Genomic DNA, 202025 nt, shown 5'->3' with positions numbered 1-202025 from the left:
GCAGACGCAGACTGTCTTCCTTTTTACACTCTGCCAACATTTCCAGCATTCTGAGGAGCTTCACCTGTCTCTTGACCGCTCTTTGTGTGCATCTGTGTTTGAGAGTGTGTGTGAAAGACTTATTTAAATAATAGGAAAAACCTCACAAACTCGCCATCTCCTGCACCCAGTCACACACACGTACACAGAGGAAGGCAAAAATGAATATCCCAAAAATCTGTGAGAAACAGTAATATACAGAAAATACAGTGTCACAAATGGTGTGCATATTGCACTGTGCTATGTCTAAGCGACCTTGTGAAGCGTAACTGAGAGTATGCTGCATGTGCTACAAACAACAGAGAAAAAAAATACTCCAAGCAGGTGTTCCTTATATTTTATTCTATACCGTTTTATTTCATCCAGTATGTGTGCTTATCGACAATGCAGTTTTTGCCTCACTCCTTTTACCGCCACACAAACTACTGTGTGTGGTTGTTGTGTGGGTCAGCGCAATGTCCCGTAGGTACACATCCAGTCACACCATACCTGTACAGTTCCCTTATTGCTTTTTCCCATAGTTCCCGTGTTAAATGCAGAAAAAATAGACTGATATCCATTGATGATTAGCAAAGCGGTCAAAATACTGTCCTCCCCAAAAGGTTGTGTGTCCTTGTAAGAAGTGCTGAACCAGTCTCTGCCTTTGTGAAACAAAAAGGTTGAGCCTTCGAGTAGAAAGTCTTGGTCTGTAGCATCATGTGAAGAAAATGTCCCACTCCTGCGCTTCATTAAAAATCATGGACATGTTATGAACTGTACATACACAGTTTGGTGAACATTGCTTATCATTATCTGTTATGGTGATGACATCACTTATTAAGAGAGTCTAAAATGAATATAGAAATATAAATAGGTCCTATGGAAATATATAAATCTTTATAAGTACCTTGTTGAAATTATTTTCCCAAACATCAGATTAAGTGGAATTATAGTACATACTTCAGCAAACGAAAGACGGCTATGAGAAGCACAATGTTTTATGTAAACCCTCATCTCTCTCTCTCTCTGTTTCCCCCCCAACTCTAATCCAGTGAAGAGCAGCCTCACCTTTGGCTGCAACACAGGATTTTCTGATCAGCTGCCCCCAGCAGAGAAACATACAGACAACATATTTTCAGAACCAAATCATAGCTTCTAATTGGTTAATTTTTGAATTTACCAACCCAAGTCAAATTTCATATATTTAGCTGTCTCTACTATGAACAAACAGTGTCATTATGCTAAAGGATCTCAAGGTCATACAGTCTTGGAATGAACTTACAGGCACCCTACTGGTGCACAGTATCTCTAAACTGGGTCATATCTAGGTTACACTGCCCAACAGCCAACTTTGTGGTCAGAACAACATTACTGTTGTGTTATTCCATCTCATTGGAGCAGCAGCAAAAGAGGTCAGTTGTATTAGACGCTACGATAAACAGAACCTTCTACCACATATAGCAATCTTCATATCATATCCAATCACTCTGAGGTACATTGTCATACGAACACCTGATTCTGCTGCTTGCGTATGATAAATAAATTGAGTGTTTGTGGAAGGGTTGGGGGAATTTGCAGTTATGAATGAATAACAAGGGCCTCGGAAAAAAAACACGTGCCGTCTCTCCCCGGAGAAATTGCAGGTTCGATTCCGCTGCTGCTACATCTAATCCTCAATCACAGCAAATGATTTCATTAGTGTGCATCGCTGATTCACCAACCCATATTCATGGGCGAGCAGGGCAGCACAAAGGGAGAGGCAGGCTAAGATTAGGCAGCGAAATTGGAAGTGCACCAAACAGATTGTGGGAATGCTGCGTTACAGAAACAACCATGAATTGGAAATGGTACAGAGGTGCCAGTCTGCGTAGCTAGCCATGGCTAACAGCAAGGCCAGAGCAAAGTATGGCCTAAAACAGAGGAAAATATGAACTACTTCTGTCAGACCTAGATTAGATTTAGTTACATTCAGATAAAATAGGGCAACCAACTCAAGCAGGGCATTAAAATTAAACAGTGGTACCTTACAGGATCAAAACACAGACATGTCAGGTGCTTTTCCACTGTCGTCCTCTGAACTGATTTCAGAACAGCCTAGCTCGGGGCGTTTGGACAGAACGCTGGCAGCTGTTGGGATCCTTCAACTGCCCTTGGTTGCTATTTTCTCTGTTGCAGTGGTCTTACCATGTTTAGATGGGTGACATAGGGAAACATAATGAAAATAGTTTGCTGCATGAGCGAGTGAGTCACCCTTGTTTTTCTTTCGCTTTTTCTCAAAAGACACAAAGTTTCAAAGCCTCCTTATCTAATTCCCTGCTGATTCCTCTAAAAAACACTGTCTCCATACTACATTACGCTACAGATGCGGCTGCAGCAAATAGTCTGGGTGGATGGAAATAGCAAATCCCCTTGAAGAATAAACATTGCTGTCAGGTGAAAATCTTGTTACTCCAATTTTGGTTATTTTCATGTCTTTACACGGAATGAAGGATTACATGGTCTTCTGTGAGTTAAGAAAATTTCATGACCCAAAGGATTATGAAACCCCTTTTCATTTCCATTACATAATTTCAACACTATGTGGTCATCAATCAAAAACTTCTCTTCTAATTTCATAAAAATTGGCACTTTTCTTACATAAAAAGTCCAAGACAGGAGATTTTGCAAATATGTTGGTCTAGCTGAAACCGACAGGACATCATGCAGATTGTGGCAGCTCTCTAACTGACAGTGACAGATTCAACTGATACACTGTGTGCCCACCCACCCCTCGCCTAAACCACTTATCTGTGATAATAGACCATACTAAGTTCAGGCCAACTAATCAATCCCTGTCCAATGTCTATCTCTCTGTAAGCTCTGACCTGTGCCTCCCTGTCCCACCCTCCTCAGACAGCGCCCAGCCCCAGCCATCGACCCTGCCAGGCAGAGCGGGATACACAGTCACACACACACACACACACTAGCTGCTAGCTACATAGCAACACTCAAAGCTTTCCCTCATATCCTTCCAATCAATACAATACTGACAAACATCCACTAGCACTCAGGAACAATCATAAGGAAGGGGTGACATGCTACAAATCCCCAAGAAACAACTACCCCGTCAACATGAGTACCTAATGGGGTGCCTGTCTACTTGTCTTCCCTGTGGCTGAGTGTCAGACTACATCATTCCCTCATTGCATCAACACCTCTTCACATACACACCTTTGTCTCAGACCAGCTTCAAATTGTTTTCCAACTATACACCTTAATAAGGTCACATTGTGAGGAAAAAGGGGACTTTTTCCTGATGTGGGGGGCACAGCAGTCTGCTTTTGTGCAGTGCAAGACTAGCAGGTACAGGAAGACCAAGGTTTAAACACCTACACTGTGTGCAGACAATCAGTATTCCAGAGGTGAAACCATTCTTGGTGTTTACTTTCTGTCATTCTGTCTCAGTGCTCTGTCCCTTTCACCCTTTGCCCCACTGGACGGTGGTCTAAAGAGACCCAGGCTTCCTACAAGCAAGGCTTCACGTGTCACATAAACACATAGCCCGTGTAAATGTTTCAGAGCCTTTAAATAGCTGAACTGTAGATGAGGACAAAGTGTTAAACAACAGCCAGTGTGTGAAAGCTTAAAAAAAAAAAAAGCTGTTCTAGCCATTAGAAGCACCTACTCAGTCCGTGAAGAAGACCAGGAAAAGGCCATGTGAATCATTGATTTCAACTATTTAATCTAATTCTGAAATGATATGCCAAATAATCATAGAGTTTTTGCTGTTTTCATTTCCCCTCAATCTGCCTCGTTTAATTGAATGTCAGTAGTTGAATTTCTACATTTCACATGATGGGTGACAGGTGGATTATAAGAGATTGTTTTTATTTTATGTTGCCCCAATATCTTATGAAGCTTAATTCTTACAGAGGACTACATGCTTACTTAACAGATGAAAATTTCTGTCTAGGGTTACAGTGTGTGTATCCATGTCATCAACAACATTATACATGAAATTCCTAATCATAAAAGTGGTGAGGGCTAATGGCCTGGCTGATCTGAATAAGATGAGAAAGTGAGACTCATATATTTGCTAACGGCAAATTCAGTTGAGGATATTTTTAACAACATAAAGTGTCGTGGAGAAAAAAAGGATTGTCAATTTTTTTTGTTTGTTTTTCAAAGAGCATTCAAAGAGTGTTCTTGAGGTTGTAGGCATGTCTGTAAATGTGCATTTGTGCAGCTGTGTGTCATGCCATGTGTATTGCTATACCTTATTATAGGGACTTCTGGGAACTGTAATGAGGGGAGAACATGGTCACTGTGCACCTCTGTGTGTGAGTGCATGATAGCCTGTGAGGGTCAAGGGATTACAGACATGTCTTGTTAAATTAGGCTGCTGTGGCTGAGTGCTGTGACTGAGTTAGGGACTCAGCTGTCTGAGTGGAACCTGGGTCTGTCTTGATGATGAGCTACAGACAAACATGTAGAAGCATAACACAGCTTTTCTCCTTTGGGAGTTTAGTGATACCTTGCTGTACTGTGTATTCTGTTTTCTGGCAACTGTAAGGCTCTCTGACAGTGTCACCGGATTTTGAATGAATACACAAATATAAAGGGCCTTTTCTCATCTTTGATTTTTGATGGCAAACAGCTAAATGCCACCTACATAGAGGTGCTCCAGGTATATGTACGTACTTATATATATATTTTTATATATATATATTTTATGAATTCAAAAATACCTGCAGAAATGCAATCAAAACTGAATAGTGTGGGGTACATTTTAAAATGTCCATTCTGACACAATATTTGTCAGTGATTGCTTCCCTGCACCTTCATGGGCTCAATAATAACATTTGAAGTTCCCAAGCAATTTCTCTCGAGATACAGCAGCAGCACAGCTGTATGGCAATACGTAATGGAGCATATGCAGTAAAGAGTGCACATTTGTACGCAACTTACTGAGTCATATATCCAGATTGCCTTACAACAAATGAGTGGGTAGTGGTTCTGTGTCTTGCTAAAGGACACTTTGGCAGGAGATATATCTGCTGATGAAAACATCAGTCAAAGATATTGAACCAATGACCTGTTATGGAACAGTCTCTTAACTCCCCTTCAGTGCATCTACCATAGCTACAGTACTTACTTTTAGCAACAAAAAATGTACATACATTCAACATCTCAAACTCAGCACTGGCCATCAATGAGGAGACATGCCTATGTTGACCATATAGCAGCTACAGTAGAAGAAGTAATGCACAAATTAAATATCAAGTGGCATATTTCCATTTCCAGCACTTTTTGGATCTTTCAGCTTGTGTATTGTATATACTGTATTTGCTAAATGATTGAAAGTCTGGTTTTGGGGCAACTATATATTTGATTATTTTTGATTTTGAATGGTCCAAGTGCTACACAATGCAACACACAAGCTGTGGTTAATGGAAGTCCTAGTTTTTGTGTGAAAAAAGGCAAACTTCCTTTTGATCAGTCCAGGGAAAAGTCTTGCCTTGCATCTGACTGTCCCACTGATTCACACACTTACTCTCACTAACACTCACACATTAACAGTTGCACGCAGTCAGGAAGAAAAACAACACATGCTTTCTACACACATTAGCGGCATGAGCTTGGAAGACAAAGTGAGCTTGTTAGGACATGGTTGAGGACTCTGCAGAAAGCCAGTCGCTCACATACTGTTATGTCTCAATATTGAGATGGAGGGTAGCTCGCTGAACCCCTCTCCCCCTGCTTCAAAAACAGTATTGGTATGATAAAGTGGTACAAAATAAGGATAGAAGGGCCAAGAGGAGGTGAATTATTACCCCACAGGAAAAGTCTTTTTGGTTTCCTAAAGTCTCTTCTCCATCTCTCATCAGGTTTTGAAGAGTTTACACAGAGGATAAATAAGTACAATCTAATAGATACATTTAAGGATCAACAATATGTGATCCTGTATGAGATGGTACAAGAGTCAGCCTGTCGAAGCATTTTGTTTTAGCTAAAAATTTAGATAACTTTTTTTGAAACACACAAAAAGCCTTTATACATGCAGGTATTAGTGCATAGGTTCCTGCAGAAAAAGAGTATTATTGTGTAGTCCATTGAATTGTCTTCCCAAAAATCACCAGATGAATTTGGCATAGTTATAGAAATAAAGAAAATGACTGTCCTTTAAATGGAGATCATTTTTCACACCCTCCTAGTCCCTTGATTAACTTATCATTTAAATATATCTCTATCTATATACAGTATGTATGAATAAAAAAGAGGACAAAGCATAAAACAAATATAGAGTATTCTCTATGCTCAGAGTTACCTGGTAAAGTGTCTTTTAAATCACAGTAAATTTAAGATCTTGGTAAAATGAGAGGCGGAACACAGTGAAGTCTGATCACAGAAAGAAAATAATGCCACACATGGATATAGTTTGTGTGTGTTTCAGTTCGGAGGAGCACAGGAGGGTGTGATCAATCCTCACAAATTGGAAGGGAGTTTAGAGCGGACAGTTTGAGGTTCTAGATCTGATGAGTAGGCAGCAGAGCCCCTCCGTAGAGGCGAGGCCGGGGAGGCCCCTGGGGATTGAGTCTGGTGAGGGTGCCCCGGAGACATCTGGATTGGAGGAGTCATGCGCCCCGGCACTGAGCTACAGGGTTTGGGCACGAGAGCGGGTGATGAGAAGGGTGAGGGGTAGTATCCAGTTTCCACAGAGGAGCGAGGTGTTTGGTGGCCTAACGCCTGGGCCACTTCCTGGGGCAGAGATGGGTGTGAGCTGGATAACAGCTTTAGGTCCTCTGAAAAGCGGCCCAGTGGAGAATCTCTCCCTGTTGTGTGTGGCTGGCTGGGAAGCTGTGGAGGGAGAGAAGACTGAGGCATGAGCAGAGAACTGTGGGATCCTGTGGCACTGGAAGGGTCATTGTAATGGAAAGTCCTGCCTGCCACTGGGCTTTGAATAGTAGGGCTGGGTGCCACTGGGGTAAGGCAGGGAGAGGCGTTTGCTGAGCCATACTGGGCCAGGGAGGCCAGGGCAGACCTCTCCAGGGACATCTGGTGAGGCAGGAAGCCAGACTGGAGGCCTGCCAGGCTAAAATGGCTGAGGGATGACGGGGAGTCCTCAGCAGGCTGTTGGCTATGATGTCCTCTACTAGAGGATGGGGAGCCTTGTGGAGGGGAGTGGAAGAGGTTTAAGCCACTGCTAGTCCTGCCTCCTCCAGCAAACTGCTGCAAAGGAGCCAAGTGAGGAGGCTTTGAGGGTGGCTGGAGAATTTGACCAGGCAAAGGGCTGGACGAGCCGGTAGAAATGGGACTCTGACAACGGGAGGAACCAATAAGTCCAGCTGTAATTCCACCAGAAGCCCCTCCTACAGGACAAGCTGTAGACCCCCCTAAATGACTCCCTACCGCACCCCCTGCTGCTCTGCTACTATGGCCTCCAATCATCCCTCCCCCTGGCCCACTCAAACTTCCTCCTATATGGCTACATATTGATCCTTCAGAAGCCCTTCCCAACGATCCTCCAGGATTTCCTACCATATAATCACCAGAAACCCCTCCAAGGGGTCCCCCAGAGGCCCCTCCCACTGATCCCCCAGAAGATCTCAGTAACTCTCCAGAAGTCCCTCCTACTGATTCATCAGAAGCCCTCCCCAATGATCCTCCAGTGGTCGTCGCTATCAGTAATTCTCCAGAAGTCCCTCCTACTGATACGCCAGAAGCCCTCCTCAATGATCCTCCAGTGGTTGTCGCGATCAGTAATTCTCCAGAAGTCCCTCCTACTGATTCGCCAGAAGCCCTCCCCAATGATCCTCCAGTGGTTGTCGCTATCAGTAATTCTCCAGAAGTCCCTCCTACTGATGTGCCAGAAGCCCTCCCCAATGATCCTCCAGTGGTTGTTGCGATCAGTAATTCTCCAGCAGTCCCTCCCACTGGTCCACCAGAAGCCCTGTGCAATGATCCTCCAGTGGTCGTCACTACCAACAATTCTCCAGAAGTCCCTCCCACTGATCCCCCAGAAGCCCTCCCCAATGATCCTCCAGTGGTCGTTGCAACCAGTAACTCTCCAGAGGCCCCTCCCACTGATCCCCTGGAGGCTCTTCCGATTGATCCTCTTGAAACCCCTCCCATTGATCTCCTGGCTGAATCTCTCACTGACCCACAGGTAATGCCCCCCACTGATCCACCTGAGGCCCCACCCGCTGACCTGCCACAAGCACCACCCACTGATCCTTCAGATATCCCTCCCATTGATTCCCCTGAGATCCCTCTTACTAATCCACTAATAGCTCCTCCCAACCCAAAGTGCCCCTCAGGAGTTGCTTCTGTCACTGCAGTTGTAAAGTCCTCTCTAGCCCAGGTAGTCTCTCCTCCACTGGCCCCTTCCACAGAACCTCCAACTGCTCCACTTGAAGACCAACCTGTTGCACCACCACAGGCTCCAACTGCACCTCCACTTATTCCTGACCCTGTGCTTCCACCTGCAGATCCTTGGTGGAAGAGGTTTGACAGTGGTGGGGTGCTGGAGCGAAAGGGCTGTTGCTGCTGTGGTTGTGGGTGTAGCTGGGCCATACTAGATGAGGGTGAACCAGAGGATGAGTATGGTCCGAAGGGGAAGGCAGAGGCCCCGCTTCCACCTCCACTGAACCCAGACCCTGTCCCACAAGGCCCACGTTGGCCTCCGCTACCTGAGGCCTGCTGGCTAGAACCAGTTGCCCCTGAACCTGACGTCATGTGCTGGGCCCGAAAAGAGGCCAGCAATGGCATGTCCACCCCAGTGCGCAGTTTAGAGGGTGTGCTAGAGGGAGAGTCCCCAGCAGATCCAGGAGTTGTGGATGGAGGGACAAACGTGTGAAACTTCTTAAGCCGGCTAGGAGGGTCCTTTAGGGACCCCAGAACAGAAAGTGGAGGCCTGAAGAGCGTTGGTGGGAGGTGGGGATGGTGTGTCAGGGCAATGGCTACTGAGGTGGTGGCAGCTGCTGCCTGGAGAGGTGCCTGGATGAGTGGGGCCCAGATGACAGGGGTAGGTGAGGGAGGTGTCTGGGGTGGGGCGTTCTGCATGAGGTGGGCGCAGTGGGCCATGTCCCTGTCATGCTGTACAATCTGCTGGATGATCTCATTCTCCTGGTAGTTGAGTACACCAGAGCTGAGGTCGTGCTGTACCTTGTGCTGCAGGATGGAGTTTTTCTTGCCTGTAAAAACACATGCACACATGAAAACAGACACACAGAAAAACAGACACACACGCAGAGAGTTACAGGTAAGAAAGAAAAGGAAAAAAGGAGTATGAGCATAAATCTTGTAAGCAGATAGAGCCCAGTTGACATTGTGGATGAACTCTAGTAACAACCTTATTTTCCAACAACGCTCTCTAACAGAAGCTAGCACACAAACAGTTAAAAAGAGGGGAAAAAGAAAAAAGGTGCAACTGAAAATCACAGGGAAAAGGGAGGAAAAGAGATTCAAGAAAGAGATGTAGCAGAAGATGACAATGTATGAAAGAGTACAGAATAAGAGAAACAACAAAAGATAGGTGGGAGATAACTACCCAGAGACAGAAGCTCAGAAAACATGACAGCCTAAGGTGTAGGCAGTGTATGTTTGTCTAGCTCTTACTGTGATTCCCTAGGTAACAGGGACAAAACATAAAGCAAACATTGTACCAGAAGGTGTAGATTGAGCCTCTGATAGAGTGTGAGCTATGCTGAGGTATGGGTCAAGTCTACAATGATCTTTTTGGTATTTATTCATATTTTCTCTCCTATTATTGTCTGTTAATATCAAAAGGAAAGCATCTTAAAAATCAGGGATCAACCTGAAACCTTTATTGTTCTAAACTGCTACAATTTCTGCGGAGTAAGCAATCTCATGACACAGAAAAAAATGAAAAACAAAATTTGAGATTCAATAAAAGTATGGACTTTTTCCACAATTTAATTTTTTCCACAAATCTTGCTCCAGATCATTTCTACTCTTTCATTTTCCAGTCTCGGAATATGTGCTCTGAAAATAAAGTAACTGTGAGCTGTGCACAAGGTCAAAGAGACAAGTTGGAGTTGCGTCACTGTGACAGGCATACTATCTGCTGACCCTACCAACTAGAGAAAAGTGTGAAACTCTGACCTCAAAGTCCATTAGTCATTGTTGAATGGTCGCATTAGCAGTGACAGGGTTAATTCACATGACTGCCATTTTCAATTTGATGCTAACAAAAGGCTGTGAAATCCAGAAATATTGTAAATGCAATTAGGCCCAGATCAATCTCTCCATTTTCTGTTATGACTGGTAGCAGATTAGTAGAGGTGTTGCTGTGAGGTATCCGGCTTGACCCTGGCACCACCTGACCCTTTATCACTTGCACACCACCAATCAGATTGTGCAAAGTCCATCAAGACAGTAATTAATTTGTGGATCAGTGCCGTGTGAGTGACTTTATTAGGGAAGAAGGGTGTACATGAGCATCAAGCCCGGGAGAAAGGACATACGCAAGAGACCATCTCACAGAAACATCACTATCAGCCCACCACATCTTTTCAAAGCAGCCATTTTCTACAAAGAGACCCCCTGAAGCAATTTCTCTATCTTCCATTCTAAACATAGCAGAGGATAAAACAGAGCATGCAGCGATGGCTGAGTGATGATACAGGCGTGCCTTTCATTGTGAATTTTTCATCTGCCCAGGCTGAGCCTGGGAAGAGTGATGGATATGGAGAGAATATCAATTGTATGCATAAGAGAAGTCACGCAGGGATTTCAAAACCAGAGCTCCATCTGCATGTTTATATGCAGATGACTTTGAAAGTAATTTAAGTCATTGAGTATCAATGTGAAGATTGTTACAATCCTAAAGTTTTGTCTGTGAGCTCTGGCTTGAAAGACTTTGGTTTTCTTCATTGTCAGTGTGTCTTGCTGAACACACATACTCATGAGTAGCATAAAGTGAAATATATCTAGGAGAGTGATCCTTTCATAGCACAGGGGTGAAATCTACTCAATGATGTGCTGACTGGGTTAGATACAATTAATCGAAGCTTTATTTTCAAATATTACAAATGTACATTGAGGAGTTGTCAAGTTGATGTTGAACAAAAAAAGTACACAAATCTTATGTTTTCCATTATAACAATTTCAGACTCTATACATGACCGTCAAGCAGCATAAATGTCACTGAATTGATGTTTCATGTCATGTACTATTTGAGAATTTTGTGTTGGTTTGCAGAAATAATTTGAAAGTTATAGTTTGAAGAGAGAACACACAGAAGCAGCATTTTTACAAACTGAATAATGAGTACTGTATGCCTTAACTGTCCCCACTAGTTCTCAATGACTTTCAGTGAAAAAAGTTGCAAAATGCAGTTGGTGGCATATTATTTACAGTACTAAAAAATATTCAAGATTTCAATCTGAAATGATCATTTTAAAGATTATTTTCTTACCAATACGGTCCAGTCTGTCCAGAGCAACAGTCTCAAAGGCTCTTCTCATCATAGGATACTCCTCCAGCACCTCATTGAAGTTGTCCACAGACAATGAGTATAGACGACAGTACGTGTCTGCCCGGACACTGGCTGTCCTTCTGCCTCGTGTCAGCAAACAAATCTCTGCAACAAAACACAGCAGAAAAGAGAAAGTACAATAAGAAAAGAGAAAGTACAATAACATGATTGAGTTAAACTCAGACATCTATTTGTTTTATTTGAGTAAATGAAATCCTATACCAGTGTTACTGTCATTCCTGATCTATCATAAACAGTCACGTCATTCATAGTCACAAAAATGCAAACAGGTAACATTTTCTGCTAAAGGCTTCCCCAGTTTAGCTGGAAGAGACCCAGATTTGAGTGGATCATCCATAATCACTACAAACCTCTAAAAGGTATAAATGTATCCTGGTTTAAACTGCCCCTGCACATAAAACACTTTCAACAGCATTGACTTTTATCATTTTTCAAACACAACCCATCCTACATATCAAAAACAAACTACCAAAAAAAACAACAACATAAAAAAACCAAAAACAAAACTAACCGGATTTCCACAATGGCCACACTTTTTTATATACAGAATACACTTCACTGAGGACAAATTCGTTTTTGCATGTCATGCTAGGAAAAGTACCCCCAGTTCTCCCACCAATGAATATGGAGTCAAAGGCACTGCTACTGGGAATCTACCCCGGGTCTTTGTGGTGGTAGACAAGAATTTTACTTGTGGTGCATTCAACTAACACAGAGAGTGAAACATATTAAGACCTACCATTTCTCCACAGACTATAAGACCCTGTAATTTACCTTCACCTCTTTCAACATGACCTAAAGCTTAGAATTATAGCTTTTTTTCTCTGTAGATAAAGTATGCTAAGTGAACACAATAAAAACTAAGCAAAATGTGAACTCCAGTGTTATTTTGTTTTATTTTTTTAGCATTAAAATCTACAAGTTTTCTATAATCCATCGGTGTAGCACTTAATGCCATTTTCAGAGCTTAGAGGTCTGCCAGCCCTCATCTGCCATGCCCGCTCAGGAAAATAATGCTCCATTTAACAAGCTGCACTGCTGTAGAGCTCTGGCACAGAGGCTGTGTGTGTGGGTGCAAATGTGTCTGTACTGTATGCAGATGTCGCATGTGGATGCATGCACTATCCAATTGCAATGTGTCTGTGTGAGAGCCTGCACAGAATGTGTGTGCGTGCATGCATGTGTGCATAAACAAACATATGTGAATGTAGTATATGTGTGTGTATGTGCATGCAAGTGTTTTATTCATGAAAGCAAGGCAGTATAAGAGAGTAAGGTATGCTGAAACTATAGGCTTCTGTATACTTCATCTATATATGGATATGGATAAACATATATGAGGATAACATATACATGCAGTAAATACTATACATTGAATGTATATGAGTATTTATATGGACAGGGTTATATTGTTTTGGTGTACGTGTTATTTGCCAGTGCGCCATGTGTTTGAACACATCATCTAATGTCTTTTCTCTTTAGCTTTCATCTCATCTTCCGCCCGCCCTTCCTGTGTTTCCTATCATACTCTCTCTTTCTCAAAAACCCATTTCCAGCTCATCCACACAGACACATGCTCTCAATTCTCCCATGGCATGCACTTTCCTACTTTTCCCCCCTTAGCCTACATCAAATCAAATTTTTAAAGAATCCTTCATCCAACTTATTGCTGTGTATCTTACATGTAGTTTCACTCTCCACCCTAACTGTCCTTCTCTCCATCATTCTTTGCTTCAAATTTACCCTCCGATATTGCATATCTCTAAAATGATGGTGTTTGTGCAAACCTGCAGCCACACACACACCAAGAGCCTCCTTGTACTGTATGAGGCAATGTCCACTTAAATCAACAACATGTGTAGCATTGGCTTTTGTGGATGTTTTTGTATGTAGGTATGATGACAGTGAGCTGTGTGTGGGTGTGTGATAAAAATGTGGTCAATGAGTCTGGGTGTGTTAGGGGCTGTTAACGATCACGGCCAATCACAACTGCTCTTCTCATCCCCTCTAAAAGAAGTTCTGTCCTCACCGTGATGTGCATTTGGCAGGAAGGTCTGGAAGAGCTTCTCTTCAGACTAAGCAAATTTTCTCATCTGCAAATGACCATGATTCCCATGATACCTGTTTCTCCTAAGAATTATGTTCATAGCTAAACACATTTTAGAGAAATGCTGCCGAGATTAAATTCTTTTATCAGCCTATAAACAAAATATGCATATTAAACATATCTGCACAATGTTCTCTGCCAAAGCCTTTTGAAGATACATTATTGGTTAAAAACTCAACCCTAACTTGAGCAAATCATAGTCTTGTTGATTTTCACAGCTTCACTAGCAAACTGTGTGGAACACCATTGTATGATCGTTTGATACCCAAAAGAGTGTAGAAGTTTATGTGGTTAATTTGTAACAGCCTGGTGCTATTTGGGCAAGATTCAAAGTAGCCACAGTGGATCTGATGTGCCTAATTGTAATTTGACAATGGATGCCACTCACATTAGGCACTGCAGATGAAAAAAACCCTCAGAAAAGGAAAGCTGTAACAGACAGCTGCATGGGGAGTTAATCAACTGAAAGGGAAAGCCTTCTTACAGCATGCTTTTCTTTATGTGTATAGGTTGAAAAATGTATGATGAATGAATGAAAAAGATGAAAAAGGTAATCTTGGAGAGGTCTTTCAGGGTGCGCCATGTGTAGTGCATAGCTCACCTACTCTGAGCAGGCGGACGGCAAAAAATGCTGTCAATGTTGACTCCATAATTGCAGGGTGCTGCTCGATTACCAGTGACACTTCCCAACTGTACTTCTCCTCCCACTGGCAAGGTACCAAAATGTGCTCAGTGGCAAGGAAAAAAACCCACCGTACCATGGAAATACAGCCTCAACACTCACACATAGACCATAACTGCCAGTATGGGTTTGAGTTAAACTGGAGCTGATTATGAGTATGTAAATGCTACTTTTATTTTTTTGTTGTGACTCATCTGGCAACAAGCATACGTTACAGCATCTGTGCATCTGGATGAGTGAAATCTTATAATATATCCTCTGTAGACAGAAAACACCTGTACTGTGTAATAAAACAACAACCCTGCAGTAAATATTCCCTTTGTGACAATTGTACTGTTTAATTTTTGAGAGGGTCAAGAAGGGTTAGGGTAATTTCTGAGAAGTGTTTTCACTGTCTACCCTATTTACACATATGTTGGGACAGTAGAAACACCTCTCAATATAATAAAACCCATTAAAAACATCACTAAATATGGCTTCAGAAACTGACGAGCTGAGTGAACAGCAAAATGTCAACATTATAAGTACATCACATTCACTACAGGGTGACTGGATTGCATTAGACTGTAGAAAGACTTAATATTTTTTCTGGTCACTGAGTGTAAAGTAGTTATGATTGTGTGTGATGGTTTGAAAAATGAGATGGGGGAACAGTTAAAGGGAGAGTGCATGATTTGACATGACAGTGAGCGAGGAATATGTGTTGTAAATGAAGCATATGAACAATCTCATGTTGTGTGTTGCTCTTACTGTTGTGTTGTGTGTACTGGTGGGTGCTTGTGTGTGAGAGAGAGCATGGATGAATAGACGATGGCCAAGTTAGCAGGAGAGCTGTGAATGTGAAAGATAGAGTAAAAATACCACGCTTGTACCATATATGTGTGTACATGTGTGTGTTTGCACGTGTTTGTGTGCGTGTACTGTAAGTGTGTGCTAGCGGGCCAGCCCTGGCTGTAGCTGTGCTGGGGGGTCCATTTCCCGCAGCAATGCTCCAGTAATCCCCTCTGGAGAGGAGCATCGCAGCTCTTTATTAAATCCTCTTGTCCTGTGGCTTTCTGGATGAAGCCAACACTGCCAAGATGAGGCGGTGAGCTGCAGTGAGCCCTGTGGCCCCATCTAACTGTCTTTGCAGAAAGCAAGTGAAGCCCAGACACTTAGTGGTGCCATCTGAACTACAAGTGTGGGGAAAAAAATCCATGGCAGGGTTTGGGTCTGGTGCAACCCGCTCCGAGCTAAACAATAAGAGATTAGCGGACAGTGCTGAGGGGCTAAATGCAGATGGCTGCCCTGAAGCTCAACACTGTCCTGAATATCAAGAACTGTAAAACAGGAGCAAAGTTAGATGTGCAATATGATGTGTTTCATTAAAAAAAAGATAAATATATTTTTAAAAACTCAATATAAAATGTAATATAAAACAACAAATCTTTAAAGGGGATGTATCATGCACTTTTCCAGGTCTATGTTTTTAATCTGGGGCTCTGCTGGAATATCTTTGCATGATTTACAGTTTAAAAAACTCCTTATTTATACTTGTCCTTTATGCAGCCCCTTAGTTCAGCCACTGTCTGAAACAGGCCGTTTCAGCTCCTGTCTCTTTAAGGCCCCCAATGAGCCCGCTCCATTCTGATTGGCCAGCCTCCGGAAGCTACGTCTCCGCCAGCTTCCCGGGAAGCTCAGGAGGCTACTACAAACCATGACACAATCAGTAGTAGTAGGATTTCACTTGTTTTTTACTTGAAATGGAAACTTGAAACTTCTGATCTGAAATATGTGAGTGGACAACACGAACAACCCATGGAACAACTTAAGCAACAAAGACTATGGAACAGACAGCCATTTGTGGGCATGTGTGAACAATCTGATGTCATCACAAGGAGGAAGTAGAGGTAACATTGGAAAAGAAGCATTCAGAGCAGGTTGAAGCCTGGGCTTTTGACTTGCCGGGAGAATTTTTACAAACGTTCACCTAAAGTTTTGGACCTTTGACTATGTTGAACATAGACATCCAACATCTTAACAGTATAAAAATAACAGAAAATCACAAAAAGCATGCTATGTTTGTATGTAAACGATAGAAATAATACTAGATTAAGATTATTAGATTTACTGCTCCTAAAAAGATTTATAGTAATACCTGGTAAAACAAATGACTTCCCATCAGCCTCAGCTGTACTTTGTGTTTAGTGCTAATTAGCAAGTGTTAGCATGCTATCTTTCTAAACTAGGATGGTGAACATAGCAAACATCATACCAGGTCTGCCAAGTCTCACACATTGACCGTGAGACTCACACAATTGACACTTTTCACATGCTCTCATACCACATATCTATTTTCTTACGCAGTGAAAAACAAATTCATAACTGATAACGTCACAGCGCGTAAAGAGGACACTGACAGCGCTTGGACAGACAAGACAGAGCAGCACAGCGCAACAGCAGCACCGTGCAGCAGCGAGTTATTCAGACCATCAGGAGGAAAGCCAGAAATATACACAAATCTATGTTATTGTAATTTATTCCCATGCATGCTGCTCAGAGTAATCTCAGTCAGCGGCTCTTCTGGCAACAGCACAGCGTTTCTCCCTCTCCTCTCGCGCTGTGTGCACGCAGGCAGGAGTTAGAATGAGTTACTATAGTTACAGGACACTCTGTGTCTCTGTCTCTGGTTATTTCATTCATCCAAATTGTTTGTACTTTGTTGCAATTGTTGACCTTGAAGATGGCCTTGTGAGTACTGAGAATAGCAACCCTCAGGTTTAACAATGTTTAACCAGGTTTACATTTCTGTTAAACAATGTCAATATTTCATTTATATAAACAGTTTTTCCTTGTTTGACCTTGAAGAAGGCCTAGTAGCCTGAAACCTACAACCATTTTAGGCTACATAATGTTTTTTATAAATAAAATTTCAAATATGAAATAGCCATTCTTTCAATAATCATTTCCTGTCCTGATTCACCCAATTATATACCGTTCTTGATGCATTCTTGGTTTTCATATCACCATCAATCTAACTAATCTAGACTAGTGCAGGTGGCTGTTTCTTGACTTAATCCAAGAGGTTAGGTGGTGTAGAAATGCAGGAAAATTGTTTAAAATTGCAATTTTTTTTTCTGAGGGAGGACACCCAGCCCCCCCTCCACCACTTATACATCTTTCCAAGTTTGCGCCCCCATTTTTAAAACATAACCAGATGCACATGGTTAAGAGCAGATCTTTCTATCCTATGTTTTGCAGAAAAATATGTGTAATCAAAAATGCCAGCCAATAAACATGTACTGGCAAAAAGAAAAAGACTTATGAAAAGGTGTTGGTTCATAAGGCCAGAGAGAGGTTGAGTGACCACGAATAATACTCATTTTATTATGAACAAAAAATAAGTACTAAAATAAGTAAGACAGTAGCCCCTCCCCCCCATCACAGAGTCACTACTCTTTGTTGCTTTTATGTTAGCAACAATTTGGTGAGTAGATAGTATAGTAACAGTGAAAATCGTAACACACTGCTGGATGACAAGTTAACTTGTGCAATGCACTGTTCAACTCTAGATGGCTTTTGTTGATGGATTGTGAGTTACATTTATTTTATTTATGAATGCTCTACTCTCACTGCTTACTCACATCTGCTGTGAGTCATCGCAACGCTCCCCAAATCCTGCATGAAATCATAGAACGCTCTGCCTCTGTATTCTGTAAGGGGCGTGTTTTTTCTTCTCAAACTGACTGCTGCCTCAACAATTACCCTTTTTGTGTGGTCCTTACGAGCAATGAGATGATTCATAATCAGCTCAAAATTGTGGGCTTTGTTAGCTCAAATTAACAAAGCTATAATATCTGTCATGATACAAGATAAGTGATTGGCTGTGAATTAAATATCTCATTATACTCAAAATATTTGATTCTAAAAACAAAAAAAGTGAAAACAACAAAATAGCTCTAAAGATGAAACTCTGAGAATAACTCTACTACTTGATAAATCTCCCTATCCCGTCCCCTTGCTGTCCTGCTCTCCTTTGAGTTTATCTGGCCCAGCAGTGATATTTGTTCCCAAAACTATTTGTCAGGATGCCATTGTTTCCTAAAGGAAAACTGCTTCTGTGCACTAGAAGATGTTACTTTTCTGTTGCCATTATGTGTTTCTTTTTCAGGAGGACTAAGATGTCATGTTCTGTGACCTTGGTAAGAAAACACTGGTCTTTCTGTTGGATGATGCAGCACACGTGTCTTGGGCTCTTATGGGGAAAATGCTTCCCTTGTGTCCCTGCACCAGCTCTCAAAGTGGAGAGCAGACTGCATGCCATGCAAGATGTCAGTGTGTGTGTATGTGTGGGGAGAAAGCAGTGCAATAGATAAGGAATTGAAAATAGAATTAAAGGACTGAATAATCACAATCAATTTTTGAACTCAGATTCAACTAACATAATGTTTCTCACCATTTATAGAAGTGCAAAACAAAAAGCAAAAGCTCAATATTTAATATCCACTCTCCTTCACCTTCTCGTTGGGTTCATTCCAATGGGCAAACTGAATCTCATGAGACTTCCTGATTAAATAAAGGTTAAATAAAATAAAATTAATACAATTGTTTAGGTCTTTAAAAGGCATGATATATCTCCATTTTCCTATACATGATGCTCACAGTATAATGTCCACATGTCCTACATAGAAAGAGAGGGTCACTAACTATGCTCTCTGTAAGGTTTTACTGACTTTCTCTTGGCTACATCCACACTGGGAACAGGTAGCTGTGCAAAATACAGTTAACAAAACCTGCAGTCTACGCAAGCTGAATGTTTTGTTGTACATACAAAAATACTGCAGTATGGAGATATACAGTACAAATCTATAAAATTTAAATTTTTAAAATTAAATATCCCAAGTGATCCCAAGTCATTCTGTAAAAAATATAAATAAAAAATTCCTTTTATGATATAATTTTAAGGTAAAGTAAGTAGAAACCAGAACAAATGCATGATAACATGCAAATATGTTTTCAGCGATTAAATGGCAAAATACAATTTAGAGATGAACAAAACATTACGCTGCTCATAACTTGGCTTAACAACCACAGCTTGTTGCATTAAACTCTTTTCTCTTTACTGAGCTTCTTGACAAGGCTACATTAATTAAAGAATTTGAATTACTTTAAGGTAATTAATGTAGTGAGACTAGATTACAACCCCCATAAACTCTATGACATCATACTGTGTGATAAAAATCACAGACACAAACCACACTTACAGAGATCTACTGCACAGGTGCAACTGTTTTTGTAAATGAAACAGATTTCTGCAGTGAATATTCTTCTTAAGTCTGTGTTTCAAGATTATAATATATGTATGTGTGTGTGTGTGTATGTGTGTGTGTGTGTGTGTGTGTGCCTGCAAACCACTATGCATGATTCTGAGTGAATGCAAATACTGGCCTTTGAATGTGCTTTTACATAAGTCTGTGTGTCCATGTATCTGCATGTGATTGTATGTGTGTACCTGCCTTCTTCTTCTGCTCACAAGTGTGCATGGATGTGAATTAATGAGTATGAGCAGGGCTGCTTGGTCTGTGATGAAGTATCTGTGTCCTGCAGCCTGGTCTGGCAAAGCTCACCTGGACTCTGAGTCCTGCTGTCAGCTCCCATCTCCCTCCCCGACAATGCCCCCAGCCCATGCAGCGGACACTCTCTAACCTTTGAAACATCCGCAGTGGGCTGCCTGATTCCCCGTGACATGCCATGCTCACTCCCTCACTGCATTAGCATAGCTGCGCAAACACCTTCCGTTTGGCTAGCATGCACAGACTGGTAGGGGATATCTGGTGTTTTTTCAGCTGATGCTGGTGTCCCGTCACATCCCATTGTCTCCTTTTCACCCCTGAACAGAAGCTGGATGATGTTTATGTTGGTGAGTGACAAAGGACAAAATAAAACAACATTCAAAGACCAGAAGATGTTTGTGTGAAGGAGAGTATAATATTTCATCCATGACTCAATGACAATGGCTCTCTGTGAAACTAGAATTATGTGAGCAATGTCTTGATTTGTATTTTTTTAAAACAGATTCACAATGTCTGTTGCAAGGACAGACATTGTGAATCTGCACTGGAGGTTTGGCAACAAAAATATATCTTATATCATCTATATTTGTCATCATATCCCCCGTTCTGTCAACTGCTGCGTTCCTCAATCTTTAGGTGATGCTGCTGCAGAACGAGAGGTGCAGGGATGTTAACTGGGTTAAGGACCGGGAGGATTACCTGGATCTTTGCTGTTGCCAGCCCCTCTCACTGACTCACTCAGTCAAGATGGCCATTTGGCAGCTCTATAGCACAGCCAGTCTAAGCTCAGAGAAAGAAAAAAATAAAGGCCAAATAAGTAAAGATAGAGAGAACGGAGATAGGAGGAGTATTAGTTCCCTTACCCAGAACTTCAAGAGACTACGGATTAAAAGAGCACCATTCACAGAGAACCAGTCAGACTGAGTAAAGCCAAAAAGATGACACATGAGATTGCAAACTGTGCAGTCAACTTACTCCCCACCTCAACCCCCCTCCTTCCCTCTGACTCTGTCTCACTTTCTTTTTTTCCCCCTACTCACAGAGCTGCTGCAAGCCACTCACTCAGAGGCAAAGTGAGCCATCTTAGAGGTGCAATCAAAGGCAACTTTTGATAAGCACCTCTGACTGGCATTCAGGGCCACCACAAGGTCATGGAGCTCTCCTCCTAACAAGAGAGAGACGCAGTCTGCACTGGCAACACATCAATTACTGCAGGCAACAAAGGATGAACTATAACAACACAATAACCTGCTCAGTCTGGGCACTGAGAGGGCAGCGGAGATGCTGTTCGGATAAGTGTTTCAATACTGAACTATAAGGAGAGAAAGAGGGAAGTGGAGTGGGGGTGGGAGGGTGTGCATGTTTTCTTTCTGAGCCCAGAGCTGCGTCCAGAGAGCAGGCTTGGCAGCAATCCATGTGTCCCTTGGCGTTAGTACTGCAGTCACATTACATTTCCCCTCTCCAGTGGATCGCTGTGTGCCCAGCCGACGCTCCTATCCAGGACATGTCGTGTCCACTTTAGACTTTAGGCTCTCTGACTCGAGCTAATCCAACAGCTAACAAACTGGAGCAGACTGCTGAGTATATAATTGTGTAAATAATTCAGGTTGTCTATGAATGAATGAATTATAGTACATGAGTTTGCTGAGATGCTGATGAGCATATACGCCTGCCATTTGCTGTACTGTAAACTGCAGCCTGCTGACACGGAGCCTGTTTGACAAAAAACAAAGCTGTTCAACAACTGGACAGCTTCTGCTCCTCCTTCACATGCTCACACATTCACACTGTGCACGATACACAGACAAAACATTGCAATCCGTGTCGAGCAGGTCTCCGTGTCCCTGCACATAACATAAAAAAAAACAACAACGACAACAACTGCTCATTGCTTTAGACTTCCTTCTTGCTGATACTGACAGCCACACTGAGATCCACATGTGCCACATACTCCCTGTGCTGATCCTGCACCAATTAATTTCATGAATGACTAACTCGTGTTTGGTAACAAACTCCCAGTGGCTCTAGGCTTACCTCACTAGCCCCAACCCTTACACCCCCAGAGAAATGGCACTTCCAGGAATAGTCACAAGATAATGGAGTCAAAAGCCTTGTCCCTATAATGCGCAAGAGGGGAAAATAATTACAGATCCAAGGCTTAAGATTACAGCAAGCAAGCTAGTTTCTTTTCCAAAACCAGTGCATTTGCACTTTTGTGGGTTTCACTACTCACATTTAAGTTCACTCAAGGAAAAAAAAAAAGTCAAATGTCTTTAGAAGATAGTGATCTTTGAATGACAGAATGTCCAAGCTGTCGCACAAACCGTGACATTACCAGGACGTGTGTGCTGGAAACAAGCTTATAAGCACACTAAACCTCTCCCTGAATCTGAATTACGCCTTGCTGAGGAGGGACTGAAGGAGGGAACATTTTGGACAACATTTGAGACAACATGGCTCTAGAGAGAGCCAGGGCCATGTTGTCTAAAATGTTGATTAGTTTTGGCATATGTAGAGATAGATTGCCTGCCATCTTTTCATTATTTCTCTGGAACCCCCGGAGAGAGGGCATGGAGATGGACTTGAGCAGGCAAAGCGTAATTAAACTTCCACAGGCAGGTCATGTGCTGTTAAACGCTTTGCCACCATTTCTCATTACTTAACAGTGTAGTCTAAATGATACGCTGTCACTGGGCAAATTAATTGGTATTTGGTGAGGGCAGTATGGCAGCATTGTCTCCTACATGTGTCATAGGCTCTCTGGGACCATGAGAGAGCTACGCATTATCTGACCCTGATTAAGAACATAACACGAGTTAAGTACATAACAACTCTGGGTTATCGCTTAAGTCTCAAGCATTCATATAATATGTAATTTCACAGCTTTCTGACCTCTGTGACCTTCAAATGCATATTTCTTAATATTCACCACAGTGAGTACTGTTTTCCTTAATTTGCCCTACATTTAAGAGACAGCTCGTGATGTGAATTAAGGGAAAAATCCTGCATAAACCATGAAGCAGAATTTTAGGTGAGGTGACAAGCAATGCACAATATATTACTGAAAGCTCACAAGGAGCTAATATCTGAGCCTGAATAGCATTATCCAAATGCTGTTGCCTCACAAATCAAAATTCAAGCCTAGGCCTATGTCTTAAAGGACACCATTATTAATATTAAAAGAGGACAGATTTAGGTTCCACATAAAGATGTGCGTGAGTGCATGTGACCTTTGAGTTTGTGTTTCTGGTGCAGCACCAACTCGTCTTACCCCCGAAGTAGGAGCCGTCTGAAAGCTTGGTCTCTTTATTGCCTTTGGTCAGTACACTGACAACCCCATGTTGTATGAAGTACATTTTCTTGCCAATGGTGCCCTCCCTGATGATGTAATCCCCAGGCTGGAACACCTCGAACTTCAGCTTGGTGAGCATGGAAGTGACAAAGTTGGGGTCGGCGTTGGCAAACAGAGGCATTGAGGCCACCAGTTTTCGACAGTTAAAGTTGATGATTTCCTGTGTGAGCACACAGAATAAAAATTGAAAGCAGCAGTTAGTAAGGACAGCAGAAAAGAGCTAGAACTGGTGTTTTACAAAATGCATTGACCTGTCACAGTTTCAGACAAGAGTAACAATGGGAAAAATGTCAGCTGTGCAGACATTTGTTTTTCTTTTGTGAGATCCTCTCAGTTTTACTCATTTGGATTTGGCCTCAGGAGAAAAAAACCTTTTTCCCACTGTGCACTTGTGTAAGGGTAAAATGTCAGTGAATGTGAACTGAACTGAGGGGAATGTCAAGCAGAACACAGGCGTTTGAATGTATCACTGCCACATTTGCTGCAGATTTAAACCCCAGACAGAAACACTCATCCCACCTCTCGGAGCGGCTCGTTCAGCTCTCCCAGGATGCTTTCCTCGTCAAACATCTTGCCCTGGTAACGGTGCTCATAGTAGTCATGGATTCTCTGCCTCATATCTGCTGGCAGCTTGTGGAACGACATGTACTGCTCCACCTGTTTGTACTGCAGGGACACAGAGACACACAACAATCAGGTTACTCAAAGGCCATAGTGCTGCATCACAGATACACAGCCACAGGGAACAGCTGGCACTGAGGTCAGACACACAAGGAAATGGAGACGGATACATACAGGGCATATGGGCGCTTGCAGGTAATGCCCAACAAGATAGCATTTTCCTAGTCTGTGATCATACAGTCTCTCTGACTCCCTCAAAAGATGGAAGGCAGTCTGACATAATGTACTAACTCCATATCTGTTTTAAATATTTTTAAAAGTATAGTATCAGCTCTCTAGATATCGAGAAGTGTGTGATCATTGTCAAGAAGTGTCTAGTCATGCTGGCAATTCACTGTGAGCTTGTAAAAGATTGCACCATTGTGGCTAACCTGGATAGCCACTCATAGTAAAGTAAATGTATAACTCCAATATCCAGTTGGAGTTGTCATTTTCAACTAACTTCTTTGGTCATTCTACAGTTATCATTCAATTTCAAAGCTCAAGCCAGAGTTACATCTCATACATTTCAAGTATTTAACAGTGAAACAATGTATTTTTGCATTTGCTGTTCCAACCTAAAGTATGGACATAGTGGGGACAGAAATGTCATTGTCAAGTCAGTCAGGACACTGAAAAAAATGTGGTTAATTGTCATATTAACTTGAGACATATACTGTATATGTGTGTGTGTTTCTTTGTTACATTTGGAGGATATGGTACAATCAAGAATGTGTGAGAGTGTTCTTAGAAAGATGTGATGTGATTACTAATTCAAATCATGCCTTTAAATCAGTGGCAGGAGAAAAAAGAACAGTAGGAAAAAAAGCAAGGCAACCACAGATAAAAGAAAAAAAAAAGTTAGTCCAAGATACTAGAGACACTAATGGTTTGTGTGCCCATTTATGCTTGTGTTTTCCTATGTGCGTGTCTATGTGTGAGTGCATGTACTTATGTAGGCTGGTGTAAGTACATGTTTCTGTGTGTATTTAAGGGGTGTGTGTATGTGTAATATACTATAATATCATAAATTATAACTAAATAATACTTTAACTAAAATACAATCTAAAAGATGTTTTCAATTTTTGTTTCACTTTTGTTTTTGCCTAAATAATACAAATTCATTTCCAGTAGGTACTTACTACCTACCTACTACTGATAACGCCTTATGTATTTATGTATGTGAGTGCAAGGTTGTAATTAGTACAGGGCCTTGTGGCTCCTCAATCACCATGCACACCAAAACACTTATCAGTGTTTCTGTTATACACTGAAAAGGTGTGTGTGTGTGTGTGTGCGTGTGTGTGTGTGTTTGAATCCTCTCGTCTTTATGTAAATAAATGTATTAAAATGTGTGTGAAATGGCCTTGCATTGATTCTACAGTGCAGGAAGCAAAGATGCAGATCAAAGCCCACCAAGAGCACCTCGGGAATAAGAACAGGTAGAATCCTTGACCCTCAGTGAAAGAAAAAAGAAGAAATTAACCATTCATAGGGCGACGCTGGAAGTACTCTTTGATCACCATTTCTACACTGCCAACACTCTTACCACTCAATGACATGGCCGACCTCAGTTGTCTCCCTCTTTGTTATCTGGCTCTACTCCCCTAGTCACCACTAATCTTAGAGGGGATCATCAAAAGGACAATCTTGTGGAAATATAGCACAGTAAATAAGGACAGCTGTCTCATGCAAGTCAGATTGTTTCTGTGAGAGCAGGAAAGCTGTCAGGGTTCCTGAAAATCAAGAGATGCAAGGGGAGTTTGAGAGAAACACATACTAGGATTAAAAACCTGTTCTATAAAACATGCAGGCAGACTAAACTAAAACCATCCTAGAATGAGTTTGATCAGGGGGCAACAAGGTTTCCAGGTAACAAACACCCTGCTGTATTTGTAATCCTCCTTTAAGCAGCCCTATTTTCCCCTTCTACAATGTTCAGTTCTACAATGCTCTCTTTTTTTGTCCTGCACCCGTCTTTGCCAAATTTAGATGGGTTTTAGTTCATCTGTTTGACCAGAGCCTGTTGAGTCCCTCACAGATGAAGAAGAAAAACAAATGTGACTGCTAAGCTATACAAACAGTTGCATGTCCCTGCTTGTAATAATGACTTTCTACTGTGTTGTCTTTACATTGTTAGTTGCACAAAGACAATCATAAACACTGCAATTTATACATATATTTGCCAGTGCAAGGATACATGTACGCATACAAAAACACATGTGCAGACAGACATATCAGCTAAAATATAATATTCTATGTCCAACCTAGCAAAATTGCTCATATGATGCCTGGTAAAAATCCCATCACCTCTTAGAATTGTACATTTGTCAATGCTATGTAAGTGACCTGGAAAATTAAATACTTGCACAAGGAAAAATAAGAAGGGGGAAAGAAGCTTTTAGATATCCAGTTTCTGTGCATGTGGGGAGATGAATGAGTTCTGTCATGGGGTAAGGGTTTGAGTCTTTATCCCTGCAATCCCTTTGGCATAAAATTGAGCATTTACTGATCTGATGATGAAACAGAATCCTTCCACAGAGAGAAACTTCTGTTCCTATCCTCCAAGAGACGGAAAGCTCTAGAAAACAATCACAGACATCTAGCTGCAGTCCCATTGGTTGCTGAGTATTGCAGAGAAGATGGCTTGTCTGCGTGTGATTCAAGGGTGAAGATGACAGGTTTAACCCATGTTCTGCATCTAATGTCTTTATGTCTCCTGCATTAGACTTGCCACAGCACGGCACTCTGTTTCACAGGCATGGATTATCATCTTCTTCAGTATGTCTCTCAACCTTTTTTTTTTTTTTTAAACTTTCATAGAAAAAGAAAAGAAAATACTGTCAACGTTTAATACATCCATTTATCCTCAGCTTTGCATGTAACAATTTGATTCTCCCGACATGAAAGAACATGAGTCAAGTGAACAAACGCAAGATAATGGTAAATGGACTGTACTTGTATAGCGCCTTTCTAGTCTTCCGACCACTCAAAGCGCTTTTACACTACAAATCACATTCACCCATATTCATATGCTGAATGGGTACAGGGGCTACAATACAAGGTCCCAACCTGCCCATCAGAGGAAACTAACCATTCACACACTGATGGCACAGCTATCAGGAGCAATTTGGGGTTAAGTATCTTGCCCAAGGACACATCGGCACTGGAGGAGCCGGGAATCGGACCGCCGATCTTCCGATTAGTGGATGACCCGTTCTACCTCCTGAGCCACAGCCGCCCCTATTGCGTTTATATTGTTATGAGTACTGCTGTACATACAGTTGCTTGGTGTCTCACTCAAAGGCATTTCATATTTATTAATCACTGCTGAGTCTCCCAAGAGTAGCCGATAGGGTTTTAAAGACACTAACCATAAGGGGACGGCGGTCTCCTGATGCTATGATGGGCTGATAATACCCCCTGTGACAGGAAATTATCTTATTGCTGCACAACCACCATCACACTGCCACCAGGAAGATCCCTGCTCTCCTGCTCTTCTTGGCTAAATCCAATCATAGTCAGCATTAAGGAGTTAATCATTCCATCATCAGCTGTCCTCACTGCTCTCTGAAAACCAGGGGGTTCAGGCTGCAGGGGGCTGTTCCCAATTTAAAAGTAGCCGATAAGAACAATTGGATTCCCCCCCTTTCTTTCTCTCTAAAATGTTAAAAATGGCCTCAAAACAAGTTGCTAAAACAACACACTGACAAAGTTAAAGGAATAGTTTGACATTTTGGTATGCTAATTTGCTTTCTTGTCAAGATATGAGAAGATTGATACCACACTGAAGCTATAGCCAGCAGCTGGTTAGCTTAGCTTAGGACAAAAACTGAAAACAGGGGAAAGTTACTGCGCCCAGCCAAAAAAACAGTCCAGATCATAACCCCTTGTAAAACCACGAGTTGCTTTGGTGTGGATTAAACAAAGAAGATAAAACATGTTAATAAGTGAGCTTTAGAGGTGCCGGTTGGTGGACTTTCTTAGCTTTAGAAAGAGTCAGGCTAGCTGTTCCCTCTGTTTACAGTCTTTGTGCTAAGCTAAGCTAAATAGCTAGTGGTGGCAGCTTCATATTGCAACATTTGGCTGTGACCATCTGAAGATGTTGAATTCTTATGCTATTTAAATTTACACAAAGTGCTAGCCTTGCATGTACTAACTGGTACTAAGATTCTTTACTGTAAGAATCTTACTGTACCTTGAAGTATGTTACAGTAGAGAGGACCTTTTTTGTCTATTTGGGTGAGCCTATTACCCTTCAGTCGGCATTACTGGTAGCATACTCTGCCCTCTGAACTACAGAGAACTGCATTCTCATGCTATTTCATTTCACAAATCCTTTCCCTCACTTCTCAGTTTTGATCTTTCTCCATACCGCCATTCTTTGGTCTGTTTCCCATTTGTATTTTTTCTTTTTGTCCCTCTTCTCTTTTATCATGCTTTTCTTTTTTCCCCAATTCCCTTCTCTCTCATGCAGCTCTCCAAGCAGATGCATATTTTTACCAAATAAAATATGAATAATTCATTTCCCAAAAGACATGTCAGCCACTTAATTACACTTTCTAAACATTTATTTTTCTCCACTTTTCTCTGTCTCCTTCTCTCTAACCTTGCTTTGCATGGTCAAAAGGTATAGGTCATGTAACAAGGATTACTTATGTCTTAAATACAGTATTTGAATCCACTAACGTCAAGTTGCAAAAATGGGCAACAAAGAATTTACCAAACCACATTATTAGAGAATACTCCATCCTCTTTGATTTTGATTTCTGTATGTGTTAGAGGACAGCTCAGTGCCAAATGGTTGTAACAGCATTGATTTAGGGACTGGCAGTAGCTATCATTGGTAGCAGTCTGTATACTATAGTGAGAATTATGCCACAGAGAGACAGGTGGTCCCATAAAATGACTGCTACATATCTTATATCCAATTATTCCACCAGTTTAATGGAAAATTACGGTTTATTTGAACCTGATGTATTTCCCATAAATGTGGCAGTTGTGACTCTATATGTCCTGCAAACTTTGATCTCTGCAGGTCTTTTATTGAGATTCCGGAGATTCAGACTGAGATTCGGGTGAACAAGGCCTTGCAAGGCCCTCTGTCAGCCTCCTACTACTTCTGAAATAAACATGATTTTTACATGATTTTTAAATGATTTTTACATGATTTTTACATGAATCACTTCAACTTTTTTTTTCTGTCTGTCACATGAGTCTGAAGGAAAGTAAACACAGGAACTAGCCACTCGTAGCAGCATTATGGTTAAATGCATAGAGAACTACATGTTGCTACTGAATATCTATCTGTCATTACTGGAATGACAATCTCAGTATGAAGACTGAAAATGTGTCAGGGGGTTTACATTTGCCATGACCTATTAAAGGGTTTTTTTGGGGAGTTTTTCCCTATCCGAATCGCAGGTCTAAAGATAGAGGATATTGTATTGCTGTAAAGATTGTAAAGCCCCCTGAGGCAAATTTGTGATCTGTGATATTACGCTATACAAATAAAATTGACTTGAGTGAAATATACAGTATATTGACATTGGTTGCTGTTTTCACTTGCTTTTCGTTGTGCATTTAATAATCTGGGATTTAATGTAGTACCTCTGGGGCATGTCATCAGGCCTGACTCAGCAGTAAAAGTTATGTGGCAGACAGAGAGGAAAAGGGAATCTAACAGGGTTTAGATTAATGCCAACAGTCAGGTCCCGACTAATGAGAACAGCTTTTACTGTAAGGCAGAATCAGCCTTAAGCTCCTCAACTTGTTGACAGCTGTGTCCTTGGGTTGATTGTGGTATTGGTATTTGGGTATTGAGTATGGTATTGGTATATTGGTACAGCATTTATATTTTCTCCATTCCTTGGAAAGAATGGGTGATCTCTATCAAGTGCAAACATAGTCTCCCTCTGATGACTATTTACTGCATTTCCAAAGGGATTGAAGTGGGGGAACAAAAGATCTCTAGAGCCTCTTCACCCACAAATAACCAGCTTTGGGCCTCTTATTAAGTATTCCCCAAAGAGCCATGTTTAATTGCCAAGTGTTAATTAGAGATTTAAAGGGGAGGGGTGCAGCATCCCATTGCTATTTCCTTCTAAAGCCATTTGGGACTGGCATGCCACGACATGCTATTCATATACAAGTCGATTTCATCACCGATTACCAACAACAAACAGAACAACTCACTTATCCTGCACTGAATAATATGAATAAAATACTGTTAAAAACCTGAGAGGAGAAATGCTGTGGATCACAGAGCTTCCATATGCTGGTAAGTAAGACAACATGGATCACAAGTCACCCACAAATGAGTGAGATTATCTTTTTTGTTTTGTGTCCCCATTCCCATCTCTGTGTGCTGTGTACATTTGCACTGTAGAGGGCCATAGTTAAAGATAAGCAGCGGCTTACTGAGAGCTGGAGTGGCAGGCATACCCTGTATGCACAGTCACATGTGCAGCCATCTTGTGCCCCCAATCTGGAGAGATGTAATTCTCTTTGTGTGATAATGGTTCTCTACATGCCTGAGACAAGAGGGAGCAATCCTCAGGGGAATTTGGCAGATGCTTAACCTGTTCCAGCTCACAATGTTTTATACTGTGGTGTAGCAGAGCTGCTTGCTGGGTAATACAAGGGTTCAGTGTGGAGATGAGAGACCCCAGCAGATTAGTGTATAATACTACTAATGGGGTATTACAATATTACAGTACTGTAGTATTCTACACTACAGTGTAATTCTACAGGGTAGAGCTGAGATAACTAGTCGATTAATCAACCGACAGAATATTAATCAGCAACTATTTTGACCATTGCTTAATTTTTTAAGTCATTAATCTCACAAAAATGCCAAAATCCTTTCTTTCCAGCTTCTTAATTGTAAATACTTGCTGCTTTTCTTTCTCATATATAGAAGTAAAATGAATATCTTTGGGTTTTAGACTGCTTGTCAGACAAAACAAGTAATTTGAAGACATCACCTTGGGCTTACGGAAATTGCGATGGACATTTCATCTCTATTCTCTGACATTTCATGGACCAAATTATTATTTGAGAAAATAATTGGATTTATCAGATCAAACAGACTTATTAATAATGAATTGTTAGTTGCAAGGTCTGTGTATCCTCCATCTAAAGCTGTGTTCAACTTGTTTGATAACACGATAAACAAATATACAATGCATTGTTTTGTTTTTCTGTTTTTCGTGTAAATTAAAAAAAAAAACGGAAATCCATGTGCATTTCCCGTTTTTGTCTTCAAATTGGCAATTGGAATAGAAATTCAGCCAAAACCAGAAAACAACTTCTTTTTTATTGTTATATTAACTGCCCCTACTGCATCTCTACAAAAACATTATCATTGGTTATGCTTGCTACAGCATAGATAGATAGATAGATAGATAGATAGATAGATAGATAGATAGATAGATAGATAGACGTGACCATGACTATTGTCTGAAAAACGTTATTTCAGAAGCTAAAAGTTTAATTCTGTGTCCCTTGGAGAGTTTCTTCTGTCCTTTCAAGTTTATAACTACAGTTTTAAGATTTGCTGCTTGAGGTTTTTATTCGTGCTGCAGCACCTTCACTCCAAGGTGCAGCATCCCCACCTCCAGGTGGCTGGCAACCCATAGGCCCATTTGTGGTATTGCAATAATTTATTTTTTTTGTGTGTATGTTGTGTGTGAGCTGGTCTAGCAAAAATAGAACCTGCATATAAAGATAGGGGAGTGGGGACAAGAACCAGGCATGCCCGACCGAGCCACTTACAGTGGATACTTCACTCCACCTCTACTGGTCCCTGTAGGCGATATTGCTTTTTAAATTATGTCGAGCAGCGCCAGCTTTCCAGATGATTTCTTTATTGTGTTGTATTGATGTATGAGTGTTTTCTTTAACGATTTACTTTAAAGATTAGAGAGGCTGCTTTCAGTAATTGTAAATGTTTCAATGCGCACAGTAATGTCACTGAAGCAAATATCGTGGGACACTTAAGCAGCATAACTAAAAACTGTAGTTATAAACTTGACAGGACAGAGGAAAACTCTCCAGGGGAAACAGAATTAAACTTTTAGCTTCTGAAATAAATTTTTTAGACAGCTTTGATGGAGCTCAGGATTTATCAGGAAGACAGCTGCTTTACTCCAAACAATTTCACTGTATGAACCTGGACTGTGTTTGTGACTTTTTGGATGTATAGAAGAACATAGAACATTAATTAGATCCTGACCGATCCTGTCAGCGTGTCAGGAGATTTAAATAATCAATGAAGTTATGCTGCTGTGCCTCGTGTTTAAATGTGTAGAACGTGTCTCTGTGTGGGCGATCGCTGCAGGAATTTAATAAAGTCAGAAACTCTTTTGGGGGCAAGGGGGGGTTTAATAGTCAGCACCCCCCTGCCCTCAACTGAAATCATGTTCCCGCAGCTATGCTATCCATCCATAACATAGATTTTTTTTTTTTAATTCACATGAAAAACGTGTGAATTATCAAACAAGTTGAACACAGCTTTGGACGGAGGGTACACGGACCAGTGCAGTCCTGCTACAGGGTTAACAATGTACTCCTGTAGGGACATTTACAGTACCCCAAATTAAGGTTGGTACAAAAAATTACTGAAAAAAAAAGAAAAAAGTACATTTTTCTAACACTTTACAAATTATTTATCAAGCAACAAATTCCATTTCCCCAGATGGATTCTGAATTTTTAATGAGTATTTGCCGCTAAAAAATAAAAATGATCCATGTCAGAGCACCACTTGGTTAAATTAAACTCATCTTATCTAGAAGGGAGTACTGAGTTCAAATGAAGCCACCACAGAATGTATCACTACTTGACAATTTAACTAAAATCCCATGACTAGAGCACTCAGTAACTAGCACTCTGCACCTCTAGCAGATGGGAGTCACTGAAAAGGTGTCACTAAGAAAAAGCTTACAACATGTGCAGCTCCAGTCGGTCTCTATTCCATTAAGATGTGATAGAAACCCAACCTAATCCATGCAGCAAACTGAGTTAAAAACAGGTAGAAAATTCTCGCTCCTTTAGTATTCTGTTTCCTCGGGCTCTGTTGACACACATCAAAAGAATGGCAACAGGCATATATTTTTTAGCAGCGTGAAAATGAATCTAATAAAGCTGTTTTTCATCTCAGCGGGGGCAACACTTCAACCCTTAGTATCTAGTGTGATTGCTGGGCTCTCCACTTTGTATAACAGTTAACAGCCTGCCTGATTCCTATTTAAGAGCTCATTTAAGTCTGCTTGCTAGCTTCTGACAGCCCAGGCATTTATCACATGGTGCCACATTGTAATAGAATTCTATTCAGGAAAGATTATACCCCAGCTTTCTGATGATAATTTTCACCATCTTTGAGAGCAGAGATTTTTTTTCACATGCTTTTGCTCTTTCTCGTCTGTACACTTCTGAGATTCCTTCATAGACTGATTCTCTTCATCATCATCCCCCAGAGGGATTTCACTGATTTGTTTCCCGTCTAAATTTAACTGTTACCTGGACATCACCTCTGCATGCCAACTGAACAGATGGCCCCTCATCATGGCCATACAGCCGTGTGTATGAGGGCTCCATGCTCTACTTTTTACAGCTCATTTACAGTGGATGAATGTAGAGCCTGCGTCACTTGAAAAGCAGAATGAGTTAGTTAAATGTGACATTGTTGGTGCTTGGCTCAGCATTGATCAGCATTTTGCATTAACTTTGCACTTCCTTCACTGACTAAACAGAGACCTGAGGTCAGTATCTAGCCTCCGTCCCTCTGCGACAGTTCTGTGAGTAAGTTTGTGTCATCAGGCATCAGGTGCTTACCAACTGGCAGGCTCAGGTCAAACATGAAACACAACTCAACCACACACAGACAGCACAATGCATTAGCTTACTCTAGCCTGCATCCAGCTCCACGGATTACAAATATTAATTTCCATATTACTATATGTATCTAATATACACAGTATTTGTGAATATTGTGTAATAAGCATGATTGTTAAAAAAAGATGTCAGTGATTTATAGGGCTGCAGAGAGTCTACACTCACAATTCCTGCTACTTCACAGACTGGTGGTGTATGCAAATGATGCAGTTTTGTAGTCTTGCTGACAGCATCTTTGGAATATCAACATGAACATTTTTGGCTTCTGAACACAAAAACTCCAAACTGCAAACTGCAGAGAATCATTACAGTCTGCCAACATCCAACAGAGAAAAATACTGGTGGCATTTCCGGCATTTACTAATGAGGCTAAATGTCTAGTTCTTCATATTTCACGATCTGTAATCTGCAACATCAGCTATGCATGTGTTGAGTCAGCATGCTAAATTAAGTATTAGAAGAGTGTCTAAACAACTGTGATGTTGTTTAGAAACCAACAACAAGAGTTGCAACCAAGATGAAGAGCTACATCTTGTGTCAGAGCTGTGGGTAAACATATTCATGAGAGTTGAAAGACAAACAGATTTTTCCAGTAAGACCCACCGTCAAACATACTGAAATATTTGATGAATCAATAAACACTTTGTGAATCAAAAACAGCAGTCTGTGATCCAAATGTAGAAGAAAAATCAAGACACAAGATCACAAAATGCTTTTCCTTTGAAACTGATCAAAAGATCTTTAAATAGAAGGATTAACATAAGAAAAACACTTGAACAACTTAATGAATGAATGAATAACTGAACTACAATAAAAATAAGTTTAGTTATTATGACTTATTCATATTAATATTAATAATAATTATTATAACTTATTCATGTTGTTTGATACTGTAAGATGTTTGTTATGTACATAGATCACATTTTTTTCAATTTTCCATCCAATATACAAACTCTTCAAATATATACAGTAATAGACTTCATATTTAGGTAGCCACAATTTTGAACCTTTAATATGGGTAGTACTGTAAGTCTACAACAGTGAATAGTCAAATCAAATATCAAATTTGGAAATATTTCATTTTTTCATTACAGTACATACAAACGTACTATATCTATGTATTACATACTCATTTATTTTAACATCTGCACATTTTATGGCATCTATAAATATCAGATACGTCACAATCTCACATGATACTAAGTATATGGTTTTGCTTGTTTAGGCCACTTAAATTACGCACTCATACCCATGTGAGAAAAAATCTATTGCAGTCTTTCTTATGGATTTTGTTGCATATTTACCTCTGAATTTCCTCTTAAATTTCACTACACACTAAATACACAGACAACCACTCTCTGTAATCCTATAATAATCATATAATGTGTTACAAATGCACTTTACTTTTGATGAGTACTGTTGTCAAGAATTAAAGCTCCTCAGTGTCCTTGTACTTTGCGTAAGTACCCACCCTGAGAGTGAGTTTGTGAGTTCATTAACACTCATGAAAGTGCTCTGACGGGACAGATTAATACAAGTACATATACTATTATTTAAAGTATCCTCCACATAATATGCAAATATCCAAAGAGTGAAAGCATATATGATTAAAAATGTTTTTTTTCGTTGAACACTATTTCTATTTGATATTTCAAAGTGCTGGGATGTTGGTGTGCTTAATGTTTTTATGCAGAATTCCTTGCACAAACCACACTCACTAGTGGGTGATACAAAGGTGTGAATGATGAGTTAACACCTGTTATTTAATGATGCCTTCCTTTATTGCCACATTCGTCACTGGATTAGAGAACAAATATTTGTATAAATGTTGGTAATCATCAAAGAAAATCTTAGGATCATAATATGAAAGATATAAATATCTTTCATATTATGATCCTAAGATTTTTTTTTTTCAGAAAAAAGAAAAAGAACCACCACAGCATGTTTTAACTAATGACTGCCACTAACTAGAATCTTCTCACACAGTTGTGTATAATAACTTTGTGTATGAAGGCAGGTTGGCCATTGCTTGCCGTGTTGGTGGTGGTTCACTGAGCAGATTTCTCTCTAGGCTGGGTCCCTGCTGACAAGAACAGCTGGCTCCGTCATGGTGGCCCAATGGCCATCTGAAAACAGCCACCTGTCTTCTTCAAAACTCTAGGGATTGACCAGCGGATTGTCCACTTCTTGTGTGTGTGGATTAAGGCATTAGTCAAACATGGAAAAGCAGAGTGAAATCTCCTGGAGGCAGATCCCGTTGTCACACAATGGAGGCAAGGGCCAATGACAAAAAGGGTTTATGTCTTTGAAGGAACTAGCCCTGATAAGCAGGGAGGAGTGGGTATAGTACAGTGTAGTAGAAATGACTACTGTCTGGCTCCCACAGCCAGATGAGCACGCAGTGACAGTGCACCCAGAGAGTGCCTTATCACTGAGGCATGTGGGAAGATAAATGAGAGAATTCACACTCTTAAAAATTAATTGCAGTCTCCAGTAATAACCTCTCTGTAGGCAGGCACCGTGGGAAGCTTTGGGGAGCACAGGGGAGCTTTTTTAACTAGCTGGGGGATTCTTAAGGCGCCTTAGGGTGTGATCCCACAAACGGCAGCAAATAGCTTTGGTAGCACATGCTGACGGGTGCTGAGACAGGCCAGCTGTTCAGTCTACTTGGCAACGATGCATCTCTAAAGCAGAGCAGCAGATGAGTGGAGAGTGCTGTGCCGGGAGTCAGTTTGCTCCCCTCTCATTAAACAGCTACTGAGATCAGCAGCATTAGTGATGTACCAAGTTGCATGTTACTTTTTGGATTTTTCTTCTTTCTTTTGGGAACCTGGTGAACAACTAGTCTCTTTGTTACTCACCCCCAGAGGTCTGTGAGGTGTTTCATTTATCCGTTGCTCTTTTTGAAGTCGAAGCACCTCAGAGTCACACATACACCCATTACGTCATCTAATGTGTACCTCTGCCTGTCTGCCTAGTTCTTTTTCTCTATGCCCTCTTTCACTCCCACTCTTCCCTCTTTCATACGGATGCGGTCTCTCGAGCCTCTTCCTCCATTCCCTGGAGGTCATTCTCTCCAGTCTCCTCTTCGTTACAGACGGTGAGCAATGTGGCAGCCTAGCAGCCCAGCTCATTATCGCCCACGCTGGGCCCACAGAGGGCATGGCACTGTGGAGCACAACTCTGCCTTCATGGCCAGCTGTCAGGGCTTTCCTTTCCCTGAACTGGGAAGGCTGGGATTCCTGCCTCTTTACATATGGTTCCAAAGCATGACTAAAGACAGAAATTCTGTTCGGAGGAGCTGAGAAGACATTGACACCTATCACAACATGCCCTAATTTTTAGTAACACAAGACAGCCACACATCATCTTGACTCACCTTCTCCTGGTACTGCCGTCGAGACGAGTCTAGGGATTGGATTAGCGCGGTGGCATGGCCCACAAACATGGCGTAGCAGGTAGCGCCCACAATCATGCTGAGGATGGTCAGCCACACGTCTGTCATGCCCACCGGGGGGTACATGCCATACCCAATACACAGCATGTGGCTCATAGCTTTGAAAAGTGCGTAGGAGTACTGCTGTCCCCATGTGTCATTCTGGATGAAACAGAAGAGATGGGGTGAGTTAGGGTGAGTACATCAGGACTCTTTCGCTCTCTCTCAAAGGTCAACAAGCACCCTTGCAGCTCACACACATACACGCTCACATCCAATTACTTAAGACAAAACTAATGGCATCTGTCCACTTCAAACTGTCTTGGTTCAACACGGAGCAGCTGGCAGGGTAAAATGTACTTTTCAATATGCAAACATTTGGAGCAAGCAGACATTTGGGCAGGAGCCCAAAACACAGCCCTGAGAATAGGCGGATGGAGTGTGAGACACTAGAGGCTTGCATGACAGAAAGTAGGTCAGCTATTTAGAAAAATGTGATTTTTCTGTGAGTTTTCTCATTTGTAGATAAATTGCCCTTTTTCCTTTAGATCCTGGTGGTAGTTCATGGCAAATCAATATCAACTCTCTCCTGGGGGTGACATGTCCAAATTGCTTTCAAACTCATTTCCACAGCGGAAAAGCCTGAGAGATAGCAATTTTATTAGTGCCCTCCTGAAAAGGTAAGGAGCGATGACCCAGCAAGATAATGGGACAGCTACTGTAAAAGAAGACAAAAAATGTCTTCTAATGATTCTAATCAGGACCAAACCAACCGTGAATGAGCCTATCAATACTAACAACCTCTTTGTCTACCAGGTAATGTGGGCAAAACATGAGGAGCTTTCCATCAGAGTGGTGCCTGCCCCCGAGGCTTGAATTAATTCAGAAAGATATATTTGTTATTCTGTCACATTGAGAATCATTCTTCTACGTAATGCAATTAATTAGACAGTGTCTACTGTGTGAAACAAAACAAACTCCATTTGGATGTTAATGAGAGGCTACATCCTCTCACATGGGATTTTAAACTAAGTACATTATGTGAGTTCTTCCTCACATCTCAGGGCCTCTGCACCCTTGGATGCAAGGGGCTGTTTTTGGGTGCAGCAGTTTGAGAAAGCAGCCGGCGCAGCCTCTGTGGAAGTTATGGAAAGACGACTCTGAGCTGTAACAATATGAGAAGTAGAAATACCTAAGTATAATCTAGTCAGAACTGCATGAAATCATTTTATGACAAGGAATTTGGTGTGTGAGCCCATATTCCACAGTCGCTGAGGTTGCGGTATTAAAATGTTATAGAAATGGAAGACTGGATTTTTAGGTTTTAAGGGTAGAAGTGAAGGTAAAAGTTGGCAATACGAACAGAGACAATTTATCTCCAAAAATGTAAACATATAACAGAAAAGAGTGATTTAAATATATTTTTGTTTACAAATATACAGTATGGTAAATGTCACATTATGCTCTGCAGAGGTACAGGAGTATTTAAATCTGCCTTTCTATGATTGTTTCTGCATCTGCATCTACACAATGTTCAAATATGTTTTTCAGAATAAAACAAAGAGATTAGGAGAGCAATCATATACATGTTTTCACCGCTGCAGAATAAGACAGAAGAAATCCGATCTTAATCTGTTCATTCTGTACTGTACTTTACTGATGAGCCACAGTTTACATTATGCTGCTTGACAACTCAGCCTTATGTAATTTAAGATAATCCCCTTGCAACTTGACTCCATGCATATTGAGCTGGTGGTAGAATGCATCTTTCATGATGGCAAGGGGAACAGAAATAGAAAAGTGGAACATAGAAGATTGTTCTATTTTATCTTTATCTTTTGTTTTAATCCAAATTAATGTAGATATATAACATACATAGCTTGGTAAAATTGGGAGGTTGTATAAGGAGGCTATCTAGTTGAAAGGTTGCTCATCTGATTCCCATTACTGACTCTGCTCTCGCCAGCTGAGTCCCAGAGCAGGACCACCTCACCTGAGTCTGCATCTCTGCACAGACAGGTATAGAAAGCTTAAATGAGCTAAACTGTGAAACATCTCAAGGGACAGCAGTTTGCAACATCTGTCGCTTCATATGATTAAACAGAGGAGAGGCATATTCTGTGAAACAACTGAGAGCTGAGCATGTCAGAGAGGCAGTGAGGCATGAAGAACCAAATACATCATACCTTCAGCAATGTAACTACTCATGTGACATCTGTTCTGGCATGGAGAGCTGAACATACACCTGACTTGAAGATGGTTTATGTATAACGTAAAATTGGCTTCCTTGAATGTGTTGTTTTGCTGTCACAGTTTAAAAATATGTCTATTTGTGGCTTCTAATCAGTCATCTTTCTGTTAATAACAGCAGAATTCGCTCAGTGAAGTGAATCGTTAAATGACTTCAAAATAGCAATTTTAGTCTGTATTGTTCGTATTAAATTCGAATGAAAACAACATTGTGTATTTTTCTACAAAGAGAATCGTGACACAGTGGCTGTCAACATTATTTGTATACCAGAAAGCTGAATGCAATTAGTTGAGGAAAACCTGGACATCGCCAATAAACCTATTCAATCCAGGAAGCTTTTATTCTACCACATGGACATCTTTCAATTTTTCACCGTGATGACTTACCCACCACACAAACACCCAGGCATTGCCCTATTGACACTAACTTCGACATGTATATTGATGAGCCATGAGTTAGGGAGCAACTCTCTTTAACTGCATTCTTTAAAGGTTATATATATATGTTGATTTATTGGTATGTTACACTGAGGAGAGGAGCATTCACTGATGTCAGATCAATCCCTATTGAGGGCAGCAAGCTTTGAAAGCCCCAACATGAAACCTGACAATAAATTAGATTCCTCTGGAGCCGTGCTCTTTTGTAACATGCTAAGTTAACATGAGGCCATCAGCTGCGGGTGATTCAGAGTCGCACATCAGGTGTGACACAGTCCGCTTCCATAAGCAAATGAAAGAGAAGTCAGAGAGTCAGGCTTTAACAGAGACTCTACTCCAGCAGCTGTTTGAACAATACAGCAAAATTAAAGCACAGCACGAGTGCTCACTGGAAACTGTATCCAACCAATATTGGACAAGGGCCATCTGTCCTCCTCCAAAAAAATCAATGGTTCATGCACAGCCTCAGTGTCTCTCTCATTTCATAATATGGACAGAGGTAGAACGCTCAAAATAAATAAAAATAATCAGCAAATTAAATAAATGTGGGTAAATATATTTGATTTAAGGCCTAAAATGACAGATATGCTGGGCAATCTTCCCCAGGATACTAAAGGGTTTTAGTACAGTAATTACTGAAACTGATGGATGAGATAAGACAGGACATAATCTGATTCCAACAGGCAGGAGGACTCAGTGCAGGAGAAGCACTTACCACCATCTTATTTTTGGACACCCAGCAATCGGCGGGGAAGTCCTGCAGCATGGGAACCAGGAACTGCAGGCAGCCGTCCCAGTGACACAGGAGCAGCATCATGCCAATCAGGTTGACTATCCTCACCATGGCGCTGGCTAGGTCATAGGTCATGTGAAAGATCTGAGGAGATGGGAGAGGAAGGAAGCAGGAAAAAAGGTTAGGGTTGGATGACTCAATACACTGATGGTCAAATCCCTGAAATCTCTCTAGATTGCAAAGCACACACACACACATCCTCAAGGGAGATTTCCCTCTTCTACATCCAGTTCAATAACTTCTGGGTCTATCCTTTGATCACGTCATGCAGAGGCTTCTTGGTATAGGAATTAGACGGCAATGTGCTTAAACTCCTTTAGGAGCCTTGCCTGTAGAAACCATAGCTTTTTACATTGCACATAGATGAGCTGGTGGATGCAGATGTTGCTGCTCTGAGAACAGTCCACCGGGGATGGTTAGCAGACTGGGACCAGAGCTTTGCCTCCCCTGCTGCTGAATCGCTCTTATCATCAGCCACTCAGCCAAATACAATAATGGTACAAGGGTAGAGGTGGCTGCGCTCCTGGGGTGAGAGCGTTCACAGGCTGGGTTTGTTAATCCTAATGATAAATATACTCATAAGGCGCTCCAGGACTTCTGGGCTGGTGTAGATTTTAATGGCCTCAACCATTCAAAGCCTCTTAATCCCATTGAAGACCACGGTGTGCACTGCTAACCGCTCCACTCCTTATTAAAATCCACTCAGTGCCTTTTAAGAGCTTGTGACTGAGAGGGGATATTCCATCTTCACTTTGTTGTTCTGCAGTAGGTGATGATGAGGAGGAAGATGAAGAGGGATCCAAAGACATCAACATCTTTGTCACCCAGAGTTTAATTTTTAGTCTCCATTCCTAAAGCACTGGGCTTGTTTATTTCTCTACTTGCTGTTTTCATCTGACTGCATACACACGTGAGTGTGTATCTGTGTGCGTGTTAAGAATGAGGCTGGCAGGGATCAGTGTCGTGTTTGTCTGGGACTGTGTGGGTGCTGCTGCACCATCAAATCACATCAATTTAGCTCCGTCAACGGGCTAGCATGAAGCCTGAGGTATGGCCAGGAAAATGTGCCCGGCTGAGGAGTGGAGCCAGGCTCTCTCTCCTACGCCAGATCTCTGTCTGTCCACGCAAACATACAAACACTGAAACTCAACGTGTCGCCCTCCCACTCTGTCCCTTTCCTTCTTTCTTTGGGCTTTTGTTAAAAATGTTTAGCTTTCGGCACTTTTACATCCCCTAAGTAGAATCATTCGCCCAGCTGCACCTTTCCTGCTCATTTTCAACACTTCTGTTCACAGCTGCACGCCAAATGTGAACTTATTGTTTTTTTTAGGAGCCTGCCTTTCTTTAAACACAGCAATACATGTTGTGTTATCTAATGCAATATCGTGTGATGTTAAATTTCCTGCTGGAGCCATAATGGTATTTCATAACATTTAAGTGTTAAATTCACTCTATGGCGAATGAATAAATCATGAGGTGCCCCTTTCCATCTCCCATATTGAGCCTGATATATTTTTCATTTGTGAAACTGTATTTCCAGACAGGGAAAGGGAAGCTTTATAAAATGGGGACTGCTTTTAAATCTGTAAAAAAACTTGCTAAGTAATATGCAAATTCAAATACAGCAATTCCTAGGACATTAAGAACTGACAAAGATAGTGCATACAAGCACACAATGTGTTGTTTACATTGTGAATTATCATTTTTAAATGAGCTATTTGAAATTCTGACATAATTTCCATTCCAATAGTACATTTATCCCCAGGCTATCTGCAGGAAGAAGCTGCATATGCTGTCAAAGTAAAACAATAAAACAGTGTAGCTTTACTATTTCTACATAATTCTACAGGAGAGAAAAGCATTTCATTGTAAGGTCTGGTAGATATGAGATGTTGAATGTATTAATAATTTATTTTTCAAATAGTTTTATGTGTTTATTCTGATAAAGGACCAAAAATGACCAACTATATGTAAAAGTATAGTTATTACATTTTGCACTGGCTCATTTTGGGAGTTAACTCTTATGGAATATGAAATGGTCTACTGTCTTTAGTCAATCATATACTGTCCCATTTCATTGTGTTGGTTGTCCTTGAATGTGTCACTGTGCTGAATAATACTGAACTCTCTGCAGTGTCAGTGTATTTCTGTAGCAGGATAAATTCCTTTCAATATCTTGAGGCACAGCCTGAATGACTCATTACTATTCAACAATAACTCCTGCTACATTCCTACTGTAGATGTGCCCTCAGAAGACCTCTGGCACTTAACCACTGTGTGGAGGATAAAGCCAATGAGAACTGTCACGGGTAATGCCATGCAAATCTCCAGTTTGTAACCCAAACTGTAGTTTCACCTGAGGAAGGTGATTCCCCTATCTCCCTTCACAGCTGTAATCAATTCAAATATACCCGTGCCAAGCAGGAACAGACTTTGCAGTTAGGAAAAATTGTTCCCAAGATTGGTTCTGTTAGAGGGTTGTTAAAGGATCATTATTCTGACGCAAAGGCGCGAGGTTTCCGTATCTCTTATCCCTCTCTTTTCATTCCTGTTGCCTCTATGTAAATTTGAAAATTGCCAAATACAGCGGGACGTCTACGCTGTGTGTAATTTAACAAAGAAACATGTACTGTAAACATGCACACACATTGCATTTGACATAAACACACAAAAACAGTGTGTGTATGCACATACTTACATGCTGCTTGCACACACAGCATTCCACAATGTTGTGTATTACATGGAGGATGATGGATTGCTGACCACTTTCTTTTAATTGATAGGGACACAGAGTGAACCTGGCTGTATTAGCATCAGCATAAACAAGAGAGCTTTGATTGATGAGGGCACAGGGACACAACACAACAGTTTCTTATGGGGGGCTTGTTGTTACTCACACTACCCTCATTAGGGCTCTCCATATGATAGGCCATGTTAATGTACATTTGCCTTTTTCTAATCAAAAACATGGGTCAGATCACGCAAACCTATAGTCAGTCAAAGTCAGTGCAGTGGTTTTGTAACCAGTGTTGGGCAGACGCATTAGACACAGCGTAATATTATTACTTTCCCCAGTATTATCCCCAGTAGTGTAAGAGAAAACAAAACAGTAATTATATTACAGTTACTAATCCAAGTAATGCTGCATTACTGCGTTGCCAGAAAACGATACGTTTTTTGTCCTAGGTAGGCTATTTTATGACGATGTGTACACGTGGCAGGTCAGGGCAGGTCATGTTGGCTACTGGCCAAAAAGCTAAATGAAGGATGGAGGATGAGGGAGAGGGAGAGAGGCATACTTTCAACAGCTGGAAATATTGTCATTATTTTGAGTTTGTCTCAGTCAAAGATGTTAAGAACGTTGTCATCCATTGCGAACTTTGTGCAAGCAGTAAAATGCTTTCAACCATGAAAAATACAAAATCTAATTTATTGAAGTATCTGATACGTCAGCACAGCAATGTGAAACTTGTCGAACAAAACAGTGGCGCTGACAGGGAGGCATCTACTGCCAGTGATGCATGCACTCTGGCTAAACAACAAAAACTGGATTTCAGAGCAGGACACAGTGGTGGAGAGATGTTAAGTGGACAAGATCTGGAGAAGCTCATCACTGGGTATATCATAGACGAGATGTTATCTATTTCCACAGTTGACTCACCCTCATTTCGACGCATTATAGAGAAAATACCCACGAACAGCAATGTCAAGCTGCCGCAGAGAGAGAATATGCGGTGATGGAATCTAATTTTAAGGCCACACTCAGAGAAGTAGACTTTGTTTCCACCATAGCTGACATCTGGACAGCTAACAACAAAAGCTTTCTGGGTGTAACAGTTCACTGGATCAACGCAACAAGGTCGCCATAGCATGTAAAAGAATCGTACGCAGGTACACATTTGATGTTATTGGCACAGAGATAGAACATATTCACTCACCATATGGACTGCTTGGCAAAGTTGTAGCCACTGTGACAGACAATGCATCAAATTTTGCCAAGGTGTTTAAAATATATCGGCCTGTCGATTCGGAGTCTGATTCTGATTACATACAATTAACCCAGTTTCCAACAGTGATTGTTGAGAAATACTCAACTTCCAGTGCAGACACCAAGGCGGTGTCCAGGAGTAATATTGTGAAAATGCACAGCTCTTTAGACCAAGGCAAGCCGATCTACAGTTGCATCAGAACATCTGGAGGGAGTCAGCTGTAGCAAGCTACTGGTGCCATCATCAACAAGGTGGAATTCCTTCTATGAGTCTGTTTCCAGAATCACTGAAATTCCCATGAATGAGCTGAATAGCTCCCAAACTGGGAATTAAGTGCATCAACAACAAGGAGTACCAATTCCTGCGCTGTCATGAAGCCACTTACAGCAGCATTGGACATCTTACAAGGGGATAACTGTTGTTATGGAACTTTATTACCAACTCTTGAAATCCTGATGTCAAGGACACTTGCCTTGAAAGACACCCTCTCAAAGATGACAGCTGGCCTTCCAGATGTTAATGTTGTTGCATTCCACCATTCATGAACGGAGGGAACAGATCTTACTGCAATATTTGTTTTTAAAGCAGTCTGTTTTTAAATCTATGATATTGATCCCACATGGGAGGAAGGATGGTTTAGGTCTTACAATGAATAACCAGTATAAAAAATGATTCAAATGACAAATTAAAAAATAATTATACAACTATAATAAATAGATCAAATTGTATTATTCAGGCCATCCAGACTCGTTTTGCTGGTGTACTGGATGGCAAAGATGCACTTCTTGCAGTTGCCAGTTGTCTGAAGTTCAAACTGTGATGACTGAGAGATGAGGGTAGGAGAGAGCTTGTGAGGGAGCTTTTGACAGCAGAGTGTCGCACAACTGCTCCTGCAGAGGACCCTGCCTCTGTGTCCACAACGTCAGCTAGCCATGATGAAATGGACTTTTTTTGCATTTGAGACAGAGCCCGAGGACAGCTACTCAGCAGAAAAAGAAGTAATGGACTATTTGAAGGTCAGGGGGGTATGAGGTTGAGACTCTGAACCAGTTCTCAAACGTCAAAAACATTTACATGAAGTAGAGCACTCTGACCCCATCTAGCACACCTGTTGAGCGGCTTTTTAGTTTAGGAGGTTTGGTGCTCACCCCTAGAAGGAACTGACTGTCTGATAAGAGGTTTGAGAAACTTCTGCTAAAGAGATACAATCATTGTTTCATTTCTGAATATTAGGACCTTGCCTAACATGTCAGGACAGAGATAACAAAACAAGAAGCAGGACACGATATCAGCCTAAATGTGGTGTTATGCAACATTTTATGTTTCGTAAAACCATTAAATACTCCTTGTTACTCTTATGACTGAATATGCAGAAAAACATTAGTTAAAGAGTTAAATTTTTTTTTGATATATGTATAAATATATACATTTACTATATCCTGGGAGGGTACTAATATAGTACAACGGGTAACGTGACTGATTACTTTTGATACCAAGTGATAAGTAAAGTAACATTATTACTTTTTAAAGGAGTAATAAGTAAAAAAATAACTTATTACACTTCCTGAGGAACTTGCCCAACCCTGTTCATAACTGCAAATAATGAAATGGTAATTGCAACATGGTTGTAAGAACTTTGAGATGGAGGCTGTATTCTATAAACAGTTATCATGTGGGAAAAGCCACTTTAACAACATTTAATCTTGCATGGCAAAAGATGGAAGAAAAAATGAAACACTGACAATAAAACTCCTGCTATTACTAAATTATTACTAGAAATACTATTACTACTATTTATAATCCTGCTGACTACCACTAAACTATACTGTTACTACACTACTGCTATTATTATTTCTATACTACTCCAACCAACAGCAGACATAGACCAAAGAAAGAAAGACACACACACACACACAGACACCAGCACTATTGCACTATAGCACTAGCACACTACATGCATTTGAATTTGTATGTAAGTTAGGTATGTATTTTATGTATCATGGCTGCACACAATGATTAACTAATCATGGCCATGACTGTTCTGTTTGTCTGTGATTGTTGTATTTGTCTTATTTATTTGTCCACTGCACAAATGAAGTTCCTCACAGAAAATAAAGTAATTTGAATTGAACTGAATTGAATTCTAGACACAAATAAAACTAGTAACAAGTAAAAACCAATAAATAAGACAGGGGTCAAAAACAAGGTTACGTGCTAAAGTCATAAACTAATCTGTATCCTTGTGAGGCAACAATCAGGTCCAGACAGGCAGAGAGCTGATGTAGGCAGCTGCCGAGTCATCTCAAACAGATGAAGTGAGTAGAGTGAGATCCAGGTGAGACGATAGATGCATATGTCCCATGATGCTGATGGTAGATGCCCAGACACAGCTGATGTAGCACTATACTGAGGCATCTGGTGTTTGCTGCTCACGCCACTAATGATGATGAATGTTTGGCGTGATGGCGTCGTGCCACATAAGAGAAAACTAAATTCTTCAATTATTGTCTTCCTGATGCCATTTTGATGACTTAACCTCGACACGCATCCTGTACTTTGACTGACTTTAATGGGTTTTTCATAATTTATGTGATGATAAAGTTTAATTGTACAGTAAATACAGCTAAATTTCTATTCTAGTTACTTAATAATTAGCCACACCGTAGACATTTCATTTTATCATAATGTTATAGTGCAGTGCAAAAATCATTAAAAAGACAGACTCCAATTAAATAATTTAATGTATAAATAAAGCGTTTGAATTTAGTGATTCTTGGTTTTGATTTTTGCAACAATACATAGTTGAGTTGAGCATGTTGATTCACCATCATTTTTTCATACTGCAATAACATGCTATTAAATAAATTTAAAAGCATGAACTGAATCTTACTGATCAGTTAAAAACACATGCAACATAAAATGACATATTGCTGCAGAATTTTAGCTGCATATTTACAAATGCAGTCAACTTATCATTTTATAAATGCACAAAGAAGAAAAGATTTTTGAGAGATGTATTGGATATTTTAATGTAACTTTTCTCTGGAAATGATGCAAATTTGGAGATAACTATATGTATTATATTCGGTACATTAACTGTGTCAATTACCACATGCTGCATCTTTCCCTGTGATGACTAATGAAGTTTATCAACCAAATCAATCCATGCATGCCTCAGTGTTATTTTTAATCATCCCACTTGATGGCAGATTCTGGGAGCAGGCTGTGGGCAGGGGTTAGATTTTTCTCTATAAATGCCTCCACCAAAATGTCATGCTCATGCATGCTGTCATGGTGGATGAAGCACATGTGGAGAATGAGAAGTAGGCCTGGGAGTGGACCACAGGGAACACCCTTCCATCATCTGTCTAAACAGGCCTGCAGGGCTCGGATCACAAAAACCACTCACACTCTGCTTCCTACCAAGATGCGCCATTGGGTTTGTGCCAGATTACACATTTTTGTGTAATAGTTTTTTAAGCAAATCCACTGTGGGTATTCCTATCACACAAAGCTCATTCAGAATGTTGAGGACCTGTCACTGTTGCTGGCAAGCCTCATTGTGCACTCAATAATAGCCCATTTAATCTATTCTTCTGGCTTTTCTTATCTCTGAAAGACCAGTCCTTGGCCAAGGTAATGGGTCAGTGAGTGGTGGGCTGATTAGTTGATTTACCTTATTTAAATATTTTTGTATAGATTTACTGGGTGGAAATGAAAGGCCCCTCACTCATTCTCTGGGCCCACGGGGTAGCCACATGGTTGACTTCTATCAAAGCAACTGAGCGTTTTACTGACATATCATTTTATTTCTCTGTAACTGCAGCACACAGTCACTTGGGCGGGCAGAGCCATAAATCTTAACAAGCTTAGATGCCAATATTAATAGAGAAAGACGTTCTGCCATCTTGTAATAAATAAACACAGGTGGTGTGGCATGGCTCCTTAAAACCTTAAGTCATTTGACTGCACAACATACTGTAAATGATCCTTTTTACTCCCTGCCCCCCTCAGTAAAGACCTCCACTCTTGTCTCAAAAACACATCTCCATCTGCGCTTAAAGCAACGTTTACTGGGTCGGCCAGTCGAGACGGTTATGTTGAAGGCATCAGGCATGATGAGAGGAAGCCCTCAGAGCTTAGTCATTAGTGCACTGCCTTGAATCTGATTTAACAGGATGACTAATCTCATCCAAGTCACTGGTTCGTCAACAAGAGACAACTCCAATGAGGAGAATATACGGTCACAGTCTTATTTTTATCCCGATGAAAAGTGACAAGAGGAAGCTGACAAGAGGGAGACAGGGGAGACGCCATGTCGTGCCATGTCAGACGCTCTGTGTCTCTGTGTGTATGTGTGTGTGTGCATGTGTACGTGTGTGTGTGATGGATATCTGCACACCATGTTGAACGTCATTATGCATGACAGTGTTATCACTGGCATATAGTCACATCCGCCAAAAAGCTCCTTGTTTGTAAACAACATTCTGTCAACATGGCGATGGTAGAAACACCCTTAAATCTGGAGTGTTTTGGGAGGAAATGGAAGCAATCAGAGCTAATTTATGACAGCTGTGATAAAAAAAGGACATGCAAAAAGGAGATTTAAGAGCTGGTGGGGGATCAGGGCATTGCTTTAGTTATGCAAAGGGAGGCTGATGGTCTTAGTGGTGTTAGGATTAGAGTCTTTGAGGAGGTGAAGATGATATTGCAGTTACAGACGTCACTTTCCTTGCTGAGACGCTCTGGGAGCATTACATGCTTTGTACTTTTTTAATTTTTATTTTTTCCCTCCACAGTTGTGAGCATGCTTAACAGATGTCGATGTCTTGAACAACACATACAACAGATTTGACATCATTTCTTGAACAAGGCTCATGCTTGTTAAAACAATGTAAAAGCTACACCACAGACTTCAGAGTGAGTCAGGAAGAGTTTTTTTGAAATACATCTTTTACTGTCTGAATTTATTGTTAATTGCACATCTATTTATTTCTGTTATCAGTATACAAAAGAGGTCAGTGGCAAATCATTTTGCCACCAGATATGGTGGTGAGGATATTAATCTTATTCTAATACACCTAAATAAATTTCATTAGGTTCCAATCATTTTAATTTTTTCAGTGCTGCTTCAGTTTTTTTCACCCTGGAAAAGAGGGTTAAAACTGACTGTTCATTTAATGCATTATTTATCACTTTAACGGTCTGATTAAAATTATTCATCTCTATTAATAATGATCTCATCAAAATACTACTGAGCTGTAGAATGCGTGATGACAACTCATGAATCGGCTTTGACCCACAGTCCCCTCTGTTGTCTTCTGGGCAGCCTGACTGGAGCAGTTTGGGGGTCAAGCATCATGCACAAGGACACTTCAACAGTTATGTGGTTATGTGCCAACATGTGTGAGCTTCAGGCTACGAGCACAGTATGCTCTGCTAAGGACATGCAATTATAACCCATGTAAACAGAGCCAACCAAAGCGTGCCTGCACTCACATGCAGGAAAACGTACCGTAACTTACACGCAATGCATCAATAGACATGTACAGTATATTGACTGCAGTTTATGAGACGATTATGTATTTGCCAATGCATGCACGTGTGTGCATGTCAGATTATGATCTACTTTCTTTACCTAAGCTGGACTTTCATAAAAGCGAAGCTAAGGGAACTCAGCCACGTGGGTGGGCTGCACCGTTAATCTTAACAATCCAAGATGCCAATATTAATGAGAACGACGTTCTGCCTTCTTGTAATGAATAAACACAGGTAGTGTGGCATGGCTCCTCACACCTCTTGGCAAAGGCTTCAGCTCTTGGATTCATCTCAATCTCAATCCACGCTAAAAGCAACATTTACTGGCTCGCTAAGGACAACATTCCTTTTTAGCCTCTGAGGAGGCATCAGTAGATTCACCACCTTTATGTGTCTCAGAAATGTTGTTATTTCACTTGTAAAAAACTGATGAAATGACCAAAGACCATACTACATGAGGGAGTTAGCTGACTGTCCCCAAAGGAATGTGAAACAGATTTATTGCATGTTGGATGGGCCTGTTGCTGTGAGAGTACGTGTCGCACTGGTGTCATTTTTTTAAGTGAGGATGTGAAGCAGGAAATAATTAGCTTAATCACCTTTTGACAAAAGACGTTCAGAATTAAGCCAGAAATGATCTGTAAAGTATGTTATTGTTTTTTTTTCTTTTGGACAAACTGTAATTTTTAATGCCTCCAGGCTTTGGTGGGGCCCAAAACCCACTTTGGGAACCACTAACGAAAAATCAGGGGATTCTCTGGTTTGCTGACAATGTCTTCAATGGTCACAGAGATAAAGATCTAGTTTCTACTCAAGAAGATGGCAGGTCATATAATTTTTGCTTTAGGAGGCACTTCACCTATATTAGCTCGATTTTCTCCCTGGTTTTAGTATGAAGTGCACCTCTTGTTGGCACATTAGATACAGTACTGTATATATTCCTTTTTCTTGTCTAGAATTCCTAAAAAGCTTGTGCTGCAGTGAGTACAAGAAAACAGATTTTGATTTTAAAATTTATCACCAACAGTGTCACTCCACAAGGCATTAAACCATGCTGCACAGTTCACTGAGCTGTAGTCAACACTTGGCGGAAGAAGTGTCCTCTGCATGACTCCTTACTGAGGAGAAAATGAAACTCAGACAATAACAAACCAAATGAATGTGTGCTGGATTATTTATAGATTGCAGATACTTGTGAAATATGAGTAAAATAAATCCGCTTTGCCTTTTGGAGGACATTTGGACATCACGGGTCTAAAGCTTCTGCCATGTCGGAGAAGTGCACCTCACTGCGGTGCCATATTTAGAGTGGCAAACAATGCAACAACATGTTGGGTATAAGAGAAAGACTTTCAAATGGTGTGACCGCAGAATTACCATATAGCTTCACACGAAAAGCTCGCTATAAAGCAGCACACTGGAGTATAAGAGCAGTGTGAGGTGTTACCAAAATATTCAAATGGCGATGAGATACATACGTGTAGTCTGAAGTGTAGCTGTCAATAGGAAAAGTCAAAGAGTCAGTCAGGTGGTAAGATCTAGGCGACAAGTTATTCCGCAGTGACAGATGACATTTCTGTGAGGTTGCATCTGGAGTACTCTGGCACTGAGGCAAAGCTGGCCTTTCACACACCTCAAACACACACACACACACACACACACACACACATACACACACACACAAAACATGTAAATGGCAGCTGGCTCCATGAATGTAATGTCCCTTCTCTTCGTGGTATTGTTTCGCTGGTTTTTAGATGCTGTAGTCATCACGGTCTCACAATGTCCGTGCAAATTTTTTAAGGACATGAATATGAATTATTGCTCTTTGTTTCCTTCTCATCCTACTGTCTTCCTTTTCTTCTAAACATAGTACCAGTCTGGTGGTGGTGATGGTGGATTACACCAAAACAGCCCGTGGCTATAAGCAAGTTAAGCATACTGCTCTTTCTTTCTTTCTCTTGTTTCCTTCTTTTTCTCTCCTTCCTTTGTTGCCTTACTGCACAGGCTGAACATGTGACAGATTACTGTCAGTGTGTCCACCATATTCAAATGAAGGTTGGCCTGAACTGCATGTATCTTTGCCTTGATTTTGCGCTCAGGGATTCTCCCCAAGTGGTTCATTTGAACTTTTCCTCTCTTTGAAATGGCATCACAGAGGCCCTGCATGATTAATGTCACCACACTTATATACACTGTTCTACCCAGAGTGCCAGCTGAATCTTTGAAAACCAAGAACTTTTCAGAATGCCCTGTGGGCAGGTCTGGGGTAACTGCATTTGGTTGGCAATCAGCGAGCTATTCAACCTTTCCGATTGTCCATGTAATGTCAAGCACTCAGGTGAACACACCCACCACCTGACTGAGTGCGTCGGCATTTTGACAACATTGTGGAAACAAGCAAATTGATGGACAACAATACTGTGTCGTTAGTGTATATTCTCATGCCTTTGATGTCAATCTGATGTCAGATTAGTGGAAAATTACCGTCTTCTGTTCTTGTGACCTTGAGCAATACACCAAGCATTTTCTTAAATAGTCTCATTTAAAGCGCAACATAGCTGGACCAAAGACCTAATTTCTGAAAATGTGTTTGATTTTTTTTTTAAATTTCATCACATGATTATTTAAACGTTTGCTTGCATTTGTTCAAAATAACCAAAATAATGTGTTGTTGTGTGTGTTTTATAAATACTAGCACAGGAATCAGTGATCAAGAGAGACATACAACCAATCCTCACACTGATATTCTTGTTCTGTTGGCTGTGGTTGTTTTGTTGAAGATAAATATTACTTTGCTTCAGTAATATCAAAGCAAAATGGAGCTCTTAATTGATTAATGAATTAATACATTTTCCTATTTGTTGTCCTAGAGAAGGTCTACTCTAATTTACTTCAGTAGTTTGGGGAATTACATTTTTATGTAAATTAAAACAAAATTTTGGAAAATCTTGAATCTGTACTTTCTCATTGACTGCAAAAATGATGCAAAACTAAGATTAAGGTTGAAAAAACAAGTCAATTGATCATTAGAAATGTAACCTGAAAAAAAAAATCTATAATAAGCAGGATGTCATGCAACTATCAAGCATCTGGACTTAAATCACTTCTATAGACTTAAAAAATAAATCCAGACATACAAGTCATGAGTCTGGAGACACACAAGGTGGTTAATAACTGAAACTGTTGTTTGATCCCTGACATCAACAACAGTGTGTACTGCAGTGATGCAGGGCTGCTGCTATAACATTTATATTAAGACCATGTGCACAGATACTGTCAAAGTACTCTTCATTGAGACACTAAACCCTGAACTAAAGCCTCAACCCTGAACTGATATTGCCGCAAAGAAATACAAGCATGTGGGGGGGCTTTGGTTATCTTTAGGGAGAATACAGTATGTGGAATGACAAACAGCACTTTACTATGTAGAGCTGTGTCTTGAAGGCACTCTCCCTCTCGTGAACTGCATGAAAATACTCTGATTAGTAATTGAATACAATTATCCAGTGATTTGTCTTATTTTGTGACTGGCCAACAAACATGATTTTGCTTTTATTTGACCAAATCACACATTTGTCCATACTGAGCCCAAATAAATTACCTTGCATAACCTCACAACCAAACCAGTGAAGACCTCACTGTCCCATATCATCCTCCAAAGGAGTGTCTTCTTGTTGACTCCAAACGGAGACTCTGATGCTTCACTTGGCACCTTTTACCTCTGAGACTAAACAACAAGACCCATCCAGTGAGGGAGCAGTGGGAAATTTTTCCAATTAATGCCGCAATTATAATCATGCTTGTATTGCAGAAATGGGCTCTGTGGTCCCACTGCTAACTGGATGGGCACACAGAGAGAAATGCTAATCAACATCCCGGCTTCATCAATTTATTGGTGACTGGGGTACGACAAAAGAGCCTCTTCACTCCTTCAAGGGTGGATGTAATCAGAAGCAGCATCTATCCATATTTCCTTCCCAGGGTAAAGGGGAAGGTACAGAGCTCTGCAAACATACTCGCAGTAGCTCCCTAGGATGGGAATACCATTTGGATTATAATTGGATTGAGGAAGTGAAGTCCTGTTTGTTTGACTAGCTTCATCAAATAGTATGCTTGTATGATTGTCAATCTATTTTTTTCTCTCCATGTGAATCCACTTGTTAAAATCAAGGGGAATCCGGGTTTCCTCATAATAGCACTCGCCATACACATCATATGGGTAACATTTAGAGCAACTGTAAGTTATCAGCTTTAACACATTACTGTATTCCCTCTCTTATGTGCACACAACTATGCTGAGGTGCACTTTCCTACCTCTTCCCATTGGTGAATGTAGCGAATGAGTCTTGAGAGGCGCAGCAGTCGTAGCAAGCTGAGGATCTTGGTGAAACGGACAATCCGCAAAGCGCGCGCCGTCTTATAGAAATCTGAGTCAATGCGCGTCTCCACGATGAGGAAGATGTAGTCCACTGGGATGGAGGAGATGAAGTCCACCACAAACCAGCTCCGTAAATACTTTATCTTGATCTGTTGTGGGTCCAGGATGATCTCTGTGTTGTCCTCCTTCACGATACCCGTCCTGAAGTTGAGAACCAGGTCCATGAGGAAGAAGGTGTCGGAGACCACGTTGAACACGATCCAGGGCGGCGTGTGCTCGTCCTTGAAGAATGTGATGCCCACGGGGATGATGATGAGGTTGCCCACCATCAGCAGCAACATGGTCAAGTCCCAGTAAAATCTTGGAGAGAGAAATGGAGAAATACAGAAATGGGATGGTGAAAGAGTGAATGCTAAAGTCACAACATAGTCAGTTTTTCTAGATTTCTAACTATTAGTAACATTCTGCAGATTTTGTTCGATGCAGTTAAAAAACTCATTCCAGATGTACTGCATGATGGATGATGTACACACTGTATGTACATCTCTTCTCACATATAGTATACACTGTATAACAAACACATGCCCAAACAATTAGGCTTTACAAATAAGGTGGGCCAAACAAATGTGCAATTTACTGTGTCTAAAGCATCTTCATAGATAGAAAAGTTATCCAAAAATGTAACTTTATAGAAATAGAATCTATTCTATTAGAATTCATCATAAAAATACAGAAAAATAAAGTTAAAATGGAGGCAGAATTCCTGTGTGGACATCAACAAAGTAATGTCTTATTATTCTAATGTTCTAATGTATACGAATTTGTGTGTAGTTTTAGATATGATGAAGTTGCTCATATGTTCATTTATCACGTTTTTCTGTCATTGTTCTAAAATTCTAAAATTACTTTTCATGCAGCTGGTTGTGTTATACTCAGACACCATTAATTCATACAGTATATGGTATACACGGTACTGATTGATTATTGTTAACTATACTTTATATCATGTTTTGCATATATTGTAATGGAGAGCATACTTGAGACCAGCATGGATTAAATTAACTCAAATTACCCAGATTTATATTCAACTTGCTGCTTTATTGTTATATTAGTCTTTATGTGACTTAACATTAAAATTTCCCTCATGAGGAACAGAGAGGATTAATCCTATCTCATCTTTTGCAAGTGACTTCTTTGAAAAACACACCCACTCAATCACTTACTCACACACACTCAGACACACAAAGTGCAACTGCTTAGCAAACATTGGAAAAGTATGGACATTGATTATCCATCTAACCACAGACTCATGGACTGGTATGCTGTTTTTCCTTGTGAACAACCAGTATTGGAACCCACTTGTGTCTCATCACTAGCCTATTTTAACCTTAGGTACATTTGGGTCTTGTGCATGTGTGCAGGAAGCAAGCTTATACACACACAGTGTAATGATGGCGTAATAACCTATACATATCTAACTTCCTCACAAGCTATTTGTGTTTGGACAGTAAATCACAACTCAAAGGTCAATGAGGGTTAACCGTTAATTACAAATTGTACTGTGACCTCGTCCATCTTCCAAGTCAGAGAGTTTGGATATAAATTGCGCTCTCTGCTGGCTTGGTAATTGAATCCAGATTGGCTCTTTTGTTTTAAGGGTGATATATCCTGGATAATTCATAGATTGCACCATGAGAGGATTCTGTATTGTGCACTGGGCCAGTGAGCTTGAATGATTTACCAACCCACCTTTAACTGGGCCATAAAGATCTGTCTCTGTGCAAAAGCAATTTCAAGAACAGGAGCATACGAAATAAGAAAAAAAAGGATACTACATACATAACCAGGGCAGGGGATGCATTTCTACTGCAAGCTAGCTAGACTACAGCAAGTAATTACTGCTCTTTCACTTCCTTGTTGCAGCTGATGTGTATTGATTTCATGGTTGATTCACGGTGTGTTAAACTAAATAACTCATGGGTTTACAATGAACTGCTGCTCTAACGGGACCAGTACACACACCTGATCCAAAAAGACCTCTGATCTATGCCAAGACAAGTTGAGTAAATTTTGGTTATGAAATTACTTTTTACAAACACATTGGGACATATTTGAGGCCTCGCAGAACATAAACACAAAGATAAAAATAACTTTTCACTTCCAGGGTGTCTTCTAGTTTTGTCCTCATGAGATTTTCTGTGTCTTGTGTTTTTTCTTTGTTGGATGATGTAAAGTTTATTCTTTCATTGATAATTAGGCAGATCTAAAAGGAACTCTTCAAAGTCCTTTGAGACATGCTTGTGATGAAGCACTACATAAATGAATAAGCTTAACCTTGTAAAGTATGATAATCCCATTGACGCTACCACATCATTTAAATGGTTTAGACTTGGTCACAGCTAATAATTTGAGATTTTATTTTAGCTAGCGATGTTCCATTTTCTTTAGCTGTGAGAGGCATGAGAGGAAAAACAAGGGCCATCAATGATGGCTAGCATTGTATTTTCCATGTCACAATTTGTCATGGTTTCCTCTGGAGACGAGAGGTCTCACTGCCTCTAACATATTAATCTATGGACACATTTTACATCACTTTGAATAAAAAATGTTATTGCAAAACCACACAAGCTGCTATCCAGCAGATATTTGAGTTGTAATGTGCAAGAGCATCTCACACTTAAACATGCAAACATAAATATACAGTATACATGGACACACATCTCAGTTTCATGTCTATCGCACACACAGACACACATACACACACACACACACACAAACACACTGAGGAAACAGTGACAGTAATTGGAATTCTTCAAAGTAAAAGGGTATCTACAGTTCCAGCTTGTTGTCAAGTGGAGTTATATTTAGACAGACCTTGCCACCACTGTGTTTGCTCATGTTAAGACTGAAAGCTCCAGAGAACAAAAAAAACTTCAAAGGAAGAAATGCAAACATAGGTAATAACATATGTTCTTCATATTTCCATGTTCCTTAATATTACGAATGCTAGATAGACTGTGCATATATATAAGCTGCACAGCTTACTAATAGGATGTAAGTGTGCTCCCTGCACTTGACAGGGTCTACCAGCAACAAACTACAATGATCAGTTTATTTCAGTGTCTGTAAGAGCTGCAAATCATGTCCTTTGTTATGCTATTTGTATCAACTGCGATGACTCAACCACATATAATACTTATTTTCCGTGTTATTGTTTTTGCATCTCTGCAGCTTTTTTACTACAAACCAGAAAATACAATCAAAAGTGACGGTGCTTTTTCAAAGCATACCATCATGTTTAAATAGTTTATGTGTTTTTCCAGGCAGCCATTGGTTTTCATTTGTTTCACTATGATCAAGGTAACCCATGTCAGTGAACATCAACTCTGCTTTTACTGTTGTTAAGGTCACATTATCATTGTGTGGCAATACAGTTGTAAGTGAAGACTGATTTAAAATGTCTGCACTTTATAACCACATAATAATAATGCGAGTTTGATGAATAAAAGCAGATGTTACTTTTTATTTGCTTACTTTTTTTATCTTAATTTTAAGCTCAAGTTTTAAGTCTCTACAAGTATAGTACATTTTTATACAGCACAGAAATGAATGGCTACCAAGATGGCAGGAAATTGCATAAAAATTAAAAGTGTTATGGAATACCTTGAGAATATGGATGACCCTTAGTAAATGGACTAAATCATTAAGAGAACACTGGAATGGTCCTTTAAGATAACTCTATTAAGCACCAACAAACAACTAAGAAAATGTTGTGGCACTTGAACTTTATGGGAAAAAATGTTACAGTGACATGAACATACATGTACTCAAATAGAGTAGGTCAGTGTCCCTAATCTAATCCTAACCCTACCTAGCAAAGGTAGTTCAGCACCAGAAAAAAACAAGACAAGCCAGAGAGGTGGAGGCCTGACAAAGATGTCTGGCTTTGAAAAAAAAAAATCCAACCTTACAGAAAAAGCCCCACCAGCAGTTTGAACAACAGAGTGAGGAAACAAACTGAAAGAAATGAAAATAAAATAGTGCCAGAGGAGAGCGCCTCATCATCTTTTAAGAAAGAATAACAAGACAGTATGCTGTGTAAGACCTCTGGACGTCTCTCTGGAAGAATACAGCTACTGATGCCACCTGTTTGAGCAAGCCTCATTTGTTATAGGAGTGTGGGGGATTGGTAAGATCAACAGTGGCTGCTGTATGCTCATTGTGCAAATGCATCTTTTCAAATATAAGAAAACACAGGGCACATGTTCCAACACAGAAAAAATAAAGAATAATAATCTTATCACACTGTCAAGATAAAATTAAGCCTGGATGTTGACACTATTGTAATCTTAATTAGCTGACTTGTCATTTTTATGGTGCTTTTGAAAATTTAACATTATTTTGATTAACACTACAATATGTTGGGACCACTGACTGTATACAAATATGGACATCATGACAGCTCCCCAAAATTGAAGCCAAAACATCTCAAATGCCCCCTGGTGGCTTGCTGCAGTATAGGTCATAAGTCCTGCCCCCTCCATGTTAGCGGATAGGACATGAGCCAAACTAAAAAAATCGAAGTACACGTCAAATAAATTTTTCCCAAAGATGGTTTCTGTTATTTTAGGCAGGTGGTCACATTGATGTTTGTCCAAGTGCTCATTTTTCTGATAAGTTTGTTTTTAATTAGTTATTTGACGATATAAAAAGGGGGTGTAACGTCATGATTGACAGCTGTAACAGCTGCTCTCAAACCTCTGTCAGGTGGCGGGATGGCTGAGGGGGTGAGTCCCACGGGCTGTCATCTTACCGCCCAACTCTACTGAGCAAACTCTGGCTCCAAACGACATCACACAAGCAAGATGGCAGACTCCTCGAAAGGAGATATTTTGGCTTCGTTTTTGCATAGTGGTAGGAAGTGGAGATGAGTCGTCCATATTCATATACAGTCAGTGGTTGGGACAAGAAAAGAATTATGAACATTTATGTGCATTTTTAGTCTGTTTCATATGTATGTGTCAACTGTGGTTTTGCATGCACTTGTTCATGTGTGTCTGTGTGTGTGCATGCGTGCATGCATGTGTAGGGTAAATGCTCATGATTTCTCCTTTTCACTCTTGCAGTTGCCTCCTAATGGAGGTCAGGCCACCTAAACATAGCAGGGATCCATTTACTGTGTTTTATTATGCACTGGGACCCTGACATAGAAGAACATTGTTCTATAAATACAGTTGGGCAAAGTGCGGGATGTGAGGCAGACATTTCAAAAGCATTAAACAGTCCCATATCTCTGTGTGCATCCCAAATCACAGACTCATGCTGTGTAGTGGTATACCACCTGTTTTGAAATAAAATGAACGGGGAATGCAGTGACCTAGCAATGGTGATATAAAAGTGGTGTTCCTCAATGTAGCAGCAAGAGAGGAAAAATAAGGTTTTATCCTTTTTATGATTCTAGTTTTAGTTTTACTGTGTTTTATCTTACTGCATAATAGTCAGACATCCCTAGTGATACTCGGGCTATTCTGGCCACAACTCAAGTACATAAAAAATGTTTAACTGGCAACATCTTTAAACTCTGTGTAAATGATGCGTAGTGAAAAAGATATTTTATGTTTGCCAAACAATTTGAAAAAATATGGAAACTGCAGATGCCATGACTTTTTGACACTTTTTTCTACATGAATCAAGCTTTTGGCTTGGTAGTTTGGTTGTAAACAGGAAGCATAAAATAAAAATGTCCCAAAGAGCTTCACAGGAAACAAAAGATACCAGGCAGATAAAAATAGTGATAGCAAAAAATACATCAAAAAACATGGCCAGAGCTTCTGTGTGAGTTTGTGAAATTACAGCATGTGATCACTGGGGAACATCAAATATCAAATTGAGCTTATGAACAGAAAGGAAAGGATGACAGAGCGGTTGAATAACGGCATGTGTGTGGCAGAAACTTTTAAAAATGAGGAGTGGAGAAACAGTGAACTACTGGAAACACTGAAAGCGAAGTAGCAGAATAGCTCACACCTAACTTGTTATGGTACTGAGAGTTCACTGTACTGATGAAGGGAGCCCTGACATTTTGCTGTCTGGAGGGACAGAGCGACAGCCTACTCTGCTCTCCAGCGGGGTGACCAGGGACAGCAGGAACATGTTGTCACCCTTAGAGTGCATCTGACTACACGATAAGCCTCTCTCATTCTCCTCACCCTGCCAGCCAAGCTACCTGAAAGGGACTGTGAGAGCCACCACAAACAGCCCGAGATGGACACACACTTACCATTCAGGGTAGCCTATATTTAAATTGAGGAGGCTTTGGGGTATATATAGTCCTGCATATACAGGGAATATATATGTTTGTTTTTGTGCATGCCTGTGTACACTTGTTTACACTTCTCAAGTAGAGATGTCTATCTGTTGGCTAACATGCTGGGAGAGTGATGGCATAGCAATGCAAGCAGATCATCTGTCATGTCAGGTACAAGTGGCAGACAGCATTTAACAGTGTCTCCCTTTATTCTGCACCACACTGACTGAATGGGAACAGCAAAAGAACAGTCAGTGCCACACTTCCATGAGGGCACCAGCCAACATCATGTGCACTGTAAATGAGATAGAAAGTTATCTGTTTTTGCATAAAAAAGCAGTTTACTTTTTGAATAATTCATTTGCTTGTTGTATGTGTGTGTGTGTGTGTGTTTGCTCCCATTTTCTCTCTAAAGATTTGTTTGTCTTCAGAAGTACTAATTCAATATATCCCTGAGAATTCTGGCTCATGTTATGTTAAATATCAACAGCACAAATCCCCCAATTCATTTGGTTGTGACCACCACATGCCTATACACACTTTACAGTTGTTCTCCCCCAAAGCCGATTCTGATACTCTGATTCTTGAGGTTTTGCCGAAAACCGATGTGACAATCAAATACTGGTGCACTTTTTTCTTTTTCAGTTTGAAGTTTGTATACAGTAGCTTACTGAGTGGTAACATGAGTGTGTAACACACATCACCTGTTCAGTATATGTAGGCATTTTAATTTTAGGCTTGTGCAAATTTTATTACTTAATTTTTATACTGTTATATTTTAATACTGTTAGAGAATGTTAAAAGTGTACTGTTGCAAGTAAATAAACAGTGTTCAACACCCTAGAAATCTTGTTTTCCCTGACCTCCAGTGGTTTAACTTCTCATCTTGCTGCACTTATGTACAGGTGTACTCCAGGATGCCATGACATTACTCCTGTCAGTTGGGTGTGGTCAGAGGTGAAAACGGCAGTGAAACACTGCCTTTCAGCCTGATGTTAAGTTACTCTTTCAAAAACAGTATTTAAGGTCAATCACGTGGCTTGCTCACATTTAATACTCAATCTGTTTAGTCCTGCGTGTCAGATTGGTGCATTGAGGCTTTTTCTACTACTAGACAGTGATTTTTTTGCATAACTGAATGAGGCCCTTTGCAGGAAAATGTATACACTGATCCACAGAAGTTAGCACAACTGCTTTTTGACCTATTTCATAGAAACTGCTTCACTGCCATGAGATGTTTCTGTATCTGATGCTTAAGTTAAGACTAAGGAACACAGTATTTAACTGAAATTTAAGGGTACACGCTACATCTCTGTTTAAGAAGCGTCTGTTTATGTACTTTTAATATAATAAAGCATTAATATATTTTGCCATGCATCATGTTTAATAGGCTACTCTAAGTAGGCTAAATGTAAACATAATGCAATATTCTGTGATTTCATTTAAAATTAATTCATTTAAAATAACATCTGCCTTATTACTTTTTTACTTTTAAAGCCAGAGTAAGAGTAACTGACTACTTTTTTTTTACTTAACTGCTCATGCTATTAAAGAATATTTTTCAAAGGAGCAAAACAATACATTTTCAAAATAATAGGCTACATTTTCAGATTTTATATTTTGCTGGGAGAAATGACAGCACAGCTTATTATTAGAGGATGTTTGTTGTTCCTTTGACACTCCTGCATTGATCTAACTTCCTCTGTAGCTGCATTTTAGCTGTAAATAGCTGTTATAATAGTTTAATTGTACCAGTTAAAGGTTATATAATAACAGAGAGCAACAGCTCAATTAAGACCGTTTCTTTTTTTGAAAGAATGAATTACGGGAATTAATGAAAATTAAGCAGGGAAGGTACATTTTACGCAAACTACACTTATAGGCACGTGGGGAGGAAATCTGTGATAAAGCCTGTCACACTCAATGCCAGGATCTGACTACAAGATATATTTGCCTGGACCGCAACAGCAGGGCCAGCCCTACACATGTGGTTGTCCATGAGTGAGTGACTGACTAAGTGAATGAGTGAGTGATGAAGTGACAGCATTGGTCAGCAGGCCATGTGTTGGAGTTTCCCCATTGGCCATTGCTCTTTCAAAATGAATCAGCGCAAACAGTTTTGTACTTCCAATTTTGTCCTTCCAATTTTACTTAAATTCACTGACATTATGCAAACTTTTGCTAGTCAAACTCTTGTCTCTAAATTACCTAAATACATAACTGATGAAAACAGAGGCCAATGCAATGCAGAGCAACTGTGTTTCCTTTTCCAAGCTTTCAGCTGCGGTGTTAAATGCAGAGAGGTTGGCTAAACTCCTGTTTAAACAGACGTACCTACCGTCTACCGTCTCCTCCTCTACAGTCCAGTGTGATCGACTCTCCGTCAGTGCTAGCAGCAGCCGGCAGTAGAGATCCATGGTGAACTAAATACCAGGATGCAAAGTTTTGATTTCTTTTGATGTTTTCACATCACAAACGATGAACAACAGCATTAAATTACGAGTCTTGCAAGTAAAACATGGGACTCATGTTGCTATTATATCAGTTTAGTGTAGGTGCGCTTGGTTGGTTGGTAATTTCCACCGCAGCCTCCAGATGACTATACAATATCCAGGAATTCACATTATAGATACTACCACTGACTATCCCTGTAACAAATTGGCCACAATTTTGGACACTCATACACGGTCCAGCCATATACTAGGTTTTGAGACTGGCAACAAGTATGACCCCTACCAATCATCGTTCAGGACCTTGCATGAGTTCATAGGTCATTGGGGAGGAGGGTCAAGAAATTCTCAAGCATGGTTACAGAAGCGCTACTGTATGAGTGATGCTGGTGGTCTTGTGTTCAAAAAAGAAGAAGAATAAAACGATTGTGGACCCATTCCTGAGTGTCATAAAGAGGACAGTACAGTATGGGCTGTCTATCCTTCAAAGAGAACTTGAGGTAACGAATGTGTTAACTTGTCAAGAACACATCGTTGTTCTTTGTTTATGTCACACTACAAGGCCCATTCGTCATTCCTGGCATTCATAATCAGGCCCAACGCTGGACAAAATTGTGTCAAAATCGGGCTGAATTTGTGTAGTCTGATCCCGGGATAACAGGAGAAAAACATCTGTGGCATCAAAAAAATGACTGTGTATTTCCCATAAAAGAGCATCACATTGGTTTTAAACAAGCCAGTTGGTAAACACAGCAAGATTTAAGTGTCTGGGAGAAAATAAAAAACAGGTTAAAAGGGTTAATCCTATTTTTGTTGTCACCCGCTCCAATGAACTGTCATAATGGCGCTGTCTTTGCTAAGCACAGCCAGCAGGTACACTGCAAGCACATCACTGACACTGGGGCTGTGCAGTCGCAGGCGGTTATATTTAGGTGAGGCACGCTGTTTTATCAAACCTAGGCTAAGAAGATTTCATCAGAGGTAGAGGCAAATCTCCCCAACCTTAGGCTAAGAGAAAACAGAGGGATTTACTAAATACCTACGGAGGGAGAGGAGAAGCAAAATCAACTTAAACGAGTCAACCTTACCTAACACTGCTAAAAGAACTCATAAATAAGATTACAAGTAGTTCTGTGGTAAGGCATCAAGGTAAGGGTGCAGGGTATGATTTTTTATTCACCTCTAAAGCTCTGTCTAGGACTGTTATTCAACACAGCCGAGAGAAACACAACGCTAAAGACAATGTCACATCCACTGCAGTAGAAAACAGACTCTAACAGATAGAACCCCTTATAGGTAAGCACTGACAAATGTAAACACAGGAATATACAGCCATGTTACTGTTACAGGTGCTCTCAGCTGATCAGAAGGAGCATTTACAAAAACAAAGCATATTCCTTTAATCGTGATTCTCTATTAACGGTTTAAAGGGAGTTTAAACTATTCAGTAGTGTGTTAATCAGATGGAATTTCTATTTTCTTTCCACTTCATCTTCATTCAAAATCTGAGGGAAAATCTCTTCATGCTGTAGTGTGTCATTCAAAAATATGCCCCAGATCCAGTTATTGAAATAAGTCCAGCCTAAACTTGCTCTGATGTTTGAATAGCTCAGAAGTGTGCACTCAAGAGCTCTGACTAAATAATGAAATCACCAAAGCTACTTTGCAAACTGACCAGATGTAATCGGGAGCCCACTGAGAAGAATTCTCTGAAGTAGCCAAGCCAAGTTCCCTTTTCGTACTATTGGATTTTTTTTTTTGGCTGTTTCTGGAGAGGCTCTGCCTGGTGCCAGTAGTGGCTACACAGTGTCCCTGTCCTTGTCTGTTAGGCCCTGCAAAGTCCTTCACAGCTTCCCAGAGCACAACCTGCTACTTATCTGCTCATAGGAACAAAAACTGTACAAGGGTAGTCTGCAGTCAGCATATAAATCTGCCCTCTGTGGGGAAAAAATAGACAGACAGTGAGTGGCAGGGCTGCAGAAGACATGGGGAGGACAGAAAGCTCTCCAGCCGGTGCCATCAGCATGCACTTATCCCACTAGCATGTGCCAGTATCTGCACTCTGGCTTTGTGTGGACTTCCATCCTGCCACTAATTGCATCTGTGTTTTATCGTGATGCCTTGTTATCTCCCGCAAGGTCTTAAGGGTCATGTCAAGGGGTCCCCTGTCAGCCAGCCACAGAGTGTGGCAGGGAAAACACTGGCCAGCGCCTCCCAACTGAGCACCAATCCCCTCCCCCAACCATCCCGCTGCAATGTTGGACAGGAGAGAGTTAGAGAGAGAGAGCGAGATGGAGCAAGGGGGCTTTCTCTTAACATAGATGAAGTGCTAAGATAATGTATTGTCTATAATACCAGGAGCTGGTCACACTGTACACCATCACCTCATGCCCTTGCTCTGGGCTGCACCAGTACTGGGCCATTATCTTCACCACTTCAGGTGCTGCAATCAGCAAATGGAGCAGCCACAATGACAGCCTTTTCTATCCATCTCCAAAACAGTGATCTGAGGTCAAAGGGCGAGAGGAAGAGTAGGGGAACAAAAAGAAAAAAAATATGGGGAGAGAAAATATGAAAACAGTGAGAGAAAATGAAACATATTAAGTCTAAAAGGGAGGGTGAGAATGAGGAGAAAACCATGTCAGTTTAGTCTTTTGGACATAGAGGTTTTCTTTCCATATGGAACAGCATTACTATTTTTTTCTGGATTTACCATCTCTTGAAAAAAATAAATTACAGGGAAAAAAAAAAGTAGAGGTAAATAAAACCAAAATTAATACAGCTTAAAAGCTGATGGAAAACCCTCACTAAGAAGACACTCTGAGCATGAAATCAAATCAAATCGGTGAGGAGATGCAGTTTATCTGATTTTTACTGGTCTGCGTGAGTAAGCAAAAGCGGAGGCTTATCTGACTGTTAAACCAAACAGAGCAGGATTTATCATGTTTATTTGTTAGCTCTCTAATTTCTCAATTGTACATGCTAAACAGGGTCAGGAGTTGGATTTATACACACACACACTTTTCTGACGCCTCCCTATTCAATCAAACACTGGGTAACATTTACTAGTATCATGACCAAAACCAGAGTGTGGGAAAAAAAAGAGGACATGCGAGCAACTATGGAGATGGTGAAGATAAATCGGGAGTCATCCCCCATAGCAGAGGAGACAAACAATCTGTCTCCCACCAGTGCATGTCTCATAATCCAGCCATTTGTCTGAGTCTTCTAGACACCCAGCGTGTGGCAGGGCCAGGCCAAACACATTGATCCAGGGAAGTATTTCCTGTGAATCACGCAAGCCACACACAGAGTTCTTTATTCAGTGCACTGGACTTTGGCCCTCTGTCTGAGTGGAAACCCTACTGTTTCCAAAGGGCTTTAGCCTTCTATTCAATCTTACATAGTGAACAGTGGAGAAGTGTTGATGCCATCCTCCTGCCATGTCTGTCCTGCACAGAAGGCTGCTGAGAATGATTTTAACAACAGAATAATCACAGGTGAACTGCCAGCAGCTTGTGTGAAGGATCATTATGTGAACTGGCATAAAGTGAACTGGCATAAAATGTAGAACTCTACTTTATATACAAGATTATTTCCTTGGCTCCATTGCAAATTGATATTTTTGCGTAATTATATTTTTGCCCTTTTCCACCACCTGTTATACTTTACAAATTAAATAGTTTTGAGCAAATAAAGTCTGATAACTAATCAGATATGGAAGTCATGCACAGTCAAATCAATATCACAATTTTCATGCAGTATTTTTCCATTATCAATATATGATGCAATATGGCCAGTGTTTGAAAAATAGTATATAGAAGAGTTATAATGATTTTAGCATAAACATTCATTCTTGACCTCAGCAACAGTAGTTTGACAAAAAAATCTTATCTTAAGGTCCACTTACAAGCTTTTTTCTGCTTTCAACAGTATGTCATGGTCTTCATCAGCGTTTGCTCAGTTGTCATGGTTAACTGTACTACTAGTGACTCAAACTAATGTTCACCAAATGATTAAGAGACAACTGAACCAACTCCACGACAGTTGAGCAAACTCCACTTGATGATGAAGACTGTGAAGGGAGTTGAAAGCTTAGAAAAAGCTGGCGAGCGGACCTTGAGTTATTTGTCAAACCAAAATGATGTCCAACGCGATTAACTTTTTTTTTTTTAAACTACAACACAATATGATTGTCAGTTCCACTGAAAGTTGATAAATGTTAGTATGGATTTATTTCCCATGTAGCCATGCAAGAAAGATGAAAGATAATGGAGATGTAGAGGGATCAAATGCAACAACAGTCTTGGCACAATGAAACTGTTACATGACCAATGGCTGCCCACCTGAGTGACCTACAGGTGGAGCTGATTAGCATTACTAGCACATACCACTAATTGGCTCTGAACTCAATAGAACTTGCCTGTGAAGCTGACTTTGTAACGGTGAGTGTATTACATTAAATTTAAAGTGCTTTTTAATACGGTGTTTCTCATGTGTCCACCCCCTGAAGCAACATATCAGTGCCAGTTTCACATCTTGGCCATTTCCTATCTAGGCTGATAGGAAAAAAGCAATCAAATTTCAGAGAGACAAGGGGTGTGAGAATCCACCTGGGACACAGGCAGGTCTGAAAAGGTCATCCTGTATGTACTAGAATCTATGTGAGGAGGAATGAGCAGGCTGGGGCTGCAGCGTGCACGCAGAGGTCAACGCAAGGGAAGATGTGATTCGGTTACTGTACTATACAATACAAACTATGCATTAAAACATCTAGGTTTGTATTATGGAGAATTGCACGCTACACTAAGCAGTCTCTTGGTTATGCATTGCATACTTATCACCAACTGAAGGACAAATCTAGGTCAAAATATAGTTTGCAATTAATATTACATGATTATTTTAACCTGCATGGGGTGTAAAAAGGTATCAAATATCAGACCAATTTGTGTCTTAGGTGAAAAACAGTACTGAGCTGCCTTATAATGTGATTGTTTGTGTTTTGGACCTTCATTGCTTTGTTAAAATGAGCAAATCTCAGCCATCTGGCTCCTATCAGGCAATAACAAACCAAGAAAAGTAGTTGCGAACAGTATTTCACCCGTTTGTGTGAATACTAAGCCTGATGGAAGACATCAGAGAGAAGTGATAGCATGCAGGAGGTATTTTAACCCAACCAATCTTAATTATTCATTCCAACCATGCTGACAATTCCCATAAAAAACAGTATGCTGTGCTTTCTTGATTGCTGGCAACCAGGTCAGTTCTTTCAGAAGTTTTACTTTTTTATGTGCAATAAATTAAAGAAACTTCTTCAGTCATTACACGTGGCTTAGTAAAAGCAATAATATCAGAGAGAATATATTTTTTACTGTGTTTGTCAATTAGGTGATGTTGCACAAGGCTGAATCACTGTAATACGCCTAAGCATAGTAAATAATGCCCTCTTGGGTACCATTGGAAGATTACACCTATATAGAATCTGTGTTGATGTTGATTGCTTTTCAACCGGCACTGATTACATGTCAGACGTCAGACTAAAATTAAAACTAAATGTTTAAAATTAGATTTATAACCAGAGCCACTGTTTGGATGGAAAAAAAATCTCACTGTGCCACAGGGCAGCGTACAGCATGCAGTAAGCCATCACTGTCAAATTCAGTGTTTATCTCCACAGAGTTACAATCACTTCCCTAACAGTGAGTTGCAAGCCCCTTTTGCACAATTCATATGTTAAGTGTCACAAGGCTCACAAATCCTGCTGTAACCTGTTTTTTCTCCTTTTCAACTGCTCTCTTGCATGAGCAGAGTGGACAGGTGAAGTCAACAAGGGATCAGTGTCTGTCCACCGTATGGAATACAGTAGAGCGAGCATTCTTTTTTTTTTTTTTTTGCACTCCTCTCTTTTCTAAAAATGATATTCTAGCATAGCCACAAGCAGGATGTGTCAACAGGAATACAGAAAGGTCCATGGAGGTCTTGGTCACTCTAATGCCACATACAAGACACCTCACACATAACTTGACTATGGCGTGATAAATTGTTAAATAAAGAAATAAATACGTTTTCTCCATCAACCCCCCTAAATGTTGAGATAAGTGAAACTGACATATTTACCTCTGGTCAGTGGGACAATAATCACATCTGTCTAGTGGCAAGGAAAATAAATGTGACACTGAAATGTGTTAAAAGACGGAAAAAAAAAACTTGAGAATAGGTTTTAGGTGACTAGTGTTGTGTATCCACCTGGAGAGATTATAAATTGATGTTGCAGTGCAGAGGATGGTGTAGCAGGAAGGACACACAACATTACATTTGTCAGGTGACCAAAATACATCAAGCATGACATGTGGCACTTAACAGAAAATGCTTCCAGCAGGCTTTCCCATTTTCAAAATGTATATGATGTCCAATCAATCAATATAATCTCACCTCCAGATTACCATCACTTTGCCAAGGTTAAACTCAGCTCTCTGCCTAATACATAAAGCTGAATTAAATGACATATCAGGAGAGGAGAAAAAAAATCCCTGACATGCAAAAAAAACAAAAACAAAAGGCCATTCTTGTACAGCTGTGATCACGTCTCCTGATTTCACACTCCCACACAAGTGTGCCTGGTGAGGTCACGCGGTACCGTTCAATCATTCTGCCACTATGACAGGCAACCTTCTACCCACCAGCTACACACATCCTCCCTGGGCTCCCTCCATTAAATAAATTGTGCTGTAATAATCTCTTGGCTCCTAATATTCGTGGATGAGCACAGCAGCCTATTTTGATTACCCCACTTTCAGGCCCAGCCAGAACCATCTGTAATCCCCATGTTTTACCCTCACTAAATTAAAGGAGGAATTATTTAATGGGGACCGAAAGGAATAGTGTCATTCATCCCATGTACTGTAGTGTCAAATCTCCTTTTCTTCCACCTTCCCATGCAGAGTAGCACTATAAGACAAAAGGGCATGGTCCATTAGGGCACAAGCTAACACTTGTCTGGACTCCATTCATGCATCTTTTATTTGATCTTGCACAGATCTTGCAATGATCATCATTAAGATGTGCCGCACAAAAAACAAAGTAAATGGTGCTCAAATATCTAGGCTTTACATTCATCTCCTGCAGCTTGCCAGCACCTCACCTTTACCTTTGTGTAACTCTCACCCAGACTATGACTCCTGCCACCGCCACAAGAAGGGGAATCACCATTGCTGCACTCGTGTATGTGCCTCCATCTCATTTTTCAATAAATCCACCGATGGCAAGCCAGAGGCCCCACGAGACCCAAACAAATCAATAGCAAAACATACTCTCAAATCAACAGTAATCAACCTGACTGAAATAGAGAATGCTGTTATTTAATCTGATCCCATACGCTTACAAACATAATACACAGAGATACACATGTGCATACTCTGGTGCAACAACTGTAACTGTTCTCCTCAACAAAAAGCATGTAACTGTTAGTACAGAAGGTGCTAATGCTTGATAAGGACTGTAAATCTAAACCTACAATATTTAAAATACCTTAAAATAATCAAGTCAGTTTTATTTATATAGCGCCAAATCACAACAGAAGTTATCTCAGGGCACAGGTCTAGACCATACTCTTTAATTTACAGAGACCCAACATTCCCCCATTCCCCTCCTGAGCAAGCACTTGGCGACAGCTGCAAAGAAAAACTACCCTTTAACTGAAAGAAACCTCAAGCAGAACCGGGCTCTGGATGGGTGGCCATCTGCCTTGACCGGTTGATAATGGCCATGGGAATTATTTCCCCCACGTTTCCTACTAAATAAAAGTACAGTCTATGTATATGTAGCACAGCTATCATTTTATTTTTATACTAATTACAGTACACTTAGCTTTCCTATGCCATGTGTGTCTTCTGATGATGGATCTATCTGAGTCAACATAGCTATGCTAATATTGTGAGAAGCTCTACTTTTTTTTTTTATTTAGGCTAATGAAGGAAATTTAAAATATTATGACACATTTTAGCAAGAGAATACAAACATCAAATCAGAAACTGGTTATATTAATAGGTATGTTACCTATTAATTATTAATATAATGTCATATTAATGTATTCATGAGCATAGTGCACATTTTCATTTAGTCTACATTTTGTTACTTCTCTTAAACTATATCAAAGCCTCAAAGTGCACGTCAGTGACTAGATCTGCTCTACTTTTCTTTAATGTATTCTCTGCAAAAAAAAATAACAGAAACAAAATTGTAAGATGTCTTTTCACAGGATTTATTTTTGCCACTGTCTAGGTAAGTGTCTTCTGGGAAACAGCGCTGGATGTGCAGGAGGAATAAAAGGCTGTTGAAAAAGTGGACTTTGCAGAAGGATTCGCCTGACTGTTGCAAAGGGATTTAACTGATTGACAGAAACTGCAGGACAGCTGACCCCCCCTCTCTGATAGTGTTGGCAACATGGCACTAAAGAAAAAAAAAGGAGGGGAGGGGGCGCTTAATAGAGCCTTCAGTGCAAAAAAGTTCTAATGTGAGACATCTTCTTTTCTATCTCTCCAGGGAAATGTGGAAGACTTCCCAACAGATGTGTCCTCTGGGCTCTGAATCACAAGATAATTAAAAGGCACTTGACGATCAGAGGGCTGCATTCTAATATTGCGCTGCATCAATTGTCTAGAATTCCGCACAATACCGTTGCACTGATAGAATCCACTCAAAAGCCTCTATGCAAAGAGCTAAGCAAAATAAATAAATAAATAAAAATAAATATATATATATATATCATCTGGTTTTTATCATGAAAAGATAGGGGATCCGTTCAGTGAAAGGGGTAACATTTTGTCAATCAAGCACTGAAATATTCTATATATCTTTAAAGGAGTAATAAGCATTTTGTGACTTATCAATCTCAGCACAGTTTATGGTACAGCGGTCACATTTTCTTTACAGAGGCATGTAAGCTAACAGAGCAGAGCAGATATCCAACAGAAGCATCCAGTGAGAGCAGGGCAGAGGGGACAGTAATCTCTGCCCCCATCATGTGTATTGTTCAACAATCCTATCAAACCCCCACAGATATTTTATGGTCCTCGTGTGCTTAAGGACAGTAAAAAATCTTCATTTAAAAGACTCCATACAACTCAGTCATTTTGTAGCAACGCTTGTCTCCTGTTTTTTTTGATTTGTTTTATTTTGTTTGAGTGCTGGATGTCACCATGCAGCTAGCTCACTGGCCACATCTCCTGACTGGAAAATGCTCGTTCAGAATCGAAGGAGGCTGTTCAGCTTTGGATCTGGAAATGAGGCTGTAGATTGGATTATGATGCCATTTTTAATCCGTCTTTTTCCCTTGCAAGATATTGCTCCTCCCCTGCTTCTTAGCGTTATACAATACTTGACAAGAGAAGATTTTGCTGAATTCTGGCGCAGTGATGACTCTGTGATTCCTTGTGACACTCTAATTTGAGCTTATAGTGCCAAAGCTTTGATGCAGACATGGGAATAAAACTTTTAGTCACAGCGACCCCTCTTCTTCTCCAGGCCCATTAAAAGATCCCTCTCATACTCCTTGTGTACTTTAATTACAGTCATCTTGTCCTGTCTCTGATCCTGATTTTGGAGGAAGTGGGCGTCCAAGTATCATGTTTCTCCTTCAGCTCATTAAAAATAAAATATGAGCTGTAACTCGTCTCAACATGCTGACATGACGTGCTATTTCTCTCCATCTAACATTAATAAGTGTGTTTCAAAAAAAAAAAAATGCTTGAAACATTTTAATACTGATTAGGTGTTATACTTGTTGGCTTCCTGAGAGAAGTGGTTCAATAATGGGTCATCATATTTAAATTTACTTGTCAATTGCTGCATTTATGTTTGCTTTTCTTTTCCTTGTCAGTCACGGAGAAACATAAATTAATCTTTTCATACAGTGATAGCCAAGACTACATTTTTTACTCTCCTGACTGAGTACCACGTCTGTGGTTTTAATTGTAGAGTTGAGTGATTACGTAATCATAGTATTGAGTGCTTGAACCACAAGCAAACCACTCTCAGACTGCCAAAATGGTTTAATTATGGTAATATACAGTATCCTCCCTCAGACCCCGAACAAGTGGGTGGCTAACCTCATTTTTTAGAGCACTTCTCTCTCAGTGCAATTTAATCTATCTATTTATTTATTATTTCCACCTCACTGAGAGAGTCACACGTGCGTCTCCTTGTAGCGAGCGCAGTGTGGAACAGAGCCCCGATTTCTTGCTCAAAGACACTTCAAAAAAATCTCTGCCCTTTCAGTATGAGAACAGTCTCCCCAAGCCCCAAATCACCCTCTCTCATGACATTTAACACAGTGAGTAAGAGAGCAGAGGGGGTCAGAGGAAACACAACCAGCTGGGAGGAGCATAACAAAAATGGCAATCTGTCTAAAACTTTGTCTCACCTCCTCATGATGACCTGTACGACCTGTGTGTGGATTTGGAGATAGTATGAGTGAATAGTTCTGTAACAGCAGTAAGTCTCATATCCACCTGCATAAGACTGTCTGACATGTGGTGTTACAAGAAAGCATTTTTCTTTTGTCTGCAAAAAACTCCTATTTGTGTTGCACAGATATTCCTCTTCTCTCTTGCTATCTGTCTACAAACAAATAGTACAATTAACAAGTTGCTTTTCATTCATGACAGCTTAAGTCAACTAACAGACATGAGAGTCAATCTTAAATATAAATTCAACAGAAAACATCCAGTGTTGCCAGCAGTCACAGTACATTTCTCCCACTGGATAAACAGTCAGATAAATTGGTCTGCTCTCTATTCTAGAAAGTCATATTTAGTCTTTTTCACTGACACCCCGGGCCTGCGAGTAACTTGCACTACAACTCACATGTCTCTCAAAGTCAGACATCTTGTTCTTGGGGTAGAAATGACACACTTTTGTGGTAGGTGATAGTTTCTGTATCGTATGTCATTAGACAATCAAACACTAGGCAGGCTAGACAGGATTCAATGTCACAGACAAGGAGAAAATGTTACAGTATGTGTAACAATGACAATCCTGCTCTGTATCCTGTTACAGCAACACGGATGTCTCCATGTGACTTAAATGATAAGATGCATTGGTGAACTAAATGCCAAGGCTGACACAGCCTGTAATTAAATAGTTTTGACTGAATTATTGAACTACATGAAAACGTGGTAATTTAAAGAAAAAAGACAAGGCTCATTACCTACCACAATAAACAGCCATGATATACAATTACTAAAATTTTGAGAGAATTAGAAGCTACATATGGAGCAGTCAATATAGATTTTTTTTTTCCAAATTTGATTTCACAGGATATATTTTATGTTGTTCAAGCCACAGCAGTACTGTTTTAAATAAACAGCTCAGTGACACCTCCTATGAAGTGGTCGTCTGAGATGCAAGTAAAGATGCATACATGCATTTAAGTTCATTAAGTCCAAAATCATAAAAGCAAGAATGAAGGACTTTAACTCCAATCTCTCTTAGCCGTTAAGAGCCTACATGCGGCCATGAATCAGATGCATATGGCCAATAACAAACTCAAGGGCACTAATGGAGAGAAGTGTGCAGGACAAGAAAGAAGAGCGATCATAGACTCTATGAGTCAGTTTTGCTGCTGTAGTTTGCCACAATGTTAAATGCAGATGTAAAATGTGTTGATCATTTCAAAATGGCTTTACAACTTTAACGACTAATCAAATTAAATTCCAATTAAAATGACTTATCCCTGTTCATTTTCAAAATACTATGTACAAAAGAAGAGAAGAAAGAAAGAAACTCAATGATGTGATGTGAAGGCCTCATCACTAACCCTAATCAATGGATAAATCATGTCCCCTAGCTGAGCATGTTTTCTCAAATAAAGGAGCAGAAACCCCTGAGGGGCTTCAATTTTGTATTCATTTGAATAGCATCTGCACAAGATAGGTAAATTGGCCTTATTAGTAAAGGATGTGTTATCTGTGGGTTGTTCCATAACACAACAGTGTGTCTACAGGCCTCTTGTGTATCCTGAAACTAGTGAATCTTATTCTTCTGCTGCACCAAGAACTCCCTTATTAATCTATCAAAATTGGTACATTTTGATGATTTTTCATAAAGCAGTAAAGTCAATTTATTACAATCATGGCCTTGGTAAAATGTGGCCTAATATTTCAACGTGTAGGAGTAGGATGTGTAGGATAAGTGATGAGGGTGCTATAAAGCTGAATAAAACGATGAATGGGCTGCACCAGAGATGATGAATGTACTGGTAAATGATAAACACACAGAGAAAAACATCTGAGCCTGTGCCAAGGCATTGATAGTAACGTGACGCTTTATTCTAAGCCTTTTGTTGTTCATGTGTAAGGTGTCTACATTTAGCCTACCTGAAATCACTGTAGGGGTGAATAATCCAAAATCCGGCGGATTTAACCCGCTCTTGTTCCCGTTCAACCGCTTTCTCACTTCCAAACATCCTCAGGGAGAACTTGTTGACCCCTGGCTGAAGCATTGCCCCAAACTGTCTGTGCATGAACCCAGCTTGATATAATCTCTCGTCGTCCGGCAGAATTTGATCGATGCCATCCAACTTTATAAACCCTGACTGCTGGTCTTGGGAATCATTTTGGGTACCTCCGCCACCGGTGGCCCCTTGCGCGCCTTGATCCGGCGGCCCATCACCGATGGCTCCGGGGGGGCTCTCCTCGCTCGGGGTGACATCCCCCTCGGTGATGAGGCGTCTCTCCTCCGCCGAGTCCGAGTCGTGCACATGCCGACTTGTGATGGACGAGAGGCTGCCTCGAAATCTCCGGCAATCTCCATTTGAGCTGGTCTTCATCGGTCTCCCTATGTCCGTCTCCATGATCACAGACTCCCCACTTTTGGTCTCCCCGATGCCTTTGCAGCTTCCCCCAGAGGTCGGCGACGGCAGAGGCTTCATCCTGATACTCTTCCTCCGGGTGTCCTTGTCTGCGTCTTCTCCTTCACCCATTATAGATGCTTTCTGTCCAATGTGTTGTGGCAAACTGTAGAGCCTTTTACGCATGGAGGAGTGCAACCTGTCCATTATGACATTGAGACACAGTGGAGAAAATTAAATAAATCCAAATTGTTAGGCTGTACTGTAACGATTATTGCCACCAGCCCAGCGCTCCCTATCTGTTTGTGAGAGCGATCAGTCTGGAGCTAATCTGAATCCCTGAAAGCCTGCTACACATGACATGGACCGCCGTGGCTCTGCTGAAACAGATGAGAGACACTCTTTTTCATAATTAGACTACCTGACAGTTTGCATATGTCCTCACGCACAGCCTGGGCGGTCCGCTTGGCCACTGCGTCCCCGATGTACATCTTTGTGTCGTTCCGACATTGTGCGCAAAAGTGGAAAAAACTGCTTGAAAGTCACCTTAGCTTGACATGTGAGGGACGTGCCGACGGACGGTGATATGGAGACGAGGGAAAGGTCATGCACAACGAAGGATGCTCTTCTCACCAGATATTTTGCCAGCTGCCATCAAACAACGCGACACAATCGTGCAAAAATACAGTAGAGCATTCCAGGGACCGCTGACATCACTGATCCATAGTCAGGGTGCGTTTTGGTGAATTGTGAATATTCATGATGCTGATCTATTGGGTTGCCATAGGAGCGAGAACTGCAAATAAGCTCAGCCCACCTTGTTTAAAGGGGAATGCTCTTCCCATTCTTAAAACGCTCTCCTGTTCTCTTAAGTTAAGGCTACAGGTAGGCAATGCAAGCTCATTGTTCAACAATACATGACTGTTGGCTCCACGTAGCCTGTTTGCCATCCCCACGATCAGACTGATCCACTGCGTAATTTGCGCACATTAAATGGTTCAAACTAGAATAGGATGGTCAATTTGACAAAGAGTGTTTTATCAAACAGGCTTTCATTAGTTGGTTGAATTGCAGCTACAACACAGACCTGTAATGCTTGAAAAATATTAATATTTTTGAAATCTAAAATATGATTTTCTTCCCGTTTAGGGGAATACAATTTAGGCCACTTCAACGATTAGAAGATAATGCAATTGAGACTTACAGACTTATGTTTCGTTTTCCCCATCCAAATCTGTTGTTTGGCATGTTTCCTTTTCATTTCTGTCTATCTAATGTGGTTCAAATATAGACACACGATTCTGTAAAATTATGTGTAATAGCAGGGTCATTAATTTCCTCATCATTTCCACAAAAACAATCAGACATTTAAGTGAAAAAGGAAGGTCCTGAGTTAGGGGGCATGACAGTTTCAGTATTTGCAGATTTTGTTTTTCTGTAATAAATTTCAATAAGGTTGTGACAAAAACATCCCCACTTCCCAAGGAGGTCCACATGATGAGTTTACATGACAATTAGTCAAAGCTCACTTTATCAATGATTTTCATAGCAAAATGCTTGGCAAGGAAACATGGGAATAAGTGCAAACAATACAGGATTTGTTTAGTGTAAAATCAACCAAAATTCAATTCAATTCAATTTTCACTATTAATTTACTGTACTGTATCTTTGTCTTTAACTTATTAAAGTGATGAGAAAAAAATACTCACAAGCACACAGTAATTGACATATATACTAGAATGTTAACAAATAAAATTAGTTCAATAGATGAAATATTCTCACCGACAGATCCTCACAGGTCAGAATTTTAAATGAGTATTTATCATTGTTGAGCAGACAGACTTTGATTCTTCTACAGTGGACAATGTTGCAAGTAAGTAACATAATTCTCTGTCTAATGTGCTGATGTCAAATATAATCCAGAAAGCATTTCACTAATGAAAATAGTTGGAAATAAATCTAATTTAAGAGTTATTGTTTACTGTGCTAATTTTGCAAAATGTCACAAGATTTGATTCCCCATTTTGTAAGATGCCCCTTTCCAAAGTTTAATTAATGAACCCACTTATTGGCTAGATACAATGTCAGTATGGCATTGGAGGGCAAAGGGAGAGGTAAATAAAAAGTACATCTTGTGGCCCTCATCTTAAAGAGGGGCTCTGTCTCAAAATCTACTTGTAAGACTTTAATTATATTGTACTCACTTGTTGTAACATGCACACAGAAAACCTAGGGCAAGGTAGTACTATTCCATCATAGGAGTGCTATAAGGCTGCATCCAACAATTACTTTCATTATCAACAGGTCTAACAATTATTTTCTTTATTGATTGATTGTTCAGTGTATAAAATGTCCGAAAATTGTGAAAAATGCTTATCATTATTTCTTGAAGCCCAAGTTAACATGTTAACATATAACACATTACTTGTTTTGTCTGAATAAAAATCAAAAAATGTTGAGTTTCCCATACTGGAAAACTGGAAAAGGGATTTCACTTCCCATTTTAGAAGCTGATACCAGTGAATTTTTGGTATTTTTGCTTTAAAAAATGACCCAAACAATTTGTCACTTATCACAATTGTTGCCAGTTAATTTTATATCAATCAACTCATTATTTAATCAACAAATCATTTCAGCTCTAGTGTACCATTTATAGGGGGGATCAATCGGGGCCCAACAACAAACTTCTGCCCTGGGGCCCCCTAGGAGCTAAATCCGGCCATGTGTTTGAAGTAATTTAAAAACAGTGAAGCCATTAAATAGTTTGTCCACCAGAGAGCCCTGAAGAGCAGGTTTATTTTTCAGCTGTTAAAGGACCAGTGTGTAGGATTTAGTGGCATCTAGCGGTGAGGTTGCAGATTGCCACCAACTGAATACACCTCCCCTCACCCTCCCCTTCCAAGCGTGTAGGAGAACCTACAATGGCCGCGAAACTCACAAAAAATGTGACAGGCCCTCTCTAGAGCCAGCTTGGTTTGTCCATTTTAGGCTACTGTAGAAAACATGGCAGTGCAACATGGCGGCCTCTGTGGAAGAGGACCCGCTCCCTATGTCGATATAAAAGGCTCATTCTAAGGTAACGAAAACACAACGATTCTCATTTTCAGGTGATTATGCACTAATGAAAACATACTTATGAATATTATATTCCATTTCTGCCAAGTCCGTTCCGCTAGATGTACATTCTTCACACTGCACCTTTAAATGTCCCTCTTCTCCTGCCTTGGTCACAGTTATAAAGAAAAGAATTAAAGAGATCATTTAAAAAACTGTTTATATCATTCCTTTGTGTAAAAAATGTATGGCAGCCTATATATTATTATTGGATTTTATAAACCCTCTGATATTAGTGTTGGCCTCACAATTCCAGTATCAGTACAGTTATACAATCAAGTGTCAAAGTGCTGAAGTCCTGAATGGTTACAGATATGGCTTTTGATTGACACTTATTCAAGACAAGAGTGCTTAATCAAATCAGTCATTCTGATTTGGATGTAAGGTAAAATTTTGAGTGATTTCAGTTCAGTTCTGTAGGCCTTCATTTTAATTAAAGACAAACCTTTGTGACTATATGAAACACACGTCATAGAAATACACACTCAATATGTAAAGTTAGTATTATCCCATACTGCACATGACTCTGGTCACAGTGCTAAATCGCCCCATATTTAAGAAATGTCCTCACTGCATACTCCAAATAGAGCAAACATTAAAACTTGGAGAATATATGTGGCCACACACTTTAGCACATTTATTTATTGTGTGATATGTTTTAGCCATGCTGACACTGTGCACTGAGCGTTTTTTCCTGTACTGACAACAAGTGATCATAAATTCAATTTATCCTGTTTGGTGTGAAAGTCTTACTGAGCCATCAACATTTTCTTTCTCCCTTCCTTCTCATGTCCTACCTGTTCTGTGCTGTGCCTGTGACTAATATTGTTCCTCTCTTGTTAGTCAAGTTGGCTCCTGGCTGGATCTGAGAAGCAAAATAAAACATTAGGGAAATCATCAGACAGGATGTTGGATGCTGTGAGCCAAACATGGTACTATCTAGTCAGTCCAAGTTTGTGCTTCTCATAGTATCATAATTTTTGCATTTGAGACTTTTAATTGATGACTACATCTGAGCCTCTAAGATGATATAAACCCTTTAAAAACATGTTATTTGACAACACTAAACCACTGTTTGGAGACATTTCCTGATTTCTCAGTCTTCTATCTGTTTGGAAAGATAATATTCCATCTGCTGCTGCTGTGGCAAAAAAATGAGTTGAAATTTGGGAAACAGGAAAATCTCCTTTCCTGATTCTTTGAGAGAAAGCAATCCGAAGGCTCTGAAGTAGAAAGGCCATGGGATATTCCATGCAAAAAGTACAGATCTGTGAAGGACTTTCGGTTAAAAAATAAATCACTTGCAGAAAGAGGAAAGGGAGAAGAAGGAACTATTATTACTACTATTGGCTGTTGAAACCTTCAGGTTTCTGGGATTTACAACCTTCCAGGACCTGGTGTGTAGACATCAACATAGACTCCAACATAAAGATGACCCAGCGGGATGTATTTCCTCTTTCTGCACTGGCAAAGGAAGTACACCCTTCCACAGGAGCTGCAGATCTAGTCCCACACAGCAATTATTAAAATCATTAGTGCAAACCTGCCCACCTTCCGGGACTCCTCCTGAGTCAGAATTCTTCAGTTTTATTACAGTAAAAAAACTTCACCTGTAACTCTAACCTCCTCTTACAATATGAAAGATCAAGGACCCTCATACAAAGAGCAGACCACAAACAGAGAGCTCTGGCAAAAAAGTGCACACTCTGGGTGGATTACTTTGTAACGTGAACAGAGTAATTCTACCGTTTACAATAGTTTATAAAATAGCTGCCACTGTGACAACTTTACCAAAGTTGTAAAATCCTGTCTCAGCTGTAGTGACCATTGCATTGGTAAAAGTGAATGGACCCTGGACTAGTGACTGAATAAACACCGGAAACAGACATTAATTGTCTGTGAACATTAGAACAAAACCGGTGACTGTGGAAAAGGGTCAAACCAGGAGTTAGGCATCCACATCAATGTCAATGACCATCAACAGATACAGTGGTTACAATCTGCCCCCCCCCCCCCCCCCCCCCCCCATTTATATCCACCTGTTATCATTTGACTGAGGTTCCACTATGAGGTCACATGAGCCAGCTCCATTTGCTGAAGAATGCGAGAGATGTGGCTAAAAGCCCCCAAATGCTAGTAAATGGTAAGCGGAGCTTTGATTTGGTTACACAGTTTTGTGCCAAAACAATATCACATTTTCGTACAGAGTATATACATTATAATGCAATATAACCATGGTGTAATATGTACAAAATATTCTGTTGCTGTCAATTAAACAGGCTGTATCTACTGTACGCATCTATAACACATAAAACTACTAAACTACTTCTGTAAATAAAGTTATTAGGCTACTTTATTAATTTATCCATACAATATGCATTCCAGCATCCCTTGCACTGCCATGCAAACTTACACAATATATATATAGCCTAATAATAATAATATCAGAGCTGCAACTAACGATTATTTTCATTATCGATTAATTTGTCAATTAGTTTCTCGATAACTCGATTTGGTCCAGAAAAAAATGTCAGAAAATGGTTGAAAATGATGATCACTGTTTCCAAATATATTCAGTTTACTGTCATAGAGGAATAGAGAAACCGGGAAATATTCACATTCAAGGAGCTGGAATAAAAATTTGGACATTTTTTTCTTAAAAAATGACTCAAAACGATCAATTGATTTTCAAAACAGTTGGCGATAAATTTAATAGCTGACAACTAATCGACTAATCGTTGCAGCTCTGAATACTATTATCTATCTATCCGTCTAAGGCTGGCTAAAGCATATTTTGTTATGTGTCTGAGTAAAACAGGAACGTGCTGATTCCGCGCGCCAGTAGCACACAGGCTCGGCTAACAGTTACACACTCGGTGGTTAAATTAGCAGATTAGTTTACCAGAAAAAATATCGATACATAATTGGAAATGGCCAGCAGTCTTACATGGAGGTTAAAGCGCTATGGGCGTTTCATTCCAGGCTCTACAAAGACAGCAGGCAGACCTTGGAAGGTAACTCACGTTCACTTTACAGTTGTTGAGCAGCATAATGCTAACTGGCTAAAATTAGTTTTCTCTGTTTAGCTAGCATAGCGTTAGCATATGACATTATAGGTACTCTTACATTCCAATGAGCCATAATTTGACAGCTAAAAGCTGCCATCATTGCAGGTGTATTGATTATACTATTACTGTGTGCACACATGAAATAAAGCTGTCTTCAGAAGTTCTTAAAACACTTTCACTTTGGACCCAACTAACCGCTGGCTGGTAACTTAGATGTGCCTCTAATGAAATGATTGTAGTTGAATGTTTCACTCCAGTCACAGAGCTAAGCACAAGTTATAGGTTTGTTTGTTTTTTCATAAAAAATAACTTCCTGATGATATCTCTAGAAGTATCAGTACAGTAGAAGCAAAAAGGCCAATATTAGGTACAATTGAGCCTGTAAGAAAAGTAGGCTAAATGTGGTCTCTCTGCATGGAAGTGAGGGGATTCATTCATATTAGAAGCTAAATGGAATTTAGTCCTTGTTAATTTAATTATTTAATTTAATTTGATTTATTTAATTGTTATTTATATGTAGGCTTTTCCTGCTGTGACATGTTAAAATGTTTATGATGAAAAGTGCTTATTCTAAATGACATACTTATAATAAATAGATAATTTGATCATTTTTTGGTAATAGGTAAGTGCAATAGGTAAGTTGCATGTTTCAAATATGTTTTACATGAACACAAATAAAAATGAATACATTATAAATCTATGATCATAATCCCAAGTGGCAAGTAAACTTTGTTTCAACAGTTTAAGTACTACTATGTGGAAGACTCCTGTAAAATGCCCACAAATGTCACACATTATCAGGTGTTGTGCATTTCATAGTCACCAAATGTTTTTCCTCACCCTGTCATTCAGCTCCAACTTGCTATCCATCTGTGTTGAGGGTCAAAATAATTTGGGGATTTAGTGATATGTAACAAAATCAGGCAGTGTAGCTGCAAGGATTGTAACTTTGTCCTCCATTAAATGCATCAGACTCTAGATGGCAAGCTAGAGCTGCATGTTCACAGAGAAGACTGTGATGAAAGGATGTAAAACATATATTTCAAACTGTTCATTTAAACCTAGTTTAGGGCCTTTTACGCTTCACCCGTAGGACTCCACCACATTGCAATATACAGTCCTAGGGCATTTGTTGACATGGAATTGCATGGTTTTAATTAAAGAAGATTATTCCAAACACACATGATCTACATCCAAAAGTGCAACTTTAACCAACTAAAAAATGTTAAATATACTGTGCTTAATTAGATGGGCTGTTAAACCATGTGCTCAAAATGACATAGAACATATAGAAATGTCTAATTCAGTACTCTTGAACTGCTCATTTACACACATCAGTTTTAACCAAACACCCTTTAAAATGTATACAAAGATCCATCATGAGTTGATCAGGAAAACTCATTATAACTTTGCACTGACTCATTTTCTCTTTTCTTCATCAGGTATTTGAGGCAAATGGCAATGAACCCGAAATTGTCATCACAATTGTGGAATATGGATACTTGTTGGTATTGCAGGGACAGGAAAGCTTGGTAAGAAGACTGTGTAGCAAGATTGATCGTCTTAGTGTTATGCTGTCTAATTTCCATGTATAGTCCTTTACAATGAGCATGCAGCACCTTAAAGCCCCCCTCCACTCAAAAATGTGTTTTTCTCTTGTTCCTTGATGAATCTTCGAGCTTCACTGTGCGGAATGATGTGTGTGCAGAGTTTGACACTAGAACGTTGTTTTCACATTCATCTGTGCTCACCTTGAATCTGAGTTTAATGCGTGTACCTATGAGCATGTGTGATGTGGAAGCTTGAAGTCTCCAGTGTACATACACTGACAGTGGACTTTACCATGAAGACGGGATTATCTTATAGCCAACAGTTAAACGTTTGAAATGAAAAATATTTGCAATGTGGTAACTGTACTTTTTTTTGAGGAAAAATATCAGACACACATTATTATTCTAAGCAGAGTATTTTGATATTTGTTAAAACATATCTGGAGGGGATCTTTAAGACTTAGCCTTACTTTCCAGACGATGGTACACTGTTTGTGTTGATTATGGTGTATTGGGATGTATGTAAGTGGTGGGAAGGCCTAGTTTATTAACTAACTTCTTTCTTTCCAAAGAAGGCATGCAGCAAGAACCTATTTTGAGAAAGGGTACCCCATGAAGGGTTTGTTTGTTTGGTTTGTTTAATTTTTTTGAGAATGGTGCAGAGTAACAATTACTGTCCCATCAACACAGTGACTAGGGATGCAGCTTCAACAAAGATACATGTTAAATCCCTGTGTGAAACACATGAGTGTGATCCTCCCAAAGCCAATAGTGGGAGTTAGCAGTGACAAGGACTGTACTTTTCATTTTGGTTGGAAAGGGGGGGGGGGGGGGGTAAAAAGACTCTATTATAGATTAACATATGACATGTTTTATTTAAGATTAGTATTATAGATTAAAATAGGGTTGTCATCAAATGTGGGTCTGTCTTCAGTCACATGAATATATAGAAATCATCAGTTTATAATTGGTTTAGTGGTTCTGCAGAGTATCGTATTGTGTTTATTTATTGGGACAGTGTACAGTTTTTAACATAAATGATGCACTGCACCAGAGTTAGCTCAAAGCTAACATCTGTAGTCCCCCACAATCAAAACATACAACAGCACAGCAACAAACAATACAAAGCAAAAAACACACGGAACACATTATACAAGATACAAAATTCAAAGCTATACACAATAACACATCACATACACTCACAGTCTCAACCAGAAGTCAACAATACAAGCATGTCAAACCAAAAGCAAGATTATTTGAGAAGACCATGAGATCAAATCCAGACTCCATGGTCACAGAGCTGAGCAGCCTTCAGCAGATTCTTCAGCCTGGTTCTGAATGCACTGATTGAACTGCAGGTACATCTGCAGGGTACATCAATTCATGTTGATATTCACATGCACACTTCCAGCTCATAAGACCTCATCATTTTGACACTAGACTGTAGTAGATGTTAGTCCATGAAACACTGTGTTGCATAGGTATTGCATTGCACCTTAACTTGAAGTTCCGTAATTTGAAAAATAAATTGTGGCTATAGGGGAATTGCTTGAAATCATTTAAGGCTGCAGCTGCAAATGTCATGCTTTGGCACTGGCAATTTATAGAACATCACAGTTGTTATAATTGGTTGTCCTCCCCCTTATGGAAGAGACACTGAATATTATGAATCATATTAATTATTACATTAGTAATGCTGGTTTCAAAACGACATTCCCAGGTGGGACATCTATGATCTGCCACTCTCTTTGAAGTTTGTACCTGAACAATAATCTATATGTTAATTGGAATATAATGTGTTTACACAGTATGTAGTGGCCTTTTTTTCACCATTCACATGATGGCTAAAGAAAAAATGCACCTTTCTATCTGTAGGATGTAAAACAGTAACAAAATCTGCTTTCTAGATAAAAGGCTTCTATGAAGGCCATATGAAATATTCTGCTGAAGAGCTTGACATTTCTACTCAAATCTGATGGGACTTGACTGGATTGTTTTGGTTAGGTCAAGCCAAATGCCCCTCAGAACGTTTAGGGTACAGGTTTAAAATCATTTCATTTTTAAAAATGTGAAAAGCCAAGTACAGGCTCAGAAAATCTAAAACCAACTTCAGGCTTGGTTCAGATTTTGATAGAAACATTAAGGTGGAGTCAGGTTGAGCATGAATTTACAAGCCTTGGTTCAATTCATATTTTATATGCCTCATGGAGTTGACAGTAGTTTCCTATTCCTGTATTGGTTTGTTGCCAAGATTGGCACAGTAGACATGTACATCTCAACTCCACAAATAGGCCAAGACCAGTTGCAGACATCAGACATCAGGAAATCACTAAAGTCACCACCACAAATAATAGTAATTTAGGAGGTAACCGTTATGTATAGGTTTGTTTAACTGTAGAAGTCTGGTTAAGCAGGTAAAATAGTAAAGGTAAAGTTATTGTGGTCTTTGGACATAAAAAGTTAGCTTGCTGCCCTGCAGACAACAGAAATTTGAGGGACTACTCAATGTCTCGTTAATGGAGTTCTGGCAGGAGACACTGCTATCTTGCTGTGCCAGGGTGCCGAGCCAGACAGATATTCAGGTCAGACTGCAGAGAGCTTTCACCAAGGATGATAGACTGGTCTATTATAGATTGGTGCAGTGAATGCTCAGGAACTTTCAATACAAAGAGCTTAGGCCTATAGGCTACATGATAAGGTCTGGAGGAAAAACATTTGAAACAAATTGTCTTTGAACACAAGTGAAATCTGCTGTATTAAAGAGAATCAAGGGTTTACTGAGGATCTCCAGTGCTCTCCTCAAAATACCTCAAAAACAATCCTGACTTCATCATCAAATCAGTCATCTTTAAATGCATATACTGTATATCTTGCATGCAACAGATGGGTGGAAAAAAAAAAACTATATAAAGTGTCTTAGTAAAGTGTTGGCTCACACTAGCTGCCAGAGCAGCCTCAATGCTTCTTGGCTCGGGAGCTCTTCCAAAAGATACTCTGTCATTCAGTGTTTTGATGATGTTGGTGGGGACCACTGTCACACACGTTGATCCAAAATCTCCCATGTGTCTAAGTGCTGGTAACTGTGAGACCACAGCATGTGATTCACATCATTTTTATACTTTAACAAACAGAGCCATTCAGACTGTTTAGTGACCTCTAGTGCCCTGTATGGAAACATGTACATTTGTTAGGCCTCTCCACACATTTATTCAGGTTTTTTCTTTAATTTGTCATCTAGCTATATATTTTGTGTTATAATAAACAGTACAGTTAAGTTTGCATTTTAATAAAATAAATTCATACCCAAGACTGTGTTTCCCTAATTGGTAATAAACCATTTGATTGTCCCACAGAAAGTAAGGCTTATCCATAAAAGTTAGGAAACCTAATATATTTACTTTTATGTTTATTTCCACCATTATGGTAACTTGCTCTCCAGCAATATATTTTTTTGTACTGCAATCAGGGACAGCTGAGATGATTCTCCCAAAAATTCCTAAGTATGATGCTGCTATGAATACAAAAGTGTGTTTTGTTAACATTTTTAAACATTTATCTTTTGGAACAGTGCTGTTTTTTCCAATGAAAATCCTGTTTATATATCTACATTGAAAGTGTCAAAACAGTCAAAACAAATGTACTTATTAAGCACATTTAACAAAATAGGCTGATCACAATATTAGGCTATTGTTTGAAGCCTTTTTACATCTACTGGTTAGTTGCATGTGTGGAAATGCTTATAATCCTCAAAGCTGAGACTCTAAGGTTACTGAGTAAATAGAGACCCCTGCAGACAGTTTTAGGTAACTATTTTTGTCCAATCAGCTTGGTAAAAGTAAAGCACTCTCTTCTGTCTAGACATGTCATGAGTGGAAATAAAGGTTATATTTGGCTCAGCAGGATGGAGGATGACTTTATATTTTTTAAAAATACCTGAAATGTTTTTTTTATTTGTTATCCATCAGTTAATCTTGCCTATGGGTAAAACAGATTCCTTTTGTGCCTGCTAAAAGATTTATTATCTTTGTCTTTTTCAGGATACAATTCCTCTGCTCCATGGCTCGGATTTTATCAAAGTACACCAAAAGACTGATAACCTGATGTTTCGATTTACTGTGAGGGTGAGTTGTGAGATGTATTGCAATCCCAACACGGTAATATTTTCTCAAGCTTCTGTCTTAATTCAAGGTTAAAACTAGAACTTATTTAAAATGAAAACCAATAAAACTAATAATACTGTAGGTTGGATTATTAGGTTTTTTATAGTTTATTCTGTGATGAACAGCCTTCTCATACTGAAATTATCACCCTGATAATTTGCTGTTAAGTTTAATGCTCAGGCTTGAGTTGCCTGATTAGTCTCCTTGTATATCAAACCCTTGGTTTAAATCTAAATGAGATGCTGATTTCACAAAAGCAACATACAAATCATAGAGTGTGTTTTTAATTGGGACAGTTGGGATTGACAGACACAGATTGAATGTATTTGTGGATTTCTGCAGGGAGAGAGCCGTATGATAAGGATGCAGTTTGATGGAAGTAGCAGGGCAGAGGCCATAAAGGAGTGTTCAAGTGCTGTGGAAAAACTGATGGAGTACCTGCCTGTCACCACTCAGGATGATGCCCCACCGCCCCTTAATCAGCCCCTCACTGAGGTCTCTGCACCGTTGATACAGGTTGCCCATTTTACAATTCAGTAAATACAATTTCTATATTTGTAATCAGCACCAACATACAGATCAGATGCTTGTACTTTTAAAATGTGTTGCCCATAGAAATCCCCAAAATAGGCCTATGACATAGGTGGTAACTTGAGAGCCTAGTTTGTGGATGTATCAAAGACCTACTGCATTTTTCTTCCAGAGACACTGATCATACAATGTAATTATTAATTTGAATGTATTTTGTAAATTGTACATTTAAAAATGTAATTATGACAGACTGTAAAATTACATATTTAACACTATTAGTCATTGTTCATTGCTTAATTAACAGTATTGTCACAATATTGTGGTCAGCTTCATCAACATTCCCCTCACTAGATGGTGCTATTTACAATACTGTCATATTCTTAGAGGTGACATTACAGCTACAGTAGGTGGAGTGAGATAGACTATGTACTGTACATGAATCATTAGCCAATCACAATAAAATATATGGTGTAGTACAGTAAGCCCCACCCCAAACACACACACACACACAGACAGGAATGTAGAACAATAAAAATGAATTTATAAATACAACCATCAGAATGGCATGTCCCTTAAGCCACTGAAGAAATTAGTTTGTCATATTGCCTTGAACAGTCAAATTGTTGATTATGAACACAAACATTTTTGTCCTAAAGCTAAAAACCAACAGCAATTATGCAATCAAAGCATTTAACCAGCTGAAATTTTTACTCTACAAATGACACAAGGATGCTCGACGCTGGTTTGGACATTATTATTCAATTCTGCTTTAAGTCAGTAGGTCTCTTTTTTTTAACTTTGGAACTTCAAAACACTCAAGCTTAATGGTTGATTAGAAATTGGATTCTGATCTTCGATCACGCTCTTCTGGGCTTCACAACATCTAACATGAAGGGTTGAGAAAGAAATGGACTCTGCCATGGGGTTGAATGTGACCTTTAGTGTACAGACACACTGAAGGAGTTCACAGTGAAGATGAAAGGGCTTTGAGGGGTGGATATCTTTCAATTAGTAATGAAGCCATTGATTGGCCTCTTAACCCTGTGGTGTCATGTCGTGTTTGTCAAATCTTTTTTCTCCTTTTGTGTGTAACCCTGTGTCATCAGGGAAAGGCTGTGGGAGTTGAGCCTGAGGTTGTCCAAGGATCATTGTCAATCAAGCGTCTTACCCAGGTATTGATTGTTAAGTGAACGTCAGTAAACAGTGGGTCATCTTGAGCTAAAACTAACAAAATTAAACATCTAATCTACAACATTAATTGTAATTTTGTTTTAAGTTTAACCAAAAAGCATAATGTTTTTATTGATTCTTATTGAGGCATAGGTACTTTTCTTAAATGATGAATACTAGCATAAGACTACTCAATTAACAGTTTTTTCTTTTAAATGTCAATGAAGTATTTTTTTGTTCTTCCACAGCACTTCTTGGGAGAGAATGCTGTGACTTTGCCTAAAGTATACCAACATGGTTCTTTGGCACAAGGTGATTTGGAGCCCATCCTGCGTGTTTGTCTGCTGGATCCCAGCTTTCATGCATTTGTGGAGAAGGTGGAGGGGGAGCTGAGGAAATTGCTTCAAGAGTGAAGAATTGGAACAACAGCTGAAGGCAGAGAGGTCAAGTGAAATGTTTTTTTTATATATATATTTATATATATATACAGTATGTGTAGGAAGTGCCTGGTGGTGGTGGAGGTTTTGCTTGCTGTATTGCCGATGTTGTTTGAAATGTTCTTTCACACTAGTAGTCATGATATATTGCCTGAAGAGGATGCATCCAATGGTACTGAATATACCAAAAAAAAAAAAAAATCTGGGTTCATTTTTAAACCTTTTATTCAGAAAAAAATATTGGTCTCACTATGTTTGATCGTGGCTATATACTCTGGTCCCTCTGTTCCCACCTTAATGCAGGTCCATTTCCACCGCAACACACACTGATACATTGTATTGAAAGAGGAGTCATGCAGCTACAGCAGTGAATTTTGCTATGCCAGCTTCCAAGTGATCCCACAATATTAAAGCTTCACTGAGTAAAACAAACTGCCCTCCATATATCTATTTAAGAATACATATTGCATAGGATTATAGCCATGCTATACAGTTAAAGAGAAAAAATAGAAAATAAAAATCAATTAATGAAATTGGGAAATATAAAAAAAATAGTTCTTTCACAGATTTCCTATCATTTGAACACTCATACTGCAACATATACGAGACACCTAAGTTACTCTCAAAAGAAAATAAAAATAATACACATATTTTTGTTTTGATAGTTAAACACACAGTAGTCATTTTCTGTAATCACTCTCAATTAAATGTAAATACTGCCAGTCATTGAAGCCCTTGCTTCACAATAAAAGTTCTGTTAAAAGTGGACTTCTTGTCACAAAATCAAACATAGTTAAATTACAATGATATGCTGTACAAATTTTCAAGAAGAAAACTATATATACGTATATATATATAATATATAACCAGTCAAAAGTTTGGACACACTTTCCCATTCACTTGAATGAGAAAGTGTGTCCAAACCTTTGACTGGTGCTGTATATATATATATATATATGATAAGGATGACTCCATAAAAAAGGTAATTTTGGATGCAAAAAAAGCCACACGAGGGATAACAACAGAAGATGTCTATTCTGAGTATCCTATTGCGTAATTATCTTGCATGCATTGTACATGATATGTAATACAAAAGGGATCACCTCATCTGAGGACCATGATAAAATGAATAAAGGAGACATCAACAGCACATTAAAAATGTGTACACCTTTGTGGTGGTTTTTCGTCATTATTCGTCATCCCGAAATCTCCATGTAAGACTGAATAAGGCATGCTTAAGACAGCCATTATGTTCTTTTTGTTGCCAGTGTTATGCTGATATTGTTTCTCATAAAATGAGACAAGATATGCTTTTTTCAAAACTGCCTGGAGCTCTATCCACCTCTGATGCCTTCATGTAGCCAAAAATGCAGTTTAGCCATCTCATCTGTGAAGGAAAAATCAAGAGAAGGCGTGACTATGGATAATCCTTGCAGTGAGTTCTATATTTAGCCCCCATCCCTTACAACAGACTCTTACTTGAGTAAATTGCTTATTTTGTATTCCTCTGGCGAATGTTTTTGTCCTTGTGGTTGTTTGTAGAATTTGTTTTCCTAGGAAAGAAGCAGTTATGGTTTAGTGACCTAAAGGTAATAGTAATTCAAATCACAGTACAGAGTATTTCACTATGAATTATACAGTATGTGTAGCTGTAAGAATATTTATTTACTTACATTGGTCCAACTGGTTCATCATCTTTGACGCGAGGAAAGAACAGAGGGAAAAAAAGCAGAAAACAGAAGTCAAATATGAGATAAAGGTAAAAGGAAAATACCTGTGCTGCATGTTTCAGCACATTTACTGCAATAGGTATGTACTTTGCTTTGCTGACTATTTTCACACTTTTCCAGAAACAAGAAATTTGCTAGAAATGGGTTACCATATCCTTCAAACGTTAATGTTCCATGTTAATGCAGCTGAGAGAACAGATTGCTCTGAATAGTGGTGTGGCACAGTCGTGTGCACTGGTGGGAAGCTCTGACATCATGTGAGTCAGCTGCTGAACAGCATTTTATGCACAAGCTCTGCGTCTAATAAACAGACTTAGAAGGAAAACATTAAGCAAACACAGGAGGGGAAAGGGTACTGTGAGTTTTGTAGCTTATTGCATTAAAAAATGTTTTTGGGTACTAAAGGCTGCTTGGGAGGTGGTAAAAATCCATTCAGAAAAATATCATCAACTGCAAGAATGAGAAAATGGTCAGCAGTGACATATTTGTAGTAGAAGGACTGAAAAACTGGTATGGTCCTTTAAACAACCACAGCTTTTTTGCCAAGCATTCTAAACTTAACCTCACATGCCATCTGAATCTCATGAGGTTTGTGTTCATTTCAGGCTGAGCATATGTGTAGGAGGGTTACAGATGGCTCACTTTAAACCATCTCTTAATTACACTCAGCAATTTCATAGTGAATTTGAAAGGGCCTAGCACATGGGTGTGATATTGTGACTGGTTTGGCATAAAAACATGGATCTTTCTCTCAGCATCTAGTGGTTTTATCAATTCCCTGCAACAACTTTCAACACTAATTTCAATTAAGATTAGCAACATGAAGTTAATGAAAACACACATTTTTGAATAATAATTTCCTCACATAAATTGTCATAATTTTTCACAAGACAGCAGTGCAGTAAACAACGTACATTATCTAACATAACGAAACACTGCAGGAAGAGGAACTGGTGAATAATAGTGAATATTGTTGCACTGAGTGACAAGTTAGTTTGAAAACCCCGCAGCCTTGGGGTTGACAAGGTGGTTGGTGTTTGGCATACAGATGAAAATGTGTCAACAGGTAAGTAACCAGACACAGTGAGATATTTTTCATGCAGTTACATGTCTGAGATAAGCAGCATTAGCAGCATTCCATGGCATTAATATGGAGCAAATCATGGCAGTTATAATGTTAAGACAAAAAAACATGGTTCTGTGATCACTTGGAGGAGGAACATCTGTCGGCATGTCCCACTGTTTTCACACATCCTATGTATACAACACAAAAGCTATGTTTATCATAATGGCTTTGCAAGCATATAACAAATAACAGATTTTTACTGTGTGAAACTAGTACTTGAACATTGATAATCTAATTAGTAATTAAATTCAACTGCATTGGTTGTAGTCGTACGTAACATCAAACTGTAAGTGGGTACAAAATTCCCAGCTTAAATTTTCTGTGGTATTTTGCAAATTATCACACAGCAAAATCTGGAATTTTAGCAACTGGTTTTGAAACAGCATAGAAATGTCAGCCTCTGCCTCAGAGCTCTTGGTTGTGGAGTATAAAAGTGTTCAAACACAGCTAAGCCATCAAGAGAACAGAATTCATAATGCGCGCAGACAGGGGCCAAAACCTCCGGGAATACGGGATGCTAAAAGGAGATTTAGAGAGACTGTGCATCGTGAGCTGGGAGTCCTCATTGCTGATTTGAATGGCATAAACATGGCAAAAATAATCCACCTTAATCGCTTCATTTTTCCGGTAGATGAAACCAAACTAGAGGCCATGCACAGAGCTTACTTGAGCTGTGTGTGTGTATGTATTTTAAACAAGTATTGTAGGAAAGCATTTTTTTCTCTGTATGTTTGTTTTTTGTATTGATTATCGATTAATTAACAATTTTAACAAACCAATAATGTGATATGATTAACTAATGTAACTTGAATAAAATACATACAATTTATATATTCAATTATGGATATTAACAGATCATAATAGATGTGGTTAACCACCATAGTGTCTTATTATATTTAGTAAAGAAATACATTTGAACTTAAATAATGGTTAGAAATTAATGACTTTTTTAAAATTTAAAAAATGGGTTCTGGTAGCTATCATAAACCGATATCTACAGTACTTAATACTTAATAATTTGAAACATCTGTTAATTTTGGAGCCCATTAAATTATGAATACATTTAAGTCTGTCAGCTTAAACCTTCCTGTGTGATTGTCTGGAGCACAGGCAGTGTGTGTATCGGGTGTGAAGAAGAAGGAGTGATGGGGAGAAACAGCATGTGACCAGTTTAAGACATTGAAGTCTAAAACAAGTTTATCTACTTAATATTCTTTACACATTTTACTACGTAAATAATATTTGTTTAGACTAAGTGAATGAAAAGCAGGATGTACCCTGAAGCTTTCTTTGGTCTGTATTAGAGTGTACTGTAGCGTACAACTGTTTCCCAGCTGAAGTGATTCACATTAGCGGGAAGACTATTGTGGTTTTATATAATAGTATAGTGTGTTAATGTTTGATTCCAAAATAAAAAGAAGACAAAGCCACATGAGTAAAGGTCAGACAGAACCTTTGGTGACTGGAGATGCCTTTGGGCTTTCTAGACATTTTCATCTTGTCACATTGTTATCACGTGATTTTGTCTGCCTCCTGAAGCATGGGCCATTTCTTTTGTTAAGCGGAAAGGCTGATCTCACATATGGGCTACTATATTTGACAATCTCAGAACAAAAAAGAAATGCATGAACTGATAAAAGTATGACAGAATGAACAAAGGAATTGGACATTCTGCAGAAATTATGTATTTAATTATCTGTCCCATATTAATTAATGGGTATTTTTTCTTTTATTTATTTTTGTGAGCCTTTTAGTATAAGAGAGTGAATTATGGGCTGTTTACAACCTTGATGTTGTCGGGCAAACTAGTGTCTACCTGCTTGTCTACAGTGCGTCTCTCAGACCAAAGCCCAGTGTGTATAAAGTAGGAATGCTTGAAAATTATTTTGCTACTTGCATATGCCAAGAGAGTCATAAAAATGAATAATTCTAAGCACCGCTTTATCTTTTTTGTTCAAAAGAGTCTCCTGGCTCTGCAAGCAGCACAATAAACTATTTGCACTGTGCAGTGGCATGTTGAAGCTACACACACGAGTGATCATAGTGAGAACATTCTTGTTCATAATCACATACTGTATAGTACCATTATAGTTTAGGTAAAAAAGCAGTTCCAATGAATGCATCTAGCAGCAAACAGAGGTTACACCTGTAGTCTGGTGTTGACAACTATGCATAAATATCAGACTCACCCCTCCTCAGTAGAAAAAGAAATACATTAAAAGGTAAACATACTAAGAGGAAGAATACATTTAGAAATAACTTGTATTACATCTGCAAAGAAAGATGTTGTTTCTTCATTATTTCTTCATGTTTATCCATAGACATGTATTTATTTTTATATGTTATTTTAACATTTCAATTTAATTCTAAACATATAATTTGAGGCTGTTGAAGATGTACTGTATGTCAGTGTACATAAAAGAAATAGAACTGGGTGTTCTCAGTTATCCAAATAATTGTACAATACAGTAACTAAATCAATGTATTTTGGGGGTTTGGATTTGAATATGTTAAAGTACGATTGAATATTGGTGAATGTCCATCACTTGTCTACATTTGCTTACTTTTTTTGCTAAAACTTTTTTCACTCTAGTGATTAGTTTGAGCTGTGGCATTAGGACTGCTAACATACTGACACAGGCCTGCATTTTCAATGACGGTCAGTTGAGAAATACACAACATGTTTATTTTATATATAATTCAAACTTCACTTATTTATGTAGATATAGCTTTTAATATGGTTTAAGATTCTGGCTCTTCAGAAATCAACAAAATTGAATCCATGTCTGAAGCTATCAAGTGAAAAGAAGTCACCTGAACCTGATGGAAGTGAAAATGGATGGAGATAAGTTTTCATTTCACCATAATTGGTATAAAAGTTAACTTAATTCACAATGTTAATATCTCATAAGACAATGCAAAGTGTTTGGATGGACTGTAGGCTCGTAAAAACATAGAAATTGACAGAAAAAAAAATCTCTGGAACCATGCAGAATCTCTCACTTACCACCCATTTAGATTATGTTGCCATTTGGAAAGAAGGGGGGAAAAGAATAGTAACCAATTAAGTTATAGATTGGGACTAATATGCGAGTTTACCAGCAAGTAGCTCTACATGCTGGTAAACCCGCATGTTTATGAGCACTCTTATTCTTCTATCAGTATGGAAACAAATGTGCTGTTGCTATTGCAATTAGTACACAACACTAAAATAGCCAACTCTTGGAAAGGTTGGCTGCGGTTAGGTTGTTTACCTAATCTGATGTGTAAAGGTCATTGCATGCATCTAATATGTGCAATATGTGGCTTATATGTGACAATGTCCTTCCTTTCTCCTTTCGCCACACCAGTCAAGATGCAAGGAGGCAAGTCCTTTGATAGTCAGTTGGCCACTACAGATCTGGCAAGCTCCTCTCATGATGACATTTGACCTTACTTTAGATCTAAAGTCCTTTTGGAAAAGGGAGTTACTGGACACACTTTGTAGTAACAGAAGTTTCTGATCTGACACTAGCAAACCTACCATAATTATTATTTAACTTTACTTCTTAGTATCAGACCAAGTGTCAGTGCAGTTTGTATACTACATGTATTTTAAAAATAGTGCAATACTTTTATAGCAAATATCAGACTCCAGACAAAGAACACTGAATATCTTCATACTTTGGAATTGCTGTGCTGTAATTTTAACATAATGACTTTTATAGTTTATTAGTGCCTACTGCTAATAACAGAGTGAAAGTTTTCTTACCATCGATAATGTCATCTGGCCTCTTGCGTTTCTCGTACACAACGATGATGACTACAAGGATTATAATTTCTGCTAGCACACCCAGGAATGGCCAAAGCGGTGCAAGATGACTTCGCACCCGTAGGATAGTGATCTCAGCAGTGTTCCCAATCACGTTGGTGGCATTGCATTCGTATTTTCCAGGATCTGTGTTTATATCCAGGTTGATTATGTTGAGCTCTGTGTAGTTGTCTCTATTAGTGATGAAGAAGCGTCCAGTGGAGTTGTCAATGTCCTGGAACACAATGGTCATTTTTAAACGTTAATTACATTGAAAAAAATGCTTAAAAATGCTTAATTTGGAATAAACACAGTACATATGCCATCTGTCTTGTCAATCTATTTAACATCTATATCTGTCTGTCTGCTTCTCTCTCTGTCTCTCAATTTTATACTTATATATACAGTATGTACATTTACCGTGTAGGATGTTCCATCCATTTTACGCCATGTCCAGGTGGGATGTGGGTAACCGACAGACTTGCAGTAAAGCATTGCATTTTCCCCCTCGTTTTTATTTTCACTTCGCTTGTGGCCAGTGATGTCAGGTTTTGCTGGAAAGGTAAAATAAATAAATAAAATTGATCATTAGCTAAGTTGGCAGAAGTGAGACATTCAAAGGAACGTTTTAACTCCTACCAGATGGCATGAGTAAGGAAAGCATGATTAGCTGTTCTGGGTAAGGTAATAATTTGTATTATTCAGCTGTCTGTGTAAGAGAAAGGAGTGCAATTACGATTCTCTATAGCTGGGCTGATTCACTGAAGCAGCTTTGTTTCTTTTGAAATGTGTATAGTTATTGCAGCTGAGAAGAAGCATGGTTAGTGAATTAATTTAAGATATTTTCAAAAATCATACAGTATCATTTAGTTTGTGAAGTCATGTCATTATGTCATTCAGTATCTCACACAGAGGTTACTGAATTTGTGTTGTATCATGTTTCTGGACTATTTTCTTTTCTACTTATAAGATTTTTTGAAATCATTCTTTCTAAAATAGCTAAAATATGATATGTGTGCGATTCATCTTGTATTCTAGGTCAAATTGGCATATATTAGTGTAATTGGTAATACAGTTTTAACAACCAATCATTTTAACACATAGCACTAATTATGTTAGCTTTCAACAACTACAGCTCCCATCAGTCTATGACATACACATGCTGTCAAAAGCTCATGGGGGCTGTAGTTGTTGAATGCTAACAAAATAATTTTACCAAAATAAACTGGTATTCTGTTTGTATTTTGTTTTGTAGTAGTAGTAGTAGTAGTAGTAGATATTACTATTTTTAAGTAGTAGATATAAGTTTAGCTTAAAATATAGACATAATCACCCATGATGACTTCTCATTTTATGAAAAAGATGGATTTAATAAATACTTGCAAAATTGAATTGTGTAACAGAGTCCAATAGAACAGAGATTTGCACAGAAGTAGGGATGGTCAAAGGCTCTTGATAAAAAGTGCAGTTTTGGATGTGTAGTCATTTTGTGAGCACAGATACCCCCTCCACCCAACCCCCGCAATGGGGAATATCACTCTGGAAGACAAAAAAGCATTTCAACAAAATTCATAATGAGGTCATGGAAGAGGGGGATCAGTATGATATGAGAGCCTCCAGATGTTCTCATTCATAATAATTCCAAAGTGAATTCCATAAAAGAGACATTGAGCCAGAGGAAAACTGTGTAAATTGGCTCTGATTAATGAATGAACTGATGACGAAAATGCAGCACAAAGGTTATGAATTTAATAAATTTAGGCATATGGGATAAAGCACTGCAACAGATGCCAAGTCAAACTGATCCATCAATAAAACAGAGGTGAGACACAGACTCTCAATTTAACTCTGTACAGCATCAGGAAGATCACTGTTCCTGCTTTTCCTCTAATCCTCAAAATTACAATAATTCCTTCCATGCAATTAAGCGGGATAAGGGAGAGGCCTGGAGTGAGCATTTTTCAGCTGCGCATGGATAACGGAGCAGGAGAGGTCTGAGCTCTTTGGTGACATCACTCCACTCTAATTATGGCTCACACGTGCTCCCTGAGCAGGGGAGTGGCCAAGCTCATTTGTGCCTTATCCTGACTGTATTATGTCAGTGACTGACAGCGCAGAGACAACCCTCAGAGTGGCGCTAAAACAGGCAGAAACCTCCATTTCACACTCCTGCGATTATTAATCTGTTTGTGCTAGACAGAGGTATCGTGACGTTGTATGAATGTGAGCAGTGTGTGAGGAGGATCAAGGTCAAAGCTGTCAGAAAGAATAGAAAAAAGCTGATTAAGGTGACATCAGATGGTAAAGAGCTGCTAAATCAAATCCTTTATTAGTCGCCTTCCACATTTTATCTAGGTGTTGAGGTGGCTTCATTTTGTAATTGTGAGGATTATTTTTAAACAGACTTATTATTTATACAGACTTGGACAGTCAGATTTTTTCTTAAGGATAATGTTATATTATCAATATGCAAGCTGAAACATTTCATAGCTTAATCTCAAGCTTCATCTGCTTAACATTTACTGCAATTTGAGAAATATAAGGTACCAAATATGTATCTGTGGTAAGCTTAGTATCACAGACAATAAACTCCCCTCCTGCCACAGAGATGGCTGGGACCGGATTCAGAGCCTTAATCCTACAACATCACAGAACCCTCCATCTGTTGCCTCTGAGCTGAGTCCTGCAAGAATGAGTGTGCCAAGGACACTGTAGGCGAGGGATCTCAGTGAACTGCTGCCAGAAGCGCAGTGCAAAGCTGGCTAGCATAACAGTGGGCTTGCTACCTGGGTCATAAAAGATCTCAAACATCTCTAGAATATCACAAGAGCATTTAAGAACCGAAAAAAAAGAAGCTTTGTTTAGATCCTGCAATGGTACCTACTCTCAAAGTCAAAACATCCTGTTATTTTAATATATCTTTTTTGAATGTCGTCCAATTTAAAGGGCAAAATCATGCATCATCAGTTTAGTTAAAAGACTAACTTTTTCTCCAGAGGACAGATAGCAAGCCTCAGCAGTCACAGGCCTGCAGTCTGGTGATGGCTAGGACACTTCAGTTTGAATGGCGATGACTCCCGTCATCTCACAATCCAGTGAAAGCAGAACACACACGGTCATCACCCATGTTACGCAATCAGGCAGCGCTTTAAGACAGCCGCGGAATAGGAGGCACGGCATGCTCAGTATGCACCATAGCCATGCCACAGCAAATTGGCTTATGCACTACACACAGGCAAGCTTCTCTTGAACAGGGTTTCACTTGCCCTTTGTCAGGGAAGATTCCTTATTCAAGTTGATGGCTTCGCTGTCAGCTTGCATAAAACCAACACAGTAGGTCTTTGGTTAGCTTTATATCCATTACAGAGACTGTTCTAGTTCACTTTCACTACATAAATTATTAATTACAGTCTGAGTTCTACACTATGGAATCATTAAGTAATCTACAAACACGAAACCATAAGTTGAACTCAATTTTTAAAAGTGTATGTGCTCTTAAGGATGCCTCATAGGAGACCTTGTGTTTGCATGTTTTGTGAACATGTACAACGCCCGTCCATTTTTGCTAGACTGTCGTCTCAGTGAAAGAGTGACAACAGCCTCAGGAATGCTCTTTGTCATCACCACTGCACTGGATGAATTCAAACAACTTTGTCAACAAGGACTTTCTGCACACAGCTTTAGGTGATTAACTTTTCTAGGACACCTTTAGCTCTCCATCTCTCAGCAGAAAACTACAGATTACATGGTAAACACTAAAATTAAAGCCAGGGCTTTTTCAGAATCTAATGGGTTCAGTTGTTGGACATTGACATTTTTTGATAAAAAGACATTTGTGTTATTAATGTTACAAAAGTTCAGTTGTTATTATATCACAGAGGAATCTTACCTTTTACTTCAATTGTAGCATTTGCATTTGGTGCCATTTGAAATGTGTAAACACACATGTATTCCCCAGAATCATCCGCCCGTGGTTTAATGATTCTGCAACAAAATACAAAACACCAACTTATTCCATAACTTTAACTTACTAGTCACTTACATTATAAGTAGTTAAGTAAATTAAGTCCACTAATATCAGCTGAACTCTAATAATTAGTTGGGACTATGGCAGTGAGGGCCTAGAGGACCTCTGAGCCCATGGGAGACAAAATGTTGGCATTATGCTGTTATATTACAGAACAGCAGTTCTGCATTCTGCAGGGAAGGGCACCACAGGCATTTTAGCTGTAATCTTCAGCGTATCGCTGATGTAATGTGACAAGGAAGTGACCAATTGGTCTTATCTTGTGGCTAGGGATAGTCTGTGGTATGTCTACAGGGGCGACAGTAGCTTTGTGCTCCAATGGTTATAGTGTGTGACAGCAGGAACTAACAACTAGTTGGTACTTTAGGCTATCATTTAGTTTTTCATTTCTTATTAGATGCATAGGTATTGGTTTAAGGCATATTATGATATGCTGCATAAGTTTTTGAAAAATGGACGAGAATGTCAGAAGTTACCTCAGCATTGATCTCATTCTGTGGCGGTCTTGAGCTATTTAAAATGAATAGGGTACCAAATTCAGCAGTGCTCCTAATAAGCTCTGAATCACATGTGCTTGTTCCAGTGTATCACACATGACTTAAAGCAAAAAAACAACATATGAACCATGCATTTGTACTTATGAGATACAGTGCACTGATATTTGTAGTAGCTTGCTAGTAAATCTAGCAGCATAATGTAACAAGATGTGTTATATACATAAAGTTGTACCATGAAATACATAGAGCCATAGATAGCACTTTGTCAGCTACAAGAACAAAATTTTATAGGTTTGGTATGCTACTTGAAATAAAGAGATGTGTTTTCATGATAAAGAAAATAACCTTCCATCAAAATTTAGAAAAATGTATGTTCAATAATTACAATCTTACTTTGTTGACTTATGGAAAATAACTTAAGTCATCTCTGAAGCATGCACTGATGATGCACATTGACCACTGAAAATGTTTGCAACACTGTGGTCTATGGTCTGACCCACTTTCAGTATCTATAGTTAGTTAGCCAAGCAGAGAAACAAACCTGAGTTACCATTTCTGGAAATGTGAACAAGACTCTCATTTCAAAGTGATAGCCAATCAGTATACTGCCTTTGTCCTGACAATGTCCCCTTCACCATTATTTTCTGACAAGAATTATGCTAGACGCCCACTGTTGAGTCAGATATGTGACTATGCAAGATTGCCTCAGCTGTGTTTTTTGCTTGCGTAGCCACTTCTGTTTTACATGAAGCATTGAGATAAATTGTAGACCCATATTTCACTTTCCATCGCTGGGAGCACTTATTGTCTGCATTATCCTCTCTCTTAAGCTGTTTGTCACCTGTATACTGTGTTCCTCTGCTCTGTCCGTGTATTGGGGATCTCCTGTCCATTCTTCATCCAGAAGCTTTCCTCGTGGGGAGTGTGAGCAGTGGTGAGGTTACACTGCAGGGTAATGGGTATGCCAGAGCTGTCCGCTGGCAGGACGGTCTGATCAGAGGCACTGATCTTTGGTTCTGGAAGACAGAGACAGTCAAACCTTATCACAGAAGTGGGGCTCAATGCTGTTTTAAAGCTTCTTCCCATGCTGTAGTAGCTGTAGGCTGTATGCTGTTTTTATATGATCTATGTAGGCGGGTGTCTATGAAGTGAAGACAAAAGTGCACACAACAAACAAACAAAAGACATAAGTACATCAAACAGCTGGAATACCTTGTGTCAACTGATTGTCTTTTGTCTAGTGTAATAACAGAATAATAACCTCTGACAGAGTAAAATCTTTGGACAAAGCTGAGAATGGAAATGCTTAAAGTGACTGATTAATTAAAACATATTAATGCGTCATCAATATTAAGAGTATAAGAGCAACCACTACCAAAATCTCTCTATTTTAGACAAACATAGACAATTAATCAAAAATAATCAAATGTTGATGTGATATTATTATATTCCTTGGTTATAGCACTGCATTTATAAAAAAAATCTGAAAACTCTTGATGTGCTGTCACACAGTCTGCAGAAGAACATTTGTCAGATAGAAAATGATATAGCTGATAACTAAAGTAATTTAAATGTCTCATTGTAACAGAGGCCTGTATGTAAATGTCATCAGAATATTGAGGTAAGATGAGCCATATACTTGGGAGATCTGGGCCTTTGACATTTTACATTACTGCTGTATGATTACCTAAATTGCTTCACCCTCTAAATCACTACGCAATACCAGTGCTCATTTCTCAAGGACGTTCAGGGAAGCAGTGTCATCTGAGGGCGAGCTTTGCTCTGCCTTGAGTAGTAGTAAGCAGGAAGCCTCTTCTGCCCTGCCCCTCCTCCTCCTTCTCCTCCTCCTCCAGGGCGGGCCAACCATGGCAACGATGGAGCCCCCGAGGGGAGGAGCAGAGAGGAGAAGCATCATAATCCTACTACTGGCTGCTGCTGCAAGGCCACTAGCAAGGTAAAAGGGAGGAGAGGGGAAGAAGGGTCACTTAGACTACTAGCGAGTGACTTCTATTAGCAGTCATGGCACCTTCTTCCTGCAGTTCTGTATACTTACTTGCTAAGGGGATATCTCTCCCCTCCCCCCGTACATCTCTCTCTCCCCCACCAAGCAGAAGCACATGTACTATTAATAGTATCTTCGAGACATGCGTACACACACAACATGAGGTACATAAATTAACATTTAGCAAACACGGCACAGTGGTCCACAGGCAATTTAACCAGAAGGTTGTTTGTAGGACACCTTGTCACAACTTAAAATGTGGTGACTGCTGGATAATGTATCTCCATATCAGAATGTGACTAAATATAAAATGTTGCTCTTAAAGATGTAGGGAAACCGGATTTCCCCCTTTCCTCTTGCTGATACTCTGATACAGGGCTGCATTTAGATCGACATTGTATCCCAATGACTGATACATTACATAATGAGGGATGTTACTTTTTAAATTATTTCCTCATCAATACAAATATTTTGTTTTGCTTTACATTGGCTTGTAGTTTATGACATTACTAGTTTTGTTTTAATGTCAAGTAGAGCTGCTTTTTGTTACATGTTGCCATGTGGTATGAAATCAATTAAACTAAATAGCTTAGATTTAGTAGCCAACTTGGCGAGGCCTACAGCATTATTGTGAAAGGCAAGTCAGGCCTCAAATCATGACATTGTTTCACATTACAATACAATAAGAAAATGGTGCCACAGAGAGAATAGTGGGCCTCCTGAGCACGTGGTTGAGCTAAATGGTTTGAACCACTTATACTTTATAAGGATATGCAATTTTGTACATTCTTATGTCTAATTTAGGATAACACATATATTTGTATTACTTTGCAATGCAAAAAGTAGAGGGTCGCATACTAGTAACACTGTATTAAAAAGCAAAGTCACACAAACATGCGCTTATCTCTTTACTCTTAAAATCCACAGAGATCACTTATCAGTTAAAGTGACACTCCACACAAAATGTGTGTATGCATTTTAGTATGAAATACTCACCTCTTGTAGGTTTGAAAAGTGGCTGAAAATTATATGTGGTTTACTATTTTACAGAGAAGGCTGTCATGGTCATCTTAAAGTTGCGTGGGTCACAATGGATTCCATAGGTGGCAAGTTTTCATAGTGAAAAAAATATCACATTTCACCAAAACTTCTCAATCCACTCCTGCATCATAATCCACTTTGCATCATTTGTATGCTCAGTTACATTCCAAACAGCCATCTCACCAAAATACAGCTAAATAGACTACATCCATGGGAACTTCAGAGTTTACACAAGTATTGTATTTAGCCATATTTTGGTGTAACAATGACAACAATGACAGTTTGTTCTATACTGACTGTACAGATGGACAGTGGAAAAGTGGATTATGTTGCAGGAGTGGTTTGGTAAATTTTAATGGACATTTTGACATTTTTGACTTTTTTCTGACGCTAGTCACTATTGGAATCAGTTGTATCTGACATGAATTGAAGCTGACCACAGCACCCACCCTTTATTTAAGGAATAGTTTATACATATATATATATATATGTGTGTGTGTGTGTGTGTGTGTGTGTGTGTGTGTGTGTGTGTGTGTGTGTGTGTATGTATGTATGTATGTATGTATGTATACACACACATATATACATATATATACATATATATATACATATATATATATATATATATATATATATATATATATATATATATATATATATATATATATATATATATATATGTATTTATGCTAAGCTAACTCCTTCATACTTGCTTCATATATATATATGCACTCTCATTTATGTACATCACTGTAAATATGAAGTTAGCATGAAGACTGAAAATATGAGAAAACAGCTAGCCTGGCTTTGGGAAATCACAGCTCTTGGCCAAGAAATAGTCAGAAATACCCCCGTAAAAATCATAATGTTGCATTTGTTTTTGTGCAAATCAAACAAACAAGATATACTGTGGTAATTAGGGAGCTTTAGGTGCTGGTTGGCATTTTTTTAACCTTTGAACAGAGCCATGCTAGCTGTTCCCCCATGTTTCCAGTCTTTATGCTAAGCTAACTCCTTCATACTTGCTTCATATTTACTGTACAAACATGAGAGTGGTATTGATCTTCTCATCTAACTCTTTGAAAGAAAGCAAATAAGCCTATTTTCCAAAATATAGAACTATTAATTTATTAAGAAAACTGTAAACATTTTGATGGTTTCATACTCAGTGGAAAGATTTTGGTTAGAGTATCACTTTAAGCACATGTAGGAAGCACATGTTAAAAAGATGCATCTCCAGTAGATTTTATCCATGCATGCATGTTTTTGGAGAATTCAACATTAAAACTGCAATTACTTGAAAATACAAATGCCAAAAAGAGTAATAATTAAACCTTTATAATGGAAATGAATTACTACATAAATATACTGATTTAGGGTATATTGATTTGGAGTGATTCACAATCTAAATTAAGCAAAACTACAAGGCCAACAAGACATTCAGACTTCAGCATGTTCCCGCAGCTACAAACTATACATTCACATAAATGGGCTATTATGTATAGCCTGTTATATACATGTAATAACTTGGATATTACATGTATATGCAAAGAACATTTACTGCTCAGTAATGACAGAATATATTGAGTAAGGATTTGAATTGCATGTTTATAAAAAGTAGGAAGGTAGTAAACAAGTAAATGAGACAAGTGAAAAGCTGCTGTCCATTGCACTTTTTATAAGTTTAAATTGCATCAGCCCTACACCTATTCAAATTGTGTTCACACAGAAATCAAAATTTGTCAGTCCAATCAGAAGAGCCAGCAAGGATCAGACTCCTCTAAGCTTCTCAGAGAGCTTCACTATGACTAACAACATTCCACATCTCCCTGTGCTCCAGTGGGCAGAGCACTGAAGCATGCACAGATTAGAAGGGTCCAGTTAAAATTCAGTTTGTTTGAATGTTTGAGTGCACAGAGCAAAGGGTTAAAGGATATAATGTCATTACTGATTCACAGTCACACGCTTAGTGGCTGAGAAGGCACAAGGTTACACAATGCACAGGAGAGTCCAGAGAGACTATTTTGTAGAAGAGAAATGTCTGTCTCATCTGAAAGAGAAATGAGACACTCAAGGCCCTCACGTGGTCTTATCCTTTATTGGATTACCACACACAAATTTGAAAGTAGAAAATGATTGCTTTTATCACGAAAGAGTTGACAGCAGGAATCACTCTTTTACACCTTATCGGATCCCTCCTTGTGTCTTCTTACAGTCCCATTTACACTTTGCCCAGAGTGAGAAAGCCAAATCAAAAGCACCATTACTTCAAAGCACCACTAGGTTTCTGCTGCATTTAGCAGGCAGGGCTTTGAAGTAAATAAAACAATCCACGCAACGCAAGAGACACAACATAATATTAAGGGAATAACTATCACAAATAAATCCAGGAATAGGGAATGGGTGAAACTAGGATACAGAGAAAAAGATAATGATCAGAATATTGTAAAAGGACACAAGAGACAGTACGAACAAAGGTTTGGTGTGGGAGGAAAGAGGGAAACGTAGATAGACACTAGATAGACGCAACACTGGCATAAGGGATTTAGACAGAATATTTTCATATAAAACAACTTTTTAAAAAATTAAAATGAATAACGTGGTTGGCGTTTGTTTTATTTTTGTCTGGCCAGTGACCGCTGTGGTGAGGGTGGGCTCTTGAGAGTTTTTACGGGTTGGAGTGGTTGGGACAGGGGATTGTTAGTTCGTTCACGATCTAGGTACTACAGGACATAGACCACTCACTCTGTAGCACCAAAATGGTGGCCTGAGCGCGGATCCAGGTGATGGCAGGGTTTTGTCGGAGGTCATTGCGCTTGGGGTCGTTGCTGGCCCGGCACTCATAGGTCCCAGAGTCCTCCAGTGTGAGGCGAGTGATGCCAAGCACACTAACCCCATTGGCACCGTAGGCCGTGTTGATAGATACCCGACGCTTGCGGGCTCCATCCCACAGCTGCTTGAAGGAGTCGGCCCGGTTGATCTCGGCATACCACCACTGGATCTCTGGAGTGGGGTTACCAACCACGTCGCAGTACAGCTCAAAGGTGTCCCCCGTAAGCTTAGTCTCAGACATTGGCGACTTCACAAACCCAGCTGGAGAGGAAAAGTGTATCGGGATGGCAGGGAAAGAAACGGCAGAAGAGGGATGGAGAAGCAAATTAAGTGGGATCAGAGTACATACAAACAAAAGAGAGGATGATTTAAGGGAAATGAAAAAGAAGCAAGCCTCAAATCAGTGATAGGTGGAAAAAGAAAAGGTCAATGATTGTCTAAATCCAGTCCGTTCAACGTCAAGGTTCCCTGGCCCACTAAGGCCATTGACCTGTCAGACAAAGTCATAGTCAACCAGTCCCATGTTCATGCCAGCAAATAGGGTTAGTATCTTGTGTATTTTCTGTCTTTTTCTCTCTCATATTTAACCTTTCATGTGCCTATGCTTGAAACAAACAGTGTAAACATTTGTTACAATACACTGAACGTAGTACATGTAATTTCACAAAATATTCAGTAAATATGTGATGAAGGGGAGAACGATTAAGCATTCTACCTGAGTTTAATCAGCCTCTGGCGGTTTCTTATAGGTTTGTTTATCAGAACCTTGTCAAGTAGGTGAACAATCACCCAACCCTTTTCTAAATGTACTCTGTTGCAACAGTCAGTGGCACCACTCCTACTTGAGCTCATTGAAATGAAAATTTCTCACAAGTGTGCCTTGTATTTGTCAGTGCTGAATAAGAACCGGCTTGGGAATTTATTTGTTTCATCTAAATCAGTGGCTAAGAAATGTTCTCCATGAGCCTAAGTCTCACAGACACCTCTGTCAGAGGAATAAATGTCAAATTAAAAAGGTACAATGATGTGCGTTCTTAAGCTGAAATTATACCTTAGCGTCTGCGACTATGTGAGGGTCCACTAGGGTCCCCGTGATGTAAATTTCGTCATCAGAGGGTGTATGCGTGGGCTCTGTGCAGAAATCCGCATAACTGCAATTTGTTGTGACCATGTGGACTTGTCCGCGCCAGTCCGCGCGGTCACAAGGCTGTCTTCCTGTAGACACCAATCTACTGCGCATGTGGTGTCCGCAGCTGTCTGTGTACGCGTCTGCTTGGGACTATATCTGTGGCTTTCAGTCTAGTGAGCATCTTACAACTATAAGGTTATTCCCTCAACCACGGATGTTAGTAAGTTAGTTTGTTAGTTAGAAGGATGGCTCAGAATATTCTTAGGATTAGTAATGAAATTTTGAAAGTTGCACCATGGGCGAATGAAAAAGCAATTCATTTTTGGTTTGCCGTGCCTTTATACGTCCAGTTATAAAGCAATTTAGCTCTTAACCCCCTTTTTATTTGATCTATTTTTATTTTATTTATTGCGTTTTTGACTCAATCGTCATCACAGTTGCTTAATAATATTATACAAGATTGTATATGTATGAGTTTTTCATACATTTTTTGATATGGTACACCAGTCTCCTGTTTCCATCAGTAGTGCAGGGTGCTGGATTACCATCACACGCTGGGTGAGAGGCAGGGTCCACCCTGGACACAATGCCAGTCTGTCACAGGGCTAACATACAAATTCACACTTACATTCACACCTACAGGCAATTTAGAGTCACCTGTTGGCCTAACACAGATTCGAACCCAGGGTCTTCTTGTGCCACTGTTTTCTCATAATTGGTTGTCAAATTCTTGTTGATGATATTGTAGCATGTTAAATAATCCTGATTATTAAAAGATTCTGAATTATTTTTCACATATGACTTTTAAAAGTCTGAGTTCTAAATTGCCATTATACAAATGCATTTATTTTACTTCAACAATAATCAGCACATTTAAATACAGATGCCACTTCTCATAGTTTTTTTACCTAAAATTTTCAGGGAAATTGTCACAAATAGATGTAAGTGTATGTATGTCTGTATAAACCTAATCTATCTTAATCCATATCAGCTCTCAGCTCCAAAAATTAGGTCAACCAGCTTTCATTTTGGATAAGCAGGACTTTAAGAGCAGTTTCTCAAAATTCATTTATGGTTACAGTAGAAAAGGATCGTTCAACCAGCTTCTCCTTTCACTAAAGGACTGAGATGACATTTTGAAATCACAAACAGTTGAATTGTCTTTTTAAAACATGTAAACCTGAATATGCACATAATGTGAATCCCCAATACATGCCACTGGCTTTTAGACCACTGTTTCTCAGACAAACAACCCTGATTTTCATCAGTGGACTACCTTACTGCAGTGTGGAATAGGAAACACATTTCATTTCTGAAATGCAGTGGAATTCATAATAAAATGGGATCCATATGCATTATTACCACAACTCTAAATGTACCACTCTCTGTTTGTGCCTGATTCATGCTCCTGTTCCACATCAGTAGTTAGCCCAACAATACACTGCCAGCCCTAATGAACCTCATCTAATGACAAATCACCTGGACCACAGACACTGTTCTCTGCTTCCCCTGCAGCCTGTCAGCTGTAAACCACATGTGCTTAAATAAATCAGAAAAAAACACTGCTTCAACTCTGGCCTGAATTTTTGTACAGGAAATGGGAACAGAGAGCCTATGGTCTCTTGTGTCTAAATACAACAGCTTACAGGCCCTCCCAGATCTGTCTGCCCAGCTCAAAGTAATGTATCATAAGTACATGAACAGATAAGAATGTAGAAGCCAGTGGAAGAAGTGTAAAAAACTGCGGTATTCATCTCACCCCCACAATGAAGGCAATTACATTTAAATAATTTTATTGGAAGTTTAAGTTTTAGCTTTCCATGGTTTATATAGTCCTTTTCCATAATTCTATAATGCAGTGTTTGCAAAGCTTGAGGCCAGTGTGATCTATACAATGGACTCTAACAGGCCACCAAAGTACAGCCAAAATATTTCACACACTTGACAATACATGGATTTTAGTTGGCACCATGGTAACAAGTCTGTTGCCCAACACCAGTTCCCGACTCACAGCCACGTGGAAATAAATTGGATGATAGGAAGAATAGTGAAGAGATTTTAGCAAAAAGAAAAAAAATTGCAGTCTTCCTGCTAGAAGATGAGTCTGAGGATATTAGGTGCTTACGACTTGCGTTTCTATGCACGATGCCTAGAGATATGCAGAGTAATTAGCATTTGTTTCTTTTCTCTGGAAACATCTGGGCCCATCAAGCTCACCACATAATCCCAGAGGGTGAATCCAAGCCTATCCGCCTACACTGTTAAAGCAATATTTCAATTTGACAGAACATTTACTATGGCATCCTTTACTATGACTATGGGTATGGCAGTAAACTGGCTTGGCACATGGCACAGATAGCTATTGCCAGCCATGCGTAAGTGCTCATAATCACAGTGAAGTATCTGCTTAAAAAAAAGTAAAGAATGTCCTCCAAGGTGATGGCAAATTAAATCAGAAAAAGGAAGAGCCTGATTTAAATTCAGGCTCCGAGAGGCTCTGTGGAGGAATATGCACAGAACTAGAGACAACACTCAACCAATGAGCAGACCAATTTGTGTGTTGTTTAAACAAGGTTCTTACACTGCCAGTGAAAACAAAATACAAAGCAGCCGGTACTCATTCATTTCAAAGCTGTGCTGGGAAATAAGTGACTAAGAATGGAGCCATGGATGGTGGACAGATCTCAGCAACTTTGAGACAGAAGAAAGATGAACAGCGTTCAGAACTCTGTCTGCAAATGAGCAGGACTGCTGTCAGCATATCTACCAACTGAAGGGCAGATGTGTTGACTTCAGTTCCAATCAGTGTGTTCTTCACAAATGCAAAACAAGAAAAAAAAGATGATGGTAACATCTTTACTTAGTTATCTTTAGTAGGCACATCTGGCTGCCTTTTTATTTTATGTGGACATCAGTAAAAAGAAAAAGGAAAGGAAAATTATGTAGGCTTTTAGGGCTGCAACAAACATGAATAATTGAATTACTTATTTATTGTTGATCTATTTTTCAATTAATTGTGTATTGTCTGGTCTAAAATCAGTAAAATGTAAAAAAAACAACAAAAAACAAAAACTCCAGAATGACACATGGGAGCTTTTTCTAATCTGGCGCAGTACTTGGCAGGACATCATTTGTCTGTGCTTTCCAAAACTGTAACAAATCACTGTTAAATAATGTTTTATGACATGATGACACTATGAAATGAACAGTGGTTTCCTGTGGCAAAGACCACTGTTGTGTTATACCGTCCCACCTGACCCACCACATCCAAAATGAAGAAATTTGTCAACTTGTATAGACGACATCTCAACTGCGCCACTGCTCCGGTTCATAATAACTATGACCACTAGATGGCATCTGTCACTCAAACATAATTATATGTCGTTTTTGCGCGACTGACCTATTGTGTTATTTTTCTTAGGAGAGTCTCCAATTTCACAGCACCTAAGATGATGTCTTCAAATTGATTGTTTTGTCAGAAAGTCCAAATGCAAAAATAGTCAATTTATAACGATATAAAAGCAGCAATCTCTCACCTTTTTGCTTGGTATATAACTTTAACTATAAATCTATGATTAAAATTGTTAATGTTTACGTAAATTTTATGTTTCTAAAACTAAACTTGATTCAACTAATCGATGAATTGACTAATCACATGGTAAAAACCTATATATAAAATTAACATAATCTAAATTAGTGTTTCTATGCATTTTACTACAATTTAACATTTCTACCATGTTACTACTACTGTGGTTTGTATAATGCCTTAAAATTCACATAATGGACAGCAGTGCCTACAAGCTATAGTTTGCAATTGCAAGCTATTGGCTGCAAGAGACTTGGTGACTTGGCCACACGTGAAGTCACTGGCAGTGTTAGCACACAGTTACACATTAAAACAAGATCTAACAAGCCATAAGTTGACATAGGAAATAATAAAACATAAAACAGTCCACCACAAAGTGGATCTTTGCAATATTTACAGCTGGGATAAATCCTGAATGCTGGTGGTGACCATGTTCTAAACTACCTGACCTACTAAAGACACGTAGACTGGAAGGTTTGCTTTGAATTATAGTAAATGAAAATATCACTTTAAATAATGAATACAAACTATAATATTAACCACATGGACAGTGATTTGGTGGTGGGTTGTCAGCTGATCACATAGTAAGTGAGGGGTGTTGCATCTCAAAATGCAGGATTTGCAAAAGAAGATTATAAGAGCTACAATTTAATGCGTGCAGAGGTGTAGTTGCTGTGGTGGTTTGTATGGAATCTAACCAAGGAGGGCAAACATTTATGAGTAGATGTTTTAACAGAAATGATTCAACACAAAATAATGAAGTCCTTCACGGTCCAATATCTGACTAACACGCTTCAGCTCATTTTACTCCCATCTGACATGTACACAACAGCATTGCAAAATAACCTGTGGTTTTCTGTGACAAGCTCTGTCTGAGGCTGTATGGAAGTCATAGTCATTACAACCTACATACTCGGCTGATGTAGGTAGAGAAGAGAGAGCTCCCCCGAGGACTGACGGCAAACCACACACAACCACCATGCATCCTGAGAGTGAGTCAGCAGCCTGCCTACAACCTGGATCCCCGTCCACAGTCCCACAACACAGACAGAGAAAGCAGCGAGTAGGAAACCCCCTAGGGCCACTGAACTGGTTATGTGCTAGGCAGTGTGTGTATATTTGAGTTAGTGGGTGTGGGTGCATCTGTGTTGTACCTGTATGGTACAATGGTAGTTATTTGCAGGTCATTTGTATGACATAATAGTTTATAGTTGTGACCATTGTTTAGATATATATATATATATATATATATATTTTTTTTTTTTTTAGATGAGGAAATTGGTTGTTTTTCTTCGTCACTTGCAGGTAGAGGCCAACCGTAGCCAAACAGGTGTTTTCGGGTTTTCTGGTTGATTTAGAGTTCATTTTGGGTGAAAGTTTGGCAGAGCTACCCTGGGAGTGAGTCATGGTCACCAATCTCTAATGACTCCAAATCATAAAGGTGTAACTTGTCCTGCCCTAACAGGAACCACAAAACAAATAGGGTGAGTCAGGGAGTGTCAGTCATCCACAGTCTGCAGGCATCTACGCAGTCCTGAGAGAAGGTCGAAATAGGCACAACTGAGAACACCTGTGTGAGAGATCAATATTCTGATAATTTGTCACAATATGGGGACCTCTTTATGGACATGTTTTGTTTGTTTTCTTTTTTCTTCACCCTCTCTCTACTTTTTTTTTTTTTATCTATATGAGGGTAGTAACTTTTTCACACTGCCTAAAGTTAAATACACACCTTGATACCCTCCCTGCTCTGTCAAAAAGTTAAACAACTCTAAAGGGCCATATTTGTGGTTTTCATGTAATAGCACATTAACTACAAATCACATGTGCTTTAAATTACTGCCAACCATTTCTTTAGATTCCGTTCCGTTTTTTTTAAAAATTAGTTTTTTAAAAATTAGTTTTAAGATGAGTTTCCTACCTTCCAAACATCCAGTGCCTTCTATTATTTTTCAGTAAAGTTTAAAAATCATCCTTTGGACACTAGTAACGTGTTTGATATAGGACACAATCAAAACTGTACTGTCTAATCCATGTGGGAAGAGACTGGTTTTACAGTTTTTCTTGTTCTTGTGCACACACAAAACAGGTTTAAGGGTTAGCTGTTGAAAAAAACATGGCATTCACAAGCTTTGTTGTTGAAAAATCTAACCAAGAAGTAATTTGCAACAGAAATACCAATACCCCTTTCCAAAGTAATTAATAAATGAATAAATTGGCCTAAATGTTTGCTATAATGGATTACATGTATCAACCAAGATGCAAGTTGATATTCAGCCATGCTAAAATGAGCATAACATCATAGATACATGGAAGGTATAGATAAATGGTATGTAGTAAGTAACGTCAGCAGTAAAAAGAAGTGGATGTGAGCAAAACAAACAGTTTTCTATCCCTACAGGCAAGTAGTTATATCAGTGTTGAAATATTATACAAGGAGAATGCTATTCAATGTGTAGAGGCCATGTGATATTACTCAATTTGGTTTAGTACCAAATTGCTCTGATAATACTACTTTACTAAATACTGCTAAAACAGCTCACGTGGTAGGAAATTACTGTCTTTAAGTCACAATCATCAAGTATTTGAATTCATATAAGAATTTGCACACTTGGAATACACTTTGTAGGTGGGATACAGTATGTAGTGAGCAGCTGACAGTTTGACCTGTCAAAGAGGCTGCAATTGTGTACACAAGGCCCTGACAGAGTGGTTGTAGTTTTCCTCACTCACAGTATCACATCACTGATAAACCTAATTTAATGTCACTGTGATAAAATATTGCTGTTATTTGTAAGGCTGAATTTCCAGAAAAGCAGGCATTGGGGGCGACCATTTCCATTTCAGTGATAATACTTGAGTCTGTCATTCAGATCACAGAAGAGAGGCAACAGTTTAATGAGATTTAAATCCCAATAACCCCTGTGCTGGGTAGAAATGCTCTAATCCCATCCTCTAATCACAACCAGCGAACACTTCCTACTTCCCTTTCAGAGGTCAAAACAAGGGAATTCAAATGATTTGATGTAAAAACCGAAGCAGCACTTAGGTAGATATGTCACGGGACACTGATTCCCATCATCGTAATAACACAATAATTCTTAAATTGTGTCTGCAATGTCACTAGTTAAAATTCCCAGGCTGATGGGAGAAATGTGGCCAGGTATACATGAAAATAACATCTTTGAGTATTCTGTCTCTGAGCTGCCCTTGTGTACCATGCTTAACCTGAGTTGTTCCTGCAGAAGAGCCAGTAGTACAGGGTTATGGCTAAATTGGGGAGCTTCCAGCTGTGAATATGTGTAAATGTATGAATGTGAAGCAGGGTGGTGCTGAAAAAACAGCATGCATGCTGAACAAAAGCCTTTCTTGAGCATATCACTATTAAAAAAAAAAAAACATTCCTCCCCTTACAGTTGTGTATGAGTATATGACTGCAGTGTGCTTTATACTGTGTGATGCCGCTCCTAATCAGTGCAGTCCATATCAGATTTCACAGTAGGCAAGCATGACTCACTGTAAGAGCTGGCTTGAGTCCGACAGCATATTTTCCAGACTCACAAATGTACCTTTGTCCAGAGCATGGACAGAAACATGATAATGGACAAGTTGCCGCATCATAAACAGTGCGTCTATTGATTGAGTGGTATGCTTATCTCAAAATGGGGAGTTGGCCTCTGTTGATAACATTTCTTGGCACAAGTGGCATACAGAAGAACTAGAGGGCCAAGTATTGACAAAAAACTGTATATTGTAATTTCCATACACATTGCAGTGCATGTGGGCATAGCCCCCTCTACATGATGTCTTTGTACTTTAATGTACTGTGAACCTATGTGCTCTAATCAGTTACATCAATATGAACAAATATAAATAGTTAATTTTTAACATGCAAGTAATTGTATCAGGTCATTACACTACAGCAGATTCTCAACAAGTCATCCAAAATCATAGGCAACCCACTTCCCTCATTTGAATCTCTACATAGTCACCGAACTGTGTGAGCAAAGAAGATCATCTCTGACCCCTCACATCCTGCTCATAACCTCTTCCAGTCCTTCCCTCAGGGAGGCGCTACAGGTCACTGCCCACTAAGACTAAACGCTTCACAAACAGCTTTTTCCCCTTAGCCATTAGGACTCTGAACTCCTCCATCGAACCTCCTCCTCCCATACTACTGACATGCATTACCATGCACCAACTGTATATTCTTGTGTGTACTATGTTTCTGTGATGATATGTTGACTGCATGCCTGTATTGTGTCATGATAATATTAATTGTTAGCTGTTGTCCATTTATGTATTTGTGCTGCAGAGTTTAATATACTGTACTGAAAAAAAAAATTCCACCAGCCTCGGTCGTGTGGCTAATAAACTATCTATCTATCTGTCTATTATTCACACAGGCAGTGATAATATAACGACAGTGTCGGCAGTCAGAGTGGGCTACATGGTTCGTGGGGGGAAATTATGTAAGACAGAAAAGCACTTCCTTCAGGTCAGCCCCAGCCACCTTCTCAACAGTCTTTATTTTCTTTGCATAAAGATCACATCATCTCACATCAGCTTAAATAGTTCGCAACCACCTAGCAAGTCTTTAGGAGGTTGTGCAGCTGTGCACAAGGAGGCCGTCCATTAAGAGTTAATGGATTCACTTTCACAAAAGGACCTTAAAGCCACAGTTCTCAGTGCTGTGTCTCAGTGATAAAAATAGAAACAAGGCAGAATGGACGGATGCTATTTACAGTCCTCCAAATATCTGTCGCAGAAGCCGACCACCTATAGTAGGCCTACTTTTCCCTGAACATGAGAGAATAATGGCGTGAATTCCCTCTGCTTCCCAGATGCAGTGATTACATCTCATGCACTTATAATTATTATTCTCCCCACGTCACTGCCTGAACTCTGTACTATCACAGGAAAATCTAGCATTGCGTAAGAAGCCATGCACTGATTACCCTTAATCTGAACTGTGAGAGAGAAATGAAATGGCTTTTGGATGCATGCAATGTGACCAAATATAAAAACAGCACTAACTGTAGCCTATTATGATCATACCTGTAATTAATGTAGGGTCTGTTTGCTGAGCATGAGATATGTCTGGAGATTAGAATTTAGGATCTCTACATAAAACAGATGAAGCACAAACACATGTAGTGACTAGGGGGCAGCAGTCTGTCTCCAACTGACCCCTGGTTGTATGTGTGTGTGTGTGTGTGTGTGTGTGTGTGTTTCTGTGGTATGAACTGGGCCCCAGTGAGTGGGCACTAACACTGGACAAAGACCACAGGAAGTGTTTGGAATGCCTTTGCTTGAGCTTTATCAAACAATAGTGGGATTATTGGGTATTTGATTTTCCAGATAGCAAGATCAGAGAAGGCCTCGCCGTGCACTCACACACACTTCAAGCACCTCCAAGAAATTAACAAAGAAAAAAGAAAGGAATTCAAGGGATAATATTTTGTTATGTAACTGCTGTGGTAGTTTAGTGTTTTTGTCTCCTCACAAGATGAAGATGTAGCTTATCTGATCGTGTAAAATTAGCTTGTTGTTCAGACATAAGTAATTTTGAACATTTTCCATTTCAGATATTTGCAAAAATAAATCCCTCAAAGGTAGGACAGTGCTGGATTGAGTTTTTTCACAACCTTCTCATCCTATCATCAGAATACACGTCTCATTAAGTCTTGCATGGTGGGTGTCCGATTATCCCACTGGAAAGACGAGGCGGACATTAAGTATTAAAATTATAAGTATGCAAAGTAATTCTCTCCCTTATTTTTCTCTAAAGGGGGATTAGATCATGTCAGTGACATTGATTTTTCAACACAGGGGCCTTGACCTTTGGGTAGAACATGCTCTTCTAAATGATATGAGTATACGCGATGATTATATTATTAACAAAAATTGAAATATATTGATTCCAGTTGCATATTAAAGTGCCAACTTCTTTATAATCATGTCAGGGTTGCTAAGGGAACCTATTGATGTTCTTTTGCAATTTAAAAAAAATACAGATTCAAAAGATTCCACTTTCATTTCATGAGTGGCGGCTGATTTGTGTGCGCCTCTGGGTGATGTGATTCAACAGAATTTGAATTTGGGACATGCTGTATCAGAGGAGGACAGCCTGGAACACCCAATAACATGTTACCAACATTTACTTAAACCAAATCCTGTCAGTTTTATTATGATTAAAAGCGAACTTTTGAATTGTGTTATTCACAAATAAATATCATTTGTAGCTCTTAATCTTTATAAATCACATCTCTCGTTCCCTTTCATTTTTGAATACTTGGATAAAGGAAACATCTGGTGCTCCAACATGCCAAATAATCAGGTAAGGAAATAAGGGTGTTACTTGTGCATGTATTACGTTTTGAAATAGCTGAAGACTGAGCCAACTGGGCAAGAAAGAAAGGTCCCCTTAAGCCTGCATCACAGGAAATGTGGTAGGCAACAATAGTGAACTAGTTTTGTCAGTCGAAAAGATACACATGCACAGCAACTGTGATACAGGAGGGCCTGGTATTTACAGTACAACTCACCGGGCGAGTCTTTAGCCTGTATTTGGTGTTGATAATAGGTTACTTGCTCAACGTCCAAAGCAGGTTAGTCTTGCTTGACACACACTGTCACCTAACCCCCTTTTGACTAAACAAACTGTACACTGGCAGCCATAGACTACCATACTGTATGTAGATATTCACAACTTATTACATGAAGGTACAAAGCTCAGTTTTGTTCACAGCAACAGCATTCATTGTGTAATTTAAAGGAAATGGAAAAGGAAACATATCCGACTTGTCCTCTTACACACTCACAATACTCAGTTGAAAATTAGTCACCTTGCAAAAAAAAAAAAATGTCACAATAACATCGTGAGTTGTCATGCTGTTTTCTTAGTTTAGAGTTGGTTACATTGAAGACAGATTGTATAGTCAGTGATGGAATCAGATATGTTGGTTGTCTAACTCTGGCCTTGATGTCGAGATGCGTAAAACGATAGTAGAGCTTTTAACGGAGTCATTCGCAAAATCCTCTTTAGAAACATTTCGCGTCCCCACACAAGTCAAGTCACTTTCCCTCAATGCGCTGTGTACAATAATGCCATGGACACATCTGGCATCTTACCGTTTTGAGCCACAATGAAAGGCAGCATCAAGTTCCCCAGAAGGACCACCGCCAGCATTACTGCGTTAGGATGCATCGTCGGGGCTCGATGAGAGTACCAGGGTCTCGGTCGGACGAATGTGGGAGGAGAGATCGTGTATTGATCACAAGCTCTAGAGAGATGGGCCCTGCATAGCACCTGGTTCTTTAAAAAAATTGTCAGCCGAGGTTGATTTCAAAAAATGTCTGTAGAAAAGTCGCCCGGATTCAAAGACCTTTGGACGACTGCGATGAGCGAAAGGTCCGGGACGAGGCCAGCGGCTCAGGGATGCCGATGTGTGGCCATAGGCGGTGAAGAAGCCTCGTCGGATTGCGGAGGAGGGGTCTTGGGATGTCAGGGAGATTGTCCACAGTGTAGTTCTGAAGATTCAAAGATGCGCAGAGCGATGCGCATTTGCGCACGCACGGTCACGGTTCGGTGATTAAAATGAAAGTAACGCACAAATTATTCCCGGCGGGAAGTGATGTAGCCGAAACATCAGTCTGTTATCAGCAGCGGTCTATTTTTAATACTAAAAAGAGGAACAGATGCTGGTAGGACACCGACGGCAGCAACGACAAGCTGCGCGTACCCTATGCGCTCATGACCGCGGCACAGACTCACAGAGGCTGCACATAGTACAGTGTACTGTATAACACGTATGTAATTAAATGCTGTTTGGGAACTCAGGCAGTTATTCTGTGGCTACACATGCTCCATTTCCTTGTCAGTGGATAGGCTTTCATTTTTATTAGATGACACATTATCTGGCATTTGGAGGATTTTGTTCGTGCTCATATAGTATTTAATGGAACAGTCGGCGACCACAGTAATAGCAATATGATTTCCTATACTGGCCACTCTTTTCAAGATCTCTTGCAATATTAATGTAACCATTTTCAACTATCACCAGTGGTCAAGACAGATGTGTCACCAACTACGCAGAGCAAACGACAAATAATCTTATACGCACGATTTTACATTTGAAAAATTTGATGAAATGAAAACAACCCAGCCGCTGTTTTCACCAGTCACATCTTTCCAAGCCTATTTCACAGCGCCTAAATACTTTCCCTTGTCAGGTTTTAATGTGAGGAGATTATGGTGATGCTTTTGAACTCGCTGAGGTCATTTATAAATTATGTCATCACATCAGTGGCATGGGTGTCCTCAAGCTGTATGTACCACATCCCCTTGAAAGTTTAACATGGCCTCCTGTAATCCTCTCAATCCCTAATCTGTGCTGTCGCATGGGCGACCTCATGTGGTCAGTTAATGTAAACTGAGAAAGAGCCAGCATGCATCTAATTTTTGAATTGCAGATAATTGAGACAAATTAACTCAAAACATCCAAGCATTTAATAACTAGGCCTGCAGTTTTCTGAGGTAAATTAAGCGGTCTCTCTTTAGTTGAATATGTTTGTAATTGTAACATTTCATTCTTTTATTTAGTTTTAGTGTAAAATTGGGCCTATAACTTGATTTTTAAAAACAAAGGCTTGCTCTTTGACAGATGCCTACAGCTCCATGCATTTTTTTGCTTGAATATTGTAAATGGTCCTTCTGTGCTCAACTGCAGAACAAACTTCCCTCCACTTTACAGCCCTCCCTCCAGTTTGTCCATGGGAGACCACATTTAAAATGTAACCCCACCTGAAACCTTGCACAGACCAATCAGCCAGAGAAATGTCAGAGCAGACGGCACACCCTCCTTTGTTCAAAACCAATCAGAGTGGAAGTGTGGCATTTTGCCCGAGGGGAAAACTTACCCCTGGATGCGTTAATTACGCATCACTTAGCTGTGTCCAATGTGTTCACAACGGTGGACCCTCATTTGGGTTTTTTACAACGACTGTCTTCATTTTTCGGTCAATCTAGTATGGAAAGTAGACAACAATGGCTTACCAGACTGAAAAATGAACTTAGCAACAGTCCTCTGGTATCAAATGTGGCTTTTGGCTTTATCCTCATGGGACTAGAGAAGCTGGTGGAGCTGGAGTTTGAGTGTCCTTGCAACCCTACATGGAACGGAGTGTTTTCATCAGCATTCTTCACCATTCCTGCCATCATGGCCTTCACCTTGATGCTGATCATTCAAGGATGTAGATGTGATACGTGGTGCAGGAAAACTGTTTCCCTCTCCAGTTTCGTTCCTGCTATCGTGTGGCTGATTTTGTTGTTCCTCGATGGCCAATACTTTGCTTGTGCTATGACAGACTGGGAGGGTAGATTTGTACTAGTTGACAAGGCAGCTCCGCTGAAGTGGTGTGAGCCAATTAGTGAGGGAGATGTCAGCCCACAAGAACTAATGCTCCGCTCACAGCAGCTGTTTGTTTTTTCTCAGGTGAGTAGAATCATTTCTAGTTTACAGAAGATTATGTAGGATGAGTGGAGTGCTAACACCAGAGTGTGCACTGTAAAGAATCTATCCATAAATATATATAAATATAGCTTTGTTAATAGACTTTGTTAATGAAAAGTACAGTTCACATCTTTTCTGTTAATATTTACTAAAAAAGCATTGCTCTACACCTTTGCACCCCAGGTTATAGGCATAGTCCTCCTCATTTTCATCTGTGCGGGTCTCGTAGTGTATGTAATCAGAGAAAGCTGCCAACAAGAGGCGGAGATGCAGGATGCAGATGTAGCCCAGCTCACTGTGCTCAGGATGAGGTCTCTACAGTCCAGGACATCATGAGAGGATTACACCGCCCACCACACCTGCCCTGCTGGCATGGACACTTTGTAAATACCCTGAACAGACTTTACTAAGAGTATTTGTAACTATTGTCAATAAGTGCCATTTGAAAGTATTTTCCCTTCTAAAAATTGGACGTGTCTTGAATGATGCTGCCATAAATATGAATATAACTGAAAATATTGTACCTGTTTTGTTGTATTATCAGTGAATACGTACACAGTGTTGTGCCTGTATTCATCTGATATTTCAGTGCAGTGACAAATTATTTCATACCTGTCTTTAAATTGATATTTCACTTTGTCTCATTTGGTCAGTTTTTTAGAGTCATAAATTTTCAGCCAGCACCTCTGAGACACTTACTTTCAACTTTTTATACCATGCAAATATTGTTTCATTTTCCACCTGGACATTTTTTGTGCCTTTTGTATAAGCTACATTCAGACATATGGAAATACTACTGGTGATGGGATCCACCAGGCAGCTAATATTGACCTGACTAATATTAGATTACTCTTACTATCATTTGAGTTGCGCATGCCAATAATGAAAATGTTTTATCAAAGTGAAATTTCACTTTAAATACTTTCCCCCCTCCTGGGTAGCAAATATCTCCAGATTTTTGTATGGTTGGACATACATCACGTGTAAGTCTACCTAACAATGATGATCAGACTGAACTGAACCTTATGATTTATCTGTTTGACAGCTAGAGATGTAAAACCATGTACATTATGATTTGTATTATGGCTGCAACCAGCCAAAAGTAGTATATAGACACAAATTCTATAACAGTATTTGCAGTATGTTTTTTTATTGTTTTGTAATAAAATAATTTATTTATTTAAGTAAAAACCCTCAGGGATTTTGTACGGTCATGTCATACTAGCCAGTAAGATACCACAATCCTCACATTTGTGGATTTAAGTTTGTCTCAGTGTGATCAACTCACTTGTGAAACTAAGTTTTGTGACATCGTTCTACCAAGTAAATTTTACAGATACCTTTACTATACTGTTGCACAAAATATAATCATTTAAATGACAAATAATGCTGCTTTGACATTAACAACAGTGTATGGTAACATTTTGAATATCCTTTCTTCTTTTAGTGGAATTATATTAAAAACCAAAATACCTTAACTCAGCTGAAACACGGGTCCTTGGCTAAAAAGGTGAGCAGGAAATCAGTGTAACCCAGGCTATAAACAGCATGATATCTACAGAGGAATATAAAGGCGTCTGTGGGTTCTCAGGTGAGCAGCACCTATGTTGGATTATTGTCCAGTGGCTCTGCAGCCCACAGAGTCTGTGCAGGTCTGTCAAAACCAATGCTTACAGTTTAGTTTCGACCTGTATTTGTGGATATCTACAACATTGGCCAGATGCCAGCTAAGCCCATTAAGTGCAGAAATTGTGGCAGACCCTGCATATTCCTCCTTTGGGGGGCTTAGGTAGGACTTTCTGTGTGGCCTTGAGGAAGTTGTTTCCTTTATCTGCTCTGCTCCCCTCACTTTTCGACACATCAGAATGTCATGTTCATCAACAGGCAAATGTAGACCTGCAACTGGGACTCAACTGAATTTTGAACTACTTTATTTCCTTTTCAAACTGTTCTTGACCAGAGTAGTTGATCTCTCACCCTAATGACTTAAAGGTAATATGACAAATGCTGCCAAATTTATCCAACTTTTTTGTACAGGCCTTTGCTAAAGTATTGATAAACGACCTTAGGGACCAAAGGAAAAGGGAACTCAAACACAAATGCAACTCTCTTAAGCCACAGATACTGTATTACAGGAAATCTGTCATTTTTAAAGACTTCAGTGCAAGAATTGCTTCGTCTGACAGTCCTGAGCCACTTCCTCTTTCTTTCATACTTAAAAGGGAAACGTGGTTCATACATAATACACTAAAGGTAACTTTGGTATGAGTTATAGTATGAGCCAATAACATACCTGCATCCCATATTGGTAGATAAGCATGCTTCATCACTGTGTTCTCTCCCTTCTTTGTATAAAGTATTTTTAATCAACAAAGTCAACCCCTCAGTGATAGCAATGATTATAATATAATAGAGAACATGCACCAGCTTCTGTTGGTCTGTCTTACTGTACACAAGACTTCATTGATTAGGACATTCATGTTCACCCAGTGGCTTCCCTCCATAGGAACAACTACAGCTCTCCCATCATGAGAGGACAATTGGAGACGTATAAGAAACATCAAAACATTTCTCAGTGTGCATACCATTGCTGAACATAGAAATTAGAGATACTGTATCAGTGAAAAGTATTCAAAATCACCTGAATATCTTTATTTTCAAAATGCTTATGTACATGTGGTAGAGGTCATTCTTAGAATGTCTCAACACATTGTTTAAGGCAGTAAATATGTATGTTGATCAAATGATTTAAATTAGTTTTACATCTAGAATGAACAATCAAAGTCAGACTATCAGACTCAAATGAGAGAGGCTTCTCCTTAACACTGAGATTAATGTAATTGTATGTGTTGTATAACAAGGAAAGACTGAGTCAATAAAATCCCACAGGTATAAAAGCTTATACAATAAAGCAAGGATTTACACATATAAGGGCCTAGTTTAGTCTTGTTACTTGTTACTCTAATCTATGTGTGTGAAATGTTTAAATCCATGCAAGCCTACACTTGTCTATGATGAGATAGGAACATATATATATATACACACACACACACACACACACATACACACACACACACACACACACATATATATATATATATATATGTATATATTTATATTGTGTTACAGTATAAAAGTGAATTTGGAAAATTTGAAAATCTGTTTTGCTAAGAGAGAAAAGATGCGCTGATTAAAATGTTTTTATTTTGTTCTTCCTAGAGCAGCAGTAATACTGTACTTTTTATTAAGTGTTTCACCTAATGTTATGTCTGTGTTGTCTCTGATCACAGTCTACAGATATCAGGGGGTCAACATGTTTTAATGTGTGATGTGACCATTAAATATATACATACATACATACATACATACATACATACATACATACATACATATGTATATATATGTGTGTGTGTGTGTGTGTGTGTGTACGACTTGACTGTGACTTTATTAGGAGCAAACAACAGGTTTTGCCTGTAGTACTCACAGGTGTGATAAATACATCTGAGTCACATGACTAATTATCACAGTCTACATTTTTTCAAAGTGAGCATTTTAAAAAAGGGCATGACAATAAAAAAACGTATTTCAAAAAACATGACATGATTAATATTACACAGAGTTACAAGAATTACACCATTTTACATAATTTAAACTTCATTAGAAAGACTATCACCCGTCAACAACTGACTGAATAGGATGAGCTAAATTTCCTTAGCAGAATAGACTATCAATCCTACAGCTGTCCCTCTAAACCACTAAATGGGAAGGGTGAGTACCAGGGGAACTAGTGGTTCATCTTTCCCTAAGAGTCCAAATAGCCTGTGGAGAGAGATACAAGTTAATATTTACATATCACAGATAAAAACTCAAATCCTGTGTTTCATTAAGTCCATAAGGTTCAATAGTATTCAGTTCATAAATCCAAAATGCCTCCCTTCTTAAGAGCTTGTTAATCAAATTACCACCTCTTGGACTAAGTTTGAAGGAAGTAGCCGACTGATGGTTTTTCTCCTTGTAGTGTCTCGCAATGGCATAATCCATATTTCCATTTCTAATTGCAACCTTATGCTCAGCAACTCTCAGTTTGAGATGGCACTTTGTTTGGCCTTCGTACATTAAGCCACATGGGCATTTCAAGATGTAAATGACATGTGTAGAGAGACAGTTAATGATTTCTTTTATATCATATTTCTTTCCAAAATGAGGGTGATTAAATGTCTTGGTATCAAATGTGTTTGAACAGTGTGCACATTTTCCACATTATTTTTCCACAATTAGTTTGTGCAGGTTCCTTTTACAAAGAACTGACAACAGTATCTCTGACATTTTTGACTCTTTTGAAGCAAAAACGAGGTCCAGAGGATGACAAATGATTCAAACTTGGGTCACATTCTAGGATGTCTAGGATGGATCTTGCTGTTAAGACTATTACAGTTTGTTTATCCAGAGCACTGGTTCTGTGAAATGACAATAGTGTAAGGATATAGCGAGTCAAATATAATCAGTTTTAAACATATTTGTTGTTCACTGTCAATAAAACAAGAATTATAAAGCACTCAATGAGCACTTTCTTTTTTTAGGAGAATCAAACTATGTTTTTGCAGCTCACTGGAGGTGTATTTCTGTTATCCCTATAATCACAGTTCAAATAACTATCATATGGTCGCGAATTTGTAGTTTAGATTATCTACAGTTTAACACTACTTAGATTTTTTTTGTTAATCACATTTACTTTTTGTTCTCAGACACAGCTTGGAACATAAACACTTTATAAAAGCAGCAAAAGTACCAAGAATAATCAGCACAACTCCAACTAAGAAGAGCATCACATCTACAGAGTGGTAGGAATACCAGGGCAGTTTGTAGGACTCTGTTCTCAGGTGAGCTGCTCCTTTATGTCTCATGACAAACTCTATCCAGAAGAGGGCTCTATCCAGCGGCTTCATTGGCTGATCTCTGTGCAGCCTGGAGAGTCTCTGCATGTTCATCCTGTAGGAGGGCTCATTCAGGACTTCCTGAATACCCTGGAGAAAGATGTCGTGATTCATAGTAAAAATATCAATTATCTTTCCTGCTCCTCTTATTTCAATTCTTAATAGATTATCACGTTGATCAAAAATCAATGGAAGCCCTAGTATAGGAACTCCATGGTAGATTGCTTCTTGAACACTGTTTGTTCCTCCATGACTTACAAATAGTTTCATCTTAGGATGTCCTAAAAGGTCACTCTGTGGCATCCAGTCAACTAGTCGAGTGTTGTTGCCCAGAGTGGCTGGTCTGTCACCTTTATACCTCCAGATGACTTTCTGGGGTAACTTGGCAAAAGCTGCAGCTATCTCATCAGCTAAGTCATGGGGAAGCTCTGCAATTAAAGTCCCCAGAGACATAATGATGACTCCATGTTCCCCTGAACTCTGGACAAACTCCTCCAAGTGTTGAGGCAGAGGTTTTGCAGGTTTACACTGGAACCCTCCCATATAGATAACATTAGGCATGGTGGGACGAGGAAACTCAAACACAAAGTCCACTCTCATGAGCCACAGGTCTGCTGCCTGGAACAGGGAGATGTAGTCTACATCTGGACCTAAATATTTTTTAACAAAGCCAACATAATGTGGCGTGATATAATGTGCAATTTGATATTTTGTGAAGCCAAATACGATCATGTTAGTAAGTCTCTCAAGAAAAGTCATTTTATCTGAAAGTTCAGTCCCTGTCAGTGGAACATAAGAGAGAGGAGAGGGCGCAATTGAAAAATGGCCTTCACCATGACTAGTCCATCTGACATTGAAAACAAGTGGTAACCTTAAGTAGTGGGCAAGTATAACACCCCCTGGTGTAATGGGGTCCGTCAGGAAAAGGTCATATTTTGCATCCTGTAGAGACCGTATCAGATCTTTGTCTTCAAAAAGCAGCTCAAGCATTTTGCATGTTTTCTCATGAATCTCAGAGGCCGCTTGTCCTGATTCCATTTCCAATTTAAAACGTGTCCAGGCAGACTTTCCCTCCCTCTGAATTTTAAACAACTGGGTCATAAATGTAATTATAAAGTCTTCATCAAATCCAGACTCAATATCAATTGTAATTGAAGTATAGAATGGGGAGGTTTCCTTGATGTACCAGCTGTCTGACGTTCGCACAACAGAGACCTCGTGGCCCCTTGAATGTAGTTCCTCAATAATGACCTTCATGTTCACCCAGTGGCTCCCGTCCACTGGATAAACAAGCACTTTCCCACCATAAACTACACTTGTGCAGAGCAGGTAGAGCGTGATCCAGACCCAGGGCTGATGCATTTTTGTTCTAAAGTTGGGAAGAAAGCATATTATATCTCATCAAAAACCCAAATGTCAATACAAGTAGCTTTTTTATAAAATAAAAAAAAATATATACTTAAATATATAGGATTATGTTTATGTCAGTGGTTTGTGTACATTTTAAGCTTTTATTAATTTTGCAGTAGTATGTGAAGCCTGCTGTAGTAGTTTGCCAATGTATTTGTTTTTCAATATTTCTCCTTTGCCAGAGAGCAAAACACGTGTTAGTCCTTCCAGGTTCCAATTTGAGTAGGACTTTGGTACAACAATGTCATGTTCTTTAACGCTCAGGTGATAAGAAAGTACAAGGAAGAGATAATATAGTCCACAGTGTTTAACTCTAAGCAAACATTGGTAACCAAACTAAAAGGCTGGGAGACAAAATAACTTAGAAACTGCAGGGTTATTTTCCCGTGTTACAAGTATTTAGTTACATAAAAGCTTCAGATTGGGATAAAGTTTCAGTTTGAATTGTAAATTTTATTGCAAGTCCATTATTCTGTCTCCCAATAAAAAGCAACAACTACATGCCTTAATGGTGTAACCAACTAGGAGTTTTCTGATATGGCCTATAATGCTCAGGTGTAACTTGGCCGCTATGTTGTGTTGTCTTCGGGAAAGTGTGATTTTTTAGGTAGCTGGTATTCCTCTTTAACAGCCTAAGAAAATACTGTAAATGACCAAACAACATCACCTTCTGACTGATAAAAGTGTCAACAAACTCTCATTTAGGTCAATTTCTAAAATATGTCTATTGCAAGAAACCTGAAAGTAATGAAAGTGCATTATTTTTCTCGTCTTACACTCCACATGGTTTTAATATTTTATTGTCAGTCCTTTAAATATTTCAGGATCTTTCCTTTAACAGTTTGCTTTCAGCATAATGCAGTCTACAGTAAAACACAATACAGCAGAGTTGAAATTTCTATCTTAGCTCATTTCATTGTCATTCATCAAGTTATTCTAGTAGTCTTCTGGTAGTTTGCATTAGCTGAGATAATTCTAACTTTCATTTGGTTACATCCAAAAGCAAATGTTGACAAGTGACAAAGTAATCAAACACACTTCACTCTTTCAAGTTAACAGTTAAAACTGACAGTTATATTTCATTTTTTTTACAGCAGGGGCGGTGTTTCAGCAAAAGCCAAGGTATGGCAATGTGACATGACGTCACAGAAATACTCAGTGATAATGGGATTTGAAAAATATTGATTAACCTAAAACTGTATTTAAAAGCCGAGTCAGTGTCACTGGCCCGGTATATCTAGACGTTTTGATTAATAAAGGTCAGTCTCAATTAGATGCCGAGTTTAAATGAATAGTTTTTGCGGTTACCACGGATATAGTTTCGTTTTTCTTTTACCATCATTTGCAATCATAAGCCAGTGATGGGTCAAATCACTGGCTTATGATATATTGTGATTTATTGGCATTTAAGTTTCAAGAACAATATTGCCAAAGCATCATTATATGTAATATCTGACAGTGCACAATAACAGTAATATGAACACACACTCTCTCCCCCAGCTGATTTAGCTTGATGCACAATTTTGTGGCTCAACTTCCGTATCTCTGTCGGATTTACTCACCGTTAGTAGCGACACTTGTAAAACTGAGTGAAATTTTTAATCATAACTCCATTCCTCCCAACTGCTCTCTCTCTCTCTCTCTATCTCTATCTCTCTCTCTCTCTCTCTCTCAGTATTGAGGTTGGTTAGTCAGTCTTCATCCTTCATGTGTCACCGACTCAGACTGCTGTAGCTGTTCGGCTAGCAGTATCTGCAGCTGTAGGCTCGGTTATGGTTGTAGTGTTAGCCGCCTGGCTGAGCAGCTGCTCAGGAACAACAGCTGGCAACGCTGCCTCACTTCACTGCATTCCAGATGTTGTAGATACATGTTTACGTTTTGTTGAGCATAAATGATCAATTTTAAGGTAATACAAGGGATATTAGTTCTCATTTTTATTTTTTAAACTGATTCCAAGCTATGGCAACTGCCATACTTGTCATACCCCAATTATGTTTTACAGTAGATATTTTTCTCAATAGGAAACTTGCAGCTGACACAAAACACAGTCAACAAAGGTGATATCTTTAAAACATCTACTCCTTTCAATTTTTCTTTTTTTTTACTGATCACAGCCAAATTGACTGTAATATAACAACATATTAACCAATATGAAAATTAACCATGAAGCATCTCTCCTGGTTAGTCAGATTTCACCTTTCTTTTCAAACACAGTCTGAAGCATGAGCACACTAACCCAGCAAAAATGAACAAAATAAGAAGAGCAACTGTTACTAAAAATAATATGACATCTACAGAGTGGTAGGAATACCAGGGCAGTTTGTAGGACTCTGTTCTCAGGTGAGCTGCTCCTTTATGTCTCATGACAAACTCTATCCAGAAGAGGGCTCTATCTAGTGGCCTCATGGGCTGATCTCTGTGCAGCCTGGAGAGTCTCTGCATGTTCTTCCTGTAGGAGGGGTCATTCAGGACTTCCTGAATACCCTGGAGAAAGATGTCGTGATTCATAGTAAAAATATCAATTATCTTTCCTGCTCCTCTTATTTCAATTCTTAATAGATTATCACGTTGATCAAAAATCAATGGAAGCCCTAGTATAGGAACTCCATGGTAGATCGCTTCTTGAACACCATTTGTTCCTCCATGAGCCACAAATAGCTTAGTTTTGGGATGTCCTAAAAGGTCACTCTGTGGCATCCAGTCAACTAGTCGAGTGTTGTTGCCCAGAGTGGCTGGTCTGTCACCTTTATACCTCCAGATGACTTTCTGGGGTAACTTGGCAAAAGCTGCAGCTATCTCATCAGCTAAGTCATGGGGAAGCTCTGCAATTAAAGTCCCCAGAGACATAATGATGACTCCATGTTCCCCTGAACTCTGGACAAACTCCTCCAAGTGTTGAGGCAGAGGTTTTGCAGGTTTACACTGGAACCCTCCCATATAGATGACATTAGGCATGGTGGGACGAGGAAACTCAAACACAAAGTCCACTCTCATGAGCCACAGGTCTGCTGCCTGGAACAGGGAGATGTAGTCTACATCTGGACCTAAATATTTTTCAATTAAGCCAACATAATGTGGTTTGATATAATGTGCAGTTTGATATTTTGTGAAGCCAAATACGATCATGTTAGTAAGTCTCTCAAGAAAGGTCATTTTTTCTGAAAGTTCAGTCCCTGTCAGTGGAACATAAGAGAGAGGAGAGGGCGCAATTGAAAAATGGCCTTCACCATGACTAGTCCATCTGACATTGAAAACAAATGGTAACTTAAAGTACTGGGCAAGTATAATACCCCCTGGTGTAACAGGGTCCGTCAGGACAAGGTCATATTTTGCATCCTGTAGAGACTGTATCAGATCTTCGTCTTCAAAAAGCAGCTCAAGCATTTTGCATGTTTTCTCATGTATCTCAGAGGCCGCTTGTCCTGATTCCATTTCCAGTTTAAAACGTGTCCAGGCAGACTTTCCCTCCCTCTGGATTTTAAGCAACTGGGTCACAAATGTAGTTACAAAGTCTTCATTAAATCCAGACTCAATATTGAGTGTAATTGAAGTATAGAATGGGGAGGTTTCCTTGATGTACCAGCTATCTGACGTTCGCACAACAGAGACCTCGTGGCCCCTTGAATGTAGTTCCTCAATAATGACCTTCATGTTCACCCAGTGGCTCCCGTCCACTGGATAAACAAGCACTTTCCCACCATAAACTACACTTGTGCAGAGCAGGTAGAGCGTGATCCAGACCCAGGGCTGATGCATTTTTGTTCTAAAGTTGGGGAGAAAGCATATTATATCTCATCAAAAACCCAAATGTCAATACAAGTAGCCTTTTCTATAAATCAAAATAAATCACTTAAATTTAAAGGATTGTTTGATCAGTGGTTTGTGAAAAAAAAGTTTCATAATTGTGTACATTTTAAGCTTTTAATAATTTTGCAGTAGTATGTGAAGCCTGCTATACTTGTTTAACATTTACAGTATTTACTAACTAGCATGCAACCTTTACACCTGAGATTATCTAAACCACTGGAGCAACAAGAAAATGTGTAACAGTATTGTATGTCAGTTAAATATTAGAAATATGCACAATTTCTAATTCCAAAATAGCGGTATCATTTCTATTGGTGAAAGATTTTTAAAAAATGCCAATATTACCTTCTTTGCCAATGTATTTGTTTTTCAATATTTCTCCTTTGCCAGAGAGCAAAACACGTGTTAGTCCTTCCAGGTTCCAATTTGAGTAGGACTTTGGTACAACAATGTCATGTTCTTTAACGCTCAGGTGATAAGAAAGTACAAGGAAGAGATAATATAGTCCACAGTGTTTAACTCTAAGCAAACATTGGTAACCAAACTAAAAGGCTGGGAGACAAAATAACTTAGAAACTGCAGGGTTATTTTCCCGTGTTACAAGTATTTAGTTACATAAAAGCTTCAGATTGGGATAAAGTTTCAGTTTGAATTGTAAATTTTATTGCAAGTCCATTATTCTGTCTCCCAATAAAAAGCAACAACTACATGCCTTAATGGTGTAACCAACTAGGAGTTTTCTGATATGGCCTATAATGCTCAGGTGTAACTTGGCCGCTATGTTGTGTTGTCTTCGGGAAAGTGTGATTTTTTAGGTAGCTGGTATTCCTCTTTAACAGCCTAAGAAAATACTGTAAATGACCAAACAACATCACCTTCTGACTGATAAAAGTGTCAACAAACTCTCATTTAGGTCAATTTCTAAAATGTCTATTGCAAGAAACCTGAAAGTAATGAAAGTGCATTATTTTTCTCGTCTTACACTCCACATGGTTTTAATATTTTATTGTCAGTCCTTTAAATATTTCAGGATCTTTCCTTCAACAGTTTGCTTTCAGCATAATGCAGTCTACAGTAAAACACAATACAGCAGAGTTGAAATTTCTATCTTAGCTCATTTCATTGTCATTCATCAAGTTATTCTAGTAGTCTTCTGGTAGTTTGCATTAGCTGAGATAATTCTAACTTTCATTTGGTTACATCCAAAAGCAAATGTTGACAAGTGACAAAGTAATCAAACACACTTCACTCTTACAAGTTAACAGTTAAAACTGGCAGTTATATTTATTTATTTACAGTTGATATTTTTCTTGATAGGGAACTTGCAGCTGACACAAAACACAGTCAAAAAAATGTATATCTACTCATTTCTTTCAATTTTTTTTTACTGATCACAGCCACATTGACTGTAATATAGCAACATATTCACCAATATGAAAATTAACCATGAAGCATCTCTACTGGTTAGTCAGATTTCACTTTTCTTTTCAAACACAGTCTGAAGCACGAGCACACTAACCCAGCAAAAATGAACAAAACAAGAAGAGCAATTGTTACTAAAAATAATATGACATCTACAGAGTGGTAGGAATACCAGGGCAGTTTGTAGGACTCTGTTCTCAGGTGAGCTGCTCCTTTATGTCTCATGACAAACTCTATCCAGAAGAGGGCTCTATCCAGTGGCTTCATTGGCTGATCTCTGTGCAGCCTGGAGAATCTCTGCATGTTCATCCTGTAGGAGGGCTCATTCAGGACTTCCTGAATGGTATTCTGAAATGTTTTTCTATCCAATTCAGAAACATCCAAAACCTTTGCCACACCCTTTGCTTTCAGTCTAGAGAGGTTGTCAGCTTGATCGAACACAAAGGGAATGCCTACAATCGGAATACCGTGATATATAGCCTCATAGATTCCGTTTGTTCCTCCATGACTCACCAACAGTTTCATCTTGGGATGTCCTAACAGGTCATTCTGTGGCATCCAGTCAGCTAGTAAAGTGTTGTTGCCCAGAGTGGCTGGTCTGTCACCTTTATACCTCCAGATGACTTTCTGAGGTAATGTGGCAAAAGCTGCAGCTATCTCATCAGCTAAGTCATGGGGAAGCTCTGCAATTAAAGTCCCCAGAGACATAATGATGACTCCATGTTCCCCTGAACTCTGGACAAACTCCTCCAAGTGTTGAGGCAGAGGTTTTGCAGGTTTACACTGGAACCCTCCCATATAGATGACATTAGGCATGGTGGGACGAGGAAACTCAAACACAAAGTCCACTCTCATGAGCCACAGGTCTGCTGCCTGGAACAGGGAGAAGTAGTCTACATCTGGACCAAAGTAACGAGTGGACAATGCAGAATAATGCGGTCCAACAGTCTGTTTATACAGACGCATCCTCATGGTATAAAAAACCATGTTTTTGACCCTCTCAAGGAACGTCATTTGATCTGTTAATTCTGAAGGTGGAAGTGGGACATAAGAGAGCGGAGAAGGTGCAATTGCAAAATGTGCTTCACCATGAACAGTCCATCGAGCATTGAATACTAATGGCAATCCAAGATAGTGAGCCAGCATTACTCCTCCTCCATTAGCAGGATCTGTCAAAACCGCATCATACTTGGCGTCTTGAAAGGACTTCATTAACTCTTTATTTTCAAACATGTACATGACCACTTCAGAGACTTTCCTGTGTAATTCAAAGAACTTGTCTTTTAACTCCATATCTAAAGCAAAATGGGCCCACGCAGACCCCTTGCTTCTTTTAATTTTAATAACTTCAGAGACAAAGAGACGAAAAAAATCCTCATTTCCACCACCAGAAATATCCAGTGTGACAGTACGGTAGAATGGAGAGGTTTCACTGATGTACCAGCTGTCTGCAGCGCGAATTACTGTCACACTGTGCCCTCTTGAATGCAGCTCCTCAACAAGTACTCTCATGTTCACCCAGTGGCTGCCATCATGCGGAAATACCAGAACTTTCCCACTGTGTGCAGCTGGAATAATGACAGCCAAAAGAGAGATGATAGAGGCCAATGAAAAAAACATCTTCAAATCTTCTGAAACGGAGTTGTCTGAAATAGAAAAGAAAAAGAACAAAAGTCAGATAGCTGTCACTAATAGATTCAAGAAAACATGTGCACATAATGATGGATAGTGTTCCTGGTGGAGGCTGTCCAAAACAGAGTGCTTCAACAATGTTCTTTTTAATTGTCTCTTTATTCATGCATAAAAAAAATCCCTCTGACCACTCTCACGTGGATAAAGCACATGGGGCCTCTCTCAGGAAATTAGAGTTCTGTTCAGTGCCAAGAGCTCTGTTTGCAATCTCCCTGAGCAATGGTGTTTTTATAACCATAACTGTGCATAACTGCATACAAGAAATATTATATATTAGAGCTTCCCTCTAAGAAAACACGTAATCCCTGTAAAACAAATCCCATGTACCGATTTTCATGTTGATTTGATGTCTAATCCTTTGACAATAGATTTGATTCAATAAAATCTCCAGGCTAATTAGTAACATTAGCTGACAAAAGCTAGAAACAAATGTTTCTCCTTCAGTACTGAACAGCCGTTTACAACTTGCACGACAGACATTACTCACTGTTTTCTCGTGGTAAAAACAAGATCTGTAAAGGTCAAGCTTACAGTGAAAACTTTCCTGGCATTAATGTCAACAAACCCTCTCCGCAGATTAAGTTAAGAACCAAACAAAGCAGGCCATAAAGAACCGAAGTCAAACTGTCAGGACTGTAAAACATTTCCTGGTTTCTTTTGTCCCACCCTCAGCAGAGTTGTTACATGAGCTTCTCGACGCTTATAGGGGAAGCTTGGTCATCGTTGTGCGTTAAGCCAGGGAAGCAATGTCAAAAGCAAATATTTACTTTGTAAAGTGGTGTGCTGCATACGTTTTACCTTTTACACAGGCAGAAAATTCTGTCATTATTTATTTAAGATGCAAGATTTGGCCAGTGAAAAACATTAGATTTTAAATTTGCACACAAACAGTATACTTTGGATGGTGCACTAACTGATTAAGCAGTCAAAAGAAGAATAACTTTTTAACATCATTTGTAAACTGTGGAATATAAAGTGTGCCTTTTGTGTGAAAGTATACTTACAGATACCTCAATAAACCACTCAGGAGAGCAGTGAGTGTTGTATGTTCAATGTACAATGAGGACTCTACATCACATAAATATACTGCATGCATTATATATCAAACTCCAAACTCACTCAGCAGTAATACAGCGAAAAGAACAAATTTCATAATTCTACAATTTTGAATTATGAGCTTTAGTTGTTGATTTGGTAAAATGACCATTTCAACTGTAAAGTTTATGTTCCAAAAGCTATTAGACAGGCTTAAGATATTTACTTTTCAATTTTTCAATATGGTGTCTTTGCACTCCATATATTAAGACTTTTACAACTGTCATTCGAAGATCACTGTCTTGTGACAGACTATTCTCAATAGCAATCTTAAAGTAAAATCTTCTGGGTGCTGCTGTCAGAACTGTGCAGAGTTTAGTGGAACTGAAAAACCACTTCCTGATTTTTTAAAACATTTTGTTGCAACATTTGCCTCACCACTGACATCACTTCTGCTAATCTTACCACCTTAAATTCTTGCCTCTTTAAGGCAGTGGTTCTCAAAGTGGGGTCCAGGGACCCCCAGGGGTCATTGAGGGTGTTCCAGGTGGTCCCCAGAAAAAATAGGAATAATTTATTTTCACTATAATTCCATCCATAAGTAGCAAAATGACAGAATTTATGACTATTTTGGTCATGGGTTTCATACACTTTTTGTAATAAAACATCTAAAAGCAAAAATCTTATCAGATGGGGTCCTTTGTTTAATTTGTGTCAGTTTAGGGGTCCTTGATATGAAAAAGTTTGAGAACCACTGCTTTAAGGGAAGTTCACTCTTTACAGTGTAATGAGGCGGAACTCCAAAGTAATCTGCAGGAAAGTTTATTTACTGTGATTATACTTATGTATGAGATTTATTATGCATTTAGGATTTAATGTAACAACAGACACACTGTATTCTTTGTAAAGCAGTAGAATTTGGACAAATAGTTTTGAAAAAAATCTCAAACTACAAGACAATATTATCAAGCTGTAAAACTATAAAGAATAAAACTCACTCAGCTGAGTCTTTGGTCAGGTGCTAGATGAAAGAGCCAACAGTCAAAACGTTTAGACGACGTTATCTGAAGCTTGGGATATGTAATAAAAGGCAGGCACAGATCAAGGCTATAGAATCATAGTATCTGCAAAGAAGACAACACCCTTGAGATAGAAACTCCGCCTCTTGGGCAAAAATGTTGGCATACTTAAGTGAGTCATTTTAAGGAAGTCAAACATGCTACTAAAAATACAAGTATAACACAATGTAGTACCTGTTTGCTCAGTATGTAGACAAACAAACAGTTCAGATTTATTGTACAGTTCTTTACAGCTCACCATTTGTTGTTCCAGTATTGTCAAGTGTCACCTTTTCACTTAACATAAACCAAAATGTGCTGCAAAAAGTACAAACCAGATAATTGGGCATAGGCAAAGGCTGTGACACAAAGCAGCAACACCTGAAGCTGATTGTGTTAACCACCTTAAATACATCTATATCAGTTATCCAGCTAGTGTCCTGAGGAATATATATAGTAATGAAAAAGTTTTAGGCACTAAAAATAAAGTGAGGATGTCACTTCATGCAAACAATACTATGAATAGTTTTTATTTATCAATTAACTCCATACAAAGTTCAGTAAACACAAGAAACCTAGATGAAATCAATACTTTGTGTGACCACACTCCTCGGTACACCTGCACACAGTTTTTTAAGGTACTTGGCAGGTTGGTTGTTCCTGCATCTTGGAGAATTTGCCACAGTTCTTCTGTGGATTTAGGCATCTCAGTTGCTTCTGTCTCTTCATGTAATCCCAGACTGACTCGATGATGTTGAGATCAGGGCTCTGTGCAGGTCATACCATCTCTTGTAGGACTCCTTCTATTTGTCATTGAAAATATTTTTTTTATGAACAAGTGTCAAATAGATGACTGGTTGTATGTTTGGGGTCATTGCCATGATCCAGAATAAATTTGGGACCAATCAGACACATTTCTGATGGTATTGTGTGATGGATAAGAATCTAAACATCTAAAGTACCTAAAACTTTTGCACACCGTACATATAACTGAAATGTCTCCTACACACAGAATAAAAATGAACTAACATATTTAGTTTCACCGGGATGAATTGCAACTAAACCATCAAGGTGTATCAAATTTCTTTCATTTACTTTTCATAGAGGCACAGTCAAAGGTATATTTAAATACAGTTTGCTGCTGTAAGTAAGGAGAACTTAAAGATGGTGGGCCTATTTGGGCCAACTGGGGCCTTTCTGTGTTGCCATAACCTCATCCAGTCTTAAAGACAATGGGTATTAGGAGACTCTTGCCATTTCCCTTGAACAGGGGTCAAATAGAGAGCATCAATTTCCCTGCCGGAACTAATAAAATATCACTCAATTTAGATACATTTCTTGTGTTTTGTTTGTACAGTGTCCTACCTGAAACAGATTGAGACAGGTCACAACATCCATTTAGTTCATCCACATATTTTACAGAAACATGAATATCAAACAAATTAAAAGAATACACTGGAAAATATTGCCTCTACAAAAATAATTACTTACTAGTTATCTAATATTACTATAAATGGACAGCCGAACAAATATTCTTTTAATCTCAAAATTAGCAAAACGCAACCTGATATTGAACAAAATATATATTCCTTGAATGATTATTCACGTTTCACTTTACGTTACATTTACAGTCAAAAAAATGTATATCTTTAAAACATCTACTCATTTCTTTCAATTTTTTTACTGATCACAGCCACATTGACTGTAATATAGCAACATATTCACCAATATGAAAATTAACCATGAAGCATCTCTACTGGTTAGTCAGATTTCACTTTTCTTTTCAAACACAGTCTGAAGCATGAGCACACTAACCCAGCAAAAATTAACAAAACAAGAAGAGCAATTGTTACTAGAAATAATATGACATCTACAGAGTGGTAGGAATACCAGGGCAGTTTGTAGGACTCTGTTCTCAGGTGAGCTGCTCCTTTATGTCTCATGACAAACTCTATCCAGAAGAGGGCTCTATCCAGCGGCTTCATTGGCTGATCTCTGTGCAGCCTGGAGAGTCTCTGCATGTTCATCCTGTAAGAGGGGTCATTCAAGACTTCTTGTATGGCCTTCAGGAAGTTGTTGTCTTTGTCCACTGTATTAACGGTTAAAATCTTAGCTGCTCCTCTCTCTTTCAGACGGAGCAGATTGTCATATTGGTCAAAAAACAGTGGTAAACCCACAACTGGCACTCCATGATAAATAGCTTCTTGGACTCCATTTGTTCCTCCATGAGCCACAAATAGTTTCATCTTTGGATGTCCTAACAGGTCATTCTGTGGCATCCAGTCAACTAGTAGAGTATTGTTGCCCAGAGTGGCTGGTCTGTCACCTTTATGCCTCCAGATGACTTTCTGTGGTAATGTGGCAAAAGTTGCAGCTATCTCATTTGTTATATCCGCAGGAAGATCAGTCACAAAAGTCCCCAGAGACATAATGATGACTCCATGTTCCCCTGAACTCTGGACAAACTCCTCCAAGTGTTGAGGCAGAGGTTTTGCAGGTTTACACTGGAACCCCCCTATATAGATAACATTAGGCATGGTGGGACGAGGAAACTCAAACACAAAGTCCACTCTCATGAGCCACAGATCTGCCTCAACATTTAACTGATGATAGTCATTATCTGGCCCAAGATATTTGTCACAAATTTTCTGGTATATCTGCTTAACCACCATAGTATGTTGCGTATGGGTTATTAGATACAAAACCATGTTTTTAACTCTCTGAAAAAATGTCATCTTATCAGTGTAACCAGATCCTGTTATAGGAATATATGATATAGGTGAAGGAGCAATAGCAAGATGACCTTCTCCAGCTATTAGCCAGCGAACATTATAAATTAAAGGCAGGTTCAAATATTTGGCCAAAATGACTCCACCACCCCAGCAGGGGTCAGTGATTACAAGATCGAACTTGCTGTCTTTCATGTTTCTCATCAACCCTTGATCACCTAACATTGTTGATACAAATTCACCCACGGCTGCATGAGCGTCAACAAATGTGCTAAACATTCCTACAGTCATGTGGAGAAAACTTGTCAAAGGAAGTGCCCCCCTCTCAAATAGAATGACTTCAGATACAATTTTTGTAATTAACTTTTGATCTAAGCTTCTTTCCACTTGAACTGTTAAGGTATTGTAATAAGAGGAGTTGTCCTTTATGTACCAGCTTTTGCTGGAACGCACAATAGTTATATTGTGCCCTCTTGAGTGCAAAGCTTGGATTAGAATATCCATGTTTATCCAGTGGCTGCCCTCAATAGGAAAAACCAAGATGTTGCCTCCTTGACATGCTCTGGGTATGAAGATGAGCAGCAGCAAAGCACTGCACCAACAGATCATCTGAAATGAATATGATGGAAAATCAATTAACTACTGTGAAAAATATAATTACAGAAGAAATGTATTGTGACTTCTCACTTATTTTTTTTCAACTTTGTCAACACAACATGATTGTAAAAGTTAGGATGCAGCTGAAAATTGTCTATGGTGCACACTCTTAAGAATAAGTCTCTTAATAGGATCATAGCTGAAATGCTTAGGTTCATTTTTTTTTAATATAGCCCTATAGTTTGCATCAAACTGTTAAATTTAAAGAAAAACAGCCTGAGATAACAACAAGATAACAAGAGGTGTTTGAAATATTAGACTGAGACTGCATCTCATGAAAACAGCAGTGTTGCTGTTGAGTTTAAAGTCTTACTTTCTTTTAAGGCAAACACATAATAATAATAATATATATTATTAATATAATCATCACTCTACATCCTCCATACGCTACATCTCACATTGGCGAAAGAAGCAACAGAAATAACATGGGTTTCTGAAAGCCCATGGGATGTGTTTGTCAAAATAAAAGCACCTACTATTATGAGAAAACTTTAAACAAGAAAGGTATGTCATAACAATGAAATGCATTTTCTCGTTAAATATCGAGATACTTTTTTCGAGAAAGTTTTCTAATAAGAAAATATTCAAAAGTATGGCATATATGGAACGCTGATTGCACCAAAATGTCTAGTTTGGCGTTCGCATTAATACGTCAAATTTATACGTCTTAAGATGACAGAAAATACCCTGTTAAAGCGTTCATTTTGAACATCTCAATGCGTTTAAAATTGGGTGCTACCACTTCATCACTTTCTGAGGGGAAACTCTTCATATAATCATTGCAAGAGAGAAAACGATTCCCCCACTCAACCTACCTTGTATGAACTGAGGTTAAGAAACAATATTGATTGAATTGGGCCTAAGAAATGATATGAATTTACAGTGACATTATTAACCTCTGCATTTTTTGTAGGTTACTGGTTAATTATTGAGAAAAAATGTAGCTTGCATACAATATCATACTTGACATTCACTTAATGTATTGTGTTCGCCTAAGTGCCCACTAGATGGCAGTATTAGAGCATAAATGGCAACCTGTTGAATTTTGAGTAGAAAGTGGTGTTCTGCAAGCCATTGACTTCAATGTTAACCGGTTAAGATCCTTTCTGATTAATGGCGACATTTTCAGTGCAGTGTCTTAAGATGTACAAATTCGACAAATTACATAATGTGGAGGCCGAACTAGACATTTTGGCCCAATCCGCCTTCCATGTATAGGGTTCACAAAGGCGCATAACGTGCCAAAGTACAAAAGCGTGCGTGATTTGAGTACCAATCTCCACTTTTCCACTGACTGAGCTACAAAGTTAGTATCTAGATTTTATTAACATATACCATATCTATGGTGAAACATTGTTTACACATAATGTTTCTACTTACTGTGTTTGTCCACACGAGAAAATCAAGTTACGGGGTTTATCACCTGTTTCGTGCAGCATCCGTATTACCGACGAGTCCACACAACACAAGATAGGGTACATCTGTCCCTCTTCTCATTTCTCAGTTGGTACATCCTCGATTCCTTTCCTCGGGTACGTCTCAAATCTCTTATTTTATGGCTCCTCGCTCGATGCGCCATTTTGACGGGCGTCCCAAATCTCTTATTTTGCTCGGAGGAGCGAGGAGGGATCTCTGAGGAGCGAGGAGCGAGGAAACATGAGAGCCTTCACGGAAGTCTTTTACCAGCCGACGAACCCCCTTATTGGATATCAGTTATTGATTGGACGCTGCACCTAATCTGACTGATCTGATACATCACTGCAGTACCGAAGTGGAGACAGATTATAGATTCAATTTAAATGTATCACTCCCAAGTTTTATGCTTTACTTGTTTTCTGATTCATCATATAGTTAAAATCTATTAATTGTCGACCTGATCAATAAAAGAACCATTAACAACTTTCTTCATATATTAGAAATATTTTTCTTTTCATGATCTATTATTTTCTCCATTAAACTGTTTCTTGCTGACAGACAGACTCTTCCTGACTTTAATTTTATCCATAATAACACATTTATAGTTTACATCATTTATCGTCATTTCCATTCAGTCACATGTGAGGCTGAAAATTCCTGAGCGTCGGGTTTGATATGAGTTATATCATTTCCATTTTCCCTGAAACATTTATCCAAATACATATTTTCCAGTGTTCAGAAGAAATAATCACATTCTGGGCAATTGAATAATGAATTCACTATCAGGATTATCAAAAAATACAGATACAAATAATCAATAAATAGTATAAACACATTCCGCGAGTAGAAATAGTTCATGTGCCTCTGAGCAGGACAAAGTATAAATGCAGAATGCAGGTTTTTATTTAGGTGTTTGTTAAACAGGTAACAGGCTGCAGAGTGGTGATAACTGTGCACCTTTATTAGTATTAGCACAGTGCACATGTGTGCAGACACAAACTCCATCAGAAGTTTCTACAGCTGTTAAAGCCGACTGACAGCTGATCGTCTCATGTCTCTTAAAACAAATTTACTCGTTTCCTCTCTCCTCGCTTGGTTTCCTTGCGTCTCTCCTTGCATCCACGGTGGGAGGGACTAAGACGCAAGGAAAAGACGCAAGTGAGGGAAACGTGGATGCAATTTAAGAGACTTGGGATGCACCCATTAATTAAGAGACTTAAGGGGCTCTTCTCATTTCTCTAATTCGTGCCTCCTCGTCTCCTCTCTTCTACGTCCTCCTGCCCGTGACCCGGAAATCGCTCTCAGCGCGCCATGTTTGAGGATGTCTCAATTCCTAAAAAACATCTCGAGAAGAGAGGAGCGAGGAGAGAGGAGGCTTGCCGGAGGAGCTATAAGCGAGGATACACAGGTATATCCTTTGCGGAAGTTTTACGACATCCGTGACGTATAGAAGAGGCGAGACACACAGTTGGAATATACAAACCATTTGTAGTGCTTCACACAATAAAATATATAAAGGATATATGTGTGTGTGTGTGTGTGTGTGTGTGTGTGTGTGTGTGTGTGTGTGCGCGCGTTCAATAAAATATAACAATGTCTGACATCCGTACACACTTGTCATATTATGCCATGTTGTAATTTGAATTAAAAGTAAATATATAAGTTGTCATGAACACTGTTCTGCTCATCTGTTAGAGATCATAAAATACAGCAGCAGGCTGTAACAAAACAATGGACAGATGATGCAGCTCTGCAGCACGTTATATTTAATTGACATGACGGCTCTGAAGCGAGGATGTCTCATTTTGTTAAGTGTCTTTTTCCTCGACTCCTCACTCCTCGTGTCTCCTACTCGTCTCCTCCGTTCGCATCTCAGGTGGGAGGGACTAAAACGCGAGGAGAGGAGGCGAGGAAAGGAATCGAGGATGTACAAACTGAGAAATGAGAAGAGCCCAAGGTTGTCCTGCAGCTGCAGGGTCTGTGTACCCTTCGGCCAAAGCCGTGTTCAACTTGTTTGATAACAGGTCAAACAAATATACAATGCATTGTTTTGTTTTTCTGTTTTTCGTGTGAATTAAAAAAAAACAAAAAACGGAAATCCACGTGCTTTTCCGTTTTTGTCCTCAAATTGGCCAATGGAATAGAAATTAAACCAAAACCTTGTTTTTCGCATATTACGCTATTTCTTGCAGCTTTTACAGTAACATTTATAAAATAATTATGAACTTTCACAAAACAATTACGAAATTTGAACTTGAATTGCAGGAATATCTTAATCCTTTTTGTAAAATTGAATTCGTCAAGTAGCGTGATATTTTCACTCTCAGTGCTGTGATGTGAAGTCCATGCCTTTCCTACATAGGAGATGTGATCATACACAACAAAACAAAAGTTAAAAAATATTAATTTCACATGCCAGAATTAAATCCCCCAACACTCCTTTCAGTACTGTGGATAGCGCCACTCGGCCAGAGGTGCCAATATACTTAGGGCCCTAATTCAACCGCACAAGTGCAATGACAAGCACAGTGTAGTAGGTCTTGGGCTCTAGGACTGTATGGACATCTCCATGCAATCTGCTATTTTGGTTCATGTATGTGCAGCAGCGCAACATACAAATGGGATGGGTGAAGGTGAATATAGATCAGTGGGTGTGGTGATAAATAAATACTCTCTCAGTCAGTCACATAGCTGTGAAACAGTTGTGCCAATCACAGTTAAACGTGATGAGGACAGCTCAACAAACTGAAAGCTTTTCTTCTTCTTTTTCTTCTTCAGTCTGATGTGTGTAGAGGTGTGTGTGCTGAGGCAGCGTGGTGTTGTTTTCAGGTGATTTAATGACGGTAAACACAGTGAACGGTGGTGCATAATGGCACTGTGCTCTGGTGCAGAATTTCTCTAATCAGAGGCTGCAGATTTATCAGAGTATCAGTCCTGTTGCCCTCAGATGCTGCAGGGATTTGATGAATGAAAGGAGAAGCTTTTCATACAGTATAAAGCAGCTGTGGACAGCAAGTACTGTGAGAATCACTTACATTCATTTATAGATCAATGTAGATTGATTTACTGTACTGACTTTCCTTCTTTAACCCCATTAAACATTATTTTCTGTGCCGGTTGTGTTTGGTGAGTGTTTAATTGAAATACGTTATTTATATTTCAAGCATCAATCTGTTATTGCAGCATGTTTGCAGCAAGTATTGTTAATAATATCACCAAAGCCACACTGATTGACGTTGCCATATACAGATGTGGTTCTGAGACGTCTATTTTCAGTGCAACATCTATAATTCAACAAAAATACAACAACTGTGTTTGCGCTGCTTCATTTGAATGAACATCCCACCTGTCTGTGCCTCTCCTGCCACCTGTGCACCCTGCACTCTGCTGGTCACCAAAATACCACACAGACGAGCAAAGCGAGTTTCAAGGTCAGGAAAATACCAAATTGTCAGAGTGCTGCTCGTTGCAACCTATATAGAGGGTACACAGACCCTGCAGACTGGAGTCCTGGGTTGGGTTAAGAAGGGCTATAACTGGATGTATTTGTGTGCAGCGATAAGGAGGTTACTGATTGATAGGACCAGAACAGACATGTAGAAACTTGGAGTCGCAGTTAATCATTCATATTAGCTTAGGTTTAATGACCTCAAAGTGTATGCTGTTAATAAGTGCCCATGTAGTTTTGGTCAGACTGCTGCATTCTTGAATTCATTCATTCTCACTGAGGCTATTTGTCTGTTATCTAACCAAAATCATAACTTCATTATGTCAGCCAAACACAAGGTGACAAGAGGACGATTGTGTCTGCTTATTATCATTTTGTTGCTTGGCAATGAATTACACAACAGGCAACAGAACATGAAATGTAATTTAAATTGCTAATATCTGCTCTGGCTTAGTCCCAGTGTAGTCTTTGTACTGACTGACTGCTTTAGAGCACAACCTAAATTGTCAGTGACTCTGAGCTGGAAGTATTACAGTATGTTGATCCTTCTTCTCTCAGTCTGTTTTTTTTTTTAGCTTTTGTTTAGTAGCAACTACAACATGTCATCACCATTATTGACAAACAAATTAGTTATCAGAATTCCTTGTGTGGGCCAAATACTGTGTGTTAGATCATTCTCAAGGAAAAGGTACATTTATACTATATAATACATATTATTACATAATCTATATGATATTTATTTAAATAAATAGTATATAATTAATACATAGAGTAGTTACCTAATCAAAATAATCCAAACAACCTTTCTAAGTAGTGTATGGGATTGATGGTTTGGCGGTGTAAAGTGTGGTTTAGCTTTATTGAAAATACACAAATAAGCTTACTCTGAAGTTGCACCCATTGTAAGATAATAGATAATAGCATCAAGTGATATATAAACCTAGATCTAAGTGTATTCACCCATATCCATTTTCGATAACATACAGTAGGTAAAATTGCACATTGTTTCATCCATAAAGTAATCAAAGGGGAGATTTTCATATTGAAGCAATAAGAATGTTTTTTTTCCCACAGCCTCTTAAGCATGTTTACCCAGCGGACAGAAAGGTTATTTCAGGAAGAAATTGTCAGGGAACAATCTTTCATTTCTTAATAGCAGCTTTCAGATTAAGAGATCTTTCAACACTTTTCATTATTATGATTATTATTAATTATACTGCATAGAAAATTACATTATAGTATGTCTGCATTGCATACATTGCTCTCTTACATCATAAGATAATATACCTTTTTTCTGCAGACTGAAAAGTTATTTTGCAGAGCATGACTCAGTGTGTGTCAGTCTGTGTGTGTTTGACTAGTATCCACATTTGAGGTAAAACAAACAAAATTAAAAATAAATAATAAATAAATAAATTAACTACATGTGAAGGTCAGCTTTGCAGTTTTCACAGTGTTTTACAAACAACAAATAAAGCCAAAACATGAGATGATAATCTAAGGATAATGATGATAATCTAAGATAAATATTCAGAAATCTGACTGAACAGCAGGCTTTGAAATTTTGCAAATTGATTTTTCAACACAAGCCGGGTATTGATTTTCTCTTCACCCCATACCCTACTGCATCTCTGGTTCCCACAATATGCTGTCGCCATAAGAGCACACACATGCACACATATAGAGAGAGTGAGAGAAATAAGAGGTACAAAACATCATATGTGGCTGTGGACACCAGACACTGTAACAACCTGAAAACTTGAGGAAGTACAAAGCAGATTATCAGTTGCAGAGCTGGCCCCCCGTCATTTTGTGTGCTGTTGAGAGGGAGTGATGTGGCTGCACAGAGGGTCTGACTATTCCGTTCTATGATTAGTGACCACAAGAATGCTAGGAGATGGGATATGGGGGATGGGGGAAAACAGGGCGGGCTTTCTGAAGGAAGAGGGGGTGGAGGAGGAGGAGGAGGAGGAGGAAGAGATGAGCCTGTGCACAATTGGATGCAGCAGAGAGTGAAGCAGCATCTGTACGAGGCAAGAGAAAGAACCTGCATGGAATGGAGGAGCACTAGAGCAGCACTGTCGCTGTCGTCAAGACTCCCACCACCTCCACCACCACTGCTTCTCTGGATTGTGTGGTAATGGCAGAGACTCTGAGCAGGTATGTGCAGCATTTGCATCCAGGTTAGTAAGGTGAGAGAAGAGTGCATTCTTGGCTTGTGCAGGATGTTGCTCTCTATATTAAAGGTGTGTGAGCCATTTAAATGCAGTTTGTTATTTAGCATGGATGACACAAGGATGATTTTTTTTATCTGTCTTATTCACTGAAATACGTGACTGGGATTGCACACAGCAAAGGGGAGTAAGCAGGGGTGTAGTAACCTAAGGCATGTTTAATGTCACACTCTTACTGCACCAATATTTGCCCAATGTAAACAGAAGCATAACCACAGTTTTTAACATTTATTTTCCAGCTCTGTGATGCCTGAGGGACCAGCTGTGTTGATGCGGTGCCACCTCTGATATGATGCTGAGAGCAGGAGGGGCAGCCACCTCTCTCGCACTGCTGCTGTTGCTGCCATTGCTGTGCTGTTGCCACCTGTGCCACTCACTGCGTAAGTTGGGAATGCCTCATCAAATTACCGTGGCAGAATGTAATACGCTCAGTATGACAGATGGCATAGTCAAAGATGAACTGCAGAGACAGGGAGAGAAGAAGTAGAAATTGGCAAATGGTCGTAAAGTGAAGAGTGAGGAGAGCTTGCCAATTAAGGTCAGTTGTGCAAACAAAAAGTTTTGGTGTCAGTGTGGACACTTACCCTCTTATATCAGATTTTTTAATGATTTTAGCTGCATGAAAGTCGTAATAATTGAGCTGAAAATATTGCAGAAACAGTTAGTGGACTGTTCAGCTATTGAACAACTGCACATGTCTAATAGCAGTAAAAGACCACCTAAAATTGAAATAAACATTTATATTTTCTCCTAAAACCCAGAATTCTAATAATAATAACAACAACAACAACAACAACAACAATAATAATAATAATAATAATAATAATAATAATAATAATAATACTGAAATTCTCCTGCTACTGTACATGACAGAGAATCACAACACAATCAGTAACGCAACATCTGGAAAACCAGAAAAGCATATTCAGATGACTCAGGAAAGCAAGTAGTCATCAATTCAAAATGTGATCGATATTTTTCAGTCTGTAGTGGAGTTCTGCTTCAGCAAAACAATGCAGCAGTTTGACTGTGATTCTGGCAGTAGCACTGTTATATTGAATGACACTGTTTTCTTATCGCTACACTGAGTAATATTTCTTGCTACTGTACATGATGGAGAGACACAACACAATCACTGACACAAAATCTGGAAAACCAGAAAGAATATTCAGATGGCTCAGGAAAAAAGTAGTCGTCAAAAGGTACAGGTAGGACCAACCAAGAATAAAAGTTGGACTGCCTGAGAAACAAATCAACTGTTAGCTGGCAGCTGGGTGGACTGATGACTGGGTGAGGCGATGAGCTGAGGTGGGATGCTCAGCAGTGACAGCTGCTGGGCAGGTGAAGAGTAATAGGAAAGGTTAGTACATTATGTATAACACAGAGATTAATGGTATGAACTTAAAGGAGAGGAGGGAAGAGATGAACTGCTGTTGCCATGACAGTGTATCTACTGTACTGTACTTGTATGCATGTATACAGTATCTGCAGTGTATATATGCAGTATATTTATGCATGTTTGTGTGTGTATGAGTCTTATATTCTGTTATTATCTGCTATAGATTTTATAGATTTCTCTTATTATATTGTTAATGTTTTGCATATTTCGCTGGTAGTAGCAATGTCTCAATGTAATCATCATCATCTTTATGGTAGCAGGTATATTATCCATGTTTACTTTATTTACAGCACAGATTTGATTTTTGTCATGCTGCCCACTGCAATTGGCAGACTGCAGGCAAGCCTTGACTTGATTCTCCTTGAAAATGCAGGAATGTAACTATTAATTTTACTCAACGTTAGGTGTAAACATCATTTCATTACATCATCATTTCTTTAGCTTATAGTACTATATCTTTTTTATGAGTACATTTATGGCTTTATATGGCATGATTCTATAGCATACTTTTCAGCCAAGCAGGATGCTGGTGATATTGGGGGGAGAGACTGAAAAGAAGATGAATTAGCCAATAACACAGTCATTGATTGAGGGTGTTGCAGCCTTGTCTTTATTGATTAATACACTGAGAAAGTAACACCATGCGTTTGTGGTCATTCTCGTTGTAGATTTCTGACCACATTCTCCATCCATAAATTGAGTTTATAACCATGCTGGTGGGTGATTTAAAGAACAGGAGGAAAGAAATTGTGTGTAATTCAAAGTGTGATTGATATTTTTCTGCTGTTTTTCTGCAGTCTGCAGTAGAGCTCTGCTTCAGAAAATGCAGCAGTTCGACTGTGGCACTGTTGTATGAAGAGATCCGTCAGTTACAGTTATCATGTACCTACATGTAATGCCATGACTGCATTCTCTGTCCCCTAGTCAATGCATGTTTTTGATTAATGTAAGCTGACCAGATAGATATTATATGACACTGCTTTTACTTGGGATCTCTAGAGTTCTGTCCTGTGATGAATGCTATTGTCAAACTTTAAATGTTTAATTGTTGTTGATACTGTGTCAGACAGAAATTGGCTCAACTCAACAGTTTTTTTTTATATTTACCCTTGCATATAACAAATAATAGACAAAAATCCAGTTCAATATTTTTGTGTTGGCCAAGTAGTACCAATTAGATTTGAACTGGCAATGTCAGTCCAACAAATGTATGTACACATTTTGAGATCAGTTACAATAATCCCTCTATTGCCACCATAATTCCATGGTTCAGAAAATATTTTGACTTGTTGCTGTTGACAGGATCAAAGCCACTGGTAAGCAGCAAATTTTAAATGAAAGGCATCCAAAAATCACAATAACTGACACACAAGTCACAATGCAAGACAGGTAAATAGGCTCATCTTTTATAACTATGGCAGAAGAAGAACATACAGTAAATATGAAGTGAGACAAATATCAGCAATTCTTTCTCCAATCATATTTGAAATCACTTGCATACAATTGCCTCACTAAACCTGGGAGAAATGGAATCTGCTTGGGGTGCTTTTGTTTGGTCCCCAGAACTGGGGCCTTCTTTACGTGTTTACCACTCATATACTATGCTCTATTTAACGTATTACCATCAGACTGGAAATCCTTTGAGACTCATATTGTATATTACTAGCTCAACAGAATATGCTGTAGCACTGTGAGACACAGTATTCTGTTGTAAGTTAGGTCTAGTTGACAGTCAAGGGTTAGTATCATCCTTCTTTTTGTAATGGCACATTACAGATAAAAAGTAACTAAAAATATGAAAGGCCACCATCTCTGTTGCTGTTGCATAGCACACAGGTGTCAGATCTAGTCGTTTCGACAGATTATCAGGCTTTCATGCATAATATGTTTTAAGGATAATGACACCAGAGTTCAGACACTCTAGATATGAGCATTGTGATAAGATCAGAGTGAAGTGCTGTTAGAAACAGAGCTGAAAATCAACCATGGAGTCTATATCGGACATCTGAATAAATTAAAGAAGCTGTATTTGTTCAATTACATGCAAGTTAATAAACTGTAACATTTTTCTAGTTAACCTTCTTGTCTTTTCACACCTTTTAGGGGTTCCAAAACTCTCCTCGTATGCAAAAGCAGAGGACAAGCTGTTCAAACACCTCTTTGGAAACTATCAGAAATGGGTTCGTCCGGTGGAATACCTAAACCAGACCATCTGTGTGAAGTTTGGACTGGCCATCTCCCAGCTAGTTGATGTGGTGAGGATATAAGATATACGATTCAGATAACACTGTATTGTATTTGACACCTCAAAACACAAGGGTGATTTTTAAATGTGATGTAATTTTATTACCATATAGTGGTTAATTGTAAGTGCAATAGCAGTCCAAAGGTTAAAGACAAAAGACTTTAGACGTGTGTCAGGAAGTGAGTGGAGCAGGTGGACCCAAATGCAAATGACAGCAGGTAGGCAGGATCAGATAAAGAAATATTTATTGGATACTCGAAAGACTCAGGAGACACTGAGAACAGGAACCAGGAAAACTGACTGGATACACAGGAACACTGACCATGACCACAGACAACTCAACAAAAACTGAACTGACAACAGGATTTAAATACACAGGGTCTGATTACAAACTGAACACAGGTGAGTGAAACAAGACAGGTGAAACACATGAGGCAATCAACAGAGGCAGGAAAACACAGGAAGTAAAAGTAACAAGACACAAGGAGAAAACATTTCAAAATAAAACAGGAACTAAAGTAATCAGACAAGGAACAGGTGACACAACACAAGGGCAGACTGGGAGCTGATAGACTGGGGAAGGCACTATTAGCAGGGCAGGGCTAACAAGAGTAATGCAGGGCAGACGAGGGACACACGAACACAGGAGGAGTGAAGAAACACACAAGTGAAACACAGAGAAAACAGAATCCCAGAACACACAACACGATCCAACCGAAAATGCAAGAAAGTCCCCCAAAGTCAAATGACATAAACAAGCTCAACCAAATGACCAGGCAACACAAGTGTTACACAGAAAATCCAAAAGAACAAAAACAGAAAGAGTCCAAACACAACAGAAAGTCTTGGCAGGACAACTTGCTCAAGGAAACTAGTACAATGGACTAACATCGAGCCCTCGGTGAACAAAGAAAGCGACTGCTTATATGTTTCATTTCATGAATGTGTGTCACTGAGGTTTTAACTTCATAAACATAGCACTAAAAGATGTTAAATTGTTTCTCTATAAAAATGTAATAGCCACTTTTTGAATTAAAATCTAAACTTTGTTGTTTCACCATTCTAGGATGAGAAAAACCAGCTAATGACAACCAATGTGTGGATGAAACAGGCAAGTAAAGCTAATGTAGACAACTAACCTACACAAGAGTAGCCTTGCATTTCTCTACTGTACCTGCAGTAAACACAACATGCAGGTAGATTTGTTAAAGAGGTGCTGTTGGTGTCAGCCTCCCCACACCCCCTTTGTAATCTGGTCTGGTGGCATTTCACTGACAGTTCTTATCTAAATGAGTCCTTTCGGCCCTGTGCCCACGCGCCTGCCTCCACTAGTTGCCTCCTCCCCACTGCAGCTTCTGTCAGCCTTATTCATGGTCTGGATCGTCCTGTGTGTCATACATCTTATGAATTATCCCCACAGACCAGCCTCTGCCTTTCAGGTCAGTTGCCCCCTTTCACAGTGATGGATTACATTATGCATAAAGGGATGGCAGTGGCCACGGTGGTGATGTCTATCTATCATAGATTTCGTTTGCAAAGTGGGAGGAATGTCATATTTCATAATTGCATCTTTTCTCCTGCATCTGGCGGTCACCTTTTTTGTTGAAAAGAATACTGCGCTTAAGCTTTTTCCATACACCAGCTTACCCTCCTATTTATTACCATTACCATTTACTTACCATGTACTGCATGTACTGTACACTTGGAAAATATTATGGCACATAAAGAATATAATCAACTTAAAGCTTCTATGAGTAGAATTCTTCTTTGTTTATACTGACTTTCCATTTTTTCTTAATGTAGGAGTGGAATGACATGAAACTCAGATGGAACCCTGATGACTATCTGGGCATCACAACTATACGAGTCCCTTCTGACAGGATCTGGCTCCCTGACGTTGTGCTGTATGATAAGTATGTAAGATGATGCATGAAAAAGAAGCTCACATAGATGTGAGACATTTTTATATTTTCCAAGTTTGTCTAATGACTTACATGATAAGAAAGAAGTGTATATTTAAAAGTCCTCAAATGATTTTAGAGGACCAACCATTACTTATTTTAGTTCAGTCAAAAACCTTAAAGAAAGAGTTAGTGGTGGTTGTTTCAGAAAAGCTAATCTAGCTAATCAGCTAAAACTGCAGCTAAATCTGTTCTTTATCTTGTAAATGAAGAAATGTTATTTCTTCCAACAGTGCAGATGGTCGTTTTGAGGGTACTGTCACCAAGGCTGTTGTTAAGTATGATGGAACAATATCATGGACACCACCAGCTAATTACAAATCGGCCTGCACCATTGACGTCACCTTCTTCCCCTTCGACCTCCAGAACTGTTCAATGAAGTTTGGCTCCTGGACCTATGATGGCTCCCAGGTTAGTGTATATTCCACAGTGTGTGCACATTTCATCAGCGTCAGTTATGAGCAATGATTGTCATGAGATTTTCTTTATTTAAAAGGTCGACATCATTCTGGAGGAATTCCACGTGGACAAGCAGGACTATTTTGACAATGGCGAGTGGGAGATAGTGAAGGCCACAGGCAGCCGCGGTCTGAGGACAGACAGCAGCTCTTCCTATCCCACCATTACCTACTTCTTCATCATCCGCAGGTTGCCTCTTTTCTACACCCTCTTCCTCATCATCCCCTGCATCGGCCTGTCCTTCCTCACCATCCTCGTCTTCTATCTGCCCTCCAATGGTGGCGAGAAGATCTCTCTCTGCACCTCAGTGCTGGTCTCGCTCACTGTCTTCCTCCTGGTCATAGAGGAGATCATCCCCTCCTCCTCCAAGGCTATCCCTCTCATCGGGGAGTACCTGGTCTTCACCATGATCTTCGTCACGCTCTCCATCATCATCACCGTTTTTGCCATCAACATCCACCACCGCTCCTCTTCTACACATCATGGCATGGCACCGTGGGTGAAGAGGATCTTCCTGCATCGACTACCCAAGCTGTTGTGCATGCGCAGCCACGTGGACCGCTACGCCACAGCTGGATTAGCTGGGACAGGGGGAGCTGTCAGACTGGGATTGAGGAAGGACTCACCTGAGTTCACTCCTCTCCTTTACACCCGACATAACCTACAAGCAGCTTTGGATTCTATCCGCTACATAACCATGCACGTAGTTAAAGAAAATGAGGTCAGAGAGGTGAGTTTATTCGATTTTGTGGTTGTTGTTTTTTTTTTTGGCCCCAATCTTTATTTTTTGAGTTAAAACAAAACAACAAGTGATGACAAAAATGATATATGCTTCTTTTTTGGCACAGGTGGTACAAGACTGGAAGTTTGTAGCCCAGGTTCTGGATCGAATGTTTCTGTGGGCCTTCCTGCTGGTGTCAATCCTGGGCTCCGCTCTCCTCTTCATCCCAGTTATTTACAAATGGGCCAGCATCATTGTCCCTAACCATGCTGGAAGCACCCTCTAAATACCACAATTCAACTAACAAATAGAGGCAAAGCACATTAACAGCTACAGCCCTGCTCTGGTTATCCACAGCCATGCCAGACATTGTTTGCTGAGTACATCTCACAGAGAGTTTTTTAAAAAGAGATTCTGTTTCTGAGTTTAGACATAAGTGTAACTCATTTTATGTACTTCATACAGTATGAGAAAAATTGACTGCTTTATGAATGAAAATAATTCAACATTCAGTGATATTCGCTGCATTTTTTTGCCCACATTTCACACATAAATAAAAATCAACACATTCATTTGGCCTAGTGTATTTGCTGGCATCACAGAGTGGAGATTTATCATTGAGTCTGGTAGAGGTAGGTACAAAATGACAAGAACAAGTCCTCACAGGATCATTTAAGATGACTATCTCACCACCGGCCCTTAAAGTATGTTTATGCAGGTTACATAACAGAGTGAAATATGATAACATATCTTGATGGTTGACTGATGTTTGAAGAAAAGGCATTTCTCATGAGTTTTTTTTTCTCATGCTCATTTTTATTTGCTTTGTGAACATTTCCACTAACTATAGTGTCTGCTTTTCTATAATTCCAGTTTCACAAATCTCCATTACTTATCCTGGCATCAGCAGCAGCCTGGAAGTTATGTAAGTTTTCTGGAGAACATCCTTGTAAGTAAACATGTGAAACTTGCTAAAGAGAAAGAATAAAACTACATATTGTTTCTAATAAAAAAAAGACCTGCATCTCTTTGAGTTACTGTGCAACTTCAGAGGGTCATCAATTCCATGATCATATACGTAGAGTACACAAAGGTCAGACACTCCACATGATTTTACAGTTCGTCATTACATTCTGCTTGACTGTGTGTGGGAAGGATAGGAGGCTTTCTTGCCAGGACTTGAATTTCCCAGGCAGCACTTCCATTCAACCAGATGACTAATCCTGCATTCTTTGTGAGGGTGTAAAATGATCTTGCATACAGATTAGCGCATAATGTCGGTCCAGGATGTTTTTTGCCATAGCACAAAGCAGGGCAAAACTGTTATCTTTACTCCATCAGAAGTAGAAAATAAATCTTACAACAACTTTAAAGCACAGGTCTTGTTTGAAATGTTAGAAATTTGTTGATACTTTGTAATAGAAGACCATAGGAAGATCCTGTTTTCCTGCAGCTGAGCAGCTCAGCCTCTTGTTGAGTTGAGCCTGCACTGCCTCTGCATGGCCATGTCTTTACATTACAGCTGAGCAATGCAACAAAGGCACATGCAAACATGGACATATTTCTGGCTGAAGTGTTGAGATCTGTGACATTCCAGGTCCAGTTATACCAGATGTGGAGGCTGTAAATAAACATGATGAGTACAAAATGAAATGAGCACAGGTAAACAGTATAAGTCATATTATTTTGTCTTTTTATTAAACCAGACAGAGATGACCAAAATAGATAAAGGGAGAGAGGAGCCATGCAAATACGTTGTGCATGATGTGATTCAAAATGGTGAAAAACATCTAAAACATGCAATATCAGCCACTGAATCTGATGAATAAATCAAATAAATTAAATATATTCTGCACAACTCATTAAAGTGCAGAGTTGCACATTAGCACCACAACTGTGCTGTTTGAATTCTTTTTCTTGCCAATAGAAAGTTCATTTTATGTTGTTTGATTGGTCTTTGACTCTGAGATACAGATTGTATGGGGTAAAAAAGGACTGGAAAAAACAAAAACAAAAAAACAACTGGGTGTCAGACATATATGACCTGTGACTTCTAATATTATATAAAAACATTAAGGTTGCTGTTAAAGTTTGATATGAGATATGTAATATTATTTGGACCACCTTGGCTCTTTCCCAAATGATTTACATCTTCTTGGTGATTTTGGATGAACACACCTTTGAAAATCCTTGAGGTGTCGATTATAAATATGAACCACTTGAGGATGTGTGTAGATAGATTTTTAAAAATTAAGAATAGGATTCAAACAAAGAAGTACAAATAAATAGCTCTAATACATTTCTGCCCATGGCTCAACAAAGAGACCATGTTGTTCTCTGTTCCTGAGAGAAAAGCTCAAATAAGAGCTTATCCATAATCCACTTATGTAAGCTATCCTGGAATTTGTGGTTATGCATGCACTGGTACTTAAAGTGTTTCACACCAACATCTAAGGAGTACTTTACCCATATGCATGGCTGGAGCAACTTCATGTAAAACAGGTATGTTACAGATCCATCTATTGTTGAGTTTTCTTTTGTCAAGGCATTTATGGAATTTTACGTCTAGTTTTCTTATCCTAGGTAACCTAGAATTATTAATTATGTATTTGTTTGTTTTTTCCTTTCAGGTTAGAGATGCCCGTGCACAGAAATTCAAAAACATTTCTTCTCTCATTATCCATCCTGTTCTTATCATGGAGAATTTGTCATGGAGGCAAGATTTTGATTTTTCCTTTAGAGGGAAGCCACTGGGTGAACATGGACATCATGATCAAAGCTCTCCACACTCAAGGACACTCTGTTGATGTGGTACGCACCAATCAAAGCTGGTACATCAAGGATGACTCTCCGCACTACAATACAATCACAGTTCCTGTCAGCGAAGCCTTTAATCACGACTTCGTTAACCCCATTCTGAAAAAGATTATTGATATAGAGAGGGGGGAGAGTTCAGTTTTGAGCTTTGCAAGCTTGCAGGTTGAAATGTTTAATGCAATGTTTAACATACATAGAATAATGTGCAAAATGGCTACTAACATGTTTAAAGATAACGACTTAATGAAAAATCTAAAGGAGAGTAAATATGACATGGTATTTACTGACCCAGCATGGGGTGCAGGAATAATTTTGTCTCACGCTCTTAAGCTACCTCTAGTCTATAATGTGCGGTGGGTAACCAGTGGGGAGGGGCATATGGCCATTGCACCTTCTCCTTTATCTTATATCCCATTGACCGGCTCAGGACTGTCAGACAAAATGACTTTCATACAGAGAGTGAAAAATCTTATTTTCTATGTCATTTGGCAAGCTCAGGATATATTTCTAATCCGCCCTCAGTATCAAGCTGTCTGTGATGAGTTCTTTGGCCCACAAGTCAGATACAGTGACCTATTACAGGGAGCAGATCTATGGCTCATGAGAGTGGACTTTGTGTTTGAGTTCCCTCGTCCCACCATGCCTAATGTTATCTATATCGGTGGGTTTCAGTGTAAACCTGCAAAACCTCTGCCTCAACACTTGGAGGAGTTTGTCCAGAGTTCAGGGGAACATGGAGTCATCCTCATGTCTCTGGGGACTTTTGTGAGTGAACTTCCTGCAGACTTAACAAACAAGATAGCTGCAGCTTTTGCCACATTACCTCAGAAAGTCATCTGGAGGCATAAAGGTGACAGACCAGCCACTCTGGGCAACAACACTTTACTAGTTGACTGGATGCCACAGAATGACCTGTTAGGACATCCCAAGACTAAACTATTTGTGGCTCATGGAGGAACAAATGGAGTCCAAGAAGCTATTTATCATGGAGTGCCAGTTGTGGGTTTACCTGTGTTTTTTGACCAATATGACAATCTGCTCCGTCTGAAAGAGAGAGGAGCAGCTAAGATTTTAACCATTAATACAGTGGACAAAGACAACAGCTTCCTGAAGGCCATACAAGAAGTCTTGAATGACCCCTCTTACAGGATGAACATGCAGAGGCTCTCCAGGCTGCACAGAGATCAGCCTATGAAGCCACTAGATAACGCCCTCTTCTGGATAGAGTTTGTCATGAGACATAAAGGAGCAGCTCACCTGAGAACAGAGTCCTACAAACTGCCCTGGTATTCCTACTACTCTGTAGATGTGGTCCTGACTTTGCTGGCTACTGTTGTGGTGATTTTTTTTCTCCCTTTTGTGTTTCTCAGATTTGCATGTCTTGAAAACAAAAAGAAAACAAATAAAAAGTGATAAGACACTGTTCTCTGTCCTGTCCTCTACAAAAATATTACACATAATGTTTTTGTTCAAGTAACGGGAAAGGGAGGATATATAAAACACATTTTCTCTGATGATTGTTAAATTATGGATTATATTGCATTTGATTTGAATTTCTTGTTGATTAAACACTTCTGAGATTGCATGAAATACCTGCAGATATCTCTGTGTCCCCATCGAGGTGCAGAAGGGGAATTATGTTTGGGCTACATATCTGAGCCTTCACTGAATAACTGAACTGGTTCCTCTATTTTTCCATACGGGCTAAAGGTTAGTCCTGTAAGGGTTTTTCGCAGGCAGTATGTGTAACACAATGAGAATAGGCCAACCCCTACCAAGGATGGGCAGAGTGAGGCTTCTATGACGTGATCCAGAGTCAGGTTTAGCAGGCACAGCAAGAAAGGTTCACTGACTGAGAGATTTATGTACTACATGATCAAAAGTTTGCTTTCAACACAGGCTGCAGTCACTCATTGTATAAAATTTCCCTTACATTTTCAAGCTGAGAATCAAGAATTGTGGGGATAGTTTTTCCTTCAAGGTGACTTCAGCGTTATCATGTTCAGACTAGATAGTCACAGGGAAAAAATTGGATGAAACATATGAGATAAATTGCCAGCTCCTGTGAATAGAACAGCTATGTGCAGAGTTGGCTTCCATCAGTGGTAGTATCAAAAAACACACAGCAGCAGACAGCAGTACACTGCTATCCCCCATTTTTGATGACTAAGTAGTAACCTCTAGCCTTTTCCTCGGCTCCTCTGCTGTATTTCCCACGGGAGAGCAACAGTAATGAGAGAGAGGAGGAAAGGAGCAGTGACAAATACCTTGGATGCCGTTCTTGATTGGTATCTCATCAGCCGAAAACATGGCAAATCATTACAGTCAGTGCTACTGATGGAGTGATTTTCTTTTCACATAAGGTCATTGAACTCTTTTGATTGGACTCATAAGACAACTACAAAGCAAGGATGGCAATCTCATGTTATCTAATAATTAAAAAAACAGATATATGGGTTGTTAATGATACAATTACAATGTTAATATAAAACATTCACATATTTGATACATCTTTAAAATGAAAATATAGTTAAATATGCATATGTGCTTCTGTCTAGCCTACACACACTTTCACAAAGGAGAGGGAAGCTGTTGCCCTGCAGCACACTATTTGCATAACGATTGCCTCAAATTCTATTATAATCATCTCTGTCCCATCTCCTTTATTAAAATATTTCCCTCATGACCAAAGTGAAACATGTCAACATGAGAAGAAAAATGAGATCTGCTTCATCCACAGTAAATTCACTATTTGAAGAAAGTTTTGCTACAACAGAAAGGTTGTTATTACTGTAAAAACACTTTAGATGCCTTGCAATAAGGTTTTATTTCTGTTAGCACATGCTTTACATCATACGACAACAACAGAGATCAAATGTGTCTGATTAGATGTGAAAGGAGGAGTCGCTGCACTGTTTAATACCAAATAAGATCTCTTCATTGAACACAATCAAAACTTCAACACTTTAATAAGTAGAATATTTTTTCTAAAGCACTGACACCCACTCTTTTCATTAAATATTCTGATGCCTTGATCGTAACTGATTTGACCAGTAAAATGCCTCCTAAATAATGGAGAGACAACAGCAGGTTCAAGAGGAACTTGGCCACCACACTTCCACAAAACCTCAAGATTATATACATTCATTCTAAACATAAACATTGCCTAACTATGAAATAGACATGAACTGTACTAAACAGGGGTCCAACATGGGCAGGTGTTCGCATTATTCTGTGCGTTTAGCAGACAGGTGAGATCTTGAGTCTTTTTGCTTTGAAGGACGTGGTGTACAAAGGTGCCACTCTGGGTCTTGAAGGTTCATCATCTGTGGTCGGAAAGTTCATAGTTTAATAGCAGGCCCACAACATTCTTTAATTTTAGGCAGGCGTACAATTATTCTTGTCTGCTTGACTCTTTTTATCTGTTTACCTCTTTACATACAGAACTAGCTGAGTTAGAAGTGAAGATGTGGTTTTCCTGTAAGATGCACCCTCCTCACCAACAGAAAAAAAAACTCCTCAATGTGAAGTGGCAAGACACAGTTATACTGTGTAACGGCTTCTAAGCTGATAAGTTAAATATGTTTTTTTAATTTACTATTCACATTTTCTTTCCATATTGCTTTGTTATTGAGCAGTGTTTCTTTTGTCCTGCCTTGAATACCCACTTGTCTTGCATTCTAATTATAACTCTAAAAGTTATAGTACCTTTAGTTTCTCAGTTGGCACACATATGATCAATGTCATTGAATGCATCATCATTCTTATCTGAATGTTAGAAATGAAGGTCATCTATATGAGCCTCAAAAAGCAATAAAAATACTTCTGTAATAGCACAAAGTTGCTAAACTCATGTTACAACATGTCATTGAGGTCATCAGTTACCTGCAACATCATACACTGCCTCAAAGTTGCCATAGAAAGTTGAGTCCTCTACAGCCAGACCATTTTTAGACCTGATGAGAAAATGTTGTCAAGGAATAATAATAATCATCATCATCATCATCACCATCATAATAATCATAATAATCATAATAATCATAATAATCATAATAATCATAATCATAAAAAGTGTTTGTATATTTATTAGTGTATGTGTATGTCTAAAGTCTCCTTGCACAATTGTCTTTCAACATCAAAAGTCAGGTAAATTATCCACCTTCTACATTATTTCTCACATTGTTTAAAATATTACAGCTGTATGATAGATGTCCTTAAAAACAATAATTTGGATTGTAAATAATTAATATTCTTACCCCTCTTTGTTGTCCGTGCTGGAAGATTCATCTGATGATTGAAAAAAATACATATATTGTAAAATGTATAAATGAGACAATTTATCAGTAAATAAAGAAAACATTAAGAAAACACACAACAATACAACATGTTTTAATACCCACTACTCTTGCATTCTAATTATAACTCCACATGTAACAGTACCTTTAGTTTCTCAGTTGGCACACATATGATTAATGTCATTGAACGCATCATCATTCTAATCTGAATGTTAGAAATGAAGGTCATCTATATGAGCCTCAAAAAGCAATAAAAATACTTCTGTAATAGCACAAAGTTGCTAAACTCATGTTACAACATGTCATTGAGGTCATCAGTTACCTGCAACATCATACACTGCCTCAAAGTTGCCATAGTAAATTGAGTCCGCTACAGCCAGACCATTTTGAGACCTGATGAGAAAATGTTATTAAGGAATAATAATAATAATAATAATAATAATAATAATAATAATAATAATAATAATAATAATAATAATAATAATATTATTATTATTATTATTATCATCACCTGTATGATCGACATGCTTAAAAACAATAATTTGGATTGTAAATAATTTATGTTCTTACCCCTCTTCATCATCTGTGCTGAAAGATTCTTCTGATAATTGAAAAAAATACTTATATTGTAAAATGTATAAATCAAATCAAATCAATCAAATTTATTTATAAAGCACATTTAAAAACAACAGCAGTTGAGCAAAGTGCTGTACAATCATGATAACAAAGGCCATGAACAACACAATAAAGACGCAAAGACTGGTTTAACAGACATTTCTTGGTTTTAACACACCGAGTTAAAAGCCAAGGAATAAAAATTAGTTTTAAGCTAATTAAGCTAAAGTCACTCAGCAGACCTGAGTGACTTTGATGGGATGTGTAAATGAGACAATGTATCAGCAAACTAATGGGTTTACTCCTCTACATGGTGCTTTGCTGATGACCATAAGACACATAAAGATGAAAACAATTAATAAAATATCACAAGCTGCTGCTAGTGCATAAATTCCATGAATCTGATAGACTGCATTAGTCAAGGTACAATTATTTATACATTTGATGTTTTGATTAATTTTAATGATGAAGTCAGGATGAATAAGAGGAGATGCTTGGAAAAAGCTGTTACAAAACTATTACTATTATGTTTTCAGTCAGTGTAGATGATTATGTCTTTAATTTAATTTTCAACATACCGTCTTCTCCGTCCAGATCACGTCCCTCTGTCTGCTCCTCCTGTTCCTCGAACACATTCTTATTGGCCTGCTGACTGTCTTCACTGTAAGCAAATGTAATTCAAGGAATATGCAAGCCCTTTAATCATCTTTTGTTTGACAGTCAGTGTTTGACATTGATGCCAGCTGCAGATTCACTTTGGTATCTAATTAACGGCAGTTAACTACAAACATTGTGCAGATTTAGCAGCCAGGACAGGATATATAATATCAAAGGACAGAACTGCCCATGCACAGCCAGTATTTTCAGTCAAGTGCTGGTCGGTCACAGGAACATATAAGGTAAAAATCTAAATTAACCACCGAACACTGAGGATATCAGGATATATAATAAACTTCAGTTTCTGAGGTGACAGCATCAACCAGAATGTATCACAACTCACCATGGATTGCACAAAGCTGAGTGGCATGCTGAAATAGAAAAAATCCCAATAATTTTAACGTCAAATGATCCATGAATACTGTGTGTTCTGCTTCATAATGTGGTTGGTGTGAGAAGCCAATATCATACAAAACAATTTAAATACTAAGAACTTTGTTGTCAGTCAATAATATTTGAAAAGGGGAACCAAGATGGACTTTTACTACAAAATATGAACTCTGAAATTGAATTATTTGCTTTTTGATTCACCTCCAATCTACTGACCTTGTTTGTTGACCCACCAGAGACACGGAGCCAGTAATAACATCTGGATTATCACTCCACATGGGAAAATCACTTTGAGGACCAAACTCTCTGCAAAGCAGAGGAACATTATTGTATTTCTAAAATATATAAATTGACATTACTATTTGAAAAGAAAATTAATCACTGAATTTAGGGGACTGAATTGGAGATCTGACCCAAACAGAAAAACCTAAGATAAATTTTTTTTTCCAGATGCTGTCCTTACCACTGACTTGTAGGAATACTGCATTATTTCCATGGAGTATTTTCTCATGCTCTTGGATACACTTAGATGGCAGCACCAAACAGCTGTAATGCCCCGAATCCCTCATGACGGCAGCTCCGATGGTGAAAGTTGCCTCCATCCGTGTGACATTAAATGCTTGCACTTGGAGGACGGTCTCATTCTTCTTCAGGTAAGAGTGGATGAGTTGACATTCATTGAGTGTTTTCAGGGCGTCAGAAACAGTGCATCTGAATTCAACATTGTCTCCCTCACTGACAGTGGATGGCCCAGACACTGAAATATCTGCAGGGAGAAGATTGGCTGCATGGCAAAGGGAGAAAATAAGTAGAAAGAAATGACACTGACATAATGTTTTCATAGGAATAAAACTTCTTACCTATAACAAGAATCTGGACGATGTTGCTTCCTCTCGTGACTACTTCAGAAAGTAGGTAATTGTTTTTGGAGTAAACACAGCTGTAATTTCCACTATAATTAGTACCAACTTTTCTTATAGTGAAGGTTGAATCGTTTTGTTCTTCCCTCTGGCTCATTATCTGAATTCCATGGTCATCCTTACATAAATAAATAAAAACATTTGTGTGTTTCTTGGATCCAAATGTGCTGCAGGTTAAATAAAGGTCACTGTTCTCACTTAAAGTTTTCTGTTGGGCCAGGATCCTTGCAGGATAAATATCTGCAAAATGAATATGTTGGAGAGGCAGAAACTGTATTGATAAATAATACAATTCAAAACATATCATCATATTGAGGAATGAAAGCTCACCGTTAGTATGAGTCATGACTTGATTTGCTAGAGCACCTTGAAGAAGGAAAAAAAAATCACATGTTCTTTAACTCACATGCAAAGGTTCAATTAGTTGTAAATGCAAACAGTTAAATAAAGATGTTACTCACACAGAAGAATGGTGATTATATTCATCATTATAAGCTATGTGACACCCATACAGTGTCTCCACGTATACCTTGTGAAGCCCTGTAAAGGCACCTATCAGGTTTTTACATCTACAGAAAGCTGAAAGAGTAAAACCATAAGAGAAACTGTAATAAACCACATCCTGTGTGTGATGGTGTGGCTTGTGACAGCTGAACACTTTTGTTCCCAAATTAAACATCATCAGTTAAAAAAACACAGAACAAAAAAAGTTCATGCATGCTTTCACTGAGCAATTGTTGGCAAGTGAGTGCTATTACTTTTTAGTAATATTTAATATTAGTGTCCATTAACATCTTATCTCATTTTATTTTACTATTTATAGTCAGTTTTTGCAGCACATAGCTTCTAAAAAGGACACACCAAAAAAAAAAAAAATAAAAATACTGACTGATACCTTTAGAAGCTCATTCATTTTGTATGTTCATCATACAGAATCTGTTTGGGAGATCTCCTGCAGGTCAGCCACATGAGTTCTGAGTGAGCTTTAATTAAATTCATTAGCCAGGGGTTTCTTATCAGATGTGACAGTGAGGCAATACAGTATCTGTCCGTGCTTCCCTGCCAGCATTCAATTAATATGGACTGGATTTCCTTGTAATCACATAGCTCGCCATCTGCTCTGATTTTTAGTTCTATAATAAGAGTCAGTGACATACTGGCAATCAGTCCCTTGAATGCTTAAAAGCCTTTCAGCACAGATACCCACAGTCACATATTGTATACTGTATACTGTATACTGTATACTGTACTGTCTCACTTTATGCATGTCAGCAGCTGATGATTCATCATAACTGGAGCAAAAAAACAAAAGGCAATCAATGGCACTATATATTCATTCACGAGTACATGTTAGAATCTGACCATTTAGAAAGGTATATTTTGGCCAGGAAGAATGGTTAGATGAAGAAAAGAGAGGAAGCCAATAAGGTCCTTCATCACTTACTTTCTGTATTGATTGTGATCCAATAAGCTGAGTTAGCTCCATGGGGGCACAGAGGATGTGAAACAGAGTAATAAACAGAGCCTTGGTGGCCTCCTTGAAATTACATCTACATCCCAGAGCTTCTGTTTCCAGTTGCAGAAATACAGGCATAGTTCACAGAAACCACCATCTCACATATAATGAGCTCCATCTTATACCTTTGCACACATGTTTTGAAGATTTATTTACACAAATAGGTGAGTAAAACTGGTCTTAAATTAGTATTTACAGTTTCTCTTTGCACATCACATACTTTCGGGAAAATGCAAATGTCCTCCACATGGTCAAATAAATTGACAAAGTCTCAGTATTGCTCAGCAGGTAATGGTGTCAAAATCAAACAACAGCTCTCTTTATGCATTTGAGCCATTTAAATGAAGTCATATGTGTACTTTTTTATATAATTTTACAACTGCAATATGTTACAACTGAGATTAGGACAAAATGGTAAACATGTCCCTATAAAACTATCAGAGAGCCATTTTATCATTTGTAGTAGCATAGCTTTACCACATGATGTCACTCTTTGAACATTGTCATTTTCGACATCTTTTTATGGTTCTAATACATGGAAATCCATGCCAAACAATTTGTCTCCTTAAACACATTTTTTTACTTTGGACATGGCACTCAGTAGTACTTACTATTCTAAAGACGAAATACCCAAATACTTATCTTTCCAATGGTATGTGAATGTATGTATATACTTTTGTGAAAAGGATTAATTTCATGAATTTGAACTTTCATAAAAAATGTGTCACTGTACCAATTATTTACTCATAAAAACAATTTTTGATTTTGCAGATATTACCTGGTGTCTTTTCTGTTTTGGGCACCAGCACCCTATCTGATCTAATTATCTGGGTGTTGCCATACTGCTAAACTATTTCTTACACAGTGAAATAACTAATGACAACTGTCTTTGCCATTGTTTATTAGCCATGATCTCAGCACTGTAGAATCCTTAAATTCTGGCAAACAAACAAACAAACAAAATATCTATCTCTGAAAAAACAACAACACTGAACCCTTTGAATCAACATTTGCCAGACACCATCTTCATCTTCATCATCTTTCCTTCTTGACTTTGGATTCACTCGATATTTTCTCTCTCTGAGCCATGGTGAGAATTTGTAACGAATGTTGTGCTGATCAACAGTCTGGAATATTAGTTTTGTCAAACTGATTCATATGTCCTCCCCAAGTAATAGAGGCTGGAGGAAGAGGCCAGCTGTTCCCAGGATACACACGAGGACAAATACCCAGAGGAAGATCCTGTCGATAACCATGGCAACATACTTCCAGTCATCCTGAACCTGTGAGAGGATCAAAGTGAAAACATTTTTAATGCCATGGCAAAGACGTTTTGTCACAGGTTTAAAAGTTGTACTTTCCCCATGCCCTTAATAAAATGCTTTTACAATTGTGAGCACTCACCTCCTTTGCTTCATTCTGTAGTCTCATGTTCTCTGCAATGTATTTGACACTCTCGATAGCCTCCCTGACCTCAGGAGAGAGTGGCAACAGAGACATTATTCCTACATCCAGAGACTCAGAGCTGGAGCACTGACTTTCCCCTCCAACCCCAACAGCATTGCCTCCAGTCAAGGCCCCGAGGCTGCCCAGTCCTCCACTGCCTCCCCCAGAGTCTGCAGGCAGTTTGCTGGATCTCTGGTGCCAGCAGCAGTTGCAACGACCCTCGCGGCACAGGAACCCAGAGCCCGTGCCTTTGGCTGACTCTTCACTTAAGTTATTGAGATTGGAGAGCTCTGTGTTGTTGAAAAGCCGCTGACGGTTCGTAAGGCTGGACACCATGCTGGAAGCCAAGGCCTGAGGTTTGTGCTGCTTTTGCAGAGAACCTGATGAATGAATGGCACAGGACCTCGAATGCATCATCTGAACAGTGTCAGCCACTGTCACCTTCTCGGGGTCCCGATCTGGTCTGGTCATGAACATCACCCTGGGGAGCAGCCCCAGGAACACACTCCGCACCCAGCAGGGCATCGTGTGTGTCTTTGGTGTGCGGTAGTGGACGTTCAACACAAAAACAGTGATGACGATGGAGAGGGTGACAAAGATCATGGTGAAGAGGAGGTACTCCCCAATAAGGGGGATGACTAGCGAGGTGGATGGGATGGTCTCTGTTATGACAAGGAGGAAGACAGTTAAAGACAGCAGGACAGAGATACACAGAGTGACTTTCTCCCCGCAATCAGATGGCAGGTAGAAGACGAGCACAGTAAGGAAGGAGATGAGGAGGCAAGGGATGATCATGTTGATGGTGTAGAAAAGAGGCAGACGGCGGATGTACAAAGAGTAAGTGATATCCGTGTATATCTCCTCACAGCAGTTGTATTTGATGTCGTGCTTGTAACCAGGGGCATCAATGATCATCCACTCGCCACTCTCCCAGAAGTCCTTGAGATTGATGGTTGAGCCAATCAGCACCAGATCAATCTTGGCCTTGTCATAAGTCCAGGAGCCGAACTTCATGGTGCAGTTTTGGTAGTCGAAGGGGAAGTAGGTGACGTCAATCTTGCAGGAGCTCTTGAATATGGCAGGAGGGATCCAGGTAACGTCACCATTGTAACGAAGCAGGGCCTTTGTCTTGTCATCGACCTGGAAATCTCCAACTGCACTGTAGAGGGAGAAACAGAAAGAATGAGATAATGAAAGACAGACAGGGTGCAGGTTGGTGAGAAGGACAGATGAGTCACTGAAGATTAAATTGGGGGATATATACAATCGACTGTTGTGTCATGGCGATGTCTTTTGGCTTCTCAGCAAATTATACCCTTTGATGTTTCTACATAGACTCCCTGAAGAATATGCAAAACAAATCAAATGACCCGTGCAAAATGAGCAGACCAGTAGAGACCGATATGGCTTGTCATTGTGCAGCGATCTTTTATCATAAATGCAACAATCAATGAAGTGGTTTAGCCAGGTTTTTAATTTGTTGTTACGCTCACTTGTTGTACAGCACAATGTCTGGCTTCCATATCCTGTTGGACGGTACTCGAATGAACTCAACGCCTCCAAAATCTTTTGGATTCCATCTGAGTTTGTAGTCATTCCAGATCTGAAAAACAAAACAGAATGATTCATTTACATTAAAAACACAGAAAGCCTGCACTTCTTCAGCATTTTGGACATATCTAAAGATAATGAAAACAAAATAAAAATATTTCTTAATACAACTTAGGTCAGGTTTCTTTTAAGTAGGGCTTTCTATTTAAGGCAATTTTACAGTCAGTTTGAGACTTACTGTATCATCCACCTGCATTGGATGGATGCCTCTCTTGTGCATATAATGTAAAATTGGTGTTGAATCTGTGCTCTCGTTTTGATCGAAATTTAAACTGAAAGCGGGTCACAAATCAAGTTGGTTAATCTAAATCTTTAACCAGAATTTGACAGCTCAGTGGTTAAGGTATTATTTATTCATTCATAAAATCACCCTAATCAAATGTAAATACCTACAAGATAAAATGTAATACAAAATACGATCTAGGCAGCAGTCAAAAGCATAAAAAACTACCTGCAGTATGTTTTCTCATGACAAGAAAAAGTGAGCCAGTAGCAAGTTCCATCAATATACCTCTGTGGGCATTATTATGGCAGATTAATTCTTTCAAGCCAAGTGGTTTAAACAAAAGAAGTTTATTGCAAACAGTTTTATAAAGCAACAAAACAGATATAAAAGCAAGAAGGATCTTTTTGTCACATTTTTTGCCTCAGGACAGCCAGTGATCCTCATGAGACTCATAAAGCAACAATAGTAAAGCAACCTCAAAGAGCTTTAAAAATTTCATTTAATTAAGAAACAGTATCTTCATGTACTTAGAGTGTATTGTAAGATTTGGGTGGCCAGGGGGGCTCTCCTTGTTGTTTGTACAATGCTTAAAGAGACTCTATAAAAAGATGACATTAAAACAGTGCTTCAGTTCTCAGCATCGAAGAGCAATTACAAGTCAGCCCTTTGGCATGAACATGGCTCTAGCACTTGTAATATGGGACCTGGAGACCTGCCCTCCCTCATTTGATTCAAAAATGGTTCAATGCACTACGCATCATGGCAGCAGAGGAACCACGTGGGACCAACTAAATGACAAAACCATCAATCCATACAAAAAGTATAGACACTTTATTTTTGACTTTTCTAAGTGATTCTGAAATATGAATCAGGTTTCTTTATCCAGGTTTAGTGTACTGCAAAAGATTAGAGGTTTCTGTTTCGATAGGAATATGAAGGACATTGGCAAGTATGATCAGTTTCAGACCACTGCCAGATGTTTTCAATTAAAATAAAAAAAAAATTGATTTTCATTTAAATTGGCCATGAAATCAAAGTGCATTTGGTTTATAGGATTTTTTCAAGAAACAAGACTACAAGGATCAATGTGCTTAAAAAGCTTCCCCCCATGAATAATTCAACCTGTCAGTCTAACCCCAAAGAGTCATGTATGACAGAAGGCTAGATCCATACTTGATGTCCTTGCTCAAGGTCCATTTGCACAGTCACGCACCATAAACTTACATGTCTCAGCCACAGATTTGTCTCCATGATCTGATTGACTTCATCCTGACAACAGAGCAGAATTTATCCTTAATGAAGACATTTTAAGAAAAGAAAAAACAAATCATTCAACATTTTTTTTTTTTAACGTTAAAACAGTAAGAACACTGTCACAGGTGATCATCCAGTTCACCGCTGAGGATTGTTTGTGTGCTCTCTGCAGGGTCAGACCTCTGCGTATCCTGGACAAGAGGATTCAGAGAGGCACACCTGAGTCCTCCATGCCTGAAGCATAACACACATGACAGCTGGAGCCAGGAGGGGATGGCGCTTTGACAGGAGGTCGCAGCACAGCCTTAACTTTTATTCTAACAACTGAGTGAGAAAGCTGGAGCAGGGAGAGGAGGGAATGCAGGGGAGAAAAAAACTGTGAGGGTCAGGTTTGCGCGTGACTTAGACCGTGAATGAACCAATCTCATGACCCAGTGCATAACATGAACCGTTCATATGACCGTTTAATATCCAGGAGAGCTCTCAGGTTCTACACAAGCGGCAACAACCACGGCTTGAAATTGAAGCCAATGCAGAGGTCCCTTAAGTGGGCCAGCATCTAGTAACCACCGATGGTCGCTAGATGCTGGGTCGATAAAGTCCCTTGCTCCAATAGACTCAAGCCAATACATTTTTTCAGAGTCATTATGATTTCAATCTCTACAGGCCCCTGTTATAAGTGTGCTGGTGGTAATTTTGGAAATTATTGCACCGTTAATAAGATATAAAGACGAATAGTAGCTTTGATTTCTGCCATGTGGGCACTGATTGACAGTGTGCTTCCCGGCTCCAGGGCTCACACTGGGTCGGACTATTGTCACAATATTTCAATTAATTGAATGTTATTTGATAACAATACCTGCTGTTTTAGTTAGCTAATGTTAGCACAGGCCTATATTGCTAGGTGTTCCCGGTAAGCTAGTGTTAGCTTCAGTCTGAGGTAGCGCGGTAGCACTCCTTATTTGGAAGGTCCTGGCTCCAAGTGGAAATGGCGCTGACCATAAGCAGCAACTCTGGGCTTCAAACTGGCTCCAATGCAAAGCAATGGGTGATGTCACACCTTGCTACATCCGTGTTTATATGGTTCTGCATGGCTGGTAAGCACAGTTGGACAGAAGGCCAGAGGGTGATCTGTGCTGGATTATCTGTAAGAGATTGGTAATTTCATAGTACTTTGAGAGATTTGATAAGGCAAACATTCATTATCACCAAATCAGCCAGAGTGCAGAGACAGAAAGGGAGCATGTTCTGGTTCAGATCAGATGGAGATTCATTTATAATTCCGTCTCTTTTTTTCAAAAGTGCAATTGAAGCACGGACATTTGATTTTTAGAATTATTAATTAAGTACCATTTCACAATAACAGAATCCTCTGAACAGACATACAAACATGGCTGACTACTGATGTGATGATTAAATCTAAGGCTTAAAGGAATAAATTGGCATTTTGAAAAAAATATGGTTATTCACTCTCATGCTTGCAAAGTAAATATGAAGCTACAGCCAGCATCTAGCTTAGTTTAGCACTAAGACCTTGGGAGACAGCTAGCCTGTTATTTATTGGCCAAGAAATAATCCAGCACATAAACCTCCATAAAATCATGATGTGTTGTATATATAATGTGTTAATTAGTGAGCTTTGGAGATTTTAGTGGGCAGATTTAATTACCTTTGGACAGAACAACTTTTATTTTAAGCTAAGCTAACTGGCCTCTGGCAGGAGTTTCATATTTACCATACAGACATGAGTGGTATTAATCTTTTAATCTAACTTTCGACATGAAAGTGAATAAGCATATTTCCAAAAATGTCAAACTATTCCTTTAAAGAACAGTTTCTCTTCGTGCTGTACCACACTGCCACATGTTCTGACACCTTCAATCAGCACAAACTGCCTGTGGTACAATCCCTGATTGTGACTTGATGGCTGAGCCAGCTCGGCCAATGAGCTATTGATGATCTAAATGAGCTCATATAGCCCTGCTGTAATTGCTATAGGCCGAGCAACACCGCGTGAGGAGCACCAGGTGTGGGCAGGGAATTATAGCCATTCATCAGCACTGGGAGCTCAGCAGCCTGATAGACCAGTTGTATTAAGGATAAGATAACAAAATAGTCCTTATCTCTTTGTCATCTCTCGACTCAGACAGCTCTTCAGTACTTATCTAGCTCTTATGAGGAAAAAATATTAAAGTTTCTTATCACAGACAAAGGAAAATTGATTGAGGTGGGCTGCGAGGTGTCAGACAACACATTATCCATTCAAACTATAACAAATCTTGTAGCCTTGCTTCTACAGCAGTGACATACTATAATGTAAATCAATTTGATTGACCTAAAGCTGTAAAATAAACATCTGATATTGATAAAATGTCTTTAGGGACTGATGAGATACATTGCAGTATATTCAAATGTGGCACAATGACCCAAGCCCTCCAATAAGCCCATTTTTGTTTAATTATTGCTATCCACTCTAGACCTGTCTGAGTCAAGCGATGGAGCCGTGTGTCTGCCCAGCCAGTCTGCACACAACAAGCTCCAGCAAAACCTGCCATTAATTCCAGGGGTGCTCATCTGAAGTGGCAGCGATTGAGTGATAGAGGCTACTTAAACTGAGAGGTACTCAGACAGCTGACATTTCCTATCTTGTCCTGGCCAGACAAACAGCCACGCTGACCCTCTTTTCACCTAGTTCCCTTGTCAGGGTTATAAACCCGGGGCAACTGTGCACTGGCAGAGAATATCCCAGGTGTCTCAGATGGTGCCACAATCCTCCCCCTCTCAAAACTTTGTTGTCCAAAGTCCACAAATTGACACACAACCTATTTTTTTATGTTGCTTCTTGCTTTTTCTCTCAGGTCATGACCGCTCATTGGAGAGTGATACATGTTGACATGTGGGGAAGTAGCTGCCCCATAAATTACAGGTACCTTTAGATAGATACAAGCACTTGTCTCAGAAACTGCGAAAAAACCTTTGCAGGCTATACTTACCACTTTGACCAGCTGTGACATGGACACCTCGAACTGTACAATGACTGGGTCTGACACATTTTCCACCGGCCGTATGTACTGGTTGTAGTTGGAGAATATCACAGAGAAGAGCTTGTGCTCTGCATCTGAACATGTGCCTCCTGCATCAGAGCAGAGGGTCAGACATGGATCTGTCACTGCACATGGTTAATAACAGCTTGTTTTCAGGATGGATAACTGCCAGCTGATCACGTTTGTTAGCTCTCACCAATCCAGGGGAGCAATGATTTCTCTTATTTCAGTAAAACAGTGACTAGAATTATTAACTCATTTTTTGTTTTTTGTTTGTTTGTTTTGTTTTTTTTGTGTTACTTTCAAGTTCGTGCAGTTTTGTTTTAATTTATTTTGAAATTTCCCCTGAAGGGAATACGAGCAGCAATACAAATAGCCTACATTCATCCCTTCACTTGAAACATAGCCATGTTAAGTCATCCTTTTGATTTCCCACAGTGTTTGCATTATATAAAGGATTTGTCATGAACGTATTTTATTCATGCAAGGGATTATTTTTAAATAATGTTCTTTCTATTTTTTAGTTTTGTACAGGTTATGCTACAATAAAATGTTCATTTTTCTCCTTAATTGTGGTAATATTATTTAACACATTTATGTAAAGCAACAATTAACAAGATGTCCTAAAGAAAAGAAGTACCCTGTTACTCACCCTGCAGAAGAAACAGAAGGAAGGAACAGGTGTGCAAAAGAGAGCAAAAATTGGCTTTCATCCTGTTTCACCTGGCAATCGGAATATTAATCCAGGGTCAGAGGCAGCAGCGCTCCGCGCAGCAGACAGGAGGAGAAAGTGGGAAGAGTGAAAGCACGTCTGCAGCTGCCAAGAGCCCAGAGAGCAGAGAGAGGGAGGCAGAGCCACACTGAAACACACAGCCAGTCACTGGAAGGATGCTCACTGCACTGCAAAAAATGTGCAACCTATAGCGACCTAATCTGAAAAAAAAAAAAAAGGGGGGGGGGCGGGGGGGGGGGGGGGCGGGGGGGGGGCTCTTTTTTGGATAGTTCCTTTAGGGTCTACATTGTCACCAGAGTTTTCTCTTTAAGTCTGGGATTGGACTACCTGCTATAGAAACAAGTATGGTTACACAATTGGCTAAAAAGTATATGTTTTTGAAACTGTTTTTTTTCTCTTCCTCCTTTTTTTTTCCTCAAGTGGGGGAATTGAGGGGGGTCAGACTCCAGCCCAAATTTGAGTCTCCTGCAAGAAGACATTTTCTCAATAATAGCCTAAATCAAATAAGATCAGTAGTTATTGTGTGTCACTGTGTTGGGGTTTGGGTGGCCCTCAGTGGTAGTTCGGGAACATAACAGAATATTTCTTTAGTAACCAATTCTTTATTGATTCTGTCGGAATATCTTCTTGTTTCTTGTTTTGCCTTTTCAAAAATATGTCACTGCTGGTAATCCCACCTCTAATTGGGATACAGCTTTGTATTTGATTCTGGTCTTCCTTTTTACCCATGTTGACCCTTTTCAAGGCAGACACGTAAAAGCATTTGACTTGTCAAAGTAGGAAAGGCACAGGTGGAATTCATAACATTAGTGACGACTGCTTTCCATTTAGGTGAGTTCCAGGGCTCTGATATTGTGAATGCTCACTCACTGACATGGTTTACTGGGACAATTAATGGAATGGAGCCATCGTTAATGTTATTATTTACCTCTGTGCTTTTCCTGCTTTGACAAGTCAAAATGTCTGCCATTAAAAGGGTCCATTGTCAATTTGGTTTCAGTTGGCTAGCAGGGTGGCTCATTGGTTTGACAGTTCTGTCCTTCAGCTGGATGAAGATCTAAGTTGACATCCACCATGCTGAAGAGCCCTTTAATGATAAATAAATTCATAACAGCACCAGGGATGTGGTTTGGTGTCTGACTCACTCTTAACTCCCTCAAGTGGGGCAAGTGAAAAGAGAATTGCCCCATGGGGACCATTAAGGATTACATCGCATAAGACTAAAAAAAAATGTTGATTTGACCTTCAAAAAGTTTTCTTTCCTCCAGACAGGTTACAATGAAAACTTAGGTTGTTTGTACACCTACACATAAAAGATTTCAGCTGAGGCTCGAGTCATTTAACATGAGTCGTGCTGCAAAGGTTATCCTGTGGATTTAATAAGGATTATTCATTTGTAAAATGTTTTGTTGTTGTTGTTGTTATTGTTATTGTTTTTAATTATGATTTTATTGTTTAATCTGACATGGAATTAAATATATATCGGATTTTGAAAGAATCCTCACATTTATGGTATATCCTTCCATTCTTCATATAGTAAATTCTTGTTGAAAACATATGAATTACTAGATTTTTAAAAAGAGGACTGGTTGCATCAATGTAAAGGTAATTCTCAGAGCAAAATATCCATGCATCTCTTATTGGAGACTAATGACATAAGGCTGCTGACATAAGGTTTGTGATTAATGGGACCTTGCATTGAGTGTTGAATGAAGACTCCTCCAGATTGGAGACTAATGACATGTGGCTGCTGACATAAGGTTTGTGATTAATGAATCCTTGCATTGAGTGTTGATTAAAGACTCCTCCAGATTTGTACGATTTGAAACAGATGATCAATTATTGACAGATATGCTGTGGCACTGCACTTTCTCTCCTAATGATAAGATACTAACAGGTGGATGAAAAAGCGATGAATAATCTTGAAAACTGTAAACAGAGATTAAAACAAAGTAAGTGCGGTCATTAACATAGATGCTGATAGCTATCTCTTGATTGAAATAAAGGTGTCACAAAAGAACCAACAGTCTGCAGAATCTGTAACGAGCCCACTCAGCACTGTTTATTGAGCAGTAAACGTTGTGTGTGGGTGTGTGTGTGTGGAGGTGAATGTTCAGCTTGTGTTTGCGTGCTTTGTGAGGCTCGATTTATGTGTGTGGGTGCACTTGCTTGTCTCTACAAATAAAAACATAACAGAGATTAACTCGAGTGTAAACGCAACGCACATGTGTGGTCAATTTCTGATACATATGAATTTCATTTTCTCTTCAGCTAAGATTTGAAGTATGTGCAGCGTGCATTGGACCTCAAGACAAGATCAGCTCCACTTTCAACTGTTTTGTTGCATCAACCTATTTTTTTGCCTGGTCACACATTCCCACATTTATCTATGTGATGAAATGTTCTAACTGGCACATCTTCAGCAAATGTATTGGCTCTGAGGGCAAACTTTACCACAAGCAACATAGATTGATAGAGCTGAGCACTTTGGCAAGACCCTGACAATTTTGGGAATTTGCTGGGGATTTCATACATTTAATCAAACTGAAAGAGGACACAGGTTGACCTTTCGATACATTTATTCATTCTTTAATCACACATCACATTTCAATGACATGGTAATATAACTTAATCACAAATAAGGAGTAAAACAACATCTGACAGCAGACAAACGTCCCTCACATCTCTGTCCAATTGGGTTTGTCCCAACAACAGTTCAGCAAGTATCATGTTTGCATACTTCACTGCAGAGGAAGCTATATTCAGTCCAGTTCTGGAGCTGATTTTTGTGGATATGAAGGGAAATAACCTCAGTGTAATGAGGTCTCATTAGGTCTCTTGCAGATGTACCATTTCCTCAAAACACTGGGAGATGAAGAGGGTAGTATTGCTGTAGGATACTTGGTTGGTGCTAGGATTACTTTTTATGGTTTGGTTTAACCTACTAAGGTGCCTTATTGGTGAAATTTGGCACACGTGACATTGGTGTCAGTGCCCTTGGACCCCACCAATATGGTACTATAAGTTTTAATCAAACACCAAAAATACTTTGCAACTACTACTGGCCTTCATCTGTTGTATGATAATTACCCTAACAGTTCAATTGCTAATGAAGAGCCTTATCTTGTGCACTGTTCCTCATTGCTCATCAGATACGAGGGATCTCGGAGATGGGCTGCTGGTTGGGAGTAATCTGATTTTGGAAGAGAGGCTGGAGAAACAGGCCCAGGGTGCCCACCACACACACTATCACAAAGATCCACAGGAACATACGATCCACCACCATGGCCACATACTTCCAGTCCTCTATCACCTGCAAATACACAGAAATGAAGTCTAAATTATTCAGTGTGCTTGTTATACAGATGTGTCAGGACATATCGTACACAGTCATTTATCATGTTAAACCAGCTGTATTGCATGGCGATGAGATGAATAATTCTGACTCAGTGTGTTTTCAGTGCTATGCCTCCATGCAGCCACTCGGGGGCAAAGAAAATAAATGAGTGAGTGAATGAGTGAATAAATGAGGATCTAAATATAATAATAAAACCCTATATGTTTTAGTCGTATGATGTTTTGGATGTCTTGTAGTCTATAGCAATTGACTGGGATTGATGAATGAATGAATGAATGAATTGCAACTTTTACTGTGATTTCCATTTATGGTTTACCATGATGTTCTCTGACTGCACTAAACCAATATTACTTAGAATACATAAGCTTATTCTGAGGGTGCAGTATAGAATGCGGACTGGGTGATAGTTGAACAGGAGCATAGTTAAGTTATATCCTTATAAGGAACTGTCTCCATAATGCTGAGACCTATACTGAAATAGCTATTGACCCTTTCGCCTCAATTTCAATGCTGGTCTTGGTAGTTTTTGAAACAAGTCATTTCTCATTTCTGGTTCCCTCCCTATTTTATTGATTTGTCACAAAAAGCAATTGATTACCCAAAGTCTGCCCTCAATTTGCTGGGTCACAGCCACCACTTAAGGTTAGTGGTCTTCCTTGCTGCACCTCAGGGGTCACAGAACAGTAAATGCTATCATGCCAATACAAACATCTTTGATCCAGTTTATTGAGATCAGAATAGATGGGAGAAGATGGTGATGACATTGGAACCTGATTCCCCCAAAATTTGCCAATAGCTAATTGGCTTCAACTTTGATGGCAAAACTGTTCAACTCTTACATTACTCAAAGTTATTGTAGCTACCTATTGTTAACCTTAACATAAGCTAATCATGAGATGGGCACATAAAAATGTAATGCCCAATTTATGTTACTGTCATATTTACGGTTACATAATTTACGGTTGGCTAACAATGTGTCAATCTGTTCTGCTAAGTTAATATCATTAGTTACAGCATTCCCAAAAAGCCATCAACCCTTAATTTTACAATGATTTTTGAGTATAGATTTAAGAAATAAGACACACTGTGTTCATAAGTGAGCTTAAGAGGGGCCGTTGCCTGATTTTTACATTTTTGATGGGGCCAGGCTAGCTGTTTCCTCCTGCTTCCCATCTTTATGCTAAGCTAAGCTAACCAACTCCAGGCTCCAGCTCCATACATTAAGCACGCTATTTAGAGTGGTATAGATCTTTTCATCCAACTCTCAGGAAAAAAACAAATATGCGTATTTTCCTAAAATGTTGTCTAGTTCGTTGAAATTCAAGCCAATGTCGGTACCATTTTATGAGACAACAAAAAATGTATATCTTTCTTAAATTCTTAAATTTCAAATCTTTATGAATGATACTGTGGTACAACAAATTTTGCACTGTATAACGGGTACCTTTTAATTCTTCGATTTCAGATATTTGTGAATGATTTTGTGGCACAAGAAATTTTTTAGAAATATTTTCATAGAACCATATAGAGTGAATAAAAGTTTTGCTTTAAACATCAATACATACACTCTGATCGTCATCATCTCCCATCATGTGCTCAGCCACAAAGCGCACCCCATTCACCGCCTCCTGGACATCAGCAGCCCAATCTGAAGTGCTTCTCTGCTGGAGGTCCTGGGCAGAAGGGAAACCGCTTGGGAGGTAATCGGTGGAACGCAAGTCTCCTTTCCTGCTGGGGTTGCTGTAGCCCAGTGGAGGAGCTACATTTTTGTGTCCTGGGGTGGAGAAGGCAGAGTCGGAAGACAGCAGGGCAGAAGATGACATGGTGATACCTGTTTTGTTTGCAACTGGATAACCCAGGCCCAAAATGGCTCTTCTAGCCCGTAGGCACCGCTGTTGACGCAGCCTCTGGCGTGCAGAGTTATTGTGTGGACGTCTCATGAAGAGTAAAGCGGGCAGTTTAACAAGAAATATCAGCTTGACCCAGGAAGGCATGGTGTGAGTGCTGGGAGAGCGGTGGTGCACGTTGAGCACGCACACACTGGTGATGATGGAGAACGTCACCAGCACCATAGTGAACATCAGGTACTTGCCAATCAGGGGCACATCCAGTGATGTGGGAGGAACAATCTTTGAGATCAAAAGCAGGAACACAGTGAGGGCCAAGAGGACAGAGATGCAGAGGGTCATCTTCTCCCCACAGTCTGAAGGCAGGTAGAAGACCAGAATGGCCAGAGAGGTGATCAACACACAAGGAATGATGAGGTTGATGGTGTAAAAGAGGGGCTTCCTCTTGATGATAAAGTCATATGTGAGGTCCACATAGGTAGGATCCAGAGGGTTTACAGTCCGTCTACCAGGCAGTGCCAAGATATCCCACTCCCCACTAGGAGTAAAATCATCCATGCTGGCCACCTCTGACTTCAAGATCAGATCGATCTCAGTGTGGTCATATGTCCAAGAGCGGAACTTGAGGGTGCAGTTCTGCTGGTCAAAGGGAAAATGCTTGACCTCGATCTTACAGGCGCTTTTGTAGATGGCTGGAGGGAGCCAGTTGATGCTGCCATTGAAAAGGACAATGGCATTGGTGAAAACTGTTACCTCATAGGTTCCATCAGCACTATGAGAAGAAAGAGAAAGAGAAAGAAAACTTAGGAGAGCCTCTGAATCCGTCTCTGAGGCTTATTCTATCAATACTGCAATCATAGTGCAGATAAGGGAAAACTACTCATACTGTAAAGTCCTATTGGCTATTTTTGACAGACAAGGACAGTTCAATCAATATCAAAACCAAAATCCACAAAGCAAAGACTGAAACCTTCATCATATAGAAGCTTTGGTGAGGCTTCAGAGAATCAGTTTGGAAAGATAGTTAAAATGAACAAGACAAGGTGAAGATGGAGAGAATGCTGATTATGTCACTTTAATACTTAATGTTTTCTTTCTTGGTAATTTAGATTATATCCAAAAATATTGGTTGAACTGTTGTACATTATAGAAAGAACTAATTATTTATATGAGTAATGATCTGTTTTGATTTTTTAATCTCACTAGTTGCATGGCCCTAAGGATGGCAATGTCGGTCCACCACTTCGGTCTGGATGGACACATCTCAACTATTGAATGGATTGCTGTGAAAAGGTCAGGGTCCCCAGAGGATAAATTGTAATGACTTTGGTGACTGACTTTTCCTCTAGTACCACCAGCAGGTCAAAGTTTTAACATATTCACTGAAATAGCTTGACATCTACAAGATACAAAAGTATGGTTCATGGTTCACCAGTTGATGTATCCTAATGACTTTGGTGATCCCCTGGCTTTCTCTCTCGGGCCACCACAAGGTAAACATTTGTGGTTTTCTGTCTAAAATATCTTGACATCTATGAGATGGATTGCTGGGAAACTGGCTACAGATATTCCAGGTCCCTAGGGCATAAATTAATTAATTAGGTGAATCTTAGAACACTTTGGTTTATGACTATATACCTGTAAAATTAATGCTGTTCCTGTTAGCATCAGCTGTGTTTTGTGTTTGTTGCAAATAAGCAAATGTTAGAATGCTAACAGGTTAAACTAAGATGGTGAACCTGGTAAATATAACCTGCTAAACATCAGCATGTTAACATTGTCACTGTGAGGATGTTAGCATTTAGCTCAAAGCACTTCTGTGCCAAAGTACGGCCTCACAGAGATGCTAATATGCTGTAGACTCCTAGTATTATTAATACAAACATTGTCCATAAACACAGAAACAACATCATGACATTTCAGTTATGCTTACTTGTTGTACAGGACAATATCAGGGAGCCAGATGTGTCTGGAGGGAATACGCAACTTGTCAATACCTTCGTACTTTGCAGGGTCCCATGATAATCTGTAATCCACCCAGTGCTGGAGAGACACAGAGACCTGGTCATCAAGTCTGAGTCCTGACTTCCACACACTTTCTCAAGACTAACTCATATCCAATTACATGCTTCATTATCAGTGAAATATGTTTGGAGCAGAATTACAGCAGCAGTTTGTTCCACATTGAGAGAAGAAGAATGGACACGGTTTAATTCAAGTTCAGTTGGAAGGGCATTTAACTAGACATCGGCTGACTGAGAGTATATGACTGAGCTTCATCAGACTTACCTGAGTGAGCCAGACATTTGTGGTCATGATCTGTTCTCTTTCATTCTGGAAATGGACAAGTGTGGAAGATTTCACTTTAAATACAGTTCCATGCAGAAATACAAGCACGACAATCTTCTGTTTTAATTTAGAAAAGAACAATACAGGGGTTATATTATTGTGTTTTTTGTGTTATACCTGCATGCTGGTTTGATCTACTTTGACAAACTTCAACAATGATTTAAGTCGTGAATTGATAAGGTCACAGCTGTTTCAGTTATAAATAGTCACTAAAAATGCTGTAAGATCACAAGAAGGTGAAATGTGATGAAATGTGTTGATACATACAATGAATTATCATCTTGTTTAGATCGTGTCAACATCCACACACACACACAGAGACAGAAAATTGAGGACAGACTACTCTCTGGCATCTCGTTTGGAGAGTTTGGAGAGAGATCAAAAATAACTTCTCTCTTCTCAGATTGCTTGTTAACATGTTTGTTGATGGCACTGTCATCACACTGCCATGATATACAATTACAGTAAAGTGATACCAAATGCCAATTACTCCAAGGGCTACAATGCAAGCTCATAAAGTGAGGCTGAAAATGAGCCTTACTGCCTTGGTCTGCAGCTGGGAAGAGCTTCCACTGTAAATCAGAGGAGAGCCTCTATCACTGTGGCTAAAACAGCTTTATGGCCCCTTTTAATCCAATGTGCTGAAGTTTCAATCTGGACATGACAGAGGCAGAGATCAGAGCTGACCAGATATATCCCCTACTTCATCCATCCATTCAGAGCTATGGCCTTTCAGCAGAGACTGGTTTGTAATTAACTGCTTTCTTAAAGCTTTGTGGATCTCGCTCTGTCTTTTCCATCATCCTCTTTCCCTGTCTTTCTTTCTCGGTCTCACTCTTTGTCTCTCCAGCACATATTCTCACGCATACTAACAGATGCACACACACAAATAAATGCACACACATCCTCCCGGTGAGCAAGAATATTTGGTGCTTTACCACACTGATGAGCTGTGCCAGAGACACTTGCAGCTTCACTGTGACTCTCTCGGTCCTGTTGACAGCTGGGCGAATGAGTGGATTATAGCGATCTTTTCCCAACAACCAGTTCATGAGACGCTCCTCTGAGTCAGCACAACTGCTACCTAGAGACACAATTTTGTTTAATGATTATTTTAATGCATAGGTAGTGTATACATATCTAAAATCATTGAGTGAGATGTGAACTGTGTACTGCAGTTTCCAAATAACCCAGATTACTTATTTTTATATTTACCACCTATGTGCCATATCACACCTGCACACCAATGCACAAAATAATATATATGTGTATATATTTTAATTTGCCTCTTTTTAATCTTCCTCTTCTCTCTCATTTCATTATATACTCTAATTGTAACTAGAGCTTGAAGAAGCCAAATTCCACTGCCCTCAATGTTGCCATCTGCTGTGTTGCTGTGCATGTGGCAATAAAACCTTTTGAATCTCTCTTGAATCTTGAATCTCTTCTGTTTTCCATTTTGACCATTATGGGGTTTCAGACCTGAGACACCACGTAGATGGACTTAATTAGTTCATGTGATGGAGGCAAGACTTAGAGTCTACAGCTATGCTAGCAGCTCTGTGAGGCTATACTTAGTACAGCAGTGCTTTGAGATATATGCCGTATCAGCATGCTAACATGCTCACAATTACAATGCCAATGAGTTGATCTCTAGCAGGTACAATGTTTAGATGTGCCATGTTCACCTTCTTATTTTAGCTTATTAGTACGGTAACAATTGATTAATCATCATTAAAGACAAAGTACAGCTTAAGTTATTGGTATGTCATTAGTTTTGCCATAAACCAAAGAATTGGACAAACTAAATTCTTGATCTGATAATGGTGCTAGATGGAAGGTCAGGGGATCAAAGTATTGTAAGAGAGAGAGTAAAGTTGTTTCATTGGTTATGTTTATCACCCTGCACAACTAACTCACTGTTAACAACATATACCCTCTTTGCTTTGAAAAGGATGTGAAGAAAACTGTTCAGGTCAATACTGCACTTCCTCTCTCTGCAGTCTGTATCAAGGCAGTGCGTCTTACAAACTGCAAATATAACTTTCCAAGGTCTCAAGGGAGACAGGAGCTCTCAATTAAGAAAGCCAAGGATGGCTGTGTTGTGGAAATCATATTAAAATGTTATGAACACCCCAAAGTCATGTCCAAAGTAATTACATTTGGGATGAGGGCTGAAATTTCCACAGCATGTTAATAATTCTGCTTTTGTATCGTCTTTGCCTTAAGCCAAACCACTGGTTTTGTCAAATGAGACCAAGCTATGAATACCAACACTTAAACTCCCCCTCCTTCCCTCCATCCCTGATAAATGAAGCCCATGTCAGGGGTGAAGACAAGCCTGATTGAAACTCTTGATTGGTGTTTCTCATCTGGAGCTGAATTGGTGCATGTTGCACCTCTTCCATTACTTTGCATGCCACTGGTTATTAATGCTTCCACTGCTAGAGTAGCTGAGTCGACTTGGTCTACTCATGGAGGTTTTACTGATGCACCCATTCAAGAAGAATCGCTACTGTGTGCAGAGTGATATTCATGGCTGCAGAACCTCAGAGATTCATCAAACATGCCCTTTCTGGAGCTATGTGGTGACATGTTGCACAAAAAGTAGAGTAGAGCTAGACTCCAAAGCTAATTTCAAAGCTTTTTAATGCTTCTCTTCTTGTTCATTATCAAACTGTGACTGTCATTATCAGGCCACAGACTCCTGGAGTTTTGCAGGGCGTGGCATACCCACAGTCTGCCCTGTGGGTCAGTGCATGCTGCAGCAACTGTGCCTTTGTCAGTCATTTGGCTGAGGTCCCATCCAAACACAGTAGGACCCCCGCAGCACTCTGTACCAGATGGTGTGTTGTCAAAGCCCTCGGAGACCAGAGTCAAACAAGCTCTGCCTTCCCCAGCGGTGAAGGCCACTGGCAAAACACCCAAAACTGCCATTTGTGTGTGTGTGTGTATGTGTGTGTGTGTGTGTGTGTAGGTTTACTGTGTAAAATGAACAGCATCTCATAAGTGTTGTGTTGACATTATGTTGATTCAGAGTGAGGTCAGGCATATTAATACAACGTTGGAGTCAGCCATTGTGGAGTTGATAAGGTCACTCTCCACAGCACACTGAAAAACATTATTCTACAAAAATGTAACACAGTTAAAGAGCCGAGAGCATAACTAAGAATGTGAATGAACCAAAATGAGGCAAAAGTTGAGTGAGGTGTCATGTTGTATGAATTCATTTTTTCTGTTATTCCACCTATGATAATCAGTTTTAAGATGTTCATCTTTTTCTATTGCTACTTTGTCTTCTTCTCCCTCTTCTTTCTTCCAGATATTTATATGAGTATAGGCCTTGTCTTTGTGACCGAATGAGTCTGTTAACATACTGTATGTTGTGTCAAATCATAATTTATTAGCGAAGCATTTCCATGGGATTGTCACTGTATTTTCCGTCATGAAATACATGTCACCATTGACTAGGAGTCCCCTTAATCTCAACAATGAACCCACTATGGTCAAGTGAAACTGTGATGCTGAGGAAGATAAGGTGGGCATGTTACACACAAAAGTTTCTGGAAATTTTTCAAGCACTTGTCCAATTTTATAAGTTTAGAAAGCTGCCACTACATTCTGCAAACGTTCAGCCATATAAGTGCTGATTTGGTGACTATACAGGCCACGCTAGATAGCAGGACTTGTATTAATATATAGAGTAACATCTCAGCTGAACTTGCAAATACATATTTCTATTGTTCTTTATTATGAAAATGTCTGTAATATTTTTTTTTAAATTAAAACTTTTTAAAATGTGTTTTAGTAACAAAAAATAAATAAAAATGGAAGCAGCATGGACTTGCAAATATTAATGTATCTGTATTTTCTACTGTTAGTAGACATTCAGTCACTGTAGTGAAGGTTGCACTGAAAATCAAAAGCTGCATGCAACTTTGTTACAATGACAGAAAAAGAAAAAACACAGCTCAGAGGCACTTTAACCCAAATAAATTTGGAGCTGTCACACAGACAGAAACACATGCTAGAACAGCCTACATTAATAAGACAAATAATAAAACTGAAGACACACTTACAGTGAACCAAAGAGAAAAAGTAAGCGAGGATGGAGAGAGCCCGAGTCATTTTTTCGGCACCATCTGGTCCGCTGGAGCTGTCAGTAGGAAAGCCTCAAAGCTGCGGTGTTCAGCGCTCCTCTTCTCGGACATGCCGGACTCTACGCGCTCTCGGTCTGGACACTTTACCAGCACTGTGCTGATGCCTGAAAAAGAAAGTCATTCACCGAAATGTGGTGTTACTTTACAACAATCCGCCCCGTGAAATTCACCGAGTCTCTTCAAGCAGTTTTTGCGTTCCGCCAACACGCAGCAGCCTAGCCATGCAGACGCGCTGCTCTCTCCGTCCCTTGCAGGTCCTGCAGGTCTTTACCAGGTCTCTGATCGGCTACTGCAACTTTACACCAGCTCAGCATCTGTTTTAGGTGGTAGGTTTCATATGCTGTATGTGCCACTGAAGATGCTACACTGTATTGTGCAAATGGAAAGGGAGATGAGGTTTATTCATTTCTGAACATACTTTTTGAGTGACATATTAGGGATAGGGAAGTAGGCTACTACTATTTGGGTGTATGACCCTTTTGTAAAGTCAGTGAATTAAGTATTACTCCTGTTTAATTTTCTGATCTGATCCCCACACCCTAATAAATGATTTGTAACATCTTCCTAACACTAGAATAAATGGTTAAAACACACAATAACTGAAGCATATAATGCCCTGTGGAAATAATTGTTTTAAAAAATCATATCTGAGAACTTTTATCATCTGAAAGTAGAGGTTTCTCTGACTTTATGTCAATGTCCTGAACCATATAGTCACATTTCAGCATACACTGTGTCCATTGTACACATGTATATTCCTCTCAGATTTTGTCAAACAAACTCTTCCCACCAACAAACATTAGGTGACAATTTTGGTGACTTGTGGACATTTGCTGACTTCACACTGCTTTAGTGAATGCACTCAGGAGAGGATAATATATTATTCTCTGGTCCTGGATGTGAGATTTACAGTCGTGAGGCAAAGTCCAGTCAGAACAGGAGCAGTGCAATCTTAGCGTAGCAGATTTACAGTCACTGTGCTGCTTAAAGCCTCATTATACTGGCCAGTAAAGGAACTGTATCAGGCATGAAGAGCAGCCCCAAGGACCCTGCCTGGGGTTATAAATTTGAACTCCAAAGACTTATATTCTGGGTTATTGAGAGCTGATCAATAGGGGCTGATTAGGTTTTGACCCTCACTTGTTTTCTATCAGGTCGAAGGGGACAGGGCCATTGACTGCACAGTTAAGTCATTTGTTTTCAAAATTGTACATGTGTCATAGGTATTGTTTATGTAGAAAACATGGTTTTCATGAAAATTACACATTCAAAGCAACGTTATATTTTTAAATCAGATACAGACAGCAACAACATTTTGATCTAGAGAGGTCTCTTGGTTAAAGGACTGTAGTGTAGTCTTTTTTTTTTTTACTACAAATGATATAATAAATAAACTATTTTCCATTATCAAAATATATTTTAGTGGAAATGTAGAGGAAAAGATTGTGCTCATGGTTAAATACAGAAATAAAATTGTCAATGTGAAAGCAAATGCTAATAAAGCCATCCGTAAACCCTGACCACCATGACACTATATGAAGATCAAATTACTTTCTGCATTGGCACTGAATGTTGCCACTGAGAATAACTTGCTGATGTGGTACTATAACTTTTGAATTTACATTTCTAAAAAATCTAAATCACTACAGCATGTCTGGAAGCAATGTAAAGTTTCTGTTGTAAATTGGCTCAAACATGGATGGTCTTATCGTTACAGGAAGTTGTTGTAAATTTTGACTCCGGTTTGGCTATGACCTGACTTCGTCCCAGGAAATCTTGCATGTCCTTCTGTAGGAAAGAAAAGACACTGAAACTGCAGTTCACATCTCTCCTTCATTGTTCCCAAAAGCTTGAATGAAATGCCTAAATTTCAGCACACAGCACAATATTTTCCACGACACTCCCTTTTCATTATCACAACCCAAATTGTGACAAGTGTGCAAAATGCTTGAAAGATTCAGTCAAGCTGAGATTTGACCCTAAACAGCAGACTTGACAGTCTACTTTGAATATGCAATGAACTGCAGTACAGTCATGAGTTGTGAAACATGACTCCTCAGATATGAACCATGAGCCAGTTAATTTCCTTAATGGCTGCCCACTTCATCATATTACACAGTGATGACAATTTACAGGGACACATTCTGTGAAATACTCAATATCAACAATATAATTCCTGATTGGAGAGGGAGAAGGTTGTTTTGACTTTGGATTAAAGCCAATGATCCCATCACTAATTGGATCCCATCCCTAATGTATCAATGGATAGATGGATAAATTCATTATTTATTCCAAAAGGGGGTTTTGCAGAGGACTTGTCACAGGTCTTTGGCACCACTCTAGTTTCTTTGATCATAACTTTTTGATTAATTCAGAAAGACTGAATTTGTTTAATGGCTATTACTAACCGCTCAGTGGCTCAGATTGCAAGACGGTGAGACTGTATAAATGTCAAACAAGGAATTTCATGAGAACAGATTTACTTGGTCAAACATGCACAATAAAATTTAAAAATGTACATTTGATCATCTTGATAAGTGTGACGCTGCAAACAGATTTTCACGTTTTTATTACCCAATCCCAATCTGCTATACCTACCCTGGTAATGTCTTCTTAATGACCATAGATATTCACACACTTTGCATTTTATGGTAAACAGGCACACAAACTATTTGAGAGAATCCAGTGAGATATTGGCGGCTCTCTTTTATTAACCCCATTTACGAGGCCCTTGGGAAAAATTCTCTCTGGCCTTTCTGAATCATGAAGTGCAAGCTTTCCTTTTCCATCAAGGCAGCGTAACATTTTAAAGGTTTAAGTGCCACAAAAAGAATAACTTTGTCACCCTACATTCACTGCCATAGCAATGCACTGACTTAGCGCAAAAACATATAAGATGTGACAGCTTTTATCACATCTTTAAAAAAAAACATAAGAAATTATTTCATATATGATGTAATTTAGGCTTGTTTAAGATATTTTCTGCTTGAATCTACGATGTTCCTTGAACATATTATCTCCTTACATGCTGTGACAACAACAAAGAAAAAGTAAAGTAGACACACATGTGATTGAGTCATTGCAGCAGCAAAACATAATAGGATAGAGTCATGAAAAATAACCAATTATGTGGAGCATACCATATTTATATATTGTATATTTTTTGCTATGTATTAACTTACCAAATCAGTGGATCTCCCTGTATGCTGTTACACAATGAGCAAAGGAAATGTAAATCATGATTATGTCAAAAACAAGACAATAAGTCTACATTTTGAAAATTTTAGACAGTCTGAGACAGTGAATTAAAATCTTGATTTATTAATATGGAAAGCAGCCAATAAGAAATTCAAGGGTGTATTGTATACATGTCTGGGCTGGTGTGCTTGCATTTTTGCAGCGACCCTGCTGTTTTAGCTTGAATGTGAAGTGCTCTAAGTTATCAACGTTGCTTATGTCCTTTAATCATTTAAATCAAATTCACTCAAGTGGGAAGCCTGTCTGGACTGTTAGTGAACACCATAAAATACAGGAAAACAGGAAATAGCTCTGAAAATGACAACATCTCAGTGTTTAACTGAACCAGAGTTCATCTGACTAGAAGTGAATTCTCAAAGCCATATTTATACATATATTTGCCCATAATATAACACAGAAGAGAAACATTCGATACAGTAAAAACAGCAAAGAAATGGCTTATGAAAACATCTCACCCCAAAATTTACCAAAAAAAAAAAAAAAAAAAATCCAACAAATTAAACAAAAAATACAAAGTAACAAAACCAAGCTGCCTTGCTGACAAGCATGCACTGATATTTATGAATCAAAGTGGATATAAAATAGCACAGCAAACAATATTTGTCTGTCTCTGCAGCGTGAAAGGTGGTATGAGGTCTGTGAGCAGCCTGCAGAAGCCTCATGACAGGTTGACAGTGGACATGTTGATATGTCGACAGACATTTACCGTATGTGTGTGAGAGATTTTCCCGTGTGCCAGCGTGATGGAAGAGAAATGGCTAATCAAATATTTGCTGCTGTTGCAGTACCATGTTGCACCACCGCAATCCCACCCTGTGAGGGATATATATCAAGCAGACAGTTCATTACCTGGAGTGCTTGGCTCCTATACCAGAGAGTCTCAGCCTCATGTGAAGTTATCGATTACCCACCATTGCTTGCAGGGGGAATCAGCCCATCTCATTGGTTCATGCAGGATGCTATAGCATTATGATAATCTATGGATACAGCTGAGATTTTTTGGTCTCTGTGTGTGCATGCACATACTGTATGTGTATGAAATGTATGTTGAGATCTCCCTATCACATGTCTTCTTTGAGCCCTCACCCCAACCAACATTCAAACATCAAACATTTAAAAAACCATTACTCTTATTGTAAAATAAGCTGCAAAATTCAGCAGCTTACCCATTATTTGCAACATTTAACATGTAGGATTCATACAGAGCTTTCTCAATTTTGCACACACAGAAGTTCAAAACAGATCGTTTCCGTTAAAGGACCAGTCTTTAAGATTTAGTGGCATCTAGTGGTGAGGTTACAGATTGCCACCAAATGAATACAGATCCCCTCACCCTTCCTTTTCAAGTGTGTAGGAGAACCTACAATCACCACGAAACTTGCGAAAAACATGAAAGGCCCTCTCTAGTGCCAGAGTTTGGTTTGTCCATTCTTGGCTACTGTAGAAACATGGCGGTGCAACATGGCAGCCTCTATGGAAGAGGACCCACTCCCTATGTAGATATAAAGGGCTCATTCTAAGATTCAGAGGCAAGGTTCAGCAATGATGAACAAACTACTACACAACGGATTAATGATAATGATTTGTTGACTGACAGGAAATTAAGCCGGAAATATATGGAGTCACCTTTGAAGCAAAAATGCTACACAGTCACTGGTTTGTTTTGTTTTGTGTATTTTCATTGAGTTTTGGCTTGTTGGTTGGACAATATGAGCAATTAGAATATATCACCTTGGACTCTGGGAAATTGTGATGGGATTTTTTTTCCAATTTTTTTAGAGATTAGATTAACCGATAATGAAAATATATGAAATATCATTAGTTGCTGCCCTAGATTTTAGCTTTAACACATGCCTAAACTGAATGTAAATATATAAATATTTACATTATAAAAATACTGATATCTCCACTTAAGTGATATGTATGGATGCTCAGTGGCCACTGGTAGGCATCTGATTTTGGCCAAAACCACTGATGACCTACATGCACCATATGTGTGACCACAAACATTTATTATGCACTGACTACAAAGATAAATATATTAATTTACAAAAGCAATTATATTTGTTCATTGATTCCTATTAAGCAAAACATTTTAGCATGGTAAGATTCAGAAGGCAGTGCAGTTTAAATTCAAAAAGGATTGACTTTATGTCAGGGGGGGATGAAATTATGAGGTGCAACTTTGCTTCACAATCCCTGTCCAATGTCCAAGTGGCCATTAGTCTTGCATTGGCAGACCTACCGCCAAAACATCTGCACTGATCTGATGGGGAAATATTATTGGGGAACATTTATCACATGTCTAATTGCCAGCTTTTTTAAAATTAAAAACAGTTACAGAGATGGGAAGGGAGAGCAAAAAGACGTAGAATGCAATAGTCAGCTTATCACAGCGGTCCATATCTGTTGCGTCAGACTGCGTGGTCAGTAATATATAGTCTCTGGATAAGACAGATTAGTCTGTTTATTAATGTATTCAGCTTCTCAGTCATAGACAGGAAGGTGAGACTGCTCTCAAGTGTAGTGTCCAATATGTCGTACAGCATGAGTGAAAAAGATAAATGGTCTTACGTGACACCAGCAGATAGAGCAGGACTTAATGTGACCTCCTGATTCAGAATGTACTCTGCAGTGCCATTTTTTACAGCTCAGGGTGGAGTATTAAACCACACCTGTCTTGAGGAGCAGCCCCACAAATCCTGGAAGGATCAATTGGTCTGGGCCATCCCTGATTTCCTCTTCCCCCCAGAAGCTTGATTTAGAGGTGGCCTTCTAATGACCTCAGTCAGGGAGCTTGTCTGGTCGTTTTAGCCATCAAAGCCTTCACTGAAGTGGATTGGAAGTTGAAAGGCTGGCTTACCAAATTGTATGTCACAGATTAGAAACTGAAGGGCTGAGAGACCTGGAACTGTAATAAAGAGATGTCATACTTTGCTGGGTGTTATATTGAAAGAAATTACATCTTTTTGAATGGTGCACTGGAGACAAAATAAATAAAAAATTGAGAAAAAAGAAACAGCCAAACAGTTATAGATCTCAATGTGCAGCCAGAAGTCAGTGTATGTGTATATGAGTGTGTGTACATGCACAGTATGTTGGTCTGAGTGCACAAGTTTTTTTTGTTTTTTTTTGCATGTGTGTACTTTAAATGACAAACTACCTCGCTGATCCTCCTGTGTTAACAGAACTGTAAAATTGATCCCATTTGTCACTGTGAGCTCTTTTACATAAGCACTATTTACTGACAAGCATTCCCACAATCACAGCTGACTGGAATCAATTCTTTCTGCCCTAGATGAGATCTTAATGTGCTTAGAAAGGTGTGTCTAATAGCTCCTAGACAAGAGCCCCAATCGAAGCGAAGCCATGCAAACTGTTTCTATTTGTAAATCTTTTCTTTCTGCTTCTTTGGGCACAAGTTAGATGTCGGTAACAAAACAAATGCAAGGGGAGATAAACAGTCTGAAACAGTCAAAATGTAGGTAGGTAGATAGAGATAGTGCTGCTTAAAAATACCCAGGTCATCGCTGCAAAACCTCAGCTGTCTGAGGAACTGTGACTGCCTCATAAAACCCAAATGATTGAAAATCCTCGCCTTCAGTGCACTCAGACATTGTGAGTTCAAGAGGAAATCACCGCAAGAGAAAATGTCTGACACTTTGAAAGAAAAGACTTTCATGACAATGGTGTAACCAGGGTGTGCCTGTGCACCCCAAAGAGGCAGCTGGCACACCCAAAAATCAGATGCAGAATGGCTTTTTAGGTATAGCCTTACTAAAACGTATTGTTTGAAACTTAGGCTATTATGAATGAAGTATAAAAAATGAAGTAGAGCTTGCTGTTTAACTCAGTCATGTCAGCTGGGGAAGCTGGAGTGCAAGTGCTGCTCAAAAAAATCTTTCCCTTATGCATTGTATATACATCGCCACTCGCACTGCTTGAATCTCGTGCTTTTGACAGCCTCGAAAGTGTCTCCTACTGTGGCCACTTTTTTTATTTAAATTCATTGCACAATTTCATGACTGGAGCCAACAGACACGCATGATTTATACACATCCAAAAAGAGCTTCACCCTGACAGCCCCTGTCTTGAGCTTGTACTTTCCACAGATATTAGATGGAGTTCAAAATCTGAGTCTCTCAGTTGAGTTTTGACTTTATATGACGTCATATTAGAAACATTGAGTGAGTTTGCAGAAGGCTCTGGCTGGATCAAACGCTGAGTCTCTCTTGCAACAAATAAAGACCAAGAGATTCATCTTTCTGCTCATGGCATTTTCTAAGCTGTTCAGTGCCAGTGATTTTGCAACAAAAGGCCTACAGTCCCCATCTCTTTCGGTGACTGATTGCATCCATGTGATTGAGGGCCTCAAAGAACCGTTTGCTACATTTAGGAATAACTCAGATGGGGAATTTGAGAGAATCATCGCGCTTACTGATGATGTCATGAAGAAAAACAATGTGCAGAACTGGGACGTAATGGGAAATTACTTTCCAGGTTTGCCAATTCGCATGTGACCCCTGCAGTGGGCAGGTCTGAACCCACTAGGAGTGACTTGGATTGCATTTATTGTGGATTTCGACAGCTTATGGAACTTAAGAACTGTTTTCAGTGCAACTCCTACAGAATAATGAAACTGTTGCCTCCCTGCTGCCCACAACAGACTTGTTTGACTAGATGGACAAACTACATGCTCCAAGCATTATGGACTTGGAATGGAAGGGCTTCAACTAACAGTATTTAGGCAACTGATCAAACAAAAGGTGAATGGGGGTTGTACCTGTCCCTAATTGAAGTCTTAGACTAGTGATAAAGTATTCCCCAACATAAACAGTTTATTTTGTGTTTTGATCACATTGCTTGTTACAAGCTGTTCAAGATTCAAGATTCAATAATTAGTTTATTGTCATTTTCTTGTGTATTTGCATACACAAAAAACGAAATGCTGTTCCTCCCAGACCACAGCAGTACAACAACAACAGAAAGAATAAAGATATACTGTATATCTAAAAATTCTCTTGAAAAAAAAAGTTAAAATAATATATATCCCAAGAGAAAAAAAACAACACAAAAAAGAACGAGCAGTTAGCAGCACAGTGCATTAAAGTGCATTTAGAGAGGAAAGTACATGTCTCAGTTTGATGTAGACAGCTCTTGCATGTCAATGAGTGACCAGCACTGATGGGGGGTTGGTTATATAATCCATTTTGCTGTCCAGAGAACATTAGGCAACATGATTGTTGGAACTGCTGGTTTGTATAGGTTAGCAGTTAGCCTGGCTTGCACTCCTCCACGTTTGCCCAGGTTCCATGTCCTGTCGCACCAATTTCAATATTTCCTTTCCAGCACAGCTCCAGGCAAGGCTGTGGTCTCCTTTGGGTCCACTGGACATAGCAGACCAAGTTCACTCAGCTGATTTAGCTCCCAGCCAGCATTTCTCATAGCAAAAGTCTTTGTTACAAATGTCCAAAAGAAACTGACGATCATAGCCATATGTCCCTTTCACCCCACACAATGACACAGATGTAGATGTAGAAGTAGACATGGAAAAAGACACTGCATAGTCGGAACTAGGAGAGGCTGCCGCAAACATTGGTTGCGCCGCCATCACACCAGTTGATGGAGCAAGAGAGAGAAAGCCACCAACAAGGACCCCTTAATTTCTCTTTTTGCCTTCACAAAAATAACTCTTCTGTTAACTTCCTCAGTGCAGTTTCTCCTTTGGAATGTTGGTAACGGTGGCAGGTAGCAGTTAGCAGTTGACAGCTAGCTAGTTTTGTTTCTATGGAGTTTCTATGGAGTGCCTGCTCCCAACAGTCAGAGAACAGAGCAACCATGCTCACAGGAAGACTAAATAGCCTCTTGTTGCTAGCGTTTGAAAGGCAACTTACAGAGACTTAAGAGAATAAATTAATAATTTAAGACCAAGCCACACTGTCTTGCCCTTTAAGATGTCAACTTGCACGGATAGGCTGTGTCCCAATAAAGTTTAATGTAAATGTCATTTGGGGGAATGCTGTGTAGATAGTTTTGCTTGGTTGTTATCTATTCTATTGTAGGCCTATTTTGTTTTATTTGATAAGCCTACGAAAAGAACGGTTGCATTGTGATGTTTAAAATAACAACAAAGAATGGACTGTACAATGACTAAAGCACTTTTTATACTGTGTTATGGCTATGTTGTAGGCAAGCCTATATGGAGAGTGATGGATGGTTATATTTTTGTGGAGGTGCACATTAGTCTAGCCTACTCTGTGTTTTAGAGAAAATTAGATGTGGTAAACCCAGTTTTGTCTTTTTCCTGGCTACACTAGTGTTTCATGATTATAAAATACAGGTAAATCTGCTGCATAATTTACACATCTAACAGCTGTAGTAGAGAGTATTATTTATATACATGTGCAGTATGTAAGTCAGTGTGGTGCAATGTTCATTTTCCAGTGTTTTATGTTACCTGCCAGTAGCAGACAATCAGGGAAACAAAATGTGGGTAATAGGCTGATTGATGATGCAGATTTATAACATTGATTGTTTCTGTTTCACACACAAAACTTGAAAAAGGCATTAAAAATGTCACCCCAAATGTTAGTTTATGACTACTGGTAAATGTATCCATACCCATTACCAATTTTAGTGAACAAAGATTAAATACTGCACTAACAAGATAAAACTTCTAACAATATTAAAACAAAAATTGGAAGTCATTACATAGCTTTTTGGCATTTATGCTTGATCATAACAATGCATTTCCCAGTTCTCCAAATGTACACACTAGTCCATCATAAACAAAATGTTTGTCATGGTGTTTACTCTGTTCATTTTGGAAATAAAAGTTCCTCTGTCTGCCATTGATTTTGCAGCATGAAAAAATCCCATTGCAACATCTAAGATATTGTTACATTCAGTATCCTAAACTCATTTGTGTTGAACAGGAAGAACAGGAGACATAAGTCCTGGCCAGACATAACTATGATGGAGTGGGACTGACAGTGCAACTCAGGTGTTATTGGACCTTGGAAGCTGAAGCCCTCTCTTGGGGCTCATAGTAGGGTCAGAGCTGTGCAGATTCAATCAATGCCTATCAATGCTGGACATGGAAATGACCTGCCTGAGCCTGCAGGAGTGTGAGATGGGTAATACACCACTATGAGGGAGGTCCCACTGGGAGGATGCATCTTTAGGAGCAGATTGAGTCCAGTGTTGGATGAGGTAGAAAACTCGTTTCCCATTCTGTCGACATAGCTGGAAAAAAGCAAATATGGTTTGAGTTTTACAAGTAGAAAGGTTTACTAGCTTTGAAAAAAAAAGATTGGTGAATTTTAACACATGGCAAACAGCTGAAACATGCTATTGTTTGTAATTACTCTTAGTTATAGAGCTATAATTCTGTTTATCAAGATTTTGTGATGAATTTTCTTTTATGTCACTTTCAAAACTTGGACAAAGAGTTTTGGTATAAAATCCACAAGAATCCATTAGTGTGATCATAAGAGCACTATAAAACATCATAGACATGGAAACAGATGGTTGAAGTAATACAGAGTAACTGGAAACTTCATTATAGAATGAACAGTTGTGTGATTGATGTTACTGACCTGTATTTGACTGGAGCTAACATGACGCAACTATATCCTTTTAGACATTGCTCAGTGGATATCTTGGGTTAATGACGTCTCTACATTTGGCCAGGATTATGTCTCTGTGATTCAATTCAGTGTCTGTGTTACCATCAAACCAACTCTCCAGGGAGAGGGATGGAGAGGATGAAGCCCCTCTGTCATCAGTGGTACCCAAGAGACTACAGAGGCCCTCATCATAGCAGAAATCTCATCCTGAGAGGCTGGGTTCAGATGGTGAAGTGACTGATTGCTGCATGTCTGGACTGGCTGCTAATGATGCAGGGCAGAGATAATCAACTAACCACAGGCAGTGTGGCTGGTAGTTACTCCAAAATGAAACAGATGTGATCTGAAGCTGCATTTTCCACATGGAAATCCAACCATGCATCAATTAGCTGAAAGCAAATACCCTCAGGCTGAAGAGGATACAGTAGTTTGTTACTGGAGGAGTGGCTATAAAGTGTACCCACATTGTGATTTACATCCTGTGTGTGTCTTGCATATTGCAGCAGATAGTGTGATCTTGAATAATGGGGTAATATTATTTTCGTCAACAGTATGATGGGGTGTACAGGTTGTCTGTTCAAAATGATGCACATATTGTTTGGGCATTCAGTAACAAGTAAATATTGGAGCATTTCATAACAAAATTAAAAATGAAAGATGAGAGCTATAACAGTCATAATTTGCTTGAATTTAATGAAAATCCAATTAACAATATCTGTCATGTTGAGCTAAAAAGAAAGAAGAGAATTTGTATATCTAAGGCCCTTGAGTGTTAATTAGACATTTGAGACATCTAATGTAATTTTTAGGTGATTTATTTATTTAATGTGACATTTTTTTTGCCTTTGTTTCCTGTAGTTTTTTGTTTGAAAGAAAGCTAAATGATGAAGAAGAAGAAGAAGAAGAATAAGAAGAAGAAGAAAAGGAAGAAGAAGAAGAAGAAGAAGAAGAAGAAGAAGAAGAAGAAGAAGAAGAAGAAGAAGAAGATAGAAATCTTCCTGCTATAAAATATGACTGATAACTTTTCATCCCCACCTTAGCAATCAAGTTATGTAATGATATGAAAGAGCCTTTCCTTGGCCTTAGACCAGAGAGCGAGGTTAGGGAGCTGTCCTTCACTTGATTAGTTGTATGTTATAGCATTGCATAACCTAGCCTGGACTTAAAATGAAATATGTCCCTGTTCATTTACAGCATAGCTGATGCAGAGGACATCCAAAGAAAAGTTTGTCATGGCCTCAGGATGCTAAGAACCTTACTGAACACTGCTTTCTGTAAAATAGCAGGATGTAAACATACTCTGAGACAATACGGTTTTCCGAAGAGGTCAATACAGGCTGTTATCCAGATAGTCAACAAAAGTAAATTTGCAAAGATGGCTTGCTGTTTTATTCTAAAAAAAATCTTTTATCTGCTCTAAATTAGAGAGTAATTTGACCAGTCTGAGAAGTGTGTCTTGTCAGATCTGACTTCATCTAATCTCTGGCTGTTGCCGTGGTGAGCACTACAGAGAGGTTACTGACTGGTCCACAGGTAGAGATGGATGTGTCACAGCTCACAGGAATCCAGATGGTATGTTGCTCCCCTTGAGACCCTCTCCTTCTTGCAGTCTCCACTGTGATCAGAATCATCCGTGGAAAATGTTATCTGCCACACACAGCTTCTCAGCACAGCCACCATATGTCCCTACCTTTTCTCGTTAGATCACATCCCTCCCTGTTCTCCACGACGTCAAAACACATATCCACACAAGCAAGCAGACAGTTAGACAGGTACAGAAACTTTCCAGATTGTCTCAAGTCACAACTCTAGCATGAAAGAAAGTGAAAGGATCCAGCAGCCTGTCTCCCAAAGCAGGATTTATTGGATTAGTTAGCTAACTTAAGCTCAGTCAGAGTCACAAAATTGACCATTTATAAAAAACTGTTATACAGTTAAGATTTGTCAGAAATAGCTTTACTCTTTGAGAGAGCTCTCAAAGAATAATAACAAGCTTTCTGCTCGGAGAACTAATACTTCCCTCAACACATACATGGCATTAGATTCTAGTGAAGTCACCAATAAAGTGTAGCACATACAGTAAGGAGGAAGTCAGAGTCATAGAAGAAGCTGTGGCAGCAAACAGTGTTGACCTGAGGAGTTGTCATCAGGAAAGCAGCCATTGAGAAGTGTCAGGTTATAAAGGCCGCTGTTGTATGAATATGTTTGGACGATGCAAATGCTCCTCACTTTTCATAGGTGGCTTGTGTTCAAACCAAACCCTGGAAAATACAAGCCAAACTAGCAAGATAATAACATAAGAGAGCCAGACTAAAACTCATAAACAAGCCCAAGGTGAGCTGTTTTGAGCCTCAATTCATTGAGATGCACATTAAGGCATTAGCATGTTTCAGACAAACTAGGATGTACGATATGTATTTGAAGGAAGTGTTGCACTTGTTTTTTTCTCTCTATTGTGTGCCCTCTGACAGGCTCATATTAGATAAGATCCGTTTTCTTCACATTCAGCAACCAACCAATTGGACAAATGGCAACTTGTGGCCATGACACAAGAATGAAAAGAGAGCTTGAGAGAGAAGTTCAAACCCTGCGTACTTTCACACAATTTTGCTGTTGGAAAGAGGAATTCAGACACTGTTAGATGACTCAACAAGCACATGGTTTGAAGCATGCTGGGCCCTTAAAAGTGATCCAGATGAAAGTTTAAACTTCTGCCTTAGTTTCACAATGTCAGAAGGTTTAAATGTGGACGTACTGTACTCTCATTCTAATGTAGCAGAAATGAACAATGTTGATTGATGAAGCTAGAGATTTAATTGAAGTATGCTCTCTGATTTGACTTTTGGTGTCTGCTCAGTTCTGAGCTTGTTGATACAGTAAGTGTATGCTTAACTGTCAGCACCTCAATCATAACCCTGGCTGGGATAAAGTGCTACTCTCTGCCTGCATGTACCCTCCATTTTCAGGCCCGTTGCCCAGGGCCAGGCAGGGTATGATTTAGATGATATTTGTCCTCTTAGCTAATTGATTTAAGCCGGGCCTCCTTCCCCCATTGTCAGCCTGTCAGGGTCTCTCACTGGCCCTGTAAACTGTATTAGCATTAGGATGGATAGATTGGCGATGGTGCGCTCGTTTACGAGACCCTTCCACCAGCCCACTTTGCCTCTTGCCAGAACAGCAGTGCCCCACAAAGTAAATAGACTTTGGCTTGAATGTGATTAGGCAGCAGTTTACTTGGTTAGACCACATGAGGAACAACAGATCCAACCGAACAGTGATGCTCCACAGATAACCTTATCCAATTAGTTGGGCCCAATATAGTCCATTTATCTATTACACTGGGACTTATGAAAAATACATGACTTTACAAAATATGAGGACTACCATCAAACAATTTCTCTTTGTGTCCTTTCATGCTGTAATATTGCTGTCTCACAATGAAGTTAGTCTTTAACCTGCATCTTCCCACACCTCCACTTTATATATAACAATGTGTTTCATGGCTTTAATCTGGATGCATGCTTAGCACCTTACTATGGAAAGAGCAAGGTATGAAGATCATACTGTCCTAATCTAAATCTAAAAAACTGACATACATGTTTTGCATTATTAATGTTGATAGTGTCATAGATGCTGTTTCTCTTATGGTTCTTGTGTTTGTTGCTAAGGTTAGGGTTGTCACCATCATTGTTGTTTCCTCACATCAAAGTAATTTCATTGCCACTGTAAACTTGATAATGATCAGTTAATCTCCAACACCTAATTGGTGTGATGTATCTGTTTCCATTCTTCATTTTCATGTATTCTTTTATACACAAAGTTTACTGTAAGACTTGTACACTTCTCCTTCAAACCTGACTTCATCCACAGCTTTTAACTTTGTAACTTATGATATAAAGAGACTGCTCAGACACTTCTGGCGATACCACTGCAGTTCAAGGTGACATTTGCTCTTTATTCAGTACTATTTGAGAGTAATGGCCCTCTGTGGGCTCATTGGAGAAACACTTAAGCCGACTAAGACCCATGGAATTGACAAGTACCTTTTTAATGGAATTATGTTTTGGAAGACACTGGTGTGAGAATTATACAAAAGCAATTTGTATAATGTACCATAATACCTAATCTACAAAAATGTAATACATTTTTACATCATACTTTTACATGATGATATACATGTATTAATGTATAGTAACATAGTTATAAAATACTAGTGACTGTGGCTGTTTTTACCTTTTCCCAGAGTGAAATATATTTGCTACCCTCCAGACTTAATTCTATTCAAATCATTAACATTTAGTAAAAGACTGCAGCAAACAGGGGTCCAGTGTAGTTCCCGTAATCTTTCGGTCTCAAAGACAGTTCTCACATTATGGTACATTGGGCTTATATTTGTCATTACCCCTTGCAGCATAAACATTTGAAAGCCAACATGATTTACGCTTATGTGAATCAATGGTTAATTTGCAGAAAGGACCTTGTATTCTAAATGAAGCCCATGACAGCTGCTGTCCAGCACTGGGTGTGAGATAAAGAGTTGGTGTAAGTGACCTACCATCTCTGTCACTTGTGTGGATGATGCAGACATACAGTATGCCGCATTCACTATGAGGGCTGTGTGTCCTGGATGTTAACCTTCCTCTCTGTCTTTGCTTGTATGGTCACTGTTCCCCAGAAGAAAATTGAATATTGCTCCACCTTGGTGGGAATGGTGCTGTCTGCTCTGACAAACTGCCCTCCCATATGTGGTGAATCAGCAGCAGAGGCGGTTGAGGAATGGCTTTAGTTATCCAAAGCTCAACATCTAAACACCTCCGAATGCTTACAAGACATTGGCTTAACACCACAGTGGTTTAGATACACCTATTTTTTCCTGCAGTGATGAACTTTGAACAGTTGTGTTGGCTAATACTGTTCATAAAGTCAGTTATAGTGGACTAATGAGCTGAAATGGCCATCACATACTCTTCTATGAAGAGCTACTGGAAAAAAAGGGCAGTGAGGTTCAGCTGATTCAGTTTCACCTCTGCTGCACATAATCCTAAAGTCCGTAGACAAGCTAGGCATTTAAATGTTTAATTGGGAAAGTAACTCCTCTTAATCACACATAACAATTTGATCAGTGTAAGAGATTATGTAAATGGGATGAAAAGTTGTGCATTCACATCTTGTAATGAGGTTTGAGGTCAAGCTAAAAAAGAAGGCATGCAGTGCCTTCGAGCTGTTGACTTCAGCTCTTGTTCATAAAGAAATAATAAAAGGTTGTAAATGGTGTGAGATGATTTGCTTGCACTGTCTGGGATGGAATGAGGAAACAAGACAGGGTTTTAATTAACTTTTTGTCTAGTGCAGATGGAGGACAGAAGAGCAGGATAAATCACCGCGGACAACAGCAATCTGCCTCTTTATTAGTGCGTACACAGGCATGCTGTGACAAACTACATGTCAGCTGCTCAATCATAAAACAAGGCTGAGAAGACAATCAGGATTCAACCAAAGACATTTGTTTTATTTGTTCTCTGACCCTTGACAAGCTTTGCACATGCCTTTGTGACATCCCTGAAGATACTCTACCAAGAATGTTTTATATGCATTCAGCCTAGAATATATGGAACATAATTCTAGCATTGAGGTCTACAATCCATTTCTCAGTTGTCCATGTCCTCCCCTTCATTTGCATGTCTTCTTCATGAGTGAAATAGATGTAATACCGTAGGTGCAATCAATAAGGAAACATATACAATATCTTTTCCCTTGCAGTAAAGCACAACATG

General features: G+C 39.3%; 9 protein-coding genes, 1 long non-coding RNA gene and 3 pseudogenes across 17 annotated transcripts; 4 read left to right on the top strand and 9 right to left on the bottom strand.

Moving 5' to 3' along the window:
• Nucleotides 1-387: 387 nt before the first annotated feature.
• On the bottom strand, nucleotides 388-82346 carry LOC137185912 (potassium/sodium hyperpolarization-activated cyclic nucleotide-gated channel 4-like). Of its 3 annotated transcripts, XM_067594449.1 has the most exons (10): nucleotides 82257-82346; nucleotides 80107-80174; nucleotides 75723-76394; nucleotides 54528-54951; nucleotides 40606-40767; nucleotides 37146-37364; nucleotides 23731-23877; nucleotides 23131-23371; nucleotides 11438-11602; nucleotides 388-9191 (listed from the first exon to the last, which is right to left on the bottom strand). In XM_067594449.1, the coding sequence occupies exons 3-10, from the start codon at nucleotides 76379-76381 to the stop codon at nucleotides 6484-6486; spliced, it is 4725 nt and encodes a 1574-aa protein (XP_067450550.1). In that variant the 5' UTR covers nucleotides 76382-76394; nucleotides 80107-80174; nucleotides 82257-82346; the 3' UTR covers nucleotides 388-6483. The 3 variants fall into 3 exon arrangements, with proteins under 3 accessions (XP_067450550.1, XP_067450558.1, XP_067450539.1); XM_067594457.1 differs by lacking the exon at nucleotides 75723-76394; XM_067594438.1 differs by lacking the exons at nucleotides 80107-80174; nucleotides 82257-82346 and having other exon boundaries at nucleotides 75723-76402.
• On the top strand, nucleotides 81930-90201 carry rec114 (REC114 meiotic recombination protein). Its single transcript, XM_067594492.1, has 6 exons — nucleotides 81930-82323; nucleotides 83820-83909; nucleotides 87965-88048; nucleotides 88430-88603; nucleotides 89725-89790; nucleotides 90037-90201. Exons 1-6 carry the CDS (start codon nucleotides 82240-82242, stop codon nucleotides 90199-90201), a joined length of 663 nt encoding a protein of 220 aa, XP_067450593.1. The 5' UTR covers nucleotides 81930-82239.
• A 231-nt stretch (nucleotides 90202-90432) lies between these two features.
• On the bottom strand, nucleotides 90433-119594 carry nptnb (neuroplastin b). Of its 2 annotated transcripts, XM_067594470.1 has the most exons (9): nucleotides 119120-119594; nucleotides 107184-107531; nucleotides 102237-102411; nucleotides 100761-100855; nucleotides 97292-97425; nucleotides 96833-97106; nucleotides 91899-91920; nucleotides 91705-91778; nucleotides 90433-91612 (listed from the first exon to the last, which is right to left on the bottom strand). In XM_067594470.1, exons 1-8 carry the CDS (start codon nucleotides 119193-119195, stop codon nucleotides 91718-91720), a joined length of 1185 nt encoding a protein of 394 aa, XP_067450571.1. In that variant the 5' UTR covers nucleotides 119196-119594; the 3' UTR covers nucleotides 90433-91612; nucleotides 91705-91717. The 2 variants fall into 2 exon arrangements, with proteins under 2 accessions (XP_067450571.1, XP_067450581.1); XM_067594480.1 differs by lacking the exon at nucleotides 107184-107531.
• Nucleotides 119595-119613: 19 nt separating this feature from the next.
• On the top strand, nucleotides 119614-122139 carry LOC137185941 (uncharacterized). The gene is made up of 2 exons (XR_010928938.1): nucleotides 119614-121482; nucleotides 121684-122139. It is a non-coding gene; the product is annotated as an uncharacterized lncRNA (long non-coding RNA).
• Nucleotides 122140-124981: 2842 nt separating this feature from the next.
• LOC137185888 (UDP-glucuronosyltransferase 2B17 pseudogene) lies at nucleotides 124982-129543 on the bottom strand (annotated as a pseudogene).
• On the bottom strand, nucleotides 129407-132589 carry LOC137185894 (UDP-glucuronosyltransferase 2B15 pseudogene; annotated as a pseudogene).
• A 327-nt stretch (nucleotides 132590-132916) lies between these two features.
• Nucleotides 132917-137208, bottom strand: LOC137185874 (UDP-glucuronosyltransferase 2A2-like). 4 transcript variants are annotated; one of them, XM_067594338.1, is made up of 2 exons: nucleotides 137118-137208; nucleotides 132917-134719 (listed from the first exon to the last, which is right to left on the bottom strand). In XM_067594338.1, the coding sequence occupies exons 1-2, from the start codon at nucleotides 137206-137208 to the stop codon at nucleotides 133116-133118; spliced, it is 1695 nt and encodes a 564-aa protein (XP_067450439.1). In that variant the 3' UTR covers nucleotides 132917-133115. The 4 variants fall into 4 exon arrangements, with proteins under 4 accessions (XP_067450439.1, XP_067450450.1, XP_067450472.1 ...); XM_067594349.1 differs by lacking the exon at nucleotides 137118-137208 and adding an exon at nucleotides 136799-136890; XM_067594371.1 differs by lacking the exon at nucleotides 137118-137208 and adding an exon at nucleotides 135297-135424.
• Nucleotides 137209-138618: 1410 nt separating this feature from the next.
• Nucleotides 138619-141922, bottom strand: LOC137185877 (UDP-glucuronosyltransferase 2C1 pseudogene; annotated as a pseudogene).
• Nucleotides 141923-147102: 5180 nt separating this feature from the next.
• On the top strand, nucleotides 147103-155204 carry chrna5 (cholinergic receptor, nicotinic, alpha 5). Its single transcript, XM_067594426.1, has 8 exons — nucleotides 147103-147268; nucleotides 147582-147722; nucleotides 150845-150996; nucleotides 152053-152097; nucleotides 152790-152899; nucleotides 153181-153358; nucleotides 153444-154136; nucleotides 154255-155204. The coding sequence occupies exons 2-8, from the start codon at nucleotides 147632-147634 to the stop codon at nucleotides 154411-154413; spliced, it is 1428 nt and encodes a 475-aa protein (XP_067450527.1). The 5' UTR covers nucleotides 147103-147268; nucleotides 147582-147631; the 3' UTR covers nucleotides 154414-155204.
• Nucleotides 155205-156811: 1607 nt separating this feature from the next.
• On the top strand, nucleotides 156812-158361 carry LOC137189507 (UDP-glucuronosyltransferase 2C1-like). The gene has a single exon (XM_067599414.1). It carries the CDS (start codon nucleotides 156888-156890, stop codon nucleotides 158355-158357), a length of 1470 nt encoding a protein of 489 aa, XP_067455515.1. The 5' UTR covers nucleotides 156812-156887; the 3' UTR covers nucleotides 158358-158361.
• Nucleotides 158362-159795: 1434 nt separating this feature from the next.
• On the bottom strand, nucleotides 159796-164998 carry LOC137185858 (uncharacterized). 2 transcript variants are annotated; one of them, XM_067594309.1, is made up of 12 exons: nucleotides 164283-164998; nucleotides 164152-164187; nucleotides 163762-164061; nucleotides 163365-163685; nucleotides 163118-163207; nucleotides 162855-162882; nucleotides 162433-162515; nucleotides 161810-161840; nucleotides 161562-161632; nucleotides 161201-161231; nucleotides 160830-160900; nucleotides 159796-160270 (listed from the first exon to the last, which is right to left on the bottom strand). In XM_067594309.1, the coding sequence occupies exons 1-12, from the start codon at nucleotides 164308-164310 to the stop codon at nucleotides 160185-160187; spliced, it is 1176 nt and encodes a 391-aa protein (XP_067450410.1). In that variant the 5' UTR covers nucleotides 164311-164998; the 3' UTR covers nucleotides 159796-160184. The 2 variants fall into 2 exon arrangements, with proteins under 2 accessions (XP_067450410.1, XP_067450403.1); XM_067594302.1 differs by having other exon boundaries at nucleotides 163762-164187; nucleotides 164283-164996.
• A 315-nt stretch (nucleotides 164999-165313) lies between these two features.
• On the bottom strand, nucleotides 165314-173855 carry chrna3 (cholinergic receptor, nicotinic, alpha 3). The gene is made up of 6 exons (XM_067594322.1): nucleotides 173571-173855; nucleotides 172868-173007; nucleotides 169845-169889; nucleotides 168277-168386; nucleotides 166742-167942; nucleotides 165314-166620 (listed from the first exon to the last, which is right to left on the bottom strand). The coding sequence occupies exons 1-6, from the start codon at nucleotides 173629-173631 to the stop codon at nucleotides 166492-166494; spliced, it is 1686 nt and encodes a 561-aa protein (XP_067450423.1). The 5' UTR covers nucleotides 173632-173855; the 3' UTR covers nucleotides 165314-166491.
• Nucleotides 173856-176224: 2369 nt separating this feature from the next.
• On the bottom strand, nucleotides 176225-185985 carry chrnb4 (cholinergic receptor, nicotinic, beta 4 (neuronal)). The gene is made up of 6 exons (XM_067594289.1): nucleotides 185285-185985; nucleotides 182144-182289; nucleotides 181146-181190; nucleotides 180790-180899; nucleotides 178575-179628; nucleotides 176225-176964 (listed from the first exon to the last, which is right to left on the bottom strand). The coding sequence occupies exons 1-6, from the start codon at nucleotides 185331-185333 to the stop codon at nucleotides 176800-176802; spliced, it is 1569 nt and encodes a 522-aa protein (XP_067450390.1). The 5' UTR covers nucleotides 185334-185985; the 3' UTR covers nucleotides 176225-176799.
• Nucleotides 185986-202025: the final 16040 nt, after the last annotated feature.

This window comes from Thunnus thynnus, chromosome 1 (assembly GCF_963924715.1).
Source record: "Thunnus thynnus chromosome 1, fThuThy2.1, whole genome shotgun sequence".
Classification (NCBI taxonomy): Eukaryota; Metazoa; Chordata; class Actinopteri; order Scombriformes; family Scombridae; genus Thunnus; species Thunnus thynnus.
Note: the sequence above shows the minus strand (reverse complement) of the source record. Positions and strands in the feature narration are given on the sequence as shown.

Excerpts from the sequence above, each read along its gene's own strand:
- LOC137185912 (XM_067594438.1), bottom strand. The coding sequence starts at position 76,402 with ATGGACAGGTTGCACTCCTCCATGCGTAAAAGGCTCTACAGTTTGCCA. Across the intron at positions 37,365-40,605 it reads TGTCCAAAAATAAGATGGTG|AATGACACATGGGGACAGCA; the intron begins GTAAGTGCTTCT and ends TGTTTCATCCAG. Across the intron at positions 11,603-23,130 it reads AGACGGCTCCTACTTCGGGG|AGATTTGTTTGCTGACACGA; the intron begins GTAAGACGAGTT and ends GTTTTGTTGCAG.
- rec114 (XM_067594492.1), top strand. The coding sequence starts at position 82,240 with ATGGCCAGCAGTCTTACATGGAGGTTAAAGCGCTATGGGCGTTTCATT. Across the intron at positions 82,324-83,819 it reads CAGCAGGCAGACCTTGGAAG|GTATTTGAGGCAAATGGCAA; the intron begins GTAACTCACGTT and ends TTTCTTCATCAG. Across the intron at positions 89,791-90,036 it reads CAATCAAGCGTCTTACCCAG|CACTTCTTGGGAGAGAATGC; the intron begins GTATTGATTGTT and ends GTTCTTCCACAG.
- nptnb (XM_067594470.1), bottom strand. The coding sequence starts at position 119,195 with ATGCATCCTAACGCAGTAATGCTGGCGGTGGTCCTTCTGGGGAACTTG. Across the intron at positions 107,532-119,119 it reads TTTCATTGTGGCTCAAAACG|CTGGGTTTGTGAAGTCGCCA; the intron begins GTAAGATGCCAG and ends TTTCCTCTCCAG. Across the intron at positions 91,779-91,898 it reads GATGAACCAGTTGGACCAAT|GAAAACAAATTCTACAAACA; the intron begins GTAAGTAAATAA and ends CTTCTTTCCTAG.
- LOC137185874 (XM_067594338.1), bottom strand. The coding sequence starts at position 137,208 with ATGCCCAATTATCTGGTTTGTACTTTTTGCAGCACATTTTGGTTTATG. Across the intron at positions 134,720-137,117 it reads CAATACTGGAACAACAAATG|ACAACTCCGTTTCAGAAGAT; the intron begins GTGAGCTGTAAA and ends TTTCTATTTCAG.
- chrna5 (XM_067594426.1), top strand. The coding sequence starts at position 147,632 with ATGATGCTGAGAGCAGGAGGGGCAGCCACCTCTCTCGCACTGCTGCTG. Across the intron at positions 147,723-150,844 it reads CCACCTGTGCCACTCACTGC|GGGTTCCAAAACTCTCCTCG; the intron begins GTAAGTTGGGAA and ends CACACCTTTTAG. Across the intron at positions 154,137-154,254 it reads AAGAAAATGAGGTCAGAGAG|GTGGTACAAGACTGGAAGTT; the intron begins GTGAGTTTATTC and ends TTTTTGGCACAG.
- LOC137189507 (XM_067599414.1), top strand. The coding sequence starts at position 156,888 with ATGGACATCATGATCAAAGCTCTCCACACTCAAGGACACTCTGTTGAT.
- LOC137185858 (XM_067594302.1), bottom strand. The coding sequence starts at position 164,310 with ATGATGAATATAATCACCATTCTTCTGT. Across the intron at positions 161,232-161,561 it reads GGCAGTGTATGATGTTGCAG|ATGAATCTTCCAGCACGGAC; the intron begins GTAACTGATGAC and ends TTCAATCATCAG. Across the intron at positions 160,271-160,829 it reads GGCAGTGTATGATGTTGCAG|ATGATGAACCTTCAAGACCC; the intron begins GTAACTGATGAC and ends TTCCGACCACAG.
- chrna3 (XM_067594322.1), bottom strand. The coding sequence starts at position 173,631 with ATGAAAGCCAATTTTTGCTCTCTTTTGCACACCTGTTCCTTCCTTCTG. Across the intron at positions 173,008-173,570 it reads CCTTCTGTTTCTTCTGCAGG|GAGGCACATGTTCAGATGCA; the intron begins GTGAGTAACAGG and ends GCTCTGATGCAG. Across the intron at positions 169,890-172,867 it reads TGTCACAGCTGGTCAAAGTG|GATGAAGTCAATCAGATCAT; the intron begins GTAAGTATAGCC and ends CTCTGTTGTCAG.
- chrnb4 (XM_067594289.1), bottom strand. The coding sequence starts at position 185,333 with ATGACTCGGGCTCTCTCCATCCTCGCTTACTTTTTCTCTTTGGTTCAC. Across the intron at positions 182,290-185,284 it reads CTTTTTCTCTTTGGTTCACT|GTAGCAGTTGTGCTGACTCA; the intron begins GTAAGTGTGTCT and ends TTGTGTCTCTAG. Across the intron at positions 180,900-181,145 it reads CAAATGTCTGGCTCACTCAG|CACTGGGTGGATTACAGATT; the intron begins GTAAGTCTGATG and ends GTGTCTCTCCAG.